General features: G+C 43.3%; 1 protein-coding gene across 2 annotated transcripts; it reads right to left on the reverse strand.

Annotated features, from left to right (window-relative positions):
* Nucleotides 1–46063: 46063 nt before the first annotated feature.
* On the reverse strand, nt 46064–216157 carry plod2 (procollagen-lysine, 2-oxoglutarate 5-dioxygenase 2). 2 transcript variants are annotated; one of them, XM_060834528.1, is made up of 20 exons: nt 216001–216157; nt 150368–150459; nt 144923–145059; nt 126405–126568; nt 121377–121489; nt 121154–121217; nt 116366–116463; nt 112993–113094; nt 94884–95009; nt 91936–92054; nt 89583–89687; nt 78315–78440; nt 74559–74700; nt 72744–72806; nt 67683–67796; nt 61579–61644; nt 59464–59568; nt 58798–58944; nt 56386–56511; nt 46064–47915 (listed from the first exon to the last, which is right to left on the reverse strand). In XM_060834528.1, the coding sequence occupies exons 1-20, from the start codon at nt 216107–216109 to the stop codon at nt 47760–47762; spliced, it is 2274 nt and encodes a 757-aa protein (XP_060690511.1). In that variant the 5' UTR covers nt 216110–216157; the 3' UTR covers nt 46064–47759. The 2 variants fall into 2 exon arrangements, with proteins under 2 accessions (XP_060690511.1, XP_060690512.1); XM_060834529.1 differs by lacking the exon at nt 72744–72806.
* Between the last annotated feature and the right edge of the window lie 72201 nt (nt 216158–288358).

The raw sequence follows: 288358 nt of genomic DNA on the forward strand, positions 1-288358 counted from the left end.
AGACCACGATCCAAAGGGTTCAATAGCGTTTTGAATTAAAATTTCCTAAAACAAAAGAATCTTCCATTTTAGTGAATCGTATGACCAGATCAGTTTGTTTCTAATGAGCTCATTCTTCTCCGAGAGTGATAGAGCTCTAACAGTACAGAAAGAGGCCCTTCAGCCCCTTGTGTTCATGCCAGGCACCGAGCACCTAGCTACACTAATCTCGTCGCCCAGCACTTGGCCCTTAGTCTAGTATGCTCTGATGTTTCAAGTGCTTATCCAAATATTATTAATGTTCTTGCCCATATCACCTTTTTAGATAGAGAGATTCTAACCCTAACCCTAACCCTATCACAGCTACACCCCTCCCCCCACTCTTTGGGTGAAACCTATCTTCTCCACAGTGAGGTGATGGGCTAATGGTATTATCCCTAGATTATTAATCCAGAGAAGAAAATGTGTTGCTGGTTAAAGCACAGCAGGTCAGGCAGCATTCAAGGAATAGGAAATTCGACATTTCGGGCATAAGCCCTTTATGCCCGAAACGTCGAATTTCCTATTCCTTGGATGCTGCCTGACCTGCTGTGCTTTAACCAGCAACACATTTTCAACTGTGATCTCCAGCATCTGCAGACCTCATTTTTTACCCTATTAATCCAGAGACCCAGGTAATGTTCTGGGAGCCAGACTCAAATCCCACCTTGGCAGATAGTGGAATGTGAATTCAATAATAATCTGATAGCATTGAATCCATTGTCAATTGTCAAGAAGAACTCATCTAGTTCACTAATGCCGTTCAGAGAAGGAAATCTGCCATCCTTACCTGGCCTGGCCTGCATGTGATTCCACGACTGAGTTACAGCAATGTGGTTGACACTTAACTACTACCTGGGCAATTAGGGATGGGCAAAGAATGCTGGCCCAGCCTGTGATGGTCACATCCTGAGAAGGAATAAAGAGATTTAGGGTGTAGGTTTGCTCGCTGAGCTGTAGGTTTGATATCCAGACGTTTCATTACCTGGCTAGGTAACATCATCAGTGGCGACCTCCAAGTGAAGCGAAGCTGTTGTCTCCTGTTTTCTATTTATATCTTTCTCCTGGATGGGGTTCCTGGGGTTTGTGGTGATGTCATTTCCTGTTCATTTTCTGAGGGGTTGATAGATGGTATCTAGATCTATGTGCTTGTTTATGGCGTTGTGGTTGGAGTGCCAGGCCTCTAGGAATTCTCTTCGGAAAACAGAGGAGATCCACCTTTACGACGCATTCAAGAAGAACGGCTACTCAAAAAACACAGTGCGCAGATTCCTCAAGAACAAACCACGACAAGCAGACAAAACACAACCAGAAACCCTAGCCACCTTACCATACATCAAAGAAGTTTCAGAAATGACAGCCAGACTAAGACCCCTCGGAATCCTATTAGCACACAAACCCACCAACACTCTCAAACAAAAACTAACAAACTTAAAAGACCCAGTACAACCCATGGACAAAACCAACATCATCTACAAAATTCCATGCAAGGACTGCCACAAACACTACGCAGGATAAACAGGAAGAAAGTTAGCCACCAGGATACATGAACACCAGCTAGCCACAAAAACCCTCTCTCCCTCATAGCCCTACACACGGATGAACGAAAAACACCATTTTGACTGGGACAACACATCTATCCTGGGACAGGCTAAGCAAAGACATGCCAGAGAATTCCTAGAGGCCTGGCACTCCAACCACAACGCCATAAACAAACACATAGATCTAGATACCATCTATCAACCCCTCAGAAAATGAACAGGAAATGACATCACCACAAACCCCAGGAACCCTATCCAGGAGAAAGATATAAATAGAAAGCAGGAGACAACAGCTTTGCTTCACTTGGAGGTCACCACTGATGATGTTACCTAGCCAGGTAATGAAACGTCTGGATATCAAACCTACAGCTCAGCGAGCAAACCTACACCCTAAACCTCAACCTGAGCTACAAACCTTCACAAACCTTGTGAGGAATAAAGAGAGTTCACAGAATTACAGAACAGTTACTGAACACAACAAGACCACTTAGCCCATCGCCTGTATTTAGCTGCCCAAAAGGCATTTCACCTCATGTCCCACTGTAGTCCTGCTCAGTGTTTTCTTTAATCGAGAAACAATCTAAACCCCTTTTGAATGCCTCAATTAAATCAACCAACACCTACAAGTCGTTCTGCTTTAACATACATTTAGTTAACCTGAATTCGCTGCAATGCGATTGATGTATTGGGAACACTGTTTCTAAAGTGCAAACTTTTAAAATATACATCGGCTGTAATATGATAACAACGCCAAGGTTTTAAGCATGGTTTCTAAAGTGTTCTATAATGTGGGGTTGCAATTGAGAGCAACTGTGGTGTTATAGAAAAACTACCTGTATTGTGCATCTCGTACCTTAACCACTGCTGTGTGAAAATGATTTTTTTTTTCAAACTACTCTTATGAATTGTTTTTCTCTATGGGCCTGCTTTCTCCTCTTCCAGCATTAGACTGCAGTTAGACACGGGAGTAATAAGGTTAAAAGAATGAAGGGCTTATGCCTGACACGTCGATTGTCCTGCCCCTCGGTTGCTGCCTGACCTGCTGTGCTTTTCCAGCACCACACTTTTGACTCTGATCTCCAGTATCTGCCGTCCTCACTTTCTCCGAGTAAGATTAACCAGGCTTTGTTTTCCACTGAACAAAATGAAAGATTTACTCTCCCTTCCAACTTTGCTGTACTGTGTCTGTTGCCTTGCCTAGACATACAAAACCGACTTCATGGGCTCGCCTGTGTCAATCATGTTACTATTATCAGCATGGCCTAGTGTGCCCTCTGTGCTGATTGTGCTCATTTTGGCATGTGTAATACTCTTGGCAACAGCAGCCCCTGAATTCCATCCAAACAGCTGTTGTGCCATCTGTGAAAGTACAGCTGTGCCCGGCTTTTAGTGATATCTCAGCCCCCTGCATCACCATTCACGCGCTGCAGCAGATGTGACAATTCTATGTTAGAAAATTGCTCCTTTTGAAGACAGCCTTAAGAAAAGAGGGCTTCAATTTAAGAATGATTGGAAATGGGATCATCTGCCCAATGTTGTGGAGAAAGTAATCAGTGAGTAAGGGGACTAGGAGCACAATAGACAGCAACTAAGCAAACTAAGCATAAAGGATAAAGAATAGTTGCTCACTGGTGGGAAATGGAATCCCAAAAGATCAGTGATCTGTCACTAATTGAGAAACAGAAGACTATAAATGTGGGACAATGCAAAATTGTTCATTTTGGGTAGGGAAAACAAAGTATTATTTAAATAGAGAAAAGCTGCAGAAATCTGAAAGACAAAGGATTTAGGGAATGTCTGCACAAACGCAGAAAGCTCGCACCCAGGTGCAGCAAGGAATCAGGCAGCTAATGGAATGTTGGTCCTTATTTCAAGAGGTTCGAGTGTAAGAAGAGGGAAGTCTTAGTGTAATTATACAAGGGGCTGGTGAGACCACATCTGGAGCAGTCATGATTTGGAGATGCCGGTGTTGGACTGGGGTGTGCAAAGTTAAAAATCACACAACACCAGGTTATAGTGCAACAGGTTTAATTGGAAGCACACTAGCTTTCGGAACGACGCTCCTTCATCAGGTGGTAGTGGGAGCGACATTCCGAAAACTAGTGTGATTCCAATTAAATCTATTGGTCTATAACCTGGTGTTGTGTGATTTTTAACTATGTATATCTGGAGTAGTTAGAGCAGTTTTGGTCCCTTTATTTAATGAAAGATATTATTTCATTGGAGGCAGTTCAAAGATGCACAAAGATGATCCTTGGTATGGAGGGGCTGTCCCATCAACAAAGGCTAAACATTTTGAGACTCTACTCACTGGAGTTTAGGAGAATGAGAGGTGATCTCATTGAAACATATCAGATTCTTAAGGGACTTGACAGGGTCAATGCTGAGAGGATGTTTCCCCTCATGGGAGGGTCTAGGATCAGAGGGTACAGTCTCAGAATAAATGGGCAACGGCTTAAGACTGAGATGAGGAGGAATTTCATCTCTCAGAGGGTTGAGAGTCTTGAGAACCCCTTGCCACAGAGTGCTGCGGGACCAGAGTCCTCGTGTATGTTTCAGGCTGAGGTAGATTCTTGAATAGTCAGGGAATCAGGAAAAGGTCAGGAAAGTGGAGGTGAGGAATGTCGGATCAGCCACGATCCTATGAATAGTGGAGCCAAGGTTTAGGGTGGCACCATGGCTCAGTGGTTAACACTGCTTCCTCATAGCACCAGGGACCCGAGTTCAATTCCCACCTCAGGCAGCTGCCTGCGTGGAGTTTGTATGTTCTCCCCGTGTCTGTGTGGATTTCCTCCCACAATCCAAAACGATGTGGTAGGTCAGGTGAATTGACCATGCTAAATTACCCATAGTATTCGGTACGTTTGTCAGGGGTAAACGTAGGGGAATGAGTCTGGGTGGGTTACTCCTTGGAGGGTCAGTGCTGACTTGTTGGGCTGAAGGGCCTGTTACCATACTGTGGGGAATGTAATGAAATGACCTACTCTTGTTCCTGTTTCTTATGGTCTTAAATATCACTGTTGTCTACAACTTCTATTAATGATTCAAACATTGGAATCAAATGCACAATTTTGAACGATGTGGATGATACCAACTGCGATACATACTGTAGGCTTGTATAATCGACAAATAATCGGTGACTGAATTTCAACAGAATCCAGTCAAACTATTATATTCTGATATTAAAAACAAAGAGGTCACAGTTACTTGGAAAATAAGAATCTAAATGGAAACAAAGGAACCTGGGAGCATAAATACACCAAAAACCAAAAATGTTAACATTGGTTCATTGTGGCAGTGGGGTAAAATTTAATTTGAAGATGGTAAACTAAACAAATAGGGAATTCAAAACAACCTTGTTACCATAGTCCCATACGACTGCTCTCTCATTAGAGAGACAGAGATGACTGGTGATGGTTTAACCTGAGGGGAAAGATTGAGGAGGAGAATCCTCCATGGTTACCTCAGCCAGTGCAGGAATGGAATCCACACTGTTGGTGTCACTCTGCATTGTCATAGAGTCATAGAAATATAGAGTCATAGAGTCATACAGCATGGAAACTGACCCTTCGGTCCAACCCGTCCATGCCGACCAGATATCCCAACCCAATCTAGTCCCACCTGCCAGCACCCAGCCCATATCCTTCCAAACCTTTCCTATTCATGTACCCATCCAAATGCCTCAATTGTACCTGCCTCCACCACTTCCTCTGGCAGCTCATTCCATACATGGACCACCCTCTTTGTGAAAACGTTGCCCCTTAGGTCTCTTTTATATCTTTCCCCTCTCACCCTCTAGTTCTGGACTCCTCGACCCTAGGGAAAAGACTTGACCTATTTACCCTATCCATGCCTCTCATAATTTTGTAAACCTCTATAAGGTCACCCCTCAGCCTCCGACGCTCCAGGGAAAATAGCTCCAGCCTGTTCAGTCTCTCCCTTTAGCTCAAATCCTCCAACCCTGGCAACATCCTTGCTGTCAAGCCAAATGAGCTGAGGTACCTTTCGCTACCATAGGCAGTACTCAAGATAAGTGCCAGAGGGGCATCGATGGGCAAGGCTATAAAAGGAGAAGGGAGGAGGGGATTGACGATGATGGTGACTAAAGACTGGAGAGAATAGAGTGGCGCATAAAGGACAGCACAGACTGATTGGGCTGAATGGCCTGATTCTGCACTGTCAATTCTAGGTAACACAGGACACAAATAAAATAGGAGAGTGATCCAATCCCATCATGTTCTCATTGGGAGAATTGGGTGAGAGTTACTCAAGAAGAAAATACAATGCAAGTCCAGAAACCATAAGATGTGAATGGAATGACACAGTTGGACAGGAACAACGTTAAGCTGAATTATAAAAAAGACAGGCTAACGGTGCGGGGATGGTTTGGGGGAAACAAGAGAGCTAACAAGTGATCTGGGACAGAAGGATTGTGATTGAATTAATTATTTCTCTTGCTGCAACAGCCAAGAGCAACATCAACATTGGCTAAGCTCCAGCAGATAAAATAAATGTCACTTTCCAGAGAAAAATGGGAAGGACAGTATTACACTCACAATAACGATTCATACGAGTTGAAAGGAAGTAGCAGTAAAAATGAACAAGAACCGCAAGATGATAAAACAATTTTCTTCTGCATATTTTGTGTAAAGATGTCAGTTTTATCTATAATGAAGGGGCAGAACTATAATGAAATGGAGAGTGAGAAAATGGGAAATATCTTCCTGAATGGTAGCTTTAACGATGGAAACAGATGTAAGGATGCACTTTATTTATCGAACATAGAACAATACAGCGCAGAACAGGCCCTTCGGACCTCGATGTTGCTGCCTTCATTTACCATTAGGCCAGCAGGCCATAAGGTATGGGAACAGAATCAGGCCATTTGGCCCATCAAGTCCATTCAATCATGGTTGATATGTTTTTCAGGCCCAGTCTCCTGCCTTCTCACCGTAACCTTTGATTGCCTTCTAATCAAGATCCTATCTATCTCTGTCTTAAATACACTCAATGGTTTAGCCTCCATAGCCCTCTCTGCGACAATGAATTCGATAGATTCACTACTCTCTAGCTGAAGAAATTCTAACTCCATTTTCCCTGTCCCACAATCATTACGTGACTTAATTGATCTGTCATAGTGCAGGAAAATCTAAGCCTTTTATTCCCTGGTTAACAAATGAAGACAATCAACTTTGCTGAGATTGTGGGAGAGAAGCAATGCTTTTGAATTTATCCCTGTAAGTGTAGGGATTGGATCAAGGTCAGCCAGGTGGACCTCATAGAATATAAGGAGAAAGTCAGGACTACAGATGCTGGAGATCAGGGTCAAAATGTGTGGTGCTGGAAAAGCACAGCCGGTCAGGCAGCATCCGAGGAGCAGGAGAATCAATGTTCGGGCATAAACCTTGTATCAATGGTGATGAATGTTTGATGATGATTGACTCTTCTGTTCCTCAGATGCTGCCTGACTGGCTGAGCTTTCCTAGCAACACATTTTTTGACTCATAGATTATGAGATCTCTGATTGGGGTTGATTATCTAGTCCAATCAGGGAGTCCTGGCTGACAGTATTAATAGAGTGCCAGAGGGCCTGCTTCACCCTGAGAGCTGGATCAGTGTCAAGGGCCTTTCACATGTAAATAAAGGGTGCCTTGGTGATGGGATACCAGACTCTGTGGAGTTATTTCAGTGGCGATGAGAGCAAAGAATGCTCCTGAAAAAATTAGCTTGCAACAGTTGTCTTTGATTTGAGGTAAACATTTCTGACATCATGGTGTTATTTACAAAGCTGGACTCATTTGATCCTGCCATCAAAGTCTGGGCTCAGTGTGTGGAAAGGATGTGTTTTCATTTCTTGGCAAATGATATTGGGACAGATGAAATGCAATGAGTAAATCTCCTAATAGCTTGTGGACCCATGGCTTTTTCAGTTATTAGGAGCATCACTTTTCCTGAGATACCAGATACTTAAACCTTTCAAGTGTTGATGGATTTAGTTAAGGAATATTATGACCCCAAGCCTCCTGTAATTCTGAGATGCTATTGATTTAACTTGAGAACCAGGGAAATCTGCATCAGAATTTTTGACGAGGTTCATTCGATTGGCAAAGGCATGTGACTTTAGTTTAATACTTAATGAGATGTTGAGAGACGGTGTGGTATGTGGGATTAATGATGTAACCATGCAAAAGTGCCTATAGCTGAAGTTCAAATGGACTTCAAACAGGCATGGCAACTGGCTTTTTCCTTGGAAAATGTGGCAAGTAGAACATATGGGTTACAGGGTATTCCGATAGAAATGGATACCTTTGCCAGTCCAACTGAGCTTAAGGAACACCTCTTGAGGGACTCTAGGCCCACCCACAGCAAAACCCCAAAAACAAAGCCAAACCTCGGCCAAACTGTTAAAACTTTCTTCAGTATCCAGGCTGGCAAACCATTGTAGTTGCTGCCAGTATGTGGATTCAAGACAGCAAAAGAGTCCCATTAGATCTCAATTGAGTAAGAGAAATCGGACAGAAATCTTCCTCTCATCCCCACCCCCCTCCTATTTATCGCTCAGCACACCATGCCCCTCCCCCCCCACTCCCCCAAACCCCCCCAACACTCCTGATAAAGGGCTTATGCGTGAAACATTGACTCTCCTACTCCTCGGATGCTGCCTGAGCTACTGAGCTTTTCCAGCGCCACTGAGAGAAATCATAGCGTGTATACCTTGGAAAATCTATGTACATCTGGTTTGGAACAGTTAAGTTACTTAGCAACACTCAAACCAGAACTAATCAAAATAAACATCTGGTCAAATGGTCACCTGGTTCTAATGGAGGTTTGTACTAGTGCGTCTGTTTCAATGATCACAGAACCAGTCTTTAATAAAATCCAACCCTGAAGTTTGTGCAAGACCTCGGCTGGACTGAGAATCTATACCGGGGCATCTTTACAGATTAAGGGGTCAACTTCGGTTCTGGACTCTTCTGAGAAGCAGCTGGTTCAGTTCCCACTGAGTGTAGTAAAAGGTTCAGGCCCAAGCCTGATGGGGAGAAATTGGTGAGAGAGATATTTCTTGATTGGCTCAAAATTTAGATAAAAGCTGCCTGAGTGAAGCCCTAATTAAATACCCGAAGTTTATCAGGGTGGACCAGAAAGTGGAGCTGAGGCAGAGATGAGATCAGCCAAGATCATATTAAATGGCAGTGCAGGCATGAGGGGCTGAATGGTCTTTGCTTGCTCCTAGTTCTTATGTTAGAGATCACAGATGTAGCAGAATGAAGCAAAGGGAGTGGTCATAGATGTAAGGATGGGAGCAACATCCAAAGGAGGCATTCATAGTGGAATGTAACTCAGTTCTGTTGAAAGCAAAACCCCTCAAGAAAATCCTCAAGTTGGAGGTTGGGGGCTCAAGGTGGACATTGGAGTTCATGGTCTGAACTTGTTCAATTCCACGTTGACTCCCAAAGGCTGAAACGCCTGACATGAGATGTCCTTCTTCCAACTCATTGCTGGAACACTGCTGCAGGGTTTGGACAGAAGTTGTGAGTTTGACAGCAAGGTGGTGCATTGAAATGGCAAGGCACTGGAAGGTCAGGGTCATGCAGACTGAGCAGAGGTGCAGCAGTTGTCCAGCCAGTATTCAGTCTCTCCTGTATAGAAGAGACTGCATTGTGACCAGAAAATACAGTAAACTAGATTGAGAGAGATATAAGTAAATGCCCACCATGGACCTCAGTCTCTTCTCTAAAACTATTACCACTTCCTTTGCTTTTTGTTTTGTGACACCAATAATCTCTAACTCTCTCATTTTCTAACTTTTCACTCAATTACAATATAAAACTCTTAAAACAAATCGGGGCAGAACTTATACAAATGGTATAGTCCTAGGGAGTGTTGCTGAACAAAGAGACCTTGCAGTGAAGGTTCATAGCTCCTTGAAAGTAGAGTTGCAGATAGAAAGGATGGTGAAGAAGGTGTTTGGTATGCTTTCTTTTATTGCCAAATCATTGAGGATAGGACTTGGGAGGTCATGTTGTGGCTATGCAGGACATTGGTTAGGCCACTTTTGGGATACGGCACTCAATTCTGTTCTTCCTGCTATAGGAAGGGTGTTGTTAAACTTAAAAGAGTGCAGAAATGAGAATGTTGCCAGGGTTGGAGGATCTGAGCTATATGGAGAGGCTGAATAGGCTGGGGTTATTTTCCCTGGAACGTCAGAGGCTGAGGGGCAATCCTCCTCACTGTCCACAGCTCCCCCAAACATTGTACCATATAAAAACTTACTAATCAGGCAACCTACATTCTCCTGCTAATCAGTTTGTTATGTTACAGACAGCACTGATCCCCATGGAACACCACTGACCTCAGATCTCCAGTCAGAAAAATACCCTTCCAGCGCTACTCTGCGTCTTTTATGACTCTATCCACTTTACCAGCTCAGTGTGGATCCCGTGTGACTACACCTTGTTGTAGGTAAAAATGACCAAGTATGAATTTAACAGTGATTCGGACACAGTTTATTGAGCGAAGGCTTTAGTCAGACCATGCAACCTCAACAGGGTCAAAACCAGCTCCTCCATAGTTACATGGTGCAGCATCCTTTTACACCCTTGTTTACATTTTCCTTGTCACATACGCACAGTTACACATTCCTATGAGCCAGGCAGGTGCTGTCATCTGATATTGTAACAACGGTTCAGAGTTCTGCGCATCTTGAGTTGGTAGTTTTCTTGGTAAAGGCCAAAAGCTTATCTTGCCTGCTCCTGCAAAGTCAGGCTGGTCAGCGCTTTTAGCAATCATTACTGAACTATCCCAGCATTCTTTATAAATTAAGTCAACAATCCCACCATGCTCTGCTTCAACCTTCTGTATCAGCCTGCCATGAGGGATCTTGTCAAAAGCCTTGCTAAAACCCACGTAGACAATATCTACCACCCTGCCCTCATCAATCATCTTTGTCAGTTCCTCATAAAACTCAATCAAGATTGTGAGACATGAACTGCCCTGCACAAAGCTATGCGACCTATTGCTAATAAATCCACATTTTTCTAGATGTGACTAAATCCTGTCTTTAAGGATCTTTTCCACTAATTTCCCTAGCATTGATGGAAGGTCAGATGGCAGCCACCAACAAGACTTTGTTTCTTGCTGAACTGTAGCTCTCCTTGAGAAGCTGATAGGAAGTCACCTTCAGTCTAACTGACTGCTGTTTGTTCGATAATGCTGAGAGATAAAGCATTCAATAATTTAATGCTGTAACAATGAAGGACAGTGAGTGATTTCTTTTCTGTTATAACAGTGTGAGATAATGGAGTGGAATTTGGAGGCGAATGATGTTCCAATGCCCTTCTCCTTTGAGCTGGAGGTTCTGTTGAACAAGTCAAAGTTGAGACATTGCAATGCATCGTCTAGATTGTGCACATTTTATACTGATGCAGAGGGAGTGGATACTCAATTGTTACTAAGAGTCATACTGTCATGGAGTTGAATATCACAGAAACAAACCCTTCGGTCCAACTTGTCCATGCCATCCCAAATAAACCTGGCCCCGTTTGTCAGCACTGCCCATTTCACTCTAAACCCTTCCTATTCATGTACCCATTGTGATGTCTTTTAAATGTTGCAATTGTACCAGCCTCCACCACTTTCTCTGGCAGTTCATTCCATACACGCTCCACCCTCTGTATGAAGAAGTTGCCCCTCAGGTTCCTTTTAAATCTTTCCCCTCTCACCCTAAACCTATGCCCTCTAGTTCTGGACACCCCCACTCCAGGGAAAAGACTTTGCCTTCCTACTCTATCCATGTCCCTCATAATTTTATAAACCTCTATAACGTCACCCCTCAGCCTCCGATGCTCCAGGGAAAACAGCCCCAGCCTATTCAGCCTCTCCATATAGTTCAAACTTCCAACCCTAGCAATATCCTTATAAATCTTTTCTGAACCCTTCCAAGTTTCATAACATCCTTCCTATATCAGGGAGATCAGAATTGAATGCAATATTCCAAAAGTTGCCTCACTAATGTCCTGCACAGCCACAACATGACCTCCCAACTCCTGTACTCAACACTCTGACTAATAAAGGAAAGCATAACAAAACGCTTTTTTCACTAACCTATCTCGGGTGATTTAGCATGTTTGGATCAGAGATTGGCTAGCTGAAAGAAGACAGAAAGTGGTGGTGGATGGGAAATGTTCATCCTGGAGCTCAGTTACCAGTGGAGTGCCACAAGGATCTGTTTTGGGGTCACTGCTATTTGTCCTCTTTATAAATGATTTGGAAGTGGGCTTAGAAGGATGGGTTAGTAAATTTGCAGAAGACGTTAAGGTAGGCAGAGTTGTGGACAGTGCTGAAGGATGTTGTGGGTTACAGAGGAAAATGAATAAGATGCAGAGTTGGGCTGAGAAGTGGGAAATGGAGTTTAATGCAGAAGAATGTGAGGTCATAAAGTCATAGAGATGTACAGCAAACAAACCCTTCGGTCCAACCCGTCCATGCGGACCAGATATCCCAACCCAATCTAGTCCCACCTACCAGCACCTGGCCCATATCCCTCCAAACCCTTCCTATTTATATACCCATCCAAATGTGTCTTAAATGTTGCAATTGTACCAACCTCCACCACTTCCTCTGGCAGCTCATTCCATACACATACCACCCTCTGTGTGAAAATGTTGCTCCTTAGGTCTCTTTTATATCTTTCCCCTCTCACCCTAAACCTATGCCCTCTAGTTCTGGACTCCCCGATCCCAGGGAAAAGACTTTGTCTATTTATCCTATCCATGTCCCTCATAATTTTGTAAACCTCTATAAGGTCACCCCTCAGCCTCTGACACTCCAGGGAAAACAGCCCCAGCCTGTTCAGCCTCTCCCTTTAGCTCAGATGTTCCAATACTGGCAACATCCTTGTAAATCTTTTCTGAACCCTTTCAAGTTTCACAATATCTTTCTGATAGGAAGGAGACCAGAATTGCACGCAATATTCCAACAGTGGCCTAACCAATGTCCTGTACATCCGCAACATGACCTCTCAACTCCTATACTCAATATTCTGTCCAATAAAGGAAAGCATACCAAACACCTTCATCACTATCCTATCTACCTGCGACTCCACTTTCAAGGAGCTATGAACCTGCACTCCAAGGTCTCTTTGTTCAGCAGCACTCCAGTATATACTGTGAAAAAGCATATGGAAGATATAGACTGTAGGGAAATAGATGGTGACATCTTGCAAAATGTCCAGATTACAGAGAAGGAAGTGCTGGATGCCTTGAAATGGGTAATGGTGGATAAATACCCAGGACCTGATCAGGTGTACCCTAGAGGACTGTGGGAAGCTAGAGAAGTCACAGGTGAGGTGCCGGAAGACTGGAGGTTGGCAAACGTGGTGCCACTGTTTAAGAAGGGTGGTAAGGCCAAGTCAGGGAACTATAGACCAGTGAGCCTGACATTGGTGGTGGGCAAGTTTTGGATGGAATCCTGAGGGACAGGATGTACATGTATTTGGAAACGCAAGGACTGATTCAGGATAGTCAACATGGCTTTGTGCGTGGGAAATCATGTCTCACAAACTTGATTGGTTTTTTGAAGAAGTAACAAAGAAGATTGATGAGGGCAGAGCAGTAGATGTGATCTATATCGACTTCAGTAAGGCGTTCGACAAGATTCCCCTTGGGAGACTGATTAGCAAGGTTAGATCTCATGGAATACAGGGAGAACTAGCCATTTGGATACAGAACTGGCTCAAAGGTAGAAGACAGAGGATAGTGGTGGAGGGTTGTTTTTCAGACTGGAGGCCTGTGACCAGTGGAGTGACACAAGGATCGGTGCTGGGTCCTCTGTGTTTTGTCATTTATATAAATGATTTGGATGCGAGCATAAGAGCTACAGCTAGTAAGTTTGCAGATGACACCAAACTTCGAGGTGTAGTGGACAGCGAAGAGAATTACCTCAGATTACAACAGGATCTTGACCAGATGGGCCAATGGGCTGAGAAGTGGCAAATGGAGTTTAATTCAGATAAATGCGAGGTGCTGCATTTTGGGAAAGCAAATCTTAGCAGGACTTATATAGTTAATGGTAAGGTCCGAGGGAGTGTTGCTGAACAAAGAGACCTTGGAGTGCAGGTTCATAGCTCCTTGAAAGTGGAGTTGCAGATAGATAGGATAGTGAAGAAGGCGTTTGGTATGTTTTCTTTAATGGGTCAGAGTATTGAGTACAGGAGTTGAGAGGTCATGTTACGGCTGTACAGGACATTGGTTAGGCCACTGTTGGAATATTGCATGCAATTCTGGTCTCCTTCCTATCAGAAAGATGTTGTAGTTCACTTCGGAAGAAATAACAGACATGCAGAGTGCTGGGCTTATGGTAAAATTCTTGGCAGTGTAGATGAACAGAGAGATCTCGGTGTCCTGGTGCGTAAATCTCTGGAAGTTGCCACCCAGATTGATAGGGGTGTTAAGATGGCACATAGTGTATTGACATTTATTAGGAGGGGGATTGAGTTTCAGAACCACAAGGTCATGCTTCCACTGTACAAGACACTGGTAAGGCCGCACCGGGAGCATTGCCTACAGTTCTGGTCACCACATTATAGGGAGGATGTGAAGCTTTGGAAAGGGTTCAGTGAAGATTTACGAGGATGTTGCCTGATATAGAGGGAAGGTCTTACGAGGAAAGGCTGAGGGAACTGAGGCTGTTTTTGTTGGAGAGAAGAAGGTTGAGAGATGACTTAATTGAGACTTATAAGATAATCAGAGGATTAGATAGGATGGACAGTGAGAGCCTTTTTCCTCAGATGGTGAAGGCTAACACGAGGGGACATAGCTTTAAATTGAGGGGTGATAGATTTAGGACAGATATGGGCAGCACGGTGGCACAGTGATTAGCACTGCTGCCTCACAGCCCCTGAGACCTGGGTTCAATTCCCGACTCAGGCAACTGTCTGTGTGGAGTTTGCACATTCTCCCCGTGTTTGTGTGGGTTTCCTCCGGGTGCTCCGGTTTCCTCCCACAGTCCAAAGATGTGCGGGTCAGGTGAATTGGCCATGCTAAATTGCCCGTAGTGTTAGGTAAGGGGTAAATGCAGGGGTATGGGTGGGTTGCGCTTCGGCGGGTCGGTGTGGACTTGTTGGGCCGAAGGGCCTGTTACCACACTGTAAGTAATCTAATCTAATCTAAATATCAGAGATAGTCTCTTCACTCAGAGAGTAGCAGAGGCAGGGAACGCACTGTCTGCAACAATAGTAGACTTGCCAACTTTAAGGCCATTTAAATGGGCACTGGACATACATTTGGATAATAATGTAACTGTGTAGGTTAGATGGGCATCAGATTAATTTCACAGGTTGGCACAACATCGAGGGCCGAAGGGTCTGTACTGTGCTGTAACATTCTATGTTCTATTGTCTACCTGAAACTCCACTTTGAAGAAAACTTTGAACATCTAACAGGATTAGACTGGATACATTGTAGGAAGGATGATACTGACAACTGGGGAGTTCAGATTCATGAGTCACAGTCTACGGATACAGGGTAGGTGCTGTAGGACTGAGATGAGGAGAAGTGTCTTCACCCAGAGAGTGAGGACCCTGGGGGACTCTCTGTCACAGAAAATGTCTGAGCACCATATATTGAATGTTTTTCAAGAAGAAGTTAACGACAGTTCTTAGGACGAGAAGGATTAAAGGGTATGGGGGATGACATGAGAACAGGGGATTGAGTTGGATAATCCTGAAGACGGGTTACACCCGAAACAGTGACTTCTCCACCTCCTGATGCTGCCTGGCTTGCTGTGTTCTTCCAGCCTCCTGTCTGTCTCCTTTAGATTCCAGTATCTGCAGTTTTAGTTTTGTCTCTAGCTGAGTTGGATGATCAGCCATGATCATATTGAATGGTGGAACATGCTCAAAGGGCCGAATGGCGCACGCCTGCTCCTATTTCTGTGTAAGCGTGAGATCCAGTTACTTATTCATCACAATTCGCATTAAATAAAAATGGACAATGTTGAAACACACAGCAGGTCTGGCTGCATTTGACAAGTATGAAGCAGAGTTAATGTGATTAAATGTCACAGAACTGAAAGAAGTGGGAAAGGTTAAGAATACAATACGTGGGAAGAGGAAGGAAAGGGCAGGTTGGTGATCAGGTGGAGGGGAAGGATAAATCACCCGACAAAACATTTTGTGTTGAAGGACCAAAATGGAGGAATGGTGGGACAATCTGCGGGTCTTGTGGTAAGAATGTTCCTACCTCTGCACTGGGAGGGCTGGCTTTAAATCCCACCATCTCAGAGTGTGTCATAACATCCCCAAACATTTTTATTAGGAAATAAAAGAAACAGAAGATATGTGTCGTTAAAGTGTGAAGGGCAGAATGCTGAATAGCTGGTGTTCAAAAGCAAAGGGAATGAGAGAGAAACAAGAGGGAATTGCAACATTGGAAGGGGGTGGGGGAAGGTGGCAGAGGCTAAATTGTTGAACATATTAGTCCAGGTGACTATAAAAATGTCCAGTTGAAAAATGAGGCCCTGTCCCTCACTCTGTTATACCCTGTCTGGCCACCTGATGGCAGCTCTGAAAGATTACTGTGATTAAAATTCAGGTTTCAATGAGCTGAAATTTACTATCAGAGAACAGAGTGCCTTTGCACATTGTAATACATTGCTAACTGGTCTGCTCATTTCTCAGTTCAGCCAGGTCTGCAGGAAAAACAGAAAACAATTACCTTTAAGCATGTGGAAGAAAAATTAAAGGTCTTTGCCCTGTTATCTTCCACCCAAGGACACTTATACCAAATAATCTGGTCCCCGAGACGGACTGACCTACTCAGAACGTGATCAGTTTGATGAGATCTGGTGTTGCACAGCTTTGCTGAAACAAATTCTCAGGTAATGGAGGGAATTGCTGTAGAAAAGGGAGCTGGCGATGATTGGCAGATCTGCTTTCCTTACTCTTTGACGTTACTGAAGGGTATTGCTGTCTTATGCTGTAAATTAAGATGTTGCATAACTAGATGGAGGTCTCTCATATTTAGTTCTGAAATCCTTGTTATCACAGTCATAATATTAAAATTCAATGAATTGAATGAGCAATGAAGGTAGAAGTTACAATTAAGCTTTACACAGGGTAACCATAGGTAGCAATGTAACCCCAGGAAACAATGTAACCACAGGTAACAATGTAACTGTGAATAATGTGACTATAAGTAACAATGTAACAACAGGAAACAATACAACTATAAGTAAAAATGTGACCATAGGTATCAATGTAACAATAGGTAACAATGAAACCATAGGAAACAATGTAACTATAGGAAACAATGTAACAGTAGGTAACAATGTAACTGTGAATAATGTGACTGTAAGTAACAATGTAACTGTAGGAAACAATGTAACTGCAGGTAACAAACTCTAGGTAACAATGTAATTATAAATAACTTGTAACCACAGGTACCAATGTAACCATAGGTAACAATGTGGGCGGCACGGTGGCACAGTGGTTAGCACTGCTGCCTCACAGCGCCTGTAGACCCGGGTTCAATTCCCGACTCAGGCGACTGACTGTGTGGAGTTTGCACGTTCTCCCCGTGTCTGTGTGGGTTTCCTCCGGGTGCTCCGGTTTCCTCCCACAGTCACAAAGATGTGCGGGTCAGGTGAATTGGCCATGCTAAATTGCCCATAGTGTTAGGTAAGGGGTAAATGTAGGGGTATGGGTGGGTTGCGCTTCGGCGGGTCGGTGTGGACTTGTTGGGCCGAAGGGCCTGTTTCCACACTGTAAGTCTAATCTAATCAATGTAACCACAGGTACCATTGTAACCATAGGTAACAATATAACCACAGAAACCAGTGTAACCGTGTATAATAATGTAACCACATGAATCAACATAATCATAGGTAACAATGTAGCCGTAGGTAACAGTGTAACGGTCAGAAAGACAAGATGTTAAATCGAAACCATCACAATCTCTCTCCAAGGGCTCTTCCTACAGACACTCCCCACCCACACCAGGACACTCCCCCCCACCCACACTAGGATATTTCCCCTTACCCCACACCGGGACACTCCACAATCCCCCACAGCTGGACACTCACCCTCACCGGAACACTCCCCCCTTTACCCACACCGGTGACTTCCCAATCTCCCACACCGGACACTCCCAATCCCCCATACCTGGACACTCCCCACTCCCCCACACCGGGACACTCCCCCTCCCCCCATACCAGGACACTCTCACCACTCCCCACACACGCCTCTGGACACTCCCCACTCTCCCACACTGGTCACTCCCCAATCCCCCACATCTGGACGCTCCCCCTTCCCCCACACTGGACACTCCCAATCCCCGACATCTGGACACTCCCACCTACCCCCATCCACACCAGGACACTCTCCCCCCCACACACACACTCCGGGACACTAATCCCCCCACACACACAAGGACATTCCCCCCACCCACACTGGGACACTCCCCACTCCCCACACCAGGACACTACCCTTCCCCCATATCTGGACACTCCTCACTCACCCACACTGAGACACTATACCACACCCATACCTGGACACACCCCCACCCACACACACCTGGACACTCCCCCTTCCCCCACACCAGGACACTCCCCCCCACACACACACACACCTGGACACTCCCCACTCCCCCATAACGGGACACTCCCCGCCCCACACACACACACACCTGGACACTCCCCACTCCCCATAACAGGACACTCCCCCCCCACATCTGGACACTCCCCACTCCCCACTTCCCACACCGGGACACTACCCTTCCCCCACATCTGGACACTCCTCACTCACCCACACTGAGACACTATACCACACCCATACCTGGACACACCCCCACCCACACACACCTGGACACTCCCCACTCCCCCACACACACACCTGAACACTCCCTCCCCCCCACACACACACCTGGACACTCCCCACTCCCTCCCACACCGGGGCATTCTCCCTTCCCCTACACCTGGACACTCCCCACCCCCCACACCAGGACACTACGCCCACACCTACACCAGGACACTCAGCCTCCCCACACACATTCCGGGACACTCTCCCCCTCCCACACCGGGGCACTCCCCCTTTCCCCACACCTGGATAGTCCCCACTCCCCCACACTGGGACACTCTGCCCCCACACACACACTGGGACACTCTCCCCCTCCCACACCGGGGCACTCCCCCTTCCCCCACACCTGGATAGTCCCCACTCCCCCACACCGGGACACTCTGCCCCCACACACTCACCAGGACACTGCCCCTTCCCCTACACCGGGACACTCCCCCACACCCACACCAGGACACTGCCCACACCCCCACACCGGGACACTCACACCCCCCACACACATCAGGACACTCCCCACTCCCCCACACTGGGATACTCCCCCTCCCCACACCGTGACGCACCCCCCACCCACAACAGAACACTCCCCCTTCCCCCACACCGGGATACTCCCTCCCCCTCCTCACACAGACACCTGGACACTCCCTACTCCCCCACACTGGGACATTCCCCACTCCCCCACACCTGGACACTCCCACCCCCACCACACACACCAGGACACTCATCCCTCTCCCACACCGGCATACTCCCCCTTCCCCCACACCAGGACACTCCCCTCCCTCCATACACATCGGGACACTCCCCCTTCCCCCACACCAGGTCACTCCCCCTTCCCCACACCATTACACTCTCCCCCTCAACACACACCTGGACACTCCCCCTTCCCCCACACCAGGATACTCCCCCCCTCTCCACACACACCAGGACATTGCTACCCTCCCTCTACACCGAGACACTCCCCCTTCTACACACACATAGGGACACTCCCATCTCTCCCCACACACACACTAGTACATTCCCCCCCCTCCCCACACACACACCGGGATGCTCCCCACTCCCCGACACCAGGACACTTGTCCCATCTCTCACACAGGCACACTCCCCCTTCCCCCACACCGGGACACTCCCCCCCTCCCATACGGGGACACTTGCCCCATCCTCCACACTGGCACACTCCCCCTTTCCCCACACACACCAGGACACTCGCCCCTTCCCCCCACACCGGGACACTTTCCCCCCTTCCTGGTTTATATATATATCAATGAGATGGCAAGTGACCAACAAAAAAATCTAGAGATATGACAGTGTCCCCAGTTTATGAAAGTCGGACTTAAACACTCACACACATGAACACAATCCCATGTTCGGGGATCAAATTTAAAGACACAACTTATGAACTGTACTGATTGTAATGAGGTCAGCCTGCTGTTCCCCATGGAATATGGGTTCCCTGATTGACACTGTTAGTCTGGTCCCATCAGGGAGCCCTGGCTGACAGATAAAAAGTGGATGTATCAGAGATACTGACTCCCTTGTACCTGACTCTGAATGAGGCAGTACATGGTGACTCAATGGTTAGCACTGCTGCCTCACAGCGCCAGGGATCCAGTGTCCACTCCCACCTCGAACAACTGTCTGCGTGGAGTTTGCACATTGTCCCTGTGTCTGTGCTGGTTTCCTCCGGATGCTCCGGTTTCCTCCCACAGTCCAAAGATGTGTAGGTTAGGTGAATTGGCCAGGCTAAATTATCACAGTGTTCAGGGATGTGCGGGTTAGGTGAATTGGCCACGCTAAATTATCCACAGTGTTCAGGGATGTGTGGGTTAGGTGAATTGGCCACGCTAAATTATCCACAGTGTTCAGGGATGTGTGGGTTAGGTGAATTGGCCAGACTAAATTGCTCATAATGTCTAAGGATGTGCAGGCTAGGTGGGTTAGCCATGGGAAATGCAGAGTTATGGGTATAAGGGTGGGTCTAGATGGGATGCTTTTCAGAGGTTCGGTGTGGACTGAATGGCCTGCTTCCACAGATTCTATAAAGTCAAGGACTTTTCATGATTAAATAAAGCATGACTTAGTGACAGGATACCAACCGCTGTGGAGTTCTTTCATGGACATTGCCTGTATTTATGAACAGCTGTTTTACATTGCCCTTCATTGTGTTGTGACCTGTGTACAAATTGGTTTGTGATCGGAGTGTGGAATGGAATGTGTTCATCCCCCAGAGACTGCCTGCACAGAAGAGTTAGTCCCCCAGGGTGATGCCACAGATCATAGACAATGGGGCGAACCAAAATGAATTTGATAACAGTTTCTTTAGCCCTCTCAAGCTCGAGGTGGTGAGGTACCAGCTGATTGAGTTCTGTCCCTCTTCATTCCCTTCCCTTCCCGAGGAAGGCCAAAGGGCGCTCCCTAAAATGAAAGCAACGAGCTGGAGGTCGGAAATAAAAACAGACACCGTTGGAGAATTTTTATTGTTCATTTTTAAAAGAGACAGAATTCAAATATGAAAACGTCAAAGAGAATACAATTCTTTGGCATCCTGCTTTCTGACCTCTGGCTAGAGTGCACACGATATGTTCAAGCCCACTTTGACAGAGGACAGCAGCATTGTTCAATGGTGGGACTGATTCATTCATGAGTTTAACACTGTTCCATTCTGAAGTCTGGACGAGGGTCCGGAGTTGTACTAAACTTTAGTGTCACTACAACGTACATACTACATTGTAGTGAGAGTTAAACACACTGGGAAAATACATAAAATGCTTTCAAGTGGTTGTAAAACTTGAATATTTTTCATATTGACATCATTACACAACAGTGGGATTGTTTTGTATGCACACATCATTATTCAGTAACTAAAAAATAAGATTTCTTGCTGTTTGAATGTTAATTACTGCTGCTTCAAATCACAATCTGTTGTCCGTCAGTGGAGCCACTGATAGAAAGTTATTTTTAATTATTAATTTGAACATTTTAACAGTCTAGGAGTAAGACTTCTGACTGTCCCTGAGCAATATCTCATTAAATGGAAACAACAACAAAATGTATACTTTGGTGGAATCATTTAAAAATTCCACAACAATAGACCTATAATTTTCACATTCCTCTGGGGGAGGTTTAGTGGCCAAGGCATTAATGCAACTCATTTATTCGAATATTGCTGAAAAAGATATCTTGTTGCAGCTTTATAGTTACCAGCCCTTGCACTGCAAAATGTGATGCGATTCCACAATTGGAAAACATTTGTTAAATAATTGTGAGCTTGCTAAGGATAATAGAATATCCTTTTTTATTGTCATGGGTATTCCATTGTAGGAGTACAGAGTAAAGCTTTCACAATGTCTGCCTCCTATGGCGCTATCTTATATACAAGTACCGAATACAATTCTTGGACACAAAAGAGGAATAAAAAGTAGTTGCATTACTTTACACGAGTTCAAAAATAAGTTTAAATTGAACACCATTAAAGGACTGGCACTATAGTAAGGTAGGAAATTTCAAATTAAACATTAAAGTGTAGCAGCTCAGCACGGGGTCTCTGCACATGGTCTGACAATCCCCCATCAGATCCCAGTCCAACAGTAGTCTCCGCTCCACTCCAAGCCCCAGACCGTTCTGTACCGGCACTCAGCTGCTCCAATCGCAGTGCCAGGATTGCCTCCCCCATGCACTGGTCTCTGTCTGGGACTCGCTGTGTGCACGATGCTCAGGGGCTGCTTTCCCACAGGCTGGTCCAGGGCTCACATACTTTATTTCTCATACAGTAAAAAGTAACATCACCACTGTCCCAGAGGACTGTAGGGCTGCTCTCGTTAGAAAGTGTAAAATATAAACTGAATAAAGTAACTGCATAACATCATTCCCTTAACATTGGTATTTGAGTCATCAATGTCTACAACACAGCAAAAAACCCCTCAACCTACCGAGTCTGTGCCAATCAAAAACAATCACTAAACAACTTGGGCCACAGCCTCGTTTGCAAATGTTCTGATGTTTTGACCAAATGCTTTTTTTTTCCAAATGGAGGGAGACAAATACTTTACTGCAGAGTGCTGTCGAGGTTGGGTTGTTAACTGGCTGGGAAGACCCGATGGGCTGAATGGCCTGCTTCTGTCCCTTTGTCGAATGGTCTGATTCGAGGGATTTTCATGTTCTTTCTCACAAGGGACATACAAACATATAACATACAACAGACATCATAAGAAATGACTGTGATTATTCATTAACAATGCTTTCTTTATCTTTTAATAGTCACAATAAAGTTTCTTTGAATTGACACAGATATATTTGAATCAAATTGATATTCAGTATTGTGATTTTAAATTACTTTCATTGTTATTTCCAAAGGGTTCACTTTTACAGCACAGCGATGGTAGGTTGTTGAGAGCAGCCTGTGAGTTCGGTTTTATTTATTTATTCATTTATTTCCACAAGTGAGGAAACTGCACTATATAAGTGAGTTATAGCCAAACTCAGGAGTGGAAATTAAATTGCTGTCACATAGCTCTATATAAGAAAAATTCTGGTGATATATTCCAGAGAATAATGGCTAGCTGGCAGTGTTTGTGGAGTGTAATTCAATCGAGCAGTCACTGTTCTGCTGTGGCAGCCTTTGTAGTTGTCAGAAGCTAGAGATTGTGTTACATACAAATCAGGTTGACACTTATTTTGTTAGCAGGCAGGCAGGAGGCTGGAAGAACACAGCAAGCCAGGCAGCATCAGGAGGTGTAACCCTGCTTCAGGACTGGAGGTGGGGGTAGAGGGAGTTGCAGATGAAGGAGGAGATAGAGGTGGGGGGAGGGTTTTGGTTGGGGAGGGGTGGAGTGGTGAGGTAGTGATAGGTGAATGGTGGGTATGTCCTGATTGGTCAATGGGAGGGTTGAATCCAGAAGGAAGGGTTGATAGATGGAATAGAAAGGAGGGGGAGAGGATGGAAATGGAGGTGGGGGATGGGTGGGAAGGTTATTTGAAATTTGAAAACTCAATGTTGAGTCCTCTGGGCTGTGTTCTTCCAGCCTCCTGCCTGTCTACTTGGAATTCCAGCATCTGCAGTTTTTTTGTCTCTAATTTATTTTGTTAAGCAGTTATCAACCTAGAGTTCCTACAAGACTGGGAGTAGAGTTCCCCATCTACAGATACTAAACTTTCTTCCAATGTTTTGAATGTAGTCAGGAAAGGATTGGGAATAATATCTTCTCCTTCTGGAAAAAAAAATGCTCGTGAATTGAGGCTTGTCACACCATTGACCATTGTAAAAAAAATCTAATTATGGCAGTAAATGTGCACAATCCCTTGAAATTGCACCAGTAATGGTGATTGTGAAGTATTTCACTGACTGTCCTTGCACTGGAGTCTCTCTGATCTCAGAGATGGCCAGGTTATTACAAAAATGCTGAAGGACAGAATATATAGACATTTAGAGAGATGGGGGATTAATCAAGAGACAGTCAGCATTTAATTGCTAATGTGTTTGACAAATTTATGAGGAACACAGTATAACAAGATGTAAGAAGAGAAGTAGGCCATTCAGCCCAACCAGTTTGATCCACTGTTCTTGAACCACCTGCCACTCAGTCCATCGCCACTGTACTGGCCCTCTTTCCTAATTTCCTTCCTTTTCTCCATCTCCCTTCACATCATTCCCATCCAAATAACTACCCATTTTCCTCTTGAGTGCCTCAACTGAAGCTGCCTCCACCACATTTGCAGGCAATGCATTTCAGACCCTAACCACTTGCTGTATACTAACTCTTCTGTGCAGGCAGTCTCTGGGGGATGAACACATTCCATTCCACACTCCGATCACAAACCGATTTACTTTATCTCACATCATCCTTTCTTCATTTGCTCGCATCACTTTAAGACAATGCCCTCTCATTCTTGTTTCTTTCATGAGCTGGAACAGTTTCTCTGTCTACTCTGTCCTGTACTCTCATGATTTAGAAAACTTGCTCAAATCTCCCTCTCATCTTTCTTCTCTTCAAAGAGAACCGTCCCAACTTCTTCAATCTATCATCATAACTGAAGTTACTCATCCCTGGAACTGTTCTCGTAAATCTCTTCTGCCCTCTCCAATATATTCACACCCTCCCTATGATGTGGCTCTCATAACTGCACACAATATTGCAGTTGAAGTCTAAACAGTGTCTTGCACGGGTTCAATACCACTTTCATGAGCAGGGGAGTTGAGCTTAAGAGCTGTGAGGTTATGCTGCAGCTCTAGAAAGTTTAGATCAGAGTGGTGCTGGAAAAGCACAACAGGTCAGGCAGAATCCGAGGAGCAGGAAAATTGACATTTTGGGCAAAAGCCCTTCATCAGGAATAGAGACAGGGAGTCTCCAGGGTGGAGAGATAAATGGGGGGAAGCTGGGGAGAAGGTCGCAAAGAATATAATAGGTGAATGGGGGTGGGGATGGAGGAGATAGGTCAGAGGGGAGGGTGGGGGGAGGTAGCAAAGAGTACAATAGGTGAATGGGGGTGGGGATGGAGGAGATAGGTCAGAGGGGAGGGTGGGTAGAAGGTAGCAAAGAGTACAATAGGTGAATGGGGGTGGGGATAGATGTGATAGGTCAGAGGGGAGGGTGGGAGAAGGTAGCAAAGAGTACAATGGGTGAATGGGGGTGGGGATGGAAGTGATAGGTCAGAGGGGAGGGTGGGTAGAAGGTAGCAAAGAGTACAATAGGTGAATGGGGGTGGGGATAGATGTGATAGGTCAGAGGGGAGGGTGGGAGAAGGTAGCAAAGAGTACAATAGGTGAATGGGGTGGGGATGGAGGTGATAGTTCAGAGGGGAGGGTGGGGGGAGGTAGCAAAGAGTACAGTAGGTGAATGGGGTTGGGGATGGAGGTGATAGGTCAGAGGGGAGGGTGGGAGAAGGTAGCAAAGAGTACAATAGGTGAATGGGGGTGGGGGTGGAGGCGATAGGTCAGAGGGGAGGGTGGGAGAAGGTAGCAAAGAGTACAATAGGTGAATGGGGTTGGGGGTGGAGGTGATAGGTCAGAGGGGAGGGTGGGGGAAGGTAGCAAAGAGTACAATAGGTGAATGGGGTTGGGGGTGGAGGTGATAGGTCAGAGGGGAGGGTGGGGGAAGGTAGCAAAGAGTACAATAGGTGAATGGGGGTGGGGTGGAGGTGATAGGTCAGAGGGGAGGGTGGGAGAAGGTAGCAAAGTGTACAATAGGTGAATGGGGGTGGGGTGGAGGTGATAGTTCAGAGGGGAGGGTGGGGAGAAGGTAGCAAAGAATACAATAGGTGAATGGGGGTGGGGATAGATGTGATAGGTCAGAGGGGAGGGTGGGAGAAGGTAGCAAAGAGTACAATAGGTGAATGGGGTGGGGGTGGAGGTGATAGCTCAGAGGGGAGGGTGGGGGGAGGTAGCAAAGAGTACAATAGGTGAATGGGGTTGGAGATGGAGGTGATAGGTCAGAGGGGAGGGTGGGAGAAGGTAGCAAAGAGTACAATAGGTGAATGGGGGTGGGGATAGAGGTGATAGGTCAGAGGGGAGGGTGGGGGAAGGTAGCAAAGTGTACAATAGGTGAATGGGGGTGGGGATGGAGGTGATAGTTCAGAGGGGAGGGTGGAGCGGATCGGTGGGAAGGGAGTTTGGCAGGTAGGAAAGGTCATGAGGACAGTGCTGAGCTGGAAGGTTGGAACTGGAGTAAGGTAGGGGGAGGGGAAATGAGGAAACTGGTGAAATCATTGACGCCCTGGGGTTGAAGTGTTCCGAGGTGGAAGATGAGGCGTTCTTCTTCCAGTAGCCGGGTGGTGAGGGAGCGGCGGTGGAGGAGGCCCAGGACCTCCATGTCCTCGGCAGAGTGGGAGGGGGAGTTGAAATGTTGGGCCATGGGGCGGTGGGGTTGATTGGTGCAGGTGTTAGACCACACTTGGAATATTGTATTCTGTTCTGGTCATCTTGTTATAGGAAGGATGTGGAAGCTATAGGGAGGGTGCAGAGGAGATTTACCAGGATGCTGCCTGGACTGGAGGGCATGTCTTATGAAGAAAGGTTGAGGGAGCTGGGGCTTTTCTCAATGGAGTGAAGAACAATGAGTGGTGACTTGACAGAGGTGTACAAGATGTTGAGAGGCATAGATAGAGTGGATAGCCAGAGACTTCCCAGGGTGGACATGATTTTAAGGTGATTGGAGGAAGGTTTAGGGGAGATGTCAGAGGTAGGTTCTTTACACAGAGAGTGGTGGGTGCGTGGAATGCACTGCCACATTGGTACTAGAGTCAGGTACATTAGGGACATTTAAACAACTCTTGGATAGGCACATGGATGATAGTAAAATGAAGGATATATAGGTTAGTTTGATCTTAGAGTAGGATAAAAGGCCAGCACAACATCGAGGGCCGAATGGCCTGCACTGTGCTGGACTGTTCTATGTATCGTCTTGAGCTTGTACTGTAATAATAAAGTCTCTCTGCTCCTGTTGCAGTCCCTTTAGATTATACCTTTATTTTATGTATTCTTCCCCTTGTTATTTTGTACCTTCCCCGCTAAGGATTTTACATTTCCTGATCCCAGGTCACTTCTTGTTATTCCTTCTCTTACTTACAAAACCACCCCACCACCCTTTCCTTCCATTTGAAAAGTCACTTAAATATTTTGTGCCCAGCTTTGATTTCCTTAGTGACCATGTTTCAGTAATGGCTAAAAGATCATATCCATTAACCTCTACTTGTACTGTTAATTCATTTATCTTGTTCTGAATACTATGTGCATTCAAGTGGAGCCATTAATTTTGCCAATTTTTCCACCTTTGACCTGACCTACTGCTGTTTTTCTTGTATACCCTGTTTCTTCCTTTCCACTCGGAGTACCACTATCCAGATAGCGGCCCAGTAATGTGACCATATTTCCTTTCTACATAAGCCCCGGTTTCCCCTCTTCCAAACCCTCTTCCCCATCTCTTCCCAATTAGTTTAAAGCATTCCTTACTATCCTGGTTAATCAATTCACCAGGATAGTGATCCTAGTACAGTTCAAGTGAAGCCCATTCCCAGTCCCTCCACCCCAATTTCAATGTCAGTGCCCCATAAACAGAAAGCTACACCAAGATTTTACCACATAATAAACATCTTAGCTTTATTTACCCTACGCTAGCTTGCTTGTGGTTTAGGAAACAAAAGATCATTACCTTGGAGCTTACATAGAACATAGAACATAGAAAAATACAGCGCAGTACAGGCCCTTCGGCCCTCGATGTTGTGCCGACCAAAGTCTACCTAACCTACACTAGCCCAATAACCTCCATATGCCTATCCAATGCCCGCTTAAATGACCATAAAGAGGGAGAGTTCACCACTGCTACTGGCAGGGCATTCCATGAACTCACAACCCACTGAGTAAAGAATCTACCCCTAACATCTGTCCTATACCTACCACCCCTTAATTTAAAGCTGTGTCCCCTAGTAACAGCTGACTCCATTAATAGAAAAAGGTTCTCAGTGTCTACCCTATCTAAACCCCTAATCATCTTGTACACCTCTATCAAATCTCCCCTAAACCTTCTTTTCTCCAATGGGAACAGCCCCAAGTGCCTCAGCCTTTCCTCATACAATCTTCCTACCATGCCAGGCAACATCCTGGTAAACCTCCTCTGCACTCGTTCCAATGCCTCCACATCCTTCCTATAGTATGGCGACCAAAACTGCACACAATACTCCAGATGAGGAGTAGCTTCTGCTAATTTAGCTCCTAACTGTTCAAAATATTTTGGCAGAACCTCCTTTCCTGTCCTACTAATATCATTACCACCAATGTGGATAACTATGGATCCCTTCCTCACTCTCCAAGTTCCTCTTGCCTACAACAAGATGCTTTAATCAATTGGTGTATTATCACTAAATCAATGTCACAAAAATGATGTAAAGTTTGGCAAATAGAAAGTTTCTCTCATACCAGTGAGAACTAGCTTTACTGCTAATCACCTCACAGTTGTTTTCCCTGGAGCGTCGGAGGCTGAAGGGTGACCTTATAGAGGTTTATAAAATCATGAGGGGGCATGGATAGGGTAAATAGGCAAGGTCTTTTCCCTGGGGTGGGGAAGTCCAGAACTAGAAGGCCTAGGTTTAGGGTGAGAGGGGAAAGATATAAAAGAGATTTGAGGGGCAACACTTTCATGCAGAGGGTGGTACATGCATGGAATGAGCTGCCAGAGGAAGTGGTGGAGGCTGGTACAATTGCAACCTTTAAGAGGCATCTGGATGGATATATGAATGGGAAGGGTTTGGAGGGATATGGGCCGGGTGCTGGGACTAGATTAGGTTAGGATATCTGGTCGGCATGGATGTGTTAGACCGAAGGGGCTGTTTCTGTGTTGTACATCTCTATGATCTAGCCTACACATCCCTGGAAACTATGGGGTAATTTAGCATGGCCTTTCCACCCTAACCTGCACACTTTTGGACTGCGAGAGGAAATCAATGCAAACACAAGGAGAATGTGCAAACTGCCTGAGGGTGGAATCGAACCCAGGTCCCTGGCATTGTGAGGCAGCTGTGCTAACCACTGAGCCCCCATGCCACCTCACATTCTGCTGTATGTCATGTAATGTCACTATCCTTCACCATTCTCACTCTACACAGATTGTGCAGGGTGGACATGCCTCTGCTTTTAATAAAACAAACGACAGATTGAGCCTACATAATGTTAACAAGGCACACACTGTTACTGGCTGACAAACCCTATGGTTTCAGAATCTGTTAGATGCAAATATAAATGAAGACAAATATCTGTCACAATTCTTGTTATATAGCTGCAGTCAGACCCTGCACTCGGCCAACGCTGTCTATCTCGTATGCTGCAGGCAAGGATGCCCTGAGGCATGGTACATTGGCAAGATCAAGCAGACGCTACGATAACGGATGAATGGACACCGCACAACAATCACCAGACAGGAGTGTTCCCTCCCAGTCAGGGAACACTTCAGCAGTCAGGCCTTGGATCTTCGGGTGACCATCCTCCAAGGTGGACTTTGGGACAGGCAACAACGCAGAGTGGCCGAGCAGAGGTTGATAACCAAGTTCGGTACCCATGAGGATGGTCTCAATCAGGTACAGGTGACCCCACTGCACTATACACTCTCTCTCATACACTCACTCTTGCACACACACATACACACACACACTCATTCTTACATACTTTCACACTCATACAGAGCCTCTGTCACACACATTCTCTCCCTCATACACTCACAAATACATCCTCCACATTCACACCCATGCACGTACCCATTCACAGGCTTATACCCCATCACACTCAGACACTTTACCAAGCTTATACGCAAACACACATTCACATGCACACAGAGTCTCTCTCTCTCTCTCTCTCTCCCCTGCATGCACATACATTTATAAGTCTGTGGAGTGAATTTGTATTTGCAGAATTATATTTGTAGATTCATTCTATTTTGCTCAAAAACTGAATAACCTGGAGACAGTCAATGAAGGCAATCAATCCATGTAATATTTTACAAATTCCACTTTGGAAATAGAACCAATCTAACTCAAGGTTGGGATACAGACAGACTCTAACCTCACACCTTTAATGCACTGTCTGAGCTGAGATGTCACCTTTTTTAAAAAAACCTTAAGTTATCTCAAGAAGGTGACTTAAAAAAGTTCTAGGATTTACATATTAATGAACCAAAACCTATAACCCATTCTAAAAGATGAAAGAGTAAAAAATGAGGTCTGCAGATGCTGGAGATCACAGCTGCAAATGTGTTGCTGGTCAAAGCACAGCAGGTTAGGCAGCATCTCAGGAATAGAGAATTCGACGTTTCGAGCATAAGCCCTTCATCCTCAAAAACAAGCTCTCTTGTTCCTGATGAAGGGCTTATGCTCGAAACGTCGAATTCTCTATTCCTGAGATGCTGCCTAACCTGCTGTGCTTTGACCAGCAACACATTTGCAGCTGTAAAAGATGAAAGACTTAACAATCTAGGTTTGCTAAGTATATTATTTTATCACTGTAGTCTTTTGCTATAAATTCTGTGTCTCATGATTCTGCCCCACTATTGACCCGATGAAGGAGCAGCACTCTGAATGCTAGTGCCCCCAAATAAACCTGTTGGACTATAACCTGGAGTTGTGTGCGTTTTAATCACCTTGTCAGGTTTTAACCCTGGATCACCATTCTCTTTCATCACTGTTGGTCTAAGTCCAAGCTTGTAAGGCAAGTCTCAGTCAATCAAAAAAGCTAAACTATCCTCCCTCACCCTGTTAAAAATCAGGATCATGGCTTTAAATATCTTGATAATTGATCATGTTCATAATCAATCAAAAGTTCCTCATACTCTTTCCTAATTAGTTCATGTTTTAAATCTAAAAGCCTTGCTTAATACCTTTCTCAGAAGAGCAAAGAGTTTATAAATTACAGAATCTGCATCCTTCCTTTCGTTTCCATAGTATTAGCGCATTAGCTACAGGCAAAACTATTTATTTTTGAGTTCTGTTTTCCCTCACTCCCCCACTGGCCTGAATAGAGCCTAGATTCTACTCTAACAATTACTGCTGAGGTACTGCTGGGCAAGATTAACCCAGACACTTTTCATCCTTTCCATCTGAATTTAACTCTTTGATGTCAGTTCTGAAGTTTCAATGTTCTCCTCACTTCTGCCATGTACCCTTCTGACTCATTGGACTCACTTCCTGAGCCAACGTATTATTTAATTATATTGGAGTCAATGACGGGCAGATGTTTTTCCATTGGGGCAAGGGCAACAGATACATAGAAACACCATCACCTGCAAATTCCACTCTCATGCTGTTCACCATCCTAAATTGGAAATATGCCAGTGTTTCTTCAGTCTTACTGGGTCAAAATCCTGGAACTCTCTCCCTAATGGCATTGTGGGCATATCCACATAAGATGGACAGCAGCAGTCCAAGGAAACAACCGTGTTTTAGGACAACTAGGGATGAGCAATAATCCTACATCTTGTCTCTACAGTCTGAAAGCAGGCCATCTGGCTCATTGAGTCCACACCGACTCTCTGAAGAATATCTCACCAGACCCACCTTAGTTCCCTATCCCTGCATTTCCCATGGCTAACCCAACAAGTCTGCACATTCCTGGATACTAGGGTTGGCAATTGAGCATGGCCAATCCAGCTAACCCGCACACCGTTGTCTGTCGACAAACACATTGACTTGGATCGCATTTACCACCCTCTGACAAATAGAAACAGGAAACAGCATCAACATCGGAAATGATGTCACCACAGGAAATGACATCACCAACTCAAGGAAACCCAAACAAATAAATAGAAACTGGAGCACCTAGAGGAAACACACACAGACATGGGGAGATCGTGCAAACTCCACACAGACAGTGGCCTGAGGCAGGAATTGAACCCAGGACTCTGGCGCTGTGTGATAACAGTGCTAACCATTGAGCCACTCTTGAGTGAATAAATAGAACATGCTTTCTGATACATGTTGAACTGTCAAAACCTCTGTTAATATTTCAGAAACATCTTAGACAGTACATCATCTCTGGAAACAAGCCAAACAGAGATAATGTCGACATCATAAACATGCTATTTTGGCATCACCCCACAATAATAAAATGACCAAATAAAATAATTTAAATTTAGATAGGTAAACTGACTTAGATGGAGAAATATAGGTGTGCATCCATAGAGTTATAGAAATATACAGCATGGAAACAGACTCTTCGGTGCAACTCGTCCATGCCAACCAAATAGCCTAAACTAATCTTGTCTCATTTGCCAGCATTTGGCCCATATCCCTCTAAACCCTTCAGTTCTCACTGCCTCCACCACTTTCTCTGCAGCTTATTCCGTACACGCACCACCCTGTGTTAGAAAATGGTGCCCCTTAGGTCTCTTTTAAATCTTCCATCCCGACCTGAAATTCACCTGGACTGTCTCAGACTCCTCCCTCCCCTTCCTAGACCTTTCCATTTCTATCTCGGGCGACCGACTCAACACAGACATCTATTATAAACCGACTGACTCCCACAGCTACCTGGACTACACCTCCTCCCACCCTGCCCCCTGTAAAAACGCCATCCCATATTCCCAATTCCTTCGTCTCCGCCGCATCTGCTCCCAGGAGGACCAGTTCCAACACCGCACAGCCCAGATGGCCTCCTTCTTCAAGGACCGCAGATTCCCCCCAGACGTGATCGACGATGCCCTCCACCGCATCTCCTCCACTTCCCGCTCCTCCGCCCTTGAACCCCGCTCCTCCAACCGCCACCAAGACAGAATCCCACTGGTTCTCACCTACCACCCCACCAACCTCCGCATACAACGTATCATCCGCCGCCATTTCCGCCACCTCCAAACGGACCCCACCACCAAGGATATATTTCCCTCCCCTCCCCTATCAGCGTTCCGCAAGGACCACTCCCTTCGTGACTCCCTCGTCAGATCCACACCCCCCACCAACCCAACCTCCACCCCCGGCACCTTCCCCTGCAACCGCAGGAAATGTAAAACTTGCGCCCACACCTCCACACTCACTTCCCTCCAAGGCCCCAAGGGATCCTTCCATATCCGCCACAAGTTCACCTGTACCTCCACACACATCATCTATTGCATCCGCTGCACCCGATGTGGCCTCCTCTATATTGGTGAGACAGGTCGCTTACTTGCGGAACGCTTCAGAGAACACCTCTGGGCCGCCCGAACCAACCAACCCAATCACCCCGTGGCTCAACACTTTAACTCTCCCTCCCACTCCACCGAGGACATGCAGGTCCTTGGACTCCTCCACCGGCAGAACACAACTACACGACGGCTGGAGGAGGAGCGCCTCATCTTCCGCCTGGGAACCCTCCAACCACAAGGTATGAATTCAGATTTCTCCAGTTTCCTCATTTCCCCTCCCCCCACCTTGTCTCAGTCGGTTCCCTCAACTCAGCACCGCCCACCTAACCTGCAATCCTCTTCCTGACCTCTCCGCCCCCACCCCACTCCGGCCTATCACCCTCACCTTGACCTCCTTCCACCTATCCCACCTCCATCGCCCCTCCCCCTAGTCCCACCTCCCTACCTTTTATCTTAGCCTGCTTGGCTCTCTCTCTTATTCCTGATGAAGGGCTTATGCTCGAAACGTCGAATTCTCTATTCCTGAGATGCTGCCTGGCCTGCTGTGCTTTGACCAGCAACACATTTGCAGCTCTTTTAAATCTTTCCCATTTCACCTTAAACCTGTGTCATCTAGTTTTGGAATCCGCTACCCTGGAGAAAAGTCTTTATCCATGCCCCTCATGATTTTATAAACCTCAATAGGGTCATCCCTCAGCCTCTGACGCTCCAGGGATAACAGCCCCAGCCTATTCAACCTCTCCCTATAGCTCAAACCCTCCAACCCTGGCAACATCCTTGTAAATCTTTTCTGAACCCTTTCAACCGTTTCAGGCAGCATCCGAGAAGCAGGAGAGGAGACGTTTTGGGCATAAGCCCTTCATCAAGAATCAGAATGCAGTTATACAGGGCCTTGGTGAGGTCACACCTTGATTATTGTGTGCAATTTTAGTCTGCTCGTCTGAGGAAGGACAGTCTTGCTATTGAGGGACTCCAGGGAAGGTTCACCAGACTAATTCCCAGGATGGCAGGACTGACATACGAGGAACAACTGGATCGATAGGGCTTGTACTCACCGGAACTTAGAAGAATGAGGATGGATCCCATGGAAACATATAAAATCCGGATGGGACTGGACAGGCTAGATGCGGGAAGAATGTTCCCAATGTTGGGGAAGTGTAGAACTAGAGGTCACAGTCTAACAATAAGGAGTAAGCCATTCAGAACTGAGATGAGGAAGAACTGAGATGAGGTGGCTCAGTAGTCAGCACTGCTGCCTCACAGCACCAGGAATCCCACGTTCAATTCCAGCCTTGGGTGACTGTCTGTGTGGAGTTTGCATATCCTCCCCACGTCTGCGTGGGTTTCCTCCTGGAGGTCCGGTTTCCTCCCACAGTCCAAAGATGCACAGGTCTGGTGAATTGGCCAGGCTTAATTGCCCATAGTGTTAGTGAGAGGGAAATGGGTATAGGTGGGTTACTCTTCGGAGGGTCAGTGTGGACTTGTTGGGCTGAAGGGCCTGTTTCCACACTGTAGGGAATCTAATTTTAAAAACTTCTTCACTCAGCGTTGTCAACATGTGGAATTCTCTCCCACAGGAAGTTGTTTGGGCCGGTTCCTTAGATACGTCCAAGAGGGAGCTTGACGTGGCCCTTGCAGCTGAAGGAATTGGGATGTTGGAGAGAAAATGGGAATGGGACACTGAGATTGCACAATCACATTGAATGGTGGGACAGGCTTGAAGGGCCGAATGGCCTACTCCTTCACCAAATTAGTACAAAGTTAAAAATCACACAACACCAGGTTATAGTCCAACTGGTTTAATTGGAAGCACACTAGCTTTCGGAGCAACGCTCCTTCAACAGGTGATTGTCCTCTGAAAGCTTCCAATTAAACCTGTTGTTGTGTGATTTTTAACTTTGTACACCCCAGTCCAACACCGGCATCTCCAAATCATGACCAAATTAGTATGTTTCTATGTTGCATAATTGGCAGCATAAAGGGTAAATAAGGGGGAAGTATGAGATATGAGAGAAAGACCAATCAGAATAATTTCTTAATGGTGAGAGACTAGGAGCTGTGGGGGAACTAAGGGATTCAGGCATCCACATGTACAGACCACTGAAAACTATTACATAGGTCCTAAAGATAATTGAATAACAAAACAGAATATTGGCTTTTATCTCTAGGGAATAATACTGGTGGTATGAACATATATAACCAAGTAATGTCCTGGGGACCCGTGTTCAAATCCCACCATTGTAGATGGAATTTGAATTCAATTTAAAAAAAACCTAGAATTAAGACTCGGTGGTGACCATGAAACCACTGTTGATAATCGGAGAAGTCCATCTGATTCACCAATGTCCTTTAGAAAAACTGCTGTCCTTACCTGGTCTGGTCTGGTCAACATGTGACTCCAAACCCACAGCAATGGGGTTGACTGTTAACCTGCCCTCTGGGGTAATTAGGAAGAGGCTATCAATGCTGGTCTAGAAAGTGGATGATTTTAAAAATTTGGAAAATGAAAATGAGGAAGCCATCTTGCAGTTTTACGGAATTTGAAGCACTAATTTTGCTTTTAGCACCAAAGTTAGCAACGGTACAGGCTACATGATACAATAAGCCTGAAGAATGGCGAGGGGGTCATGATGCTTGCTTTTGGTACATACAAGAAATGATTAGGCTGTGTGTCTAATTTGGGTGATGGAGCAAGTGCTTGAGTTTTCCTATGCTATATAAAGGCAGCCTTCACTCCCTGGAGGAGATATGTATTTTAATTAGATTTGACATTGGAAGTCATTCTAAAAGAGATTTTGATGTTGAAAAGACATAAGAATGGCACATTAAAGGAAAGAGCAGATTCCAAAATTTTCTAATGCTATGCTCAAGACCTTTAGATAGTTGGAGGGCAAAGAAATTGTCATCCATCCACAAGGGGTGCTTGGGCAGCCCTCTACACTAACTTTGCAATAGCTTTGGGTCCAGGTAACCAGGAAATTACTAGCAGGAGTTTAAATCAGAAGAGCCACAAAAAACCCAAAACATGATTTACAAGGATGTTGGCAGAGTTGGAGGATTTGAGCTATAGGGAGAGGCTGAACAGGCTGGGGCTGTTTTCCCTGGAACGTCGGAGGCTGAGGGGTGGTCTTATAGAGGTTTACAAAGTTATGAGGGGCATGGATAGGATAAATAGACAAAGTCTTTTCCCTGGGATCGGGGAGTCCAGAACTAGAGGGCATAGGTTTAGGGTGAGAGGGGAAAGATATAAAAGAGACCTAAGGGGCAACTTTTTCACACAGACGGTGGTACGGGTATGGAATGAGCTGCCAGAGGATGTGGTGGAAGTTGGTACAATTGCAACATTTAAGAGGCATTTGGATGGGTATATGAATAGGAAGGGTTTGGAGGGAATTTGAGCTCGGTGCTGGCAGGTGGGACTAGATTGGTTTGGGATATCTGTTCGGCATGGACAGGTTGGACTGAAGGGTCTGTTTCCATGCTGTACATCTCTATAACTCTATCTCACATAAAAGGCCAATGGTGAGTGAGTGCATCAAACATGTTGAGGAAGGATCACTGGACCCTCCCCTGAAGCGTTAACCCTGTTTTCTCTCCATAGATACCGCCAGACCTGCTGAACTTTTTCAGCAATTGCTGTTTTTGTACCAAATGCCAAACCTCACCAACTGCACCCCTCACCTCACAAGCTGTTGAAGGAATCTTCACTCACTGGTCTCAAAATGTCTACCAGTCATAAAACCTCTACCAAGCATCACACCAACAGCTCACCCTGACTGACCCTGCAATGCCAGAAGCTTCAGATCCATATTTAATTAAAACACATATCCCCTCGAAGGGGTGAAGGCCGGCTTTCACTGTAACAGTGGAGAAAGAAACAAGAGGAGAAAGTGAGGTCTGCAGACGCTGGAGATCAGAGCTGAAAATGTGTTGCTGGAAAAGCGCAGCAGGTCAGGCAGCCTGACCTGCCGCGCTTTTCCAGCAACACATTTTCAGAAAGAAACAAGAGTCAATGTTTCAGGTCAATGGTGTTCCACCAAGAAATAACTAAGCCATCCCTCCCCCTGCCTGGTCAGCAGAAGGTATTTTTAAAAAAAGGGTTGTCCCCAAAACATCAACTCTCATCACAAGTCTTCTCTGTGCTCCCAGATCATTGTGAATGCATTGCTTGAAATTCAGTCATTTCCAGCCTGCAGTCAAAATAACATCTCAGTGATAAGCTTGCAAGTGATGATAATGAAGAGGTGAACATTAATCTTTTACTCATTATCAGATGTGTCTTTCAATCGTTTTAAAAAAACTGAACATTTGGCTGAAGTTACATTGAAGATTAAACTGAAGTTATACTGCTACCAACCTAAATGTTTGTCTTAGTATTCAATGGACAAACGGCGCTTGTGGTGTTGCCAATCTGACTGAACACACAGACCGTCTATGAACAAAGATTCTTTCACTGCTCTGAATGTGTCTTTCAGAAATACCTGGACTGACACATGTAGACACGGTCAAGTCACATGGACTAACAGAACTTCTGTAAACTGGACAATGGCTTACATTTATACATGTGTTCCAGTTTGGATACAGTGCCATCAGTATAGCTTCGCAAAGTTTTATCCTCAAATGAAATCTATTTTTCAAACAGCACGATAAATACTGGCTTCAATGCACAACGTAATCCTGCGTATACTTGTCCTATACCAAGCAACAAAGTTTTTCAACTTCTAGTCTAAGATGGGTGATCTGTCAACATTTATTGTGCGGTTCTAAATACAATACTGATTGAAGGGGTAGTTCAGTACTCATCAACGGGTGGAACAGGCTCTCCCTGTGGAAAGGACAATGGGTGGAATTTCCACTGTCAGTAAAGACATAAAATGCATGGTATCAAACGGCCACACGTTTCCACACTCATCGACTGGGTTCAACGCCAACTGCTTTCAATATGCTCGTATACGACAAGTCAGGGATGCAAGTTCACCAATAGCCAATCTGCAAAGAGTACTTCCATTTTTTTGTTCAGGGCTCAGATAGCTGGTTTGAGATGCAGACGGATGCCAACAGCAGGAGTTCAAAACCCACATCAGCTGATGTTACCATGAAGGGGTCTCCTTCTCAACCTCTCCCCTCACCTAAGGCATGATGACCCTCAGTTTGAACCACCACAGTCATGTCTCTCCAATGGATAGGAATGCAGTGACTTTACCTTTTCATTCTATGCCACCCTTTTTAGCCCAGTTATCCATATGATGTAATGGTCATTAATTGCATCTCACTTAGGCGGCACAGTGGCTCAATGGTTAGCACTGCTGCCTCACAGCACAAGAGACCTGGGTTCGATTCCCATCTCGAGTAACTATCTGTGTGGACTTTGTACATTCTCCCTGTGGTTTCCTCCCACAGTCCAAAGATGTGCAGGTCAGGGTGGATTGGCTATGCTAAATGGCCGATAGTGTTAGGTGCATCAGTCAGGGGTAAATATAGAGCAGGAGAATGGATCTGGGTCTTCGGAGAGTCAGTGTGGACTTATCATAGAGATGTACAGCACAGAAACAGACCCTTCGGTTTAACCCGTCCATGCCGACCAGATATCCCAATCCAATCTAGTCCCACCTGCCAGCACCCGGCCCATATCCCTCCAAACGCTTCCCATTTATATACCCTTCCAAATGCCTCTTAAATGTTGCAATTGTACCAGGCTCCACCACTTCCTCTGGCAGCTCATTCCATACACGTACAACACTCTGTGTGAAAAAGTTGCCCCTTAGGTCTCTTTTATATCTTTCCCCTCTCACCCTAAACCTATGCCCTCTAGGTCTGGACTCCCCCAACCCAAGGAAGAGACTGTCTATTTACCCTATCCATGCCCCTCATAATTTTGTAAACCTCTATGAGGTCACCCCACAGCCTCCAACGCTCCAGGGAAAACAGCCCCAGCCTGTTCAGTCTCTCCCCATGGCTCAGATCCTCCAACCCTGCCAACATCCTTGTAAATATTTTCTGAACCCTTTCAAGTTTCATAACATCTTTCTGATAGGAAGGAGACCAGAATTGCACACAATATTCCAACAGCGGCCTAACCAATGTCCTGTACAGCCACAACATGACCTCCCAACTCCTGTACTCAATACTCTGACCAATAAATGAAAGCATACCAAACGCCTTCTTCACTATCCTATCTACCTGCGACTCCACTTTCAAGGAACTATGAACCTGCACTCCAAGGTCTCTTTGTTCAGCAACACTCCCTTGGACATTACCATTAAGTGTATAAGTCCTGCTAAGAAATGCTTTCCCAAAATGCAGCACCTTGCATTTATCTAAATTAAACTCCAAATTGGATAGAGCAGGGACAGGAATGGTTGTTGCAGGTTCCAGGATATAGATGTTTCAGTAAGAACAGAGAAGATGGTAAATTAGGGGTAGGTGTGGCATTGTTGGTCAAGGACAGTATTACAGTTGCAGAAAGGATGTTTGGGAACTCGTCAATTGAGGTAGTATGGGCTGAAGTTAGAAACAGGAAAGGAGAGGTCACCCTGTTGAAAGTTTTCTATGGGCCTCCGAATAGCTCCAGAGATGTAGGGGAAAGGATAGCAAAGATGATTCTCGATAGGAGTGAGAGAGACAGGGTAGTTGTCATGGGGGACTTCAACTTTCCAAATATTGACTGGGAACACTAAAGTACAAGTACTATAGATGGGTCAGTTTTTGTCCAGTGTGTGCAGGAGGGCTTCCTGACACAGTATGTAGACAGGCCAACAAGGGGCGAAGCCACATTAGATTTGGTACTGGGTAATGAGTCCGGCCAGGTGTTAGACTTGGAAGTAGGTGAAAACTTTGGTGATAGCGATCACAATTCTGTGGTGTTTACTTTAGTGATAAAAAGTGATAGGTGTATACCACAGGGCAAGAGTTACAGCTGGGGGAAAGGCAATTATGATGCGATTAGGCAAGATTTAGGAAGCATAGGATGGGGAAGGAAACTGCAGGGGATGGGCACATTAGAAATGTGGAACTTATTCAAGGAAAAGCTCCTGAGTGTCCTAGATAAGTATGTACCTGTCAGGCAGGGAGGAAGCTGTAGAGCGCAGGAGCCGTGGTTTACGAAGGAAGTGGAATCTCTAGTCAAGAGGAGGAAGGAGGCTTATGTTAGGATGAGATGTGAAGGCTCAGTTATGGCACTTGAGGGTTACAAAGTAGCCAGGACAGACCTAAAGACAGAGCTCAGAAGAGCCGGGAGGAGACATGAGAAGTTGTTGGCAGATAGGATCAGGGTAAACCCTAAGGCTTTCTATAGTTATTTAAGGAATAAAAGAATGACGAGAGTAAGATTAGGGCCAATCAAGGATCGTAGTGGGGCATTGCGTGTGGAGTCAGAGGAGATAGAGGCAAGCACTATATGAATATTTTCTGACAGTATTCACTCTAGAAAACGACAATGTTGTCGAGGAGAATACTGAGATACAGGCTACTAAACTAGGTGGGATTGATTAGAAATCTTGCAGAGAGTGAAAATAGAGAAGTCCCCTGGGCCGGATGGAACTTATCCTTGGATCCTCTGGAAAGCCAGGGAGGTGATTGCCGAGCCTTTGACATTGATCTTTAAATCGTCATTGTCCACAGGAATAGTGCCAGAAGACTGGAGGATAGCAAATGTGGTTCCCCTTGTTCAAGAAGGGGAGTAGAGACAATCCTGGTAATTATAGGCCAGTGAGCCTTACTTCAGTTGTTGGTAAAGTGTTGGAAAAGGTTATAAGAGATAGGGTTTATAATCATCTAGAAAAGAATAATTTGATTAGGGATAGTCAGCATGGTTTTGTGAAGGGTAGGTCGTGCCTCACAAACCTTATTGAGTTTTTTGAGAAGGTGACCAAACAGGTAGATGAGAGTAAGTCGGTTGATGTGGTGTATATGGATTTCAGCAAGGCGTTCGATAAGGTTCCCCACAGTAGGCTATTGTACAAAATGCGGAGGAATGGGATTGTGGGAGATATAGCAGTTTGGATCAGTAATTGGCTTGCCGAAAGAAGACAGAGGGTGGTGGTTGATGGGAAATGTTCATCCTGGAGTCCAGTTACTAGTAGTGTACCACAAGGGTCGGTGTTGGGTCCACTGCTGTTCATCATTTTTATAAACTGGATGAGGGCGGAGAAAGGTGGGTTAGTAAATTTGCAGATGACACTAAGGTCGGTGGAGTTGTGGATAGTGACAAAGGATGTTGTAGGTTACAGAGAGATATAGATAAGCTGCAGAGCTGGGCTGAGAGGTGGCAAATGGAGTTTAATGCGGACAAGTGTGAGGTGATTCGCTTTGGTCGGAGTAACCGGAATGCAAAGTACTGGGCTAATGGTAAGATTCTTGGTAGTGTAGATGAGCAGAGAGATCTCGGTGTCCAGGTACACAGATCCTTGAAAGTTGCCACCCAGATTGACAGGGTTGTTTAAAAGCATACAGTGTTTTAGCTTTGATTAATAGAGGGATCGAGTTCCGGAACCATGAGGTTATGCTACAGCTGTACAAAACTCTGGTACGGCCGCACTTGGAGTATTGTGTACAGTTCTGGTCACCACATTATAAGAAGGATGTGGAAGCTTTGGAAAGGGTGCAGAGGAGATTTACTAGGATGGTGCCTGGTATAGAAGGAATGTCTTTTGAGGAAAGGCTGAGGGACTTGAGGCTGTTCTCGTTGGAGAGAAGGTTGAGAGGTGACTTAATAGAGACATATAAGATAATCAGAGGGTTAGATAGGGTGGGCAGGGAGAGCCTTTTTCCAAGTATGGGAACAGCGAGCACGAGGAGGCATAGCTTTAAATTGAGGGGTGATAGATATAGGACAGATGTCAGAGGTAGTCTTTACTCAGAGTAGGAAGGGTATGGAATGCTTTGCCTGCAACGGTAGTAGATTTGCCAACTTTAAGTACATTTAAGTCGTCATTGGACAAGCATAAGGGCATACACGGAATAGTGTAGGTTAGATGGGCTTCAGATTGGAATGATAGGTCGGTGCAACATCGAAGGCCGAAGGGCCTGTACTGTGCTGTAAGGTTCTATGTTATACTGAATCTGCCACTTCTCAGCCCATTGGCCAATCAGATCAAGATCCCATTGTAATCTGAGGTAACCTTCTTCGTTGTCCACTACACCTCCAATTTTGGAGCCATCTGCACACTTGCTAACTATACCTCTTATGCTCACATCCAAATCACTAATATAAATGATGAAAAGTCCCATGTTCCTAACCATGCCCTGAGTTCATCTGCCTTCCCTGTTAGGATCCTTGCATTGAAATAAATGCAGTTTACATTATTAGTCCTACCTTGTCCTTGCCTGCCCTGTTTGACTCACTTCTGTTCTCAACTGTACCAGTCTCAGATTGATCTCTTTCCTCACTGTCTCCCTGCATCCCACCCTCCCACCTTACTAGTTTAAATCCTCCCGAGCAGCTCCAGCAAATCTCCTTGCCTGTATATTATTCCCCTTCCAATTTAGGTGCAATCAGTCCTTCTTGTACAGGTCACTTCCACCCCAACAAAGATTCCAATGATCCAAAAATGTGAATCATTCTCCCATACACCAGCTCCTCAGCCATGCATTCATCTGCTCTGTCCTCCTTTTCCTGCCTCCACTAGCTCGTAGCACCAGGAGTAATCCAGATATTACTACTCGAGGACCTCCTTTTTAAATTGCTGTCTAACACTCTATAATCTAGGGGTATGGGTGGGTTACGCTTCGGCGGGTCGGTGTGGACTTGTTGGGCCGAAGGGCCTGTTTCCACACTGTAAGTAATCTAATCTAATCTAATCTAATCTAATCTAATCTAATCTAATCTCCCTTCAGAATTTCAACCTTTTCCCTTCCTATGTCGTTGATTCCAATTTGGACAATGACCTCTTGCTGGTCCCTCTCTCCCATGAGAACATTCTGCACCCTCTCTGAGACTTCCTTGATCTTGGCATCAGAGAAGCAACACACCATTCTGATTTTTTTGCTACTGGCCACAGAAATGTCTGTACTTCAGACTAGAGAGTCCCCTAACACAATCAATCTCTTGGAACCCAACGTTCCCCTCATTGCATTACAGCCAGCCTCAATACCAGAAACTTGGCTGTTCCCCTGTGAATCAATGACCCCCTACATTTTCCAAAACAGCATTATTGTTTGAAATGGGGATAGCGGCAGAAGACTCCTGCACTAGCTGCCTACCTCTCTTACCCTTCCTGGAGTTAACCCATCTATGTGACTGTATCTGAGATTTTCCCCCTTCCTATAACCGCCATCCATCCCACACTGTTCCTGTTGCAAATTCCTCATTGCTTCTAACTGTCTCTCCAACCAATTCATTTGATCTGATAGGATTCACAACCAACAGCATTTATGGCAGATATAATCCACAGTCACCTGTAAACTCTCCTTAAACTCCCACATCTGACAAGAAGCACATATCACTCTACTAAAGGCCATTTTTGCTCCTTCACAATCTATAGACCCAGAAAATAACACTATTATTTCTCTACAAACACTGCTCCAGGTTAATTAATAGTTAAGGCTTATATTTTAATCGAGACATATCTCAAAAAATATATTATCAAGAAAGAACCCATTCTACTCACTACTGTAGACTTTCTGTCGGCCACACTTAAAACAACGATCAACTTATCTGTTTCTGTGCTGTGACTTCACCCAAACAGTTCCTCCAAGATCAGTTGTGAATTTCACTATTTGCAATTTTCCCAGACGCACTTCGATGTTCAGCGAATAATGAATTCAAACAGCAAAGGCAGTAACTGTACAGGATCACAGTGGTGTCAGTTTCGTTCTCTCTCTCTCTCCTGCATTGACCTCACCATGTGCTTCCTTTGTCTGTTCTTCTCCCTTTTAAAACTGCTGTTGTTTTGACATTTTTCTCTAAAGTTCCATAACAATGCCACAGCATATAAAACAGTAATTGCTGCTCTTGGAATTTGAGGAAATCACCCCCAGCACCTAAAATACCTCAAAAAAGGAGCAGCTGTTACAGCCAGAAACTTTTTCTGTCCTCCATCTTGGATTACCCAGAATCCCTTTGTTGTTGGGCTGAATGGCCTGTTTCCATACTGTAGGAAATCTAATCTTTTGCTTTAGACTCCTACTTGACACTTTTGGGTTTGGGTATCTTTTCGATGGAGGATGTACGGAAAGATCCCAACATGCTGTTGAAGCAGAACAGCAGAGTTGTCCCTCCAATTAACATCCCAAAAATGGTTCTGCACTTTGCTCGGAAGAATGAAGGCATAGACTATTTTCTAAATGGGGAAATGTTTATGAAATCTGAGTAAGAAAGTGTGTCCTAGTTCAGAATTCTCTTGAGGTTAACATGAGGTTCATATTAACATGATGATTGCAATGATATCATATATTTCAAGAGGGTTAGAATACAAGAACAGAGATGTAATGCAGAAGCAGTCTAAGGTTCTGATCAGACCACAATTGGAATATTGTGAGCAGTTTTGTTTTCCCTATTATTCAGTCATGGAATGAGGGTGTCGCTGGCTACACAGCGATTTATTGTCAATCCCTAATTGCCCAGGGGACAGTTAAGAGTCAACCACGTTACAATGGGTCTGGAGTCACACATAGGTCAGGCCAGGTAAAGATGGCAGTTTCCTTCCCTAAAGGACATTAGATTGGTTGTTACGGACAATGCATTAATGGTCATCATTAGATTCTTAATTCCAGACTTTTATTGAATTCAATTGCTATCTGCTGTGGTAGGATTTGAACCAAGGTCCTCATAATGGATCTCTGGATTAATATTCTAGTGATAATACCACTTGGCCATTTTACCCATACCTAAGGCAACTTTGGAGGGGATTCACTGAAGATTTACAAGAATGATGTCAGGCAATGAAGACTTGTCATATGAGGAGAGGCTGAGAACTCTTGGTCTGTACTCGATGGGGTTTAGAAGGATGAGGGGGGACTCTAATTGAAACTTATAGAATACTGAGAGGCCTGGATAGAGTGGGAGTGAAGAAGATGCTTCCACTAATAGGAGAGACTAGGACCCGAGGGCACAGCCTCAGAGTGAAGGCATGTCCTATAGAACAGAGATGAGGAGGAATTTCTTCAGCCGGGTTTGGTTGGGGAGGGGTGGGGTGAATCTGTGGAACTGGCTCCCACAGAGGGCTGTGGAGGCCAAGTCATTGAGTGTCTTTAAGACAGAGACAGTTAGGTTCTTGATTAGTAAAGGAATCAAAAGTTACGGGGAAAAGGCAAGAGAATGGGGTTGTGAGACATATCAACCATGATTGAATTATGGAACAGAATTGCAAGACCGAATGGCCTAATTTGGCTTCTATATCTAATGGCGTTAAGGATTACCTAGTTATTTTCACCTTGCTGCCTGTGGGAGTTGGCTGTGTGCAGATGGACTGTCAGGCTTCCTTAGTTGGCTGGACAGCTGGTTTGTGACGTAGAGTGATGTCATCAGCATGGGTTCAATTCCCGCACTGCCTGAGGTTGCCATGAAGGTCTCTCCTTCTCAACCTCTCCCCTCACGTGAGGTGGGTGACCCTTTGATTAAACCACCTCCAGTTTCTTGTTACTTTCTAATGAGACAGCTGCTCTATTGTCCTCTGGCACCATGGCAACTTTATCATTTATCACGTTGAATACATTCACAAAGTACCTAATTAGTTTGAAAGTGTTTTGGAAAGATCAGGTGTAATAGAGGTACGATAGAAATACACTGTGCAAGCTGACTGAGGGTTTTCTCAGCCTGCTCTGGAGAACCACAGACACTTCAATTAGGGTTAGACTGAAATTCCATCCCAGAAATTAAATAACACTTTGTAAATCCATCAAGTTTCTAATGCAACTTCTCCTTAACTAAATTAATCAAATTGTTAAGGCTTCAATTTTTAAAAAAATACTGTATTCCCATGAAATAAAAGCATGATACTGACAACATGCAAAATTTTCAATCTAATCACTCATTTTCTGTACCTTTAACAGCCTTCATTATATTTGGCAACAATAGGTGCACAAGCACTTTATGCTCAAATGGTTTCAATTCATCAACAAATAAACACCAAATATAATTTTCATCATATTATTTTTATTTAAATTTTAGAACACTTGGCAGAATAAGTTAACTTTGCCCTCCACAGGCAGGTTGTGCACAGTACACTGTACTGTGGCCACTGTTGTGTGTTTTTGTAGTTTCACTGAGGATACTTGGGCTGGTTAAGTATCACTGGTCTAACACTACAACAGAATATAAACTGCCCAGAGATTTAATTCTTCAAACAGCGACATTTGAGTTGTGTGCACAGTAAACAAGCAAGACCAAAGGAAATCCTTTGTACAATACATGGGGCACCGGACCATCTTTAACAAACAGCATTTCAGTTTGGTGACATTAAACCCGCTGTGCAAAGATTTTTTTGATTTCAAATAAAAAACAAAGTAGGTTTTGAGACGAAAAAGACAATTAAAGCAACTAAAATGAACTCAGTTCACTTTCAGGCATTCATCTCTTCTGAGAGCGCATAGTCATTGTGAGTAACTTGCTCTACATAAGAGCAATCCTATGCAGATTGATATTTGATTCAGGTCAATCTGCTTCTCTGATCATGGCACTAAGGGACTGACCTATTACTCCTGAATAGCACATAGTTTCTGCTTTATAAGTAAATACTGAAGGCTTCACTCACTTGTTGCATTTCTCATGTACAAGTGTAGTTGTTTTTAACAGACTATATAAACTAGGGTGTAAAAGACAGAAAACACTCCAATCTGGTCTGTAAGCAGACTAACTGTATGCCTATCAGGAGGATTGTCCCCTGTACTTGTATAACATGAGGTAATACCACTCAGTATCACTGGGCTTCAGAAGGACTGAAGTGGTAACTATTCAATAGCGAAAGACAGTATCTTAATTGTCATGGTGGAACATTTTTGCCTGCTATCCCTTCTCACTTCCTTTAAATCCAAAATACCTAGGCTAAACACGCTGGGGCTGTATTCCCTGGAGCATCAGAGGCTGAGGGGTGATCTTATAGAGGTTAACAAAATTATGAAGGGCATGGATACGGTAAATAAACAAAGTTTTTCCCTGGGGTTGGGGAGTCCAGAACTAGAGGGCATTGTTTAGGGTGAGAGGGGAAAGATATAAAACAGACCTAAGGGGCAATTTTTTCACGCAGAGGGTGGTACATGTATGGAATGAGCTGCCAGAGGAAGTGGTGAAGGCTGGTACAAATGCAACATTTAAGAGGCATTTGGATGGGTATATGACTAGGAAACGTTTAGAGGGATATGGGCCGGGTGCTGGCAGGTGGGACTAGATTAGGTTGGGATATCTGGTCAGCATGGATGGGTTGGATCGAAGGGTCTGTTTCCATGCTGTATGCCTCTAAGACTTATGACTCTATAAATCAATTAAGTTTAATAGAAATGTGATTTTTAAAAATGATATATTCTTCCATCACAAGGAAGGTTCAGCTTTTGTTTGTAATATTTTGGGGTAGAAATTCATCTCCAGTGAAAGAGCGAAAATGAGCAATATTGGATCAGCAGCCTGTATTACTCAGGACATGAGATACTTAGCTCAACAGAACTCAATATCAGGCCCTGCATAATGAGCAGCTAATCCAGTATCAGTCATTCTGCCTCACCGTCCGAGACAAATTTCTATCCCATTACATCATGGATTGAGGAATCGGGTGCTCAGGAAGTCAACCCTCTTAATCATATTTTGAGTGTTCACGCAAATGCAAGGTCATTAAAGGTCTATGGGTCAACAAAAGACACGGCAATGTATCGCGTTCCATTTGTAGTTGGAAGCCCTTCGTGAAGATGAGTTAGTCTTCCTGGATGCATAAAACTCCAGCCTTTCCTGGGGGACTCGACAGCACAGTTATATCGATGGAATTTGCAACCTCCACCCTGGAATGAGAAAACAATGTAAACTTTCTACATGTTTAAATACCTCAAATGTATTCCATCGCACAGTGCTGGTGACTGATTACCACCTGATCACGTGTTAAATGTCATATACAGACACTCTCTCAAAGGCAAAACATGACATTCTTCAGGATGTAGGATTGCTCACTGAGCTGGAAGGTTCATTTCCAGATGTATCATTCCAATTCAGCGAACAAATCTACATCCAGAACCTCAACCTGAGCTATAAATCTTCTCAAAACTTGCTATGACATTCTTCAACTTCTTTGATTGTTTTACATTGGCAGCAAAATGTGACAATTTCTGCAGTGGATATAGTACATGAAATCTATTTCGGGGTGGCATGGTGGCTCAGTGGTTAGCACTGCTGCCTCACTGCACCAGGGACCTGGTTCGATTCCAGCCTCAGGCGACTGTATGGAGTTTGCACGTTCTCCCGGTGTCTGTGTGGGTTTCCTCCGGGTGCTCTGGTTTCCTCCCACAGTCCCAAAGATATGCAGGTCAGGTGAATTTCCCATGGTAAACTGCTCATAGTATACAGGGATGTGGAGGGTAGGTGTAAAGGGGTAAATGTAGAGTAATAGAGTAGGGGAAGGGGTCTGAATGGATTACTCTTTGGAGGGTTGGTGTGGACTTGTGGGGCCGGTTTCCACACTGAAAGGTTCTACGATCTATTCATCACAAAAATAAATCCTTAATGGTGAAGAATAACTATGAAGATCAACTTTGATCCTATTGCAGTCAAAACTAAACCAGAAACAAAAACAGAAATTACTAGAAAAGCACAGCAGTTCTGGGGAATGGTCACTGCACCCGAAACATTAATCCTAATTTCTCTCCACAGTTGCTGCCAGACCTACTGAGCTCTTCCAGCAACTTCTGTTCTTGTTTCTGATTTACAGCAACCATAATTCTTTTGGTTTCCAAAACCAAACCAAGACGAAATGGGAATTAGAAGCTGGCCAATGATGGCTGATTGATTGATTTATTGTTGTCACGTACCAACATACAGTGAAAAAAGTGTGGTTTCACACACTCTACAGGCAGATTGTAACATACAAAGTGCTCCAGGGTGGCAGAACGGAGTGCAGAATGCACTATTACAGCCGGAGAGAGAGAGATAGAGAGAGAGAGAGAGAGAGATCAATTAACATTAACATTTAAGAGGTCTGCTCAAAACTCTGAGCTTTTTGTAGCAAGATATATAATTAAAACCTTGGGTTGTCTGGTGGCTCAGAGGTTAGCACTGCTACCTCACAGCTCTAGGGACCTGGGTTTGATTCCACCCTCAGACGACTGTCTGCGTGGCGTTTGCACATTCTCCCCGTGTCCGTGTGGTTTTCCTCCGGGTGCTCCGGCTTCCTCCCACAGTCCAAAGATGTGCAAGTTAGGTGGATTGGTCATTTTAAATTGCCTGTAGTGTTCAGGGATGTAACCATGGTGGGTTAGCCATGGGAAATGCAGCGTTACAGAGTCTGTGTGGGCTGCCCTTCGGTGTGTGAACTTGATGGCTTTTGATTCTAACACCTAAGTTATGATTGTTTTGGATCATTAGTGATGTTGGACAAGTGTTTATTGACCACTCTACTAATGGCAAAATAAAGTATCTTCCCATCCACCTTGTCTATGCCCCTCATAATAGGCACCACCTCGAGGAGGTACCTTTGCGATGTTTGGTGTTCTGAGGAAAACAATCCCAGCCTAACCTTCCCTTATAGCTCTCACTGTCATGCTCAGACACAGTCATGGTAAATCTCAGCTGTATCCTCTCCAACGTAACTGCATCCTTCCAGAACCTCGCTCAGTTCTCCATTGTGGCCTAACCAACGTTTTACACAGTTCCTGCATAATTTCCCTACTCGGACGTTCTGCACCTCAGCAAATAAAAGCAAGTATCCAGTAAGCCTCCTGAACCACCTTATCTATCTGCCCAGTTGCTTCAAGGGTCTCTACATAAGCAAAGCAAGATCCCTCTGATTTCTAGAACTTTCCAGGATCCGGTTGTTCATTAATCCTCCGACCTTGTTCACCTTCGATAAGTGCATTACCTCATACATTTCTGCGCTGAATAGCAATTGGCACTGATTTGCTCACTCACCCTGTCTGTTGATATCATAGAGTTTAGAGTCAGAGTTTCTAACAGCACAACAAGAGACTCTTTGGCCCATCATGTCTGTTTATCCTATCAATAACCTATCACAATCCCAGCTACCTTCCCTCCAGCTCCACTCCCTCCCATTTATCCCTCAGCCCCCTTGGGCCACCCCCCTCATTCCTGATGAAGAGTTTATGCTCGAAACGTTGACTCTCCTGCTCCTCGGATGCTGCCTGACCTGCTGTGTTTTTCCAGCACCACTCTGATCATCAACATCGATTTCGCCAATTTCCAAATCTCCCCTTCCCCCACCTCATCCCAGACCCAACCCTCCAACTCAGCAACACCCTCTTGAACTGTCCTACCTGTCTACCTTCCTTCCCACCTATCCACTCCACCCTCCCCCACCGACCTATCCCTTTCACCCCCACCAACTACCTTCTCCCCAAGGCCCACCCCCTATTCATCTCTGAGCCCCGTTACCCCTCCACATTCCTAATGAAGGGCCTATGCCTGAAACGTGAACTCTCCTGCGCCTCGGATCCTGCCTGACCTGCTGTGCTTTTCCAGCACCACACCTTTGACTGACTCGCCAGCATCTGCCGTCCTCACTTTGTCCTAGTCGCAGAATTACTCTAGTCCAGGCAGCATCACGGTGAATGTCTTATCATCATCTAGTGTAATCACATTCTTCCTATCATTTGGTGACTAGAACTGTATTACTTCATCAATATTCACAATTGCTACCTCAAAAATAAAACTGATTAAATTTATCAAACATAACCTTCCCTTCAAAAATAGAGTCATACAGAAGTACAGCATGGAACCAGACCCTTTGGTCATCCATGCCGACCAGATATCCTAACCTAACCTAGTCCCATTTGCCAGCACTTGGCCCATATCCATCTAAATCCATGTATCCATCCAGATGCCTATTAAGTGCTGTCATTGTACCAGCCTTCACCACATCCCCTGGCAGCTCATTCATTCCATTCACGTACCACCATCTGCATGAAAACGTTGCCCATTAGGTCCTTTTTATATCTTTCCCCTTCCACCCTAAACCTATGCCCTCCAGTTCTGGACTCCCCCACCCCAGGGAAAAGACTTTGTCTATTTACCCTATCCATAAGGTCACCTCTCAGCCTCCGACCATCCAGGGAAAACAGCCCCAGCCTGTTCAGCCTCTCCCTGTAGCTCAAATCCTCCAACCCTGGCAACATCCTTGCAAATCTTTTCTGAACCCTTTCAAGTTTCACAACCTCCTTCTGATGGAAAGGAGACCAGAATTGCATGTAATATTCCAAAAATACCTAGGAGAAAGTGAGGACTGCAGATGCTGGAGATCAGTTGAGTGTGAGATACTGAAAAGCACAGCAGGTCAGACAGAATCCGAGGAGCAGGAGAATTGACGTTTCAAGCATAAGCTCTTCAACAAGACATCAACTCTCCTGCTCCTCAGATGCTACCTGACCGGCTGTACTTTTCCAGCACCACACTCTCGACTCTAATCTCCATCATCTGCAATCCTCACCTTCACCTAGTAACTAATGGCACAAGCTTTGCATTATGAATTGGTTAGTAAGGAAAATACGCCCATAATAACTATGTCAGGTAATATGGTCTTGTTTCACGCTCCGTTTCTTTTGATTTGAGGAGAGAAAAAGACAGAAGATAATTGAAAGTTGCTTTGCTTGTTGCTTATAATTGTCAATTTCTCCCTGCAAAATAAAACAGCTTAAGAATTTTCATCTTGGTTTCTCTCAGCATATTAATCAGTCTGTCTTTTAGAAACATAGTGCACCATCAACAGCATTCTGTCTGGATGTATCACTACCTGGTACGGCAATTCTACTATTTAAGATTGGAGACGGTTACAGAGAGTGGTGAACTCTGCCCGGACAATAACAAAGGTCACCCTCCCATCTATAGAATCCATCTACCAGGCCCGCTATCAAGGAAAGGCCGCCAGCATTCTCAAAGATCCATCCCACCCTGGCAATGCTTTTCTACAACCCCTACCATCAGGGAGAAGGTACAGAAGTCTGAACACTCGCATCAGCCGGTTTCAAAACAGTTTCTACCCCACTGTTGTTTGAATACTGAATGGACTCTCAAATTCTTAACATTCACCTGTACCTGCGTTTTTGTTTTTACCGCTGTTTATCTATTATTTATTTATCAATGCTACTGAACTCTGTGATCTGCCTGTGTTGCTCGCTAGACAAAGCTTTTCACTGTGACTCGGTACACGTGACAATAAATTCAATTCAATTCAACATTAAAAATAGGATTGTCAAGCCATATGATGCTGTCAGACCATCTAACTCTGTCCCCTGTTCCTGCTTTCTGCCCATACCCTTTGATCCCTTTAGCCTGAAAAATTACGTCTAAATCCTTCTGGAAATCATTCAACGTTTTGGCCTCAATTGCTTTTTGTGGCAGAGAATTCCACAGGCTCCCCAATCCCTGGATGAAGACATTTCTCTTCAGCTCAGTTCAAAATGCCTTGTGTCATATTCTTAGAGGGTGACCCCTGGTTCTGGAAAAAACGATTTTGCAAAGACTGAAGAGAAACCAGGCCTTACAAACACAATGTCTAGTTCACATTACACAGTGAGGTGAGGTTGCTATTATTTCACCTTCTTGACTATGCTGCTGTAGAACTAAATGTTCGACACCAGGCTAGTACAGTCACATAGAATGTTCAGATGTCCTTCAGTCGTGACCACAATCACACCATCTGAAAGAATGTCTGAGGCAGATTTGAAACTTGTAATAATGTAAGTGATATCACTGAAAACAGGATTATAAATCAGATTGTGTCAGGTATCACCCCACGTGGTTGATCCTCTGTCGGAATGGAAACAGAGCTAAAATCTCTCTCAAATAGCAATGTGAAATGAGGCGAGTCTGATTGACTATAACCAGATTTTACAATAATGATGATGCATATCTCATTAAGGGGTTCAGCTCGGTTACTTTAATGTGAGCTGTCATCTGGGACCATGGACGGTGCAGGGAAAAATCAAATCAAAACAAAAGACAAGATGAAAAATCTTCCTAACCATGCAGTAACAAGTCTTATAATGAAATTTAATCGAGACATTTGGACCATGACTGGACTTGATAATGCATTGACACAATAAACCTGAATATGTTTTTCCTTAAAGTGAGGCCTTCGTTTTGACAACAGCAAAAGATTGTTGGGGATCGGAATTTGAAAAAAAAACACTGGAAAAATTCAGCTGGTGCAAGTTTTGACTTGATTTATTATTGTCAAATGTACCAAGGTACAGTGAAAAGTGCTGTCTTACATGCTTTACTTATTTATTAATTCATTTATTTATATTATTTCCCCTGCGGCATTTTGCAAACTCAACACTTGACAATGATCGAATGATCAGCTGTCATTGTTTTCCCCCTCGCTTCCCCCCTACCCCACCCCCATCTCTTCCCGCCTCCTCCCCCTTTCCAGACTGCGCCTTCTGGAGCCAGTAGACTGGAAAATCCACCCAAGTGGAGCACTAAGCACCCCTGCTCGATCCACCAGCACAACCCTAATATGGAAAAGACACCATTGTTTTAATCCAGTTTCTTCCTGCTTTCAAAATTCTCTCTTCAAGTTCACTGTCTGTGACATACACCTAGTGAAAGGCCTTAAAAGGTTAATGTCAGTATAATGTTGTCAAAATATAACATTTGCCTTCTCAGGAAATTTCGCTTTTTACTTAACCAGTGCGTTCTGAATTATCCTTTAGGCAGCCCCTCGATTGTGAGCACATTCTGTTCCGGAGCACGTTCTCAAGGTGATTTAGACATAAATTAGAACATAATGCAGGACAATGCAGCTGTTCCTAAGTCAACAAAACACTTGGATATTTCAGATCTAACAAACAGACATTCAACCAATACATACCGAACATAATCCCAAACTAAATTAATCTCACCTGCTTGCTCCTGGCCCATATCCCTCTAAATCTTTCCTATTCATGTGTCTATCAAAATGTCTTTTAAATACTGTAATTCTACCCAGTTCCACCACTTCCTCATGAAGTTCATTCCACACACAAACCACCCTCCGTGTAAAAACAAAATTCCTCTCAAGTCTTTTTAAAATCTCTCTCCTCAGACCTTAAAAACGTGCCCCCAGTCTTGAAATCCCCCATCCTAAGGGGGACGACAACTATAATGACTCTGTTCATACCTCTCATGATTTTATAAGGTCCGTAAGGTCATCTCTCAACCTCCTACGCTCCAGTGAAAACATCCCAGCCTTGCTTTATAACTCAAACCTTCCATACCTGGCAACATCCTGGTAAATGTCTTCTGAAGCCTCTCCACCTTAATAATATCCTTCCTTCATGTTATTATTTGGCCATCAGATTCCACACAAGGAACACAAAGGTAGGTGTTAGTGTTGCCTATGGTTGGAAGCAGCATAAAATAGCTGAAAATGGTTCACAGTTTGACATAAAATAGCTGGGGACCATTTTTAGCTGACAACAGCAGCTTCTATAGCCTAGTGCTTGATGGCAAACTATAAGCAAGAGCAATTCTAGCATTCCATAAAAGGAGTGTATGCAAGGTAAAAACATTAAGATAGCCCTCAAGGGTCTTGTGAATTACATTCAAAAGAATCCTGTTTAAATCATAAGTCAAAATGCAGCAGCTGCTTCTTTCCAGATAATTTTATGAGAAACAGCCTTGAGGAAAGCTGATGGAAGCCTCCATGCCAGGCTGGTTCAACCTCTGTTACTGAAAGGAAGGGTCTGACCCATCTCAATTCAGAGACTCAGGTAATCACAGCCACAGGTTATACATAAAAAATGCACCTTTAATAAACAGGCTTTCAGGGACTTGACTGCATTCCTATGGATGTTCAGTCTAAGACAAATAGTAGGAAACCCCCTTGCAATTAACAGGGGAGTATGGAATAACTGGGACAGGAATGTGGTTGACTAGGATGTATTGTGAAGGCACAGGGACAGGTGATAAAGGGGTCTGGTAAACATCTCAAGATCATGGGATGATCTGAGCTGTCCATGAACTGATCATGTAGTCACATGATTAATCTGATTAGATGTGCATGGAACCAATTAAGAATATGATTGGTTTGCAACAGCTAAGGTGGGTTGAAACCAACTGTATAAAATGGTGCACGTTTCCCTTTGTCCAGAGGCAAGTCCATGGACAGCCCAGAGGTGCTCTCTCTTTCCTAGTGTATAACAAGAAACTCTTTCATGCTGGAATTGGACCTGTGACTCATTTTGGCATTCTGCCCCACAATGGGCTAGTATCAGAATGAAAATGTGTTCTGAAGAAGAATAATTTTTCTACATACATAAGTCAATCATGAGATATGGGTTATCAGCATTTATTACCCATTCCCAATTGCCCAGAAAGCAGTTAAGAGTCAACCACATCGCTCTAGGTCATAAGTCACATGCAGGCTAGGCAAAGTAAGGACATTAATAAACCAGATAGGTTTTTCCCACAATTGGGAAACAGTTACGTGGTCATCAGTAGACACTTAAGTCTAATTTTTTTATTGAATTCAAATACTATCTGCCATAGTGGGATTCGAACCTGGATTAACAGTCCAAATAAAACTAGGCCAGCACCTCCTCAACAGGCACACACTGTCCTAAAGATTATGACTTCTGGAAATTAAGATGGTAGGGTGCTGGTGTATGTTAAGGAGGATGGGGGGGGGGGAAGGGGGGGCTAAGTGATGAGGAAGATGGTGGGCAATAACCGAGGTAGAGGAGACATGAATGAAAGAGGAAACCCAGGGCTGTTACAATTCACAGAGTTCCCAGATCTCTTTCACGGACAAACAGAATAATCAGTTAAAAACCTGAATGTACTTCCTCCTCCTCTGGCTATTTTCTTGCGAGTAAAAAGTAAAATCTTAAATGTATTTACAAGGAAGGACATAACTGAAAGTGAAATTGGGAAGACACTGACATTTATTCTTTATTCTGTAACAGGGCGAGGTCGTCACTGGCCGGGCCAGCATTTATTGCTCATTCCTAATTGCCCAGAGGACGGTTGAGAGTCAACCACATTGCTGAGGGTCTGGAGTCACATGTAGACCAGACCAGGTAAGGATGGCAGTTTCCTTCCCTAAAGTACATTAGTGAACCAGGTGGGTTTCACAGACAATTGGCAATGGATTCATTAGATTCTTAATTCCAGATATTAACTGAATTCAAATTCCACATTCTGCCATGGTGGGATTTGAACCCGGGTCTCTGGAACATTACCTATGGATTAACAGCCCTATGATAATATCACTAGGCCACTGCCTCCCCAAAACAGAACAAAGTAATACAAGGGACACGTACAACCCACCTGATAGTCTATTCCTTTATTATTTAAGGCGATGTTTATAGTGAACGTGGAGGAATCATGGTGAGGCCTTAGATAAGCCTGTCTCTCTGGTGTATACTTCACAACAAAGTTCAGCATAGCAAAGCCCTGCAACAAAAATAAACCAGCAATATTGAAATCATGTTTGGGATGCTGTGGTGATGTTGGTGTACTCATCGACTATACTTTAATAACCTTCATCTTGCTCATTAATATGAAAATACATTTGAAAAGGTTATCAAAACCAGACATTAATGCATTAAATATTAAGAACGCAGTCTAGATTGTCTGATGACCAAAACATTCAACATCACTTGTAATTTCAAAACGTTACTTCAGAAACAAACTAATATCAACTAAAATCTCAGAATTGATTTGAGGTGCGAGGCAGCCATTCAGCCCATTAGTGCCAGTACCAGCTTGTTAAATAAGCATCATTAACAGAGTGTCAATCTCAGGGTCATTATTGATCCAGTAACTGGAGCAGCTTAGCCAAGTTGTAAGAGAAGGAATAGTTTTTTGAGGAATGGGATCACCCAGTGTGATGATACTGTGGCTTGAAGAGCCTTGTGTTTTCTCCTGGATTCTTTTGACAGAGAGAGATTGGAGGAAAGGCAATGAGTAGTCTATGAGAAGATAAACAACTTGTAAAGCCTTGGAGATTTTAAAAAAAAATGTTAACAATAGAACCAGCCTGAGTGAGTGTGGTCAAGCTCTCACAGAGTGGGGTGGCATGGTGGCTCAGTGGTTAGCAATGCAGCCTCACAGCTCCAGGGACTCAGGTTGGATCCCTGCCACGGGCGATTGTCTGTGTGGAGTTTGCACATTCGCTCCATGTGTGTGTGGGTTTCCTCCGTGTGCTCCGGTTTCCTCCCGCAATCCAAAGATATGCAGGCCAGGTGAATTGACCATGCTAAATTGCCTATAATGTTAGGTGCTATAGGCAAGGGTAAATGTAGGGTACAGGAATGGGTCTGGGTGGGTTACTCTTCGGAGGAGAAAGTGAGGACTGCAGATGCTGGAGATCAGAGCTGAAACTGTGTTGCTGAAAAAGCGCAGCAGGTCAGGCAATGTTTCGGGCATGAGCCCTTCCTCTTCAGAGGGTCAGTGTGGACTTGTTGGGTCAAAAGGCCTGTTTCCATACTGTCGGGAATCTAATCTAATCATGGATTTTTGGTTAGCTTTCAGCAGTTACTGTTGGGGTCTTGAAGAAGTGGAAGATTTTTTTCCCTCCCGCTCTTGGTTATAGCCAAAAGCTGCGAGTTTTCTTCCCGGGCTGTTGGATTCAACATGAGACAAAATCTGTTTTCTGAATTTGCCTTTTGCCAAGGGGTTTGTTTATGAGATGTTACTATACTGAAACAATATAGTTATTAATTATTGTTATAATTAGCAATAGTTACTGTATCCATTATTCAGTTTAGTTTTCCAATAGAGTTAAATTATTCTAAGTTATTCTTTCTTTTGTGGTATTATACCTACAGTATTTAAATAAATTGACTGTTGCTTAACATCAAGGAGTTTGACCCATCACATTGCATCTAAGACACTTTACATTTACCTTTAATATAAAGATAAAGTTAGGATTGAGGCTACCTTCTGAAAATATTTTGAAGGGGTCTGGTGTGGTCCATAATACCAGGTATGATCAACACCTTTAAATACCACTGAACAAACAATGACATTTCTGTGATTTTTGGAAATCAAATTTGGATTGTGATCAGTTATTGCAGATTCTCCTGCCCCAGCATGTTGAGCTCTGATGGGATTTCTGAATGAGCATTAAAGCTGCCAGATTTGACTTATCATTTGGAATGACAAAACATCACCAGTCAAGAGTGACTCAAGTTATATATCATGTCAAACATGAATTAATACCTGACTAAATGGTAGGAAGTTGGTAAGAAATCACATTGAAGAACATGTACAAACCCAAGAGAACATTTTATTTCAATCACCTCAGCTCAGGAGTTCATTGCATGACAGGAAGGCTAAAGTGGCAAGATTTCCATTATGCTTAGTGCAACTGATGAGCAATTTAGGGCAGCATGGTGGCTCAGTGGTTAGCACTGCTGCCTCTCAGCATCAGGGTCCCAGGTTCGATTCCAGCCTCGGGCGACTGTCCTGTGAGGAGTTTGCACAGTGTCTGTGTGGCTTTCCTCCGGTTTCCTCCCACAACCCAATGATGTGCAGGTCAGGTGAATCGGCCATGCTAAATTGCCCACTAGCATTAGTGTTAGGAGGGAAATGGTTCTGGGTGGGTTACTCTTCAGAGGGTCAGTGTGGTTGGGCCGAAGGGCCAGTTTCCACACTGTAGGGAATCTAATCTAAAAGATGGGACATGGGATTTTTTTTATCTTTCAACATTAAAAACTATAACAAGGAGGGTCATACCTTGGTGTGATAACCAGAGAAAAGCTTGAGTGCCACTGGTGCAATATACTCCCGAATGAAGTGGAGCCACACCTGATCCAGTCCAACCTGGGTCATGTGAATGTCATCAGTAGGAACATTCTCATATCCACCAACAAGACGCTTATCCTAAGATAGAACAGATGGGTTACTGGGCTGGCATCTTCTAGATTCACACAAGCTAAAAGAGCAGTTGCTGAAGTTAACACACTACGGCCTAGCGTTCCTGACCAACTTTAGAGTTAAAAATTCTTGGTTTTTGTGACTGTATCAATCTGCACTTTACAGGAGTCTATACTCAAAACAAAATTTGGCCCCCAGCCAAATGACATGATATTGTGAACAAAAGCAAGAGCTAGGCTTCAAGATGGAGAGAGATGCAGAGTAACAAAAGAACTTTGAAGACGAAAACTCTATCCAGTGTTCAAGTGAATTAGTGACTGTACTGTAAAGTGAGCAAGATTCAAAGAGGTAGCAAATGAGGAAAAGATAAAACATTGAAAACATCTTTAAAATGCAGTTGTTAGAGACTAGAAGCAAAACTTGTCTACTCTGATACGAGGGTCATAAAACATGTAAACAAAGTAAGGCTGAGAGAGGAGAAAGTGTCGGACCACGGAACTAAGGCATAAAAATCCAAGATTTCACCTCGTTTTTCCCACCAGACCAAACGCCATAGTTTTCCACTTCCGCCACAAGCTCATCACACGTTGTCTCCGAAAATATCGGGAACCAGAAGACATCTGGGCATGGCTACCAGGCACAAAAGAAGAAACAAAGTCTGTGTTAAATCGCTGCAGTTGTATTCCTCACTGTATGGAGAAAGCTAAAAATTTTAAGGAACTGATCAAAATTACATGGGATTTGAAATCAAATACTTTATAAATCAGACTTTCAAGAGGAGATGGGGGTGGAACATGATTGAGATGTATACAATGATGAGGGGCTTGGGGTAAGGTAGACAGGAAGAAACATTGCCCCTTGGTGGAGGACCCTATAGTTCAAGGGTCATAGATTTAAGGTAAGGAGCAAGAAGTTTAGAGAAGATGTGAGAATAAACATTTTCATCCAGAGGGTGGTGGGAATCTAGAACTTGCTGCCTGTTAGGTTGGGAGAGGCAGAAATCCTCACCAAATTTAGAAAGTATTTAGATGTCCATTTGCGATGACAATGACATACAATGATGTGGAGGTGCCAGTGATGGACAAGGTCAGAAGTCACATGACACCAGGTTCTAACCCAATAGGTATATTTGAAATCACAAGCCTATGGAGCACTGCTCCGTCATCAGATGAAAGCTGAAAAAGGAGTAGCGCTCTGAAAGCTTGTGATTTCAAATAAACCGGTTGGACTATAACCTGGTGTCATGTGACTTCTGATAATGACATACAAGGTTAAGGGCCAAGTGCTGGAAAAAGGGGTTAGAACAGTTAGGTGTCTATTTTTGACTGACTCAATGGACCAAATGCTGTTGATTTTTGTGATTCTATGAGAATGAATTACTATCTAAACTTACTGTTGGCCTTGCTGTTTACACACTGCTGTAATATTTGGAGGTTATTCTAAAACAGTTTCAGTTTCCTTACTGAAATCCTGATGAGGTTGGAAGCATATGAGACAACTCGGACAATGGTAAGGTAATAGAAAGGACAGTGTTATGTCATTTTAAGATCTATGGCATTGTGGGGCAGACACAGAATTCACAAGTTCATCTGCCTAATAAATACAGACTTTACTCTTGCCTCTTCCCACGCCATCCAACACCACCCCCTAAATCATGCACATTTCCCTTTACTGAATATTTATCTGATACTGTAAATTAACACCAGCTATGCTACAGGGTTACAGTGAAAATCCATGGATTTGTGAGGAGGAATGTTTCATTTCGGTTGTCCTGCTACTTTTTGGAAACATGGAAACATGGAATATGAGACTGTGCATCCAAAATCTTTTGAATTACGCAGTGTACGGGATTTTAAACCACACAATCCAGCCATGCATCAGGAGCACTGTGGTGTTCAATCCTAGCCACAAGATTTTAATTGCAGCACAACATTTATCTTTTAGCTTTATTTCTTTATCTTCCTAACTTATACTATGAAGAATTATAATGTAGAACTTCTAGCTTTTCTCCTTATTTCTCTGTGTTTGTACCTAATCTATTTTAGTAAATAAGATTTGTACTTAGGTAGGTGGTATCATGTGTGATCACAATGTGCGTATTATACTGTATTCCTGTATTTTGTACTTGAGTATATGTGACAATAAAATCGAATTCTAACAATGGATATGAGACACTAAACCATGAGAAGTGATTCACAGGAATGTTTAGATTACAGAGTTATAATTTATGAGGAGTTGAGCATCATAATGAAAAACATTCATAAAGGTAAAGTCGCCACTGAACAGCAGGACTGCTCTCTCATAAGACAGAGATAGACAGATAACTGATGATGTTTTAACGTAAGGGTGACCCATCTCAGATAAGGAGAGGAGTTGAGAAGAGGGGGGGCTTCACAAACCAGCTGTCCAGCCTACTGAGCTGACTGACCCCCTTGGAAAATCTTTATAGTGTGCTCTGTAGATAAAAAAAGATGGGTTGTGCATGTGCCTGTAATATTTTGTATGCTGCTGAGAGGACCATGTGCTTCAGAGATAATTACAATAGCAGCTACTGAAACGGTTCTCAATGATTATCTGTAAGGACTAGCAAATAAATGAGTGGACAAGTGCTTTGATTACTCTCAGCAAACCACTACATACCTCTTCAACCACATTCCCCGAGAATATTTCTGTGTAGCTTGGATGAATGTATTTATCCCTCCAATCCTGCAAAACATAAAACTGTGATAGTCTGGAGGTTACAGTAAAAGATGGAGCCAGCCCATGGCTTTGAAGAGGCAGAGTTACACAGCAGACAAAATGAGTGTGCATCTGCAAAGTGGCGCCAATACACTTTCAGGTCAGTCAGATCTGCCATGCAACACCACAGTTTATTATACAGGCAGGTGATCTGGATCACAGTATTGGTACAGTGCAGAAGGCCATTCAGCCCATGGAGCCAGTGCTGGATCTGCCTTTCTCCCATATCCCTATACACCAAATAACCATCTAGTGCCTCTATTGAACCTGTCACCACACATTTCCAGGCATTAGAAATAATTACTCGCCGTGACAAGAAGAATTTTCTCACTTCATCCTTGCTTCATTTGCAATTAATTTAACTTTATACTCTCCTGTTCCTTATACAAGTGGGGACAATTTCTCCACATCTACTCTAACCAGCCCGCTCCTGACTCGAAAACCCAACCTGCTCGCAGCTTTGCCAGTCATGCCCAGGTATCAAGAATGAAGGAAACCATTTCTTGGGGTGGAGGGATTAATTTGGGACTTGGGTGGTACTAGTTTTCTTTGTGGGCATGAAGTATCTATGCTCTCCCTCTACACCATCACACCCTCCCAAAATAAGAATGAGAAACAGTTCTTTCTAACTTCTTTTGGACCTGACCCTGAAGCATCGGAAGCTGAAGGGTGACCTTACAGAGGTTTATAAAATCATAAGGGCATAGAAGTCCTTTCCCCAGGGTGGGGGAGTCCAAAACTAGAAGGCATAGGTTGAAAGTGAGAGGGGAGAGATTTAAAAGGGAACTAAGGGGCAACTGTTTCACGCAGAGGGTGGTATGTGTATGGAATGAGCTGCCAGAGGAAGTGGTACAATTATAGCATTTACAAGGTATTTGGGTGGGCATATGAATAGGAAGGGTTGAGAGAGATATGGGCCAAATGCTTGCAAATAAGACTAGATTGATTTTGGATATCTGGTTGTCATGAACACGTTGGAGTCCATGCTTCTGTTTGTGCTGTCCAGACTTCTGTGGAGTCCAAAGAGCCTGTTTCTGTGCTGTACATCTCGATGACTCATGTCTGCAGGGATCTCACAGCACCTTTCTTGCCCACATTTACAGTCTGAACTCAATTATAACATCTGGATTCCCCATGTGCATTACGAAACATTGTTTGGAAGCCTGTGGTTCCGTGGTAGAGCCACTACCTCTGGGCTGAAAGTTCCAAATCCCACCTATCACAGAGGTGTGTCTGACATGTCCAGCAGGTTGATTTTAAAAAAATGAGAGAACGTAGGATCCAGTCCCTGCTTAGGAAACACATCAGAAACCTCAAGAATAGGAGCAGGAATAGGCCATTCAGCCCTTCAAGCCTGCTTCACCATTCAATATGATCAGGTGGACTGTAGCAGTTCAAGAAGGCAAGCTCACCACCACCTTCTCAAGGGCAACTAGGGGTGCACAATAAATGACGCTCCAGCCAGCAACACCCATATTCCACAAAAGATTTTTTAAAAATGGTTGATCATTGAACTCCACCCCTCTTTCTGCTTCCCCATTCCCTTTAATTGCTTTAACTCCAAAAAGTATACCTAACTCTTTCCTGAAAGCAATTAATGCTTTGGCCTCAACAGCTTCCTATGGCAGAGAGTTCCACTGGCTCATCACTCTCTGGGTGAACATTATGTGGAGGAGCCGGTGTTGGACTGGGGTGGACAAAGTTAAAAATCACACAACACTAGGTTATAGCTCAACAGGTTTCATTGGAAGTACACTACTAGCTTTTGGAGCGACGCTCCTTCATCAGGTAAGTAGTGGGGCAGGATCATAAGACACAGAATTTATAGCAAAAGCAATCTAGGTTTGTTCAACATATCACTTTAATTGCACAACACTGTGATCTTTTGCTAAAAACTCTGCCTCCCTGATGAAGGAGCAGCGCTCTGAAAGCTAGTACGTCCAAATAAATCTATTGGACTATAACCTGGTGTTATGTGATTTTTATCTATGGGTGAAGACATTTCTCCCCATCTCAATCCTTAGAATTTGACCCCTGAATCTTGACACCCTGTTCATTGGGAATATCCTTCCTGGATTTACCTTGTCTCGTACTCTTAGAATTTGACAGATTTCCATGAGATCCCTCCTCATTCTTTGAAACTCACAGATGACTATTGGTGAGGAGAAAGTGTCATCTGGGTGTCTCCAGGACACAGACATTTGAATTATTCACATTCCACAATTCTCTATGTGAGGTGGATAAGGTACCCATAGCGTCAAAATGCATTTAATGTTTCCCTTTTGATATGCACAACACTTCCAGTTATATAAATGCAAGTCAGTGTTTTGCATTAGAAACATATTTCCCAAAGGATTTAATATTGGTCTCAAAACATGCATGGAAATAAAATATAATGTGTGGCATGAAACTAGAGTATTTTAAAATGAATTGCTTCTCACAATTTCACAATTTTTCTCTCCCAGCAAGACCCCATAGGGCAGCGAATTAATTGGTTGTGGATCCCACAAATTTTAACATTACAGCTTCTTATCGGGTCTTCCCATTCTCTCATTATTAAGACATCTTTCCTCTCTGTTCCTTACTCCCTCAAAGGCTGATTAAATGCAGTGCATCAAACCAAGACTGTTTCTATTAAAAAGTGATTACTGTAAATTACAACCGGTACCACAAAAAAAGAGAGAGAAGTAAAGAAATATTTTCCTAAAATGAAGGGCAAGTTCATGACATGGACAAGTTATAGTCGAAATAAACCACTTCACACATTTTTCTCACATTGCCTCTGCATGTTTTGCACATCACTTTAAATCTATTCCCTCTTGTTCTTTTTTAGCAGCAGGAACAGCTCCTTCCTATCTATTCTATCCAGCCCACTCATGATTTTGAAAGTCTCTATCAAATCTCCTCTCAGTCTCCTCTCTCCAAGGAGAACAATCCCAATTTATTCAATCTGCTTTCATCACTGAAGATTCTCATTCCCAAAACCATTCTTGCAAATTGATTCTGCACTCTCACCAATACAATCACATCTTTCCTACAATGCGGCACTCCTACAACTATACAGAATCCTCCGAGCTCCAAAACTCTCAAAAATGCCTTGTAGGAATTCAATATCACCGAACATGTTCTTATACTCTATTCCCCCATGAATAAAATTGACAACACTCTACACTTTATTAACTGGTCTCTCCACCTGTCTTGTTACCTTCGATGATCTGTGCACAGAGACATTCAGGTCCCTCTGCTCCTGCTCCCCCTTTAGAATTGCATCCCTTTTTAATTGTGTTTAAATGTTCTTCCGACCAAAGTGCATCACCTCACAGTTTAAGTCACACAGAGTCAGAGATGTACAGCACAGAAACAGACCCTTTGGTTCAACTTGTCCATGCTGACCAGATTCCTAAATTAATCAAGTTCCATTTGCCAGCATTTGGTCCATATCTTTTAAATTTCTTCGTATTCACGTACCCATCCAGGTGCCTTTTCAATGTTATAATAGTACCAACCACCAACACTTCCTCTAGCAGCTCATTCCATACACGCACCACCCTCTGCATGAGAAAAGTTGCTCCTCAAGTCCCCTGCAGCTCTTTTCCCTCTCATCTTCAATCCCTGCCCTCCAGTTTCGGACTCCCCTACCATGGGAAAAAGAACTTGTCTCTTCACCCTATCCATGCCCCTCATGATTTTATAAACCTCCATAAGTTCATCCCTCAGCCTCCGATGCTCCAGGGAATACAGCCCCAGCCTGTTCAGCCTCTTCCTCTAGCTCAAACCCTCCAATCCTGACAACATCCTTGTAAATCTTTTCTGAACCCTCCCAAGTTTCACAACATCATCCCTATGGCTCTCTGCAATGAACCTCATCTGCTACCCTTCTGTCCACTCCACCAACTTGTCGATGTCCTTGTGGAATTCTACACTGTCTGCTTCTCAGTTTTTAATTGTTTCACATTCAGTACCAACTGCAAACTTGGAAATTGTCCCATGCGCACAAAGATCCAGATCATTAACAAGAGGGATCTCCCTCGGGAACTCCACTGATGCCTCCCAGCAGCCCGGAAAATGTTGATTGACCATCACTCTCTTTCCTATCAGGGAGTCAATGTCTCCAGATAGCTACCATACTGTTGATACCATGACCTATATATATCCTTAGGATTCTGTTGTGTGACATTGCGTATGTGTTCTACGCCATATTTAAAATTGTAGACATCAGGCAAGGAGCCCAAGTTTCCAAAGTTCCCCTCAGAAATATCCTTTAATAGTTTGTCAGAAGCTCAGTGATCAAAAATCTTACAACACATTACAGCTGTGTCTACTTTCAAATGAGTCCTGCCCCTATGCCAACGTCTTGCAATTTTCTGCCCTTTACGTGTTTATTCAATTTTCTTTTGAAACCGTCTATTGAGTCTGCTTTCACTACACTTCCAAGCAGTACATTCTAGATGATAAGAATGTGCAACATAAAAGAAATCTTCCCTTGCTTATTTTGTCAATTGCCTTAAATCAGCTTCCCTTGTGTAATGCACATGTTAAAATTATTTTCTCTTTTCACAACGACAATTACCGGATTCTATTTCATTAAAAAATGTAACTACGGTCAGCACATTACCCATTGACTTTCATCTACTGGATGATGATCATTGCAGTGAATGTTTCTCTTGTTTGTTCTGAAAGCTTAGCTGTTAACATGATGCACGCTTCCCTTTCATTTTGTCACCACCTTATCCCTTTCATTCAGATTGCAGCATTTATTTAAGTATATAAAATTTACAATAGTCAACAAAAAACCCCACTGAACCATAAAACACGTCTCACACTGTACCATAAATATCATTAGATTACAGCAAAGCAAATGTCTTTTAGTCAGCTGATCAGAAAAACAGGAGCGAAAAGTATGTTGAGCAACGAGTAAAATACAGATTTTATTTGCATACTAAACCTTGATTCTTAAATGCTCCTATCCTATAGATACTGGCAATGAGCATGATTCTGCAATATGATATTTACGACTTTTCGTAATACAAGAGATGTGCATTCTAGATCTCAATGTGTCTGTATAGCAAAAGATAAAATAAATTCACCGAACTATTGCTTAGTCTGTCACACATAATACTGTGGATAAACAGCCTGGAGAATTATTGCGAATGACAAAACATCCATTATCATTGATCATTCCTACCTTAGGAAAGTATAAGGCACCAAAGGAATCTAATCTCATAGCAATCTCAATTTCTTCAGAAAACTGTCATTACACGATGCAGGAAGATTCCACAATTGCAACAAGATTTTTAAACAGTAAATAAGCAACTACCCAAGCCACGATTTAAGGTAAACAGTTGTGTTTTGGAACTTTGATCAAAAAGGACTACTGCAAGGCATTAATGTACCTTTCACTGTAAATTGTTCAGGCTCTGTTCCCAATGATTAATACAGAATGTATCAAGCTTACTTACTGTCTTATTACACATGATATAGGATATATAGAGGTAATGTTTGTAACACACAGATGTCATTTTGTAATTTTGACTGTAATATCATCTCACATTACTGAAAAAAATTACATCTTCACACTTATGGAAATTTTGACTTTGAAGTTTATTTTTCCACAGTTTTAGGATAGGAGGTAGCACATTTAAAACCAGAGATGAGGAGAAATCCATCCCTCAAAGGGCTGTAACTCTGTGCAATTCACTACCTTAGAGTGCAGTGGATCCAGGACATTAAGTAAATTTAAGACGAAAATGAACGTATTTTTAATTAGTAATGAGTTGGAGGGTTATGGAGAGCGTGCAGGAAAATGGAGTCGAGGCCGAGATAAGTTGAGGGGCTGAAGAGCCTACTCCTGCTCTGAGTTCTTATATATATTTACAGTAAAGCATAGTTGGTTAATGGAGGAAAAGTAAGCATGGATATTAACAAAGAGTTACATGAAAAACATCACTTAACAATGGGCTTAAATATGTGCATTTCAAACTGGTCAACAAATTGCTGATACTCACCAATGGGTTGGAAAATATTTCCCACAGATCGCCGTGCACATGTGAGGCATTGTAATTTTCAGTTGAAAGGAGCCGTCCAAATTCATGCAGATTAGTAACATACATGAAAATGCCCTGTATATTAAAATTATAAAAATTACTACTTGAAATTACTGTAAAGACAAACACATACATAAACAAGCCTTGGCGTGATTGCTTGAATCAATGTTTTCTAAATTATTCGTTTCTGGGCCATGGATGTCTCAGTATTTATTGCCCACTCCTAATTGCCCAGACATCTTTTGAGAGTTAACCACATTGATTGTGCGTCTGGAGTCACATGGAGGCCATATCGAGTAAGGTCAGATTTCTTCCTTAAAGGACATTAGTGAGCCAGATGGACAATGGCCATCTTTAGACTCTTTATTCTAGATTTTTACAGAATTCAAATTGCACAGTCTGTCATGGTGCGCCCATAGGACGTTACCTGGTTCTCATTCCTGCCCAAAACATCGATTCTCCTGTTCCTCGGATGCTGCCTGATCTGCTGTGTTTTTCCAGCACCACCCTCTCGACTCTCTGGGTTAATAGGCTCATGGTGACAATACTGTTCTGCCATTGTCACCTCATTTCACATAAATTTCTCCCAATTTATTAAGTTGGCGATCACCTTCTGTGCAAACAGATGCATCATATAGCTCTGTCTCAATGCGAGTGTCTCACGGGAAAGATTCCTTTTATTTTCTAATCATTTCCCAGACAACTTAACTTTTTGCAAGTTTGATCAACAGAATTCTGAGAAGAGACTGCAGTCACACTCTGACATGACCATCTGCCAAGGTTGCATTACAAGCCACTTCTCGGGCGGGGGGGGGGGCGGGAATGGGGGGGAATGATGTAGACCAGGTAAGACATTAAGATATTTGGTCTTTTATTAAGAACTCCATTACATCAAACCTCACAATCGATGGAGTAATGTTTAAGAAAAGGCTGGTGCTTGCTGAGAATGCCCAGCCAGTATTTCGCTCCAAATATTATTTAATGCATAGGAAATAATTATTTGTGCACTCGGTGTAATTTCATGTAAAACGAACTCTGAACATTTGAGGGAACTAGTTTCTGGGGTATTGCCTTTATACAGAAAACTCCTGTTCGAATACTTGGAAATAAACAACGTTACTTAACTTGTTTTAAAACAATTCTAAAAAGTAACAGTGGCACAATAATTAGACAAGGAAATAAAGCTCAGGTGTAATTCGTAATTCATTTTTAAAAGTGGCTACGTTATGAACTTTTGAATGGTCTTTTTGCCACAAAAAACAGAAGCCAAGTGTAAACTAAAACAACCATATTACAAACACCTTAAGAGCAACTTAAACCAGATAAATATTTTTTTAAAAATTGATATCTTTCTTAAAAGCAAGATGAAAATATTAAAATCTAAAAGCACAGAGAATCCAGAATATCCCATTACATTAAAAACTGTTATACATATCTTTTGTCTGCACATACATTCAATTTATTTCATCTGGATAACAAATTAATACAACTTTCACCCACCTGCACAGCAGGAGATTGCAGGGTTAAATTTCAGATGCGGTTTGTTTCGACCTGCCTGTTTCTGTTGGGTAAACTTCCCAGGGTAGACATCCCATAACTGACATAGTCGCACTTTCTATCCACGGACTGTACAACATTGTTGACAGTTGTTATTTTATTTCTCAGAGTCTTATTCCTCTGAGTAGAAGGGTACTGCAGATGACAAGACTCTGAAGTGGATGAAAATAAGCAGCTTCCATCCCACTGTCATTTTGGGAATGAAAGAATCGAGGGGGGTAATATTGACCTCAATTCCATAAAAGAAGATCAAAGTCACCTTTTCAGTAGTGGTCAGGCAACGTCTGACACATTTACAATGATTCAGTTGATGGCCATTAAATCCAGCACACCTCATTCTTACCTGCATGCTGTTGACTTTACGTCCATTCAATCAAACTCTGGGCAGAGTGGGGGAGCAGAAATCACAAATGAAATTGAAATGCAATATCTAATTACAAAGATGAGATCATTTCCAAAACCCAGGTGTTGCACATTTTTTTGGCATGATGCAAGGTTCCAGAGAACTCTTTGCATTCTTCATGAGAGAAAAATAATCAAAAGGAGAAGCATGTTAATACTACATGGTCAACAGTTCAATATCCTACCCACATAAAGCACAGTTTGCACTGATCTCAGCTGCAGATGATTGTATCAATTTGCTTTATATCCAAATGCAATATCTGTCACAGGAAGCACCAGAATATCAACAAATTGTAAACATAAAATAACATATTTCACCAATTCGCTGGTTTATTTTTTGCAACACTTCATTTGATAACAACAATAAATTTAATGAAACTGTGCACTAAATAGGTAGCATATAACCAAACCAGTTTTTGATTCAATGTTATGCTATGGAGATTCAACAATAATGATTAAAAAGGCATATAAACATTAGCAGCAGGGAACATGGGGGATGGGGGTATTTTTTGTTGAATCACTCATATTTGCAAATGTTTCTGAAAATAAATATCGTTTAGTGTATTGTTTGACACGACTGTGATGTAAAACCTTATTCACAACTGCATGCAGGACATAATAGTGAGGTTCCCTTTCAACAAATGATACCCTTCATTTTCTGGTTTTCAGTAAATCAATGTTTTTTTTCCTCCTGGAAACCTCCAATTAATTGGAAAAATAACAGCTATACAAGGCATTCTTATAATGAGACAGTAGTGTTGCTCTGCAACCTCACACTATAGAAAATCACACTATGGAAAACCGCCACAGAAAATTACGCTGTAGAGGATTGCTGTATCCGTTCACATTATCCAAACAGCATCCACAATTCGTCAATCACGTTACAGTCCATTCGCATTGACGAAAAGCATGTTACAGCAGAACAACCTGTATTAGAGTTCTGCGATGTGACTATCCCTGTTATTTAATGGGATTCCAGATTCGTAAACTTTAGAATTGGTAAATTTGAGACTTGAAACATTAGCTTGCTTTCTCGACATGGATTCTATCTGACATGCTCCAGCAATTTGTTTTCAGTACATGTTCCAGCATCTGCAGTAATTAGCTCCTAAATAATTTAGTATCTGTGATCCTAGTTTCCTCATTATATATCATTTACAATGGGAAGCAGCAATAAACAAATTTGACAAGACATCCCTGGTTAACCAGTATCTTCAGGACAAGTGTGAAACAATAAGTTTTTAAATTTGCCAAACTGTTTCTAATGTAGAGGTCAAATTTACACGCAAAAGGCAAATTTAAAATAGCTTATATTAAAATGTTGGTGCTCTTTATAATCAAAACTCTACTTCCAGATTCACGAGGCAATTGAGTTTGCACACACAGCTGTGATACAGCTGTATTATCATCCACATGCCAGACGATTACACATTTACAAAATAAATAAGGTAGCACAGCATTTCCTATTTCAAATCCAACACAGATTTAGAATGGTTTACTGTGGAAATGTGCTTTTCATGCCTGTGAGATAAACCCAAATATTTATCTAAAGCTTTCCTACTCATATGATTTTCAAAAAATAAGATAAGCAGTAATATTCTTACTGTTCTATATTCTGTAACCTCCAGGGAACCAGTTTTGAAGTATTCAGATTCTGTCTTGTTTATCGAATAAGAGACAATATCCAAGTGTTCTCCATAATCTTCATTATTCTCAATAATATGCATATTATCTCAGTTTGCTTCAGCCCTCTTTTACAATCTCCAATGAGAAAGCAGCATAGGACTCTGGAGTTCCTAAAATGCTTCAGAATCTTCCTTATCAGATTCACAGTATCAAAAAGGTCCGTCTGATGGAAATCAGTTCCAACATTCCAGAATATTCTTCCTTTCATCTTCACTGCAATAAAACTCGAGAAGCTTGACACCAGCCAGGACAAAGCAGCTCATCTGACACCTGAAAACGGCCAGGTTTTCCACCATGAATCTAATATGCATCATCTACAGCAGAAGCCCACCAAACCTTGCCACCTAAAAGGGAAGGACAGGAACCAGGTGGGAATACCAAAAAGGGTCACTGATCCTCCACCATTACATGGATTTAAGCCTTGTGTACCCCAGGTCTCCCAGGGAATTAAAAGATAAAGGCATCAAGAGGGAAAGGAAAGGTGAAACCAGTCTTGATTGGAGTGGACAGCAGAGTAGATGCCAAGGTACAATCGAGTTCTCCTTTTTTTTCCAATGTTTTTATGTAACCACAATCAAGTTTTCCCTGAAGCAGACATTCTCCTCAATTGATGTTTATCCTCATCCTTTCACTATGACTGGATCAAAATCCTTGAAGTCCGAGCCAGCAGAAGTATTTTTAGCACGTATATCACAATTGTTCAAGGAGATTGTTCTCTGACATCCTTTTCCAAAGCCACAATGGATGAGTAACAAACACCGGCTCGCCAACACCCATATTCCAAGAGTGAGGGTCTGAAGAAAGGTATTTCTCAAGGATAGACACTCTCTCAATAACACCAGTTATGCAATTTTTCATCATATAAAGAATTATTCCATAATGCTCCACTGTGCATCAAGGTCATTCCCTTAATGACTGACCAGATTTCAAGGCTCTTCAGTGTATATTCTACTTACTACACACACTCATACACACAAACAAATACACATGCGCACACAAACAAGACAACTTAGCTTCTCTGATTATTAAAACTTGACATAAAGGGATAAAAGCTTTCTAAAAAAGACATTTGATCTCTCACAAAAGAAGCCAACTCCTCCTAACTTGGATTTTTGCTCGAGTCAGTTTGGTAAAACAGTTATCCTATTGAAATGATATCCTTATCCTCTGAGCTCGTCAAACCAATTCTTCAAGCAATAAACGGAACGAATATTTCATGAGAAAAATTACGATAAGCAATGGACAACAGACAGGATATATATACACACACAAGTACAGAATTTAAACAAATGCTTAACACAACTAGAAAAATATCTAGTTGGAAAAATCAAAATTACGAAGCATTTTTAGAAAAAAAACGTAGAAACAAACATAAACCTTTGGGGGCTTGAACATATGGAAACTTTCCGGAGTAGGGGAGCGAGTTTTCTTTTCTATTTTCTAAAACAAAGGAGAAGCACTGGGTAAGATTCATCATCTTGTTTACACAAAACCAGGAACACGTCTGAGAAGGTAGACAAGAGCAGGCACCAGAGAGCCAGTAAAGAGCACGAGTCGCCAATAAAGCTGTGTCTGGCTCACATCCAACAGGCAATTGCATAACAAAGCTACAGAAAACAAGTGAAAGACAACAACCCGCTTATCCAACATTGACATGAGACAGAACCACAGCCCAGCCCCTTCGACTGATCATTACAATATTAACTCAGTTGGTTAGTGATGCAGGAGCATGGTTAATGGTGGTCAATTCAGGCAGAGAGGGGTTAATAAAAGGTAGTGCAGTGCAACACCAGCCACGTGATCCAATTGATTCAGGAACATGGTGCAAACGAACAATACAAAAAACAATCACTTCCAGTTGTGGGGTCAAAACCGAGAAGGCAAAAGATAAATTGGCAAACAGGTGACCAAAGAGATGACAAATATATCAAGTAGAGACAGGAACATCATGCCTCTTAAGGAACAGCATGTGCACATGGAGCCAGTGCCACGTCAAGGAGAGTACAATACTTGCCAACTCTCTGATTTGAGGTCAGTTGGTTTTTCGCCTACTTATTTGTTTATGAATAGAAATGGTGAAAACTGCATATTTTGGTTCTAATTTAAGCAATTATAAAACAGCTACAGTAAAAGTTAAAAAAAAACTGTCACAGTTATTGCCTACTTAGCCAGTAGAAAACATGGATTAAAAAAAAGAGAGAACTGTCCTTAAAGCAAAACTTTGATAACTTTCTTACAGAAAACTCAGGACTTTGAACACATTAGCTCCTTTGTAACACACAAAAACAGAAGTTGCTGGAGAGACTCAGCACGTCTGATAACGTCTGTAGAGAAAACAGAGTAAACATTTTGATTTCAGAAACCCTTCCTCAGAATCTGCTCAGTTTCTGCAGCACTTTCTGTTTCTGTGTGTTTTAGATATTGAGCATCTGCAATACCTTCTTTTATATTCACTGGCATTGAATATTACAATCAACCCCCTATTTCTGAATGAGGCAACTGCCTGAAATAATTAATTGGGATGCAAATGTAAACTCTCAGACCAATGAACTAAAAATAATCTTAAAGTTATTTTGTTTCCTTAAAGAAAATTTACTTGCATTTATTCACCATTCACAATGGTGTAGAGCCCCTAATTGACTGACTCAAATAGGAAAGTTGGCAAGTTTTACAAGAAAGAATGATTCTTTATCACTTTTAAAATGTAGAAACAATATAACAATAATAAGCAAATTACAACATTTAAAAATAAATTATTCAGCAGGCCTTTTTACAATACCACTTCATAATATTAAGAACAGTTTTGAAATTTTATTTTCATATGATAGTTAGGTAGGTCACATGCAATTTTGATACAAGTGATCCCCTCAGTGAAACATGCAGTATGAGGCTTATTCAAGAATAATTAAAGAGCCCATTTCACTGAGTGGTTATTTACCTTACTTACATTGCTGCAATTGACAATCAAAATTATTGTAGCAAATTATCAATAAGGTTAAATTACTAATTTAGTTAAGATATTTAAGCAGTGTGCTTTAGTTGATTTTATAAGGAGAGTTTCACTTATGAATCATTTATAATATTGTTATAATTGGATAAGTCTATTTGAGATAGAATCTCTGACAAAAGACTTACCAAGATGAATACTATAAAAAACATTCTTGCAAAAATAGAACACACCCAACCTCTTACCTGTTCCCTGATATTTCTGCAAAGTGACATATCAGAATCCATCATGTCCTGGTTAAAATAATTTTTCTCTTTTAAATCTGTTCTCAAGGCAGTTCCTTTGACAAGGTACACGTGTGCTATGTAGGGAACGTTCCAGATACCCCTACAAGGAACATCACAAGGAAATGCAAGTATGTTATTACCTTTTTAACGCAAATATCCTAAAGTCATACATACATACAGAAAAACAGTACAGGTCGTTCTGCTATAACGGTGTATCATTAATGCAAATTTGCTATCATATGATTGTCTAATTGGGGACACTGTTTCTAAATTGTGAACTTTTAAAATGTGTATTGGTTATAACATGATTCCGGCTCCACTAGTGCTGTTATTACATGATTTTCTTATAGCATGGGATTGCATGAACACAGAAGTACAGTGTTACAGTAGAACCAACTGTACGCTTAAATTTACAAATGGTCTTAAAACACAAAGCCATTTGACCAAAATGTTCCATTATAAGAATTGTACATATCCTAATTAAAAGGAAAATGTATACTGTAATGTATGTGTATGTCTGCAGTAGTTTATACATGCTTTTTTTTTCCTCATTCATTGGGAATGTGTGTCAGTGGTTGGGTCAGAATTTTTTGCCCATCCGTACAAAGCATACCCATGCTGTGAAGTGTGCTGCATTATGAATGGATACTCTGAGGATTGCTGGCACCAGAATAAACTTGTAACAATAGCACTACATGTCTGTTGCTTGGAAGCTCAGACGTATTTTCTATCTGTTTATGTGTCAACATTAAACCACACAACTTTTCTTTAAACACAGAAATAAAGTCAGTAATCAGTAGGTCAGGCAGTGTCTGTGGAGAGAGAAACACTGAGTTAACATTGCAGTTTGACTAAACAATTTGGTTTGACATGTATTAAGTGAATATAGAAGGAGCAGGGAGAGGGAGGTGGTGTGTGGGGTAGTGTGGAAAGTCAGATAGTTTAAATTATAAAAAGGGGTGGTAGAAAAAGACAAAGGAGATGATAATAGCAAAATAAAAAACCAAGCCATTTAAATAGAAAGACAAAATCACTGCAATAATTTCCTCCCCCACCTCCTCGTTTTAGCTACATTGACACCACAAGATACATGCAACTTGAAACATTTAAGATAATCAGAGGGTTAGATCGGGTGGACAATGAGAGCCTTTTTCCGAAGATGGTGTTGGATAGCACGAGGAGGCATAGGTTCAAATTGAGGGATGATAGATACAGGACAGATGTCAGAGGTAGTTTCTTTACTCAGAGAATGGTAGGGGTGTAGAATGCACTGCCTGCAACAGTAGTAGACTCACCAACTTTACAGGCATTTAAATGGTCACTGGATAAACATATGGATGAGAATGGAATAGTGTGGGTTAGATGGGCTTCAGATTGGTTTCACAAGGTGACACAACATTGTTCTATGTTCTGCCAACATTGATATAGCAACTAGCTAAATCAGGCTCAAACTCCTGACATGGTAGTCCTGATAATGCATCCAACTAAAAACATAAAACAAACACAAAAGCAGACAAAAAAAAAACAGAGACAGACCAGTTTATGATCAGAAATCATTGAACTTGCTGCTGCATCTGGAAGGCTATAAAATGCCCACTTGAAAGATGAGGTGAAGCTCAATGGGTCAATGAACTGCACCTCACCCACAATTAGGCACTTCACAAATTCTGCACTCAACACAGAGTTCAACAATCCCAGATGGTAATCTCTGCTGCTTTGTTCCTATGGTTTTTGGTTTCAGTGACAGTCGTTAGCATTGGTACTGTTTTTACCATTTATACCAGATGCTACATGACCTGCTGAGCATTTCCAGTATTTACTGCTTTGGCTCAGATTTCTAACATTTGCAATACCTTCCTTTTATGATAAAATCATTATCTTGTGCTACATGATGGCGACAAGAATATAGCATCATAAAAATTGAAAGAGTTTTGAAATTATTACTTTATTTGGGAGAAGCAACAAACGTTATCCTACATGTGTCTTTTGAATCGAGTATCAACACACACTGAGGATTCAGTTGCACAGACTCCTCGGCAGACTGCCTGTAGAGGGGAAGTGATGGCTTCGTGATACTATCACTAGATTTTTAATCCAGAGACTCAGGTAATGTTCTGGAGACCCAGGTTCTAATTTCTGCTCTGGCAGGATTTATGAAGATTGTGAAACCACCATCAGAAAAAAAAAAACACATCTGGCTCACACATGCCCTTTAGGGAAGGAAATTGCCACCCTTACCTAGACGGGACTCCACAGCAATGGGAGTGGCATGGTGGCTCGGTGGTTAGCACTGTTGCTTCACAACGACAGGGACCTGGGTTCGAATCTACCCTCGGGCGACTGTGTGGAGTTACCCCTTGTCTGCGTGGACCTCCCCTCTGCGGTCCGGTTTCCTCCCACAATCCAAAGATGTACAGGGAAGGTGGATTGGCTGGGGAAAATGTAGGGTTACAGAGATACTGTAGGGAATGGGTCGCTCTTTGGAGAGTTAGTGTGGACTCAATGGGCCGAATGGCCTGCTTGCACACTGTAGGGATTCTGTGGCAGACTCTTAACTGCCCTCTGGGAAATTAGGAATGGACTAAAAGTGCCAGCCTGGTCTGTCACACCCATATCCTTGAAGGAATATAAAACGTTCCAGATCTGACCATCACACCTTGTGTTATGAGACGTTAAGCTGCTGTGGCTATTATCTCTGTAAGGCAAGACCTACTGCTGAGACATCTAGAGAATTTCTCATCTCGAATCACTTGATGCAGTTCAAGTGTTGAAGTCTGACAAGGAAATCATCAGGATCAAGGTCGGATTCACCTCCCCCTGCTACAACTTCAGAGATATTCACTCTTACGCTTTCTTTATATTACTCCCACTCTCTATATCAACAGCTGATCATGATTAACACTACAGACAACTCTCAGGAAAGAGTAAGGACTGCAGACGCTGGAGAGTCAGAGTCAAAAAGAGTGGTGCTGGAAAAGCACAGCCGGCCAGGCAGCATCTGAGGAGCAGAGTCAACATTTTGGGCATAAGCCCTTCATCAGGAATGGGGTGTGGGGTGGGGTTGAGAGGCAAGGTAGCTGGGAAGGCGATAGGTGGATGAGAGTGGGGGGTAATTTTGATAGGTTGGTAGGGAGGATGGAGTAGATAGACGGGATGGAGGATGGACAAATAGGACAGTTCAACAAGGCAGTGCCAAGTTGGAGGGTTTGATCGGAGGGGGAAAATTTGGAAAGTAGTGAAGTCGGCATTGATGCCGTGTGGTTGAAAGGTCTCAAGGCAGAAGATGAGGAGTCCATCCTTCAGGCGTCTGGTGGCTAGGATTTGCTGGTGGAGGTGGCCCAGGACTTGCATGTCCTTGGGGTAGTGGGAAGGGGAGTTGAAGTTGTCAACCACAGGGTGATGGGGTTGTTTGGTGCGTGTGCCCTAGAGATGTTCCCTGAACAGCTCCGCGGGTTGGTATTTGGTCAGCTCAATTGGTTGGACAGCTGGTATGTGATGTAGAGCGACACTGACAGCATGGGTTCTGCTCCTGCACTAGTGGAGGTTATCATGAAGGAATCATCTTCTCAACCTCTCCCCACACCTGAGGTGTGGTAACCCTCAGGTCAAAACACCACCCATTGTTTCTCCCCAAGGAGAGAGGAGCCCTTGGGTTCTCCTGCAACTTTATCTTTAGACAATCCTTCGTACAGAATGACAGTGAATACAACTCACATTCTACTTCCTTCGACAATGTCAACATAATCCTCAGAGCGGGCATAGTAACCATCGGGACTCAGAGCACCCCAGAAGTTGGACCACAGTTTTTTATGCTGGGTGACCATTGGTGCGATTATCCTCCTGTTGGACAAGAGACAAGTTATGACTCAGCAAAAAAAAACTTTGCAATGAATTTAATGATAAATTTGACACATGCCAACATTTTAAGAAATTGATTTTTCTTTCTTGCAGAACTATTCATTCTCTTTGTGAATGGAAAAGCTTTAAGTGCTAGTTTAACTACCGTCCGTCAAAATAAATCCACAGAAATTCCCTTCAAATTAGTAGAGACACAATTGGCAGAAGGAGCAGCAAAACTGTAGGCTGAAGCTCAAGGTTAGCTGTGAGGTGAAGGCACGTATTCCTGACTGTGTCTCAAATGGAGTCTTCCCCAAGAGTGCAGAGGGAAGGTGTCCTTCTGACTACAGTGTGGCTCTGATGATGAGGTGAGTAGGAAAGGCAAGGACTATGTTACCGCTCTAGTGAACAAGTTACTTTCAGCTCGATGAAAAGTTAGTGTTTTCAATGGTTTTGTAACTTTGTTCCTTTGACAGGAAGTTGGTCTTCCGGTTTCACTTCAAGAGGGTTGCTGTAAACCTAGCACTGAGGTGTCTGCTGAGGAGAAAGTGAGCACTGCAGATGCTGGAGATCAGAGTCAAGAATGTGGTGCTGGAAAAGCACAGCAGGTCAGGCAGCATCCGAGAAGGAGAATCGACATTTCAGGCATATAGCCTTCAGTCCATCATTCCTGACGAAGGGCCTTTGCCTGAAATATCGATTCTCCTGCTCCTTGGATGCTGCCTGACTTGCTGTGCTTTTCTCGTACCACACACTCGACAGAGGTGTCTGTGCCATGGAAAACTGAGCAAACAGCTTTGGAATTTTTTTTTAAAAAAGTAGACAACTGAAGCATAAGTGGGTGGAGTCAGACTCACATAGACCCAGGGTTTAAAGTTATGCTTACAGTTGTTGAAGTTGGGGTTATGGATTTGAAGCTGCTAGATACAGCTCTCTCTCTCTCTCTCTCTCTGCTGCTGCAAATAACTTGAATTTTCTCATTGCTGCTAGATTCTGTGTGCCTTCTCCTGGACTGGATGATATAGCAAGTGAGAGATCTCTGTTTTGCTGAGTTTGCCTTTGCCTGTGTTTATCAATCAAATCATATCTTGAACACAGTACCTTACACTTTCCTTTGAACAAGACAAAAGTTTGGGTCTATGCTATCTCCATGATGTTTTGAGGAGATTGATCTGGTACATAACAATTTGAATTGCTATCTTTAATGGAAATCTAATTCTAATTTTAAATCCCAACACTACTGCATGATAACCTTCCACTCTGGTCTGTTTTAAACTTCAACCCTACACTCCTGGGCTCTGCTTGCCCCCTACACTGAGCTCCCTTTCCTCTTCTGAAATATCAGCAGCCATATCATCAAACCAAAAGATAAAGCAGCAGAATTAGGTCATTTGACCCATCAAGTCTGCTCTGCCATTTGATCATGGCTGATAGCATTACCTTCAATTCTGTCCTGGAAACAAATCATCGTTCCCTTGTTGTCGCTGAGTCTAATTCCTGGAACTCTAATCCTAACAGGACCATGGGGGGACCTTTTACCCCAAATGCTGCAATTGTTCAAGAAGTCAGCTCAGCACCACCTTCTCCAGGAAACTTAGGAATAGGCATGAGCCAGCAATGCTCACTTCCCATGAATGGATCGTTGAAATAGAATTCCTGCTATCTAATTGAAAACAACTCTCTAAGCCAGGGTACGTCCAAGAACTTTAGGCCAATCAATGGAATGGAGTAGCTGAGTGAGTGAAGGAAAGGGGAGAAGGAGCTGCAGCAATGCAAATGAAGAGAGATCTGAGCAGATTCTGGGAGCAGATTTCCAAAGGACATTTGCTAAAGTGCCACATCAAAAGTTAATTCTGAAAATACAAGCTTATGGTTTAGTGGATAACATTTCAACCTAGATGGAAGATTGGCTGATTGGCAGAAAACAGAGTGTACATAAATGGATCTTTATCCGAGTGGTAGGAATGTGATTAGTGGGATTCATAGACAACACGAAGATGTGTAGGAAAGCCTGTGGTGAAAAGGACATGAGGAGTTTGGAGATAGATATCTGCATGTGATAGGGCAAAAGATCTGGCAGATAGAGTACAACGTGAGAAAATTTGAAGTCGTCCATTTTGGCAGGAAGAATAAAAAAAGCAAAGCATTACTTGAATAATGAATAACCGTGGAATCTAGGTGTTTAATGTATGAGCCACAAGAGGTTAGTTTGTGGGTGCAGCAAGTAATGAGATGCTATTCTACGTTATTAGAGAAAATGAATGGAAAAGCAAAGATATTATGCTTTAGTTATACAGGGCATTAGTGAGACCACATCACAAACACTGTCTTCAGTTTTGGTTTCCTTATTTAAGGAAGCTTGCAAATAGATTGGAGGTGGCCTAAAGAAGATTTCCCAAGCTGACACTGGCAATGAATGGGCTGACTTATGAGGATAGAAAGCGTTGCCTCTGAAGATGGTGAAGGTGGGGGTCACTGAATATTTTAAACGTGAAATTAGATGGTAACTTGTTGGCAATATGGTCAAAGATTACTGGAGGGAGATGGGAATGTGAAGTTCAAACCACACACCGATCAGATGTGACCTTTTTGAAAGACAGAGCAAGCTCAAAAGGGCCGAATGGGCTACATCTGCTCCTGTGTTGTATGTATGGTGAGCAGTGTCAGGAGATTGAGGGAGAGCAACAGCAGTAGGTGTCTGAGACTGTTTGGACATGTATGCTGAGTCAATGGTAACATTTCCAATGGAGTTCAACGATCGTGGGTTCAAGTCCCACTCAAAATACTTGAGCACTTCAGATGCGGTAGCTCTTGGGTGCAGTTGTGAGGGTGTTTCCTCATGTTGAAGGACTGTCTTTTGAGTGAGATTCTAATCTGACATTCCATCTGCTGAGGGACTCTCAACAAATGTGCAAGATCCCATGGTCCTAGTTAAAAGCTTAACAAGGCAACTGCCCAACGTCCTTGCCCGGACTTAATCCATTAACTAAAAGCTACTAAAATAGTTTTCCCTGGTTATTTAGCTCTGCTGATTGTGGGTGCTTTCTCTGTACTAATTGCAACACCTGGAAACAAGAAAGGTGATAAATAGTTTGGGATTGGCATGCTTAAGGAACTCATTCACCTTCAAGCTGAAGGCCTTCCATATAATCCATGACTTGCACCAAGTTTTTGCCCCTGCCAATATTTCTTTGGCTCCTAATCCACTGCTTTCCTGTGTCTGTTGTGAAGTAACATGGGACATTTGTTGACATCAAAGGTGATATATAAATGTATCTCCTATTGGAACATTAACACATTGGTGAGCTTGCATGATCTCAATGGGCTGAATGGCTGTAAGTGACTTCTAAGACTTTTTATTTTCAACTTTGGTGTGATTTATGAAGGCAAAGAATTAATGAAATCTGCATTCATTTCTTATTTGGTTCCATAATATGACAGATACATGGATCAGATTACCACTCACTGACTTTGGTCAAATGACCATTTATACTTCACAGAAACCCTGATGATATTGACTTTGAGTGACTAATTCAAAACATCCCAGGTACAAGGCAATATAGTGCTCCCCATTCAAGATCCCAATATTCTGCTTGTAATTTTATGAGTGCTTTTAAATACAAGTTTATTGTACCTCAGGTGGTGCAAATTAAATCAATGCTTAAAATGCCAAGTTGATCTCCTAAAGCTTTTTTCAAATGTTCATTGCATTTTAGTGGAGTGATTAGTTTAATTAAAAGACACATCTCTTACCTTGCATGTACAACTGCAATTTAATGCATTCCCTATTCAATCTGCAATCACACCTATTGCTGTGCCCTGATTCTGATCTACTTAATTATCCAGAGGTTAGCACTTTAGACTGATGGAGCTGCACATTTGAATAAGTCGAGCCAAACTGGTAATAGCTTTCTGCAGTTCAGACATCTGGGGAACATCCACTGAAGCGCTGACGCTTAATTAATTCAACAAAGCTACAATAGCAGCAAGTGGAACCCAAAGTGCTTGGTCTCCACAGGGTGGAGCAGGAAGATGTGTTTTAAATGTTGAAGTAACATGGTTTTAGCTTAGATTACTTACAGTGTGGAAACAGGCCCTTCGGCCCAACAAGTCCACACCAACCCGCCGAAGCACAACCCACCCATACCCCTACATTTACCCCTTACCTAACACTACGGGCAATTTAGCATGGCCAATTCACCTGACCCGCACATCTTTGGACTGTGTGAGGAAACCGGAGCACCCGGAGGAAACCCACACAGACACGGGGAGAATGTGCAAACTCCACACAGTCAGTCACCTGAGTCGGGAAATGAACCCGGGTCACAGGCGCTGTGAGACAGCAGTGCTAACCACTGTGCCACCATGCCGCCCATAGAAGATTTCTGCAGATGGAGAATGCATTTCACTGAAAATAGTTCCTTAGATTTTCTTCCTGCTTCTTTGATCAGGGATGAAAACAAAAATGTTTACACTAGTTAAATTGGGTCGAAGTTAAGCTAGAGTTATTTTCTGCCAAAATAGTTGGAAAAAGTAAATAGCTACAGGTTACACAAACATGTATAAATAGTCTGGAAAGTGAGCCATCAGAAAGGGGAATTAACAAAACAAAACGGAAGTTTGTTTCAACAGGGCTTTCGGGAATAGAACCCAGGAAGAACATAGCGACAAGAATTCAGTCCCACAAATCTGTTCTGCTGCTCTATGTACCCCAATCATCTGTGTGCATATTAATTTCCTATTCTTTGAGGTGGTGGTGATGGCCTAGTGGTATTGTCACTAGACTGGTAATCTAAAGATCCAGGTAATGTTCTGGGGACCCATGGTTCGAATCCCACCATGGCAGATGCTGGAACTTTATTTCAATGTAAATCTGGAATTAATGATAACCATGAATTGATTGTTATAAAAACCCAACTGGTTCACTATTGTCCTTTAGGGGACATGTGACTCCAAACCCAATGTGGTTGACTTTTAACTGCCCTCTCGACAGATTAAGGATTGGCGATAAATGCTGGCCTAGCCAGTGATGCTTTCATCATGATACGGAATAATTTTTTTTAAAAAAACCCCTCTTTTGCAAAAATCCATTGACTTCCACCTGGATCTGCCACTCCCCATTCTTTGAAAAAAGTGCTTTCTGACTCTCTTCCCGTCCGAGGTTATGCACTGCCTCACTCTAGATTCCTCAATGAGAGAAAATAGTTTATTTTCATCATAATTGCTGAAACCTACAAATTTTAAACAGCGCTGTTAGGTCGTCCAGCAACAATGTCAATCCAAATCCCTTTGTTCTTTCACTGCTGCTTGTCTCTTACCTATTCTGAGGTGTCTTTCCAACGCTAACCCGAATGATCTCCCACTTCCCCACGACAGGAACATCGCCTCCTATTGTTTCTCCCCCACCCCAATTTAGTTTGTGAATATCATTTTGCATCTTGCTGCTGCCTCCTGATTTTATGTAACGTGTAAACTCAGTGTAAAGAACGTATTCGCTATACAAAGCAAAATGCCGGAGAACAGCAACGCCTTGACGGAGTGAGAGAACAGCTCACAATGAATACTGGATCTCTGCGTTTTAATAACAGAAGTATGGAGCAAAATAGAAGGGAAGTTATGGTAAACCTGTGTAAAACACTGTCAGAACTTTAAGCCATGGGATGGGGGACTTGGCTCACTCCATTGATGGAGGGGGTGGGGGCAGGGTCAATGGCCAACCGGAAGATTCAGAATAAGGTCAATCTGGTGGTGAATCAGAATCTGGGAAGTAGATCCCTGGAATTCTGGTGGAGGAAGACACAACTGAGACCGAAGAAAATTACATCAACTTAAACAGTTGCAAGGCTGTGAGGCATGAGTCACAGAGATGGACAACACAGAAACAGACCCTTCAGTCCAATACATCCATGCTGACCAGACAGCCTAAATAAATCTGGTCACATTTGTCCCACTTCCCTCTAAACCCTACCTATTCATATATCCATTTAGATGCCTTTTAAATGTTGTGATTGTACCAGCCTCCACCATTTCCTCATGTATGGTTCATCCTATACATGCACCACCCTCTGCGTGAAAAAGTTGCCCCTTAGGTCCCTTTTAAATCTTTTGACATGATTTCTGGAGTAAAACACTACTGTTAGTATGATATAGTCTGGGTATTCCTTATATGGTGGCTCTTGTATCACATACCACAAAGACTTGGTTCTTGTTGAGGCAGGTCTCTTGAAGTTCATTAACACTATAGATAATGCTGTTAAGATCTCAGATTTACATAATGTCTGGGTATTGTACTTATTGTTGCAACAATGATTACTGTTTCAACAACATTAGCAACAAAGACCACCTATGGTGAGGAGCATACTCTTATTCTAGAATATTCCATTGCAATATCATCTAACTGTCTTAATGGTACTGTGGCTGTCTGGTCTGGAATCTACACAATAATTGCTAATGCTCTTCGGGATGATTTAAACTAATTCGGCAGGGGGGTGGTAACCTAAATTGTAGGTCCGGTGTCCCGGAGGTTGTGAGAGAGAGATCAGAAATATGGTTTCAAAGTCTCAAGAGTGCACTGGCAAGCAGGAAGGTGGTCTGAAGTGTGTCTCCTTGAATGCCAGGAGCATCTGGAACACAGTGGGTGAACTTGCAGCATGGGTTTGTACCTGGGTCTTCCATGTTGCAGCCACTTCGGAGATATGGATAGAGCAGGTTCCGGATTTAGATGTTTCAGTAAGAACAGAGAAGATGGTAAAAGAGGGGGAGGTGTGGCATTGTTAGTCGAGGACAGTATTATGGTGACAGAAAGGACGTTTGAAAACTCGTCTACTGAGGTAGTACGGGCTGAGGTTAGAAACAGGAAAGGAGTGGTCACCCTGTTGGAAGTTTTCTATAGGCCTCCAAATAGTTCCAGGGATGTAGAGGAAAGGACAGCAAAGATAATTCTGGATAGGAATGACAGTAACACAGTAACTGTTATGGGGAGTATAACTTTCCAAATATTGACTGGAAATACTATAGTTTGAGTACTTGTCCAATGTGTGCAGGAGGGTTTTCTGACACAGTATGTTGACAGGCCAAAACGGGGCGAGACCACATTGGATTTGGTACTGGGTAATGAACCTGGCCCCATGTTAGATCTGGAGGTAGGTGAGCACTTTGGTGATAACGACCACAATTTGGTTGTGTTCACTTTAACAATGGAAAGGGATAGGTATGTACCACAGGGCACGAGTAAATGGGGGAAAGGAATTATGATCCAATCAGGCAAGATTTAGGATGCATAGGATGGGGAAGGAGACTGCAGGGGATGGTAATAATTGCTTTGTGGAGCTTATTCACTGCATGTCCCTGATACGTATGTACCTGTCGGGCAGGGAGGAAGTGGTCTAGTGAGAGAGCTGTGGTTTACTAAAGAAGTTGAATCTCTTGTCAAGAGGACGAAGGAGGCTTATGTTAGGATGAGACATGAGGGTTCACTTAGGGCACTTGAGAATTATAAGGTAGCCAGGAAAGACCTAAAGAGAGAGCTAAGAAGAGCCAGGAGGGGAAATGATAAGTTGATGGCAGATAGGAACAAGGGAAACCCTAAAGCTTTCTATAGGTATATCATGGATAAAAGAATGACAAGATAGATTAGGGCCAATCAAGGACAGTAGTGGGAAGTTGTGCATGGAGTCCGATGACATAGGACAAGCATTAAATAAATTTTTTTGTCACATTGGAAAAAGACAAATTGTCAAAGAGAGTACTGAGATACAGGCTACTAGACTCAATGCGATTGAGGTTCACATGGAAGAGGCGTTAGCAATTCTGGGAAGTGTGAAAATAGGTAAGTCACCTGGGCCAGATTGGATTTATCCTAGGATTCTCCGGGAAGCCAGGGAGGAGATTGCAGAGCCTTTGGCTTTGATCTTTATATCGTCATTGTCTACAGGAATAGTGCCAGAAGACTGAAGGATAGCAAATGTTGTCCCCTTGCTCAAGGGGAGTAGAGACAACCCTGGTAATTATAGACCAGTGAGCCTTAACTCAGGTTGCAGGTAAAGTGTTGGAAAAGGTTATAAGAGATAGGATTTATAATTACCTAGAAAGGAATACGTTGATTAGGGATAGTCGGCACGGTTTTGTGAAGGGTAGGTAATACTTGCAATCCATATTGAGTTCTTTGAGAAGGTGACCAAACAGGTGGATGATGGTAAAGGGGTTTGATGTGGTGTATATGGATTTCAGTAAGGCATTCGATAAGGTTTCCCATGGTAGGCTATTGTACAAATATGAAGGCTTGGGATTGAGGGTGATTTAGTGGTTTGGATCAGAAATTGGCTAGCTGAAAGAAGACAGAGGGTGGTGGCTGATGGCAAATGTTCATCCTGGAGTTCAGTTACTAGTAGTGTACCGCAAGGGTTGGTGTTGGGGCCATAGCTGTTTGTCATTTTTACAAATGACCTGGATGAGGGCATAGAAGGATGGGTTAGATGATGTTCAGATGACACTGAAGTCGGCGGAGTTGTGGATAGTGCCAAAGGAATTTGTAGGTTGCAGAGGGACATAGATAAGCTGCCGAGCTGGACTGAGAGGTGGCAAATGGAGTTTAATGCTGTGTGAGGAAATTCACCTTGAAAGGAGCAACAGGAATGTAGAGTACTAGGCTAATGGTAAGATTCTTGGTAGTGTGGATGAGCAAAGAGATCTCAGTGTCCATTTACATAGATCCCTGAAAGTTGCCACCCAGGTTGATAGGGTTGTTAAGAAGGCATACGGTGTGTTAGCTTTTTATTGGTAAAGGGATTGAGTTTCGGAGTGATGAGGTCATGCTGTAGCTGCACAAAACTCTGGCACGGCCGCACTCGGAGCATTGTTTGCAGTTCTGGTCACCGCATTATAGGAAGGATGAGGAAGCTTTGAAAAGCGTTCAGAGGAGATTTACTAGGATATTGCCTGGTATAGAGGGAAGGTCTTATGAGGAAAGTTTGAGGGACTTGAGGCTGTTTTTGTAACAGAGAAGGTTGAGAGGTGACTTAATTGAGACATATAAGATAATGAGGGGGTTAGATAATGTGGACAGTGAGAACCTTTTTCCTCAGATGGTGGTGGCTAGTATGAAGGGGTAGTTTCTTTACTCAGAGTAGCAGGGGCATGGATTGCCCTGCCTGCAACAGTAGTAGATTCACCAACTCTAAGAGCATTTAAATGGCCATTGAATAAACATATGGATGAAAATGGAATAGTGCAGGATAGATAGAGTTCAGTTTGGTTCCACAGGTTGGCGCAACATGGAGGGCCAAAGTTCCTATATTGTGCTGTAATGTTCTATGTTCTAAAACAATGACAGGGAAACGGGGAATTGGCAAATTGTTCTTGCTTAGAGCCGTTATGGGTACATTAGGCCAACTGATCTCTTTCTGGTTTGCAGATTTGACTTCTTGTCCACAATTTCTCTCATGACAAATTCAATCCTGTACTACTGCTCCCATGTGTAGGCCTTCAACTAAAATTGGAAAATCTGGACTTAGATTAGATTACTTACAGTGTGAACTCAGGCCCTTCGGCCCAACAAGTCCACACCGACCCGCCGAAGTGCGACCTACCCAGACTAGCTCCCCTACATTTAGCTCCTTCACCTAACACTAGGTGCAATTTTAGCATGGCCAACCCTGCACATTTTTGGACACGGGGAGAATGTGCAAACTCCACACAGACAGTTGCCTGAGGCGGGAATTGAACCCTGGTCTTTGGTGCTGTGAGACAGCAGTGCTAACCCACTGTGCCACTGCGGACGTGGTGTGCTCAGAGCCGGATCTTCATATCTAAACAGGATGATGAATGTTGCTCAAATATTAGAACATGGATACAATTTCCTTAGCCTCAGGAGACTAAAGAAATGTCCATAAAGATGCAGATAAATACTTGGAGACGCACCATAGAAAGCAGCCTATCTGGATGCATCACAGCATGGTATGGGAATTGGTCTTCCCATGGCTGAAAGAAACTACAGAGAGTGGTGTGCACAGCCCAGTCCATCACACAAACCAGCCTCCCATCTATTGAATTCATCATTCCTGCTACACCGGGAAAGCAGCTAATATAACTAAATACCCTTCCCATCCCATCTCTTGTGTTAGGCAGAAGATAGACAAGTTTGCATACATGTACAAACAGATTCAAGAACAGCTTCATCCCTGCTGTTATCAGACTTTTGAACGGACCTCTTTAATGTTAATGTTGATCTCTCTCTCTGCATCTTCTCAGCTGTTGTCACATTGTACCATGCATTCTGTTCTGTTACCCTGCGGTATAGTACGATCTTCCTGTAAAGCTTGGAAGACAACATTCTTCACTATAACTTGGCTCATGTGACAGTAATAAATCAAATCAATATCAGATCAATATCAGAGCACTGATTTCAGTGAGGCAGCCTTCACTAACATCCTGCCGGGAACTGCGGTAGGCTGCAAAGATCGGGCAAATTAAAATCAGCTTCTCCATGTTTGATCAAACTGCACTAATTACCACCAACGCATTTTCTGTAATTAGGGATTTATCACTGTATGCTAAACCACGGAGATCTTCGGATCATTTTTGACTCAACCATTCCAGGTTTAGAATCATTATTTTATGGAATTGGCTACAAGTAAAGGCTTTTTGAAGTTAGAATGATGAGCGTATTGTCCTGTTTTTATTCAGACTTAAGAACACATGAAACATATACAGGGAAAAGTGAGGACTGCAGATGCTGGAAATCAGAGTCTCAATCAGAGTGGTGCTGGAAAAGCACAGCAGGTCGGTCAGCATCCGAGGAGCAGGAAAATCAACATTTCGGGCAAAAACCCTTCATCAGGAATGGTTTTTGCCAAAACGTCGATTTTCCTGCTCCTCGGATGCTGCCTGACTTGCTGTGCTTTTCCAGCGCCACTCTAATCTAGACCATGAAACATATACAGTTGATGCACTGAATGATAGAGTCATATAGCACAGAGAGGCCCTTCAACCCATCGAGTCCATGCTAACCTATCTGCATTAATCTCACTGTCCATCACTTGGCCCAAAGCCGAGAGTGTCATGATATTTGAAGTGTTCATCCACATTATTTTTAAAAGGTTGCAAAATCCACTTCAATCAGCACCAAGTTGTGCATTAATTTCTTACCTATTTTGCTCAATTAATATTTTCAGCGTATCTGGGTTTGTCAAGACAACATCGGAATCAAGATTGAAGTAATAATCACATTCTGGATCCTGGCGACAGTAATCCCTATATTGAGAAAAGGAAGAGGGTGGTAATCAATGGCTAATTAAACTTCCCTCAAACCCACAGTGCTGACCAATTCAAAATCACTGTCTTTAGTAATGGAAGTAATCACAAAGTACCCTTTTGCCGTTGAGGATTTGCTGAAGACATTATGGTTATGTTGGCAGATTTAAAAATAGAAAAAAAATTATAAACTTCCAACAAAAACTTTTAAAGGAAATTTGTTCTTTTGATACCTTTGTGATTTGTTTTTTATAACTGGTCAGTCGGTCAGCTTTCAATCACACCAGCTGCCTGATGCAAAACCAGGTGAAAATATTTAAAGGCCGTGTCGGTAAATTTGACAATCTCTATGCTTCCAATCTATCGGAGTTACTCAGCTATTGAAGGCAGTCCTGCTTCACAATACCAAGGCCAAAGTTTAGTATCGATTTTGTACCATTTCAATGTGCTGCCTCTCCACTGCTGTGGAGAATGCCAAACAACTCATGAGAATCTTGCACGATCTTAAATCATAGGAATGTAAAAACTAAGAGGAAGAGGCCATTCAAGCCCTTCGAGCCTGCTCCGCCATTTAATATAATCATGGCCAATCTCATCCTGGCCTCAACTCCACTTTCCTGCACACTCTCCATATGACTAAGTAAACCATGACTAATTATAAATCTCTCTTCCTTTGGTTAAGTCAGTATCCTAGCACTCTGGGGCAGTGAATTCCATGAATTTACAATGTTTTGAGAGAAGTAATTCCTCCTCGTTTGTGTTTTAAATTTGTTACTTATCCTCAAGCTACAACCTACAATCCTATCCCTTCAGAACTCCGGAGACTTCCAAAGGTGTGATTCACATTAGCAAAAACAAAAAAAAAACAGATCTGCATCATCATCTCACTATCGACATCCTGCAGATTGCCATTGACCAGAACCTGAACTGGAGGTGCCATATAAATACTGTCAAAACCTGTGGCACTGGAAAAGCACAGGAGGTCAGGCAGCATTCGAAGAGCAGGAGAGTCGACATTTCAGACATTAGCCCTTCATCAGGAATTCCTGATGCCCGAAACATCAACTCTTCTAACCCTCTGATGCTGCCTGACCGGTTATGCTTTTCCAGCACCACATCTTTCAACTCTGATCTCCAGCATCTGCAGTCCTCAGTTTCTCCTAGTCATATAAATACTGTAGCTACAAGAGAAGGTCAGAAGCTAGGAATACTGCAGCGCCTAACTTACCTCCTGACTTCCCAAAGCCTGTCTACCATCTCCAAGGCACAGGTCAGGACTGTAATGGAATACTCCCTGCTTGCCTGAATGAGTGCAGCTCCAACAATACTCAAGTAGCCTGCCACCACCCGGGACAAGGAGAAAGTACGGACTGCAGATGCTGGAGATCAGATTCGAGAGCACGGTGCTGGAAAACCACAGCAGGTCAGGCAGCATCGACATTTCGGGCAAGAACCCTTCATTCTGATGAAGGGCTCTTGCCTGAAATGTCGATTCTCTTGCATCTGGGATGCTGCCTGACTTGTTGTGCTTTTCCAGCAACACACTCTCAACCACCCAAGACAAAGCAGCCCACTTCATTGGCATCACATCCACAAACATCCACTCCTTCCACCACTGACGCTCAGTTGCAGTACTGTATACTATCTTATAGGGTGCACTGCAGAAATTAACACAGCTTTTTAGACAGCACCTTCTAAACCACAATCACTTCTATCTAGAAGCTCAAGGGCAGCAAATACATAGAAACAATACCCCCTGCAAGTTCCCCTCCAAACCACTCATCATTCTGACTTGGAAATATATCATCATTCCTTCCGTGTCCCTGGCTCAAATGCCTGGAATTTCCTCTCTGATGGCACTGTGGGTCTATATACAACAGGGGGACTACAGCAGTTCAAGAAGGCAGCTCACCACCACCTTCTCAAGAGGCAGCCACAGATGGGTAATAAACATTGGTCCAACCAGTGACACCATATCTCAGGAGTGAATTAAAAATAAATTCCCTTCTAGGCAGTAGCAACTAATCTAATGGTGTCATAGGAATATAGGAAATCGGTCATACAGCACGGAAAAGTGACCCTTTGGCCCAACTTGTCTGTGCTGACCTTGTCACCTGGTCCAGCTCCTGGGTATTTCAACATGAGCCTATCAGTTGTACTGAATGATCGCAGAAGCCAAATAAATGACCCTAACTTATCACTCAGCTCATTTCAGCCACAGTTACAGCATTGGAAAGCAGAAACTCACATTCCCATATTCCTGGCATCTCCTTCACTCAGGATCTCCTCAGGACCCACAAATTTCACGTCAAGTTCACCTTTGTGTTTCTCCCAGAACTTGTGTATGTGTCTCTCATGGTAAACCTCCTAGAACAGAGTTTGAGAAACAGAATTAATGGCCTGCATTTACCAGTCCATGATGAACAAATGGCATTTTTAACATTCCAGACTGCACTCAGACATCAAATGAGCTTCTGTTCAAAAATTAAAGCTCATTAGAAAGTTACTCCTGTACGATGCCCTCTGTAGGGGTACCAGAGAGGCACCTGGGTGAACATGACAGAATGAGGAATCGCATTGTCCAAGGAACTTTACCAGGTCTATGGAGGTGAGTCTAGAGATGGTGTGAAGGAACATTTTGAACAGGGCATCGAACCAGAATGATTTGGAAATGCTGGCGTTGGACTGGGATGTACAAAGTTAAAAATCACACAACACCAGGTTATAGTCCAACAGGTTTAATTGGAAGAACTGGCTTTTGGAGTGCTGTTCCTTTGTCGGGGGTTGTAGAGTATAAGATTGTAAGACACAGAATTTATAGCAAAAGTTTACAATGTGATTTAACTGAAATTATATATTGAAAAAAAACCTGGATTTCTTTTATATATAAATTTTAATTTTTTTTTTCAAAGCTGATTTTTTAAACTTCAAACAGGAATGTTAGCATGTTCCATCCCCACTCCTTTTTTGTGAGTGGTTTCTGAGCTCTGATATTATTACAGCTGGGAAAAGCCATTTGAGGTCGTTGATTTAATTCAGAATTAAAAGTCTAATGACATCAATAGAGATCAACGGTGGAGATGGTCAGGAAAACCTGGTGGAGATTGTCCAGTTCATTAGTGTCTATTAGGGAAAGAAACTGTCATCCTTACCTGGTCTGGCCTACATGTAACTCCAGTCCCATAGGGATATGGTTGACATTGAAGTGTTCCCTGGGCAATTTGGGATGGGTAATAAATGCTAGTCTAGCCAGTGATTTTCAAATCCTTTGTTTGATTTTTTTCATTCATTCAATGAGCAGGAATTTTGTGTGCAATGGAATTTCACCAGCGGAGCTTGGGATCCATTCCTCCCCAGTGTCTGTAATTTAATCAACTCATAGGGAAGAAAGTGCACAATGGAAGGTTTCAGGAGCAACACGCAATCTGCAGCTTAAAGGCACGTGGTGGGTTAGCCTGAGAACATCCACAATCGTACGAATTATTTCCCACAGACGATGTCACTAGTGGTCAGGAAGGTGTTGACATTTCCTTCAATCTGTCCAGTGCTTCCATTCTGACCCTCCCTCTCTGTCCCATTTATTTCAGCCACACTCTCACTGATGACACAATAAAGACTGCCCATGTAATCCACACTCAGAATCCACTCGCCTCCCGTACTGCATCGCCTCAACCCTCAGGGCGGCACGGTGCCTCACAGCGCCAGGGACCCGGGTTCAATCCCAGCCTTGGGTGACCGTCTGTGTGGAGTTTGCACATTCTCCCCGTGTCTGCGTGGGTTTCCTCCGGGTGCTCCAGTTTCCTCCCACAATCCAAAGATGTGCAGGTTAGGTGGATTGGTCATGCTAAATTGTCCCACAGTGTTAGGTACATTAGTCAGGGGTAAACATAGGGTAAGGGAATGGGTCTGGGTGGATTACTCTTCGGAGGGTCAGTGTGGACTTGTTGGGCCAAATAGCCTGTATCCATATTCTAGGGAATCTATTCTAATACCCACCCATCACCCTAAACTCTGTGATCATACAGTCGCACCGGTTATTGGGAAGCTCCCAGAAGATGCATTGTAGCAACTGTCCTCCTACTGTGGTAATTGGGTTAGTAAACGCAAAACAGGTTTCTATCCAGATACTGTAACAAAGACGGGAAGATTCAGTCTAAGGAGTGTAAGCATGGAAGTGCCAATTAGAATGTTCAATTCATTGTAAAATCATGTACAGGGTATCCTGCATTTACAAACATTCGCACCTATAAATGTAATCCCATACAGGGGTGCAATTTTAAATATTTGATGTATAAAAATTTCCTGTATTTACAAACAGCTGGTTTATATTGCCCTGACTGGTGTACAAACTGACTGTGAACAGACTCCAGAATGGAACTTTGTCACATCCCAGGGGCTGATGGAACAGATAGCTCCTCCCACCGTCATGTACCTTAATGTCCATTCACCGAGTGAGGTGTAGGTAAAGCAAAGCTCATGGACAAACAGAACAAATAATAGACAATGACTTCATGGTTTCTCTGTTTTATTATGCATTTGTGGATTTTGGAATTGTTACCGATTTACTCCATAAAGATGGCAGGTAATAGAACATAGAAAGTACAGCACAGAGCAGGCCCTTTGGCCCACGATGTTGTGTCAAGGTTTAAGCCTAATGTAAAATATAGTAACTTAACCTACGCACCCTTCAACTCACTGCTGTCCATGTGCATGTCCAGCAGTCACTTAAATGTCCTCAGTGACTTCGCTTCCACCACCTCAACTGGCAACGCATTCCATGCATTCACAACCCTCTGCGTAAAGAACCTACCTCTGACATCTCCTTTATACCTTCCTCCTAATATCTTCAAACTATGACTTCGCGTACCAGTCAATCCTGCCCTGGGACTGTCTCTGGCTATTGACTATCTATGCCACTCATTATTTTGTGCACCTCGATCAGGTCTCCTCTCCAGAGAGAAAAGTGCCCCTCCATGATAGTCTCCATGTCATTTTTACCTCAAAATCTGACCAATATCAGAACTAGAACTGTGCATCAAACACAGGCAAAAAATACTACTGAGGGTAGAAAGTCAACTTTCACATCTTTACCTTGATTATGTTTTACCGAATATTGAACTACGAGGTGTTTACAATTGTAATTCCCACTCAGTTAACAGTATCAGAGAATTGCACGTCCATTAATGGAACACTCACTTTATTGTGGATGAAGAATTTAAGCTTCTCCCTTGGATAATTGATGGTCAGAAGTCTTTCTAAAAACTCCGGAAGAAAGGGTGATGGCTGTTCAATGAATATGCCAACAGTCACGCTGGGGTATTCCTAAATAACACAAACATTAAATCTGATTAATTATTGTCACATTACTGTTACCAATTGTAAATTAAACTCAAGGTACTCAAACAGGTACTAATCAGATTACATTCAATGACAATGTCACAGAGGAATTTTTAACCTTGCTGAATGTTTAATCAGACAGATATTATTCAGTTTTGTATACCGTGAAATGGAGTGAATTGATTAAAAGGTATTGAAAGTTGCTACTCATATTTATGGGAAATGTTGATGAAATTAACACTGTTTTTCCTTGCTTGCTACAACTGTCCACTGAATACTAGAATCTCAAGTTTACAAAGAATGGTTCCAGTTATGAGGAACTAATCATGAGAATTGATTAAGGTTGGGATCGTTTTTCTTGGAAAGAAGATGACTGATAGGATTTTGAACACCACTATCAAATCTCATGTGTGGGCTGGACACAGTAAATAGGGAGAAGCTGTTCCTCCAAATAAAAGAGAAATGAACAAGAGAGCATAGATTTAAAATGATGTGCAAATGAAACAAGGATGATGAGAGTACAAAAGTGTTTCCACACAGTGCACAGTTAGGGGATGGAACGTACTGCCTGTTACTATGATGGAGGCAGGTTCAACAGAGGCATTCACTGGATGACTATTTGTATAGAAGTAGTGTTCAAAGAAAAGGTAAGAGATTGACACTGGAGGATAGAACCAGGGCAGACATGATGTGCCAAATGGCCTCCTCCTGCCCTGTAATAGTTCTGTGATCTCAAAATAATTACAATGGGTAATGAATTGCAGTGATGACGCTGGACAGGAGCAAACGATGTACAGGTAGGTCTTGTATGGCTGTGTTCTTGTGCAAGCCCTCATGATAGAAAAATTGTGCTTTCAAAACAGCACTTAAGAGTGTTGGCGATGTAATTGCATTACAGCCAACACATGGTTTCAAAAGTTTGCACTTTAGAAACAGTGTCCTCAATTTGTGAACTACGCTAGAGTGAATTTGCGTTGATGAAAGGCACATTAAAGCAGGAAGGCCAAATCTGCTTTTGCATCGATTAAGGGCACCTGTTCACTAGACATTAAATCCAGCCACTGAAGGGATTTGAGATGGGAGTTCATAAAAGGTGGAGCAGACTTACAAAGTTACAATTGTTCATTAACCAGTCTGCTCCACAATCACACCTGGATCAAATGTTTTGCACATGTTTATAATCTCATAAAAACCACTAATACAAGTAAAATATGGATTAAAAACCACAGACATGTAAAATCATGACTTGGACTGATAAGACAAAATCTGATTGAAGATTTGTAGCTCCGGTATCCGTTGTTGTGGTTCTGCTCGCCGAGCTGGAAGTTTTTGCTGCAAACGTTTCGTTCCCTGGCTAGGGAACATCATCAGTGCTGTTGGAGCCTCGTGTGAAGCGCTGCTTTGATGTTTCTTCCGGTATTTATATTGGTTTGATCTTGCCGCTTCCGGGTGTCAGTTTCAGCTGCAGTGATTTGTATGTGGGGTCCAGGTCGATGTGTGTGTTGATGGATGTTCTTGCCGTTTCCGGGTGTCAGTTTCAGCTGTAGTGGTTTGTATATGGTGTCCAGGTCAATGTGTCTGTTGATGGAGTTTGGGGATGAATGCCATGCTTCTAGGAATTCTCTGGCTGTTCTCTGTCTGGCTTGTCCTATGATAGTGGTGTTTTCCCAGTCAAATTCATGTTGCTGGTTGTCTGAGTGTATGGCTACTAGAGATAGCTGGTCGTGTCGTTTTGTGGCTAGCTGATGTTCATGGATGCGGATTGTTAGCTGTCTTCCTGTTTGTCCTATATAGTGTTTTGTGCAGTCCTTGCATGGTATTTTGTAAACTACGTTAGTTTGGCTCATGCTGGGTATTGGGTCCTTTGTTCTAGTGAGTTGTTGTCTGAGCGTGGATGTTGGCTTGTGTGCTGTTATGAGTCCTAAGGGTCGCAGTAGTCTGGCTGTCAGTTCTGAGACGCTCCTGACGTATGGTAGGATATGACCATACGTCAGGAGCGTCTCAGAACTGACAGCCAGACTACTGCGACCCTTAGGACTCATAACAGCACACAAGCCAACATCCACGCTCAGACAACAACTCACTAGAACAAAGGACCCAATACCCAGCATGAGCCAAACTAACGTAGTTTACAAAATACCATGCAAGGACTGCACAAAACACTATATAGGACAAACAGGAAGACAGCTAACAATCCGCATCCATGAACATCAGCTAGCCACAAAACGACACGACCAGCTATCTCTAGTAGCCATACACTCAGCCAACCAGCAACATGAATTTGACTGGGAAAACACCACTATCATAGGACAAGCCAGACAGAGAACAGCCAGAGAATTCCTAGAAGCATGGCATTCATCCCCAAACTCCATCAACACACACATCGACCTGGACCCCACATACAAATCACTGCAGCTGAAACTGACACCCGGAAGCGGCAAGAACAAACCAATATAAATACCGGAAGAAACATCAAAGCAGCGCTTCACACGAGGCTCCAACAGCACTGATGATGTTCCCTAGCCAGGGAACGAAATGTTTGCAGCAAAAACTTCCAGCTCGGCGAGCAGAACCACAACAACTGATAAGACACCCTCACTTTTTCAGGTCATCAACTAAGGATTGACAATAAATGTAGCCTTGCCACTCATCACAAAAACAAAAACTGGATAAATCCCAGCACCTGATCAGGTGTACTCGAGAACTCAGAGAGGCTAGGGAAGTGATTGCTGGGCCTCTTGCTGAGATATTTGTATCATCGATAGTCACAGGTGAGGTGCCAGAAGACTGCAGGTTGGCTAACATGGTGCCACTGTTTAAGAAGGGTAGTAAGGACAAGCCAGGGAACTATAGACCGGTGAGCCTGACCTCAGTAGTGGGCAAGTTGTTGGAGGGAATCCTGAGGGACAGGATGTACATGTATTTGGAAAGGCAAGGACTGATTTGGGATAGTCAACATGGCTTTGTGGGTAGGAAATCATATCTCAAAAACTTGACTGAGTTTTTGGAAGAAGTAATAAAGAGGATTGATGAGGGCAGAGTGGTAGATGTGACCGATATGGACTTCAGTAAGGCGTTTGACAAGGTTCCCAATAGGAGTCTGATTAGCAAGGTTAGATCACATGGAATACAGGGAGAACTAGCCATTTGGATACAGAACTGGCTCAAAGGTAGAAGGCAGAGGGTGGTGGTGGAGGGTTATTTTTCATATTAGAGGTCTGTGACCCATGGGGTGCCACAAGGATCGGTACTGAGTTCTCTACTTTTTGTCATTTACATAAATTGTTTGGATGCGAGTAAAAGAGGTACAGTTAGTAAGTTAGTACAGTTAGTTAGACACCAAAATTGGAGGTGTAGTGGACAGTGAAGAAGGTTACCTCAGATTACAACAGGATCTTGATCAGATGGGCCAATGGACAGATGGAGTTTAATTCAGATACATGTGACTCCAGCCTTAGGCGACTGTATGGAGTTTACATTCTCCCTGTGTCTGCGTGGGTTTCCTCTAGGTGCTCCGGTTTCCTCCCACAGTCCAAGGGTGTGCAGGTCAGGTGAGTTGGCCATGCTAAATTGCCCATGGTATTCAGGGATGTGTAAGCTAGGTGCATTAGTCATGGGTAAATATAAGGTAGGGGAATGGGTCTGGGTGGGTTACTCTTTGGAGGATTGGTGTGGACATGTAGGGCTGAAGGGCCTGTTTCCACACTGTAGGGATTCTAAAAAAAATTATTTCCTAGTCAGGATGTGAGTGGCTTGGAGGGGAACTTGCAAGTGGTGGTGTTCCCATGTATCTGCTGTCCTTGTCCTTCCAGATGGAAATGGTCACGGGTGCTGCTCTCTCTCCACTATGAGTAAACTTCTTTGCGTGGATTTTCTGTGGGACTTTTGAAATCACCTAAAACTTAGATCTATTTGAGTAACAGAAAAAACCCTGGAAGCAATTCTGATAACTACTTTACACTCCTTTTTGAGGGGGACTTTGAAGTCTTAAAGGGTTATTTAGGTTGAACTCCTAATTGCTTGGTGTATTGTTTTTATCCTTTTATGTGAAGTTGGTATCATTGATAAGGCCAGCATTTGTTACCCATCCTTAATTGCCCCTTGAGTGGGGTGGCTTATTCAGGCCATTTCAAAAGGCTGTTGAGAGTCTACCACGTTGCGGTGGATCTGAACTTGCATAGGCCAGACCTCCGGCAACTTTCTTTCTGAAAGGACTGAGGAGTTTTTAAATCACAAGTGTTCAGAACACCAACAGATATGTCACGATCTTACTGAATCGTGGAGAAGGCTTGAAGCCTCGAACAGCCTAGTTTCTGTCCCTCATTTTGTCAGCTCACATGATTTTGTGGGCACCATCACTAAGAATAGCTCTCGATTCCAGATTTAGTCATTAAACTTAAATTCTCAGCGGTGGTGGGAATTGAACCAGAATTCTCACAGCATTAGACTGGGCTTCCAGGTTAATACACCAGTGACATTACCTCTAATGCCACCAGCTCTTCCACGTGCAACGTTATCTTGCTGAAGAAATAACTTCAGCCTTCCACTCCACATTAGGGTAACATGCAATGGTGTGAGGTCCCTCATCATATTTGCCTAAATTCATCATGGTAGAAAAACTAACCATACTAGTTTCAATAACTTTATATCAATGCTTTTGTTTAGGATAAGGTGGTGTTCTTATATCCAAACACTTTTCAGGAAGGACCAAAGCTGAATGACAGATATGGGAGATAGCAGGTCACAGTGTAAGGATACAGGGTAGGTCATTTAGGACAGAGATGAGGAGAAATGTCATCACTCAGAGAGTGGGGAGATCGTGGAATTCTCTGCCACAGCAAATGGCTGAGAACAAAAGATTGAATCTTTTGAAGTTGGAGTTAGATGTAGCTCTCAGGGCTGAAGGGATTAAAAGGCAGGGGAGAAAATGGGAACAGGAAACTGGGTTGGATGTCCAGCCATGGTCATATTGAATGGTGGGAACAGACTCAAAGGGCTGAATAGTGTTTCAATATCCCTGACCAAGAGGCCTCCAGAAAAAGACAACGACAGTCAGGTTCTGTGGATCAGTGAAGACACTGACGTATAGACTGATGATGTGCAGATGTTCACACTGGTCTGAGCTTCATCTTCCTCCCTGTGCCTGATGCCAATAAGTCATTTCCTGGCCAGCTTCTGTTTTAGTTTAGTACAAATATTTCACTATGATTAGTGTGAACATAAAATCCTCAAGCAAAAATGTTTAGAAATTAACACAGGATGAACCTTGGCTTCCATTAGCTCCATCTTTATACAGTTCCATGATTTACAAGGTTGAGTTCAGCTGTAGCGTGTCAAAGTAATGACTGCAATCAAACAAATTTAACAATAGCCCTTAATGTTTTCCATCTGGATGGACATTTTACATTACCATCCTCATAGGGTTAAATCTGACAGCTTCCCTGATGCCATTATAATGTTTGCCACATAAGAAAAGTCAATGCACATTCTACATGGGTCAAACAGCTGTTTGTTTTACACTCTGTCATTGCAGTGAGATCTGCCAAGCTCAGTGTGTAAGGTCTCCAACAAACAAAAGACGAACACTCACAGGCATCCCATTTGGCTTTTCCAAGAAGTGAGCTTCTCTCCCCAGTGAAAACAGTTCAAAGTATGCACAGATTTCCAGATAATATTCCTGATGCATTTGAAATCTTTTTTTCGTTGATTAAAAGCTAATGCGAAGCATTGCGCTGCAAGGGGTCACTTCACAAATCAGCTTTAAGGAGCGAGAATTTCCTACGCCCCATGCATGAAAAGGAGGCGTGTTTTTCAAAACTTGCATCAACTGGTCAAGAATGACAGACATCCCAGTGTTTCAGCTGCATTTCTTCTGGTTGCTTCACGGCACTGTACACAATCTACTCCAACGTTCAGTTCCCTGCACATTTTGGCCAGTGTTTTAATCCCAGCAGAAATATTAACATCTTAACAACAATCACACCACTTTTTTTTAAGCAAGCCTTGAGTGAGCTCATATGAAGCAACGCTGTTGACACTTACATCCTGGTTCAGGCATTCTGATATTGTTCACCTAGTTACATGACCAAGGGGAGGAGTTCATGACCTGGATACCTGCTTTGCACTTGCATGAAACAAGTATGGATAACAATGTTGAAAATGTGTTGCTGGTTAAAGCACAGCAGGTCATGCAGCATCCAAGGAATAGGAGATTCGACGTTTCGGGCATAAGCCCTAATTTTATGGATAACAATGACCCACCTCCTCCAGCCTGCTACCCCACTGAAAACTGCTCAAATTACATGAAAGCTGCAAACTCCGAGTCTGGATTTAGCTTCATGCTTCCCAAGTGGAGAGTGAATGGAATATACTTCCAAACATAGAACAGCTGTAACTTCAATTAGAAAGAACAAAGCAGAGGACTGCAGATGCTGGAAAATCTGAAATAAAAACAAGAATAGCCAGAGAAACTCAGCACTTCCAGACAGAAAGAAAGCATAAAGGATTACTGGATGGAAGACATTAACTCTGCTTTCTCTCCACAGCTTCTACCGGAGTTTCTCCAGCAATTTCGGTTTTCGTTTTAATTGATCAGAAAGTGGCAGCAGCAAGGCACAGTTATGTGGGCAGCACAAATTTTCATGGACAGGATAAAGAGTCAGCAACTGATTGGTGAGTGGTGAAGAACCCAAAACCGCATTTGGCACAAAGAGTCACATTCCAAGGCCACTCTGTCTAAAGCAGAGCAGGGGAGCACGCTTCATTGTGGCTGGAACCAAAACTGTGCTCACCATTCGTAGGCCCTAGAAACAGATCAAGAAATAAAAACTACAACACATCCACCCTTCACATCAGGGTGTGCCACGTCCTTCATAATATAATTATCGAGATAAGCAGTACCATCACCATGGTGATATTGGCTAATCTGGACTTTGATTATGCTAGAATCTTTCTACAAATCAATGACACCAGACCTCAAAAGATCACTAACAAGGAGGTCTGACAGTAGAATGGATTTGCATGCCAGGTACAAAATCAAAATCTGCAATACATTCATTGTTAAATCTTGCCAAGGCATTGGATAATGCTTGTTGCTTGAGCCTTGATAACCACACACACTTAACTCTCGCACACTCAAAGCGAGGTTTCCAAGTGAGATCTTTGGTGTACTAACACTTTAAATAAATCAGTTACTTGTGTCATGGCTAACTATGGCTTAGTTAGGAATCTTGACTTTAAGGTAGCTCATAAGAACTAGGAACAGGAGCAGGGAGGAGGCGATCTGACCCCGAGAGTCTGCTCCACTATTCAATAAGATCATGATTGACCTTTTCGTAACCTCAGCTCCACTTACCCACCCGCTCACCATAACCCTTAATCCCTTCATTGTTCAAAAAATTATCTTAGCTTTAAAAACATTCAATGAGGAAGCCTCAACTACTTCACTGGGCAGAGAATTCCATAGGTTCACAACCCTCTGGGTGAAGAAGTCAATTCTCAATTCACTCCTAAATCTGCTCCCCCTAACATTGAGACTGTGCCCTCTTGTAAAAAATGAGGTCTGCAGATGCTAGAGATCACAGTTGAAAATGCGTTGCTGGTTAAAGCACAGCAGGTCAGGCAGCATCCAAGGAATAGGAAATTCGACGTTTCGGGCATAAGCCCGATTCCTGATGAAGGGCTCTGGCCCGAAACGTCGAATTTCCTATTCCTTGGATGCTGCCTGACCTGCTGTGCTTTAACCAGCAACGCATTTTCAACTGTGCCCTCTTGTCCTAGTTTCACCCACCAGTGGAAACATCCTCCCTACTTCTATCTTATCAATTCCCTTCATAATTGTATATGTTTCCATAACATTTCCCTTCTCTTCCCCCCTCCCCCTGCAACCATTCTTCTGAATTCCAATGAATACAATCCCAGTCTACTCAGTCTCTCCTCATTAGCCAAACCCCTCAACTCCATAGTCAACCTACTGAACCTCCTCTGTAACCCCTCCAGTGCCAATACACCCTTTCTCAAGTAAGGAGATTAAAACTGCATACGGTACTCCAGGTGTGGCCTCAACAGCATCCTATAAAGCAGCTACATAACCTCTCTGCTTTTAAACTCAAACCTTTAGCAATGAAGGACAAAATTCCATTTGCCTTCCTAATTATCTGTTGTAACTACAGACCAACCTTCTGTGATTCATGTGCAAGGACACCCAGGTCCCTCTGCACAGCAGCATGTTCCTTAGCCATCAAGTTAAAAAGGTCACATGCTTAAACATAAATCTGAAAAACACAATGTTGGTTGACATGCCAGGGAGTGCTGCACTGCCACAGGTGCCCTGTTTCAGTCATGACATTAAGCCAATATGCTGTCTACCTCCCTCCTCAGATCAATGTAAAATACCATATAGCATAATTTGATGACGACCAGGGAGTATACTCAAGACCTTTTTGATACTTATCCTCTCACCCAATAGTGTTACAACAGAGCGCTTCATTATTTATCTCATGATCTGATTTCTCACTGCATGCAACGAGTTTCCTCAACTTCCTACATTATGACAATGACTATATTTACTTAGTTGTGAAACACAATGAGATGTCCAGAGGGGTTGAAAGATGCTACACTAAGGTAACTTTATGGAAAGGTAATGGGGCAGTTGTGTGATGACAAGACTAATAATCCAGAAACCCAGCTCATGTTCCAGGGAACTCAAGTTCGAATCCTGGGCAGTAGAATTATTTTATTCATTAAAATACATCTGAATTTAAGAGCTTAATATTAATTGTTGTAAAAGCCCATCTGGTTCACTAATATCATTGAGGGAAGGAAACTGCCATCCTTACCCGGTCTGGATTAAACATGACTGCAGACCCACAGTAAGGCGGTTGATGCTTAACTGCCTTTGATATGGCACCTGGGCCTCCAGGAGGGGAATAAAATAACCTTATTACTTTTTGATATATCGGGCATACAGAAATTCTTTATCATTTATTTTTCTTCATTCTTTCATGGCAAGTAGGTGTCACTGGCTGGACCAGCATGTATTGGACATCCCTAATTGCCCAGAGGACAATTAAGGTCAACAGTTTTCTACCTGAAAGACTCTTTATTCCAGATCTTTTTTAAACTGAATACAAATTTTACCATTTGCCACAGTGGCATTTAAGATTGAGTCCTCAGAACATTATCTGGGTCTCCGGAATAATCGTCTCACAATAATGCCACGAAACCATCTCCTCCCATGTGCGATAAATTCTTTGTTTTATGTATCTTTGAATCTCAGTGGCAAGATCCAATGTCTACAATTCTCTGGCTGAACAAATATAAGGAACAGACCGAAGCAAAATGGAGCCAAGAATTCACTCATTCTTGGCTCCTGTGAAAATCTTTGTTTCTGTGAACATGAAGGAAGCAGAGGAATCTGAAGTTTGAGGTGATGAAGGCTACCATCAAATTCCATTTTTCCCTTTCCCTTACATGCACATACATGGCCACACAAACTGCATATGCAGCAATGTACAATTTTAACTTGTACTTTGAATTCCAAGACAGGCAGGGCAGAAAGCTTGCTTTATGTCTGAAATTAAATGTAGTCTAAAACTAGAACAAAGCCACAAAGCTCTGACCCTCTCCTAGCTGGCGGGACCCAAGTGCACACTTCAGGGTCCACTGGTCAAGGATTCCAAAATCCCACTTCAGCAAAGGCAGCTGGTGATATGAATCCTAGTCAGCTCCATATAAATCTACATGCACAGCCTGGAGTGAATCCAGCCCACCCCTGTGGAAGTGGGAAATGCCGTGTTTGGAAGTGAGATTTACACAGAGGGTGGTTTGCACGTGGAATGAACTTCCTGAGGAAGTGGTGAGTGCTGGTATAATTACAGTGTTTAAAAGACATTTGGATGGATACATCAATAGGAAAGGTTTGGAGGGATGTGGGCCAGGAGCAGGCAGGTGGGACTAGTTTAGTTTGGGATTATGTTCAGCATGGACTGGTTGGACCAAAGGTTCTGTTTCTGTGCTGTGTGACTCTATGACTATTAGTCAAACATTTGGGTCCAGGAAGCTGTTACCCAGACAAATGCTATCAATTACCACTCCATTTAACACAGTTGCATTGGGTAGTCTTGTTTCGTAGATATTTCGCTGGAGTTTAAAACAATCAATTGTTGAATCTGCCCCATTTTTATGGTCTGTGTAGACATTGTATTGACTTTTGCAATGTCTGAAGGCCTACTCTTTGACCAGGTTTTGGATCATCTGTCCTAACAGCTCATATAGTATGGTGTTAACCTTTGTCCAATAACATTCCTGTGAAGTGCCTATTGATGCTTTACTAAACTGAAGGTGTTAGATAAATGGAAGTTGTTACTAACCCAAATCTACCTTGATAGACAAGTGGGGGTGGGGGGGGCTGGGTCAGGACCTTTGCTCCCACTGACAGTCCAGGTTCAACAGAGACCTCCTCATTGTTGGAAGTGTTGACAGAGAATGTAGTAAAGAAGGTCTGAGACAGCAGGGGAAAACACATCGTTAAGTTTGTAGCTGTTCTTCTACAGTATGATCCTTGCACACGGTGTGATTTTGGAAAAGCAGGAAAAGGCTTGATGTGATCCAGTCAAATGCGGTGACTGATGGTGAATCTATTACATCTGGAGTAGCTCATTGGACGTCAGGGAAAAAGCAAAGACTTTGCTGGGGAAATGGGTCACAAAGATGGACACGAGGATGTGGTAAACAACTCATCAGCTGCAATGAAATGGTGGTGACTGGAGGGTAAGCTACACTATTGAGATTAGAAAGTACAGCTTGTGGATGCTCCAGGAAACTACAACTGCATCCAAAGAGTCAAGTACCCCACAGCAGGAGTGAAAGTAGTGGTGTAGGTGCTCTTATTTCTCCACTTCTCACAAGAAATGTAGATAACAATTTATCCAAATGCATTTACTTACTTTCTACTCCAGATGTGTCTCTGCCTTCCCAAAGCACTAACAATTAATAATGTTAGCGTGTGGCAATGTTGCTCCTTGAACAAGGTTATGTTGTCCTTGGCTTTTTTTTTCCAGGTGGTCAGAAAAGACACAGACTCTGAAAAGTCTGGGGTTGAAGGGTTTTGGGGCCAGTCTGATTATAGCTAACAGATGCTGCCACAGACAAAAGGTTTTCAAGTTTTAAAAGTTTGGTACAATGAGAGGGGAGTGGCCAGTTCTCCCAGCTCAGCTTTTATCTGGTTTGGTTTGGTTTGGTTTTAGCACAGTGTGAAGAAAGCTGCTGCACCCAAAGAAGCACGTCCAGGTGTAAGACCCTGTGTTTGATTTTACATTTTGTGCCAAGGGGTGTTTAGAAGGATTTTTGCAGGTATTGGGAAGAGCACCAGTACGTTGGGATAATCTATTGGGTTTTCGAATAGGTTGAGTTATTCAGTATTCTGTTCTCTTTTTTTTGCGTTTCATTGGGTATTCATGTAAATAAATTCTGGTTTGCCTAAAACTAAGTGGTTTGACCAGCTGATTCTCTCCTGGAATATCCACTTTACACCTGCTTAAAACAACAAGCAAAGTTAGAGTCAAATGTTTTTAGGGGTCTGACCTGGTCCATCACAACATGATCAAATTCCTCCTCTTAAGGGGAAACTTCCTCAAAAGCCCAGTTGTTGATCACAAGTTATATCTTAAAATCCAAAATATAATGTAGACCTCAAATGAACACACTATTCCCACATTCATTCACTGTCTAGCACCAAATCAACGGAATTTAAAATAGAATATTTTAAATATTTAAATTCTAGAATATCAATACTCACTTTATAAAAGCCAGCAAGGGTCTAGTTTGCACTTGAGATGAGGTTTACCCATTTCAAGTTATTATGTCTACTTTCTCTCTAATCCCACTCCATGGGTCACAAGATACCTCATCTGTGTTGGATCTCAATCAACTAGATCCATCAACCAGGTTTCCTAATAAATGCAATTATGAGTTTCATGTCAAAACAAAACATATTCAATTGAAACAAACTGATTGTTAATGACTGTATGTTGACCAGAGAATTGTAATTCTAATCACCACACACGCGCACACAGCCTTGTCAAAAATAGAGATCTAAAATGACCAGTTTTTAAAATTTTAAAACAAAATCCAATGGGTTACTTGTCATGAGAAAGGAAGCAACATAGGATGCTCTGGACACTGTTGCCCTGATGTTCTGGCATGTGTGGTCAAGTCACTAATCATACAGCGCTGCCTCGGATTTCTTATAGTCACGACACGGTGGCTCAGTGGTTAGTACTGCTGCCTCACAGCGTCTGGGACCCAGGTTCGATTCCAGCCTTGGGCAACTGACTGTGTGGAGTTTGCACATTTGTCCCCGTGTCTGCGTGGGTTTCCTCCGGGTGCTCCGGTTTCCTCCCACAGTCCAAAAATGTGCAGGTCAGGTGAATTGGCCATGCTAAATTGCCCGTAGTGTTTGGTGAAGGGGTAAATGTAGGGGAATAGGTCTGGATGGGTTGCGCTTCGGCGGGTCGGTGTGGACTTGTTGGGCTGAAAGGCCTGTTTCCACACTGTAAGTAATCTAATCTAAAAAATGAACAAAAGGTTCCATGCTGAACTGATGCTGAGAATTATGTAGAGAGTATTTTTTTTAGAAATGAGAAGATCAGCTAAGCAGTTTGCTCTTAGCAGGCTTTTCTCCAACTCAGTTAGATAAAAAAAAACCTCTCCAGGTCAGTCATTGGTCAAAGTAGCCGAGTATATGGGAATAGAATCGTAGAATCCCTACAGTGTGGAAATAGGCTATTTGACCCAATAGGGTCAGCATAGTGAAGGCGGCATTTGGTATGCTTTCCTTTATTGGTCAGAGTATTGAGTATAGAAGTTGGGAGGTCATGTTGCGGCTGTACACGATATTGGTTAGGCCACTGTTGGAATATTGCATGCAGTTCTGGTCTCCTTCCTATCGGAGAGATATTGTAAAACTTGAAAGGGTTCAGAAAAGATTCACCACAGTTAGAGGGTTTGAGCTATAGGGAAAGGCTGAATAGGCTGGGGCTGTTTTCCCTGGAGTCTGAGGCTGAGGGATGACCACACAGAAGTTTATAAGATCACGAGAGGCATGAATATGATAAACAGAGAAAGTCTTTTCCCGGGGATAGGGGCGGGGGTCCAGAACTAGAGGGCATAGATTTAGGGTGAAAGGGGAAACGATATAAAAGGGACCTAAGGGGCAACTTTTTCATACAGAGGGTGGTATGTGTATGGAATGAGCTGCCAGAGGAAGTGGTGGAGGCTGGTACAATTGCAACATTTACAAGGCAGCTGGATGGGTACATGAACAGGAAGGGTTTGGAGAGATATGGGCCAGGTGCTGGCAAAAGGGACTAGATTAAATTAGGACAACTAGTCAACATGGATGAATTGAACAGGAAAGGTTGATTTCCATGCTGTACATCTCTCTCTGACTACAGGTCCACACCACCTTCCAAAGAGTAACCCATCCAGATCTATTCCCCCACCCTATTACTTCACATTTACCCCTGACTAATGCACCTAATCTACACAGCCCTGAACACCAAGGCCAATTCACCTAGCCTGCATGTCTTTGGATTGTGGGAGGAAACCTATGCAGACATGGGGAGAACGTCGTCTAAGGCTGGAATCGAACCCAGGCCCCTGGCACTGTAAGGCAGCAGTGCTAACCACTCAGCTACCATGCCGCCCATACAGTTATTACCAGCCTTGTGACATCTAGAAGGTGCACTAAAAGAAACAATATCCATGGTGAACTTTCAATGAACATTTTTAAAGAAACCAATCCAGCTATGTCCACGAAACTTTAATAAATCCCTTTTCCACAACTTTCAAGTCTGAAGTCCTCCAACCAACATCAAACATAAATTGAGTGCGCGTAAGACAAAATTATATTTTTTGAGCAGATGTATAATCAAACAAAGGCACCCTCAATATAACACACTTCATACACAAAGCATTCATTGCAAACCAAAAATGTAACATTGGGACAACATCTAACATATGGAGCTGTTCAGATTTACATTCCTCTGCTGAATAGCCAACATGATCCATGTTTTTAGATCAATGGTTTATAAATAGCAAAATCTATATTACACACTCAACAACTGTTTTTCTAATTCCTGCATCTTTACTAGCTACTAATTCATATTTACACCAGTCCCTCAGGATCAACTGACTGCAAATTTTTCAGCAGATAGATTTGGTAGAATACCCAAACTACAGATTTAAAAGCAATTACCTTCAGTTTTCGAATGATATATGCATCATAAGCGGCATTCATTTCCAAACAACAGTCTACCTTATATGAAAGGTTGCCCTGATTCCCCTCTTTCACAGGCACATTTATAGACTGCTGTTTATAAGCTAGTATAGTAATTGTACACAGCAATTGCAGCTGTTATTTTTGACTGGTTAGCCATTGAGAGAGTGTGTGGAAGGAGGGGGTGGAGAAACCGGGAGAGCGGGAAGTTTGGGAGAGCGAAGGGCTCGCTAGAGGGGCTCTGTTCCACTGATGTCCTGCTCTGCCCGTTCTACCCCTTCAATTCCGTTGCCCCTCTCCCTCCTTGTCCACCACTGGACCCCACTTCAATGCACATATGCAGCTCGGTACACCTATGACAGTCCTTGCCTGTGATGATTTCTACGTGATGACATAGTGGCTGGAACTGTGCACTTTTCTGAAATAGCGCACATACATAAGTTGGCTGTAGTTACAGTAACCGTTCCCCAAATTATCAGGTAATTCTGGAGGAGGTAGTGAGAACGTACGGAACTTATAGCCAGTGCTGCATCGGGACCCCATTGAACCTCCAGTCTATGTACTCAAGAGGAGACAGCAGAGCAGGAGGACTGAGGGTCATATGGCTCTCCTGCAGTGACCACCTCTTAAGAATAAAACTGACAGTTCTCATGACATCTGCAGAATACAGATCACGGAACTGTAACAGCACAGGAGGCCGTTCAGCCCATTCACACCTGCTCTGATTTTCCTGCTCCTTGGATGCTGCTGTGCTCTTCCAGCACCGCTAATCCAGAAACGTTGCTTATTGGATGCTGCCTGAACTGCTGTGCTCTTCCAGCATCACTGATCCAGAATCTGGTTTCCAGCATCTGCAGTCATTGTTTTTACCTCATCCAGAATGCTGCCTGACTTGCTGTGCTTTTCCAGCAACACACTCTCTGCTCTGGTTTATCCCCTAGTGCCAACCTCCTGCTTTTTCTCTCCAAATCCCTGCCCACTATTTCTATCTGAATAACCAACCAATGGCCTTAGAACATAGACCAGTACAGCACAGAACAGGCCCTTTGGCCCACGATGTTGTGCCGAGATTTAATCCTAATGTAAAAGGCCTTCTTGAATACTTCATTTGAAGTTGCCTCCATTACAATTCCAGGTGGTGCATTCCATACCCCAACGGCTCGCTGGGTGAAAAAGTTTTTTTTATTACATCACCCTTGCTTTTTTTGCACGTCACCTTAAATCTACGGCCTCTTGCTTTTTTTCCTTTTAAGAGCAGGAACAGCTTCTCTATCCAGCTCCACTCATGGACTTGAAATCCTGCATCAACTCTCCTCTCAGCTGCCTCCTCTCAAAGAAAAACAGCCCCAAAGTCAATTTTTAAAAATATGGAGGTGATAGCAGAGTAATATTTTCACGAGACTTTTAATCCAGAATCTCAGCTCATGTTCTGGGACACGGGTTTGATTCCTGCCATAGCAAATTCAATTAAAACGTCTAGAATTAAGAACCTACTGATGACCACAAAACTATTGTCGATTGTCAGAAAAACCCATCTGGTTCACTCATGTCCTTTAGAGAAAGAAATCTGCCATCCTCACCTGGCCCGGCCTAAATGTGACTCCAGAGCCAAGGCAACGGGGTTGAGTCTCAACTGCCCTCTGGAATGGACGAGCAAGCCACTTTGTTGAGATGTTATAGTGTTTGACACAAGAAAGCACTGAAGTCAGAGAATCACCTGCAGTGATCTACGCACTGGAAAAGACAATGGCAGAAACAGCCTTGCTGATCCTGCAAGGTCCTCCTTACTAACCTCTGGGGGCTAGTGTCAACACTGGGAGAGCTGTCTCACAGACTAGTCAAACAACAGTCTGATGCAGTCATACTGGTGGATTCACACCTCTCAGACAACGTCACAGACACCACCATTCCATTGGCACGGCAGACCCTGCAGAGGTGGAGACACAGTGGTATACAGTTGAGAGGAAGTTGCTCTGGTAGGCCTCATCATTGGCTGCAGACCCCATGAAATCTCATGGCTCAGGCAAGGAAACCTCCTGCTGATTACCACGTACCATCCTGCCTCGGCTGATGAATCAGTACTCCTCCATATTGAACAACACCAAGAGGAAGCACTGAGGATGGCAAGGGCATAAAATATACTCTGGGTGGGGGGATTTCAATGTCCATCACCAGGAGTGACTCGGGAGCAGTAGTACTGATTGAGTGGGTCAGGTCCTAAAGACTGGATCTGCTGCACATAGTGAGGGAACCAACAAGAGGGAAAAACATACTTGACACATCCTTACTAATCTGCCAGCAGCAGATGCATCTGTCCGTGTCAGTATTGGTAAGAGTGACCATCACACAGTCCTTATGGAGACAAAGTCTCAGCTTCACATTGAGAATAACCTCCATCACATTGTATGGCACTATCACCATGCTAAATGGGACAGACTTCAAATAGATCTAGCAACTCAAGACTGAGCGTCCATGAGGTGCTGTGGGCACCTTCTGCATCGGTGATATTTTGCTTATGTATCACCTTCATGAAGTTGCTTATTGTACGCCAGCACAATCTTCAACCTCATCTCCCTTTGCCATTGCTTAATCATTACCACCAAGCCAGGGGCTCAACCCTGGCTCAATGGAGAGTGCAGAGGACATGCCAGGAGCAGCACCAGGAATACCTGAAAATGATCGCCAGCATCTGTGGAGAGAAAGCAGAGTTAATGTTTCAAGTCTACTGACTTCTTCAGAACTGGCACTAGGACACTGGACTCAATGTCGACTCTGCTCTCTCTCCACAGACTCTCCCAGACATACTGAGTTTGTCCAGAAATTTCTGTTTTAGTTTCAGATTTCCAGCATCTGCATTTCCTGGTTTTATCTCAGTGGTTAGGGAACGAAGTTGGGTTAGTAGACTTGACCAGTCATTGATCTAAGCGACTAGTGTCAAGTGGGTGAATGGTTCCTTCCTGGCCTGAACTTTTTTGACACCCAGTTTTTAATGGCTCAGTGCACAAATAATCCTATCTTTCTTGTCCAATTCCCTCATGCATAATCCCTTTGGAAATTATGGATAAAATTGCACCTTTCCAAGATTTTTTTGCTGGTGGATTTAAAATAATCTTGTGAAATAATTCCACAAAGGGACATGACAGCACCCTGTGCTTATTCTTGTTGTTGAAGAAAATCTCGGAGCACTCAAAAAATATTTTCACTTGTGCTGCTTAACAGCTGAGAATTGTTTTGCCATAAAATAAACATTATTTTTTTCCCTGAAGACAAATATGAACTCAAAACGTTGGCTGTTTTTCTCTCTACAGAGAGACTTGCAGAGTTTCTCCACGGCATTGTTTTTATTTCAGATCTTCTGCATCTGTGCTATTTTGCTTATGTATAACCTTCATGAAGTTGTTTATTTCTCAACTTTAACACTGCATGTTTCTGTACAGGTCACTCTGCTGTAAAGCCACAGCTGTACTCCTCTGCAATCTCAAGTTATATAAAAATCACGCTGCAGAAGATCGTGCTAAGAAGAACCCAGTAGACCCGTTCAGCAGTAAGTTTACATTAAACAAACAACGTCCATAATTCATCAATCCCGTTCTGGCCGATTCCCGCTGATGAAATGTTCATTATAACAGAACGACTTGTACTTTGGTTCCCGACGCATCAAACTAAACACAAAAACAAACAAAAACTCACATCCAACGTAGATAGGTCCAACAAATCTTCATTACAAACTGTGCAGCCTAAATCTGAGGTCCAAGCATCAGGGACATAGTTACCAAGATAGTTCAGCAGGTGCTAAGCAAGTGGCACAAAGAAACAGAAATACAAGAATTCAGAACATTAGAACATATCTTTAAAAAAATCTACAACAGAAAGAAACAGTAAATAATCCACTATTGTAAAATTAAATTTCTATCTATTTGAGCATCAGAGTGAGGATATCTTGCTGCAGTTATGTAGGGCTGTGTTGAGGGTCGCACCTTGAGTACTGAGAGCAGTTTTGGTCTCCTAGTCTGAGGAAGGACATTCTCACTATTGAGGGAGACTAGTGACAGTTCACCAGACTGATTCCCCCGGGATGGCAGGTCTAACATATGAGGAACAACTAGATCAACTGGGCTTGTTTTGGTTGGTATAATGAAGGGGGATCTCATTGAAACATATAAAATCCTGATGGGACTGGAAAGGTTGGATGCAAAAGAATGTTCCTGATGTTGGGGAAGTCTAGAATAAGGAGTAAACCACTTAGGGCTGAGATGAGGAAGATTTCCTTCTCTCCCACTGGAAGCTGTTGGGGCCAGTTCATTAGATATATTCAAGAGGGAGCTGGACGTGACCCTTACGGCCAAAGGGATCAAGGGGTATGGGGAGAAAGTGGGAGTGGGAGACTGAGATCGCATGATCAGTCATGACCAGATTGAGTAGTGGTGCAGGATCATCGGGCCGAATGGCCTAATCCTGCTCTGATGTTCTGTTTGTACTGATTGAGAAATTAACAAATGAAATTAAGGGATATGGGAAGCAGACAGGAAGGCTGAATTTAAGCCTATGATTATACTGAACATGACTGGTCAGCAAGTATACTCTTAGTCCTACTATTTGCATTTTTGAAACCACTTGATTCTATGGTATTCTGGTGCATTGTATACACAAACACTGGCTGTTAATTTAGCATTTATATCCAAGCCAAACCTATTTGGATGGTTTAGTTGGCCCCTAGGAGAAAAACAAACTCTGTACATGTGTCAGCACTTATTTCCCTTACTGACGGCACTACTGTATTGGCATCATACCTAAACTCTCCAGGAGAGAAGGAATCTGCTGCAGACTTTAGGTGCTAACCACTGCCCAACCACTCCTGCCCTTTTTCTGTGGATGCCAACGAGAAGGAGGTTCAGCTTAGCAGCTCTGATAGTCCCTCTTCTTCACCGTTATAACATTTATTATGTGCACTAATGCTCAAAGATTTGGCACTGTTGGGAGGCTAAAACTGGCCTTCACCACTTGACGAACTAAAACTTAGCATGTTGTCAACACAAAATGGGAAAACTTTCTGAAAAAAAAATCTAATTCACTTTCCTGAATATTGACATTATGTGTAAGTATCAGTAATATACTCCGAGAAGGACATTAGGATGCATTTAATCAATCCATTGTTTGAAATTTCTAAAGTTGAGGGATGGGGGCATGCAAATAAAATTCAGGTTCTAATCAGAACATCCACAGAAACAGGATTATTACCAAAAACAAAAGAGGGCAATTACCTTGATTGAGGCTCTCAAGAGAGCCACTGGATGATCATTTGAATAAAAGTAATGTAAATGAGTTTGAGAAGAACTAGGAGATTGGCACTAGGTAACAATGCTCATTTACTGAGCCAGTGTAGGCACAATGAGCTAAATGAGCTCCCTTCTGTGATTCAAGTCCTATTGAGTTAAAACAGGAAACTGGGAGAACACTATACACTACAATAAAAATTATGGATGTAAGTTTGCTCACTGAGCTGGAAGGCTTGCTTTCAGATGTTTTGTCACCGTACTGGATAACATCATTAGTGAGCCTCCAGTGAATCACTGGTGTTATGACCCATTTTCTATTTGTGTGTTTAGGTTTCCTCTGGTTGGTGATGCCATTTCCTGTGGTGATGTCACTTCTGACAGTGATGTCCTTTCCTGTTCTTTTTCTCAGAGGGTGGTAAATGGGGTCCATGTCAATGTGTTTGCTGATAGAGTTCTGGTTAGAATGCCATGCTTCTAGGAATCATCATGTGTGTCTGTTTGGCTTGTCCTAGGATGGATGTATTGTCCAAGTTGAAATGGTGTCCTTCCTCATCTGTATGTAAGGATACTAGTGATAGTGGGTCTTCCATTTTGTGGCTCGTTTTCTGCCTGTTTGTCACATTTCTTGCAAGATATTTTGTAAATGACATTTGTTCTGCTTGTTGTCTGTATAAGGTCTTTCAAGTTCATTAGCTGCTGTTTTAGTGTGTTGGTGGGTTTGTGGGCTACCATGATACCAAGAGGTCTGAGTAGTCTGGCAGTCATTTCTGAGATGTCTTTGATGTAGGGGAGAGTGGCTAGGTTTTTTGGATGTGCTTTGTCTGCTTGTTTGGGTTTGTTGCTGAGAAATCGGTGGACTGTGTTCATTGGGTAACCATTCTTTTTGAATACAGGGTATAGGTCATTTTCTGCAAATGTGTTGCTGGTCAAAGCACAGCAGGTTAGGCAGCATCTCAGGAATAGAGAATTCGACGTTTCGAGCATAAGCCCTTCATCAGACCCTCTGCTCTGTGTAATTCCTCTGTCCTGCAGTGTGTGGTGGCTCATTGAAATAATGTTCTGATGCAGCTTCGTTTGTGGGTGTTGGGATTATTGTTTCTGCAATTCAGTATTTGGTTGTGTGTTGTTTTCCTGTAGACACTGGTTTCTAAACACTGAACTACAGAAGTAATGTAGGTAACCTATACACAAAGAGAAAGCTGGTCATAACACCAGTGCTTCACCGAAGGCTCGCCGATGTATAGTATGGTGACGAAACATCTGAAAATGAACCTTCCAGCTCAGCGAGCAAACCTACATCCAGAACCTCAACCCAAGCTACAAATCTTCTCAAAACTTGCTAACTATAAATTACACTACACTATACCAAACATTACACTATACAATGGGACACTAAATTACACTACATTATAAATTATAGCTGGCATGTTGGTTCAGTGGTTAGCACTGCTGCTTCACAGAGCCAGGGTCTTATTTGTGTGGAGTTTGCATGTTTTCTCCACATCTGTGCATGTTCCTTTGGGTGTTCCGGTTTCCTCCCTGACCAAACATGCATAGGTTAAGTGGATTGGTCATGCTATATTGCCCATAGATTTCAGGGGTGTGTAGGGTAGGTTCATTAGTCAGGGTAAATATAGGATTTTAGGGTAGGGAATGGGTCTGGATGGGTTACTCTTTGGAGGGTTGGTGTTGACTTGATGGGCTAAATGGCCTGTTTCCACACTGTAGGGATTCTATGATATAGGTCACATGCTTCAATGTGAATACTTAAAGTGCAACTCCCGTACTTTAGTCTGTCTGTTGCCATGGATGAGGACGGGTATTGTGTCGAATATTATATTCCTGGCTCTGACCCTTGTTGGCTCGAACTGCAATTCTATTTCATCTGGAAATAAAAAAAAAATTTCTTTTAAAAACCACTGTAGCAGGCTTGTTTTATTGCAACCCACAAACATTTTCAATACATGATCAGAAAGGTTATGATATTACAGTAACCATGAAACCTTCTGAAATGGAGACAGACTTGGTCATTTAGGTCCTTAATCCAGCCTTCCCTGGGTACAATCATGCACATTGTGGACAACAACGTGGGTTCAATTCCTGTAATTGACGCCAATAACTTCCGCATGGCTGAGGCTATCATGAAGGACTCTCCTTCTTGACCTCTCCCCTTGCCTGAGGCACAGTGACCCTCAGGTTCAGCTCCCCCCTGTCCTCCCTCTCTCTCTCTTTCTCTAATGAAAGGGCTGTGCTCTTGTCTACTTGGACTATGGCAATTTTACCTTCTCCCACAGTCCAAAGATGTGCAGGTCAGGTGAATTGGCCATGCTAAATTGCCCGTAGTGTTAGGTACATTAGTTAGGGGGAATGGGTCTGGGTGGGTTACTCTTCGGAGGGTCGGTGTGGACTAGTTGGGCTGAAGGGCCTGTTTTACTGTGTGGAATCTAATCTAATCTATATGCAAAGGCCATTTGGCCCATTCAGCCAGTTCCTGCTCCCTAATATCAATTAGTCTCACCCTTTAATTCTTCTCTCCACAGCTTCCCAATGTGCCCATTTAGTGCACAGATCCAATTCCCTGTTGATACCTGCTATTCAACTTCCAGAAATGCATTCCAGATCATCCCTCAGGCTTCTGATTTAACACAAAACAACTCCACACTATTGACATATTTTTACAAATTCCCACCTTGCTTACTGATGAAATTCAAGTGCCAGACAATACTAGCAGTTTAAAAAACCTGGTGATAATCCACTTGCAGAATTTGCGATGAGTCAAGCATTATATCAGATTTATCATCCAGAAAATCATGACTTTTTAAGAATCCCCTGGAGACTTGTGGAAATAATTTTATTCCATTAACTTTTCACAAGTCAGTGAGAATGGTTTAGATCTTAGATCTTACAAACCAACCCTTCCTCTAATATGACATTACACCATATGTAACAGGAAATACTGCATAAAATCAAACCAGGCAAGATGAACAAAACTCAAGGATTCAGGGAACCATATGGATTGGCAAAATGTGCTTTTTTTCAATTAAATGTTGTCAAAGTAAAAGCTAAACTGAAGAACTCTGAAAATCATGTTTGTAGTTTAGCACGCCAAACAAGACATCTCACAGGGGTTTCATCGCTCAGTTAGAGAGACATGCCTTGGAAATGAATAACTAGTAATTGGGAACATACTGTCCTAACAGTATAGTGCATAACAACCTGGTATGGCAACTGATCTACTCAAGATGATAAGAAACTACTGAAGGTGGTGTGCACAGCCCAGACCATCACAGAAGCCAGCCTCCCATCCATGGATTATATTTACATGCCTTGCTGCTGCAGAAAGGCAGCCAACATCAAAGGTCCATCCCGCATCAATACCCATCTCACACAACCTCTTCCATCAGGCAGAAGGTACAGAAGCCTGAACAAACACCCCAGGAGGTTCAGGAACAGCTTCTTCCTGGCTGTTATTAGACTGCTGAATGGACTCTAGCCTCAAATAATGCGGATCTCGCTAACATTGACCTCTATTGTACATCCTGTGCAATGTTAGCTGTGCGCCTCCGTCTAAATCTTTTGTTCTGTACATCTTTGCTCACTATAATCTGCCTGTACTGCTTGTGAACTTCAATATAAGTGACAAGTAAATCAAACCAAATCAAATCAACTTACCAGAAACAGATCTAGTGTTTCTATGGAATAACCTTTGACATATAGTTTTCACATTTTGAGGGACGCAAGGATTCCTAGTGAGGCTAACAACATCGGTGTCCTGTATTAAAATCCATTTGAGAAGATAGCAAAGAGGAATCTCTTTGAACTGACGGGTTCATATGGAGTAGGGACAAAAAAGTCTCTTAGAAAAGGGGTTTGAGGATTTTGAATGCTCTGTGACTTTAGGAGGAACTGGCAGATGGTAGCATCCCAATGCATCTGCTTCCCTTGTCCTTTTAAATGATACTAAGTTCTGGGGTGTGGAAGATGCCAGCAAAGGAGATTTGTTACAATGCATCTTACAGCTGGCACACATTAGTGCCACTGTGGTGGTGGTAATGATTGTCACTTGACCATTTAGACAATCAGTTGGCCTTTCCAGGACGGAAGGTGAAAGTGAGTTCTGCAGATGCTGGAGATCAGAATCAAGATTAGAATGGTGCTGGAAAAGCACAGCAGGTCAGGCAGCATCCGAGGAGCAGGGAAATCGATGTTTTGGGAAAAGCCCTTCATCAGGCCTCTTTCCAATATGGTACCAATCTTCCTGAGTATAGGAGCTGTATTCATCTCGACAAATTTGGGATATCCCATCAGACTCCTGACTTGTGATTTGTGGTTGGTGAACAAGGATTGGAGAGTTGGGAGGCTGACCAATAGTCACAGTATTTAAGCGGCCGCTGCAGTTACATTCCTGATCAATAGCAACCATTAGCATGTTGATGGTAGGGACTCAATGATGGAAATGGCTTTGAATGATGGCCAAATTCTGTTGTTGGGCAACGGCCGTTGGTGTGTGAATGTCAATTGCTACTTATCAGGACTAATCCAAAGTTCTCCCAGGTTTTGCTGCATGTAGGCGCAGACCACTACACTATCGGAGTTGTCCCGAACGGAACCGAACATTGTATAATCATTAGCAAACACTTCTGACTGACTGGGAAGAAAGTCCCTCCTGAAACATGTACGGAGGACACTGCCCTGAGGATTGTTTGCTGCAGTCTCATACAGCTTCTGAATGCCACCACCATCTTGCATTGTGCTAGGTAACTCCAGACAAGGAGAAAGTGAGGTCTGAAGATGCTGGAGATCAGAGTCAAGATTAGAGTGGTGCTGGAAAAGCACAGCAGCAGGTCAGGCAGCATCCAAGGAACAGGAGATTCGACGTTTCAGGCATAAGCCCTTCTTCAGGAACTCCAGACAAGGCAGAGTCCTCCCTCATCTGAGTTTGAGGAGGGCCCAAGATGATATGATCGAGTCAAATAGTGTCCAGGGCATCAAGCTCAACTTGAACTCTATTCTTTTGAACCTGGGCTGAATTTTAGGAGAGAGGGTGGACCTGCCTGTTGGCTGTCAAGTTGGGAGCATACCTGACTGGGAAATGCAGAGTGAATTTATGACCATCAGGCAATGGGGAAGCCCAAGGGCATGTGGGAGGATAGGCCTTTTACCAGCAACCAACCAGACATCTGGGAGCCATCCAATCCCAGCAGCACTACTAGGATGGCTGAGAGTCACCAACAAGGAGCCATGGAGCAGGTGATGTTGGAAGTTAGATAAGGCCACATCATGGGGGCCAGTCAGGTTGGCTGGAGTGGGCCTCTGCCAGGTACAGGAGGACACCCTTGCTCTTCGGCCTGTAGCTGATCCACCAATTGCTCATATTGCCATACAGTATGGGAATCTTGGGTGGTCGCAGTGACTGGGGTTGGGTTTGGCCAAGCCCTATAGTATGGGAAAAAGTGAGGACTGCAGATCAGAGTCAAAAAGTGTGGTGCTGGAAAAGCACAGCCGGTCAGGCAGCATCCACTGACGACAAGAGTCGAAGTTTCAAGTATAAGCTCTTCATCAGGAATGTGTCATAGTAGGGGAATCCTACCGGGTGGGGAGTGGAATAGGCAGTGCGATCCAGACACTGCTTTTACCCCCCACCGCCTTGTCCCAGCTTGTCAGCGGCTACCGGAGATGGCATTGGAAGGGTGGGGGTGAATGAAAAACCAGCCGATGTTTTGACCAATGCTGGGCGGATACGAGACTGGGTGGCTCTGGCATGACCCAAATTGAGTCATTGGTCTGCAGATTATTGCTGAGTGCCTCTGGACCGCACTGCTAACAACATCGTTCATCACTTTGCTCAGACTGGCTATGCCCTGCTTTTTGTCACCAGTACAGATCTGACTAGCTTGTAAAACATGCACAGTGCAAAATGTTGATGTCTAAATTTTTAGTTCGCAGAAACAGTTTCACAACGTGATTGGATTTTTTGATTTTTAAAGTGATGCTGCTTTTCTGTTCCAACCCTATCCCTCCCTCAAATGCTAAACCTCACTGAGTGATCAGAGCAAAAACCCATTAATAGGTTCTCTCAATTTCACACTCAACTTCACTAAGTGACAATACAAACGCTAAAACCATTAAATGTTGAAGGTGATGTAGCCTGGCTTTCTATCTCAGTTTATAGCCTCAATTGATAGCAGAACAATGGTGTTATATCTCTTTTAGCATTAAATGTAATCAAAGTTAGCTCCTTTTTAAATAGAAATTGAGCCCATCTGTGTCAAAATTTGCTCAAAACATCAAGTTAAAAAGATCCAAATAAAAACATCATCCACAATTTAAGAATGTTAGAGTGACACTTGAAAAGGAATTGTGCGCATAGCATTATCAATTCTGAAGTAAAATACAATTTACAAACACAAGCTCTGCATCACTTCAGTCACTTCTCTTGATGATTGAGATTGGAAAATAATAGTTATGTCATAAAAAGTAAATTGGGGAAAGTTAATGGAGATTTACCAGCTGCCTGATACTTGCATCTTATTATCATGTCACACTGATACTGTAAGCAGAGGTTCAGAACTTACCTACAGCTCCATTCAAGTTTTGGAAAATTTTGCTTTTGTGATCCAAAGTTATGTTGAGAGAAAGCTAGAAGAGGAGTGAGACAGAAATTAATCCTCCAAAAGAATCACGCACCATTACAGTTCTGAGAAGTTATTGCAAATGCTATTCTGTGAACCAGCCATTACAGACTATAATTAATACTAAATAACAATAGTTATTATCTTCTTTCCATAATTTACTTACTCGCTTTAAAGCATCCACGTAAACTTTGGTATAGAACAGCTGATCATCATCATTATCTTGAAGTTGCCATTTCTCTACAATGCGATTTATAGAAGAAGCATATCCAATGATTCCTGAAAGAAGAGACAAGGATTGCAGAACAAAATTATCTGCCAAACTGCGTCAGTTGCAAAATCAAAAGACATCAAAGGGAGCCTGTAGTTTTAATCTAAAAGCTGAGAGTTTACACGGTGCAAAGTGAAAGAACATCACTGTTAAAACTGTCCACTCAGAGCTGAACATAGAATGACACAGTACAGAAGAGACCACTCAAGCCATCAAATCTGTCCTGTCAAAAATATACTACAGCAAACTTTGTTTTAATCAGCACCTTATGAACTAGCAGTTGTATAAGACTCTGGTGCGGCCTCATCTGGAGTATTGTGTGCAGTTTTGGTCGCCATACTATAGGAAGGACGTGGAGGCATTGGAACGAGTGCAGAGGAGGTTTACCAGGATGTTGCCTGGCATGGTAGGAAGATCGTATGAGGAAAGGCTGAGGCACTTGGGGCTGTTCTCATTGGAGAAAAGAAGGTTTAGGGGAGATTTGATAGAAGTGTATAAGATGATTAGGGGTTTAGATAGGGTTGACAGTGAGAACCTTTTTCCGCTAATGGAGTCAGCTGTTACTAGGGGACACAGCTTTAAATTAAGGGGTGGTAGGTATAGGACAGATGTTAGCAGTACATTCTTTACTCAGTGGGTTGAGAGTTCATGGAATGCCCTGCCAGTAGCAGTGGTGGACTCTCCCTCTTTATGGTCATTTAAATGGGCATTGGATAAGCATATGGAGGTTATTGGGCTAGTGTAGGTTAGGTAGGCTTCGATCAGTGCAACATCGAGGGCCAAAAGGCCTGTACTGCGCTGTATTTTTCTATGTTCTATGTTCACTCTTAATAAACCAGCAAAAATGATAGACCTCAAATATCACAACATTTACTGCATTATTCTGTCTAATTATTCTACTTTTTAATTTATTAAAGTGAATACAAATATACTTGTTACTCAAACAGCCACCTGAAATATCTACAATTGATTCAATTTCAAGTCAAATTCTCAAGTGCCATGATATGCGAGTAGTCAGTTGTGGGTGTAATTGAGAAGGCTCTCTAATGGTAAGTTTTACATAAGGAGAAGTTGTATTATTATTTAAGTGATTTATGCTGAAAATAAAGTATAACAATGATGTGTTCACCCCCTGCAGTCCATATTTATTACTTAGTGAGCGCTTTTACATTGATTATGTGGTATTCTTAATTATCTGGAATATTTGATGAACTGGTGCACTCCTGGCCCGGTTTACTGTACTGTCTTGTATCTTCAAAAACTAAACGTACCCTCAATTTTGTGGCTTTATATGCACTTTTCATTATTCCTATCCAGAGTACAAATGACTGGGTGATCACAACTACTACAAACGAACATGGATATCAGCTTTTTTGAAGACTTGCTTCATTCACTCATGGGATGTGGGTGTCCCTGGATGGGGCCGACATTTATTCCCCATCCCTAGTTGCCCTTCAGATGGTGGTGGTGAGCTGCTTTCTTGAACTACTGCAGTCCATGTACTGTAGGTGAAGCCAAAATGCTATAAGGGAGGGTATTCTAGGGTTTTGACCCAGCAACAGTGAAAGATTTCCAAGTCAGGATGGTGGAGACTTGGAGGGGAACTTGCAGGTAGTGGTGGTGGTGTTTCAATGTATTTGCTGCCCTTGTCCTTCAAGACTGTATAGCCAGTTCTGCTATAACATGGAAGTTCCGTTCTCATACAATCCCGTGTTATGAGAAAATAGAGTCACAGCAGCACCATATAACGGGGTCAGAATGGCATCATAACCAATACACGCTTTAAAAGTTTATGCTATAGAAACAGTGTCCCCAATTTGTCAATCACGTTACAGAGAATTTGCATTAACAAAACATGTGTTATAGCAGAATGACCTATGTGGTCTTAGTTTGGAAAGTGCTATTGAGGGAAGATAACTAGCACTTTTGCCTTTGTACTAGAAAGCTATTGATTCAAATGTTACTCCAGGAGCCCCACATATTAACTATACACAAGCTGTGAACATAATCAATCAGACTGACAGGAGGAGTGTATCAGACAACTTATTGCTGGCATGATATATTACATTGTACTGATCAAAAACCTACCCAATGGCTGCTAAATTCTGTTGTGGAATATTGACATCTTATCCTGAAGGCTATAACAATTAGTTTTATTGCAGCAGACAGAGCATGTCTGCCACATTTACAGAGCCAAATTGTACATTTTCTTGTCTCAGTCAGAAATTGAGGCTACTGACTTGCAACTTTTCAAAATGCCTAGTCATTCAGTTAGGAAGGGGAAATACTGAGGGGTCAAAGATGTTAGATTAATAAATGCAAGCATTTCATTTCCTTGTATAACTGATATTAAAGCACTAGCAATCAAAATAATCTGACACGCTATCTCTGAAATATAATGAGTTTGTTTTACACTGTGATGAGTTGCCTTGGGCCAAAGGATTTAAACAGTTGCTTATGTAAATTGCTGACATCATCAGGAATGTCTGCAATCCCTTCACTCTGAGTGTTTACTTTTTGAGAAACAGGGTGGAGACTTGAAGCTCAGGCTCAAGACAAACCTCTTGGGAACTTTGTCAAAGTTGTGAGATACAGTACAGATTAGCGGTTGGAAAAGAAATCATTCTGAAGGATCATGAAAGATACACAGCACCCTATTTGGGAAATAGTGAATGCAGCAAGTGCTGCTTATTATCTCCTAGATTTTCCGTGGCTTTACTTAAAATGAGAACACCATTGCTCAGGTCTGAATCCTCAATTCTTGGACAGTCTGAGGCCAAATCCAAGCCCTCTGCTTTCTGCTATGGAATGTGATCTTCCTGATACCTCAAAGTGCTCAGTTCTAGTGTGGAATGCTGTAGCGTACGTGATGCAGTACATGTGTGCTGTAATTTCTAACAATAGCTCGGAACAAAGACACATCTATCATATAATATGGTACCAACCACTGGTGGCTTGAGATTAGTTCACCCCACCACTAATTTTACTTGATAATCTTTTTAAATGAACCATAGTAGTTAATAGTCAGTGGGGCACTGTACCCCCCAAAAAAATCAGTGGAAACTTACAAAGCAGAACCTTTCAAAATATTGTTACCAGTCATGATGTTATACCAAAATCCTCCTAATATTTTAATCAAAGTATTTAGATACATTATGACACAGATCTGGAGGTGGGGGGAGTGGAAAATGGGCCTCCTGTCTTAGAGATAGGGACATTACCACCACACCACAAGCACCCTCAATCCTCTTTCCTATCTGAAGGCTTCTCCAACTAGCAGTGATACCATAGAGTCTGAACAAGCAGCACTTGTCTTAATGCCAATATGTAGTTTATTACAAATATAAATTACATTGGCTAACTATGTATCATTACAAAGGCTATCAGGACCCAGAGATGATGCACCAGTCTGGGAACTTTCCTGTTAGACAGCTTTCTCTCTTCCCAGAGCCTGTGACACCAGCAGATTGTTTGGAGTTTAATTCAGCTTCAACATCAGTTCTTTCACAGCCATTATCCTACTCAACAGCAAACATTTACTTTCAAAACTGGAGAAGAGTAGAAGTTATCAAATGGATCCTGTATTCCTTTTGGTTAATTGAGTTAAATCAAAGAATCATAGGATCCCTATTGTGTGGAAGTAGGCCATTGGACCTACCAATGAGCATCCCACAGACGTTCCCCTCCAACCACCCCCTTACCCCCCCCCCCCCCCCCAACCAATCCTGAAACTCTGCCTTTCCTATGATTAACCCACTTAGCCTGCATGTCCCTGGACAGCACAGGGCAATTTAGCATGGCCAATCCACCTGGCCTGCACATCTGTGAACTGTGGGAGGAAACCGGAGCATTCGGAGGAAACCCACGTGGATATAGCAAACTCCACTCAGACAGTTGCCCGAGGCTGCAATATAACCCATGACACAGAGATTTGTACCAATGAGAGCAAAGAATTATACCAATGATGGTCCCTCAGATGTGTGCCATAGAGCGCGAGGGCAGAAAGGAGGAGATAGAAAAAAGGAAGGAAAGAAAGTGAGACAGGCTTTATCAGTGAAGTCATTGCAAGGCAAGAGGAGGAAAAGGATACAGGAGCAACAGAATGAAGGAGGGGGAAATGAATCCAAACCCTGCATTGGCAGTCAGTTAACAGTGAGGAGAAAGTGAGATCTTCAGATGCTGGAGATCAGAGCTGAAAATGTGTTGCTGGGAAAGCGCAGCAGGTCAGGCAGTATCCAAGGAACAGGAGATTCGACGTTTCGGGCATAAGCCCTTCTTCAGGATTCCTGAAGAAGGGCTTATGCCCGAAACGTCGAATCTCCTGTTCCTTGGATGCTGCCTGACCTGCTGCGCTTTTCCAGCAACACATTTTCAGTCACTTAACAGTGACCTGGTCAGTCCATGGTTGGTGAAGGGGCTACTTGCCTTCCTGAGTTTTTATTTTGCTGTTCCATTCTCAGCCATCATCATCTGTCCAGTTAACTGCTGTTGTGTCATAGAGTTATCCAGCACGGAAACAGACCCTTTGGTACAACTCGTCCACACAGAGCAGATATCCTAAAACAATCTAGTCTAATTTACCAGCAACTGGCCCACATCCCTCCAAACGCTTCCTATTGATATACCCATCCAGATGACTTTTAAATGCTGTAATTGTACCAGCCTCCACCACTTCCTCTGGCAGCTCACTCCAAGCATGCACAGCCCTCTGTGTGAAAAAGTTGCCCCTTAGGTCTCTTTTAAATCTTTCTCCTCTCACTTTAAACCTGTGGCCTCTAGTTTTGGACTCCCCTACCCTGGGAAAAGACCTTAGCTATTCACCCTGTCCACAATAGTGTTTAAGTTTCATCTCAGATAAACTGGTTCTGTCTTTACAAAATCGGAAATGGAATAACAATGCACTCACATTCGAGCAACTCTTACCTCCTGAATTAAGAAATCTCTTTCCACTGCGAACCTTGGGATATTTGTCTGCAAGCCTGTTATCTGGCCAGATCAGCCCTTCAGCAGCAAATACCACCTTGTGATTGAACTGCTGGAACTTGTTCAGTAGCTCCTCAGGTCCACCCGCAAAGAGAACATCATAACTGCAAACAAAAGTAAACCAAATTCTTTTGAACATAATATATTCCCAGATAATCACATCTTAACAAGAGCCACTCAACTCCATGCAGAATCTTATTCTCAAATTATAAACAAAGATGGAAAATCTCAAATGTTCCTCTGCATATTTGTTTAATTTGCAAAGAAGAAAATTAACTTCCAAGTACAGATACATGAAATAGGAGCAAAAATAATTTTCAGCACATCCGGGGTATCTAACTCTCACTTATTCAGGAAGTAGAATTCTGTGATGTTCAAATCTTCTATGAACTGCCAAAGTAAAGGTCACTTTAACAGGTTTAATGTAAAAAGGAAACTTTGAGCACTAAAATAAAACTCCAGATCAATGAACATACTCTGCCGAAACAGGGTAGAAAACTGTGTTGCTGGAAAAGCACAGCTGGTCAGGCAACAGCCAAGGAGCAGGAGAGTCAACGTTTCGAGCATAAACCCTTGCCTAAACAGGGTATGCAGCATCATGTGTGTCATTTGCAGATCCATTCTTGAATGTTCCCTCACCGACTACTACCACACCGTTATCTTTACAGTTCATATTTCTCTGACAATGCTTTAGCCTTCGCTGAAGTGGTCTAGCTCATTCTCACCAACACACACCCATTAAAGACACAGAGAAAAGGAGATGTGCTCTGAGCATCAGGAGTTATCCAGTTAGATCTGTAGTCTAGTCATAAAAGGGCAATGTTTCATTTATTGAGGAAAGAGGAAAAGGAATGGAAGATGAAGACCTGATGTAGAGATGGATAGTACACAGGCCTACTGGGGTGACAACGAGTCAACGACTCCCAAGATCTGGTGACAACAGTTTTGATTATCCCCCAGTTTGTTGCTGAAAAGAGATTTGTTTTGAAGCCTTTTGCCCATCAGGATTGATGCAAGAATCCAAAATTTCTAAGAGAACAATAACTTATCTGACAAGCAAAGCTAATATGTATTACCGATCATTTTTAAGGAGGGGGTGGTGGTGGGCACATTCTTGCCAATCTAATAGTTTGCTTGGCCATTTCATCGAAAAGTTAAAAGGAGCAGCTCTTACAGCCACGTTTTTCTGTCCTCCATTTTGGATTACCCAGAATCCCTCGGGGTTTTGGGTTGATTAGATTAGATTAGTAATCTAAACGCTGGAAATACGAACTGTTAATGAAATGTAGCCGATATGTATTTTTAGCGTTTTCCATTTAAAAGAAACGTATACGTGAGGAACTGTGTAGTAGTCAATGAAGAATTATTTTTACTGAATAGCATCAGAGACTGGTGTCCATTTCCTTCTCACCTCAGAGTGAATAAGCAGAGCACCACCATCCTCTCAAGGACAATAAGTACTGTCATTACCACTGAAATCGTATCGTGGGTAGGCAGGAATGAGATCACTGAAGTTACAAACAGTTCAATATGATCTGACTGAGCAGGCTCGAGGGGCTGAATGGCCTCCTCCTGCTCTCCATGTCTGCATATATGAAGGAGGAAGGTTCAAAGGGAGAATAATTAGATACTTCCCACATCGAGTTCTGAGGAAGAGTCACTCAACCCCGAAACGTTAACTTTGATTTCTCTCCACAGATGCTGCCTGACCTGCTAAGCTTTTCCAGCAACTTCTGTTTTTACTTTCCACATGGGATCTTTGCTACTTTTTGAAAATGACAACTGAAGGGATGTTTGAAATACTGCAGTTTTACAGGCCCTCATAATCCAGATGTTCATACAACTGGAACATCTGTTAAACATCAGATAAGATTAACATGTAACTCCATTTACTGTTTTTACCACAAACCAAAAGGATTATGTTGTTTGTTTAAAAATACAATCAGTTCTCAGGAGCAGTCTTAAACAGTCAAACAGTACAATATCTGTATTTCTTATTAACTTGACACCAGCAGCAGACTTGGATAAAATCTGGTTACAGATAACGAATCATCTTGATCATTCCTTAATTATTTACTGTAAATCAGTAAATACACTGCAGTCCTGCAGCACTTAATAAAATGGCAGATTATATGATAGAAACACATTCCTTAAAATCCTTCTCACAAACTCCAAAACCCACAGGATTCTTGTGCGATTCATCTTCGAATAATTGTAGACGGCTGACGTCAGTAGATTAGATTCCCTACAGTGTGGAAACAGGCCTTTCGGCCCAACCAGTCCACACCGACCCTCCGAAGAGTAAACCACTCAGACCCATTCCCCTACCCAATATTTACCCCTGACTACTGCACTTATCCTACACATCCCTGAACACTACGGGCAATTTAGCATGGCCAATTCACCCTAAAACGCACATCCGGGAGGAAACTGGAGCACCCGGAGGAAACCCACGCAGACACTGGGAAAATGTGCAAACTCCACACAGACAGTTGCCTGAGGCTGGAATTGAACCCGGGTCCCCTGGTGCTGTGAGGCAACAGAGCTAACCACTGAGCCACCATGCTGCTCTGGTTTCATTATTTAAATTAGTTTGTTTCTGCATTACAAACACCCTGCAAGTTTACAAGTCGCACTACCGAAACAGATTAAAGAACTATTTTGCAATTCTACTGCAGGATATAAAAAAGCCATTTAAGTCAGACTGTGCAGATATTTATTGCTTACTTGCAACTTCAGTATGCACAAGTGGGATGTTTTTATATTAGTAAAATCGATATTAATTGGTCTTCCCTAATTGGGAATGAGGCGATTGCAGTGTTTTGAAAGACCTGTATATTTTGTTGTCTCTGCTGCCTCTCTGTTGGGGAAGTGTAAGTCAAGGTACAATAACAGAAATTTCTCCAAAAGCTCAGCAGGTCTGGCAGCAGAAGACTGGAGAGAAATCAGAATTAATATTTCGGGTCAAGTGATACTGCCTCAGAAGTGTTTTGGGTTTGTCAGTTACGAGGAAGGGTCAATCAACCTGAAATGCTAACACTGATTTCTCTCCACAGTTGCTGCCAGATCTGCAGATTTTTGCAGCAATTTCTGTTTTTGTTTCTGATTTACAGCATCCGTGGTTCATTCAGTTTTATTTTGTAAATAAATTTATTTTAATAGGACCTCATCCTCACTTTGTCATTCCTATTTAATTGTCCACTGATGTTCAGTCACAGCAGAGTATACCATCTACAAAATGCACTGAAGAAATTCACTAAGGATCCTGCAACAGCACCTTCCAAATCCACATCCTGTAGAGAGACAAGGGTAGCTGACAGATGGGAACACTGCTAGCCGAAACTTCCCCTCCAGCCACTCTTAATCCTGCCTTGGAAATATAAGGCTAAATTAATTATCTATAGATATCACACAAAAGTTGTGACAAAGAAGGTCATTTGATCAATTATTAGCTATCCCAAAAGATTCACGCAAAGATCCCTAATATAACATCAAATTATATCTTGAGTAAGTCCCGGGTTTCCCTTTCATCTGAAATATATTTTGTGTACTGTCCACCTGTACAAAGAAACATCTCTTCTTTATCTTTCACTCTCTCAAGCCTATCTTTCTTTGTGCTCTTTAATGAAACATAATGTGATTTAATATAATGTTCCAGTATTTTTCTCCCAGTGGCTGATCTTATTTACCTCCAGAAAAGCACTTCATTGATGGCCTCCTTCCACGATTAAGAACAAAAACATCCAAACTGCTTTTGAAATAACTCTACAGAGGCCAGCATCCCATCACCAGGTCACCTTTATATACACATGAACAGTCCTTCTGAGAAAGTGCTGAAGATCAGAGCTGAAAAGTGTGCCACTGGAAAAGCACAGCAGGTCAGGCAACAGTCCTTAAATTGAATATTGCCTCTTCAGAGTCAGCTCTCAGAATCAGTATTTCTGACACTATCCTTTTTTTATTTTATTAAACAATATAGTTTACAAAACAGTTAACATTAACAGCTGTATACAATGGCGAGACCAGACCCCAAACCCTACCGGCCAACCAGTTTTCAGGGAAATGAAGACAAACCTCAAATCCCATTTTCAACCTTCACAAAACCGTAACAATGACAAGTACATATAAGACAGTCCAATTACATAAAAAAGTGTATAATATACAGACTCACAGCAAGCCCCTCCCCCATCCCTCCAGACACTCCCCTTTTTATCTGTCAGCCAGGACTCCCTGATTGGACCAGGTTAACAGCCCCAGTCAGGGAACTCATATTCTGTGAGGTCCATCTGGCTGACCTCGTGACAGCTATTGTGTTTCCTTGGAACCCAGCCTTTGACACAAGGCATGATCCTTATCATTGTTCTCTTCACTGGCTCCAATAATCAAATATCATCCTTTATTTTTTGGACACTGCATTCAAGATGGATTATGACCAGAGTACCATTCAGTTTGATCACCATCTTGACTGATGTGGGTCATACGGTTTCACCTGTGCAGTACAACATTTCAGTGGCCGTGTATCTTGGTTCTTCATGAAGGTAAACTTCTTCTAGACATACAATTCCTATTAGTTTGGTAACATTTTACAAACTTGACCGTGTGGCACTGAAATTTTGGATCCCTTCTCTATGGAGGCACCATGTTCGGCACTTCACTCAGTAGTGGATTGAAAAGGTGGTGTGGAGCTGTGTGAATTAAGATTTTGATGAGTACAATGCAGAGAGAAGACCTTAGCTCATAGAAACCAGATGGTGAATCAATTTGGGAGAAACAAGGAGGAGAAGAACTAAGAGGTCACTTGTGGGAGTTGTTCATATGCCCCTTAATAACAGCAACACTGAAGGATATGGGATTCAGGGCATTAACAAAACATAAAAGGTGAGCTCAGGTGACTTGAATATACATGTAATTCTGTAAAAGGTTTATCCAAGAGAATGACAGAGTCTCATTGAGGAATACGAATCATTAGTGGCTGAATTAAAAACTTAAAGATTTAAAAAAGAATGAAGGCAAAACAAGAATACCATAAAAGTTAACGATATGTCAAAAGGTTTCTCCTATCAACCTACCAGGTTGTACCTATCAGCTGTACTCACCTGTCCCCACCTCGCCACTCCACTACTCTCCCCACCCATAACCCTTCCCCACCCCCCCACTCCCCCTTATCTGCAAATCCCCCTACCCCTACCCCCACTCCCACCTCCAGTCCTGAAGCAGGGTTATACCTGAATCATTGACTTCTCCACCTTCTGATGCTGCCTGGCTTGCTGTGTTCTTCCAGCCTCCTACCTGTCTACCTTGGATTCCAACATCTGCAGTTTTTTGTCTCTAACTAAGATATGAAGAACCGGCAAAGAATAGCTTAAAAAATGACAGTTTGAGTAAAGCTAACCAGTTGTGTACAAACAGATAGTATCAGTTTATGCAAATGTTTAAAAATCACAAGAGTAACTAAAGTGAGTTCCAGTCCTCAACAGAGTGGGCAGGGAGAATTGATCATGGAAAATAAGGCTACCTGATGAAGGAGCTGAAAATGTGTTGCTGGTCAAAGCACAGGTCAGGCAGCATCCAAGGAACAGGAAATTCGACGTTTTGGGCCAGAGCCCTTCATCAGGGCTCTGGCCTGAAACGTCGAATTTCCTGTTCCTTGGATGCTGCCTGACCTGCTGTGCTTTGACCAGCAACACATTTTCAGCTCTGATCTCCAGCATCTGCAGACTTCACTTTTTATTACCTGATGAAGGAGCAGCGCTCCGAAAGCTAGTGCTTCCAAATAAACCAGTTGGACTATAACCTGATGTTGTGTGATTTTTAACTATGGAAATCAAGGAGATAGCAGAGGCATTTAATAGTTATTTTGTGGCTGTCTTCACAAACCATTTTGAGAACATTTCAAAGATAGTGAAAAATCAACAGGCGAACAGAAGTGAGGAGCTAAAACAATCAATTATAAATCAACAGAAAACTATTCAACCTGAAGGCTAACAAATCACCAGGATATGGTAGCCTGCATTTTAGGTTCTCAACAGAAGTGTGTACAGAGATAGGAGATGTGGGTGAACGTGAGGGCTACAGATGCTGAAGATCAGAGTCAAAGAGTGTGGCGCTGGAAAAGCACAGCCGGTCAGGCAGCATCCAAGGAGCAGGAGAGTCGATGTTTTGAACGTAAGCTGTTCACCAGGGCACTGCAGATGAGGGGCTTATGCCCGAAACATTGACTCTCCTGCTCCTCAGATGCTGCCTGACTGGCTGCGCTTTTCCAGCACCACACTCTTTGGCAGAGATAGATGATGCGTTGATTATAATTTTCAACAATCGACTACATTCTCAAAAGGAGGCCAATAGACTTGAAAATTGCTAATGTTCAGCATTTACACAAGGAAGAAACAAATAGAAAACAGGAACCTATAGGCCAGTTATAGGTTCAATACCTGTCGGGGGAAATTGCTAAAATCCATTATTAAGAAGCTTAGAGTACAACACTATGATCAGGCAGAGTCAACATGACTTTATGAAAGGGAAATTATTGTTAACTAATTAATTCATGTTTGAGATAAAGGGATGGGTTGTACTTGGATTTCCAATAGGCATCTGATAAGATGCTGCAAAGTTATTACAGAAGATAAGAGCACATGGTCTGGAGACAACATATCAGCATGGATAAAGGATTTGTTAATTAACAGGAACCTGGGGCAGAATGGTGACTCAGTGGTTAGCACTACTGCCTCACAGCACTAGGGACCCGGGTTCAATTCAATCTTCGGGTGACTGGCTGTGTGGAGTTTGCACATTCTCACTATGTCTGCGTGGGTTTCCTCCCACAGTCCAAAGGTGTGCGGGGATAGGCTGGATTGGCCATGCTAAATTGCCCATAGTGTGCAGGGTAGTTGGATTAGACATAGGAAATGCAGGGTTACAGGAATATGGTAGGAAGAGTGGATCAGGATGGCATGCTATTCAGAGGGTCGATATGGACTTGGTGATGCAGAAATTCTATGATTCTAGGAAGCAAAAAGTAGGGATAATGAGTCTTTTACAGTTGGTGGTTTTAACTAGTAGAGTGCCCTAGGGATCTACACTAGAGTCTCAACTCCTTAACAATCTATATGAATGAGTTGGACAAAGGGAACGTGTGTATGCCAGCTCCATTTGCTGATGACGGTGAAGAGGTTGAGATAGAAAGAGAGGGAAAGAAATGCTGCTTAGCTGTGATGACTGGCTGTCTGGAGTCTGCCTGTTTTTCCGGTATCTGTGTGGGTTTCCTCCCACAATCCAAAGGTGGGTGGGATTAGGCTGTTTACCTGGCACACAGTCCTGTGTTATACCTTCATCAGATTGGCAGCTCTTCTTAAATTCTACTTGGTACTGCAGATGGCACCTTCCATACACCTCCCTGAATGAAGATTGATCTCTCTCCACCCCCTGCCATTTGATGGTAACGGTGGAATGAGGGATGTGCCAAATCCATAAACGTACGGATTGTGGTGGAAACATTTCTGTTGCTTACACTTCACTGTGGCTGCTGAGCTTTAAGATGCAACAAGGAAAGTGGAGTTGAGTCTATAACCAGAGTTGCCTTGTTCTGACTAAATGGTGGAGCAAGCCAAACAATGTCCTCTGGGTCCTATGTCTCCATTCTCTTTTGGTACAAATTTGAAAATAGTTCCACTGAATGATAGCTCTCTGCTTCTATCCCTTCAGCTAAGATGGTAGGAAAGTAAGTTGTCAGGAGGAGGCAGCAGAGAGATATTGACAGGTAGAACGTAGAACATAGAACATAGAACAATACAGCACAGAACAGGCCCTTCGGCCCACGATGTTGTGCCGAACATCTATCCTAGCTTAAGCACCTATCCATGTACCTATCCAATTACCGCTTAAAGGTCACCAATGATTCTGACTCTGCCACTCCTACAGGCAGCGCATTCCATGCCCCCACCACTCTCTGGGTAAAGAACCTACCCCTGACATCCCCCCTATACCTTCCACCCTTCACCTTAAATTTATGTCCCCTTGTAACACTTTGTTGTACCCGGGGAAAAAGTCTCTGACTGTCCACTCTATCTATTCCCATGATCATCTTATAAACCTCTATCAAATCACCCCTCATCCTTCGCCGTTCCAATGAGAAAAGGCCTAGCACTCTCAACCTATCCTCGTACGACCTATTCTCCATTCCAGGCAACATCCTGGTAAATCTCCTCTGCACCCTCTCCAAAGCTTCCACATCTTTCCTAAAGTGATGTGACCAGGCCTGCACACAGTACTCCAAATGTGGCCTTACCAAGGTCCTGTACAGCTGCAACATCACCTCACGACTCTTGAATTCAATCCCTCTGCTGGTAAAGTGAATAGCTAAATATTTATCAAATATAACATGGAAACTAAGTAAGTATCTACTTTGGGAGGAAGAACAGAAAAGCAGTAAAGTCTTTAAATGGAGAGGGACTATTGTTGTTGTGTTGCCATAGTCTTACCAGACCATAGGAGATGCTCTCATTAGAGAGAGAGAAGCAACTGGGGGTGATTTAACCCAAGGACCACCAGATCTCAAGCGAGGCAAGAGGTTGAGAGAGTTCTTCATGGTAACTTCAAGCCGGTGATGGGTATTGAACCCTGCTGTTGGCATCGCACTGCTCTATAAACCAATGATCCAGCCAACTGAGCTAAACCAATTCCTGGAGAGTGATTACAAAGCAAAGGGCATATACATCACAAATTGTTGCAATCCCACAGTAAATGGAATGTTGGTATTGTATGAGAGGGGAATGAATACATGAAAATAGGCAGGTTTTACTGTCAGCATACAAAGCCAGTGAGATCACGTCTGGCGTATGGAGTACAGTTGTGGACTCCCTCTTTGAAAATGGATGTAATTGCATTAGAAACAGATTAGAGAAAGGCAACTGGGCTCATTCCTGGAGTGAAGAGTTAATGTTTTGAAAAACTGCAGCTTAGAAGAATGTTTAGATGAACCTTATTGAAATGCATAAGATCTGAAGGACACAGGAAGATGTTTCCTCTTGTGTGGGAGACTTGAGCAAGGGGACACAATTTAAAAATCGGAAGTCTCCCTTTTAGACACAGAGAGGGAGAAATGTTTTCTCTCAGAAGATCACTAGCCGGTGGACCGATCTCCCCAGGAAGCAGTGGATGCAGGATTATTCAAGGCAAAGTTAGCTAGAGCTTTGATAGATGTGAAAATCAAAGATGATGGCGGGCAGACAGGAAAGTATGTCCATAACAGAGTCACTATGTTCTTACTAAATGGTGGAGAAGGCCAAACGGTGTTCTCTAGCTCCTTGCTCTCTTGGCATAAATTTGCAACTAATTCCACTGAATGATAGCGCTCTGCTTCCCTCCCTTCAGCTATCTGTTAAAAATTTTGTGCATGATGTTAAAAAAAGACAGCGTGAATGGAATACCGGGTATTTTCTTTACTTTTTTTTGAGAACCTGACCCCAGTTTTTCTACAGAGTTAATGTTTTCAAATAAGAGGCACCAAGAAGCTCATTGCAAGGGCTGTAGGAATGTGATGGAAGATAACACCAGCCTGAGCTGACAAAGATTAGTTCCAAGATGGTGGCACAAGCATGATAGGCACGTTCGGGCTCCTAAGCCTGTCTGCTCCAGACCAGCTTCTTCCTCCTCTCTTTTTTATTCTTTCCATCTTCCTTCTTTCCTGTCTTCTTCCTTTTTTCATCTTCTCCCTGTCAGAGAAGACAGCAACTCTGAGAAGGGTAAGTGGATGGGGCTGAAAACGTGTTGCTGGAAAAGCACAGCAGGTCAGGCAGCATCCAAACAGCAGAAGAATCGACGTTTCGGGCATGAGCCCTTCTTCAGGAATGGGGGATCCGGAGGGAGGTCTGTTGCTGGAGGCTTCGGATTTGTTGTAGGTACTGGTTGTCCTGGTTGGGTCCAAATTTTGTTGGTCTGAACGTAGTCCGGAGTCCATGCGGGGTCAATCGGTTCTGTAGGCAGGTGCTGAGGAAGGAGATGTGACTGTGGTAGCGAGTCTGTTTGAGAATGTTGCTGAAGAGCTTCTGGGCTGAGGAGATGACCTGGGGTGTGCAGTGAGAGAGGGGAAATCCTTGCAGAGAGGGGAAGAGAGCTTCTTCAAGGAAGGGAACCTTGCAAGAGGATTCGCAGTAGGTTAAAATCTTCTAGGAGAAAGTGAGGACTGCAGATGCTGGAGATCAGAGCTGAAAATGTGTTGCTGGAAAAGCGCGGCAGGTCAGGCAGCATCCAAGGAGCAGGAGAATCGACGTTTCGGGCATGAGCCCTTCTTTAGGAATCAAGTGGATGGGGCTCCCGGATGCTGCAGGCTGGAGCAGGGGACTCCAGAGTTGGCAAGATGGCAGCTGTAATGGCGGCAGTGTGGTATGCCCACAGGGGTCTCCTGGTGTCATCAAGGCAGCCTTGGAGCTAGAGACTCCTGGTTGCGGGACGAGTGTGGTTCAGCATGGGGCACCGCATGCAGAGGTTTTGCAGAGGTTTAACTAGCCACCAACAGTTAGTGCCTGAAGAGTGGTGGGCATGGACTCAGCGAGGAAGGACTGTAACTACAGTACTTTAAAGATAATTAAAAAAGTATCATTCTGGATTACTTAAACTCCGTATTCCCATATTAGTCTTTTTTTCACTATTTCAATTCTGTAACAACACAAAGCATCTGTACCTATGATAGCGCTGAGAGGTGAAATTACAAACATTTCACTGGATTCATTCATGTGCACGTTACAATTCTGTTTTATTCCAAGTTGCACATTGTCCTGACTTGCAACTATGTCACTGTTCCTTCACTGTCAATGGGTCAAAATCCTGGAACATCCTGTGGGTATCTACACATCCCCAGAGACTTCAGCTGTTCAAGGCTATGACTCACCTGCACCTTTGCAAGGGCAATTTGGAATAGGTAACCGAATGCTAAACAGCAATGCTATACTATGCAAAATTACTTTTCATTCACAGGACAAAGGTGTCACTGGCTGTGTCAGCATTTATTGCCCAACCCTAATTGCCCAGAGGGCAGTTAAAAGTCAACCACATTGCTATGGGTCTGGAGTCCCATGTCATCCAGACCAGGTAAGGATGGCAGCTTCCTTCCCCAAAAGGACATTAGTGAAAACATTTGGGTTTTTCCCCTGACAGTCAGCAATGGTTTAATTATCATCATTAGACCTCTAACCCCAGATTTGTTTAAAATTTGAATTAAAATCCAACAGTCTGCTGTGGCAGGCTTCGAACCTCAGTCACCAGAACACCACCCAGGTGTCTGGATTAACGGTCCAGTGATATTACCACTAGGCCATCGCCTCCCCCAAGTGAATAAAAAGAATTCTACGTCAACCATTAGTCTACCTCTCCGCTCCTCCAACCAAACTATGCAGCCTGCTGGGACTTATCAGGTGAAAAGGTCACGAGAAGCAGCTGACGTACAAGTCATCGGGCAGTAGATAAACTCTCTTCTGGCATACATCAAGCCTTCAATGGAAAGAACTGCAAAACTGAAATGAAACAGCTGTTGACATAGGGCGGAGGGCAATTTCTTACAACTGGTTAGCAAGACATTTAACTTTCTCGGTCCTCAGAAATCAGACTGATTTTGCATACGCAGAGGTCGCACAAAGGAGTCAAAATTATTCCAAGTTCCATTTACAAAATGCAAACTTTCCAGGGTTCTGCTGCATCAACAAACTTCCAAAACAACCAGAGATTCTTCACCATGTAGCAAAAGCATTTTCTTTGGCAATCTCAGCAGATATTTCTTCAGTGATGTTGACACTGGTTGCTCATTTTCTCCTGTCTGAGCAACTCGCTTCAGAAAAAGCGACAGGAAGTGTGCAGTAATAAAATATTGAAATGCAACAGCGTAGCAGAGCAACCCAACTTTTGCTGGCATTTTGTGTTTTTGTTCTCATCTACAGCGTTTGGATTACGTTGCTTCTGTTTAATAGTGTACTTGGCCAGTTCCCAACAACATACTGCAGTTCATGTAGCAATCTTGATAATGGTTTGCAAGGAAACATCAGTAGACAGTTAATCAACCACATTGAACAAAAAACAAAAGAACTGTGGATGCTGGAAATCGGAAACAAAAACAGAAATTGCTGGAGAAACTCAGGTCTGGCAGCATCTACAGAAATAAATCAGCACTAACATTTTGGGCCAGAGATTGTGCATCATACTGACATTGGACCAATGATATATACAAACTGGATTAGCCATAGGCAACTAACTACCTTTTTTAAAAGTGGATACTTGGGGGTAGGTGCAGGGACAGGATGAAAGGTTGATGGAACAAAGAAGAATCAAATTTGAGCCACGTCCACTCAAGTTAACACAGCCAAATGTCATATGCTCAATCCTTCTGGTAACCAAGGGAACTAGGGCCAGGTAATCTTGGAAAACTCAATAAGGATTTGTCTTTGGGTATGTATTCATGGGAAATGGGCATCATTGGGTAGGCCAACTTTGACTTATCATCCCTAATTACTCTGAGAGTAGTTGAGAATCAACCATAATGCTGCACACAATATGTACACCAGGCAAGGATGGCAGATTTCCTTCCCTAAAGGACATTATGAACCTGGTGGATTTTTATGACAATCAGACAGTGGCTTCATAGTCATCATCAGACTCTTAATTTCAGATCTTTACTGAATTCTAATTCCATTTTTTTTAAAAATTGAATTCAAATTCCACCATCTGCCATGGATCTCCAGGACAGTTCTGAAGAGTGGTTACTGGACCAGAAATGTTAACTCTGCTTTCTCTCTCTCCACAGAAGCTGTCAGACCTGCTGAGTTTCTCCAGCAATTTCTGTTTTTGCTTTCCAGAACATTACCGAGGTGTCTTGATTAATTGTCAAGTGATAATACCACTAGGGCCATTCAGCAGCACAGTGCCAAATGCATCTTAGCTTCAATTGTTTCCCTGGTAAATTTGATGAAAGTTCTCTCTGGCGTGCATCAGATCCAGATCCCAGTCTTCGCTGATCTCAGAAGGACAGATTTCACAAATTATTCACCAAACTATTCAGCTGGACAGTGCAGTAGTGGGACAGTGCAGTGGTGGGACAGAGCAGCAGCCAAAGTGTCAGACTGACTCTTCCAGGAGCTACGTGCGTACGCAGTTGGATTCAGCCATGAATATTCGTCCTCGTTTAAAAACAACAAACTCTGAACTAGAGACCGGAGCCCTGCACCACTTTTTAAAACCATTGCCACCACAAATGAAGCACAACCACGTCAGTTGCAGCAGGATAAAAGCAAAATAAAGCTCGAACTGTCCTGACGCATTATGCTCCAAACATCACAGCAGAATAACGTTTTACATTTCCCAAAGTCATTGTTACGGCCCGCCCTGCACTGTCGAGTGAATGTGCCAAATTACAGCTCATATCCTGCTGTGGACCCAGTGATTTACATACTCTGGCATGTTATAATTAAGACAAATTTGGAATACTACACTGACACGTAAGAAGAGAGAAAGTTGATCATTCTGAAGTAAAGACAAGAATTGGAGATTACTGCCAGTGTAGCCAAACTTGCATTTAATGGAACCATTACCAAGAGCATTCTGTACATCTGGAGCTATTTTGTGTACACTCAGTTTACAGTCCATTGTAGCTGTCAAATTTCTTCAGAATTGGAAAAGCATATTTGAAGTGAAAGCAGCACTTTGAACATTCTTAGTTAAGCCAATTAATTTTTCGTGGTGAAGAGATCTGTCAGACCTTTATTGTATGGCTTTCAGCTCAAAATGCACAGAGCAGAATGAATCGATTAAGGGTAAAGTTAACAGGGCAAAATTCCTGCAGAGATTTCTTGATCTCCTGCTGTACCTCTGGCAAAGATGAGTGGAAAAATAACGGAGGGAAATAGGGCCAACTCCTGTGAAAATTACTGGAAAACATTTTTTACATTACAGACAGTTTTTAAAAATTAGTTTAATGCAAAGTGTTAAAATTACATTTTCTCCATTATATTCTTTCACTTTGCAAGTACAGTGGACAGCAACTTAAAGCTCATCTCAGGGATCAGAGGGAACAGAGATGAGGAATGATCAGATAAGAGGATCTTGTTGAGGCAAGAAAGATTCCTAAAGGAAACTTGAAACAATATTTTAGCCCTGCTGAAAATGTCAAGACAGAACAGGTACATGTTCAGGGTAAAGTGTGAATTTAGATTGAATGAAGTACCTCCTTGCAGAGAAGGTGGTCACCAACTTAATAAGTTAGTGGGAAGTCCACCTCAAGACGATGGCCTAGTGGTATTATCACTAGGCAACTGATGTAGAGACCCGAGGTAATGTTCTGGGGGACAAGCCCCACCCCGACAGATTCATTTCAATTCATTACAAAATAATCCGGAATTAACAATCTCATGTTGACCATAAATGACTATCAAGATAAATCCATCTAGTTCAATCACATCCTTTAGGGAAGGAAGGGTCTTTACCTGATCTGGTCTACAGTGACTCCTTCCCATAATAACATGGTTGACTCTAAACTATCTCCTAGGGGCTGGTCAATAAATGCTAGCCTACACCACATCCTGTGAATTAATTTTTTAAAAAATGATAAGCTCGTTAAAGAGCAGGCCCTTTTTATTGGCAGTGTTGTGTTTAATGCTCCTTCAGTCTGGGGTTAATTGAAAGGTGATTTGCTTCCAGCTCCTGACCCCAGGAAGGTCTCTCAAAGACCAGGGAGCTTTCCCCATCTCCTCTTTCCCTGCTGAAACACCACTTAACTGGTCTCAGTCAAGATTAGAAAACTGGAAAACTGAACCAAAGAGGTGCTCTTTTCAACTGAATTAAGTTTATTGTCATATGTACTCACAGGAGTACAGTGAGAAGTTTGCAAATCACAACTTATGGCACCATGTTAGGTACCAAGGTACCTAGGTGCAGAATCTTAGAGTCACAGAGATGTACAGCACAGAAACAGACCCTTCGGTCCAACTCGTTTATGCCGACCAGATACCCCAACCTAATCTACTCCCATTTGCCAGCACTTGGCCCATATCCCTCTAAATCAAAGGTGTGGTGCTGGAAAAGTTCAGCAGGTCAGGCAGCATCTGAGGAGTGGGAGAATCGATGTTTGGGATTAAGCCCATTCCTGATAAAGAGCTTATGCCTGAAATGTTGACTCTCCTGTTCCCCGGATGCTGCCTGACCTGCTGTGCTTTTCCAGCGCCACACTTTTCAACTTTGACTCTCCAGCATCTGCAGTCCTCATTTCTCCCATGTTTCTCTAAACCTTCCTATTCATATACCCATCCAAGTGCGTCTTAAATGTTGTAATTGTACCAGCCTCCGCCACTTCATTCCTCACATGCACCACCCTTTACTTGAAAACGTTGCCCCATATGTTCCTTTTAAATCTTTCCCTTCTCACCCTAAATTTCTAAGTATAGTACCTATCCTATTGGTATAAACATGCATTTTCAGTAGAAAAGATTTACAGAGTGCCACCAACCCTCTGCTGCTTCATTCAAACAGCTATCATCGTGGACTGATCAGGAGCTAGAGGGAGATATCAGAATGGAATGCAATGCAGCCAGACCTGAACACTTTCTGACCAGATGCGAGCAACGGAGTGAGAGGTGGGGGCAGAGGAACCAGCGACTAGCTCCAGAACTGCAACCTTGTCTGATTTTCTTTCTTCTTTGCACAAACCACTGTGGTCACTCATAACGCTCTTAATTCTACCTGACTGTGATCAAATAAATGTAATTATTCTGATGAAGAATCACTGGACTCAAAACGTTAACTCTGCTTTCTTCCCACAGATGCTGCCAGACCTGCTGTTTTCCAGCAATTTCTGCTTTTGTTCCAGATATGTAGCGTCTGCAGTTCTTCATTTTATTTTATAAATAAACCTAAGTGATGGATAAAAAGCCTACAACTTTCTGATTTCTGTGGTGTACTGTACCACACAACATTTTTTTTTGAGTACAAATCCTCTGAAGGATTTACACTGTAGATTATGTCAAAACCTGAAAGCAGCAAACCCCTTTAAACTGCAAAAATATCTCTTGGCTTAACAATTTTTACTTTCTTGAGACAGCTTTTCTCTGTCATTGTGCTAACAGCAGGGATTAGCCCCAGATATTAACTGCTTGAGTTTGCATTGTGGATATGCCAACATCCAGGCACTTTCAGTTCTGATATTAATTCCTGTGATAAACTCGTAGAATTTCTACAGTGAGTACATGAGCCATTCAGCCCATCGAGACTGCGTTGATTCTCTATAGAGAATCCCACCCAGAGCTATCCCCTCTCCATCTTATCTTCATGATCCTACATTTAGATGGGTTGGCCATACTCACCAGGCTAAAAATCACACAACACCAGGTTATAGTCCAACAGGTTTAGTTGGAAGCACTAGCTTTCGGAGCGCCGCTCCTTCATCAGGTGGTTGTGGAGAATAAGATTGTAAGACACAGAATTTATAGCAGAAGTTTACAGTGTGATGTAACTGAAATTGTACATTGAAAAGTACCTTGATTGTTTGTTAAGTCTCTCATCTGTTAGAATGACCGTGATCATTTCACTTCTTTCATATGTAAATTGCAAAACCTTTTTAAAAAGTTACATTCTTAAGTGAACTTTAACAATTGGTGTCAGCCCAGACAAGGTATTGGGTATTAGCACCGCTCTGTGCTGCTGTCTGTGCCATGATGTTTAGACTGATTCTAATCTAAAAAATGAATTAACAGAATCTTACATGGATTCATACTGTTTATGAGCAAAGTACAATGTAACTGTGCAAGTACAAATTAACCCCAGAAACTTGTATTGTGTGTGTGCGTGCGTGTGCGAGTGCGAGTGTGTGTGTGTGTGATACACACACACTCTCTCAGACACAACCCCACGCACTTCCCCCACTCACATGTGTTTTGGGGTTAATTTGTACTTGCACAGTTACATTGTACTTTGCTCATAAACAGTATGAATCCATGTAAGATTCTGTTAATTCATTTTTTAGATTAGAATCAGTCTAAACATCATGGCACAGACAGCAGCACAGAGCGGTGCTAATACCCAATACCTTGTCTGGGCTGACACCAATTGTTAAAGTTCACTTAAGAATGTAACTTTTTAAAAAGGTTTTGCAATTTACATGTAAAAGAAGTGAAACGATCATGGTCATTCTAACAGACGAGAGACTTAACAAACCATCAAGGTATTTTTCAATGTATAATTTCAGTTACATCACACTAAGCTTTTGCTTAAATTCTGTGTCTAACAATCTTATTCTCCACAACCACCTGATGAAGGAGTGGCGCTCCGAAAGCTAGTGCTTCCAATTAAATCTGTTGGACTATAACCTCGGTGTTGTGTGATTTTTTTAACTTTGTATACCCCAATCCAACTCCGACATCTCCATATCATGACTACCATCTAACCTGGGGTAAAAAATGAGGTCTGCAGATGCTGGAGATCACAGCTGAAAATGTGTTGCTGGTTAAAGCACAGCAGGTTAGGCAGCATCCAAGGAACAGGAAATTCGACGTTTCGGGCATAAGCCCTTCATCAGGAACCTGCACATCTTTGGTCTGTGGGAGGAAACTCACACAGACACGGGGAGAATGTGCAAACTCCGCAGAGTCACCTGAGGTTGGAATCGAACCCAGGTCCCTGGTGCAGTGAGGCAGCAGTGCTAACCACTGAGCCACCATGCCATCATTAATGTCTTACTCTCATTCACTAAAGCAGTAGAAGTCAAAGCAAATGACACTCATCAGCTGCTGTACCCAAAAGTTGCATATTGATTTAAAAAAAAATAATGTTCAGGACAAAATCCACGATAAGGTTGATTTAGAAGGTTAAACCTATGACACAAGTATGAGTAGGGATCTCCTGGTCCAGATGTATGGACACTACCAGTGTGCTACAAAAGCCCTGTGCTAAATGAGAAAATTGGATGAGGAAATAGTACCCAGCGAATAAATAATCAACATCTGGAAGTTGATGTTCATGTCTATGGAAATAGAATGTTATAAAAATAGTACTGAGAAAGAGGCACAAAGATGTTAATTAAAGCTGAAAGAGGCTGGCAAGAATTTAGACCGTTCACTGTGTTGTTCAATGATCATCAAAGCCACAGAAAGTTATTTCTAAACTTAAGAATTGGTTTAAAGAGTATTTAAAAAGTGTTGAAAGCAGTCAACCACAGACAGAATGAAAATTTCCTTCCTCTATTGGTCAGATGATGCTCAAATAGAGCGCACCCTTCAGGCTCTGTCACCTCAAACACAGCAGTTCAGGTATGTTTCCTTCAGTCAGACATGGTATTAAAAAGGTGTTATTAATTCCATGCACCAAAACACAGCAAATGTTTGGATTCAATAGTTCAAGGTTCCACAAAATTGTCCACCCAAATGCCACTGAGCACTGCAGTTTTCCAGAAAACTGAAACATTAGATAACCGTTTCGAGCAGACACTGTACCTGTCAGTGAACAGCACCACAAGATCATCGCGGTCAGCGTGATTTTGCATCTCTTCCTTCAACAGTCGCACTTTCTGTCCTCCACCAATTGTGTGAGGTATGTTTCCCCCACGCCAGTCCTCCTCTGCACCAAGTACCTGCACAGAGGAACAAAGCATTCACACGAGGAAGCCAAAACTGCAGCACTCCTTCCAACGAAGGGTCACACAGAGTCGAAACGTTAACTCGGTTTCTTTCTCTATATACACTGCCAGACCTGCTGAATTTCTCTAGCATCCCTGCTTCTTGTTGTAACACATTTTTTAAATTCAAAAATATACTTTAAAAATATCTTAATATACACAGTCTGTTCCGTAGAGTAGCATTTAAAGGGACAAACAAACATTGGAGTTTGACTCCATCCAACAAACAACCCTAGAAATTTCTTACTTGTGCAGAATTATATTTACATACATCTGAGGCACCGGGAGGGTCCAGAAACTGAACAGACCTCCATTTAACGTTGACAGAAAGACCTCACAGTGGTCTTTTCACATTGTGCCTGGATAGCAGCTGCTCCAAGCTTTAGTGTGAACATTCCTGATGGCCTGGAAAGGTCAGAGGTGAAGGCTAAGAGTGTCTATGGGTAGAGGTCAGAGGTGAGGGATAAGAGCGACTGTGGTTAGAGGATGGAGGCGAGGGGAAAGTGCGACTATGGGTAGGGGTCGGAGGTGAGAGGAAAGAGTAACTGCTGGGTAGGGGTTGGTGGTGGTGGTGGGGGGGAGGAGCGACTATGAATAGGGGTCAGAGGTGGGAGTAACTATGGGTGGGGGGGGTGGGAAAGAGTGACTATAGGTAGGTGTCGGAGGTGGTGAAGGAAAGAGTGGCTTTGGGCAGGTGAAGGGAGTGTTTCATGATTAAGGAAACCCATCTCTGTTTCCAGTCATCCTTTTAAATCACAAGCCATAAGGGTCCTTCTGCTATGTTTCCAATCTCACCTGTCAGACAAGCAATCAGTCTGGCCAGTTGGCATGAGTCTGAAATGCATTAAACCCATCCCCACACTAATTGGTCCAGTTCTGTACGAATTACAACTGTCTCATTTTCGACTATTTACACTTCCTGTTAGCACCCGTTCAGCATTTGCCACCCTCCAGGCTTATCATCAGCTCCCTACCTTTTATCTTAGCTTGGCACACTCTCCTCATTCCTGAAGAAGGGCTTATGCCCGAATCGTCGAATCTCCTGTTCCTTGGATGCTGCGTGACCTGCTGCGCTTTTCCAGCAACACATTTTTAGCAGTTATCATCAGCTACCCTTTTGTTTGCCTCAGTAAGGAGACTATCACTGCACTATAACAACCTTGCTCATATGTCAAAAGGTGGGATTCAAACCCACATCTCCAGAACGTTACCCAGCATTCTGAGATTAACTATGTTACTGGTATGAACCAGGCCAGATCCCCTCAAGATATTTCAAGACCCTAACCCTAACTCAAGGCCTAGACCCTAACTTTTTCTTAAACACAGATGTGAAGTGGATATTCCAAATGCGATGCAGCTGATCAAACCACTCTTTGAGAAAAACAGAATTTATTTAAACAATATAATTGAAACATGAATAAAAGCAAGCAGAATTTAGAATCTTAGCTACAGAGGAACCTCGATTATCCAAATATCAATTCCAAATTTCAGATTATCCAAAGATTTCAAAGTCCCACAAAAATGTTACATCAAAGAGGTAAGTATGTTAGATTTACCTGTACTGAAGAACATATGAAAACTCTGGCAAAATCAAAGAAACACAAGCAACTTAAGCATGAGCGACTGGATTGTTTTTAGGCATGGGTTGTTACACAGCCCTTTACAAAAATAAGTGTTTTAGAGTATTCCCATCACTTCATTGGGCCGTACATTAAAAAAAATGGCTGAGAATGTAAAAGCATGTGTGGGGTAGTGCTTCTGTCTTACTATTGCGAGACTGAGTTCCCAGAAACTAACAAATGCTCTTGCGATCGTAGAAGCTGTTCAGGACCTTGTTTAATGCTGGGATTTCATATACAGTATTTGTGTGATGGTGTCCTTTTCATTTTAACCTGTGATTTGCAGACTGTAAGGATTAGTTTGTTTAAATGACAGACTCAGTAAAGTTATAGAATTTAAACAAATTCTCCAGTAGGACAGCGTTAGATCAGTGTGTCTTTCCTCATTTAAGGTAAAATCAATTATCTGAACGAAATAGTGCCCGCCAATCACATTTGGATAATCAAAGTTCCTGTGTATTGGAAAACTTAACCAACTCGATACAGCAACTTAACTAATTAACTGTTCCAGCCCAGTAACATCCCATAAACACACCCCTTTGCAAAAAAGTAAATTCAAATACAGATTCTTGCAGGGCAGAGGGAACAACTTGCAGAGAGAGATTTCGGAGAAATTGAAAGGCTTTCTTTACTGAAGCTTACAACTCCCCTGGACTCTCACATCTTGTGACTGCAACAGCTAAAACATACTAGAAAGAAAATCTGAACTGACAGAACTGGCCAATTGCCTTCCATTGTTAAACCTTTTGAAACCCTAGACACCTCGGCATCTCTGCTTTTCCAACCTCTCTTTAAAAAAAAGGATAAAATAACCCTTTTGAAGAGGCAGCATCGTCACAATTACTACCATGCCATCAGGTCCACTAAAACTTCCTTCCCTGACCAGGAATCTTACCTTGGTCAGAGAGGTGAAAGCATGAAATTTTAACCACAGGAACATAACAGAAGCTTCAGGAACAGAGGTGCATCAGTGAGCGGTTTATCACTCATCAATTGTTACTTCCTCATTCATCTGTCCAGAGATGTTACGATGTGCCTGTGGACAGGTGAATCTTGAACGCAGGCCTCCTGGCTCAGAAATAGGGACACTAGCACTATACCACAAGAGTTCTAATTGCCTTTTTTATTACTTTGGGCTGTCTGGAGTAGGAGTAATGTGAAGAAATCAAATCAGCTGTGATCTTACTTAAACAAAGCATGCTTAAAGAAGTGATTGGATCAAACCTGCTCCCAGCCCTTACATTTGTAGATGTTTTTAATCATTCTGTTTTGATTTGTTATGAGACATCTCCAGCCATTCTGTGGAAGTGTAGGCACTCTAGATCATGGTCTGGCCATGTCTTTTTTAAACAGCAAGAGAAATGTCCCTCTTTCTCTCCTACTAGCTCTCCAACACCAGGAGTCCAATTACAGTTATTACAGTCACAGAGTTGTACACCACAGCAACACCACCCTGAGATTTTGGAGAAGACTTGGAACTCAGATTGTGGACCAGTTTGCACGTTGGGCCAGTGTGTTTGCTTTCAGACATTTCATCACCATACTAGGTAACATCATCAGTGAGCCTCTGGTGAAGCGCTGGGGTTCTGTCTTGCTTATTATTTCCCTGTCTGGGTTGGTTTTGCCTGATGGTTTCATTTCTGGTTCTGTTTCTGAGTGGTTGGTAAATGGGGTCCAAATCGATATGTTTGTAAATGGAGTTCCGGTCTGAATGCCTGGCCGCCGGGAATTCCCACACATGTCTCCGTTTGGCCTGTCCCAGGATGGATGCATTGTCCCAATCGAACTGACTTTCTGATTGGACAACGAATCCACTCCCTGCTCTTTATTTAGCTACAGCTCTGAAAGCTTCAGGTGGGTGTGCCTACAGCATTCTGGGGAGGTTTGGATCCCAGAACTACTGAGGCATATTCAGTTCTGAAAATTAATACTGAAAATCTGTCCCAAACTGTCAAGAAAATAAGCCCAACGGAATTGCCATTTAAAAGACTGGCGCACTATGAGATTCAGATAAAGGAATTTGGCTTAAAGAAGTTATTCCTGTTTAACCTCCTTTCACTTCAGATCCACTAACTATCTTTAGCCAAATGGTCAAAGACAAAACTAAACATAGAGTTGAAATGCTGTTTTCTCTCCCTTCCTCCCCAAACGTAACCCCTCAATTTTCAAATAATAATTCTGAAGAAAGTCCAATTAAAAGTATGAAGACAGAGAGAACATGACACGCGCACCATGCACGATCTATGATCTCTCATTCTTATTGTTAGAGGTTAAAGTGGAAGGTGACAGGTAAACAGGTTTAAGGAGGCAACTTAGTGAAGAGAAATGTTGCTGGACTCTATCTTTGCACTCTGGGATAATCCTGAAACACCGAGCAGATTTAGAAGAAAAATCATGATGGGTATAGATAGGTTTAACAGGTATATTTTCACTAGGATGGGGAAGTTAAAAACTAGGTGGCATTTTTTAAAGGTGAGATGAGACAGATTTAAAAATGAGGGGCAAATCTTTTACATAAGGAGTGGGTCATGCATGGAATTAACTATCAGAGGAAGTGGAGAATGGGGCATGATTCCAACATTTAAAAGATACCTTGGTAAGTACATGAGTAGGAAAGGTTTAGAGGGACATGGGCCAAATGTAGTCCGGTAGAACTATGATTTGGAGATGGCAGTATGGAACTGGGGTGTACAAAGTTAAAAATCTCGCACCACCAGGTTATAGTCCAACAGGTTTAATTGGAAGCACACTAGCTTTCGGAGCGACACTCCTTCATCAGGTGGTAGTGGAGGGATCAATCCAACACACAGAATTTATAGCAAAAATTTACAGTGTGATGTAACTGAAATTATACATTTAAATATTGATTGTCTGTTAAGCCTTTCATCTGTTAGAATATCATGATAGTTTCACTTCTTTCATGTGTAAATCATAAAACCTTTTTTTTAAAAAGTTGCACCTTTTAAAAGGTGGAACTAGTTTAGTTTGGGATTATGTTCGACATGGATTGATTGGACCAAAGGGTCTGCTTTTGTGCTGTATGACTATCGCTGAATGACTGTATGAGAGCAGGACTTGTTACAGCTTTATGAACAGGGTACTGAGTTGGATGGTCAGCCATGTTTAAATTTAATGGGAGAGCAGGTTTGAAGAACCAAATAGCCTACTCTCCTCTCTATATATCTGTGGTGCAACCCATTCTGATAATGAGCAGCTCTGTGCCATATTTTTAAAGTTTGCATCCCTTACAATTAAGGAAGGGAAGATTAGTGCTGTGCCACAGTGAGAGAGAATATTGGTTTCCCTAGGAACTAAGGCAGATGAAAAGTAGTGGTTCAACAAATCAACAACTGCAGAAATATTGTAATATATGGAGGTTCAAGGGCGACTTTTGGGAATACAGAATTTGTAGTAAGTGAATTGGAAATATTTCATTTATACAGGCTGATAATGAAGATGGTAGTCTGGGGAGTGAGTTCTTCAAGAAGGTAATCAGTGATGTCTTTATCCATGATGGTTACAATGAGAGCAAAAATACTATGTGAGGAAGTAAGATAAATGAAGGCGCTATGAATACAAGCCAACAAATTACTTTGGACCTTTAGATCTTGAAACATTCTTTGAGCTATATTGAAAGTGCCTACCTTGACTGTATAGTTGAGATGTTGAGCTGTCTGCATGAAACGTTTGAAGCCATCTGTTTCTTTGGTCGCTACCGTAAGCACCAACAGATTTTCTGAAATGAAGATATTTAAAAGATGAGAAAATTGCTACAAGGGGCAGCATCCGCAATGTGTTCACACAAACAAAACAATACGTCCAGTCAACGAACATCGATCCAGTCACTAAAATAAAATGAAGAATAAAGAAAATTTACAGCCCAGGAACAGGCCCTTCGGCCCTCCAAGCCTGAACTGATCCAAATCTACTGTCTAAACCTGTTGGTCAATTCCTAATCATTTGTATCCCTCTGCTCCCCATCTACTCATGCATCTGTTCAGACACATCTTAAATGAATCTACCGTGCCTGCCTCTACCACCTCTGCTGGCAACGCGTTCCAGGCGCCTACCACCCTCTGTGTGAAGTACTGGCCACGTATATTCCCCTTAAACTTTTCACCTCTCACCTTGAAAGTGTGACCCCTCATTATTGAATCCCTCACCCTGGGAAAAAGCTGGTCTTTATTCACCCTGTCTATACCTTCATGATTTTGTAAACCTCAGTCAGGTTCCCCCCTCAATCTCCTTTTTTCTCATGAAAACAATCCTAACCTACTCAACCACTCTTCATAGCTAGCACCTTCCATACCAGGCAACATCCTCATAAACCTTCTCTGCACCCTCTCCAAAACATCCACATCCTTTTGGTAATGTGGCGACCAGAACAGTACACAATATTCTAAATGCGGCCAAACCAATGTCTTGTATAATTTCAACATGACCTGCCAGTCTTATACTCAGTACCCCGCCCGATGAAAGCAAGCATATGCCTTCTTGACCACTCTATCCACTTGTGCAGCAACCTTCAGGGTACAATGGACCTGCACTCCCAGAGCTCTCTGCCCATCAACTTTTCCCAAGGCTCTTCCGTTTACTGTATAATTTGTTCGAGAATTAGATTTCCCAAAATGCATCTAAACAAAGACGCTGAACATTTGAAACAAAAACAGAAACAGCTGAAGAAACCTCACAGGTCAGGTAGCATCTGTGGAGAGAAAGCAGAATTAGCATCGAGTCCAGTGAGTGATATGAAGCAAGGTTATTGAACTCAAACTTGGAGTTGGAGGAGGTAGGGGAGGTCCTTGATGAATACTTTGCCTCAGTATTCACAGTGAGAGAGACCTTGTCCTATATGAGGACACAGTAAAACAGGCTGATGTGCTCAAACAGGTTGAAGTTAAGGAGGGGCATGTGCAGGAAAGTTTGAAACACATGCAATAGATAAATCACCTGGGTCATACGGGATACACCCAAAGTTTCTACAGGAAATGAGGGAAGAGATTGCTGCACCTTTGGCAATGATCTTTGCAACCTCATTGTCCACTGGAGTACCACCAGATGATTGTAGGGCGGCAAATGTTATTCCTTTGTTCAAGAAAGGGAATTACAACCAGTCGGTCTTGTGTTTGTGGAGGGCAAGTTATTGGAGAGGATTCTGAGAGACAGGATTTATGATTATTTTGGAAAAGCATACCTTGTTTAGAGATAGTCAGCATGGCTTTGTGAGGGTCAGGTCATGCCTCACAAACCTTATTGAATTCTTTGAGTATGTAACAAAACACATTGATGAAGGTAAAAAGCAGTGCGTGTGGTGTACATAGATTGCAGCAAGGCCATTTTAGGCTCATTCAGAAAGTAAGGGATATGGGATACTGGGAAATCTGGCTGTCTGGATACAGAATTGACTGGCCCATAGAATACAGACGGTGGTAGTTGAGGAAAAGTATTCAGCCTGGAGCTCGGTGACCAGTGGTGTTTGCAGGGATCTGTTGAGACCTCTGTTCTTTGAGATTTTTATAAATAACTTGGATGAGAAAATGGATGGGTGGGTTAGCAAGATTGCTGATGACACGATGGTCAGTGGAGTTGTGGATAGTATGTGGGCTGTTGTAGGTTGCAATGGGATGTTGACAGGATACGGAGCTGGACTGAGAAGTGGCAGATGGAGTTGGACCTGGAAAAGTGTGAAGTGATTCATTTTTGAAGACTGAATTTGAATGCAGAATACAGGATTAAGGGCAGGATTCTTGGCAGTGTGGGGGAACAGAGGGATCTTGGAGTCCACATCCATAAATCCCTCAAAGTTGTAACCTAAGTTGATCAGGTTGTTAGGAAGACATATGGTATGTTGGCTTTCATTAGCAGGGAGAAAGTGAGGACTGCAGATGCTGGAGATCAGAGCTGAAAATGTGTTGCTGGGAATGCACAGCAGGTCAGGCAGCAAACAAGGAGCAGGAGAATCGACATTTCGGGCATGAAGAAGGGCTCATGCCCGAAACGTCGATTCTCCTGCTCCCTAGGTGCTGCCTGACCTGCTGTGCTTTTCCAGCAACACATTTTCAGCTTCCATTAGCAGGGGAATTGAGTCTAAGAACTACAAGGTTATGCTGCAGCTCTATAAAGCGCTGGTTAGACCACACTTTGAATATTGTGTTCAGTTCTGGTCACCTAATTACAGGAAAGATGTGGAAGCTTTAGAGAGGATGCAGAGGAGATTTACCAGGAAGTTGCCTGGACTGAAGGACATGTCTTATGAAGAAAGATTGTGGGAGCTCAGGCTTTCCTCATTGGAGTGAAGAAGGATGAGAGGTGACTTGATAGAGGTGAACAAGATGAGAGGCATAGATACAGTGGATAGCCAGAGACTTTTTCCCAGGGTGGAAATCGCGATCATGAGGGGCCATGATTTTAAGGTGATTGGAGGATTGTTTAGTGGAGCTATCAGAGGTAGGTTCTTTATAGAGTGGAGGGTCATGCAATGCGGTGGCAGCAGTGATAGTAGATCAGATATATTAGGGACATCTAAGGTGATTCTTGGATAGGCATATGGAAGATAGTAAAATTAAAGGTATGTAGATTAGTTTGATCTGAGAGTAGAATTGGAGGTTGACACAATACTGAGGGCCAAATGGCTTGTACTGTGTTGTACTGTTCTTTGTTCAAAATATTAACTCTGTTTCTCTTTTTACTGGTCCTGCCAGGCTCACTGAGTTTCTCCAGAAATTTCTGTATTTCATCAAGTCAGCATCAATAAGAGAGAGATTAGACTGTTTTCATTTGATACTCTCCATGAGAATTACGATCAGCACCAGAAGATTGTTAAAGATGTAGTATTTCATGCAAGAAGAAAGGAGGACGGCAGATGCTGGAGAATTAGAGTCAAAAAGTGTGCGCTGATAGAGCACAGCAGGTCAGGCAGCATCTGAGGAGCAGAGAAGTCAACGTTTCGGACATAATCCCTTCATAGGAAGGTCTCTTGTGTTGACCCAACAGTACCATTCCACTAACACATTCAGTCCCTTGGCGGAACTGGTCCTCAAATCCTCCCACTTCCTTCAGACCAAAGGGGTAGCCACGGGCACCCGCATGGGCCCCAGCTATACCTGCCTCTTCATCGGGTATGTAGAACAGCCCATCTTCGGCTGCGCCACCAGCACCATCCCCCACCTTTTCCTCTGCTCCGCTGAGGACTGCAATGGCACGAGGTTGAACAATTCACCAACTTTACAAACACTTTCCACCCTAACCTTAAATTCACACAGACCACCTCTGACACTTCCCTCCCCTTCCTGGACCTCTCTGTCTCTACCTCCAGTGGCCGACTCAACATCAACATCTATTTCAAACCCACCGACTTCCAAAACTACCTGGACTACACCCTCTCCCACCCTGCCTCCTGTAAAAACACTATCCCTTATTCCCAATTCCTCTGCCTCAGTCATATCTGCTCCCAGGAGGAGCAATTCCACTCCAGGACATCCTAGATGGCCTCTTAGTTCAAGGACCACAATTTTCCCTCCCACATGACCAACAATGCCCTGCAGTGCATCTTCTCCAATTCCTGCACCTCCACCCTTGAACCCTACAACTACAACAAGGATAGAATCCCCCTAGTCCTCACCTTCCATCACATTCATCACGAAAGATGCATTTCCTTCTCCACCCCTATCAGCATTCCACAGAGACCACTTCCTTTGTGACTTCCTTGTTAAGTCCATGCCCCCCCCACACCCGGCAGCTTCCCTTGCCATAGCATGAGGTGTAAAACCTGTGCCCACGCCTCCTTCAAGGCTCCAAAGGATCCTTCCACAACTGGTAGAGATTGTCCAGCACACTCACCCACTTCATCTACTGTGTCCGTTGCTCTTGGTATGGTTTCCTCTACATCAGGGAGACAGGATGCCAACTTGCGGAGTGTTTCAGGGAACATGTCTGGGACATAAGCATCAAACAATCCCACTGTCTCATGGCCGACCACCTCAACTCCCCCTCCCACTCCCCCAATGACATGCAAGTTCTAGGCCTTCTTCACTGTCAAATCAAAACCAACTAGAGAAAGAATGCCTCATCTTCCACCTCGGGACTCTTCAACCACACGGCATCAATATCGACTCCATCAGTTTTTAAATCCCCCCTCCCTCCACCTCATCCCAGATCCAACCCTCTTCATCTGTCCTACCTGTTCATTATCCTTCCCACCTCTCCGCTCTACCCCTCCCCACTGACCTATGTCACAATTACCCTCCACCTGCATCCACCATGAGAGGCATAGATAGAGTGGATAGCCAGAGACATTCTCCCAGGATGGAAATCGCTTTCACGAGGAGACACAATTTTAAGGTGATTGGAGGAAGGTTTAGGGGAGATGTCAGAGGTAGGTTCTTTACACAGAGTGGTGGGTGCAGTGGTAGTAGAATCAGATACATTAGGGACACCTACCTTCCCGCCAGTCCCAGCCCACCTGCTATTTATCTCTCAGACCTCTCCACATTCCTGATGAAGGGCTTATGCCCAAAATGTCAACTCTCCTGCTCCTCAGATACCTGCTGTGCTTTTCCAGCTCCACACTTTGACTCATACACGAAGGAAGTCAATAATTGTTCAGTTGGGAAACAGAGATTCCTCAAAGATTCCTCATGATCAGGTTTCATGTCTGGAACTCCTGGGACAAAATTTCCCATGAGAAAACAGTTTGTCTTTTTATCACATTTTCACACTTGTCTTTTCTCTATTCACTAATGGGACAAGGGCATCTTTGACAGGGTCAACAGGTATTGCCCGTCTTCAGTTGCCCTTGAGAAGGTGATGACCTGCCTTCTTGAACCGTTGCAGTCCATGTGCTGTCAGTACATCCACAGTGTTATCTTTCTTTTTATTGAGTCACAGGATGTCACTGGCAAGATCAGCATTTATTGCCCATCCCTCTTACCCAGAGGCAGTTGGAAGTCAACCACATTGCTCTAAGTCTGAAATCATAAAGGCCTGACCAGGTTGGGGGGGGCAATTTCCTTCCGTAAAGGACATTAGTCAGTCAGTTGAGTTTTTCCAGCAGCTGACAGTAGTTTCATGGTCATCAATAGACTTGATTCCAGATTTTTCACTGGATTCAGATTCAATTCACCACCTGCCATGGAATGATTCAAACTCTAGCCCCTAAAACATTAATGGGGCTCTGGATTACCACGCTCATGATAGTAACACGATCAAAAAGTGTGGTGCTGGAAAAGCACAGCTGGTCAGGCAGCATCCGAGGAGCAGGAGAATCAATGTTTCAGGCATAAGCCCTTCACCAGGAACGTTATGCCCGAAACGTTGACTCTCCTGCTCCTCAGATGCTGCCTGACTGGCTTCACTTTTCCAGTGCCACACCTTTAGACTCTGATCTCCAGCATCTGTAGTACTCACTCGCCTGATAGTAACACTGGGCCATCTTGCGATGCTATTCATCACAATTTGCAATATTTATAGTCGTATTTCCCTTTCCTCATTATGCTTTCAACACTTTTTCTTTCCTATTTCTCAGCACAAGTATTTTTCCCAACGTGGGGGAGTCCAAAACTAGAGGGCATAGGTTTAAGGTGAGAGGGGGAAGATTCAAAAGGGACCTAAGTGGCAACTTTTTCACATAGAGGGTGGTGTATCTGTGGGGAATGGGCTGCGAGGGGAAGCGGTAGAGGCTGGTACCATTACAGATTTAAAAGGCATTTGGATGGGTATATGAATAGGATGGATTTGGAGGGATATGTGCCAAATGCTGGCAAATGGGACTAGATTAGACTGAAGGTTTGTCTCCATGCTGAATGTCTCTATGACAAGTCATAGTAAAGCTGTTTTTACAGGTTTGTCAGAGAGCTTTTCCCATTACTACCAAAAGGCAGACCTTTTGGAAACAGGGCCCAGATTTTAATATCTAGACCTCATGCGCTATTTTTAAGGAAAACTCTATGAAAATTTACTGCATTATCACCGATTATAATGTTGCAGGAGAAACATTCTGCAGGGATCACTGTGCATCGTGTGGTCTGAAAAGCCAGTATCTTTCAGAAATACTTAAATCAGATACTTACATAATGTAATGATTGAAGACAATGTTAAAATATCATATGTGAGAAACTGAAAGGTTTTGCGAAAGTCTTTTAAAGCCATGAGTTATAAAACAGAAAATAAGGAAATATTCAGTGAATCAGGCAGTACCTGTGCAGAGAGAGGACACTGTCTGGTAAGGACCTTTCATCAGAACTGAGAGAAATCAAATGTAGCACATTTCAAGTGCATCTTGTATTTATTTTTCCCTGCCCCATCACTACTTCAGTTGACCGTCAGACTAAAAAATGAGGTCTGCAGATGCTGGAGATCACAGCTGCAAATGTGTTGCTGGTCAAAGCACAGCAGGCCAGGCAGCATCTCAGGAATAGAGAATTCGACGTTTCGAGCATTAGCCCTTCATCCTGATGAAGGGCTTATGCTCAAAACGTCGAATTCTCTATTCCTGAGATGCTGCCTGGCCTGCTGTGCTTTGACCAGCAACACATTTGCAGCTGACCGTCAGACTAAATCTATTTTGATTAATCTTTCTGCACTTCCATCCTATCACAGACATTCGAGTTTACGGTGTCCCATCCACAACAAATAAATCTGTAAATCTTTCCAACCTTGTTGAAAGGTCCTTGACTTGAAAAATGAACTTTGCTTTCCCTCTGTCCTTTCCCTCCATAAGTTCTGCTTGATCTGCTGAGTATTTCCATACTTTTTTGTTTTCATTTCAGATTTCCAAAGTCCATAGCATTCTGCTTTTCATATATTCAACGATCATGACTGAACCAGTGGTTCAAAGCTGCCTGATGGCACAGACAGAATCAGTCTCATGAAATCCAATTTGACCCAATTTTTGTTTTATTCATCCACCAGATGTCAGCATCCCTGGCTAGGCTAGCATTTATTACCCAGAGGGCAGTTTCTTTGACAATGACAACAATCCTTTGACCTTGCTCCTGAGATATGAAAGTACACATCTCAAATATGGTTTTACATAAATGGAGCAAACTTCTTAGATTAGAATTAGATTATAATCCCTACAGTGTCCTTATGCCCAACAGGTCCACACCGACCCTCTGAATAGCAACCCACCCAGACCCATTTTCCTCTGACTAATGCACCTAACACTCTGGGCAATTTAGCACGGCCAATTCGCCACACATCTTTAAACTGTGTGAGGAAATCGGAGCACCTGGAGGAGACCCACACAAACACGGGGAGAATGTGCAAACTCCACACAGACAGTCTGCCAGAGGCTGGAATCAAACCTGGCTCCCTGACACTGTGAAGCAACAGTGCTAACCACTGAGCCACTGTGCCATCCCAAACTGATAGCGATCACGTACTGAAGCATGGAATCATGCATCGAAACACATGAATGACTGGATTTATATTGCACATTCCAGTATATATGAAGCATTGTTAAGTTTCTTTGACAATCTCCATCAAAATGAGTCAACAAAAATGCTGAACTACACACCCAATGAGTTAAAACAAAAGACCAAAGCAACTATGGTCGGAGGGTACCTTCAACATGGGGTTTGATCTGAACAAACTGCTGTTAAAATCCTGCTCAAGAGGAGGATTTTCTGACACAGAATGCTTTTGAAGACTAAACAAATAGACTTTGCAATGTACACCTCCGGACTGCAGATTTTATAAACACGGTCTCATAAAAGACAGTTAGTTAGTAGGCCCGTTACAGAGTTTTTCATTGCATTTGAAAGCCAGGTTGTAGTTTTTAAATATGCTCCTTTTTGTGCTTCTTAGAATTCAACTGCAAATGAGTATATTGTTTTCTTTGGGTCATGTGGTGACATCTGCTATTTGAAGATAAGTTCAGAAAATTATTGAGGTGATGTTTAATTTAGCGTTCAGCTCAACTGAGTACAGCCTGACAAAGGAATGGAAGGAGGCAGATGTGGATCTCACTTCCCAACAGGAGCTACAGACAGATTATTCCATTTACAAAATACTCATTCAGCTGTTACAGAACACAACTGATAAATAACTGAAAACTTTAAAATTATCAAGGGTGTCGATGCCATCGTTACAACTTTTTCTCTGATGAGGAATACAGAACAAGAGAGCATAATATTAATGAGAACTAGGAGTGAAATCTTTCACACCAAGTGTAGTGGTAATAACAGGTAAATGGATTTGAGGTGCGAATCAGCCATGATCTAATCAAAACGCAAAAAAGTTTTGTGGGGCTGCATGTTTTCCTCTGAAACCCCAAACTGCAGAGGAATAAATCTACAGAATTAATGAAAAAAAAGAGGCATATGATCTTTTATTAAAACTGAAAGATTAATGCATAATTAATTTCCACCTTCCCGAGTTTCTCAGTGCTTAGTGGTTATACAACAAATACAGCATAGGAACAGATCATTTGACCCACCCATCCTGCTCCGATTTCTGTTCCTTATTTAGACATGCTACCTATTGACCATGTGCAGATCTATCTCTTGTTCACCTCATGTTCATGCATCTATCAAGATATGCCTTAAATGTTGCTAATGTACCTGCTTCCATCACCTCCACTGGCAGTATGTTCCAGGCACCCATCACCCTCTGTAGGGGGAAGCTTTCACCTTCTCACCCTGAACCAGTGCTCTCTTGTAATTGACCTTTCCACCCTGGGAAAAAGCCTCTGACTATCCACTTTATTTATCCCTCTCAACATCTTCGAAATCTCTATCAGGTCACTCCTCAGCCTCCACATTTACAGTGAAAATGATCCAAGTTTACCCAATCTCTTGTCATAACTGAAACCCCCAGAACAGGCAAAATTCTTCTCTGCACCCTCTCCAACGTGTCTACGGCCTTCTAGTAATGTGGCGGCCAGAACTGCACACAACATTCCATAATGTGACCTAATTAAAGTTTTATGCAGCTGTAACATAATACTCTAACATTTATCTTCAATGACCCAGCCAATGAAGGCGAGTGTGCGGTCTGCCTCCTTGATCACTTTATTCACTTGTGGTGCCACTTTCAGGGATCTGTAGACTTGTGTGCCCATTCCCCTCTGTATGCCAATGCTCCTCAAGGTTCTGCCATTTATTATTTAATCCATATCTGACTTTGATCTTCCAAAATGCATCATCTTGCATTTGTCTGGATTAAACTCCATCTGCTATTCTCCACCCAAATCTGCAATCTATTTATATCCTGCTTATCCTTTGACAATCTTCCTCACTATCTGCAACTCTGCCAACTTATTAAACAGTCGAATTCTCTATTCCTGAGATGCTGCCTGGCCTGCTGTGCTTTGACCAGCAACACATTTGCAGCTGTGATCTCCAGCATCTGCAGACCTCATTTTTTACTCGAAGATTTTAACCTACTGCGAATCCTCTTGCAAGGATGCCTTCCTTGAAGAAGCTCTCTTCCTCCCTCTACAAGGATTTCAGTGAGTCCCTCTCTCACTGCACCCCCCAGGTCATCTCCTCTGCACAGAAACTCTTCCTCTCCGCCCCCACCCCACTCCGGCCTATCACCCTCACCTTGACCTCCTTCCACCTATCCCACCTCCATCGCCCCTCCCCCTAGTCCCTCCTCCCTACCCTTTATCTTAGCCTGCTTGGCTCTCTCTCTCTCTTATTCCTGATGAAGGGCTTATGCTCGAAACGTCGAATTCTCTATTCCTGAGATGCTGCCTGGCCTGCTGTGCTTTGACCAGCAACACATTTGCAGCTGTGATCTCCAGCATCTGCAGACCTCATTTTTTACTCAACTTATTAAACAGACCTAGTACATTTTCCTCCAGATCTTTCATATATATATTACAAAAAACCAAAAGATCCCAGCTCTGATCTCTGAAAGCACCACTAGTTACTGATCTCCATTCTGAAAAACAACCTTCTCTGTCTTCATTGACCAAGCCAGTTTTGTATCCAAGTAGACAACTCACCCTGATTCTGAGACTCTCTCTCATGTATCTTGTGCTGAAAAATGTGTTGCTGGAAAAGCGCAGCAGGTCAAGCAGCATCCAAGGAGCAGGAGAGTCAACGTTTCGGGCATAAGCCCTTGTTCAGGAAATTCCTGAAGGCGGGATTATGCCCGAAATGTCGACTCTCCTGCTCCTTGGATGCTGCCTGACCTGCTGCGCTTTTCCAGCAACACATTTTTCAGCTCTGATCTCCAGCATCTGCAGACCTCACTTTCTTCTCATGTATCCTGTGCCAGAATAAAAAAAACTTCCAAATCAAAAAAGAATTGTAAACCACAACCTCAGCTTCAGTATTGTTTGCACTTCTTCACTTCCGATCCTTGACTTATTCAAGTACAACTCTAAAAAGAAAAAAAACCTCCTTGGTTTTATTCTGAAGAGTTGTAGATTTTAGGCCCCCAAGTGCACTGTAACAGTTCAAACAATCAACACATCATCGATTCAAAACGCATGGTCCTAGAAATTCAGGAGATTTCTTTCAGCGGAGAATGTAATTTTACCAAGGTTAAAGGTCAAAAGTCTTGGTATACTTCCCAGCTACCATTGTGGGAACTAAGAAAATTGCAAAAAGCCTAGGAAACAGGGAAAATGTGGCCCTATTTCCTGGTTCTCAAGGTCGATAACACTCATCTTTTCTGCTTCAGCCTAGAAAGGTGCACTCAGTGAACTGGCTAGCATTGAAACCTACAGCTATAACGTGTTCCAATCCAGACAAGACCAAAGCATGTCTCTGCTGTATTACAGTGTCGGGTAAACAGGACTAAATTTCCAGTAACTGAGCAATAATGCCTCACATTTATGGAAACCATATAGATGCCTGATTTCAACCTCAGAAACAGTCTACAGAGAGTATTTGGAGTATTGTTTGCAGGTTTGGGCCCCATATCTCAGGAAGGATGTCCTGGCTCTGCAATATATTCAGAGGAGGTTCACGAGTATGGTCCCAGGAATGAAAAGCTTAATGTTTGAGGAACATTTTAGGACTCTGGGTTTATACTCCTTGGAGTTTAGAAGGAGGGGGGATCTAATTGAGACATACAGAATTCTGAATAGCCTGGAAAAAGTGGATGCTGGGAGGATGTATCCATTGGTAGAAGAGGCTCAGATCAGAGGGCAATATAGATAAATGCAAGTTGTTGCATTTTGGAAAGGTAAATCAAGGCAAGACTTGTACACTTAATGGTAAGGTCTTGGGGAGTGTTGCCAAACAAAGAGACCCAAGGTTCATAGCTCCTTGAAAGTGGAGTCACAGGCAGATAGGATAGTGAAGACGGCATTTGATACGCGTGCTTTTATTGGTCAGTGCGTTGAGTACAGGAGTTGGGAGGTCACATTGTGGCTGTACAGGACGTTGGTAAGGCCACGTTTCAAATATTGCATGCAATTCTGGCCACCTTCCCATCAGAAGGATGTTGTGATATTTGGAAGGGTTCAGAAAAGATTTCCAAGGATGTTGCCAGGGTTGGAGGATTTGAGCTACCGGGAGAGGCTGAACAGGCTGGGGCTGTTTTCCCTGGAGGGTCGGAGGATGAGGGGTGACCTTATAGAGGTTTATAAAATTATGAGGGGCATAGATAGAGTAAATAGACAAAGTCTTTTCCCTGGGGTGAGAGCATAGGTTTAGGGAGAGAGGGAAGAAAATTAAGAGAGATCTAAGTCACAATCGTTTTACACAGTGGGTGGTATGTGTATAGAATAAGCCACAAGAGGAAGTAGTGGAGGCTGGTACAATTGCAACATTTAAAAGGCACCTGGATGGGTATATGAATAAGGAGGGTTTGGAGGCCAGCCACAAAAAGACTTGACCCACTCTCATTAGTATATTTACATACAGATGAGGAAGGACACCACTTTTACCGGGACAACACATCCATCCTAGGACAAGCCAAACAGAGACATGCTTGAGAATTCCTAGAAGCATAGACTTCCGATTAGAATGCCATCAAACACATTGAGTTGGATCCCATTTATCACACCCTGAGAAAAAGGACAGGAAATGATATCGCTAACACAAAACCTAAACACAAATAAAAAGGGGGCTATACCACCAGTGCTTCATCCAGAGGCTCATTGATGATGTTACCTAGTGTGGTGACGAAATGTCTGAAACCAAACCTTCCAGCTCAGCGAGCAAACCTACGTCCAGAAGGTTTAAAGGGATATGGGTCAACGCAGGTAAATGGGACTAGATTAGTTTAGGATATCTGGTTGGCATGGATGAGTTGGATGAAAGGGTCTATACAACTCTAATTACTTTAGATTGATGTACTGGTTACTGACACCCTTAAAGAAATAGTACTGGCCTATTCACTACTCAAAAACATTTCATAGTTTTAAAAAACATTGGTGTAATACTCTCTGAACTTTTACTGGTCCGATAGTCCAAAATCTCAAACCTCTCATCACAATTACAAGTTTTCACCTTTCAACCGCATGAATCTGTTCTATATTTGCTAAGGTTTAAATAATTTGCCTGTTGTAGAATGCCTAGAAACGCGCACAGAGTGTTTTCACATTGTAGGCTAAGGAATGCTTACTTTTTAAACAAATATATCATTCTTCTCTTTACTGTTGTACACGTTGCATGTCTTAAGAAAAAAACTACTGGTCTATTTAAGGCTTGATCCACCTACACTTAACCTTTCAAGAAGTGTGTGCTTGAAGGCATGCACTGTTTAGCCAGAATCATAAAACATCGCAATGATACAAGATGCCATTCCCAAACACTGATATCACTTATTTGGCAAAGTACTGAACCTTTTGTCAGAAAACAAAAGCGGGGGTGGGAGTGGAAAGAGAGGGAGGGAATTTTGCAAGTTTCTTCTGCATGCCAATAAATGAAACAGGAAGGAACAGCAAAAAAAACTTTCTTCATTGCACTGAGACAGTGCTTCCCAAACTTTGTCCCTCTGCAACTGTGTTTTAAGGCTTGAAGATTGAGATAGCCCTTCAGTGAGAAACAGTAAGAGTTGGAACACAGTAGGACAATGGTTAGAACTTCTTCAGAACTGCACATTGAACATTGCTTCCTCAGAGCTCATGACCCCAAAATTTCAACATGTGACTCCTTTTGGAACCCCAATATCCACTTTGACAAGCCCAGCTCTAAGGGTTATAATTTTTAAAAATTCATTTCCAGGTTGAGGGCATGTCTGGCCAACCCAGTAATTGTTGCCCATTCCTAATTGCCCAGAGGGCAGTTAAAAGTCAACCACATTACTGTGTGTCTGGAGTCATGTGTAGGCCGAAACTAGGTAAGGATGGCAGTTTCCTTCCCTAAACGACATTAGTGAACCCGATGGGTTTTTCTGTCAATGGATTCATGGTCACCATTCGACCCTTACTTCCAGATATGACCGAGTTCAAATGACACCATCTGCCTTGGTGGGATTCAAACCCGGGTCTCCAGAAAATTACCTGGGTCTCGGGATTAAGAGTACTGTGATAACATCACTTGGCCATTGCTTCCCATTAAACACCCATATATTGGTTTGCTTAAAAACAAAAGGGGTGAATACATGTTGTGGATGAGCAGAGGGATCTTGGTGTCCATGTACACAGATCTCTGAAAGTTGCCACCCAGGTAAATAGTGCTGTGAGGAAGGCATATGGTGTACTGGGCTTTATTGGCAGAGGAATTGAGTTCCGGTGTCCTGAGGTCATGTTGCAGTTGTATAAGACTCTGGTGCGGCCTCATCTGGAGTATTGTGTGCAGTTTTGGTCGCCATACTATAGGAAGGATGTGGAAGCTTTAGAACGAGTGCAGAGGAGGTTTACCAGGATGTTGCCTGGAATGGTAGGAAAATCTTATGAGGAAAGGCTGAGGCACTTGGGGCTGTTCTCATTGGAGAAGAGAAGGTTTAGGGGAGATCTGATAGAAGTGTATAAGATGATTAGGGGTTTAGATAGGGTAGATACTAAGAACCTTTTACCGCTAATGGAGTCAGGTGTTACTAGGGGACATAGCTTTAAATTAAGGGGAGGTAGGTATAGGACAGATGTTAGGGGTAGATTCTTCACACAGCGGGTTGTGAGTTCATGGAATGCCCTGCCCGTATCAGTGGTGAACTCTCCTTCTTTATGGTCATTTAAGCGGGCATTGGATAGGCATTTGGAAGTTATTGGGCTAGTATAGGTTAGGTAGGATTCGGTCGGCGCAACATCGAGGGCCGAAGGGCCTGTACTGCGCTGTATCCTTCTATGTTCTATGTTCTATGTTAATATTATGCAGTCAGTCCAAATTTAAAACAGCAGTTTAAAATCATCCTGATTCCAAAATTTTTCAAAAGGCGGTCCGAAGAGTTAATCTATATAAAAACCAAAAGAACTGCAGATGCTGGAAATCAGAAACAAAACCAGAAATTGCTGGAAAAGTTCACCATCTGTGAAAAGAACTCAAAGTTAACAATTCTGTTCCAGTGACCCTTCTCCTATGTATTGTTTTTCTTTTCTACACTATACATTTTCCATTCTATTTTAATAGGTGCTTTTATATTGTCTGCAATCAAAGTCAAACTGCATCCTTCGAAAATAATTTGCTGCAAGAAATCAAGCATGTTCCAGCCAATCCTGTTATCTTAACTAGTATTTTCAAGAAATTCACTTACTTAGCAACTACAAGCTAAAATACAAAAAGTTTTCCAGAAGAATTTTGCAAGCTTTTAGGTAAGATTTATTACAACCCAGATTCAATTCACTGAAAATCCTTTTGGCTCAAAGGTTGCAAATAGGAAGGCCTAAACTATTTTCAAATCGGTCACTGCGTTGGTGGTCTGCAGCATTTTTGGTGATACTATAGTAACGCATAACAGTCCTCCTTCCCCAGTAAACAACAGTCAAAAGATCCATATGTTGAATTTGACACGGAGGTGAAACATCTTAGCCTGAGTAATGGCTTTCATTCCTATACACACCATTAACTTTTCCTCAATTGATGAAAATTCCAGCAGTGTACACTAGACCATACAACCTCCAAAATTCCTCAGGGAAGAAAGAGATTTGCCTCCCATTCTGGAATGCTACCACAATATAACATACATCAGGCATATCACAGCTGAGTCCATTAACAGAGTACACAAGTCCACATGCCTCAGCTTTTAAAAGAAATGTATAACTTTCAAGACCTAAATGTTTTCATTATGTTCTGACATACAAACATAACTGTGCAGCAGCCCGGCAGCATCTCGCTGCCTCTGAACTGGTTACAGATGGCCTATTGAGAAAAGCTTCAATTCCAGACAGCAGTGAATTCTCTTTCCCCCGCCCAGTAAATAAAATGTACGTTTTAGACAGACCACAGTCCCCAGCATCCAGTATTCTGCCAAGATGAAGCCGACCAAACTGCGTTCAGCACAAGCTCGCAGCCAGCACAGCCCACCTCCCTGGCGCGCCCTTGCTTCTGTCACAAGGCAGCCCAGATTTCCAACAGGACAGACAACCTCTCCAATGTGGTGAAAACAGCACGAGCAATCAGAAACCCCAACTCCTGGAAGTGGCATTTCTTATCTTCGAACGGAGTTGGCAAGGTTTTGCAGGTACACTTCATTGATCTCCAGCTGTAGAATCCCAACAGTGCAGATAGAGGCCATGTGGCCCATAGAGTCTGCACGCCCCACTGAACAGCATCCCATCCTATCCCCAGAACTCCACATTACCACCTAGCCTGCACATCCCTGAACACTAAAATGGGACAATTTCGCATGGTTAATCCACCTAACCTGCACACCTATGGCTGGGAAAACCAACAGCAGCCTCCTCACATCTGCTCTTGGCACCCATTTAGTGTGAAAACCAAACTGTGTACATTAGACCTGCTCACAGCAGAATGGAATCTCATTTGGATAACCAGGCATTATCTTTGGAACGGCATGGCACCTCTTTGAACCTTGTCACAGAGTCAAGAGACCTATAGCATGGCATAAAGTTAATCTTACTGATGCAGACCCCATGCAATATGACCTACACACATCTGTCTCAGTCCTTTTGATCTGTACATCCTTGCTTATTATGATCTGCTTGTCCTGCTCGTTAACAAAGCTTTTCACTGTATTTCAGTACACGTGACAATGATTAAAATCAAATCAGAGACCCTTCAGACAAACGTGCCCATTCCAACCAGATATCCTAAATTAATCTAGTCCCATTTGCCAGCACTTGGCCCATCTCTCTCTAAACCCTTCCTACCCATCCAGATGCCTTTTAAGTGCTGCAATTGCACCACAGAGTCATAGAGATATACAGCACAGAAACAGATCCTTCAGTCTAACTTGTCCATGTCGACCAGATATCCCAACGTAATTAGTTCCACCTGCTGGCATTTGGCTCATATCCTTCTAAACCCTTCCTATTCATATACCCATCCAGATGCGTTTTAAATGTTGCAATTGTACCAGCCTCCACCAGTTCCTTTGGCAGCTCATTCCATACACGTACCACCCTCTGCAAGAAAATGTTACCCCTTATGCCTCTTTTATATTTTTCCCCTCTCACCCTAAACCTATGCCCGCTAGTTCTGGACTCCCCCACTCCAAGGAAAAGACTTTGTCTGTTTATCCCCTACCATGCCCCTCATGATTTTATCAACCTCCATAAGGTCACCCCTCAGCCTCTGGTGCTCCAGGGAGAACAGCCCCAGCCTATTCAACTTCTTCCAATAGCTCAATCCTGGCAACATCCTTGTAAATCTTTTCTGAACCCTTTCACATTTCACAACATCTTTCTTATAGCAGGGAGACTGAAACTGTACACTGTATGTCAATAGTAGCCTAACCAATGTCCTGTACAGCCACAACATGACCTCCCAACTCCTGTACTCAATGCACTGACCAAAGAAAAGCATACCAAACGCCTTCTTCACTATCCTGTCTACCTGTGACTCCACTTTCAAGGTGCTATGAACCTGCACTCCAAGGTCTCTGTTCAACAATGCTCCCCAGGACCTTACCATTAAGTATACAAGTCCTGTCATGATTTGCTTTCTCAAAATGCAGCACCTCATGTATCTAAAATAAACTCCATCTGCCACTTCTCAGCCCATTGGCCCATCTGCTCAAGATCCCATTGTAACCTGAGGTAACCTTCTTCATTGTCTACTATACATCCAATTTTGGTGTCATTGGCAAACTTACTAACTATATCTCTTATGCTCCCATTCAAATCATTTATACAAATGACGAGCAGCACTCCAGCGTTCCACTCCACAGGCCTCCAGTCTGAAAAGCAACGCTCCATTACCATCTTCTGTCTTCTACCTTTGAGCCTTTTCTGTATCCAAATGGCTAGTTCTCCCTGTATTCAATGAGATCCAACCTTGCTGACCAGTCTCCCATGGGCAACCTTGTTGAATGCCTTACTGAAGTCCATTTAGATCGTGTCCACTGTTCTGCCCTAGTTAACTCTGTTTCTCTCTTCACAGATGTTGCAAGACCTGCTGAGGTTCTCCAGCTATAGAATCCCAACAGTGCAGATAAAGGCCATTTGGCCCATAGAGTCTGCATGCACCCTCTGAACAGCATCCTATCCTACCCCCAGAATTCCACATTACCACCCAGCCTGCACACTAAAACAGGGCAACGTTGCATGGCCAATCCACCTAACCTGCACACCTACGTCTGTCTTTGTTTCAGACTTCCAGCGTACGCAGTTCTTTGTAAAAGGAAAGTGGTGACTGTGTGGTTGTTATCTTAAAAAAAGGTGGGTTCTTTTCCCAAACTGAAAGGTGATGCGTGTTGCTAAACCTCTTCCCCACATTGATGAAACAATGGCATTTTGACACAAACAGCGGTGTAGATGCGACACAGTTCTGCTCACTCCTTTGGCCCCATTAAAGTATCAACAACAAGCATTCCCAACAATAAAAAAATCCCATCCCCACTCCCTACACTATGCTGGCCTACCAGGAGAATTGAAGGAAGATACGCAGTCCAAAACAAATTCACACAAGTATAAACTTTTGAGCTGTGCACAGATGAAGCAGAACGCAGCAACTATGATCAAAGCCGTTGGCTGGTCAAACCCTCCATCAGTTAATTCTTTCCAAAAACCACAAGTTTTCGGGGCTCTCATACTTGCCACGTCTTCAAGAAGAAAGCTGAAATCTAAATTTGAAATCACATAAACGCTGGGTTTGTTTAAACTCAGGAAGTCACTTGTGCTAAAATGCTCCTGGTTTATTTTGTTACATGGTGTATGTGAACACTAAGATAAACAAGATCTTCAGCAGTCAATAAAAACACACCTCCACCAACAAACGTGTTAAGCCAAGTGAGTACTGAATACTAATAAACTATGATTTCATGAAATTATGAAGACTGTTTCATGGAGAACAGAACTAAACAGTCACACCAGACTCAAAACATTAATTCAGTCTCTCTCTCTCTCTCTCTCTCCCCATGGTTGCTGACAGACCTGCTGAGTATCTCCACCTTGTTTCAGATCTCCATTATCTGCAGCATTGTGCCTTTGAGACATGGCAATAATGGCCATTGGAGGAGGACATGGTGGAAGGTACAAATTGAACTTTTGACAATGAGGATGAAAAGGAATCAGTACCTGAGTGACATTTCAATCAGATCCAGGCTATTAATAGTTATCTCTCGGAGTTTATCATTTTGAAAGGGAAGAAGAATTTCAAAACACATTATCAACATAATTTAATGTCTTTTCATCCCCTGAGAACCTGTAAGAACAAAGAAACATAGAAAATAGGTGCCTGAGTAGGCTATTCGGCCCTTTGAGCATGCACCACCACTCAATATGACCATGTAATCTCAGTATCCCATTCCCGCTTTCTCCCCATATTCCTTGATCCCTTTAGCTGTAGGGATCACGTCCAATGCCCTCTTGAATGCATCTAATGAAGGTATATTCAAGAAGGTATAAATAAGACCCAAACAGCTTTCTGTGGGAGAGAATTTCACAGGCTCACAACTATGAGTGAAGAAATTCTTCCTTATTCTTAGACTGAGACCCCCAGTTAACAATGGTCTCTCTGCTCACCTGTAATACTGAATTTGATTCTATTTGGGGTACACTGACTGTCTTTTAAAAATAAATCATCACTTCCTCATTGTTAGACTCAGTAGCAATGATATATCACATGGAATACAGGGTGAACTAAACAGTTGAATTCAGAACTGCCTCGAAGGTAGAAGACGCAGGGTGGTGGTGGGAGGGTTGCTTATCAGATTGGAGGCCTGTGACCGGTAGTGTGCCACAAGGATCGGTGCTGGGTCCACTGCTTTTCATCACGCATATAAATGATTTGGATGTGAACACAGGAGGTATAGTTAGTAAGTTGACAGATGACACCGAAATTGGAGGTATGGTGGACAACGAAGAAGGTTACCGCAGACTATAATGGAATCCTGATCAGATGGGCCAATGGGCCGAAAAGTGGCAGATGGTGTCTAACTTCGATAAATGTGAGGTTGCATTTTGAAAAGGCAAATCATGGCAGGACTTATACACATTTAATAGTAAGGTCTTGGAGAGTGTTGCTGAACAAAGGGATCTTGGAGTGCAGGTTCATAGCTTCTTGAAAGTGGAGTCACAGGTAGATAGGATAGTGAAAGCAGCGTTTGGTATACTTTCCTTTATTGGTCAGAGCATTGAGTACAGGAGTTGAGAGGTCAACTTGCGGATATGCAGGATGTTGGTGAGACCACTTTTGGAATATTGCTTGCAATGTCGGTCTCCTTGCTCCAGAAATGATGTTGTGAAACATGAAATGGTTCAGAAAAGATTTACAAGGATGTTGCCAGTGTTGGAGGGCTTGAGCTACAGGGAGAGGCTGAATAGACTGGGGCTGATTTCCCTGGAGCGTTGGAGGCTGAGGGGTGACTTATAGAGATTTACAAAATCATGAGGGGCATAGATAGGATAAACAGACAAAGTCTTTTGCCTGGTTTGGGGGAGTCCAGAACTAGAGGGCAGAAGAGTCCTAAGGGGCAACTTTTTGATGCAGAGGGTGGTACGTGTATGGAATGAGCTGCCAGGGGAAGTGGTGGAGGCAGATAAAATTACAGCATTTAAAAGGCATCAGGATGGGTATATGAATAGGAAGGGTTCGGAAGGAAGGGAGCCAAGTGCTAGCAAATGAGACTAGGTTAATTTAGGGTATCTGGTTGGCATGGACGAGTTGGGCCAAAGCGTCTGTTTCTGTGCTTTACATCTTTATAACTCTTTAAAAATAGCAATATGGAATTCCATTTGGCATCTTTTAGCACGTTTTACCAACATATCAATATTTATTTGCAATTCTGGATGTAGGTTTCCTTGCTGAGCTGGAAGGTCGTTTTCAGACTTTTCGTCACCATACTAGGTAACATTTTCAGTGAGCCTCCAAATGAAGCATTGGTGGTGTAGCCCACTTTCTATTTATATGTTTGCGTTTCCTAGGATTAGTGATACATTTCCTGTGGTGAGGTCATTTCCTGTTCTTTTTCTCAGGGGGTGGTAAATGGGGTCCAAGACAATATGTTTGTTGATAGAGTTCCGATTGAAATACCATGCTTCTAGGAATTCTCATGTATGTCTCTGTTTGGCTTGTCCTAGGATGGATGTGTTGTCCCAGTCAAAGTAGTGTCCTTCCTCATCTGTATGTAAGGATACAAGTGGGTCATGTCTTTGTGGCTAGTTGATGTTCATGTATCCTGGTAGCTAGTTTTCTGCCTGAGTGTCCAATGTAGTGTTTGCTGCAGTGCTTTTTTGCAGTGTTCTTCACTCTTCTGTAGAAATAGCTGTTTTGTTGTCATCTCTAAAGTTCAATACCCATATCCAATCAGTGATATTAGCAAAACAACAAAAGGTGGCTCCAGAACTGAACATGGTGTGACACGATCATCCATTTCCAACCACTTGGGTGAAAAAAAACTCCTACTTTCTGTTCTTTCCTTTTTAACCATGTTTTAAAACCCAGATCATTACCACTACTAATTCCATTCCTCTACTCCAACAATCGCTTTTCTGCTGAGTGCTTAATCCAGGTTTAGATTCTGTGTCCGATCATGACATTCACCGTGTAATTTGTCAAAGTTCAAAATCATTTTTGCCTTCTCTCACAGCTATTTCTTTCTTCAAATTCACACGAGATCAGCCAAGCAGAACTGGTACTTTTGAAATCGATGTTTGCTACTTCGAATGATTTTCTTTTCATCTAGTTACGTGGCAAGTTCAGATCTAATTAGACTTCAAGACGTTTCCTATTGCAGATGTTAAGTTTACTGGTCTGTAATTACCAGATTAGTTTTGTCTCCTTTTTCAAAAATAGCTACTATATTGGCCACGCTCCAGTATTCAGGTACACGCCCACACTATATTGAAACCATAAGTATAACCTTTGGTGCCTCTGCAATTTCCTCTTCGAAGTCCTTCAAGATGCAAAATTGTAGTTCATCAGACTCTGACTCCATGTCTTTCCTAAGCTTAGTTTATCTACAGTTCTTTTAACAATCACAATATCTCTCATGTTACTCAAAGTCACTTCTGGATTAATCTTTTTTATACCAACTGTAGTCAAGTCAATTTTTTTCATTTAGCTGAAGAAAGATTAATGTCAAAGAGGTTGGCGCAGACTTGATGGGCGTAAGAGCCTCTTGTATGACTCTGTGACCCTATCTGCTAACAGAAGTTTGCCAAGATAACACATTAAAATGGAAGCAAAAATAAAGGCAGATGACATTAAGGTTATATGGGCACAGGAGAACAAACAAGCAAACCTGATAAATGATAGCAGGATGTGTGTTGGGGCTGCATTAACTTATGTTAAAAATCCCACAACCTCAGATTGTAATCCAACAGATTTACGTGGAAGCACTACTCTGATGAAGGAGCAGCGCTCCGAAAGCTACGGCTTCCACTTAAACCTGCTGGATTATAACCTGGTGTTGTGCGATTTTTAACTTTGTCCACCCCAGTCCAACACCGACTCTTCCACATGTTAATTTATTATGCTATAGTATCTCTCTCTCTCAAACACACCTTCCCTGTCCACTCCCCCACCACCTCACCAGGGAGGCACAGTGACTCAATGATTAGCACTGCTACCTCACCATGCCAGGGATCCGGGTTCGACCCCAGCCTCAGGCGACTGTGTGGGTGGAGTTTGCACATTCTCCCCGTATCTGCACGGGTTTCCTCCGGGTGCTCCAGTTCCCTCCCACAATCCAAATATGTGCAGGTCAGGGTGGATTGGCCATGCTAAACTGCCCACAGTGTTCAGGAATGTGTTAGCTAGGGGTAAATATAGGGGAATACTCTTCGGAGGATCAGTGTGGACTTGGGCTGAAGGGCCTGTTTTCACACTGTAGGGATTCTATGACAAAAAAGGAAAAAGGCTAATGTTCCAATTACAAGTCAGGGTACTTTGGCACATAGTCTATGTCATCACGATTGCACAGTACAGAGAAAGTGTTGCCAGAAGGTGAATTTTCTCAAATCAGGATATTAAACAGAGAAAATTCGAAACAATTGCAGATGCCATTTATCAGAAACAAAACAAGAAGTAGCTGTAAAAGCTCAGCAGGTCTGGCAGCATCTATGGAGAGAAATCAGAGTTAACGTTTTGGGTCAAGTGAGACCACAAGGCCATAAGATATAGGAGCAGAAATCAGGCCATTCAGCACATCGAGTCTGCTCCACCATGGCTAATCAATTTCTCAACCCTATTCTCCCACTTTCTTCCCTTAACCCTTAATTCCTTTGATACTCAAGGACCTATCTCAGTCTTAAATATACTCAATGATCTGCCCTCCACTGCCTTCTGTGACAATGAACTCTATAGATTCACCACTCTCTGGCTGAAGAAGTTTCTCATTATCTCCATTCTAAACAGTCTTCCCTTTACTGTAAGGCTGTGCCCTAAGGACCTAGTCTCTCCTACCAATGGAAACACCTTCCTAACATCCACTCTGACCAGGCCACTGCATGTTTCAATTAGATCCCCCCCATATCATTCTGAACTCCACCAAGTATAATCCCAGAGTCCTCAAACACTCCTCATATGCTAGTGATCTTTCCTCAGAATCCAGATCCCAATTAACATTTCAGGTGAATGTAAAAGATCCTACAGAACTACTTGAAGAAGAAGTGAGATTTCTTCAGTATCCAGACCAAGAACTATCCTTTGAACACCACAAAACAGGTTATTATCTGGTTACTCGTTTCGTTGTGTCAGCTTGCTCTACACATAATGGCCATCACATGTCCCATGTTATCACAGTGACCACACTTGAAAAGTACTTTCATGACTTAAATTCAAAGCTCACAAAAGATCCAATATAAGCTTAGAACATTCTTTACAAAAACAAAGCTTAAGAGTTGATGGAAGATCAAAATTGAGCAGATATTACTAAGGGGGATGTTAAACTTCAGAAACTGTAAGGAGCACATGGGCTAATAAAGTAGTTCAATACTAAGGTGACATTTTGAAGTAAGAGGGAAAGAATTGTACTTTAGATGGTGTGGAAGAAGGAGGTGCTGAAAATAGAATGTAGGGAACATAATGTTATGGACTAGGCCAGACCACTCAAGCAGGTAGCCCAGACTGACTTTGCAATTTGTTTTGGTAAGTGTAGAGTGAAAATTACTCCAAGTTAGCTAGGTTTAAAAACAGCCAAGAACTTATTCACAAAATTACACAATGAAACATAAAGAACATAATAAAGAACCCCTACAGAACTCAAGTCTATCCAAACTAGACTTAATTATGCTGTTCCAAATATACACAACAGTCCCAATAAGAAAACTCCCTTTAAAAACCAGTAGAAATGAAACACATGCTGACAGGCTGAAGTTGAAAGGCAGAAAGAGAGAGAGAGTGTGTTTCCATACAGCTCCCTGTTGAACTTCTCACCAGTTCTGGACTGAACTAGGGCAGAACGGTGGCTCAGTGGTGAGCACTGCTGCCTCACATCACCAGGGTCCCAGGTTCGATTCCAGCCTCGGGCAACTATCTGTGTGGAGTTTGCACATTCTCTCAGTGTCTGTGTGGGTTTCCTCCCACAGTCCAAAGATGTACAGGTCAGCTGAATTGGCCATGCTAGATTGCCCATAGTGTTAGGTGCATTAGTCAGAGGGAAATGGGACTGGGTGGGTTACTCTTCGGAGGGTCAGTGTAGACTTGTTGGACCGAAGGACCTGTTTCCATGCTGTAGGGAATCTAATCTATTCTTAACTGCTCAGCTAGAGAGCTGACCACTCCCCTTTCTTTATACAGGTCACTTCTAAAACATGATCACTTTGGCCTGAAGTCTCACCTGTTTACATATAAACAAAAGGCCTCTGAAAATCCTTTTCATCTCTGGACCAAACCAGACAGATCGGAGCCCGGCCGGGTTTATTACCCCTCTGAAAAAAGTCAAGGACAGAGTATCCTTGACCCAAGGAACAGCTTTTAGACAAAAAGGGACCAGCTTTGTGACAATAACAGTAAATAAAAATCACTGGTCAATATAAAGAGAGACAGAATACAAGGAGATATTTTTTGGGTTTGTACTAGATTATATCACAGTTAGAAATTTTTGAACTTTCTCTCCTCTCATCATAAGAATTGTTTACCTGATTCTAAACAGGTCAGTTCCCAGATTCAGATCGAGTTTGATAGATCATATTCTGTTTTATTTTTATTTAAAGTGATGGTCTTTCACTAAAACATGTGCTCTCAATGCTGGAGTGTCATTTTAACAATAAAACAGGTAATTATTACACAAAACAAAACAAATTAAAATAAAATAGAATGAACTGAACTATTTACATAAAAACATAAATTTTAAAAATTTCAAAACACAGAACAAAATTCAATCCCATCTCACCCAATATCATCACATTACAATGTTCAAACACCACAGATAATTCTCTATATCCTCTCTCTACAAGTTGAATTTCATGGTTTCTTTTGATTCCTGGTCTTAAGAGTTTGCTAACCTCTTCCTCGATTAGTCACACAACTGAGCTTTGACTTTCTAAGCTTCAAATAAATCTGAGTTCTAATCAAACACTTCTGGTCCAGAACATTCACATTAAAACCCTTATACCTAGATAGCCTATTTCATAACAGTTCAAAACTGTCACCATTCTTCAGGAGAAACTGTTCTATACATCAAATTTCAACCAGGCCCTCTATTAAATGGAAAAAAAACTGTCCAAGAGATGGGTTTCCCCTCAGCAAGAGAAAAATTGATTCTTTTAACTCAAAACAAGTTAAGCTTTTCAGTTTTTACTTGGTCGGCTCTTAACACACTCCCAAAGCAAACAAATTCCCATCATCACCCAGAAATCCATTCTCGTACTGATTTTTAAAAAATGGATATAGAAACACTGACAAGTTAATCACTAACTCTTTCGTATAAACCCCTAGGAACCAAAACCCCCTCGCTATGCCTTCAATGTCTAAACTCTAAACTAAAGTAATATATTGATATATCTCACACCTTCTATCTCAAATCACAATTCATTAGGTTATCAGATATGAGAAGTTATGAGTTTGAAGATAAATTTGATAAGTAACAGTGTTTCTTTATTACAGCTAAGAAATTCACGATTGACCAAATAAAAGTTCTCAAGATTATGAAAGGCGATGATAAAATTAATAGACAGACTGTTTTTGTGCAGTGTGACAACAGGCAGCAACAACTTTAAAACAAAAACAATAAATACTTATTTCATAAGGTCTTCTGGCACTTTATTAGGATTCTCTGCTATCAAGCTACTGTCCAAAGTTGGTTGGTTCCACCTGAATGTGAATGACATTGTTGATTGACGAGGAGGAAGGCGAAGCACGTGCAGGGAAAGCACATTGCACAGCTCATGTGGAGGAAATAATCAGTACAGATCTGACTGGTTTGGCTGGCTGCATTATATCATAATCCAGTGATTCACAAACCTGGTCCTAATGTGACTGCATTTCAATACCTCAGACTCTATCAGACTCCAGAGAAGAAAACTACTGGAGAGGATTTTTCTTTAAAAATGGAGGTGGGTGGGTTGGAGGGGCTGGGGAGAATGTGTGCTGGGGCCATGGGTCAGAGGGAAGTTCAAGCTACTGGATTGATGGGCGGGGTGGCACAGTGGCTCAGTGGTTAGCACCCCCACCTCACAGTACCAGGAACCGGGGTTCGATTCCACTCTTGAGCTACTGTGTTTGGAATTTACACAGTCACCCTGCATCTGTGTGGGTTTCTTTTGGGTTGTCTGGTTTCCTCCCACAGGCCAAAGGTGTGGTTAGGTGGATTGGCCATGCCAAATTGCCCAGAATGTTCAGAGACGTGCAGGTCGGGTGGATTAGCGATGGGAAATGCAGGGTTACAGGGGTAGAGGGTTGTGGGTCCGGTCTGTGTATTCTTCAGAGGCTCAGTGTGGACTTAGAATCAGAGAGATGTGCAGCACGGAAACAGACCCTTCGGTCCAACTCGTCCATGCCGACCAGATATCCCAACCCAATCTAGTTCCATTTGCCAACAATTGACCCATATCCCTCCAAACCCTTCCTATTCATATACCCATCCAGATGCCATGTAAGTGTTGTATTTGTACCAGCCTCCACCAAGTGCTCTGGCAGTTCGTTCCATTCATGTATCACCCTCTGTGTGAAAACGTTGCCCTTTAGGCCCCTTTTAAATTTTTCCCCTCTCACCCTAAACCTATGCTTTTTAGTTCTGGACTCCTCCCCCACCCCCTACCCCAGGGAAAAGACCTTGTCTATTCATCCTATCCACACCCCTCATGATTTTATAAACATCCATAAGGTCACCCCTCAGCCTCCGATGCTGCAGGGAAAACAGCCTCAGTCCATTCAGCCTCTCCCTATAGCTCAAACCCGCCAACCCTGGCAACATCCTTGCTGATTGTTTGGATTTAGGGAAAATATAAACCAGTCTATGGGTCTTGCATCCCCTCACTGAGGGGCCTGGGCTCCAAGGCTCTTGCAGACACAAACTGCCCATTACCTCCAGGGAAGGACTTTCCTCTTTATGACATCCTTTGAGGAGGGTATCCATGCCCATTTTGTTCGGATCATGGCAAATGACTATAGTATGTAATTCATTAATATCTATCTCGGATTGAATGGTAGATCTGAGGAAGCTGTCAATAATAGTTCTGAGTTCTGACAGGGTCCAGGGTCAGTGAACTAACACAGGTTATCTTCTGAGGATGAGGGAAATATCTATAGGGCACATACTGGGGCAGGGTCAGTAAGTGTCATGGCTGTCACTGCACTGGGTTCACCTTTTGTCTGGCCCAGAGATTGTGCTGGTTTTCTATGACTATGTATTTCAGCTTGTTTCTATATATCTTCCTGTTGATGTTTAAGGTCTGTCTTTAACCTAATATGTCATCAGGGGGCTAGTGGAGGCATCTGAGTCATGATTTAACATCGCCGTATAATAATAATTGTCTAATTCTTGGTTTAGAGTGTCCTCATCCAGCTATGGGAGGGAAAGGGCACCTGGCGTACAGGCTGTTTAATTATCATTTGTTTGTGGGTTTTCACTTGTTGCTTCCCATCTACCAACTTGCTGTGGCATTTCTCCCCTTGTCCCTTCCCTACATAACTTGCTTCGATTCTTTTCTCTCCTCTCCTCTTGGCTTCCCTTTTCCAATCTCCAAAAGCTGCCCAGTTTACCTTTCTCTTACCTCTAAATGGTCTCTATCTAATAGGCCCTCTTCTTACAGAATATTCTTCACAGGTTAAAGGAGCATCAAGTGGAAAGGGCTGGCAGCTATCTTCAGCCCACTTTACCCAATTTTTTAAAATGATCAATTAATGTCTGGCTGCAGTTTTGTCACATGAAATAAGCTGGGGTACCTTGAGGTGATTAGATTCCCTACTATGTGGAAACAGGCCCTTTGGCCCAACAAGTCCACACCGACCCTCCGAAGAATAACCCACCAAGGCCCATTTCCCTCTGACTAATGCACTTAACGCTACAGGCAATTTAGCATGGCCGATTCACAGGACATTCACATCTTTGGACTGTGGGAGGAAATTGGAGCACCTGGAGGGACCCCACACAGACACTGGGCGAATGTGCAAACTCCACATGGAGGCTGGAATCGAACCTGGGACCCTGGTGCTGTGTGGGATCAGTGCTAACCAGTGAGCCACCGTGCCGCCAATAGGTGGGATTTTGCTAGCTCTGGAACCCATCCAATTTTTGTCCTATACATCCTTATCTTGGCTGAGTAGTTTTAACATTTTCTCAGTCACTCAATTCCTTTCTTTTCGTCTCTGTGTCCACATTTCCTGGCTGTCACCTGATCTATCAGGACTCTTCACTCAGGCTCAGTCTGGGTGTTTGACAACTGTATTGGACAGGGCCAGCTCATTTTGACTGACTGGGTTTTTAAGGTTTTAACCAGGAGAAAGTGAGGACTGTAGATGCTGGAGATCAGAGTCGAGAGTGTGGTGCTGGAAAAGTGCAGCAGATGTAAAAACACACTATTCCTGATGAACCCTGAAACATTGATTCTCCTGCTCCTCGAATGCTGCCTGACCGGCTGTGCTTTTTCAGCACCATACGCTCAACTTTTAAGGTTTTAACTGATCCATTTTAAGTGGCCCAACTCCCTCTGTTGTTTTTTTTAAAAAAGTTATTTTCCTAAATGTCACAAAAAAAGCACACATACACTTTAATAACATGAAGACAAATTCTTTAGTCTAATAAATCCAATCATTCTCAGACTGCGTTCTTTCCTCCCCACCCCAGCAACAGTCTGAGTTCCCCAATGTCGCTTAACTAACAGACAATAAATAAATCAGACAAATAGCAGTCTCAGAAAATAATGACTCTTTTGTTGCTGGCTGGGTTCATTGAGTACTCAATGTGATCTAGTATTTGAAATTCCTGACGTAACACACTTTAAAACAAAAACTGACAATTATAATACAGACACTTAATAGCAATGGTACATATTTGACAGCCATTGATTTGGCTCACAAATTCACATTGTTAAACAATTAATAATGGTCGGTATATGTTCGACAGCTGCCTATCTGACTCAAATATATGTATAAGGAAAAATATCTGTCAGTAACTCTTCATAGCTGTCCCTCCACTAACTCAGTTAATAGTTTATGCCTCTCTCCACCAATGCTCAGTAATTCTTTACATATTTTTCAAAAACCTCAGTTAATCGCTCTTGCTGACTCTTCCAGTGTGCACCGTTGCCATTATCAATTCTTCAAAACTTAACTCATTCTTTATCAATGCCAACTGTACCTGGTTTGTTTTGGGATCAAAATCTCACCAGACCGGGTCCGTGGGACCAGTTGGTGTGGGGGAGGGGGGGGGGGGGGGGGGGGGGGGGGGGGAAGAGACAGTAAATGAGGCACGGCATGAGCCTCGTTTCTGGCTGTACCTTTGCAGAGGCAGACAGACAGCTATGCTACGGTAGCTAAGGATGGAACCCACTTGGTGATCAAGGGTTGCTGCTTGCCAGCTCCTCCATGTTGGAAGATGATAGCACTCCCCACTGTTGTTCCTCGCAAGTGATCTCGGTGGAACCTCCAAAATATTTGTCAAGGTTTTTACTGACCCAAAAGAAGTCTCAGACAAATATTTGAATTGTCCAAAACCAATCTTTTATGTTACCTGTATACAAGGGGAGAAATTAATTGCTCTAGGTAATAACCACAAAAACAGATTCAAAATGCAAATAGATTCATCGAGTCAGAGATGTACAGCACGGAAACAGACCCTTCGGTCCAACCCCTCCATGCCGACCAGATATCCCAACCCAATCTAGTCAGCACCAGGCCCATTTCCCTCCAAACCCTTCCTACTCATATACCCATCCAAATGCCTCTTAAATGTTGCAATTGTACCAGCCTTCACCACATCCTCTGGCAGCTCATTCCATACATGTACCAACCTCTGCATGAAAATGTTGCCCCTTAGCTCTCTTATTTCTTTCTCCTCTCTCCTTAATCCTATGTCCTCTCATTCTGGACTTGCTTATCCCAGGGAATATACTTTGTCTATTTATCCTATCCATGCCCCTCATAATTTTACAAACCTTTATAAGGTCATCCCTCAGCCTCCGACATTCCAGAGAGAACAGCCCCAGCCTGTTCAGCCTCTCCCTGTAGCTCAAATCCTCCAATCCTGGCAACATCCTTGTAAATCTTTTCTGAACCCTTTCAAGTTTCACAACATCTTTCCGATAGGAAGGAGACCAGAATTACGTGCAATATTCCAGGAATAGCCTAACTAATGTCTTGTACAGCTGCAACATGACCTCCCAACTCCTGTACTCAATACTGACCAATAAAGGAAAGCATACCAAATGCCTTCTTCATTATCCTATCTACCTTCGACTCCACTTTCAAGGAGTTATGAACCTGCACTCCAAGGTCTCTTTGTGCAACAACACACCCAAGGACTTTGCCATTAAATGTATAAGTCCTGCTAAGATTTGCTTTCCCAAAATGCAGCACCTCACATTTATCTAAATTAAACTCCATCTGCCATTTCTCAGCCCATTGGCCCATCTGATCAAGAGCCATATCACCAAAACATGGGTAAGTCTATCCATGACTTATTTATTTTAGTAACAAGCACAGTTATGATGAAATGCCATACTGATAAGGAATGAGTGGAGCTACAGTTATACAGATACACAGTTAGTATAGTAAGGTTACAGCTTGTTCAGGTCATAGAAACTGTGTGGACCTTATCAGGGATTCTAGCCAGAAAGACCTATTCTTGCTAAGGGTCTTACATTATGACCACAAAATATCTGCTTGACCAACAAGTTGTCTGCTTTAAAATGGTTATTGCTTTATGTTTTAGAACATTGGCCCTTGATGTTGTCCCAGCCTTTTATCCGACTCTAAGATCACACTAATTTTACCTGTCCCTCACAAAACCTCAGACTATCTCTAATCAAACTATGGTTTTCCAAGTAATCATAAATCCTATCTCGCAGAGTCCTCTCCAATTTTAGTTAAATACACTTATTGTTAATAATAATACGTTTTAATCCTTAAACTGCTTTGTCCTTATGTAATCATTAAACTATTCCATCTTTCATTGCTAGCCAGTTAGTTTTATTCTTGCTATGGACGAGACAGGAATAGGGAACTCTACTGAGTCAGGAACTTCTGGAGTGGTGCCTGTAGATTTGATGGCCTGAATGGATTGCTTCCATGCTGTAAGGATTCTATGTGTTGTACACACAGCCACAAATGCAGCCCCAGGGAATAGACAGTTAATCCATTCCCAACAACTAAAAAAAAGGGGGGCCTTATAGCTGTCAAAATTCAGAACAAACTCCATTGCTGGCCATACTGCCTCAGAGCTCGTGACCTGAAAGTGTCACCTGGGATCCACAGTTCTGGATCCCCAACACTAACGTTTATAATTCTTTGCAAAGAGAACACAACCTGTAGTGGAATCAGTGATGCATTACTGTCAACATGGACTGGCTCAAAGGTCCCAGGATAGGGACTGATGTTCTTTCATAGGCAGAGAATAGATGTTGGTGTTACTTTTCTCCTTCATCATGTTTTGCAATCTTAATTATATCAAAAAATGTGTTGGCCCATGGTTTTAACCTTGCCTCATGTTCAGCTCCCTTTCTGATGTCTTCTTCCATTTATCTAACATTCACATTCCCTGATGCAGTGGAACAAAGACAACCATTTTAATAAAATTCTTTCCTGTGTCTCGCAACCAACCGTGTTGAGGGGAAAACAAGATTTGTGTTACATTCTCCTTCTACTGAAGAGCGGAAATGCAGAGATACTGCCTGTGAACTGAACTCAATTTAACTACAATGCCGAGTTGAAAATGTGTTGCTGGTTAAAGCACAGCAGGTTAGGCAGCATCCAAGGAATAGGAAATTCGACGTTTTGGGCATAAGCCCTTCATCAGGAATGAGTGAGAACGTGGCTGAAGAGTTTCTGTGCAGAGGAGAGGGACTCACTGAAATCCTTGTAGAGGTAGGAAGAGAGCTTCTTCAAGGAAGGCATCCTTGCAAGAGGATTCGCAGTAGGTTACCCTTAACTACAATGCCCTCCACCATTTCGTGCCTTTCTGCCTCTTGTGCTGAGCCCATAATTGAAGACTTGCCATTTTGACAATTTACTGAAGTGACCAGACTACTGCTTCTGATCCTCTCAGTTCCTTTGTCTGCTTCTTCTTTCCCGTACATACCATCTCTACTCACCTCTCTCCATTGTATGGGCTGTGGATTAGTTGGGAGCATCTGAGTTACATGTTTCAGGTTCAAGTGTGAGCTCCATGTATGAAAATCAGGACTGACAGCCAGCCCTGCATCAATGGAGTATTGCACGGTTCACTGGTTTTTAACTTATTCTTTCATGGGATGTTGAACATTGCTGACAAGGCCAGAAAATGTTCATCTCTAACTGCTCTGGAACTGGGTGGATTCGCAATACCTTTTCAGAAGGCAGTTATGAATGGACTGCATCGCTGTGGAGTCACAGTCTAAGTATGGATAGCAGCGTTCTGAAGAGAGTCAAACAGAACTCTGTGGCTCTCCACACAGGTGTCACCAGACCTGTTGAATTTCTCCAGCATTCTCGGTCCTCATTAAGGATGGCAGATTCCCTTCTCTAAACGGCAACGGGAGTTCTTATTACTTTCGATGGTAATTTTGTGATTACCATCATGGACACCAGATTTATTAATAGAATTTAACTTCCACCAACTCGTATCGTGGGACTTCAAAGAGAATACCCAGAGTATTAGCATTGTTAATTTGGTGATATTACCAGTAAGTCACGGTTTCCCCATGGCTTAAAGTCTCACTAAGAGACAGCAGCTAAAGTCCCTTTCAGCCTGCAAGTGGACACAAACAACCCCAAAGCACAATTCGAAAGAAGCACCTGAGAGTTTACCCTGGATTCACGCTCAAGAATTAATCAACGTGACAAAAAGAGATTATCTGGTCTTGACTGCACTGTTTACCAAAACTGACCACTGCAATTTCTCCATAACCACACTTCAAAATCATTTTGTTGGCTATTTCAGACATGTGACAACCAGGGAAAGTGCTCTATATATACAATCTTGTTTTACAATCTGCACCATCTCCATGAAGGAAATATATCCATCATGACTTTCAGAAGCGTTCAAGCATGAAATACAGAGGGGTGAATCCTAGCCCAAATGCAGAGTAGTCAGTGTGTGTCCAACTTATGGACTTGGACAATGGGTACAAGGTCTGTCACATCTCGGAAGATGCAACTCAGAGCCACTCCTTTGCCTTCTCCCATAGATTATTTGAAACAGTAATAGAAAGGATTGATTAAAGTAATACAGAACGTATGTTGTACATGGACTTCCAAAGCAATACCTGATGCAGTGTCATAAACCAGACTTAGAGAAAAGTTACAGGTTATGGAGTAAATGGGACAGTAGCAATATGAATATCACATTGTCTTGACCATAGAACATTACAGAGCAGTACAGGCCCTTTGGCCCTTGATGTTGCGCTGACCTGTGAAACCAATCTAAAGCCCACCTAACGTACACTATTCCAACATCATCCATATCTTTATCCAATGACCATTTAAATGCCCTTAATGATGGCGAGTCTACTACTGCTGCAGGTAGGGCATTCCATGCCCCTACTACTCTGAGTAAAGAAAGTACCTCTGACATCTGTCCTATATCTATCACCCATCAATTTAAAGCTATGCCCCCTCATGGTATCTATCACCATCCGAAGAAAAAGGCTCTCACTATACACCCTATCTAACCCTCTGATCAACTTGTATGTCTCTAGTAACAAAAACAGCCTCAAGTCCCTCAGCCTTTCCTCATTAGACTTTCACTCCATACCAGGCAACATCCTAGTAATCTCTTCTGCACCCTTTCCAAAGCTTCCACATCCTTCCTATAATGCGGTGACCAGAACTGTACGCAATACTCCAGGTGCAGCTGCATCAGAGTTTTATACAGCTGCAACATGACCTCATGGCTCCGAAAATCAAACACTATACTAATAAAAGCTAATACACTCTACGCCTTCTTAACAGCCCTATCAAACTGGGTAGCAACTTTCAGGGACATGGACACAGATGTCTCTGCTCATCCATACTACAGAGAATCTTACCATTAGCCCAGTACTCTGTATTCCTGTTACTCCTTCCAAAGTGAATCACCTCACACTTTTGCACATTAAACTCCATTTGCCAATTCTCAGCCCAGCTCTGCAGTTTGTCTATGTCCCTCCGAAACCTGCAATGTCTTTCTGCACTGTCCACAACTCTGACTTTAGTGTCATTCGCAAATTTACTAACCCATCCTTCTATGCCCGCATCCAGGTCATTTATAAAAATGAGAAACAGCAGTGGCCCCAAAACAGATCCTTGCGGTACACCACTAGTAACTGAACTCCAGGATGAACATTTCCCATCAACCACCACTCTGTCTTCTTACAGCTAGCCAATTTCTGATCCAAACATCTAAATCACCCTCAGTCCCATGCCTCTGTATTTTCTACAATAGACTACTGCAGGAAATCTTATCAAATGCCTTACTGAAATCCATAAACACCACACCCACTGCTTTATCCACATCCATCTGTTTGATCACCTTCTCAAAGAACTCAATAAGGTTAGTGAGGCATGACCTACCCTTGACAAAACTGTGCTGACTATCACTAATCAAATCCTTTCATATTTATAAATTCTCTCTCTTATAATCCTTTCAAAATCTTTGCCCACAAGCAAAGTAAGGATCACTGATCCATAATTACCAGGATTGTCTCTACTCCCTTTCTTGAACAAGGGGACAACATTTGCTATCCTCCAGTCTTCTGGCATTATTCCTGTACACAATGATGACATAAAGATCAAAGCCAAAGGCTCAACAATCTCCTCTCCAGCTTCCCAGAGAACCCTAGGATAAATCCCATCTGGCCCAGGGGACTTACCTATTTTCACATTTTCCAGAATTGCTAACACTTCCTTACAGAGTCATAGAGTCATAGAGATGTACAGATTGGAAACAGACCCTTCAGTCCAACCCGTCCATGCCGACCAGATATCCCAACCAAATCTAGTCCCACCTGCCAGCACCTGGCCCATATCCCTCCAAACCCTTCCTATTCATATACCCATCCAAATGCCTCTTAAATGTTGCAATTGTACCAGCCTCCACCACTTCCTGTGGCAGCTCATTCCATACACATATCACCCTCTGCGTGAAAAAAGTTGACCCTTAGGTCTCTTTTATATCTTTCCCCTCTCACCCTAAACCTATGCCCTCTAGTTCTGGACTCCCCGACCCCAGGGAAAACACTTTGCCTATTTATCCTATCCATGCCCCTCATAATTTTGTAAACCTCTATAAGATCACCCCTCAGCCTCCAACGTTCCAGGGAAAACAGCCCCAGCCTGTTCAGCCTCTCCCTGTAACTCAGATCCTCCAACCGTGGCAACATCCTTGTAAATCTTTTCTGAACCCTTTTAAGTTTCACAACATCTTTCCGATAGGAAGGAGACCAGAATTGCACGCAATATTCCAACAGTGGCCTAACCAATGTCCTGTACAGCTGCAACATGACCTCTCAAATCCTGTACTCAATACTCTGGCCAATAAAGGAATGCATACCAAACACCATAAGACCATAAGACATAGGAGTGGAAGTAAGGCCATTCGGCCCATGGAGTCCACTCCGCCGTTCAATTATGTCTGATGGGTACCCTCCACTTACCCGCATTCTCCCCGTGAACGCCTTCTTCACTATCCTATCTATCTGCGACTCCACTTTCAAGGAGCTATGAGCCTGCACTCTAAGATCCCTTTGCTCAGCAACACTCCCTAGGACCTTGCCATTAAGTGTATAAGTCCTGCTAAGATTTGCTTTCCCAAAATGCAGCACCTCGCATTTATTTGAATTAAACTCCATCTGCCACCTCTCAGCCCATTGGCCCATCTGGTCAAGATCCTGTTGTAATCTGAGGTAACCCTCTTCGCTGTCCACTACACCTCCAATTTTGGTGTCATCTGCAAACTTACTAGCTGTAGCTCTTATGCTCGCATCCAAATCATTTATATAAATGACAAAAAGTAGAGGGCCCAGCATTGATCCTTGTGGCACTCCACTGGTCACAGGCCTCCAGTCTGAAAAACGACACTCCACCACCACCCTCTGTCTTCTACGTTTGAGCCAGTTCTATATCCATATGGCTAGTTCTCCCTGTATTCCATGAGATCTAACCTTGCTAATCAGTCTCCTTTTGGGAACCTTGTCGAACGCCTTACTGAAGTCCATATAGATCACATCTACTGCTCTGCCCTCATCAATCCTCTTTATTACTTCTTCAAAAAACTCAATCAAGTCTGAGAGACATGATTTCCCACGCACAAAGCCATGTTGACTATCCTGAATCAGTCCTTGCCTTTCCAAATACATGTGCATCCTGTCCCTCAGGATTCCCTCCAACAACTTGCCCACCATCGACTTCAGGCTCACTGGCCTATAGTTCCCAGGCTTGTCCTTACCACCCTTCTTAAACAGTGGCACCACGTTTGCCAACCTCCAGTCTTCCGGCACCTCACCTGTGACTATAGGTGATACAAATATCTCAGCAAGAGATCCAGCAATCACTTCCCTAGCTTCCCACAGAGTTCTCGGATACATCTGATCAGGCCCTGGGGATTTATCCACTTTTAACTGTTTCAAGACATTTAGCATTTCCTTCTCTGTAATCTGTACATTTTGCAAGATGTCACCATCTATTTCCCTACAGTCTATATCTTCCATATCCTTTTCCACAGTAAATACTAATGCAAAACATTCATTTAGTATCTCCCCATTTTCTGTGGCTCCACACAAAGCCTACCTTGCTGATCTTTGAGGGGCCCTATTCGCTCCCTAGTTACCCTTTTGTCCTTAATATATTTGTAAAAACCCTGGGATTCTCCTTAATTCTATTTGCCAAAGCTATCTCATGTCCCCGTTTTGCCCTCCTGAATTTCCTCTTAAGTATACTCCTACTTTCTTTATACTCTTCTAAAGATTCACTCGATCTATCCTGTCTATACCTGACATATGCTTCCTTCTTTTTCTTAACCAAACCCTCAATTTCTTTAGTCATCCAGCATTCCCTATACCTACCAGCCTTCCCTTTCACCCTGACAGGGATATACTTTCTCTGGATCCTTGTTATCTCATTTCTGAAGGCTTCCCATTTTCTAGCCGTCCCTTTACCTGTGAACATCTGCCCCCAATCAGCTTTCAACAGTTCTTGCCTAATACCGTCAAAATTGGCCGTTCTCCAATTTAGAACTTCAACTTTTAGATCTGGTCTATCCTTTTCCATCGCTATTTTAAAACAAATTGAATTATGGTCCCAAAATGCTCCCCACTGACACCTCAGTCACCTGCCCTCCCTTATTTCCCAAGAGTAGGTCAAGTTTTGCACCTTCTCTAGGAGGTACATCCACATACTGAATCAGAACCTCAATCCCTTCTAGTCTAATAGCCTGTATCTCTGTATTCTCCTTGACAACATTGTCTTTTTCCTGTGTAAATACTGATGAAAAATATTCATTTAGTGCCTCTCCTATCTCTTTGGACTCCACGCACAACTTCCCACTACTGTCCTTGACTGGTCCTAATCTTACCCTAGTTCTTCTTTTATTCCGAACATATCTATAGAAAGCTTTCAGGATTTCCTTGTTCCTACCTGCCAAAGACTTCTCACTTCCCCTCTTGGTTCTTCTTAGTTCTCTCTTTAGGTCTTTCCTGGCTAACTTGTAACTCTCAAGTGCCCTAACTGGCCTTCCTGTCTCAGCTTTATATAAGCCTCCTTCTTCCTCTTGTCAAGAGATTCAACTTTTTTAGTAAACCACAGTGCTCTCACTCAACCACTTCTTCCCTCCCTGGCGGGTACATACTTATCAGGGACACACAGTAGCTGTTCCTTGAACAAGCTCCACATTTCAATGGCACCCATCCCCTGCAGTTTCCTTCTTCATCCTGTGGATCCTAAATCTTATCTAATCGTATCATAATTGCCTTTCCCCCAGCTGTAACTCTTCCCCTGCTGCACATACCGACCCCTTGCCATCATTAAAGTAAATGTAACCAAACTGTGGTCATTATCACCAAAATGCTCACCTACCTCAAAATCTAACAGTTTCATTATCCATAAGTCATACGAAACAGGGACTAATGGCTAATAGATTTCATCTGAGCTGGAGTAGTGAAGTTCTCTTGGGGTCAATATTGGAACCTTTGCTTTCCCTGATTTATATTAATTATCTAAATCTTGGAATGCAAGGGACTACTTCAATGTTGACAAATAACACAATACCTAGAAGCAGGGCAGTATAAAACTTTAAAAGTACATTGATAGATGATGGCAATGAGCATACAGGTGCAGTTAACGTTGAACGTGGAGAAGTGTGAGGTGATACATTTGACCATGCGGAGGCAGCGTAAATTAGAGGACACTGATATGCAGAAACAGAATGACCTGAGTGCATGTGTGTTTAAGTAATTGAAAGGTACCAGAATAGGTGGAAAATGCAGTTAATAAAGCATATAGTATCCTCGGCTTTATTAATGATGGGGGCATATTGAACCTAGCTGAAAATGTGTTGCTGGAAAAGCGCAGCAGGTCAGGCAGCATCCAAAGAGCAGGAGAATCGACGTTTCGGGCATGAGGCCTTCTTCAGGATTCCCGAAGGGCTCATGCCCGAAACGTCGATTCTCCTGCTCTTTGGATGCTGCCTGACCTGCTGTGCTTTTCCAGCAACACATTTTCAGCTCTGATCTCCAGCATCTGCAGTCCTCACTTTCTCCTCGCATACTGAACCTATACAACATACTAGTTAGATACATCTCAGCTGGAGTACTGCGTGTAGTTCTGGGCTTAATACTTTAGGAAGAATGTGAACACATTGGAGAGAACATAGGGTGGTTTTTGAGAATGATTCCAGACATGAGTCATTAAGTTAGGAGGAAAGATTTGAGAAGTTGGGATGTTTTTCTTGGAGAGAAGGGTAGGAACAGATTTACTTGAAGATTTCAAAATCCTGAGGGTTCCAGACAGAGTAGACTGGGAGAAGGTGTTCCTTCTCATGAAAGGATCAAGAATTAGAGGGCAAAGATTTTAAATAATTTGCTAAAGGAGCAAATGTAGCATGAGAAAAAGCTTTATGTTATTTAAATTGAAATAATGTGCAGACTCACAGGGAAAGGCCAAGACAATGGTATCAAGTCATAGTGTTCATTCAGAGAGCTGGTGCAGACAACATGGATTGAAATGGTCTCCACCTGCACTTTTAATGCTTCTTTGCGAATGTTCTTGCTTATCCTGCCCATTATCTAAAACCTTGTGGCCCCCTCATTCTCAATCCTCAGACCTGAGAAACAGCTTTCCAACTGCTTTACTCTATCCACACCCCACATGAGTTACGTTTTGGGTTGAGTAACCCTTCCTCAGAACAGGGAGAAAGAGGGCTGCAGATGCTGGAGATCAGCATCGAGTGTGTGTGGCTGGAAAAGCACAGCATGTTAAGCAGCATCCGAGGAGCAGGAGAATCGATGTATCCAGCATAAGCTCTTCATCAGAACCTCTTCATCCTCCTGATGAAGGGCTTATGCTTGAAATGTCGACTCTCCTGCTCCTCGGATGCTGCCTGACCTGCTGTGGTTTTCCAGCATCTCACACACTATTTCCTCAGAACATTTTCACTAATTTCCTATCACTCAGCTAATCTCTTATTCACACTGCAACAGTCCCTTTTACTGCATGAACTCAAACCTTTCGCACAGGACTGTCCATGTTACCTCACAAAACTGAAACAAATTACTTAACCTGCATTTGCCAAGCAACTATTAATTTTGTCAAGAATTATAACTTCTCAAAAGGATTCCCACCACTGACAGCTGCGTGTTTGCTGAGCTGACCTTCAATAAAATTGTCTCACCAGATCATGGCGCTGCTCTCGATTTACAGAGAAGGCGAGTGAGCACAAGAGAGCGAGAGAAGGGGGATGAGGTTGAGAAGAGGTGCTTAATGGTAACCTCAGCTGGTGGAGGAATTGAACCCACACCGTTAGTGTCATTCTGCATCATAAACCAGACTTCCAGCCAACTGAGCTAACTGATCTCCAAGGGCTGATGTTTACACTTTTCAAAAAAAAGATGCAACATTTGCAATTCTTTAAGTCCTCAGACACAACAGTCAAACATTTGGATTTTATGGAGAAACCAAAGTGACAAATTAAAGTGTATTAAAGGTTGACTTGACCACAAAAGGTGCTAACGTGTGAAAACATGCAGCATCGCCTTTCCAGAATTGATGGTCTCTCTCAAAACAAACCATTCCTTCATCATCACAAAGGATCTCCCATCACCCTGGAAGGTAATGAACAGAGGGGTGTGACATTGCTGGAACTGTCTGGTCAAACGTTCCACGTGGAAGGGCAGGCAAGATGTTAGGTTATTACAAACTCTGCCAAACCACAATTTGATGGAGAACAAGGAGTTCACGCGGTGTCCAGACTAACATCCTGCCTCAACTGGTAAAATCTAATTAACTGGTCTATTTGCTGCTCACACATAATGTACAAATTAGTTACATTGCTTCCTTCTCTTACAACATTTCAAAAGGTAAAATAGAATTCTAGTGCTGACTTTCACACATCATCATGTTACCTAATCGAAACCACATCATACAATCAATAACTTTTACAATGCAATGATTTATTTCAACAAACGTGGCAGGCACTTTACAACAATAATGCTTAGTCAGCAAAATTTCACAAGTAAATCCTCACACAGCCCACCAAATATGCACACTGTTGAGTTCGTTTTGCTGAAAAGAAAAATTGCTGGAGCTCACAGCAGGTCAGGCAGTATCCGTGGAGAGAGAGCAAGCTAACATTTTGAGTCTAGATTAGTTTTCAGCAGAGCTTGAAACATTAGCTTGCTTTCTCTGCATGGAGGATATTGCTTGACCCATTGTAATTTCCAGCAGTCTTTGTTTTTAGTAGAGATTCCAGCGTCCACAGTCAGTTGCTCTTACATCGTTTTTAATTTTCCAACCCCCCCCCCCACCCCCGAATTCAGATTCAGTCAGATTGGAAGATAGGAAATATAACCCCTTTATTCAAAAAGGGAGAGACAGAAAACAGGAAACAACAGGCCAGTTAGGTTAATACCTGTCACAGGGAAAATTTTGAAAGTAATTATGAAAGAAATTGTAACAGGGCACTTGGATAAGTTCAAAGTAATTAGGTAGAGTGTCAATATGATTCAAGAGTCATAGAAACATACAGTACAGAAACAGACCCTTCGGTCCAACTCGCCCAGGCCAGCCAGATGTCCCAACCCAATCTAGTCCCACCTGCCAGCACCCGGTCCATATCCTTCCAAACCCTTCCTATTCATATATCCATCCAAATGCCTGAACACGTTGGTTCAGTGGTTAGCACTGCTGCCTCACAACACCAGGGTCCCAGGTTCGATTCCAGCCTTGGACAACTGTGTGTGTGGAGTTTGCACATTCTCCCCGTGTCTGTGTGGGTTTCCTCCCACAGTCCAAAAATGTGCAGGTTAGGTGAATTGGCCATGCTAAAATTGCCCATAGCGATAGGTGCATTAGCCAGTGGGTCTGGGTGGGGGTTACTCTTCGGAGAGTCGGTGTGGACTGGTTAGGCCGAAGGGCTTGTTTCCAAACTGTAGGGAATCTAACCTAAAATATTGCAATTGTACCAGCCTCCGCCACTTCCTCTGGCAGCCCATTCCATACAGGTACCACCCTGAGTGAAAAGGTTGCCCCTTAGGTCTCTTTTATATCTTGCTCCTCCCACCCTAAACTTATGCCCTCTAGTTCTGGACTCCCCCACCCTATGGGAATAAAAAACTTTGTCTACTTATCCTATCCATGCCACCCGAGTACAGAACTGAACCCAGGTCCCTGGCGCTGTGAAGCAGTCGTGCGATCCACTGAGTCACTGTGCTGCCCTAAGAGATGTATGGGTTTGTGGAAAGGAATTGAGAAACGTGGTGCTGGAAAAACACAGTAGGCCAGGCAGCATCCGAGGAGCAGGAGAATCGACGTTTCGGGCATGAGCCCTTCTTCAGGGCGAGTTGGATCGAAGGGTCTGTTTCTGTACTGTACATTTCTATGACTCTTAAACCATATTGACTCTCTGCCTAATTACTTTGAACTTATCCTGAAGAAGGGCTTATGCCCGAAACGTCGATTCTCCTGCTCCTCGGATGCTGCCTGGCCTGCTGTGTTTTTGAACTCTGGTCTCCAGCATCTGCAGTCCTCACTTTCTCCTTTGTGGAAAGGAAGTCATATTTAAACAATCTATTAAGTTCTTTAATCAAATAGCATGTGCTGTGGATAAAGGGAAACCAGAATCAATAGATGTGAAGCTGGAAAAGCACAGCAGGTCAGACAGCATCCAAGGAGTGGGAAAGTGAGGGGAACCAGTGGATGTACTGTACTGAGAGTTCCAGAAGGCATTTGAGAAGGTGGCTCAAAAGGGTATTGCAAATATAAAAGCTCATGGTACTGGGTATAGCACATTGGCATGGATAGATGACAATTAGCTGGCACACAGGAGGTCAGTGGAAATGTGTCTACTTCAGGTTGGGAGGATGTAATGAGTGGTGTGCTACAGGGACCAGTGTTGGGAACCACTATCGTTTGCAACCTACAAAAATGACTTAGATGAAGGAACAGAAGGAATCGCTGCAAAATATGCTGACAAGATGATAGGCAGGAAAGTAGGTTATGAAGAGGATATAGACAGGTTAAAAAAATATATCAATAGGTTAAACTGCAGGCAAAACAGAATATAGTTGGGAAAACATGGATCTGCCCATTTTCATACGAGAATAATTAACAATCATATTATCTGAATGCTGACAGATTTCAGTGATCTGAGATACAGATGGATCTGGGTTTCCAAGTACATGAATTGTGAAATGTTAGCATGTAGACACAAAGTAATTAGGAATGCTCCTATAATGTTATCTTTCATCACAAGAGGAACGGAATACAAATGTAGGGAGATTATGCTCAGTTATACTGGACACTGGTTGAGCCACTTCTGGAGTACTATGCAGCATTGGTCACCTTAAAGGTGTAAATGAGGCAATGGCCTAATGGAATTATCACTGGACTGTGAATCCAGAGACCCAGGTAATGCTCTGGGGACCTGGGTTCGAATCCCACTGTGGCAGATGGTGGAATTTGAATTCAATAAATATCTAGTTTTAAGAGTCTGATTATAACCATGAATCGATTGTTGGAAATACCATCAATAACGCCCTTTAGGGACAGAAACTGCCATCCTTACCTGGTCTGGCCTACGTGACTCCAGACTCTCTTAAGCCCCCACTCTGGCTGATTAGATCAGAATGGTGCTGGAAAAGCACAACAGGTCAGGCAGCATCTGAGGAGCAGGAAAATAGACGTTTCTGGCAAAAGCCCTTCATCAGGAATGAATTCATTCTTCATCAGTAAGGGCTTTTGCCAGAAATGTTGATTTTCTTGTTCCTCAGATGCTACCTGAACTGCTGTGCTTTTCTAGCACCACTCTAATCTAGACTCTGATCTCCAGCATCTGTAGTCCTCACTTTTGCCCAATTAGATTAGATTCCCTACAGTGTGGAAACAGTGCCTTTGGCCCAACACGTTCAAACCAACCTGCAGAAGAGTAACCCACCCCTGTCCATTCCCCTACCCTACATTTACCCCTGACTAATGCACTTAACACTATGGGCAATTTAGCAGGGCCAATTCACCTAACCTGCACACCTCTGGATTGTGGGAGGAAACCAGAGCACCCAGAGCAGACCGGGGGAGAATGTGCAAACTCCACACACAGATGGGCAATAAATTCTGGCCAGTGACACCATCATCCTGTGAATGAATGAAAAAACAAGTTCAGAGAAAGTTTACCAGAACTGAGTGGGTTACTCCATGCTGAAAGAGTTGGACAGGTCAGGCTTGTGTTCATTAAAGCTTACAGGAGTAAGATAAACTTGACTGAAACACAAAACCTTGACAGGGACCTGAGGAGAAAGTGAAATCCTTGCTTTCTAAGTGCATGAGTCTTTGGAACAGTCTTTCTGAAAAGACGGTCAATGTAGAATCTTTGAACATTCTACAGGCAGACTCTTTTTAAGCTTGGGGAGTGAATATCGATTTGAGGTTATGATCAGATCAGCCATGATCTCATTGAATGTTGGAACAGGCTTGAGGAGCAGCTGACCAACTGCTGCTCTAGAGTATATGTTGATATATTATTTTTCATGATGAAATATTGACAGGGATATTTTGGATTTGAAACCTTTTTCAAGTAAAAGTATCACATTGATTAAAATTTGCTTTTCAAATGGCACTGTTTGAAGCTATCAGTAAAAATATTTTAAAAGGACTCAGATATGCAAACTTCACCGTCAAATTAGTTTCACATTCTAGTCAATAATCTGCAGCATTCCTCAGTTCAAGTTGACGGATGCACTGTTTAGGGCAAAGAGAAAGTTACACCAAATTCCAATCATCACAGTAACATCTTTGTGTAATCAGGCCATTTCCTTCAGAGCCACGCCATTTCAAGAAAAAAAACCCACACGACTAAAATTTGGAAATCCTTTATAACTTCCACAAAGTTTAATCGCTTTTCCCTCTGACTGAACACTAACTGCATTCTGTCATCATGCACCAAGATTCTTCCAGCTGAATAAAATGAGTTACTGTTTGGTAATTATATTATCAGGGCAGCATTTAGATTGTGCAAAGTCCTGCTAGCGGCCCTCACTGTAGACATGTGGGTTTGACGAAGCTATTTTCAACCCATTAATAAACTTGCTGACATTTGTTCAGGCTGGAAGCCAGGGAAAATCTGGTTAAAAACAAGACCTCCAACTTTGGATATTCCAATACCCAAAAACCAGCCTTACTCAATGCCTCCTGGGTTTGTCTTTAAGTCACATTGAAATAACTCTTTTGGAAGAGCAACTATTACTGTTACATGGATGGACATGAAATAGTGACCCCATAGAATCCCTAGAGTGCAGAAAGAGGCCATTCAAATCTCTACCAATCAAGCTGATGATCGAAACATCGACTCTCCTGCTCCTTGGATGCTGCCTGTCTGGCTGTGCTTTTCCAGCACCACACCTTTTGACTCCAAAGACCATCCTATCCAGACTCAATCCCCTACCCTATTCCCGTAACCCCGCACTTACCATAGCTAATCGACCTAGCCTGCTCACGTACCTAGTCATCATGACAAATTAGTTCAGTCAATCCACCAGATCCTGCACTGCTTCAGGCAATGTGTGCCCAAGGCGCGGTATGGTGGCTCAGTGGTTAGCACTGCTGCCTCACAGCACCAGGGTCCCAGGTTCGATTCCAGCCTCAGGCGACTGTGTGGAGTTTGCACATTCTCCCAGTGTCTGCGTGGGTTTCCTCCAAGTGCTCCGGTCTCCGCCCACGGTCCAAAGATGTGCAGGTCAGGTGAATTGGCCATGTTAAATTGACCATAGCATTCGGTGCATTAATCAGAGGGAAATGGGTCTGAGTGGATTGCTCTTTGGAGGATCAGTGCAGACTGGTTCGGCCGAAGGGCCCATTTCCACACTGTAGGGAACCTAAACTAATCTAATAACAAAAAGATTACATGAGTTTTCAAATGGGGCTGTGTTAGGGATAAATGTTGTTTAGGAGACAAAGTTCACATATCTCCGAACTGGTGTACATGACCTTTTACGAAATGTTCAAAACTGGAGTCTGACACTTGGCAATGGAAACGATAATAGATACACCAGTATCCCAGTTGTGGGTTATGAATACCACAGGCAAGAGTTAAATTGTTGCTGGTTTTGCTTTGGTAGCGCAGCACTCCAAAAGTACTGCATCACTGTGTTAATGTACTAACATCAACAACCGCACCTCTGGTGAACAGATACCATTTCGTTTGGGCTCCGAAGGTAAATATATGTTTAAAAGAAGAATAAGCAATTCCATTTTAAATTGAACATTACAGATTTCCACCTCATTAGGTTGTGCATGGACTGGAGAGAGCTACTCTCTATGAAAAGCCAAAGAATAATTCGGTTCAGGCTTATTAAGCAAGTCAAGTTTGAATTGCAAATATTCCAGCCTTCACTATTTGAACAATGAACAACCCAAAATTATTGTGCACACATTATGCCTTCTGAGTTTCTGCCAGCCCTCTAGGATCCAAATTAAAACAGATCCCAGGACCAGAATGGAACTAATTATTGTCTCAAATCTCACAGTCACTTAACCTGTTGCTAAAAGGAGAATAACACTTTACAGCTGTAACCTTTCCAAGCTTTGCTAACAAGGGCAATAAGGTACAACACCCCAAACAATCATATGGACAATGGAAAGGGCACTTGACTGAGCAGTGCAGCCAAACAATTAGTCCTTTTTCTCCATTAGAGCATCAGGATAAAGGTAAGGTTGCCACAGTTTCAGCAGATTACAGGCTGCACAATGCCTCAGGCGAAGGGAGAGGGTGAGAATGAGGGTCCTTCAGGTTTCACCTTAGCCAGGGCAGAAACTGAACCCACACTGCTGTCATCACTCTGCATCTCAAACCAGCTGTCCAGTTAACTGAGCTAACCAATCCCCATAATAGCAGTTACAACACAGCCAAAGTGGAAAAAGAACTTAGAGGATATTACCCCTGGAATGCACTACATAATTTGTGCTCCTCTAATGAATTTCCATTCACACTCTGCATCTCCTTGGTCTGGGATAGTGTATGGATTGGGAGATTGAGAGAAAATTTTGCGAAAATAAATGGATTCCTTTGACTTAGTTTCTAACAGACTGAAATCGAAAGCATTGCACTTAAAGATATGTATCTTTCAACTATTGTTATCAAAATGACACTACAGGAGAGGAAATACTCCGGTCCACCAAGGTGAAGGCTTTGAAACAAAACAATTCTGGAGTAGAGTGGTGCTGGAAAAGCACAGCAGTTCAGGCAGCAGTAAAATCGACGTTTCGGGCAAAAGCCCTTCATCAGGAATACAGGCAGAGTACCTGAAAGGTGGAAAGATAAATGAGAGGAGGGTGGGGGTGGGGAGAAAGTAGCATAGAGTCGAGTCTGTTTCAGGACATGGTTGAAGAGCTTCAGGGCAGAGGAGATGACCTGGGAGTTGCAGTGGGAGAGAGACTCCCTGAGATTCTTGTAGAGAGAGGAGGAAAACTTCTTCAAGGCAGGCATCCTTGCAAGAGGATTCACAGTAGGGTTAAAATCAACTAGGTAAAAACAATGACTGCAGATGCTGGAAACCAGGATAACCAAACTGCAACTGATGGAGATCTGAAACTAAAACTGAAATTGCTGGAGAAGCTCATCAGGTCTGGAGGAAGTAACTAGAGTTAATGTTTTGAGTCCAGTGACTCTTCATCAGACTCTGTTCTGATCAGTTTGATGAAGTCACCAGACTTGAAATGTTGACTCTGATTCCTTTCCACAGACATGGAGTCAGAGTCACACCGCATGAAAACTGACCCTTCAATCCATGCTGAACATAATCCCAACCAAACTAGTCCCACCTGCCTGCATTTGGCCCATATCACTCCAAATCTTTCTTATTCATGAACTTATCCAAATATCTTGTAAATATTTAACTGTACCTGCATCCACCACTGGCAGTTCATTCCACACATGAACCACACTCTGTATAAAGAAGATGTCCCTCGGATCCTTTTCAAATGTTCTTCCTCCCACCTTAAAAATATACCCTATAGTTTTGAACTTTGAGCTAAAACTTTTGCAATTTAGCATATCCATGCCCCTTATGATTCTAAAATCTCAATAAGGTCACCCCTCAGCCTCCTCTGTTCCACTGGAAGATGTCCCAGCCCTTCCAGCCTATTTTTATATCTTAAACCCTCCATGCCTGGTAAGTCATTTCTGAACCCTCTCCAGTTTAATATCTTTCCTTCAGTACTCCAAAAGAGGCCTCGCCAATGTCCTGTATAACCTCAGCATGATGTCCCAACTTCTATACACAAAAAGTCTGAGCAATGAAGGCAATCACCTTCTTTAACATCCTGTCTACACGGGAACACAAATTTCAAAGAATTATGGACCAGGAGTATTAAGGTAGATATGTCCCCGGATCCTGTTGGGATCTATCCCAGAATATTGAGGGAGGCAAGAGAAAAAAATTGCTTGAGCATTGACAGACATCTTTGTATCCTCTTTGGCCACAGGTGAGGTCCCAGAGGACTGGAGAATGGCCAATGTTATCCTATTGTTTAAGAAAGATAGCAGGAATCATCCTGGAAATTACAGCCCTCAGTGTTTCATGTCAGTGGTATGGATATTATCGGAAAAGATTCTCAGGGAAGAGATCTATACACATTTAGAAGCAAATGGACTTATTCACGATACATAGCATGGTTTTGTGCCTCACTAACTTGATAGTTTCATGCAGAGGGTGGTATGTGTATGGAATGAACTGCCAATTGCAAAATTTAAGAGGCATTTGGATGGGTATATGAATAGGAAGGGCTTGGAGGGATATGTGCTGGCAGGTGGGACTGGATTGGGTTGGGATATCTGGTCGACATGCACGGGTTGGACCGAAGGGTCTGTTTCTGTGCCGTACATCTCTATGATTCTATGAGGTGACGAAGATGAGTGATGAGGGAAAAGCGGGTGATGTTTAGATTAGATTACTTACAGTGTGGAAACAGGTCCTTTGGCCCAACAAGTCCACACCGACCCGCCGAAGTGCAACCCACCCAGACCCCTTTATCGAACACTATGGGCAATTTAGCGTGGCCAATTCACCCACGCAGACACTGGGAGAATGTGCAAACTCCACACAGTCAGTCGCCTGAGTCGGGAATTGAACCCGGGTCTCTGGTGCTGTGAGGCAGCAGTGCTAACCACTGTGCCACCGTGCCACCCATGTTCTCAACATGGACTTCAGTAAAGCCCTTGACAAGATCCCTCATGGCAGACTGGTACAAGAGGTGAAGTCACATGGTATCAGGAGTGAGCTGGCAAGATGGATACAGGACAGGCTTAGTCATAAAAGACAGAGGGTAGAGGTGGAAGGATGCCTTTCAGAATGGAGGGCTGTGACTAGTGGTGTTCTTCAGGGATCAGTGCTGGGACCTCCGCTGTTTGTGATCTTCGTAAATGATTTGGAGGAAAATGTGGCCAGTCTAATTAATAAGTTCGCAGGATTGTTGGCATTGTAGATAGTGAGGAGGATTGTCAGAGTTTACAGCAAAATATAGATCAGTTGGAGGCGTGGGCAGAAAAATGGCAGATGGAGTTTAACCTGGACAATTGGAGGTGATGCATTTTGGAAGGTCAACTACAGGTGGAAATTATACAGTGAATGGCAAAACCCGGAGTATTGATATGCAGAGGGATCTGGGTGTGCAGTTCCACAGATCACTGAAGGTGGCAGCACAGGTAGATAAGGTTGCACCATCATTGGAAGGGGCATTGAGTATGAGGATAGATAAATTGTGCTGCAGCTTTATAGTGCTTTAGTTAGGCCACAATTGGAATACTGCAGAGGGTTCTGGTCCCCATACTACCAGAAGGATGTAGATGCATTGGAGAGGGTACAGAAAAGGTTTACCAGGATGTTGCCTGTTATGGAGGATTTAAGCTATGAAGAAAGGCTGGATAGACTGGACTTGTTTTCACTGGAACGCAGGAGGTTGACGGGTGACCTGATAGAAGTTCGTAAGATTGCGAATGGCATGGATTGAGTGAAAAGAACGATGCTTTCTCCCAAGGTGGAGGGGTCATTTACAAGGTTCACAAGTTCAAAGTGCAGGGGTGATGGTAAGTTTAAAAGAGATGTGCAAGGCAGGTTTTTCACACAAAGGGTGGTGAGTGCCTGGAATGTGCTGCCAATGGAGGTGGTGGAAGCAGACACAATAGCAGCATTCACCTGGATGAATACATGAATAGGAAGGGAATAGAGGGATATGGATCCTATAAGTGAAGACAGTTTTAGTATGGAAGGGCAAAATTTGGCAGCGCAGACTTGGAGGGCCGAAGAGGCTGTTCCTGTGCTGGATTGTTCTTTGAACCCTTGGGTCTCCCCATTGTACAACATTATCCAGGACCCTACCGTTAATTGTATGAGGACTGCCCTTGTTTGTTTTACCACAATGCAATACCTCCTATTTATCCAAATTTATCTCCATCTGTCAATCCTGGGATCACTGACCCAATTGATTAAGATCTCTTTGTAATCTTGGATGACTTTCTTCACCATCAATTTTAGTGCCATCTGCAAACTTACTAACAATATCTCAGATCTGCGGAGTTCACTCAGTTTCTGTTTTGTTAAAGGTTTTGAAAACATTGACTATTTTCTGAAACTCAGAGCAATTTGACAAATCAACTCAAGGATCAACACAACAGAAAGCTCTGTTTAAACACTCGTGAATACCAAGTATTCAGCAATTGTATCAGCTGTTTAAACAACAAATGTTTTACTTGTAATATAAATACACAAACCCGGTGTAAAGATTGGTCAGCCATAGAAGGATCATGGCAAATGAGCCAAGCAAATATCTTTTATTGTGGCTGGGTGGGGGGGGGGGGGGGGGGGGGGGGGGGGGGGGGGGGGAGTGGAAAGAGAGAAAAAATACCTGGGAATACTGTGACCTCAGTTCCTTAGCATTGCGCACAGCATTTTCTATAATCACCAAGAATGCGAGTCAGGAGTTGGAGGTTTACAGCACATAATGTATAGAAGAGCCTTGTTCTAGGGACACATACACTTTCACTTCACTCCTTTCACTGCTGAGGAACATACTGTCAATTTGTGCAAGAAGTGAAAATGGTATAAAGGATTTCATGAGCTGCTGTCAGAGTCTATAGTATTTCCAAATCTGAGAAGAGGATTAATTAGACACCAGTTGAATATTCTACCATACTGACATTTAAGTCAAGATATTTTTGATCATTAAACATTCCTATGTTCAGGGTGCTCTTGACCATGCTAAAAATACATCCATTACAGGGTCAGTTTTTCAAAACGACACTGGAATTCAAATTGTCAAAGTCATAGAGTTCCTAAAGTGCAGATAGAGGTCATTCACCTCATCAAGTTTGCATCGACCCTCTGAACAGCATCATTCCCTGCTCCCATCCCCTATAACTAATTCACTTCCCCTCTATATTCCTGGCAATTTAGCATGGCTAATACACCTTAACCTGCAAATCCTCGGGCTGTGGGAGGAAACCCACGCAGACTTGGGGAGAACGTGCAAACTCCACACACAGTCACCCGAGGCTGGAATTGAACCCAACTCCCTGTCACTGTGAGACAGCGGTGCTAACCACTGAACCACCATGCTGCCTTCAGTTGCCAGAACAAATTCAGTCTTTTGTTTTAACAGCATCACCAAGCATGCTAGGAGTTCAAGTTCCATGCCAGACCATTGATATTTACAGCATTAAAGGCCACCAGCTGTTTGCTATAGCAACCTAAAATTAAGCTCATGGAGACGTAACTGTAGATAAACTTTAGCAGAGAAGATAATTTTATTCCCAAAACATTCTATCAGCAGCATTCTGGACTTTCAAAACAATTAAGTCTCTTCCTAATCTTCTCTACGGTAGTGAAAGTTGTCCCATGATTTCAACACATTTCTGACATTATTCTAACAAATCCAATCTATAGTAGTAAAACAAAAACAGAAATTGCTGAAGAAGCTCAGCAAGTCTGGCAGCATCTGTGGAGAGAGAAAGTAGAGTTAATTTTTCAGGGCCAGCAACTCTCTTCCACCATTTCCTGTGTTTTTTTTCCCCTGATTTTCATCATCCAATCTTTTCTTTTTCTATAACGTGAAAACTTGTTTTTAGGATTAGGTCTCTAAATTTTCAATCTGCACCATAATTAGTCCTAAAAACAGCTTCCATTTACAATGCACCAACTGATGCTTCACAGGACTGTTATCAAACAACCTTAATCCAAGAGCCATGTAAAAGATGCCCACAGGCTTGGTCAAAGAGAAACATTTTTAAAAAGCCTGTGTCTAGCCCTGTGCCACAAGGATCAGTGCTGGGTCCACAAATTTTCGTTATTTATATAAATTATTTGGATGCATATACTGGAGACGCTATAATGGTAAGGTCCTGCCAAACAAAGAAGCCTTAGAGTGCAGGTTCATAGCTCCTTGAAAGTGGAATCGCAGGTAGACAGGATGGTGAGGAAGGTGTTTGACATGCTTGCTTTCACTGGTCAGAACAATGTTTATAGGAGTTGGGATGGCATGTTGAGATGTACAGGACATTAGTGAGGCCACTTTTAAGATACTTTAAGAACCTGGTCACCCTTCTAACGGAAAGAGGTTGTTAAACTTTAGAATGCGCAGAAAAAAATTACAAGCATGTTGCCAGGACTTCAGGTTTGAGTTTTAGAGAGAGGCTGAGTAGGTTGGTTTTTTTCCCCCTAGAGTGTCAGAGGCTGAGGGGTGACCTTATAGAGGTTTATAAGGAGAAGCATGGTTAGGGTGAATAGCCAAAGTCTTTTACCCAGGGTAGGGGACTCCAAAACTAGAGGACACAGGGTTAAGGTGAGAGGGGAAAAATTTAAAAGGGACCTAAGGGTAATCTTTTCACGCAGATGGTGGTGTGTGCATGCCAGAAGTAGTGGTTCAGGTGGGTTCAATTACAACATTTGAAAGACATCTGGATGGGTACATGAATAGGAAGAGTTTAGAGGGATATGGGCCAAGTGCTGACAAATGGGACTAGATTGTCTGGTCGGTGTCTAAGAGTCAGACCGAAGGGTCTGTTTCCGTGGTGTGACTCCATGATTCTACAACTCTATATGTGTTGTAGGTGCAAAGAGAAATACAATGCTGGAGAGATTTAGGGAGGGAACTCCAATGCATGAAGTTTGGACAACTAACAGGACATCAACGATGGGGTAAAGGAAATCCAAAATGCTCAAGTGGTCATAAAGGTAGGGGGAGATGAAAGTTCACGAATATCTTAGGGAGAGTCCACAGATAGGGAAAGGAAAGGTTTGGAGATTAATGTTTAGCATATTATCCAAGTTAATTTGTGGACATAGATGCTGCCTGACCTGCTGCGCTTTTCCAGCACCACTCTAATCTTGACTCTGAGCTCCAGCACCTGCAGTCCTCACTTTTGCATAAAATATTCCAGGCACAATCAGAAGAATGGACAGTTTCCCGATATCCTGGCTGACATTTTTCTGTCAAAATCACTGAGAAAACTCCCACAGTTTCAAGTTAAAAGTCACACAACACCAGGTTATAGTCCAACAGGTTTATTTGGGAGCACTAGCTTTCAGAGCACTGCTCCTTCATACTTTGTACACCCCAGTCCAACACCAGCACCTCCAAATCATAGTAACAAGGGTGTCATTCAATTAATGTTCACCAGCCCTTGCTGTGAACAAGTTGCCTAAAGTTAAAAATCTCACAACACCAGGTTATAGTACAACAAGTTTACTTGGAAATACAAGCTTTCAGAGTGACGCTCCTTCATCAGGTAGCTAGCTCCGAAAGCTAGTGCTTCCAAATAAACCTGTTGGACTATAACCTGGTGTTGTGTGATTTTTAAATTTGTCCATCCCAGTCCAACACCATCACCTCCACAACAAGCTGGCTGTCAGTTGTTACACGATGCATCAAAAGCAATCTACTGGTTGTAAGACTCTGGATTCCCCCACCAGGACATGCTGAGGTCCTGTACAAACACAGATGTGTAAGAATTCCCCAAGGCAATGCAAGAAGAAAATAAAGTCAGCCAACATCTTTTATCAGTCACACAGACACAGACACAGACACTTCAAACATGTGGAATTCAGTGGTACAGTGACAAGCAGGATATGGCACGTGAATGACATAGCCAGTCTTTGACAGAGAATGCTTTCAACTTAAAAAGGAGCAATCTTTAAAATTTAAACAATGGAATTGGAGAAATAAAAAGACATTTGCAGTGGACAACCGTCAGAATGTGACAAAAATTAGCCTTTTGCCTTTGGGACTGGATTTCTAAAGTTTTTGAAAAATAAATCAAGTGACACAATGAAGCAACTTTAAAAAGACACCTTGTCAAGAGAAGGCCAAAGATAATCATGATTTGGAGATGCTGGTGTTGGACTGGAGTGTACAAAGTTAAAAATCACACAACACCAGGTTATAGCCCAACAGGTTTATTTGGAAGCACTAGCTTTCGGAGCGCTGCTCCTTCATCAGGTGGTTGTGGAGTCTAAGAAGGAGCAGCTAGTGCTTCCAAATAAACCTGCTGAAGGATAATCAGGCTATTCAATGGGCATGCATCTGTCTGGTTAAATGATTTGTCTCACCCATTGAGCTCCTCGGATCAAAGCGTAGAGTTCAAGTCTCACTTGCTCCAGAGGTGTGTAGTGTGTTGGACTATAACCTGGTGTTGTGTCATCCATTACTGAGCAAGCTGCAAATTGTGGATAACTGCAAAAGGGAAAAACCCAAACCAATGGCTCCAGAGCTACAGCATGAAACTACATTTTTCTTCCTATCTGACTTCGGGAACACGGCCCCAGCCTGTTCAGCCTCTCCCTATAGGTCAAATCATCCAACTCCGGCACCATCCTTGTAAATCTTTTCTGAACCTTTTCAAGTTTCACATACTATGAGAACATAAACAGCTTGTAAGGCCTTGGGGTCTTTTTAAAAGTTGGCACAATAGAAGCAGCCTGAGTGGGTGTAATTAAGATTTCACAGATCAGTATTTTTAGTTAGCTTTCAACTGTTGTTGCTGGGGTCTTAGCAGGGTTAGAAGGCAGTGAATCTCTCCCAGCTGCTACAATCACTCTGCTTTCTCTCAGAATAGTCTTATGATGTTCTTCCCTCCTGGACTGGAGGACTGCATGTGAGACAATCTGTTTTCTGAATTTGCCTTTGCCAAGGTTGCATTTATGAAATGTTTCTATATTGGAATAGTTACTGTTTAGACAGTAAAATAGCCTGTCACTCTGTTAAGTTTTCCAATCGGGTAAAGTTATTCCAAATTCCTTTTTCTTTTATTGAAATTTAACAATTTAACAATAGTATTTGAATAAATTGCTTTGCTTAACATTGAGTAGTTTGACCAATTAAATTGCATATGGAACACAGCACCTGACATTTACCTTTAAAATAAGAAAAGGTTAGGGTCTAGGCTACCTTCTTGATATATTTGGAGGGGATCTAGTCTGGTCCATCACATATTCCATTGATAACAATCTTAGGGGAAGTGTGGAGCTGTTTGGGGTGCCTCAGCAAGACATCCCCGAAGAACTGCAACTCCTGGAATTCCATGTAAACTTTTGTGTCCGTATACTGTTTAAAAAAACAATTGTCCATTTCATTGGAGTAATGATGGCTAGCACTGATATAATTACCATCGCAACTGTCACTGTACTCGCTGTAAACAAAAACCATTGAATACTGGTACTTGTTCAAATCTGAAAATGTGTTGCTGGTTAAAGCACAGCAGGTCAGGCAGCATCTCAGGAATAGGGAATTCGACGTTTCGAGCATAAGCCCTTCATCAGAAATCTCGAAACGTCGAATTGCCTATTCCTGAGATGCTGCCTGACCTGCTGTGCTTTAACCAGGAACACATTTTCAGCTGTGATCTCTCGCATCTGCAGACCTCATTTTTACTTGTTCAAATCTCACCTACTAAGCTGAAGTCCCCTTGGTACACCAAGTGTCCATGGCTACCAGCTCCACATAGAGTCATAGAGATGTACAGCACGGAAACAGACCCGTTAGTCCAACTTGCTCATGCTGACCAGATATCCACAATTAATTTAGTCCCATTTGCCATCATTTGGCCATATTACCTTGATTTTCAACTTGGGCAAAATACCCACCTTGAAAATTGTTACAGCCTTTGGAAAAATGTGGTGACAAATTCTAACAATGGACAGAGCACATCAAAGTGTGGAAACAAAATCAAGGTAAATGGTTTATCACTCAGTTGACCTAACGTCTCCAAAATTTCTTTCTGAATAGGATTTGATTGAGGTTTATGGTTTATCAAAGTGATAAAGATACACTGTGGTTGGTTTCTATTGGATGAGTGAGGACGAACAGACCTGCTGTCATGCTCACAAACTGGTTAGGCCACTTTTGAAATATTGCATGCAATTCTGGTCCCTGCTATAGGAAGGATGGTGTGAAACTTGAAAGGGTTCAGAAAAGATTTACAAGGATGTTGCCAGGGTTGGAGGATTTGCACAATAGAGAGGGGCTGAACAGGCTGGGGCTGTTTTCCCAGGAGCGTCGAGGCTGAGGGGTGACCATCTAGAGGTTGATTAAATCATATGGGGCATAGATTGGGTAATTAGACAAGGTCTTCTTCCCCAGAGTATGGGAGTCCGAGACTAGAGGGTTTAGGTTTTAGGTAAGAGAGGAAAGATTTAAAAGCGAGCTGAGGGGCAACTTTTTCACACAGAGGATGCTGCGTGTTCAGAATGAACTGCCAGAGGAAGTGGTGGAGGCTGGTACAATTACAACATTTAAAAGGCATCTGGATGGGTGTAAAAATAGGAACGGTTTAGAGGAATATGGGCCAAATGCTGGCAAATGGGACTAAATTAATTTAGGATATCTGGTCAGCATCGATGAGCTGGACCGAAGGGTCTGTTTCTGTGCTGTACATCTCTATAGCTCTATGTTACACTCGGGTAGAACTAGTATGGGTGCGAGGTGGGATTTTTTTGTTTTAAATCCCCAAAGAATACTGGATTGAGTGAACGGTTTTCAGACTCACATGGTGAAAGGTGACTGGCAGTTTGTTGACAGCTGGATCAGTTTATGGATGAGCCAGAGATAATCTTACACCAGGAGCTGAACTCTCTCATACAAAAATCAACTTCAGCGTAGTTAGTCTTTAGAGCTAATTCCAATCATCCAAGTGTCTGGGAAAGGAAATGATCAGATTGTTTTCCCAAATTGGGCTGGCATTTGGTATGATGTCACCTTGGTCAGCAAATTATCTGACTTTGGGCATCCTGGACATGAGCAAGATTACACTGCACTAAAACGCAGGAACCTTCTCTCTCTTTTATTCAATATAATGGGCAATGGAGCCAAGCAACTCTAAAAGACAGTTTTCCTGGTCTTTATATCGAAGTCTACCAATTTGGAAACCGGCAATCATATACGAGTACTGTTGGGTAATCATGGGTTTGAGACTCCAGGGAAATGAACATTGGCTTCGGTTCTTCAGATAGTGAATCATTCATTACTGCTTTGAAAACTACAATTCCAGTAAAATTCCTTCAGGTACCTCACAAAAGATTGCTGCAATTAGACACTTCCCACAGCCAGAAATGGGGGATTTCAAGCACTCAGCAAAGATACCAAAGGCTACATTTAAGTAAAAATATTGAGCTACTCCACACAGTGCCACTCAGTCATACCCAAGTTATCACCTTCACCTGTAAATATCATCCTTATTCTTTTCTCTGCTGTCGGTAATCAAAGATAATGGCTCACTCACAAGAGGTGTATCTAAAGTCACAAAGGACATTTAACATTTAAATCTTGAATTATCACAAAAAAAATTATAGTACTCAAAATTATTTACGACACCTATTCTTGCTTACTTTCAACAGATTGAAACATACAAGATCCTGAAGTCTTCATTGGCACAGTGGTCGTCTTCTTACCTCTGAGGCATGAGGCCTGGGTTCAAGTCCCATCACCTCCAGAGGTCACAGAGTCATAGAGATGTACAGCATGTAACAGACCCTTCGGTCCATGCCAACCAGATATCCCAACCCAATCTAGTCCCACGTGCCCATATTCCTCCAAACCCTTCCTATTCATATACCCATCCAAATGCCTTTTAAATGTTATTGTACCAGCCTCCACCACTTCCTCTGGCAGATCATTCCATACACGCACCACATGAAAAAGTTGCCTTGTGTAATAATTTCCCTGAACTGGCTGATTAGAAGATTTCTGTAAAAGGACCTGATGCATCCTAACAAGGTAGGCATGGAGAGATGTTCCCTAATAAGGCAGAATCTAGAACTAGGAGTCACTGTTTAAAAATAAGGGATCACCCATTCGAAGCAGAGATGAGGTAAAGTTTGTTTTACAGAGGGTCATGAGTTTTCCTGTAAAAGGCGGTCTGAGCAGAGTCTTTGAATATTTTTGAGGCAGATCTGGAGAGATCATTGGTAAGCAAAGAGGGAAAGATGATCAGGGATTGGCATGAATGTGGATTTAAGGTTCATATCAGATCAGCCAAAAACTTAATAAATGGCCCTTGCGGATGAATGGCCTGTGTTTGTTCATGGTTTGGATGTCCATCCTTCCTAATTATTGCTATGACTGTTGTTTGAAATTAGTTTGTGGGTTTAAAAAAAATATCGATATTCATAGAATCCTGACAATACAGAAGCAGGCCATTCAGTCCATCGAGTCCATACCACCCCCTCCAAACAGCATCCCATCCAGTCGCTTCCCCTACCCTACTGATCTGCACATCTTTGGACTGAGAGGAAACCAGTGCACCTGGGGAAAATCCACGCAGACACAGAAAGAACATGCAAACGCCACACAGACAATTGCCTGAAAGTAGTATCAAGCCCAGGTCCCTGGTCCTGAAAAGCAGCAGTGCTAACCACTGAGCCACCATGCTGTTAACTTTGTGCACTGATCTCACTTCAGGTTTATAGTTTGCTGAATAAATGAAGATTTACTTTTCAAAATGCAATAGTGAAGCAGTTATACATCGTAAGGTTTGTAGCTCAGGTTGAGGTTTCATTACCTGGCTAGGTAACATCATCAGTAGCGACCTCCAAGTGAAGCGAAGCTGTTGTCTCCTGCTTTCTATTTATATGTTTATCCTGGATGGGGTTCCTGGGGTTTGTGGTGATGTCATTTCCTGTTCATTTTCTGAGGGGTTGATAGATGGTATCTAGATCTATGTGTTTGTTTATGGCGTTGTGGTTGGAGTGCCAGGCCTCTAGGAATTCTCTGGCATGTCTTTGCTTAGCCTGTCCCAGGATAGATGTGTTGCCCCAGTCGAAATGGTGTTTTTTTTTCTAGCCACAAAAAGACACGACCTCCTCTCCCTCATAGCCCTACACACAGATGAAAAAAACCACCATTTCGACTGGGACAGCACATCTATCCTGGGACAGGCTAAGCAAAGACATGTCAGAGAATTCCTAGAGGCCTAGCACTCCAGCCACAACGCCATAAACAAGCACATAGATCTAGATGCCATCTATCAACCCCTCAGAAAACGAACAGGAAATGACATCACCACAAACCCCAGGAACCCCATCCAGGAGAAAGATATAAATAGAAAGCAGGAGACAACAGCTTCGCTTCACTTGGAGGTCACCACTGATGATGTTACCTAGCCAGGTAATGAAACGTCTGGATATCAAACCTACAGCTCAGCGAGCAAACCTACACCCTAAACAGTAATACATGTCAAATTTAAGTTTCCCCGAATGGCATACCATCCAAAGTAACGTGGCTAAACCACACAAATGCTCCTTCTAAGAGTACCATGTAAATCTAGTGATAATAGAGGTACTGTTTCTGGAAGGTTTTTTGCAATGACAAAGGAATAACACATCTACCTAATGTAAAACTGTAATGTAACCACAATCACTGCTTCAACTTGTTACCCACTTGTCTGCCACAAGATTTTGTTTCCTGTCTTCATGCTTCTACAGTGATGTCATCTGACTCACCTCACACCCCCATCTATATTTTAGCGCAGACACATCTGGTAGACTTCACATCTGAATCCCATAAATCGGTAAAACACAAGAGCTGTGACCTCATTTGTCCTGACTGCATTACATGAAACAAATGAGTGGGCTTTCCCCACTTTCTATTCACTGCACAGCGACGCATGTTGTATTGGACTATGTTATGTTTTGTTTAGCTCTGTTAACTGCAAGAGAGAGAGTCTGGAATATAACTCTGCTTCTTTTATGACCTAATTTCCATTAACAGCTCCGTCAATGTTAAATGTGGATTGTGGATTAAATTACACATCAGCTGCACTCTTGTGAACAACCATCCTAGACTTGTTACTGTTTTGCTTCAGTAGGAACGAGGTTGAACTGAGGAACTGAATTACAGATAATAAACAAACCAGCAACTGACAGTGCATTACTGACTGGCACACAAGATGGAAAGTGTTGTCTACTGGTCATCATTACTCCCGTCTTCCTTCTCTCTCTGCCAAAACCCCAGACTGCACTCCTCCTTGAATAAAGCAAACACGTATCCTTTGGGCTTCTGCTGACATTCTCTGAAGTATCTGCCAAAATCCCACTCATCTTGTTTACAATCTAAATTGTCTCCCAATTCCACAACTCAAATTTAAAATCCTGATGTTTAATTCCAGTCATGGGTCATCTCCCTCCAGTCTGACAAAGTTCCCAAAACTCTCCACTCTAACTCCTGCTTCACTTGGAAGAGAACGCACCATTAGCAGCTATGATATCAGCTATTGGAAATGCAGCTTGTGGAGTTCTCTTTCTACACCTCTCAGGCCACAGGAAATAGGAACAGGAGTAGACCACTTGCCTCCTGGAGTCTGCTCTGCCATTCAACAGAAGCATCGCTGATCCAACATTCTTCACATTCACTTTCCTGCCCTTTCCCTGAAACCCTCGATTCCCCGATTGATCAAGACTCAACGCCTACTCATTCTCTCCTCCTTACACAAATCTTCACAGTATCCCTACAGTGTGGAAACAGAATTAAAAATCACACAATATGAAGCTATAGACCAACAGGTTTATTTGGAAGCACTAGCGTTTGGAGCGCTGCTCCTTCATCAGGACAACCTCCTGACTACCAATGTGGAAACACGCCATTAGGCCCAACAAGTCCACACCAACCCTCCGAAGAGTAACCCACCCAGACCCATTCCCTTACCCTAGTACTCTACAGTTCACCTGACTAAAGCACCTAACCTACACACCTATGAACACTATGGGCAATTTAGGCATTGCCAATTCACCTAATTCCCACGTCTTTGGACAAGCCTTTGATAAGCTTTATATCACCCTGAATTATTTACCCCATTTACCCCACTTGAATGCAGTTGCCACTACCCTCCAGGCTATGGGCCCAGGGAAATTTTTTTTTAAATCCGCTTGTGGGATGAGGGCATCACTGGCCAGTCCAGCATTAATCACTTATCTCTAGCTGCCCTCAAGAATGTGGTGGTGAGTTGCTTTCTTGAACTGCTATAGTGTACATCCTATATTAGATCCACAATGTTGTTAGGGAGTGAGTGCCAGGATTTTAGCTCAGTGGTAGTAAGGGAGTAATGGTTTATTTCTAAATCAGGAAGCGGGTGACTTGGAGGGGAACATGTAGGTGTGGTATTCCCATGTACCTGTTGCTGTCTCTGTTTTTCACTGTATCAGTTGTATTTGGTAGAAATGACAAATAATAGTTTCTCTCTCTCTCTCTCTTTTCCTTCTCTGTGGTGGAGGTTGAAGATGTGGAAGATGCTGCTAGAGGTCCCTTTGTAAACTACTGATGTAGATAGTACACACTGTTGCCTTTCTGCATTGATAATGAAGAGAGTGAATACTGCAAGTGGTTAATTAGGCGCCGATCAAGTAAGCAGTTTTGTGCAGAATGGTGTTGAGCGTCTTCAGTGTTGGTGGAGTTGCACTCATCCAAACAAGTTGTAGGGTCTTCCATCATACTCCTGATTTGTGTCTAAAAGGTGGCGAACAGGTACTAAAGACAGGAGGTGAGTTAATAGCTACAGAAGTGCTCACATCTTGTAGCCATAGTATTTAAATGGCTGGTCAATTTCAGTTTCTGATCAATGGTAATCCCCAGGATGTTGATAGCAATGCTAATGGGAGGTGGCAGGATTCCTTCTTATTGGAGATGGTCATTTCCTAACACTTGTGTCAGACAAATGTTGCTTGCAGCTCATCAATCCAGGCCTGGATGCTATACCAGGTATGGTTGCACGTGGACAGGGACTGCTTCAGTATCTGAGGAATTACAAATAGTGCAGAACATGGTGATCTGTGGTTGTTTACACAATTTCGGATCTTAAGGTGAAAGGAATGTCATTGATGGAGCATCTGGAGATTTTAGGAATCAGACATACCCTGATGTACTGATTGTGGTTAGAACTTGGTTTAATAATGCCAAGGTCATTAGTTCAATCCCCACATGGTCAATCCTATTGGCTTCCAACCAAGCCTTCAATACCACCCCAATGAACTGAGGCTCATGTGGTTCAGTGGTATCATCCTTACTTCTGAACCAGGGACTAGATGGCTCAAGATAGAGGACAAGGATTCTGATATAGAACTTTAAACATTAAATCTGTTTCTCTCTCCACAGATGAGTCCTGACCTGTGGAGTATCGCCAGCCCCCTCAGTTCTTAATACGCGAAAGATACTGACGTTGGGTTGTAAGCATAAACATAAATATATCCATCCTGTTATCCTGGACTAAATATAAAATCATAACAATGTTCAAACTCTCAGCTATTTATACAGCTTGCCTGAATAGCAAATTACTGCTTTGAAGCAGAACAAAAACAAAACACTGCACTCTTTAGTGTCCATCCTGAACAGTGGAACATTATGGCGAAAGTGAGGACTGCAGATGCTGGAGATCAGAGTCTAGATTAGAATGGTGCTGGAAAAGCACAGCAGGTCAGGCAGCATCTGAGGAGCAGGAAAATCAACATTTCAGGCAAAAGCCCTTCATCAGGAATGGTGAATTCCTGATGAAGGGCTTTTGCCCGAAACGTCGATTTTCCTGCTCCTCGGATGCTGCCTGATCTGCTGTGCTTTTTCAGCACCACTCTGATCTAGTGGGAACATTGTGGACAACTCAACCAGACCAAAAACAAGACTTGAACTTAAGAAGACATGAAGAAAGCTCTGAAGACAAGAGCAGGATTTATTAGATCCTGAGTACAAGAGAAAAATAGGACACTTGCCTTCCGGTTCCACACCACTTGTTCTTCAGCTGCTGATGGTAACCTTTTCCTCATCAATCCTTCTAATGGATATCTGCTCAAAACCCCTTCATCAGCATCCTTATCCCTGTCTCTTCACCCCTTCCTTTAGCTTTCAGGTACTCATTATATTCCAATTCACAGACAACCACCAAACAAAATTTCAAAAATTCTACTTGTATGCCCTTGCTTTTTATTTGTTCATAGGATCGCCAATCTGCCCCTGAACTGAGTGGCTTGCTTCACCATTTCAGAGGGCTGGTAAGAGTCAATCACATTACTGTGGGTCTGAGTTGACGTGTGGGTCAAACCAGGTCAAGGGGGCAGATTTCCTTCCCGGAATAACTGCACAGAGGCTCACCAACTCACCCTTCATTTACATCCGCACAGTATGTGGACCCTGACCAGCCAGCTCAGAACCCAGCCCTACAGTTAGGATAACTTCTGACACTCCTGTTTATACCTGTCAACCAGAGCTCCCTGGCTGGCCCAAGTTAGCAGTCCCAGATAAGGATCTCAGTGAATGTGACCCACCCTGCCCTTGTTCCAATCATACACTTCCCTTAAGGGACATTAATGAATCAGATGGGTTTTTATAGCAATCTACAAGTGGTTACCTCAGCACAACCAAATTAGCTTTAATTCCATATTTTTGTGGAATTCAGTGGGATTCAAATCAATGTCCCCAGAACATTAGTGTTGGGTGTTGGATTAATAGTCTGGTGACATTACACCACCAACTCCCTATTGTGCTGTCCACAAATCACTTATCATATTTGTCTTAATTAAAACTAACTACAGTTTCAAATAAACCATTAGTCACAATGAAATTCTACTACATGTACTGAGGGAGACTTAAGCTCTTGCTAAAAGAGCAGAAAGCATTGTTTTATTGGCACAATTAAAGATAGCAAGAGGTTTTCAAAATAGATTTTAAATAAATATTTGACAATTAAGAATGTAATTGTATGCTGCTTTGCTGGGTGACTGCTCAAACAGCTGAATGGAGGATATAAAAGACCCATATAAAAGTTTTATTTATTCATATCAATAAAAGCAAATTATGCTTGAAATTACTTACAACAATGACATATTGTGGATAGATGGTCAATAGCAACCACTAAATCTGTGACTGTAATGCATTTTCACAGCGTAAAAAGAAACATCAGGATAACTACAAAAGCAACAGGAGAGTGCACTTTTGTTCATCATCTATCCCAAGGCAATGGGTCAAATATATGCAAGAAATGGTGGACATAAATCCACCTCCTATTATACATCAAATAAATACATCACTTTGAATAAGGAAGGTAACACATCCATTTCGGTTTCGGGGTGCTGGATGATGTACTAAAAGTCATGGTGGTGAAAGCAATTGAAAAGACTAGGTTATAAGTAACAGTTCAGGCAATGTTCTAAAATATACACACAATGTAAACATAACGACGACATTTTTACCCAAGCAGAACGGCTGTAAAGGACATTCTTGGGAGGTTTGAGATTGCCAGTCGAAGGATTACAGTTAAGTCAACACGTTGGCTGGATACATTTTTTCACAAAAAACAGGAAACTTGCTCAACTGATATTGCAGTAAATAAACTACTAGCATAGTTTGTATAGATATACAAACTAAAATTTGGAAAATTTACAGAATCCCTTAAAATCATTTACGTGGATGAACTACATGCTGGTCTGCACGCAGACAGCGTTAGTGATCATGAGTAAGCCACGACAGTTCTTTGGCTCTAAACAAAACGAACACTCCTGATGAGGATTAATGATCAGTGCAGATTTTGTCACTGCCCACAAGAAACATTTGTTTCAGGTATGTCAGAGGGACTTCCAGTACAGCGTTACTTGACCCCCAGCAGTGAGAAAGCAGAGTCTTTAAATTAACAATTTTATTTTCTGATTTTCAACAGATGGACAGTAACTAAAGTTAGTAAAGAACAGAAGGGAGTGGAACCCCTTCAACGAATCAAAATAAAACTTTGGCAATAACAGCTACATTTAAACTTCGTACTGACAAGGGAAGCTAATAAATAACACTAATCAAAACTTTTAAAACTCAAATCAATTTTGGCAATTAAAACTTCAGAAAATTAGAATTAATGCCAAGGCTTAAGAAAATTAATAATTTATTGTGAAACTTTACTGATATAAAGAAAAATCCTTGCATAGAGAAATTAAGAAGTAACTCCAATACACAGGAACATTTCAACTTTAGAGAGGAGGGCGGAAGAAACAAAAAGGAGAAAGTTTTTAGTCTTGCCTTTGACCGAGCAAGAGGCTGTAGCTCACCGTTAGGAATGGGCTGCTGCTCTGAGGCTGAGGAGATGAGGAGAGTCAGGCTGGCCAGGAGCAGCAGCAGCACAGTGGGCAAGGGAACAGTAAAGCGCCACACTGCCATCTCCACCAGCTCCAGCGACTGAGTGACCGCCTGAGGGCGAGACCCGCGACTCAGCCCGAGCGGCGCGCGCTCTCGCGAGAGGCTACGGGCACGCGCGCCCATCCCCTCCCCGACAGAGAGAGCGAAAAGGAGAGAAGAAAGTTTCCCGGGAAGCGAGAAGTGACAAGTTTGTGTAACTGTCAGTGTCGAAGCTCCAGGGTCTTCCCAGGACCATGATGGGTGGGGACAGTGAGGGGACAGTCCACCTCCTCAACTGGCCACACAGCCCTCCCCCCCGCCCCACCACACACACACACACACACACACACTCTCAATCCCTCTCTCACAGACATACACACACAGACACACTCAGTCTCTCCCACTCAGACATACACACACACTCAATCTCTCTCTCTCACAGACGCACATACATACACCCAGACACACTCAATCGCTTTCTTACACAGACGTACACATAAACACACTCAATCTCTCTCACATAGACTTACATACACACACTCAATCCTTCTCTCACAGACATACACAGAGACACACTCAGTCTCTCCCATCCAGACATACACACAGACACACTCAATCCCTCTCTCACAGACACACACATAAACACACTCAATCTCTCTCTCACACCGATATACACACAGACACACTCAATCTTACTCTCACACAGACATACACATAGACATACTCAATCTCTTTCATACAAACATACATACAGACACACTCAATCCCTGTCTCATAGACATACACACACAGACACTCAATCCATCTCTCACACAAACATAGACATAGACACAATCAATCTCTCTCTCACACTGACATACACTCAGACACACTCAATCCCACTCTCATAGACATACACACAGACACACTCAATCTCTCTCCCAGAAACAGACACATTCAATCCCTGTCTCACAATGACTGCAGATGCTGGAAACCAGATTCTGGATCAGTGGTGCTGGAAGAGCACAGCAGTTCAGGCAGCATCCAATGAGCAGCAAAATCGACCGTTCGGGCAAAAGCCCTTCATCAGGAATAAAGGCAGAGAGCCTGAAGCGTGGAGAGATAAGCTAGGGGAGGGTGGGGAGAGAGTAGCATAGAGTACAATGGGTGAGTGGGGGAGGGGATGAAGGTGATAGGTCAGGGAGGAGAGGGTGGAGTGGATAGGTGGAAAAGGAGCTGGGCAGGTCGGACAAGTCATGGGGACAAGTGCTGAGCTGGAAGTTTGAAACTAGGATGAGGTGGGGGAAGGGGAAATGAGGAAGCTGTTGAAGTCCACATTGATGCCCTGGGGTTGAAGTGTTCCGAGGCAGAAGATGAGGCGTTCTTCCTCCAGGCGTCTGGTGGTGAGGGAGCGGTGGTGAAGGAGGCCCAGGACCTCCACGTCCTCAGCAGAGTGGGAGGGGGAGTTGAAATGTTGGGCCACGGGGCGGTGTGGTTGATTGGTGCAGGTATCTCAGAGATGTTCCCTAAAGCGCTCTGCTAGGAGGCGCCCAGTCTCCCCAATGTAGAGGAGACCGCATCGGGAGCAACGGATACAATAAATGATATTAGTGGATGTGCAGGTAAAACTTTGATGGATGTGGAAGGCTCCTTTAGGGCCTTGGATGGAGGTGAGGGAGGAGGTGTGGGTGCAGGTTTTGCAGTTCCTGCGGTGGCAGGGGAAGATGCCAGGACGGGAGGGTGGGTTGTAGGGGGGCATGGACCTGACCAGGTAGTCACGGAGGGAATGGTCTTTGTGGAAGGCGGAAAGGGGTGGGGAGGGAAATATATCCCTGGTGGTGGGGTCTTTTTGGACGTGGTGGAAATGTCGGCGGATGATTTGGTTTATGCGAAGGTTTGTAGGGTGGAAGGTGAGCACCAGGGGCGTTCTGTTCTTGTTACGGTTGGAGGGGTGGGGTCTGAGGGCGGAGGTGCGGGATGTGGACGAGATGCATTGGATGGCATTTTTAACCACGTGGGAAGGGGAATTGCGGTCTCTAAAAAAGGAGGCCATCTGGTGTGTTCTGTGGTGGAACTGGGCCTCCTGGGAGCAGATACGGCAGAGGCGGAGGTATTGGGAATACGGGATGGCATTTTTGCAAGAGGTAGGATGGGAAGAGGTGTAATCCAGGAAGCTCTGGGAGTCGGGTTTGTAAAAAATGTCAGTGTCAAGTCGGTCGTCATTAATGAAGATGGAGAGGTCAAGGAAGGGGAGGGAGGTATCAGAGATGGTCCAGGTAAATTTAAGGTCAGGGTGGAATGTGTTGGTGAAGTTGATGAATTGCTCAACCTCCTCATGGGAGCACGAGGTGGCGCCAATGCAGTCATCAATGTAGCGGAGGAAGAGGTGGGGAGTGGTGCCGGTGTAATTATGGAAGATCGACTGTTCTATGTAGCCAACAAAGAGACAGGCATAGCTGGGGCCCATACGTGTGCCCATGGCTACCCCTTTGGTCTGGAGGAAGTGGGAGGATTCAAAGGAGAAATTGTTAAGGGTGAGGACCAGTTCGGCCAAACAAATGAGAGTGTTGGTGGAAGGATACTGTTGGGGACGTCGGGAGAGGAAAAAACGGAGGGCTTGGAGGCTCTCTCACTCAGACATACACATCGACACACTCAGTCCCTCTCTCACACAAACATAGACACAGACACATTCAGTCCCTCTCTCTCACAAACATAGACACAGACACACTCAGTCCCTCTCTCTCACAGACATAGACATAGATACAATCAATCCGTCTCTCACACAGACATACATGGACACTTTCAATCTCTCTCTCAGAAACAGACACACTCAGTCCCTCTCTCTCACAGACACACACACAGACACACTCAATCACTCTCTCACAGACATACACACACACTCAATCCCTCTCTCTCACAGACATACACACAGACACAATCAATCCCTCTCTCACAGATATACACACAGACACACTCAATCCCTCTCTCACACAGACATACGCATAGACACACTCCATCCCTCTCTCTCAGGCATACACACAGACACACTCAATCTCTCTCTCACACACAGACACACTCAATCCCTCTCTCACACAGACATACACATAGACACACTCAACCTCTCTCTCACAGACACACACACAGACACACTCAACCCCTCTCTCACAGAAATACACACAGACACACTCAATCCCTCTCTCACACAGACATACACATAGACACACCCAATCTCTCTCCCAGAGACAGACACATTCAATCCCTCTCTCACACAGACATACACACAGACACACTCAATCTCTCTCTCACAAACACAATCAATCTCTCTCTCACAGACCTACACACAGACACACTCAATCCCTCTGTTACACACACACACAAACACACTCAATCTCTCTCCCACACAGACTTACACACAGACACACTGAATCCTTCTCTCACACATACACATAGACATACTCAATCTCTCTCTCACAGACAGACACACTCAATCCCTCTCTCACACAGACATTCACATAGATACACTTAATCTCTCTCTCACAGACACATAGACACACTCAATTCCTCTCCCACGCAGACTTACACACAGACACACTCAATCCCTCTCTCACACAGACATACATCTAGACACACTCAATCTCTCTTACACAAACACACTCAAACCCTCTCACACACAGACATACACACAGACACACTCAATCCCTCTCTCGCAGACAGACACACTCAATCCCTCTCTCACAGACTGACACACAGATACACTCAATCCCTCTGTTACACAGACATATGCATAGACACACTCAATCTCCCTCTCAGAGACATACACATAGACACGCTCAATCTCTCGCTCACAGACACATTCAATCCCTCTCTCACAGACCTACACACAGTCACACTCAATCCCTCTGTTACACACACACACACAAACATACTCAATCTCTCTCCTACACAGACACACTGAATCCTTCTCGCACACAGACGTACACATAGACACACTCAATCCCTCTCTCACACAGACATACACATAGACACAATCAATCTCTCTCTCACAGACACACACAGACACACTCAAACATGCACACAGACACACTCAATCCCACTCTCACACAGACATACACACAGACACACTCAACCCCTCTTTCACACAGACATACACACACACACACTCAATCACACTCTCACGGACATACATAAAGACACACTCAATCTCTCTCTCACAGACATAAACACAGCTACACTCAATCCCTCTCTCACACAGGCAAACACACAGACACACTTAATCTCTCTCTCACACAGACATACACATAGACACACTCAATCTCTCTCAGTGTCAGACACACTCAATCCCTCTCTCACGCAGACATAGACACAGACACTCTCAATCTCTCTCTCACACAGACATACACATAGACAAACTCAATCTCTCTCTCTCACACAAAGACATACACATAGACACACTCAAACTCTCCCGCACAGACACGCACACAGACACACTCAATCTCTTTCTCTCTCACACAGAGACATACACACAGACACACTCAATCTCTCTCACACAGACATACACAGACACACTCAATCGCTCTCACACTCACTCAATTTCTCTCTCACAGACATATACACATACACGCTCAATCTCTTACAGACATACAGACACACTCTGTCTCTCATAAACATACACACGGATACACCCAATCTCTCTCTCTTTCACAGATAAAATCTCTCTCACACACACACCCTCTCACACTCACTGTCTGTCTGTCTCTCTCACACACTCACTGTCTCTATCTCTCTCTCGCACACACACAGGCACTCTCTCTCTCACTCTTACTGTCTCTCTGTCTCTCTCTCACACACACTGTCTCTCTCTCTCACACACACACACAGGCACTCTCTCTCACACTCTCACTGTCTGACTGTCTGTCTCTTACACACACACACAGGCTCTCTCTCTCACACACACACACACGGCACTCTCTCTCACACTCTCACTGTCTGTCTGTCTCTCTCTCACACACACACCCACACAGGCACTCTCTCTCAAACACTCACTGTCTCTCTCTCACACACACACACACACATACAGACACACTCACTGTCTGTCTGTCTCTCTCTCTCTCTCTCACACACACACACACACACACATGCACAGGCACTCTCTCTCACACACTCACTGTCCGTCTGTCTCTCTCTCTCACACAGGCACTCTCTCACACACACTCTCTCTTCCTCTATCACAAAGACACTCTGTATCTCACAGATACTCTCTATCTCACACAGGCACACTCTCTCTCACTCATGGACACCCACTCTCTCTCAGACACTCTCTCACGTGTATACTCTCTCATAGACTCTCTCACACGCACTCACGCTCTCTCTCTCACACACTTTCTCACACATACTCTCACTCTCTCATGCATGCACAGAAATAGTCTTTCTGTCTCCTCACTGAGGAAAGACAGCGCCTGCTTTTTGTTTTATAATGACAGTGCATGTAGGAGCTGGGGCAGAGAGCTTCTAAATGCTGGAACTCTGGTTTATTTGTATAGCCGCCTACTGCATTAAATCACACTTTCTCATCATCAATCTGCTGGAGCCCTTTTAGATTTAGTTTTTCTGCTTATCTTGTAGATGTGCCTTTATCCTATGAATTGCTTTTATGAATAAAGGCATACATTCAAGATAAACACAAATATAAAAAACAAAGACTTTTGAGTAAAGTAGACAAACCTTTAGCCTTGAGGCAATAGATGAACCCCTACAGTGTGGAAACAGGCCACTCAGCCTAACAAACCCAGCCTGACTCTTCGAAGAGCCAACCACATCCCTGCAACCCTGCATTTCCCCTGGCTGGCACACCCAGCCTGCATACCCCTGAATAGATAGTGGATAGATTAATAATAATAATAGATTATGGATAGTGTGGCAAGGCCTATTCACCTGACCTGCACATCTTTGAACTGTGTGAGGAAAACCGGAGCACCCGGAGGAAGCCCACGCAAACACGGGGAGAACGTGCAAGCTCCACACAGACAGTCGCCCGAGGCTGGAATATGAGCCCGCTCTCTAGCACTGTGAGGCAGCTGTGTTAAGCACTGAACCATTGTGCTGCAATAGGTCATTTTCCATGAAGTGAGCATTAGCATTTGGTAACATTGTATAAACGAAAGCGAAGTGGTACTAATACCAGACTAGGCTGCATCCAAGGAGCAGGGGAATAAACGTTTCGGGCATGAGCCCTTCTTCAGGAATGCCTTCTCCCTGAAGAAAGGCTTATGCCCAAATCGTTGATTCTCTGGTTCCTTGGATGCTGCCTGACCTGCTGCGCTTTTCCAGCAACACATTTTCAGCTCTGATCTCCAGCATCTGCAGTCCTCACTTTCTCCTAATACCACACTAGCAATCCAAAAACCCAGATATTGCTTTGGGGTGAAATCCCACTACGGTAAACAGTAATATTTGAATTCAATAGTAATCTAGAGTGAACAGTGAACAAGGAGTCTAATAATAAGCATGAAACTCACGATTGGTAATTGAGAGTCTAATACTGACCATGAAGTCACTATTAATTATTGTTCAAAAAAAGGATTAATGACCTCTAGGGAAGGTAACTATAATAAAAACAGAAAGAACTGCAGATACTGTCTATCAGAAACAAAGATGGAGATTACTGAAAAAAGTTCAGCAAGTCTGACAGCATTGTGGAGGAAAATCGAAGTTAATGTTTCGGGTTCAGTGACTCTTCCTCAGAATTGAGGCTAGCTGGGAAAATGCCGGTTTATAAGGTAACTATTATTCTGGACTATATGTAACTTCAAACCCACAGCAATATGGTTAACTCTTAACTGTTCTCTGGGTCATTACGATTGAGCAATAATTATGGTCAAACCAGTGATGACACTGTCCTGTGAATCAATTAAAAAAAAATGTATTTGTCTGTTGTGGTTCTGTTCGCCGAGCTGGAAGTTTTTGCTGCAAACGTTTCGTTCCCTGGCTAGGGAACATCATCAGTGCTATTGGAGCCTCCTGTGAAGCGCTGCTTTGATGTTTCTTCCAGTATTTATAGTGGTTTGTTCTTGCCGCTTCCGGGTGTCAGTTTCAGCTGTAGTAGTTTGTATGTGGGGTCCAGGTCGATGTGTCTGTTGATGGATGTTCTTGCCGCTTCCGGGTGTCAGTTTCAGCTGTAGTGGTTTGTATATGGGGTCCAGGTCCATGTGTCTGTTAATGGAGTTAATGGACAGACACACGGACCTGGACCCCATATACAAACCACTACAGCTGAAACTGACACCCGGAAGCGGCAAGAACAAACCACTATAAATACCGGAAGAAACATCAAAGCAGCGCTTCACACGAGGCTCCAATAGCACTGATGATGTTCCCTAGCCAGGGAACGAAACGTTTGCAGCAAAAACTTCCAGCTCGGCGAACAGAACCACAACAACGGACACCGGAGCTACAAATCTTCAACCATGTATTTGTCTGATATGTTTGCAGTAAACTATGGAAAAAGTGAGGACTACAGATGCTGGCGATCAGAGCTGAAAATGTGCTGCTGGAAAAGCGCAGCAGGTCAGGCAGCATCCAAGGAACAAGAGAATCGACTTTTCGGGCATCATTCCTGAAGAAGGGCTCATGCCCAAAAGATCGACTCTCCTGCTCCTTGGATGCTGCCTGACCTGCTGCGCTTTTCCAGCAATAAACTATGGAAGGCAAGAGACCTTTTGACCAAAGATATAAGTTTAGGTGGATTGGCTACGCTAAACTGCCATAGTGCCCAGGGATATACACACCATGGTAAATGCAAGGTTACAAGGATTGGCTACGGGTGTGAGCCTGGGTGGGATGCTCTTCAGAAGGTTGGTAAGGACACAATGGGCTGAATGGCCTGCTTCCAAACACTAGGGAATCTATGATTCCTACTTATACCAGCCCCAGCCCCCCCCCCACACTCCTCATCCATAATAATAATCATTTACCACCAAAACAAAACTAAGCCTGAAGCTATCTTTTCCTTTTGTTTTCAAATTATCAGCACTTGTGTTATTTTTATGGGGCAATTCTGGCATCAATACAGCATCCTCTTGCTCAGTGGCCCAGTGTTAAGCATATTTAATACAGAAATGAGCAAATGCACTGTGTGAACTGAGCTTGCCTGAGTGGCAATGATGCACTGTGTCATCGGACATTAAGTCAAAAATAAAGCCGATTTCATTGCGATTCATATATTGTTATCATTTTGCCTGCAGTTTGGTCAATGAATATTGCCTGTAGAGTCAGCGACTAGTAATCAGCATTCTGCATTTACATTTGAGTGCACATTACTAAAACAGCACAAATATATGCATGCTTGTTTATTAGGATAATAGAGTTCATTTTTGCACTTTTTGCTGCAGATCCTCTCTTGCAGTTGGTGCGTTTCTTGATGCCTATTTGCTTTGTTTTGGAATGCAAAATAGAGTGGGAACAGGATGAAATTTGAGACAGAATTAAGCATTGCTTGCCAACAGAACACAAATCAGCCCAACCCTTTTAGGGAGTTGGCAGTGAACAAGATAAAGATTACCCGTCTCTAACAATCTGAATTCAGAGGCTCTATATGCCACTGATTTCTTTGTTTTATGCCCATCTTTTTCTGTCCCCAGCCGTTACATTTCACTTTCCGTTGTCCTTTCATGGGATGTGATGTCATTGCCTTTATCCAGTGAACTCAGATGAACTCAGATTTCTCCAGTTTCCTCATTTCCCCTCCCCCCACCTTGTCTCAGTCGATTCCCTCGAACTCAGCACCGCCCTCCTAACCTGCAATCTTCTTCCTGACCTCTCCGCCCCCACCCCACTCCGGCCTATCACCCTCACCTTGACCTCCTTCCACCTATCACATCTCCATCGCCCCTCCCCCAAGTCCCTCCTCCCTACCTTTTATCTTAGCCTGAAAATGTGTTGCTGGTTAAAGCACAGCAGGTTAGGCAGCATCCAAGGAACAGGAAATTCGACGTTTCGGGCCAGAGCCCTTCATCAGGAATGAGGAGAGGGTGCCAGGCAGGCTCAGATAAAAGATAAGGGGGAGGGACTTGGGGGAGGGGAGGAGATGACTTGGGGGGTGCAGTGAGAGAGGGACTCACTGAAATCCTTATAGAGGGAGGAAGAGAGCTTCTTCAAGGAAGGCATCCTTGTAAGAGGATTCGCAGTAGGTTAAAATCTTCGAGTAAAAAGTGAGGTCTGCAGATGCTGGAGATCAGAGCTGAAAATGTGTTGCTGGTTAAAGCACAGCAGCTCTGATCTCCAGCATCTGCTGCTGCCTGACCTGCTGTGCTTTAACCAGCAACACATTTTCAGCTCTGATCTCCAGCATCTGCAGACCTCACTTTTTACTCGAAGATTTTATCTTAGCCTGCCTGGCACCCTCTCCTCATTCCTGATGAAGGGCTCTGGCCCGAAACGTCGAATTTCCTGTTCCTTGGATGCTGCCTGACCTGCTGTGCTTTAACCAGCAACACATTTTCAGCTCTGATCTCCAGCATCTGCAGACCTCACCTTTTACCCCTTTATTCTCCATCCCAGACCCGCCCACAAGTAGGTGGTGAGTGCTGTTTTAAACCACTGCAGTCCTTATGGTGAAGCGGTGTTGGGAAGGGTGTTCCAGGACTTTAACCCAGTACCATTGACGGAACAGTGATCCAGTCCCAAACCAGGATGGAGTATGGCTTGGAAGGGAACTTGCATTGGTGATGGTGTTCACCTGTGTCTTCTGCCCTTACCCTCCTGGGTGGTAGACGTGTCAGGTTTGAAAGATGCTGTCAAAGGAATCTTAATGGGTTGCTGTAATGAATCTTGCAGATGGTACGCACTACTGCCATTGTGCGTCAGTACCAAAGGGAGTGAATGGGGTACAAGTTAAGTAGGCAGCCTTGACTTCATGGTTTCCATCTTCTTGAGTCATGGCTTATTTCAGTTTCATGATTTGAGATGCCGGTGTTGGACTGGGGTGTACAAAATTAAAAATCACACAACCACCTGCTAAAGGAGAAGTGCTCTGAAAGCTAGTGCTTCCAAGTAAACCTGTTGGACCATAACCTGGTGTTGTGTGATTTTTAACTATTTCATTTTCATTTACAAATTATTCTTACCCTCTTAAGCCCCAATCCAAATTATAACTAAGCAATCAAGTGCAGAAATATACAGTATAATATCTAAGTGAGAAATAATCATGCACGCTCTAATTATATTGACATGCATTGGACTAAACACCCTCTCTTGCTATTTTAACAGAGTCACCAATCTACTTGTTACAAACTTTGCAGGACAGATTGCAAGATTATTGGCCATTTTGGAATTTTTCCAGCCATTATCCAGAATCTCTACAGAACAACAGTTTTTAGATCCAAAGATGTAGTCAATGGATTGTTTGTCAATCCAAATTAAGATGGCTACCACAGATTTACAGAAGTCACTCTTGAGTTTCACAGCCTTCACTATGTATCAACTTCCTCAATGACTTTGCTCATACAGCTGAATTACAGTCAGTATTGGAAAAGCACAGTCAGTCAGGCGGCATCCTAGGAGCAGGAGAATCAACATTTCGGGCATAATCCTTTCATCAGGGCTTATGCCCGAAAAGTCGATTCTCCTGCTCCTCGGTTGCTCCTTGACTGACTGTGCTTTTCCAGCACCGCACTCTCGACTCTGATCTCCAGCATCTGCCGTCCCCGGTTTCTTCGAATTACTGTCTGTAGCCTTCGGTGTTCTGCCCTCCCTGTTGCTGCTTTCCCCACCCAACCTTTTCTTGCTATGATCAATTTCTTGTCATTACTTGCATTTCCAATAAATGTTGCACCAAGTGTCTCATGCCTCTTCTGTATTGATGCTCACAATTCCATTCTTCATTTCCTGGGTGAGTGCAGATTCAACAACACGCAGGAAGCTGGACACCATCTAGAACAAGGCACACCATTGAACATCACCTTCCTCATCATCCTGAAGATTCACTCCCTGTACCATAGGTGCAACATGGCTGCTGATGTACTTCAGAGATTCACATAACAGCTTGACCAGCTCAGTCCAAACCTGTGACAACCATCACCTAGAGAAACAAAGGCAGTAGATGCAAGAGATCCCACACCTTCAGGTTACGCACCATCTTCATTCAGAAATACACTGTCCTCCGGGCAATTACAGATGAGTAATAAATGCTTGCCACCCAATGACATCCATATCCTGTGAATGGCTATTTAAAAAAAATTCGAAGGATGGCACGGTGGCTCAGCAGTTAGCACTGTTGCCTCACAGCGCCAAGGACCAAGTTCAACTTTCGCTTTGGGGACTGTCTGTGTGTTTGCACATTCTCCCAGTGTCTGCGTGGGTTTCCTCTGGGTGCTCCGGTTTCCTCCCACAGTCCAAACATGTGTAGGTTAGGTGAATTGGAGGTGCTAAATTGCCATTTATGTTCAGGGATGTGTAAGTTAGGTGCATTAGTCTGGGGAATATGTAGAGTAATAGGGTAGGGGAATGGGTCTGGGTGGGTTACTATTCAGAGGGCCGGTGTGAACTTGTTGGGCCGAAGGGCCTGACTCTACACTGTAAGGATTCTATGATACTAAAGGGAACAGCTAGCTCAGTTCACTTTGCAACACAGAGTGAGGCCAACAGTGTGGATTCAATTCCCACGCTAGCCGAGGTTACCATGAAGGATTCTCTTTCTCAACATCTCTCCTTATCTGAGGCATAGTGACATTCAAATTAAACCACCCTCAGACATCATTCTCTAATAAAAGAGCAACCCTATGGTCTGCCAAGTCCAGGGCAGCTTTGCCTTTAGGATTTTAACATCGTGGGGGGGGGGGGGGGGTTGGCAAACCCACAATTCAACTTGCTTCCTTTTTTTAGGGGAGATAATGACATAGTGATAATGTCACTGGGCAAATAATCCACCAACCTTATGAGGTGGGCTCAAATGGCACCATGGCAGATGGTGATGTTTGAATTCAATTCACGGTGTTGGTAAACATGAGGTCAACCATTTTAGTAGGAATAACAGCAAAATGGACTATTATTAAAATGGTGAAAAATTGCAAAATGCTGCTGTGCAGAGGGGCCTGGGTATCCTTGTGAATGAATCATAAGATGTTGGTTTGCAGAATATGGCAGGTAATTAAGAAAGCAAATAGAATGTTGTCATTAATTGCTAGAGAGGTGGGGTTTAAAAATAGGGATGCTATGCTGTAGCTGCATAGGGCGCTGGTGAGGCCACACCTGGAGTGCTGTGTACAGGTTTGGTCTCCTTACTTGAGAAAGGATGTACTGACAATGGAGGGGGGTGCAGAGAAGGTTCGTTAGGTTGATTCCGGAATTGACAGCATTGACTTATGAGGAGAGATAGAATAGACTAGGATTATACTCACTGGAATTTAGAAGAATTGGGGGGGGCGGAGGGGGGAGATCTTCCAGAAATATAACATTATGAAGGGAATGGAAAAGATAGGAGTAGAGAAGATGTTTTCACTGGCGGGTGAAACTAGGACAAGAGGGCATAGCCTCAAAATAGGGGAGAATAGATTTAGGACTGAGTTGAAGAAGAATTTTGTCACCCAGAGGACTGTAAATCTGTGGAATCCCTTGTCCAGTGAAGCAGTTGAAGCTACCTCGTTGAATATTTTTAGGGCAAAAATAGATGAGTTTTGAACAGTAAAGGAATTAAGGATTATGGTGAGTGGAGCTGAGATCACGAAAAGATCAGCCATGATCTTATTGAGTGGTGGAGCAGGCTCGAAGGGCCGGACGGCCTACTTCTGCTCCTAGCCCTTAGGTTCTTATACATCACCATTCTTATTTCACTGTTAGTTCGCAATCTTGGAATTCCCTTCCTAAGAGCGTTGAATGTGTACATACACCTCATGGACTGCAGCAGTTTAAGAAGGCAGTCCACACACTTTGGGATATTATGAAATTTGAGATAGAACTGGGCTTCTTCTTTGTTGCCATATTATCTTTATAGATGGCAGAATTGACAGGAATACAGCATGTACGATGAGTTGGTAACCTTGACACCACTTGCTGACTTGCTCAGACAAGAGGAGCTGTCATCTCTCCATCTGACAGCCTCCATCTCTCAGGTTAAACTCATTTCCAGTCACCTGTCTCTAATGAGAGAGCACTGAGGTTCTCTGGGACTAGGGCAACATATTTAACTTTATGATTCTAGGCACCAGTATGATTTTGTCATCAGTGGAGAGAAAATGGTGAGGAGAAAAGAGTTTGGATTTTTTGACTAAAACTTATCTCTTTACCTGAGACTAACTATTACACTTTGGGGGGATGTGATTACAGTGTTTTCAAGGTTGTTGGTCTCCGACCAGTGCCTGCGTAGTCACCTTTGTGATCGTTTGTCCACATTTTATCAATTACTAGGTAAGGTCAAACCTCCTCGTGGTTCCCCCTGGTAACGGCCTGGAAGAGGAAGCTTTAAACGGAGAGGCAATTTTAAGTCATTAGGAGGTTGTATTAGTTTGGTTTTATCATTGGTTTTACCATCGATTTTATCTTTGGTTTTATCTTGGTTTTGACCGGTGCTGTGCACCATTGGCAATTTTATTGTTCTCATCCGTTGTTTGAGCAGCACTCAGACCAGGCCGGCGAATATGACCTCAGAAAAGATACGAGACGGCTGGTGACCATTCGGTCAAAAGTTGAAACCAAATTTGGCAGTGGCGATTATGGCCAATTCCAAAATTTCCGGTTGGGTGGAAGACCAGGAAAATAACTGCCCCGCACGGCTGTTATTGGCGGCACCGTGCGGTAAATGTATGAGCCAAAAACGGACTGGACAATCCGTCTCAACACAGACGGATGAGAGCTTAAGGATTACTCCAGCAATGCTGTCCTCTGGCAGGCATGAGGAAGTCGTTAATATTGTCCAGAGTAATCAGGACATAATTCGAATAGAAAGACTAGCAGAGAAGGCCCCTCTACAGTCGGGTTCATTTAACAGATGGACAATTTTTAATTCGAATTTTAATGGGCCTTTTGATTTTAGTCAATATGGAGAATCAGAGAACAACGAGGAGAGGCAAAAAGGTAGGATTATTCCCCCGGCAATTAGGGAAACAGATAAATTAGAGATAATAGTAAAATACCCGATAGAAAATTTTAAATGTAATTATTGTAATAATATTTACAACACTACGGGGATGCTTAGGAAGCATTTAAAAGTATGCAAGGGGATTAAATCAGTGAGAATTGGATGTAGTAACTGTGAATGGAAAGGGAATTATCATGCAGTAGCGTGCCACTGTCCTAAGTGCACTAAAAATGGTAAAATTAATAATAATAGTGAAGAAGGGGAGGTTGAAAAATCATACCAGTATGAAATATGCCCATTAAAATTTATGACAGCCAGAAGATTGGGACAACATGGGAGGCATGCACATCCCAATTTAAGGAATGAGAAGAGGAAAAGAGGGAAAATAGAGAGTAGGGATAAGCTGGAAAGTAGGGAAAGAAATAAGAGAGGAATATGGTCTAGTGATGAAATTGAAAAGTTGCAACAATTAGAATTAGAATTTAGTGGCTGTAAAAATATTAGTAAAGTCATTGTGGAGAAAATAGGAACTAAACCAGCTAAACAAATCTCTGATAAAAGGAGGTTACTAAACAAAAAGAGTAAAAATTGCGATAATGACAAGGGTATAGATTATATATTAAGAAGTGGTCCTTAATATTAGTGATAACAATGAAATGGAGAATAGTGACCAGGAGGTAGATATTGTAGTAGAGGAAAGAGGAACAGATGAGAAGAGTCATCAGGATAATAATAATAATAGTACAGAAAAGTTAGGTTATAATGGTAGGTCACTAACAGAATTAATTAAAATAACAGAAGATGACATGGGGAGGAATAAAGGTACAATTAAGGACTACGACAATATCATGGGTATGATAATGGATAAATTAAAAAAGGATAGTGAAGATGATAAGTCTAAGAAAGTGAAATATGTTAAACGAATAGGTTTTAAGCAAAAGGATTGTGGACAAAGAAGAAATATGAAGGAAAATAAAACTAAAAGAAGACATGGTAGAAAGAAGGGCAAATTTAAATAAATACAGGTTTTATACAAAACTAAGAGGCAATAGCTAGCGAGAACCCTAATGGGGGCCCCAGCCAAGTGCGAATGCCCCCTTAGTAAGGAAGAGTTAGAGGATTATTACAAAGAGAGATTATCGAACCCTAATGATAAAAATAACTTGAGAGGTTTTGCTAAGTATAAAAGTCAAGGTGAGGGATCAGTAGGTGGAATTCTGACTGGTCCTGTAACGGTGGAGGAGGTGAATCAAGCCGTAAAGGTGATGGATGTAAAAACCGCTGCCAGACCAGATAGGATAACGCTGAAAGAGATAATTAAGATATTCAATAAAGATAATACCTTATTTCCTAGATTACATATTATTTGGATAAAAACAGGCAAAATCCCAGATCAAATGAAGATAAGTAGGATGGTATTGATTCCTAAAGTGAGTGAGGAAGAAGGATTAAGAGACATTAATAATTGGAGCCAATTACAATAGGCCCAATTATGTTTAGGTTATTCACAAAAATTATAGCGAATAGATTAAGTGATAAATTTAAACAAAAGACAGAAAGGTTTTATGGCTGGTGTAGCAGGATGTGAGGAAAACATTAAAATCCTGGAAAAAATAATTAATGGGGCTAAAAAGAATAAAAGAGATTTAGTGGTGGTTTTTGTGGATTTAGCAAAAGCCTTCGATACAGTAGGCCATAAACTAATTATAACTGCCCTTAAAAAACTCCAGCTCCCCTTAATATTTATTAAATTGATTACAAACTTATATGATAATAATTTTACTCAAGTAGAAGGTTTTAATTGTAAAACTGGAAAAATTAGAATTTAAAGAGGTGTCAAGCGAGGTGATGCACTGTCACCAAGTCTTTTTAATATAATAATGGACCCCTTGATAAGTACCATCGAAGAGAGGAAGAAAGGAATATTTTTAGGATTAGCTAGGGATAGATGTCACTGCGCAACATTAGCGTTCGCAGATGATATAGCTCTAATTAGCCAATTGTATGATGGTATGGTTTATAATCTAAAACTTGTGGAAAAATTTTGTAACAGTACGGGAATGGAGGTTAATATAAATAAAACAAAAGGATTCTACTTTACTTATAAGAATAAGACATTCATATATAACGATAAAACAAATTGGAAGCTAAATGAATATACAGTTTATAGACCCGGGAAACATGGATAAATACCTAGGAGCTAAGATAGACCCATAGATTGGCGTAAGCCAATCAGACTGGGAAAGCCAATTAGACATATGGATAGGAAATTTAAAAAGATCCCCGTTAAAACCTGTGCAAAAATTAGAACTTCTAAACACGTACTTTATTCCTAGGCTGTATTATTATCTAATTTTATCAGAAGTTTCAATTAATTATCTTAATAAACTAGACAACATAATTAAAACCGCAGTTAAAGAAGTTTTACACCTCCCACAATCCATCCCGGATGGAGTGTTTCTCACTAAGTCCCGTGATGGTGGCCTTGCATTAAACAGATTGTCAACCTTCATCCCAATTTCAATTTTGATGAAGTATGGAACGCTACATAAATCCGAGGATGAAATTTTGTATGCCTCATTACGGTTCAAGGGCGATAGTGTGGCTGTGAAAATGTATAAATTTAGTAAATTAAAAGTGCTGGAAAAGATCTGGAACCCGAATATAAATCGGCAATTGGGTGAAGACGGTATTATCATGGAAGATAGTGAGGATGAGATGGAAGAATTTAGCAGTACAAACTATGCAAATTGGAGATCCATTGAATTACAGGGGTGGATGGCCCTCCCCTGTCAAGGGGCCGGTGTCCATTATTATAAAAACGATAATATATTTAACAATTGGTTGATGAAATTGCAATTTATGAAGACGTCCAAAGTTATTAATTCGATTTTGTTAAGAACAAATTTGTTTCCAACACGGGCGTTGTTGTCGTATGGAAGGCTGTTCAATATCAAGAATTGCAGGAGGTGTAATGATACCTCAGAGACGTTTGCGCATATTTCTGGATGGTGCCCATACGTCAAAAACATGAGAATTAAAAGACATAATAGGATAGTAGAGGAATTAGTCAAGTTTGTTAGGAAGAATGGGTGGATAATATATATAGAACCGCGAATCAAAGATGATACCGGAAAACTTTGGATACCGGATTTAAATTTTAAGAAAGAACATCAGATTGTCGTGGTGGACGTTACCATTAGGACGGACCTACAGATTAACTTGCTTGAGTCGGCTTGGGAAGAAAAGAAAAGCAAATATAAACATCTAGAAAAAGAGATAATGGATCTCACTGGAGGAGGAAATATATCTTTTTACGGTTTTGTGATAGGATCCCGAGGAAAGTGGCTCGAAAAGAACACTGAATTAATGAAAGACCTCAGTATCACGAAATTTTAATCTTTCACTCAGACTATCACAAACCTTGTTTTATCTTTGACTCTCGAGTTGCTACAGATCTTTACGGAACTCTTAATATTCTCTATTGACAAAATTTAATAACTTTTTAGCATTAAATTTTAAATATTTTAGCAATTTTAATTAGTAATTTTAAATAGGTTTGATTTTAACTAGTACTTTAAATTTTATATACTTTAATAATAAAATTGTAGTATTTTAAGTCACACAGTAATGGTGATGGGTAATAGTGGTGATAAATAATTAAAGTACACGCTACACACAACAGGTGATGAGCGGTAACATGGTCTAATGGTTGAAAAACCCAGTACATCCCTCACTTCGCTGAAATTCTGATTCACGTTGTTTTATACTGTCCCCATAAGATCATCTGGCTGTGGTTTTGCTAGACAGGGGTATTCATTCGTCGACGAGCGACATTAAAATCTCGAAAAGGACATGATCCATTGCATATGGTGAGTACACAAAATTGTCACATATGTGCAGATATTTCCATTGGTTACAGACAAGCAGTAATGGTGAAGACTGTTTTGTTGTCATTTGCAATTGCTAAATCCTGGCTTTAATGGTTTTATATAATTGACAACGAAGTCAGATTTATTGTCATCTAGCTCATGAACTGATGTATTTTCTTTCATTGTTGCATGATTTGACAGAAAGTAGTTGGGTAATGTACAATTTCTCTGTACAAAACACTTTGCAAGAAGTCAAGTTCTGTGAAGGAATTCTTCTGATTGTAATTGTCCCTGAAGAACGAGAATAGTTTCTTTATGTCTCAGGTTTCTGGTAGTTACAAATTGTAGGTTTCACTCTTATAATAGTTGGATGTCTCCGAATTTAAATACTGTAATTTGGAGACAAAATAAAGCCTCCCAAAAGAAAATTAACTTTAATTATTGTGATAGTGATTTGAAGCTTTTAAACTTTATTTATCTTCAAATATATCATATAAGTATGTGAGTGTGACTGGGTTGATAGTGTCCAGACTGACATAACATCCTCAGGTAAAAAATGAGGTCTGCAGATGCTGGAGATCACAGCTGCAAATGTGTTGCTGGTCAAAGCACAGCAGGTTAGGCAGCATCTCAGGAATAGAGAATTCGACGTTTCGAGCATAAGCCCTTCATCAGGAATAAGAGAGAGAGAGCCAAGCCGGCTGAGATAAAAGGTAGGGAGGAGGGACTAGGGGGAGGGGCGATGGAGGTGGGATAGGTGGAAGGAGGTCAAGGTGAGGGTGATAGGCCGGAGTGGGGTGGGGGCGGAGAGGTCAGGAAGAGGATTGCAGGTTAGGAGGGCGGTGCTGAGTTGAGGGAACCGACTGAGACAAGGTGGGGGGAGGGGAAATGAGGAAGCTGGAGAAATCTGAATTCATACCTTGTGGTTGGAGGGTTCCCAGGCGGAAGATGAGGCGCTCCTCCTCCAGCCGTCGTGTAGTTGTGTTCTGCCGGTGGAGGAGTCCAAGGACCTGCATGTCCTCGGTGGAGTGGGAGGGGGAGTTAAAGTGTTGAGCCACGGGGTGATTGGGTTGGTTGGTTCGGGCGGCCCAGAGGTGTTCTCTGAAGCGTTCCGCAAGTAAGCGGCCTGTCTCACCAATATAGAGGAGGCCACATCGGGTGCAGCGGATGCAATAGATGATGTGTGTGGAGGTACAGGTGAACTTGTGGCGGATATGGAAGGATTGTGGAGGTACATATCCGCCACAAGTTCACCTGTACCTCCACACACATCATCTATTGCATCCGCTGCACCCGATGTGGCCTCCTCTATATTGGTGAGACAGGCCGCTTACTTGCGGAACGCTTCAGAGAACACCTCTGGGCCGCCCGAACCAACCAACCCAATCACCCCGTGGCTCAACACTTTAACTCCCCCTCCCACTCCACCGAGGACATGCAGGTCCTTGGACTCCTCCACCGGCAGAACACAACTACACGACGGCTGGAGGAGGAGCGCCTCATCTTCCGCCTGGGAACCCTCCAACCACAAGGTATGAATTCAGATTTCTCCAGCTTCCTCATTTCCCCTCCCCCCACCTTGTCTCAGTCGGTTCCCTCAACTCAGCACCGCCCTCCTAACCTGCAATCCTCTTCCTGACCTCTCCGCCCCCACCCCACTCCGGCCTATCACCCTCACCTTGACCTCCTTCCACCTATCCCACCTCCATCGCCCCTCCCCCTAGTCCCTCCTCCCTACCTTTTATCTCAGCCGGCTTGGCTCTCTCTCTCTTATTCCTGATGAAGGGCTTATGCTCGAAACGTCGAATTCTCTATTCCTGAGATGCTGCCTAACCTGCTGTGCTTTGACCAGCAACACATTTGCAGATAACATCCTCAGGTCTAACATTTTTATGAACACTGATAAATCTAATCTGATAAACGGGAATTTTTGTTTTCTCTAATAGGTTCCTGACCTTGCATTTTGACTCTGAAATGTGACTTTGGTTATCAGTCCTGTTACGTAATAATGTCGAGAAAATTAACTTCTTTATTTATTTGAATGTGAGCCAACTAATTTTGGCTTGAACAGCATTTTAATTTCCTTACGTAGTATAATTTGAAATTGGCAATGTCTTTATATCCATCCTGTGCCTCTTGAACAAAGGTTTATCACACATAATTGCACTGCACCTCGGTAATCCTATAAATTAATGTCTATTTTGTAATATTCTTCCATGGGGTGTGAGCCTGGTTAGTAACCAACAAGGCCAGCATTTGTTGGCATTCCATGATTGACACAATGGGTAGCACACTAGAATATTTCAGAGGATAGTTAAGAGCAGCACATTATCATGGGCTTGGAATTATGTTCAGGTTAGATCAGGTAAGGATGAAAGAGTACCTTCACTGAAGGACATTAGTGAGCCAGATGGATTTTTAAAAGCACTCAGTGTTAGTTTCATAATCATCAGTACTGAGACTAGCTTTCAATCCCAGATTTATTCATTAAACACTTTGCAGTACAAAACCTGAATATTTCTGAAAACAGGGATATCAACAAATTTTGCGTCTCGCATTCACCAGGATTAATGCATGAATGCCAAATTTCAAATGTTCACAAAATTTATCCTGCAGCAGCAAAGGGTGCTGATTACTTGGTAAACCGATATTGATTGGCTGAGCCATGCCATGGAGATAGAAATAGGAAGCCATAAGTTTCCAAGCTCCCATCTAATTCATAACGGATGCAAGGTTTGAATGTTTAGGGTGAATATGTATATATAAACACATATGACACTTCCAACAAGTGTAAATGATCATGCTTCACCATCACAGAGCCCTTTATAGTGAATTTGACAGTTTTAAAACACATTGATTTCCTTCAATATATATTAATTCATTCTTTAAAATGTGTCACATTGACCAGTATTTCTTTTCCGCGTTTCAAAATGGCAACCACCCACACCCACACCACACCAGCCGCTGACATTTTCTGCTCAACATGTAATTTGAATCCCATGTCTGGGAAGCCTCTGAAGTCGATTTGCAGCAGAGTTTTGTTTCCTCTGTAAAAGTCTAAAGAAAGGGAAAATAGTTGGAAGCAGACAGCAAGAATTTCAGAAGTAACAGTCATTGATCGCCAGGTTTCATGGAGAACTTTGAGGCAACAGCTTTCATGGAGCTAAAGGCAGTTTCTGAAATAACTGCAAAAGGAATGGTATCGCACACTGACCAGCTGGATTATTGGATTACTGAGAGTGGGTTTTATATTCAAAGATAATATCAACAGAGGAGAAATAGTTCTTCTTTTGAAAAACAAAGCATGTTTCGCAGATCTCAAAATATTCAGGATATGTGTTAAAAGTATAAGATGAAATTCAATGCCTGTAAGTGTCCAGCAATATTGTTATCAGGGTGGTTATAGTGTGAAATGAATGTAGTGCAGTGGTAATGTCCCTACCTCTGAGCTAAGAAGCCCAGGTTCAAGTCTCACCTTCTACAGAAGTATGCCAAAAACATCTTTGAGCAGGTTGGTTAAACATATCTACTCCACTACCAAAAAGTATATTTGGTATTGTAGGAGAGGGTATGCATTGTATATCTTTTGGAGAGTCACTATTGAACCTACTGCCCAACCCTTCAGGCATTCTAGAGTTTCCCAACACACACAAAAATCCTTGACCTTCAAATCTCTTCCTGGTTCTTTTGTCACAATTTCAGGTAATGTATACCAGGACATTTTTTAAGTTAAATGCAACTTCAAAATATTAGTTCTGCAATTTGCGGCATCTGGGACTGGGGATTAGCGTTAGAAAGCATATCCCCTCAACTCTAGTGCAAGTGTTTTGTCTTTATTTATTCTATCACAGAAACCTCATAATTCTGGACACTGCCATCAAATCTCATTTCTTTGCTCCATGGAGAACAATCCCAGTTTCTCAGCTTGGGTTGCACTTTCAAAGATGGATCAGAACACAGTGTGTTGGCTCCTTACCAAAACTCAGGCAACCTGGTCTGAGGCAATTACTACAGGCAGAGCTCAGCCAACTCATAATTTAATTTGGAGATCAAATAACACATCTGTAGACCTTCCTGCCTGCTACACACTTGCAAGTGAGAGTCTTGGCTGACCTCTCCCCACAGAAAGCAGTACTGCACAGTTTGTTAAAATTGTCAACTGAGTCCAGTGGATGTAACCCTTAGCTTAATGATCAGGTCTCAGCTTCAGAACCTACTGAGGTATGTAACTAATACTGATACGTGAGAGGAAATCGATTGTCATTGTTGATGTGAAAGGAGAGGCAGTGGTCTCGTGGTATTATCACTAGACTTTTAATCCAGAGACCCAGTAATATTCTGGGGACTTGGGTTTAAATCCAACCACAGCTGATGGTGGAATTTGAATTCAGTGAAGATCTGGAATTAAGAGTCTAATGGCTGACCATGAATCAATTGTTGTTTGTTGAGGAAGTATCTGGCTCACTAATGTACTTTAGGGAAGAAAACTGCCATCCTTACCAGGAGTGGCCTATATGTGACTCCAGACCCACAGCAATGTGATTGATCCTTAACTGCCTTTTGGGCAATAAATGTTGGTCCTAGCCAGTAATGCCCTCAACCTGTGAGTTAATAAAATGCTGTACGAAGACTTCATCTGCCTCTCCTGAAGTTGTAGATAAACGCTAAATATCCCATGGTGCTATCCAATACAGTTGGCACTGTGGGTCAGTGGTTAGCACTGCTGCCTCACTGTCCCAGGTTTGATTCCAACCTTGGGCGACTGTCTGTGTGGAGTTTGCATGTTCTCCCTGTGTCTACGTGGGTTTCCTCTGGGTGCTCCGGTTTCCTCCCACACTCTAAAGATGCACAGGTTAGGTGAATTGGCCAAACTAAACTATCTATAGTGTTCAGAGGGGTGTGTAGGTTGGGTGCATTAGTCATGGGTTAAATGTAGGCAAATGGGTCTGGGTGGGTTACTCTTCGGAGGGTCAGTGTGGACTTGTTGGGTCAAAGGGCTTGTTTTCATACTCTAGGGATTCTATGACAAGCACCTTCCCCAATACACTGGGCAGTATTTCTTTTCCAGTAAAAAATGAGGTCTGCAGATGCTGGAGTTCACAGCTGAAAATGTGTTGCTGGTAAAGTATTTCTTTTCCAATCAACATCACAAAAGGGCAGCTTACAAGTCCTGTTGCTGTTTGTGAGATCTTACTGTGCATAGAATTCTTGCCAAGGTTTGATTCACAGCAAGTGACTGTGTACAAAATATGCAAATGTTGCTTTCAGCCATGTTCCAAGTGGTGTATGTTTCCAATGGCTCCCACAGACAGTGCACAAAGGTACTTAAAACAGAGATGGAAGACACATTACTAGGGTGAGGCACAAAGGGCAATTGCACTTCTGCGAACATGCCTTGTTGTATTACAAAACAATTGCACGCACTTATCATTTGTAGTTACAAGTTACGCAAGTTACCCAATATACAAAGAGAGCTCCTATTTATTGACAGAACAGCGCATTCGTTCTCAGTATGTCTGACCTGTCATGATACAAGCACCCAGCGGCCCTTCCCACCAAAGTTCCAGGGCAATGGACTCCACTGCAGGGCAGGCTCTCTCCACCCCAGCTGTAGAACCAGTGAGCACACTAAAGCTTCCTGAGAAGGAGAGAAGATAAGACCGGTGCTGATGAAGAGCTTTGTCCGAAATGTTGACTCTCTTGCTTTTCAGACGCTGCCTGACCTGCTGTGCTTTTCCACACTTTATCAACTCTGACTGTCTAGCATCTGCAGTCCTCACTTTCTCTGAGAAGCCAAGGAAGGCAGTGAGGGGGCAATTTGTGGTGGCGCAGGTGAAAAAAGACTTTAAGTTTCTGCATAAATGGTCCTGATGTTAACTTTCACGTGATTGATTTTGAGCCTCTCTGTGCGGACACTAACCACATCTTCACACTGTCCAGCAGCAAGTCATGTCATGATCAAGACTCTGTATTGAGAAGCTACAGTACCATCTGGAAGCAGTGGGCACCATGAGTACACAAGACATTGGGTCCTAGTGAACCTCTGTCCCTCGTCTTTGAATGTTTGATTTGCTCTGCATGCAGAGGTGTAGTTGTCACAAGGTTGTCCAGTTGTGGCTGTGTCAGGGACGTTCAACATAATCAAAGGATCAATACGGTGGATTCACCAACAGGAAGCAGCCTGTGAGCCTGTGTCCTCCTTTAAAAACCCTCTGAACAATGTCTGCATGTGTGTGTGTGCGAGTTTGTGTGTGTGCTTGTGTGTGTGTATGAGTATGAGTATTTGTGTATGAGTATGTGTGTGTCTGTGTGTGAAAGTATGTGCGTGTGTGTGTGAGTGTATGGTTGTGAGAGTGTGTGTCTGTGAGTGTGTGTGTGTAAGAGTGTGTATGAGATTGTGTGTGTGTGTGAGAGAGAGTGTGTGTATGTAAGAGTGTGTGAGACAGTGTGTGTAGGAGTGTGTGTGTGTGTGTGTATGTGTGTGTGAGGGTGCGTGGGGGTATTGTGGGAGGGGCTTCATTCCCTGCTGCAGCTCTCTCCCTCAGGCCCAGTCAGTTACCCTGCCCACTCTGCGAGGACATGCCATTTCTCCTCCCCATTGTCATGCTCTCCATTTGCGTTACGATGAAAGCTAACAATGAGTGCTCCTCTGCTATCTCAATGGAAGTCATTGACATCAGCTGATCTAACTCCCAGTTGTTGGAATAATGGTCAGCGGTGACATGATAATTGATTCTCGGTAGGAGTGAAGAGGTTTACTCCAAAGCTTCATCCAACAGAGGCTGTTGAGGTTTCTTCACTTGATGTCTGTTACAAGCACTGCACTGGCCTGCTGTGGTCATTCATCTCATTGCTCATGCTCGGTCAGTACAACACTTCTCTTGTTTTGCTCAGTCTCAATTCAATTACTTAACGGTTTGCAAGGATATTCTTCAGATTGTCCGACCAGAGGGGAGGCCATATTGGATTTGGTACTTGGTAACGAACCCGGACAAGTTTTGGGCTTGTTAATGGGTGAGCATTTTGGTGATGGTGACCACAATTCTGTGACTTTCACCTTGGTTATGGAGAGAGATAGGTGCGTGCAACAGGGTAGATTTACAATTGGGGGAAGGGTAAATACGAGGGGCTGCAAGACAGGATCTGAGGAGCATAAGTTGGGAGCATAGGCTGACAGGGAAGGATGTTGTTGAAATGTGGAACTTTTTCAAGGAAGAGATACGTTGTGTCTTGATATGTATGTACCTGTCAGGCAGGAAAGAGATGGTCGTGTGAGGGAACCTTGGTTGACGAGGGAGGTTGAATGTCTAGTAAAGAGGAAGTAGGAGGCTTACATCAGGTTGAGGAAACAAGGTTCAGACAGAGCAGTGGAGGGATACAGGATAGCCAGGAGGCAGCTGAAGAAAGGGATTAGGAGAGCTAAGAGAGGACATGAAAAATCTTTGGCGGGTAGGATCAAGGATAACCCCAAGGCATTTTATGCGTATGTGAGAAACATGAGAATGACGAGAACGAGGGTAGGTCCGCTCAAGGACAGTAGTGGGAGACTGTGAATTGAGTCGGAAGAGATAGGAGAGGTCTTGAATGAGTACTTTTCTTCAGTATTTGCAAATGAGAGGGAACATATTGTTGAAGAGGAGAGTATGAAACAGGCTGGTAAGCTAGAGGAGATACTTGTTAGGAAGGAAGATGTGTTGGGCAGTTTTAAAAACTTGAGGATAGACAAATCCCCCGGGCCTGACGGGATATATCCTAGGATTATATGGGAAGCAAGAGAGGAAATTGCAGAACCATTGGCAATGATCTTTTCATCTTCACTGTCAACGGGGGTGGTACCAGGGGACTGGAGAGTGGCGAATGTTGTGCCCCTATTCAAAAAAGGGAATAGGGATAACCCCGGGAATTACAGGCCAGTTAGTGGTAGGCAAAGTAATGGAAAGGGTACTGAGGGATAGGATTTATGAGTATCTGGAAAGACACTGCTTGATTAAGGACAGCCAGCATGGATTTGTGAGGGGTAGGTCTTGCCTTACAAGTCTTATTGAATTCTTTGAGGAGGTGACCAATCATGTGGATGAGGGTAGAGCAGTGGATGTAGTGTACATGGATTTTAGTAAGGCATTTGGTAAGGTTCCCCATGGTAGGCTTATGCAGAAAGTCAGGAGGCATGGGATAGAGGGAAGTTTGGCCAGTTGGATAGAGAACTGGCTAACCAGTTGAAGTCAGAGAGTGGTGGTAGACAGTAAGTAGTTGAAAATGTGTTGCTGATTAAAGCACAGCAGGTCAGGCAGCATCCAAGGAATAGGAATTTCGGGCATAGCCCTGTTACAAGTAAAGTTCCGCAGGGATCAGTTCTGGGTCCTCTGCTGTTTGTAATTTTTATTAATGACTTGGAAGAGGGAGTCGAAGGGTGCATCAGTAAATTTGCAGACGATACGAAGATTGGTGGAGTTGTGGATAGTGAGGAGGGCTGTTGTTGGCTGCAAAGGGACTTAGATATGATGCAGAGCTGGGCTGAGGGATGGCAGATGGAATGCAATCCTGTCAAGTGTGAGGTTGTCCATTTTGGAAGGACAAATAAGAATGCAGAATACAGGGTTAACGGTAGGGTTCTTAGTAAGGTGGAGGAGCAGAGGGATCTTGGCGTCTATGTTCATAGCTCTTTGAAAGTTGCCACTCAGGTGGATAGAGCTTGTAAGAAGGCCAATGGTGTATTAGCGTTCATTAGCAGAAGGATTGAATTCAAGAGTCGTGAGGTGATGTTGCAGCTGTACAGGACCTTGGTAAGGCCACATTTGGAGTACTGTGTGCAGTTCTGGTCGCCTCACTTTAGGAAAGGTGTGGAAGCTTTGGAGAGGGTGCAGAGGAGATTTACCAGGATGTTGCCTGGACTGGAGAATAGGTCGTACGAGGATAGGTTGAGAGTGCTAGGCCTTTTCTCATTGGAACAGCGAAGGATGAGGGGTGACTTGAGAGAGCTTTATAAGATGATCAGGGGAATAGATAGAGTAGACAGTCAGAGACTTTTTCCCCAGGTACAACAGAGTGTTTCAAGTGGACATAAATTTAAGGTGAAGGGTGGATGGTATGGGGGGATGTCAGGGGTAGGTTCTTTACCCAAAGAGTGGTGGGGGCATGGAATGCGCTGCCTGTGGGAGCGGCAGAGTCAGAATCATTGGTGACCTTTAAGCGGCAATTGGATAGGTACATGGATAGGTGCTTAAGCTAGGACAAATGTTCGGCACAACATCGTGGGCTGAAGGGCCTGTTCTGTGCTGGATTGTTCTATGTTCTATGTTCGATCTCTTCTCCTTTGTGTGTGATTAGGCTGCTCCTTTAACAAGGTTATGGTGTCCTTGGTCTTTTTCAGAGAGGTCGCAAAAGACACAGACTTTGAAAAGTCTAAGCTGAAGGGTTTCAGGGCCAGTTTGATTATAGCTAACAGATACTCCTTCAAGCAAGGGGCTTTGAAGTTTTTGTAAAACAGCACTTGTACAATGTAAGGGGAGTGGCCAGTTCTCCCAGCTCAGCTGTGTTCTGGTTTGGTTTTTAGGAATAGTGTTGTAAAAGCTGCTAGACCAAAAAAGTAAGTCCATACTGACCCTGCCTCTCTCTGACATCTCTCCTGTAAGACACTGTGTTTGATTTTACCTTTTGTGCCAAGGAGTGATTATGGGGATTGTTGCATATATTTGGGAACAGCATCAGAAGTTGGGATAATCTGTTATGCTTTCGGATAGGTTGTTACTCAGTATTCTGTTCTTTTTTGTTTGCATTTTATTTGGTAATCTTGGAAATAAATACTGTTTTGTTTAAAACTAAGTGGTTCGACCCCAGCAGCATTTCTCCTGGAGTATCCACTTTACACCTGCTTTAAACATCTAGCAAAGTTAGGGTCTGGGCTAACTTAGGGTAAAAATGAGGTCTGCAGATGCTGGAGATCACAGTTGAAAATGTGTTGCTGGTTAAAGCACAGCAGGTTAGGCAGCATCCAAGGAATAGGAAATTCGACGTTTCGGGCATAAACCTGCTGTGCTTTAACCAGCAACACATTTTCAACTCTGGGCTAACTTAGTCATAGAGTCATAGAGATGTACAGCACAGAAACAGACCCTTCAATCCAACCCGTCTATGCTGACCAGATATCCCAACCCAATCTAGTCCCACCTGCCAGCACCCGGCCCATATCCCTCCAAACCCTTCCTATTCATATACCCATTCAAATGCCTCTTAAATGTTGCAATTGTACCAGCCTCCATCACTTCCTCTGGCAGCTCATTTCACACACATACCACCCTCTGCATGAAATGTTTTGAGGGGGTCTGACCTGATCCATAATAAGCAATAATGACTCGATCTCCTCTGTACAAAGAGCTATCTCTTCAGCTCTATATACCCGACAAGCTCTGATCATAACAAGTTCAGGTGAGGGTTAGGGTTAATGCTTTCAGTCCAACCTTTCATTATCATTGCCTTCAGCACTTCCCCTTTGTTGTTTAGTTTGCTCAATCTGAGCAAAATGCTTGCCTTTCGAATGAATGAATGGATGGATGAATGAATGAATGGATGAATGAATGGATGAATGGATGAATGAATTAGCTAAAGAATTAACATTATTGTCACAAGTACTGAAATGAGTACAGTGAAAAGTTAAAAAGTCGCCACTTTCAGCACCATCAAAGGTACAAAGGTGCCTTGGTACAGCTCCTTCAGTTACAAGATTTTAGAAAATGGAGAAATAAAAGGTTCAGCATTTTACAAATAAAAGTTTAGAATAATGGTCTTCTAACCCAGACCCACGATGTCACCTAGCCTCCAGTCCACACTGGGCCTTAGTTCTAGACAATGCTGGGTTTCACCTCTAGGTTCATGAGGCTGGGAGATCCCTCTGGAATCGCCTTGAGACTGGGAGTACACGCTGAGGCTATGTCAAGCCGAGAGATTGTCCACGTGTCGCTGGAATACCGCTACACCGGGCTGACAAGCTGCCACCATCGAGAGGCTACCACTGAGGGTCGCTACACTTGGCCGAAAGGACCCTTGTCGTCTCTGAGCTGAGGCCGGGGGTCGGAGGGCGAGTGGCTGGAGGCCAGGGGTGGGAGTTGTCAGAGGGCAGGAGTTGGAGGGCGGAGGTCGGAGGGTGGAAATCGGAGGCTGAGTCATCAGAGGCTGGGAATCGGAGGGCGGGATTTGGAGGATGGGAGTTGGAGCCCGGGAATGGGAGGATGGGAGTCAGAGGCTGGGAATTGGAAGGTGGGAATCGGAGCCAGGAATTGGAAGACAGGAGTTGGAGGACAGGAATTGGAGGGCAGGAGAGAGGAAGCAAAAAAGAACACACAGAGAAAAAAAAGAAATGAAAAGAAATGGACGGATTGGATGAGCTTGTGCTGAAGTGTCCTACTCTGTCGCCATCTTGAACCAGGATTTAATATCGCTGCTGGGTTGATGACCTCCAGAATATGTCAGAGTATTGTTTCTCATTGAATCTGAAAGATTTCACATTCTATCTGCTTCAGAGGGATTGCTGCTGTTAACAGCTTGTCAGTAATGTGCAGCTGCTGGCCTTGCTTGTACATCACATCCAGATATCTCCGCAAACAAGGTGACATTGGAGGCATACACTTTGGAGCAGATGGCAGCGTTTGGAGCAAGCTCAGACTCCACTGTCACTTGTCTCTCCCAAACAAGAGTTGATTAAAGGTACAAGCAAAGACATTAACAAGAGCACTGTGTCTCAGTATAACGCTGTTTAGATTGCATTAACACCTGAATATGGATGCAATGGTTGTCCTTCCTGCCAGAGGTCTGCTCCAAACTAGTCTCCTGACATCGTATTGCAAGGTGGCTTAATTACTGATGTCCTAGTACCTCAGCTCTGGCATTGTTATTGCTAATTATTTACTTCGAGTGATACCTGCAACTTATTGTTTTTTTTCCCAAACAACTGCACATCCTTAATACTGAGGACCATATTTTGATGGTGGATTAAGCAAGAATTTTGCTAAATAAATCAATGGTTTGCTTTGACACCTGTCCGTTGCTGCATTGTTGCCAAAGCTGTCACCTTGTCAGGGTCCACGTGCGTCTCATTGTCTGCTGTCGGTAACTGACCTAAGTATTTGTCTTCAGGCGTTTTCAATTCACCCTTTCCTCAGGAAACGTCAGGGTCATCTGGTGAGCCTGCATCTTCCAGTCGCACCCTGATGCTGATACTGATGTTTTCCATTGTGTGTCCACATCCAGAGGTGAGTAGATCATCCTCAACAGCTTTCCACACCTAGAAGGTTAAAAATCAACAACACCAAGTTGTAGTCCAACAGGTTTATTTGGAAGCATTAGCTTCTGGAACACTGCCCCTTCATCAGGTGATTGTGGAGTATAAGATTGTAAGACACAGAATTTGTAGCAAATGTTTACAATGTGATGTAACTGACATTATATATTGAAAAACACCTGGATTGTTTGTTAAGTCTCTCATCTTTTAGAATGACCATGTTCTTACAATCTTATTCTCCACAACTACCTGATGAAGGAGCAGCGCTCTGAAGGGTAATGCTTCCAAATAAACCTGTTGGACTATAACTTTGTCCACCCCCAGTCCAACACCGGCACCACCTAGAAGACTATTGGTTATATTGAGCTGGACGTGTTAACCTGCCCACAGCAAATGAAATATCAAACAGTTGTATCTCTGGAATGGCTTCCAGAATATAGGTGGAAAATTGTTGTTTTTAATCCCCCTTTACTTTTCTGTATCCACACTTCTGGCACATTTAGGGCCACTAGTTCAATGTTCAGGATTGCTTCAACTAAGAAGACCTGGGGGTGGGGGTGGGGTGGGGGTGGGGAGCTGCTGGCTCAATGGTCAGCATTACTGCCTCACAATGCCTGGGCCCTGCGTTTGACTCCACCCTCAGGCGACTGTCTGTGTGGAGTTTGTACATTCTCAGCGTGTCTGTGTAGGCTTGCTCATATCCTCCCATCTGAGCAGGTTAGGTGGATCATCCATGGGAAATGCAGGGTTACAGGGACGGGGGTGGGTCTGGGTGGGATGCTCTTCGGAGGGTTGGTGTGGATTTGATGGGCTGAAAGGCCTGCTTCCCCATTGTAAGGATTCTATGAAGAGGACTAAATCTTGCTTAGCATCTACGATCTGGATCTCCAGATCTTCAGTCCGCCCAGCTTCATTTGTCCTTATGACATGAACACTTTTCCATCATATAGCCTCAGTCTCACCCTCAAGGTTTTCATTTTCGAGTCACCATTGTAATGGATCCTGAATCTTTCCTCCTTGCAAATAATCCTGGGAACCTGAAATTCCAATGACAGAATGCACATGACAATAAGGTTTGGTTTAACCTGAGATGGGTTACTTTATTAAATTCACAAAAGCACAGTCCCTGGTCAGATTGCACTGAAATTTACAGTCATTCCCCATGCAGCTGGTCATTCTGTTGCCAGGTCACTGGATCCTCTGCTATTTCACACCCTGTCTCCTTTGGCCTTTTCAGTCTGCTGGACCATGTGAGATCACAGGGGTATACAATAAACTATTGCTCTGCAGTTTTTTTACAAGAATAGATCCTTTACTTGGTTCAAAGTCACCAATGTGCAGTGGGTTGGGCCTTCAGTAGGGTATTCCATCTCATGAGTCAATATTTACGTGAGTTCCTTTAACGTAAGGACTAAGCATGGGTACCAAAAGCTTCGACATAACACAACTTCTGTTTACGCATTTATTATGGTTGCTCGCACTTCATTGATTAGATTAGACTTACAGTGTGGAAACAGGCCCTTCGGCCCAACAAGTCCACACCGACCCTCCGAAGCGCAACCCACCCATACCCCTACATTTACCCCTACCTAACACTACGGGCAATTTAGCATGGCTAATTCATCTGACCCGCACATCTTTGGACTGTGGGAGGAAACCGGAGCACCCGGAGGAAACCCACGCAGACACGGGGAGAACGTGCAAACTCCACACAGTCAGTCGCCTGAGTCGGGAATTGAACCCGGGTCTCAGGCACTGTGAGGCAGCAGTGCTAATCACTGTGCCACCGTGCCGCCCACCTAATATGAAATTCTTTGATTACAAAGAATAACAGGACTTCCATGAGCATCTCACTTCAACTGATCCCAGTTGTACTGGAGTTTGAAACCCTTATGCCCTCAGCTCACATACTCTGCTACAGTGAGGTATACTGCATACTATCCGCTACACTTAACACAACAGTGTAAATGCACCATTCATCCTGGCTGGAAATGGTTTGAGTTTGATTTACAGACTGGGAGGTTGGCCAATTGGTCCATGCCCTTTCTTCAACATCAGACATCTACCACAAGGTCTGCCCAGTTGAGGACCTTCTCTCTCCTCTTCCCCTGTCCTCTCATCCAACACTCCCACCTCGCCAGGGCTCACCTATCCCTCGAAACAGAGCTCTACTGGCTGGTCCTTAGTAACTCAGACCCTGAGGAGTTCTCCACACTGCAGCTTCTCCCATAGTCCCCCCTCTCAGATTGGGACTCCCTCCCAAATGAGAGCAGAAGTCTCAACAAATGGTGTTCCCCATGGCCGCACAAGTCTCACCATCCAACTAATCTTCTTGGAGGGAGAGAAAATGGATTGAAAGAAAATTCTGGGTCAATTAAAGGAGAGGAGGCCATCGTGGGAGAAGACTTCTCTGACCCCTGATGGTATAGTGAAGGGCATCATCCACTTTTCTAGCTGCTTTGTACTGAATAATCAACACTCAGCCAGGAGCACGGCTAACTCCTTCAGCCTGAACATTGGCAGCAAATGTGCAACAAAATGTGAGAACCTTCAGTGATGAGGAATCCTCCCTGAACCTAACCTTCTTCTTCATTGCTGGAGACCCCCAAGGATGCGTTCTCAGCCCCCTACTGTACTCCCTGTACACCCATGACCGTGGTGCCAAATTCTGTTCAAACACCATCTCCAAGTTCACTGATGACACCACCATGGTAGGACAGATATCAATCAACGAGTCAGAATACAGAAAGGAGATAGAGGGCTTAGTGTCATGGTGCAATGATAACATCCTCTCTCTCAATGTCAGCAAGGGTAAAGAACTGATCATTGACTTCAGAAAGAAAGGAGGAGACCATGCCCCATCTGCATTAATGGAGCTGAGGTGGAGAGAGTGGAGAGCGCCAAGTTCCGCAAAGTGATGATAATCAACAACCTGTCCTGGTTTTCCCATGTAGATGCAATGGTCAAGAGAACACAACAACATCTCTTCCTCAGGCGGATCAGAAAATTCTGCATGTCCGTTAAGATCCTTACCAATTTCTACACATGCACCACTGAGAGCAAACTGTTCAGGTGCATAACAGCCTAGATTTTAGATTATTTACAGTGTGGAAACAGGCCCTTCGGCCCAACAAGTCCACACCGACCCGCCGAAGCGCAACCCACCCATACCCCTACATATACCCCTTACCTAACACTACGGACAATTTAGCATGGCCAATTCACCTGACCCGCACATCTTTGGACTGTGGGAGGAAACCGGAGCACCCGGAGGAAACCCACACAGACACGGGGAGAACGTGCAAACTCCACACAGTCAGTCGCCTGAGGCGGGAATTGAACCCAGGTCCCTGGCGCTGTGAGGCAGCAGTGCTAACCACTGTGCCACCGTGCCGCCCATAGCCTAGTACAGCACCTACTCTGCCCCGGACCATAAAAAACTACAGAAGGTTGTGTGCATAGCCCAGACCATCACAAAAGCCACACTTCCATCAATGAACTCCATTTATGTGGCTCACTGCAGTGGAAAGGCAGCCAACATCATCAAAGACCCAGCGCACTCTGGCAATGCTCCCCTACGACCTCTTCCATCAGGCAGAAGGTGCAGAAGCTTGATCACATGCACCAGCAGGTTCAGAAGCAGCCTCTTCCCCGCTTTGATTAGACTGATGAGTGGACTCTCTAACTTCTAATAAAGCTGATCTTGTTAATGCTGATTTTGCCTAGTGCACATTCTGTGTGGTGTAACTTGTATACCTTATTCTGTCAAAGTTTTTTTTCACTCTATGATCAGTATGTCCTGGCTTAATAAATCAGCTTGTACTGCTCGCAAACAAAGCTTTTCACTGTACTTAGGTACACATGCCAATAAATCAAATCAATACTCATGTAACCAAAAGAGAAAATGCTGGAAAATCTCAGCAGGTCTGGTAGCATCTGTAAAGAGACAAAAGAGCTGACGTTTCGGGTCTAACTGACGTTTCGGGTCTTTTCTCTCCTTACAGATGCTGCCAGACCTGCTGAGATTTTCCAGTATTTTCTCTTTTGGTTTCAGATTCCAGCATCCGCAGTAATTTGCTTTCAATACTCACTTAACTTGTATGTATGTCTGTCTCTCAAGTTTGCTGAACCTATCCATCTCAAATATATCTGGAAACCAAATCTCATTTGAACTAAAAAAAGTTTCCAGCTGTTTTGGATATTTCATATCTTTCAAGGTAGGATGGTGGCACAGTGGTTAGCACTGCTGCCTCATAGTGCCAGGGACCCTGATCTGATTCCAGCCCTGGGCAACTGTCCACATGGAGTTTGCATGTTCTCCCCATGTGGGGACTCTGGATACTCTGGTTTCTTCCCACAGTCCAAGGATAGGTAAGATGGATTGGCAATGTTAACATTGCCCTGTAGTGTCCATGGATGTTCAAGCTGGGTGGATTAACCACGGGAAATGCAGGAATAGGATGCATGGGAATGTCAGGTCGAGTGTCTCCAAAGTGTACCCTTGTCTGTACTGAGCACTTGGGTTCAGGTAAATGGTGTGAGCCATGTTCCCACCAAGTGCAGGGTGGGACACTCTTTGGAGGGTCTGTGTAGACTTGATGGGCCAAATGGCCACTTTCTGTACCATGGGGATTCCATGTTTCTTTTTAGGCGCAATTGTACCAGACAATTTTGCGTATAATTGGCCAATCTTTGGAAATAGCATCAACCATTAATTTGAAATTTTAGATCCCAATTGCTTAATTTAGCAAAGGTTTTGATTGGTGTGATTATAAGGCTGTAATTTGAATAGAAGTTTCTGAATAAAAATGTGAGAGCAAAGCAGTAACACATTATAATCAACAAGTGAACACTCAGGTTAGATTACAGGTTTGAGAGCACTGCCAATGTTATGGCTGGTTTGTTTTGATCTGTGTATAAATGTACAACACACACAGAATGTACTCTCTGTAGCATCGCTCCCAGTGATTTACAGGATAGACTTTTTACTGTTGGAGTTTCATAAATTGGTGGGGATTATCTCTTCCCCCAGAAGCCAACTTGATGACTTTGCCAGGAACACAACTGATGCATCACAATTGTGAGGCCGACAGGAAAACAGAGTTTGGTTAAACACAATTTCAGATCATGAGAAGTCTGTGTAAAGGTCTGTTTGAACCACACAGACATCAGAGTTTACCAGTGATTTGCTTAACTTGCTCTGCCAGGGAAGGTCAGGTGGAGGGTACCCTCGGCTGTGCTGAGCACTCAGATTCAGGTCGATGGTGTGAGTCATGTGTACACCAAGTGCAGGTTTACACCAGCTAGGGAGAGCCTTACCACAGATCCCACCCAGAGGCCTGCCAGGAACAGGAGCAATACCCACACCCTGAAGGACCCCAGTTATTAAAGCATAGAAGATAGGAGCAGGAGGAGGCCATTCAGCCCTGCTCCTCCATTCATCACGATGATGGCTGATCATCCAACTCAATAGCCTAGTCCTGCTTTCTTCCATAACCCTTTGATCCCATTCACCCCAAATTCTGTACCTAGCCACCTCTTGAATACATTATATGGAAGCAGGCCATCCAGCCCATCAAGCCCCCACTGAAGAATATCCCATCCAGACACAGCCCCTTCTCCTTTCTCTGTAACCCTGCATCTACCATGGCCAATCCACCTAACCTGCACATCCCTAGACTGCGGTGTCATTTAGCATGGCCCATCCACCTGACCTGTGGGAGGAGACTGACCCAGACAGTGGGAGAAAATGCAAACTCCACACTGGCAATCGCCTGAGATGGTATTGAACCTGGGTCCCTGGTGCTGTGAGGCAGCAGTGCTAACCACTGAGCCACTGTGTTGCCCTTGGGCCTACCCTGAGGTCTGAGGAACGGTAATCATTTGTGGCATTGTGGCATCCATGAACTTGCTGTCAACCTCTCTCAGCTCTTTCTTACATAATGCGATTAGGTATCGGGCCTAATGCCCACTGCATTTATTTGCTTATTCATGTCTCCCAGGCAATAAGGATGGTGGTGTTCTTCCCTCATCCCTGCATTGTTTACACATGACCCCTCCTGCTCCCCTGTTCAAAGTGGATGACAGTCAGCCATTATAACAGCTTCCGTGATGAAGCTTTAAGCCTGTGTGAAGCACATTGGAGCTGCAATTTCATGATTTACTTTGTTGAATGTTGCAGTGCCAACCCAGAGTCTGAACTGGACTAGTCATATGAATACAGTGGCTCCAAAAGCAGGTCAGAGCTGGAATGCTGCAGTGAGTAACTCACTCCTGACTCCCTAAAGCCTGTCCATCATCTACAATGTGAAGGTGCAGGTGTTGGACTGGGGTGGACAAGGTCAAAAGTCCACCAGGTTATAGTCCAACAGGTTTATTAGAAATCTCAAGCCTTCTAAGTGTTTAGAGAGGTGAAAGGGCAAAGCTCCGAAAGCTTGTGATTTCAAATAAACCTGTTGGACTATAGAGTGGTGTTGTCTGACTTCTGACTTCATTATCTACAAGGCACAAGTCAGGAGTGTGATGGAATACTCCCTACTTACTTGAGTACAGTTCCAGCAACACTCGAAAAGCTCATAATGGGACTCTTGTTCACTTACTCATGGCACTTTGTGTGATTGATAATGTAGGGGTATGGGTGGGTTGTGCTTCGGTGGGTCAGTGTGGACTTGTTGGGCCGAAGGGCCTGTTTCCACACTGTAGGTAATCTAATCTAATCTACCAGAGCACTTTATTATATATTATTCTGGGTATCAAGCACCAGTGGTTAGAGGTTAGGGTAATGTCCTGTCTCCTCTTTCAAAATAAACCTATTAATGAGTTAAAGAGTTACTGGTATTTATTTCCCATGTCTAACTGCCCTTGAAGTGAATGACTTGACAGGTTATTTTCAGTTAAGAGTTAGTCACATTGCTGTGGGTCTGCAATCACATGTAGGCCAGACCAGGAAAGGAAGCCAGATTTCTTCCCTAAAGACATCGGTGAACCACACGGGTTTTTATAACAATCAGCGATGGTTTCATGGTCACCATTACTGAAGCGACCTTACAAGTTCAGATTTTTGAAACTAATTTTTAATTCTATCATCTTCCGTGAATGAGATTTGAACCAATAACCACAGAGAATTTGCCTGGGTTTCAAGAGTAACAGCCCAGTGTCATACCCAGTGACCACCACCTCCCTACTCAGCTACGACTCTTCTGGAGCCATTAGCTTACCCCAGTGCTGCAGTGGGTCAACTCCATGAAGCCCAGGTTCAAGTGCTACACTGCTTCAGAGAGGTACTGTAAAACATCTGAACAAGTTGAATCAAAACATCTATACAACATAACCGAGAGCATGTTTTAATAGCACCAGACAATGCCATGTCCCCAAGAACCAACCTGACTGCTAAAAGATTGGAGAAATGTACATTTGAGACAACAAATCTCCCAGCTTGAAGTGGGAGCAGCCTTGCCCTTACTCACTGAGCTCGGCTCCTGATTTGGGCAGTGTGTGAATTTGAAAGTTCCTCACCTTGTCATCAAGTCTCTCCATGCAAGCTGGATGATTCCTCTACAAGAATCAAAGCTAAAGCGCTTTTTACTTTTGCAATATCCCTGGGCAAAAAATTCCACAAATTACAATAAAATGGAATCACAGGTAGACTGTCAGAGCCCAGTTCTCTGTGGGAACTTTCTCTCTGAATGCTGCAGTTCAGTGAATCCCCAACAGTGAAACCCATCACGGTGCCTGCAGCAGGCAGTGATGCTGTCATAACTAACTCCATATGGGAGCAATCCTAATGAGTGAACTTCCCATATGAACACATAATGTGCATGTTTTGTGCATGTATTAATTTTGTAATAGGAAATTGTTCATAACTTTATTGTTTCTTTGTCTTACTTCTTTTCACCCTTCCTTGCCGTACACCCGTCAAGATAAGACCATAAAACATAGGAGTAAGGCCATTCGGCCCATCGAGTCCACTCCGCCATTCAATCATGGCTGATGGGCATTTCAACACCACTTAACCGCACTCTCCCCATAGACCTTAATTCTTTGCGAGATGAAGAATTTATCAATCTCTGCCTTGAAGACATTTAACATCCCGGCCTCCACTGCGTTTTGCGGCAATGAATTTCACAGGCCCACCACTCTCTGGCTGAAGAAATGTCTCTTCATTTCTGTTCTAAATTGACCCCCTCTAATTCTAAGGCTGTGTCCACGGGTCCTAGTCTCCCTGCCTGATGGAAACAACTTCCTAGCATCCACCCTTTCTAAGCCATGCATTATCTTGTAACTTTCTATTAGATCTCCCCTCAACCTTCTAAACTCTAATGAATACAATCCCAGGATCCTCAGCCGTTCATCGTATGTTAGACCTACCATTCCAGGGATCATTCGTGTGAATCTCCGCTGGACACATTCCAGTGCCAGTATTTCCTTCCTGAGGTGTGGGGCCCAAAACTGGACACAGTATTCTAAATGGGGCCTAACCAGAGCTTTATAAAGTCTCAAGATTCAGCACATCCTCTGATAATGTGAACATCAACATCTGTTAGGCTGTTTGTGCTTGCCATTGATTAAAATAATAGGATTTTTGTGTAAGTCTAAAATGTCCCTGTTGGATAGCTGAAGTCAATTTACTGTTGTGTCAATTATAACAAACAAACAATTTATATTGCAGTAAAGGTATAGTACTCTCCAACTTCCTTGAAAGTAAATTGATTCATTACTGCAGATTTCTGGCCACTACAAATCCAAACATATCAAATATCCTTAAATGTCTTCCTATTGACCACGATGGAAGCTATTAAGGTCTGGCTCAGCACCCTGCCTAGCAAATGGGAATGATAACTGGAAGTGTCATTCAGCTTATCTCATTCAGCAGCTTTTTGTTGGAAACCATTTGGCCTAACGTACCTGGTCTGTCTTCAGCTGATGTGCGCTGTAAGCAGATATTGTCTATAAATTCTGCATATCCCCAGAATCCGCATTGTACAGGGTGAGCTGAATATTAGTTGAAAATGTGTTGCTGGTTAAAGCACAGCAGGTTAGGCAGCATCCAAGGAATAGGAAATTCGACGTTTCGGGCATAAGCCCTTCATCCTGATGAAGGGCTTATGCCCGAAACGTCGAATTTCCTATTCCTTGGATGCTGTCTAACCTGCTGTGCTTTAACCAGCAACACATTTTCAACTGTGATCTCCAGCATCTGCAGACCTCATTTTTTACCCTGAGCTGAATATTACTCAATAAAGGATATTCTATTACTTGAAATTTTAGCAAAAGAAGCAATGGGCACAAGGAGCTTTAGTTTCCCTTTTACACAACATGTTGCCAAGATCAAAAACAGTCTGAAATGATGGGAGAAACAAAAACTGACACAGTAACTTTCAGCAGGAAATTTGAAGCTGTATGGAAATAGGCCATCCAAACTGACCCACCAAAGAACATCCCATTGAGATTCACTGTACACCTGCATTTCTCATGGTTAATCCACCTGGTTTACACATTCCTGGATCCTATAGGCAATTTAGAACAAAGTACAAAGAAAATTACAGCTTGGCCCTCCTAGCCTGTGCCGAACCAGATCCTCTATCTAAACCTGTCACCTATTTTCCAAGGATCTGTATCCCTCTGTTCCCTGCCCATTCATGTATCTGTCTAGATACATCTTAAATGACACTATCATGCCTACCCCCACCACCTCCATTGGCAACACGTTCCAGGCCCCACATCCCTCTATAGAAATAGAACATGGAATGTTACAGTGCAGTACAGGCCCTTCAGCCCTCGATGTTGCACCCACCTGTGAAATTAATCTGATGCCCAAATAACCTACACCATTCCATTATTATCCAAATGTATGTCCAATACCCATTTAAATGCCCTTAATGTTGGTGAGTCAAGTACTGTTGGAGGCAGGCCGTTTCACACCCCTACTACTCTGAGTGAAGAAACTACCCTAATATCTGTCTAAAATGTATCACCTCTCAATTTAAAGCTATGTCCCCTCATGTTAGCTTTCACCATCCGAGGCAAAAAGGCTCTCACTGTCCACCCTATCTTATCCTCGGATTATCTTATAAGTCTCGATTAAGCCACCTCTCAACCTTCTTCTCTCCAACAAAAACAGCCTCAGTTTCCTCAGCCTTTCCTCATAGGACCTTCCTTCCATACCAGGCACCATCCTAGTAAATCTCCTCTGAACTCTTTCCAAAGCTTCCACATCCTCCCTATAATGCAGTGACCAGAACTGCACGTAATTCTCCAGGTGCGGCCTGACCAATGTCTTGTACAGCTGAAACATGACCTCGTGGCTCCGAAACTCAATCCCCTATCATAAACATCAACATGCCGTATGCTTTCTTAACAACTCTATCAACTTGGGTGGCAACGTCGAGAGATTTATGCACCAGGACACAGAGATCTCTCTGTTCATCTATATTACCAAGAATTTTACCATTAGTCCAGTACCTTGCATTCCTGTTACTCCTTCCGAAGTGAACTACCTCACACTTTTCTGCATTAAACTCCATTTGCCACTTCTCAGCCCAGCTCTGAATCTTATCTATGTCCCTCTGTAACCCACAGCATCCTTTAGCGCTATCTACAACTCTGCCTACCTTAGTGTCATCGGCAAATTTACTAACCCATCCTCCTACGCCCACGTTCAGATTATTTATAAAAATGACAAACAGCAGTGGCCCCAAAGCACATCACTGGTAACGGAGCTCTAGGATGAACATTTCCCATCAACCAACACCCTCTGTCTTCTTTCAGCTAGCCAATTTCAGATCCAAACCATTAAATCTCCCTCAATCCCGAAACTCCTTATTTTGTGCAATAGTCGACCATGGGGGACCTTATCAAACGCCTTACTGAAGTCCCTATACACTACATCAACCACTTTACTTTCATTTTTTGTATCCTTCTCGAAGAACTCAATAAAGTTAGTGAGGCACAACCTACCCTTCATAAACCGTGTTGATTATCCCTAATCAAATTATTTATTTCCAAATAATTATAAATCCTATCTCTTACAACCTTTTTCAGCAGCTTACCCACTACTGAAGTAAGGCTCACTGGCCTATAATTACCAGAATTGTCTCAACTCCCCTTCTTAAACAAAGGAACAACATTTGCTACCCTCCAGTCTTCTGCCACTCCTCCTGTCGATGATGATGACATAAAGATCAAAGCCAAAGGCTCGGCAATCTCCTCCCTGGTTTCCCAGAGAATCCAAGGATAAATCCCATCTGACCCAGGGGCCTTATCTATTTTCAGATCTTCCAAAATTGCTAAAACCTCCTCTTTGTCAAGCTCAATCCCATCTAACCTTGTAGCCTGTATCCCTGTGTTTTCACTAATATTGCCTTTTTCCAATGTGAATACTGACAAAAAGTATTCGTTAAGTGCTTCCCCATGTCCTCAGATTCCACACATTACTTTCCACTCCTATCTTTGATTAGCTCTAACCTTACTCTAGACATTTTTTTATTCCTATAGAAGGTATTGATCCTATCCGCCAACAACTTCTGATGTTCCCTCCTGGTTCTTCTTCACCCTGTCTTTAGATCTTTTCTGGCCAACGTAACTCTCAAGCCAACTATCTGATCCTTCATGCCTCATCTTCACATAAGCCTCCTTCTTCCTCTTGACAAGAGTTTCAACTTCTTTAGTAAACCATGGCTCCCTCTCTCGACAACTACCTCCCTGCCTGATAGGTATATACTCATCAAGGACCCGCAGTACCTGTTCCTTGAATGAGCTCCACATTTCAACTATGTCCATCCCCTGCAGATTCCTTCTCCATCCTTTGCATCCTAAATCTTGCCTAATCACATTGTAATTGCCTTTCCCCCAGTTATACCTCTTTCCCTGTGGTATAAACCTATCTCTGCCCATTGCTATTGTAAATATAACCAAATTATGGTCACAATCGCCAAAGTGCTCACACACCTCCAAATCTAACACCAGGCCAGATTCATTCCCCAGTACCAAATTCAACATGGCATAGCCCATTGTTGGCGTGTCTACATACTGTGTCAGGAAACCTTCCTGCACACATTGAAAAAAAACTGACCCATCTAAACTACTTGAACTGTAGTATTCCCAGTCAATATTGAGGAAGTTAAAGTCTCCCATAACAACTACCCTGTTACTCTCGCTTCTGTCCAGAATCATCTTTGCTATCCTTTCCTCTACATCCCTGGAACAATTCAGAGGCCTATAGAAAACTCCCAACAGGGTAACCTTTCATTTCCTGTTTCTAACCTCAGCCCAAACTACCTCAGTGGATGAGTCCTCAAACGTGAACTCACCTGCTGTGATACTACCCTTGATTAACAATGCCACCACGCACACCCTCCCTCTGTCATCTTTTACCATTTTCTCTAAATCCTGGAATCCGCAACAACCATTTCTGTCCCTTGAACTCCCAGGTACCAACCCATGCTGCATGTTTACCCACCTTATTCCAGATGCTCCTGACATTGAAGTACACACATTTCAAACCAATACCCTGATTGCCGGTGCTCTCTCGCAATCTTGTAAACCTATCCCTGACCTCACTACCCTCAACCTCCTGTACACTGGAACTACAATTCAGGTTCCCATTCCCCTGCTGCATTAGTTTAAACCTTTTCTGAAGAACATTACTAAATATTCCCCCCCCCCCCCCCCACCCACCAGATATTGGTACCCCTCTGGTAGACCATCCTGTTTATAGAGGTTCCACTTTCCCCAGAAAGAGCTCCAATTATCCAAGAATCCCTGTAGCCACATGCTCAGCTCCACTCTCTCCCAGTTCCTCGCTTCACTAGCACGTGGCATGAGCAACAAACCAGAGATAACAATTCCATTTGTTCGAGCTCTAAGCTTCCTCCCTAGCTCCCTGAATTTCTGCCTTAGATCCCCACCTTTCTTCCTATCTATGTCATTGGTGCCGATGTGAACCACAACTTGGGGCTGCTCTCCCTCCCCCCGAAAACACGATCAGAGACGTCATGAACCCTGGCACCTGGGAGGCAACAAACCAATCATGAGACTCTCTCATTCCCACAAAACCACCTATCTGTCCCCCTAACGATGGAGTCCCCAGTGACTAAAGTTCTGCTCCTTTTCTCCCTTCCCTTCTGAGCAGCAGACTCTGCGGCAGAGACCTGTGCCCTGTGGCTTATCCCTGGTAAGTCGTCCCCCTGAACAGTATCCAAAATGGTATACCCGTTGTTGAGGGGAACCATCACAGGAGATCCCTGTACTGCCTACCGGTTCCCTTTCCTACCCCTGACAGTAACTCATCTTCACGTGGCAATGGAGGAACTACCTCCCTGTAACTCCTCCAATAACTTTCCACGCATTATCCCCTCTCACCTTGAACTCGTGACCCCTAGTAATTAAGTCCCCCATTCTAGGAAAAAGCTTCTTGCTACCACCCTGTCTATACCTCGCATGATTTTGTAGAGCTCAGTCAGGTCCTCCCCCTCAACCTCCATCTTTCTAATGAAAATAATCCTACTCTACACAATCCATCTCCATAGCTAGTACTCTCCATACCAGGCAACATCCTGGTGAACCTCTCCAAAGCATGGCTAATTCACCCAATTGGCAGATCCTTGGACTATGGGAGGAAATCAGAGTATGCAGAGGAAGCCCACGCAGACACGGGGAGAATGTGTAAACTCCACACAGACAGTCACCTGAGGCTGGAACTGAACCTGGGTCCCTGGCTCCATGAGCCACTGTGCCACCCTTTATATTTGCAAATGAAATAAATAACAGATTAATAGAGAAAAAGAAGGTGCCTCTATTTGGATAACGCTTTAAAAGTGCATGGTGATAGAATAAGCTTCTTCTGAACGGCATGAATCTATGATTTGAGTGAGGTCCAATAGTCAAACTACTAAAATGTAGCTTATACAACTTTCCAAAACTTTGGCAGATAGAATTTGGCAGCTCATAGATAGCCAGAGGGTATTAGAATAATGTGGACCACTGCAATAATTATCTCTTCAAAATCCATGGAACATTACCCCAGTGGTTTTCTGATAGGCACCGCCTGCAGTCAATGGCTGTGAGCTTTATATATTTTGCCAATAGTGTGATTATGATGACTCAACATCTGAGACGATGTCCAGGATCTTAACAAAGATGACTTACAATTATAACATATCTGTCCTGGCCACAAATAGGTGAAATTGAAAATCAGCATTACTGATCCCAACATAGAGCTCAATAACATTCATTATTCATATTTATTACTCCCACTGTAATGCTTTAAGGCCTAACTCAGCTCAGATAACGTTGTCAGAGACATGTTCTGGGTGCTCCGGTTTCCAATGACAACCCAAAGATGTGCAGGTTGGGTGGACTGGGCCATGGGAAATTGCCCAGGGTGTCCAGAGACGTTCAAAGAGCAGTAGGATTGCTGTTCAGCTGCTGATGAGACTTGGCTGAGCAGAAATTGACAGGATTTCCCCTAAATAGATGCACTTCGAAAGAATTTAATTCACTGTAAAGTACTGAGACATTCTGCAGATATGGACATTGATATGGAAATTCCAAGTATTTCTTTTATGTTTCCATGTGTCCTGGATGCTTTTGGAGTAGGGAAAGGCAGTGTTAGACACACAACAATTCAACACAGTTTTCAGCTTTAAGTGATTTATCCTGTGTGGCATCAGTCTGGCTTTTGTCTTACTCCTAATTGGTCTCATTGTTAAGTGAAAGTAATTTGCCACTCAGCAACGTTTTACAGCGTGGGCTTCAGGCTGGTGCTGAAACAGCATTGAAGGATGGCAATATTGTGACCAAAAACTCTCCAGTGTGATTGCTCCCAAGCGGCTGATATCAGTGCAATAAAAAAAATGCGAACACATCTTCAAGATTATTATACCTCAATACCAGTCAGTGCCAGATATCTGCTGATGTGTGACCTTTAAATAGAACATAGTTCTGTTGTCATCACTGGCATTTCGAATTGCACTTTGTGTAAAGATGCTTTCTTCAGTGGAATTGCTTTGTCCCAAGACCCAGCAGGAGCCTGTGACAAGAATAATGTGGTCATGATGTGTACAAATAGCACTCATAAATCATGTCTCGCCAGCAAATCAGGCAACCCCCACCACCCTCAACAACAGTGATTTTTGCAGTGTTGTTCATGCTTCAAATACACTCAAGGCATTGTGCAAAGACAGACAGAAGAATAGTTTGAATTGCCACGTTTTTGTGGGAGATTCAGTCTGCTGTAATCACACAGTCACCTCCCTGATGCACGTATCGTGTTTTGTGAAGTGTGAACTGATTATCCAGAAATTGAAAACACGTTCAGCTATGGCCATGCTTTCAATCACCTGTTCTCTCATCTCCGAGGGCTTGAGTGTCGATTTTCACCTGATTACACTCCTGTGAATCTCCTTGTTGTGACTCTCTTCCAACATTAAAGGTGTTATGTAATTGCAAGTTGTTGTTATAAATACTATCCCCTTCATGCCAGGTTAATACTGCAAGCACCATGTCAACATCAGGTCCTGCCCTCAAGTGACCTTCTTAGAGCAGTGCGGTGGGACTGAGAGCTGGAGAGGAGCAGGGCCGGAGACCTGGAGCAGAACAGGGCCGGAGACCTGGAGCGGAGCAGGCCGGAGACCTGGAGCAGAACAGGGCCGGAGACCTGGAGCAGAGCAGGGCCGGAGACCTGGAGCGGAGCAGGGCCGGAGACCTGGAGCGGAGCAGGCCGGAGACCTGAAGCGGAGCAGGGCCGGAGACCTGGAGCGGAGCAGGGCCGGAGACCTGGAGCGGAGCAGGCCAGAAACCTGGAGCGGAGCAGGCCGGAGACCTGGAGCGGAGCAGGGCTGGAGACCTGGAGCGAAGCAGGGTTGGAGACCTGGAGTGGAGCAGGCCGGAGACCTGGAGTGGAGCAGGGCTGGAGACCTGGAGTGGAGCAGGCCGGAGACCTGGAGCGGAGCAAGGCTGGAGACCTGGAGCGAAGCAGGGTTGGAGACCTGGAGAGGAGCAGGCCGGAGACCTGGAGTGGAGCAGGGCTGGAGACCTGGAGTGGAGCAGGCCGGAGACCTGGAGTGGAGCAGGCCGGAGACCTGGAGTGGAGCAGGGTTGGAGACCTGGAGTGGAGCAGGCCGGAGACCTGAAGCGGAGCAGGGCCAGAGACCTGGAGCGGAGCAGGGCTGGAGACCTGGAGTGGAGCAGGGCCGGAGACCTGGAGTGGAGCAGGCCGGAGACCTGGAGCGGAGCAGGGCCAGAGACCTGGAGTGGAGCAGGGGGGGAGACCTGGAGCGGAGCAGGCCGGAGACCTGGAGTGGAGCAGGGGTGGAGACCTGGAGCGGAGCAGGGCTGGAGACCTGGAGTGGAGCAGGGCCGGAGACCTGGAGCGGAGCAGGCCAGAAACCTGGAGTGGAGCAGGGCCGGAGACCTGGAGCGGAGCAGGCCAGAAACCTGGAGTGGAGCAGGGCCGGAGACTTGGAGCGGAGTGGGAACTGTTGTTGGACTGGAGTCTGGCGTTGGTGGTCAGCGGCTTGTGAGGCTGGTCAGACCATATGTGAAAGCCCCTGCACTGAGCTACTGCAACGTAATGTTTATTTATCATTTGTTAATCTGACTGTAATGTTTATCCTTTTAACCATGTCTTATTTCTAACTTACACTATGAATCATTGTAAGCTAATGCATCTTTTCGTCATTCCTACTTTTGTACGTAAGAGTTGTATTGAGATACTTGTACCAAAGATGGCGGCATGAGAGGTGACATTGTAAACTTTTCACTGTACTCCTGTACCTCCGTACTTGAGTACACATGACAATAAAGGATAAAAATCAAAAGAAGTGTGGATGCTATAGATCAGAAACAAAAAAATCCAGAAATGTGTTCTGAGGAAGGGTCACTGGATCTGAAATGTTAATTTTGATTTCTCTTCACAGATGCTGCCAGACCTGCTGAGCTTTTTCAGCAACTTCTGATTTTGTTTCTGACAATAAAGGATATTCTATTCTGTTCTATTCTATTCTCGTTACTTTCAATTCAATTTAATTGGACATTTAAGCATATGTTCAGTTCTCAGTTAACTGGTATCTAAAAACCAGTTAATGATAATGATTTCCCAACAAGACAGCTTTTTTTTATCAGTAAAAAGGATACAAAGGTTGTACTTCAGTCGTGAATGTGAATAGATCACAGGACAAATTTGGGCAAAATCTTCAAACGCCCTGAATAGCACTGCCCATGCGAGAAATTTGGGAAAATTAAGTTAGACATTGAATAAGGAGCTTTTTGACATTGGAACCAAGAAGCTATGTTTTCCCATAGATTTGTAGACATCAAGTTGAGGTTTTCACTGGGGAATGGCAAGAGACTTGTAAACAGGGTTTATTGCTCGTTAAAAGGAAAAGTTGTCATCGTCTATAGGGCTCTTCTCTCATAGAGAGCGATAGCTGGTGGTGAATTGAACCTGAGGCTCCCCATGCTCAGGTAAGATTGAGAAGGTTGGGCGTTCATGGTAACCTCAGTTGGTGTGAGAACTGAACCCATACGACTGGCATCAGAAACCAAGTGCTGAGCCAACTGAGTAAACCAACAATTGCCTATCATTATTCTTATTACTACCTCATTGTACCCAGTAATGTACAGGTTGCTTTTCTATCATACAGATTTGGTTGTTTTTATGCTGGTTATAGATTTGTAACCAAAACACAACTTACCAGTAATGTATAGTGCAGATCCAATGATGAGTAGGATGTATTTAAGGCACGTTGAACCTACAGTTGCAAATGACCTCAGCAGGAAGTGTGTCTCAGGTTCCTGACTCACAATCTCAGTTTGGAGAAAGTGAGGGCTGCAGATGCTGGAGATCAGAGTTGAGAGTGTGGTGCTGGAAAAGCACAGCAGGTTAGGCAGCATCCGAGGAGCAGGAGAGTCAATGTTTCAAGCATAAGCCCTTCATCAGGAATGAGACTTGTGGCCCAAAGAGTCTGAGAGATAAATGGGAGGGGGGCGGGGGGTGCGGAATGGGGTGGATGGAGGGGGGAAGGTGGCTTGGAATGTGATAGGTAGATGAAGGTTGGAGAGAAGGTGATAGGCCAGAGAGGACGGTGGAGTGGATAGATGGGAAGGACGATGGACAGGTAGGACATTTCAAGAGGGCAGTGCCAAGTTGGAAGATTGGGTCTGGGATAAGATGGGCGGAGAGGAGATGAGGAAAATGGTGAAATCCATATTGGTCCCAAGGTGGAAGATGAGGCGTTCTTCCTCCAGGCGTTGTGTAGTTAGGATTTGGCGGTGGAGGAGGCCCAGGACTTACATGTCCTTGGTGGAGTGGGGGCGGGGGGGGGGGGGGTGGGTATGGTGGGGAGGGGGTGCTGAGTTAAAGTGTTCAGCCACTGGGCGGTGGGATTATTTAGTGTGATGTCCCAGAGATGTTCTCTGAAACGTTCTGCAAGTTGGTGTCCTGCCTCCCCAGTGTAGAGGAAGCCACATCAGGACCAACGGACATAGTAGATGGCATATGTGGAAGTACAGGTAAATCTCTGGCAAATGTGGAAGGATCCTTTGGAATCTTGGACGGATATGAGGGGGGAGGTGTGGGCGCAGGTTTTGCAATTCTTGCGGGGACAAGGGAAGGTGCTGGGAATATCCTTCCAGATCCACCAGAGATTTACTTGTACTGGATGTAGGTTTGCTCGCTGAGCTAGAAGGTTCGTTTTCAGATGTTTCATCACCATACTAGGTAACAACTTCAGTGAGCCTCCAGATAAACCATTGCCAGTGATTCTTTCTATTTATATGTTTGGGTTACTTTAGGTTGGCGATGTCATTTCCTGTGGTGATGTCATTTCCCTATGGTGATGTCATTTCCTGTTCTTTTTCTCAGGATGTAAGAATACTAGCGAGAGAGGATCATGTCGTTTTGTTGATAGTTGATGTTCATGTATCCTGGTGGCTAGTTTTCTGCTTGTTTGTCCAATGTAATGTTTGTTACAGTCCTTGCATAGTATTCTGTAAATGACATCAGTTGTAAATGACATTAGAACTACACAGAGCAGAGGAAAATCACCTATACAGTGTATTCAAAAAGAGCGGGTACCCAATGAACACAGTCCACAGATTTCTCAGCAACAGATTTGGTTCTATTTCCAAACAAGCAGACAACACACGTCCAGAAACCACTCTCCCCTACATCAAAGACATCTCGGAAATGACTGCCAGACTACTCAGACCCTTTGGCATCATGGTAGCCCACAAACCCACCAACACACTAAAACAGCAGCTAGTGAACTTGTAAGACCCTATGTAGACAACAAACAAAACTAATGTAAATTTGTTTGTTAACTGTAATATCCTGAATTTTAGAGTCAGTCCCAAGTAAGAGCCAAGGTGACTTGAGAGTCCCATGACCAGATAATTATTAAAATCTCTGTAAATTGGTCAGTCTCAAAATCAGCTTCAGGAATCCTTTGAGGAAGAGACACAAACTGATGAAAATAAAGCAACACTATTGATAAGACAGCTGACGTACAATGCAGGAATTTTGCAAAGAAAAAACAGAAAAGTTTTGCCGCCATTACTAACAACTGTTGCGTTAAATTTGTTCTGCAGTTTGAAACAAATATGCAACTATTACCGAACTCTACCAACTTGGTAAATGTTTGCATATTTCTGTCCGCCACTGGAGAGTTTAGTTTTTTTAACATGTTGATGGTCCTTTCTCATGAATTTCTGATGTTCAGATTGTACCTCATAGAACAGACGGTCCCTGATTGGGCTGTTAATCTGGTGCAATCAGGGAGCCCTGGCTGACAGATAGAAAGCACTAAAACTGATGTGATGTGAAGGAGTGGGTGTCGGACTGGGGTGGACAAAGTTAAAAATCACACAACGCCAGGTTACAGTCCCAACAGGTTTATTTGGAAGCACTAGCTTTCAGAGCGCTGTTCCTTCATCAGGCAGCTCCCTGTGATGTGGAAGTATTGGATTGGAGTGAGCAAGTTTAGAAGTCACCAACACCAGGTTATAGTCTAACAGGTTTATTTGGAAGCACTAGCTTTCGGAGCGCTGCTCCTTCATCAGGTAATTATGGAGCAGAATCATAAGAGACAGAATTTTTAGCAAAAGATCACAGTGTCATGCATGAAACTGATATGATGTATTGAACAAACCTAGATTGCTGTTAAATCTTTCATCTTTTAGAATGTGTTGCAGGTTTCAGTTCATCAATATGTAAATCCCAGAACTTCTTTGAAATCACATTCTGGAGATAACTAAAAAAAAGTGACATCTCAGTTCAGACAATGCATTAAAAGTGTGAGGTTAGAGTCTGTCTGTATCCCACTCTTGAGTCAGCCTGTTTCTATTTCCAAAGTAGGAGTTTATAAAATGTTACATGGATTGGCTGCCTGCAGATTGTGTGCTTTTTGAAAAAAATTGAATGTATCAGGCTGGAATTTGAGGATGCTGATATCTTTGGACAGGGCAGTGACAATCTCAGTATTTGTAGACAGCTAAAATAGCAATTACCTTTTAGCCCTCCCCAGGCAGATAGTCAGTGGCTCCTGTCTGTCCATCTGCAATATCCGAACAAGTGCAAGAGGCTGGATTTTCTGAGGAGTGGCAATTCCAAAAGGAGGAAGCTCCACATTTCTGAGACAAGGTTCTGATCCGAGCTCCATCAGCAATGCGGAATCATATTCCCATTCTGACAATGATCGCGTGGTGCAGAGTAATTAGGGGAAGGCAAACAGCAGCCCTTTCTCCCAGCAAACAGTCTCCGCGTTCTGGAATTTCTACATCCAGAATCACAGTGGCTGAAAAAAAGAGTAAGTGTGTGAGGTAGGGTGTGAGGCGAGGGTGCCAGGAGGGGGTAGGGAGGGGTTAACCAGCCATGGAAATGTGCACTAGTTGCGTGGGTGTAGGGATATCAGATAAATCGGCCGGAGTGCCAGGGAAGTAGTGTGCCAACTGAGTAAGGTGCGGGTAGACAAAATAGGCTGCCAGAAGGATAGGGAGCCAGTTACATGGGGTTTCACCTGGAGAGGGTGCCATGTAGCTAAGGTGCTAGCCAAGTAGAATGCCAGGTTTGTAAGTTGCTGGATGGATAAGGTGCTAATTTGAAAGGGTGACAGGCACATGGGGTACTAGCTGGATAGAGTGCTAGATATGCAGGGTGCTCGCTGGATTGGGTGCAAGCTGGAGACAATGTTGGCTAGATAGGGTGCTATTAAGTAGGGTGCTTGCTGGGTAGGGTGCTGGCTGGGTAGGCTGCTTTCTGGGTAGGGTGCTAACTGAGAAGGGTGCTAACTGGGTAGAATGCTGGCTGGGTAGGCTGCTAACTGGGTAGGATGCTCGCTGGGTAGGGTCCTCATTGGGTAAGGTGATTGCAGTGTAGGATACTAACTGGGTAGGGTGTTCGCAGGGTAGGCTGCTAACTGGGTAGAATGCTCGCCGGGTAGGGTGCTAACTGGGTAGGGTGCTGGCTGGCAAGGGTGTTCATTGAGTAGGGTGCTCGCTGGGTAAGGTGCTCACTAGGTAGGGTGTTAACTGGGTAGGGTGCTAAGTGGTTAGGGTGCTGGCTGGGTAGAGTGCCAACCGGGTAGGGTGCCAACTGAGTAGGGTGCTCGCTGTGTTGGGTGATAACTGGGTAGGTTGCTTGCTGGGTAGGGTGCTAACTGGGTAGGATGCTCACTGGGTTGGGTGCTAACTGGGTAGGGTGCTCGCTGGGTAGGTTGCTAACTGGGTCAGGTGCTAACTGGGTTGGTTGCTTGCTGGGCAGGGTGCTAACTGGGTAGGGTGCTCACTGGGTAGGTTGCTTGCTGGGCAGGGTGCTAACTGGGTAGGGTGCTGCTGGCAAGGGTGTTCATTGGGTAGGGTGCTAACTGGGTAGAATGCTTGCTGTCAAGGGTGCTAACTGGATGTGGTGCAAGCTGTGTAGGGTGCTAACTGGGTAGGGTGCTAACTGGGTGTGGTGCTAGCTGCGTAGGGTGCTAACTGGGTAGGGTGCTAACTGGGTAGGGTGCTAACTGGGTGTGGTGCTAACTGAGTAGGGTGCTAACTGGGTAAGGTGCTAACTGTGTAGGGTGCTAACTGTGTAGGGTGCTGAGTGTGGTGCTAGCTGTATTGGGTGCTAACTGATTAGGGTGAGAACTGGGTGTGGTGCTAGTTGTGTAGGGTGCTAACTGACATTGGTGACACCTGCATGGGTGCCTTCAGGATCGGCCTAAGGACCAGCCTTATGATCCTCTGGGAGTTTGGTGAGTTTACCTATTGGTGGAGAATACACATGGGGCTGATGATGCTCCAAAATGTACCACATCCAGAAAGAATGATTGGTTTCACTGATATTGCATGTTGTTTTTGTTCATTCACGAGATGAGAGTGTTGTCGGCTAGACCAACATTTATTGCTCATTTCTAAATGTCTAGAGGGTAGTTAAGAGTCAGTCCCATTGCTGTGGGTCTGGAGTGAGATGTAGGGCCAGACCAGGTAAGGATGACAGTTTCCTTCCCTGAAGGACATTATTAACCTCGATGGGTTTTTTGACAATTGACAATGGATACAGTGTCGTCATTAGATTCTTAATTCCAGAAGTATGTGGGTTTAATGTTAACTACGACGCAAGAGAAATTTCCTGTCTTCTTCAAATTTGCACCTTGACATGTTTTCTGACCACCTGAAAATACAGATCCTGGTGATGTTTCATCCACAGCATAACCCTTCCAACAACCCAGAACTTCTCAGGAAAGGCTGCCAAGATATCAATGGCATTGGATTGGCAGAAGTCAGTAGACGTGATCTTGCACTAAAATATCCAGGTTCCTGACCCAATCCCCTTGTGTAATATTCTAGAACTGGATTACAACAGAATTGAATAATCTACAAAACAACGACTGCAACGACATGATGGCTTCAAATACTGTGACCCTGCATTAACAGCTCCATGCTGAACCAGTGATGTGAGACTTCAAAATGTGACAGAAGAGATCAGTCTTGACAGAAATGATGCCACATGGAAGTTCGTTTTTCCTCCAGCCGCTTCAAGAAAGTGGTTTCCATTGGTTCGGAATGCCAGCTATGTCTACATGGTAACTCCTCATAGAATATCAACATCAGGACAGCAGCAGAGTGCACAGCATGCTCCAAAACTCTGCACAGCCTGCTTTCAGTTTTCCGTTCTGAATGGTGAGTTTTGCCAGGGCTGACTGCCACTCTCCTGCTGGTTAACCAGGTGGTGCCTTTACTCCAACTGACAGGCAAATACATATCTTTCAAAAAAAAAATGTTAAAGGGAGCTGTGGAAACACACAGTAGGTTGTGAACTGTTTACATTAGTGATGTTGTTTAATGAATAAATCCCCTTGTACATTTTAGATGAATTTTGACATTGATAGCTTGTCATTGAGTTTTATTCTGCTCCTCACTATTTGATTTCTGTTAGCATTTTTACTGAGGTAAATATACTAATGTTTTTAAGCCATTTAATAGCTAAACTTATTCAAAGTTTTGTCTGAAAGAACTCCTCGTTCTCTCCTAGTCATGGAGTCACGGACTCAGAGCAGAACAGCATGGAAACAGACCCTTCGGTCCAACTCATCGACCAGATATCCTAATTTAATCTAGACCCGTTTGCCAGCACTTGGCCTGTCTCCCTCTAAACCCTTCATATCCATATACTCATCCAGATGATTCTTAAATCTTGTGCCCCTCTCTACCACTTCCTCTGGCAACTCATTCCATACACACATCACCCTTTGCATGAAAACGTTGCCCCCTTAAGTCCCTTTTAAATTTTATCCCTCTCATATTAAACCTATGCCCTTTAGGTTTGAACTCCCTCATCCTCGGGAAATGACCTTGTCTCTTCACCCTATCCACGCCCCTCATGATCTTATAAACCTCTATAAGATCACCCCTCAGCCTCCAACGCACCGGGAAAACAGCCCCAGCCTGTTCAGCCTCTCCCTACAGCTCAAACCCTCCAACCCTGGCAACATCTTTGCAATATTTCTGGTCAGGGAACCTAAATTCAGAATGATAGACTAAAGTAGGAGGTATGGTTAGTAATAATTTGCAGGTGACAGCAAAGTTGGAGACGTGGTTCCGAGCAAGGGTCACCAGACCTGAAATACTAACTTTGATTTTTTTTTCACAGACGCTGCCAGACATACAGAGATTTTCCGACAACGTTTGCTTTTGTAACCTTCTTCGCTGTCCAATACACCTCCAAGTTTGGTGTCTTCTGTAAACTTTCTAACCATACCTCCGATGTTCACACCCAAACCATTTCTATAAAGGCGAAAAGCAGTGGGCCCAGCAGCGATTCCTGTGGTACGCAGTCTTGAATACAGCTTAACGGGGATAAGGAATTTCAGAAATTCACATCACTTTGAGTAAAACCAATTCTCCATATCAGAGTTTGAAGCCTAATCTGAGCCTGTGACTCTGGGTTTAAGTTCTCTGACTAGGTGAAACAGTTTTTCAGTGTGGAGAGTGTGTTGCTGGAAAAGCACAGCAGGTCAGGCAGCACCTGGGAGCAGGAGAATCAACGTTTTGGGTAAGAGCCCTTCATCAGGAATGAAACAGTTTTTCAGTGTCTCTGCTGGAATGGACTGCTTCAGTTTGACTCTTGTTTCTCTACTTCTCCAGGGACAACATAATTACAATAACCTGCCTGGTAAACTGTGGCTGTCCTTGTGGTAGGGGGTTGGTTAGTTCAGTTAATCAGTTTGTAATGCAGAGTGACACCAGCAGGGTGGGTTCAATTCTTATTAATGACTGAGGTTACCACAGAGGACTCTCCTTCTCAATTTCTCCCCTCACCAGAGGTCTGGCAACCTTCAGGTTAAACCCAGCACCACCAACTCTTCCTCTCTAAAGACAGAGCAACCTTATGGTCTGATAAAACTGTGACCACTTTGCCTTTACTAGTTGCACAAGGTGATAATTCTGTAAATGTTAATGTTGGAGACACTAAGCTTCACCCCATCTGATGATGTAATACAGTATTTGGTGGGGATAAAGAGGTGACAATCTCACAAGGATGCATGGTGTCATTGTTGTTACCTGATAGTCTTTAGTTATGATGTCAAACTAGCTGATGTAACTTAGAATCGTAGAATGCCTACAGTATGTAAACAAGCCATTTGGCCCGTTGAGTCCACACTAACCCTCTGAACAGCGTTCCACCCAATCCCTGTAACCCTGCATCTCCCATAGCTAATCCACCTAGCCTTCACATCCCTGGACACTGCAGGGCAATTTAGCATGGTCAATCTACCTAACGTGGACATCTTTGAATGGCAGGAGGGCACCCAGAGGAAACCCACACAGACATAGGAAGAACATGCAAACTCCACACAGTCACCCAAGGGTGGAATGAAACTTAGGTCCCTGGCGTTGAGAGGCAGCAGTGCTAACCACTGATACACTATGCTGCCCCAACAACATGTAACTTGTACCCATTACTATCAGGGTCCAAAGTCCAGCTTGTTAAACCTCACTCATACTTTACCCTCTACCAGTGTTAACTGAATAAACTTTCAGTCCCTTTATCAAGAGGAGAATAATTGGTAGCATTCTAACTCAAAACATTGCCTGGTAGTAAACACAACAAATAACTGTAGGTGCTGGAAATCTGAAACAAACACAAACATTTCTGAATAAATTCACCAGATCTGGCAGCATCTCGAGAGAGAGTTAATGTTTTGGGAGCAGTGACCCTTCTTTTCAACTGAAGTATTCCGTACATTATCTGGTAGTGGTTGATTCCAAGCACGTAAACCATGGTGAACATTAGAACATAGAACAGCACAGCACAGTACAGGCCATTCGGTCCTCGATGTTGTGCTGACCTGTTATCCTATTCTAATTTGGTTAGCATTGCTGCTGAGAAACCACAAGGATTAAAAAGGTAGGAAAAAGTCATTGGACCTGGGAAAATGAAATTGCAGAAGACAAGTGAATTTGTCACTAAGTATTTTACTGCTTTAAGAATACTCAAATAATTGGTCAGCCATAATACTGGATTGATCAAACAATTATTTAGAAGTCCCATGAGTAAATATAAAAATCTCCGCTGGACAAAGGGGCAGGGACAGCACATTAAATTAATGGTACACAAGATCAGGCTGGGATAGGTTGTAGTTAAAGAAGGGGTCCTTACTCGTCAGAATAAGCACCACCATCAAAGTGAACATTCAGCATGAGACACATCCACAATAACAAACTCAAGAGCTACGGATGGAATCTACTCTGAGGATAAAGCTTTGGTTAGGCTGCAGGGAAAACAGCCCCAACAGTTTTGGACCCCACACCCTCAGGAAGGACATACTGGCACTGGAACGTGTCCAACGGAGATTCACACAGATGATCCCTGGAATGGTATGCCTAATATACAATGAACAGCTGAGGATCCTGGGGTTGTATTCATTAGAGTTCAGCAGATTGAGGGGAGATCTAATAGAAATTTACAAGATAATGCATGGCTTAGAAAGGGTGGAGATCAGAGTGGTGCTGGAAAAGCACAGCAGGTCAGGCAGCATCTGAGGAGCAGGAAAATCAACATTTTGGGCAAAAGCCCTTCATCAGGAATAGAGGCAGGGAGCCTCCAGGGTGGAGATATAATTGGGGGGAGCAGGGGGAGACATTGGGGAGGAGGTAGCAAAGAGTACAATAGGTGAATGGGGGTGGGGATGGAGGTGATAGGTCAGAGGGGAGGGTGGGGGAAGGTAGCAAAGAATACAATAGGTGAATGAGGGTGGGAATGGAGGAAATAGGTCAGAGAGGAGGGTGGAGCGGATTGGTGGGAAGGGAGATTGGCAGGTAGGATAGGTCATGAGGACAGTGCTGAGCTGGAAGGTTGGAACTGGGGTAAGGTGGGGGGAAGGGAATTGAGGAAACTGGTGAAGTCCACATTGATGCCCTGGGGTTGAATTGTTCTGAGGTGGAAGATGAGGTATTCTTCCTCCAGGCATCAGATGGTGAGGGAGTGGTGGTGGAGAAAGCCGAGGACCTGCATGTCCTCGGAGAGTGGGAGGGGGAGTTGAAATGTTGGGCCACGGGGCAGTGGAGTTGATTGGTGCGGGTGTCCTGAAGATGTTCCCTAAAGCGCTCTGTGAGGAGGAAAGGGTGGATGCTGGGAATTTGTTTCCATCAGGCGGGTATACTAGGACCTGTGGGCACAGCCTTAGAATTAGAGGGGGTCAATTTAAAATGGAAATGAGGAGACGTTTCTTCAGCCAGAGAGTGGTGGGCCCGTGGAAGTCATTGGCATGGAACTCAGTGGAGGACGGGACATTAACTGTCTTCAAGACAGATCTTGATAAACTCTTGACCTCACAAGAATTAAGGGATACAGGGAGAGTGTGAGTAAGTGGCGTTGAAATGCCCATCAGCCATAATTAAATGGCAGAGTGGATTCGATAGGCCGAATGGCCTTGCTTCCACCCCTATGTCTTATGGTCTTATGGATACTGCATCAAAGACATTGTGGATCAGATTTAATAGGACAACTTAACAGATAAAAGATGCACAACCTAACTGAAGAAGTTAGTTAAAAGACTTTTAAAACTCTAGCAAGAATGGAAGTAAACACTTTAAACTCTTGGTGAAGAGTCACTTCGACTCGAAACATTGTCGTGTTCCCCCTCCACTGACCCGCTGTGATTGCCAGCATTTGTTGTCTCCAATACAGATTCCAGCGTCTGCAGTAATTTTAAACAGTGATGTATTCATACCGCAAGCCATAAAGCTTTATCAGAAAATTCAAATTTTGTGAGAAGATTTGTAGCTCGGGTGCTCGTTGTTGTGGTTCTGTTCGCCGAGCTGGGAGTTTGTGTTGCAAACGTTTCGTCCCCTGTCTCGGTGACACCCTCAGTGCTTGGGAGCCTCCTGTGAAGCGCATCCACTCATCCACAGATTCAATCAATAAGCACATCGACCTGGACCCAATATACCGGCCACTGCAGCGGACAGCTGGAACTGACAACCGGAAGCGGCAGAGACAAACCACTATAAATGCCGGAGGAAAGATCACAGAAGCGCTTCACAGGAGGCTCCCAAGCACTGAGGATGTCACCTAGACAGGGGACGAAACGTCTGCAACACAAACTCCCAGCTTGGCGAACAGAACCACAACATCAAAAAATAATAAAAGGAGATGTACATTATGTATGAATTCTTGAAAGGCAGAAAAATGTCAATTATGCCCATGAAAAGGCGAGGAGGTGCAGGAGGTAGCACAACCTCTATTTTATGCACAGAAGGTGAAAACCCATCAAGAAGAATCTGAAGGAGGGTCATACCAGACTTGAACCATTAACTCTTTGCTCTTTCCACAGGTGCTGAGACCTGCTGAGTCTTTCCAACATTCTCTGCATTTGATTCTGAATGCCAGCATCTGCAGCATTTTGCTTTTATCAATGCAAAAAGCCACCATTTTGATCACAAGTAAGACCCCAGTGGGCAGTAAGACCATAAGGATAGGAGCCAAATTAGGCCATTCAGCCCATCGAGTCTGCTCCACCATTCAATCATGGCTGATTTTTTTCAACCCCATTCTCCAGCCTTCTCCCCTCTGGTCCCCTTACTAATCAACAACATATATGTCTCTGTCTTAAGTGCACTCAATAACTTGGCCTCAATAGGCTTCTTCAGAAAAACATTCCATGGATTCACCACCCTCTGGTTGAAGAAATTCCTCCTCATCTCAGTTCTCAAGGGCCATCCCTTCACTTTGAGACTGTGCCCTCAGGACCTTAGATTAGATTAGGCCCAACAAGTCCACACCGACTCTCCGAAGAGTAACCCACCCAGACCCATTTCCCTCTGACTAATGCACCTAACACTGTGGGCAATTTAGCATGGCCAATTCACCTAACCTGCACATCTTTGGACTGTGGGAGGAAACTGGAGCACCCGGAGGAAACCCACGCAGACACGGGGAGAATGTGCAAACTCCACACAGACAGTTGCCCGAGGCCGGAATCGAACCTGGGTCCCTGGTGCTGTGAGGCAGCAGTGCTAACCACTGAGCCACCATGCCACCCAATCACCTAATCTCTCTTCCTCGTGGAAACATCTTCTCCACATCTGGTCTATCCAGCCTTTACTGTATTCATTAAGGTGCAATTAGATTCCCCCCTTGACCTTCTAAATTCTACCAAGTACATTCCCAGAATCTTCAACTTCTCCTCGTATGAAAAATTCTTCATCTCCAGCATCATTCTTGTGAACCTCCTTTGGACCCACACCAATATGAACACATCATTCCTTAGTTACGTGCTCCATCGCTGCTCACAATATTCCAAATGCAGTCTGACCAGACCCTTACACAGTCTCAGCAGTAAATCCCTGCTTTTGTATCCTAGCCCTCTGGAAATGAAAGCTAACATTGCATTTGCCTTCCTAATTGCGAACTGAACCTGTATATTAACCTTCAGAGAATCCTGGATGAGAAAAAGTCCCTTTGTGCTTCAAATTTCCAAAACCTTTTCCTGTTTAGAAAATAATCTGTGCCTCTATCCTTCCTACCGAAGTGCATAACCTCACAGCTTGTCACATTGTATTCTATCTGCCACTTCTTTGCCCACTCTTCTAGCCTGTCCATAACCCATTCTGCAAGACATTGATAGATGTTTCTTAACAGAATTTAATTCTTTACGAGAAAATAAAATCAATCTTGCCGTCTGACATGGCATAAAGCATTAAAATGAAGAAAAATTTGAAAAAAAGGTTTGCTTTTTCCAAATTGATTCACCACAGGATTAAACATTTTAAAGCAGAAATACCTGATGAAAGGCTTGTGCCCGAAACGTCGATTCTCCTGTTCCTTGGATGCTGCCTGACCTGCTGCACTTTAACCAGCAACACATTTTCAGCTCTGATCTCCAGCATCTGCAGACCTCACTTTTTACTCATAGCAGAAATACAGCCAAATTGCATAAATATTGATAATGTGGAATTAGCATAACTTAAAAAGAAGCAGAATGAATAGTCACATTAAGAGGGTGAAGCAGGAGAAATAATACTGCCACAAAAAATGAATTTCAGAGATGGTCCAAATGAAACAAATGATTAGACACCTTGAAGAAAACAGTTCTTGAGATGTCAAATTGCTTTAAAAGATAAACGCTAAATCTTAAGTTGGATAACTAATTATGTTATTTTATTCAACTGGACTAACAACTAATGTTTTAAATCACTAAAAGATAAAAGAAGGCACACATAGTTTTGAAGAAATTCTTCAATATTTTGATAATTGATCATTTCAATCTAAAGAAGACTTGACTTTTGACAGACAAATCCAGAGAGGGAAAAAAAAAGTTAGTCACAGGATAGTCACAAGTGTCTGTTCATTTTCTAAGGAATGAACACTCTAAGAACACATGTGACAAAAACAACACAAATTGTAGGCCAAACAGGGTATGCTAAGAGACAGTGTCAGTGCCAGGAACAAAAATGCCTCATAGGCATAAGTAACATCCATCAACCAAAAAAAAGAGTATTGCTTCTGTAAAACGGTCACCCTACAAATGATGCATAGAAGTAGAACATGGTTTAAGATCAGGAGAAAAGCTTACTCATCCAAAAATATAAATGCGATTGGAACATCATAATCGCAAAAGCTGCCCAAGGTATTCCTCATGAAAACTGATGATTCAGCCAAGCAGTTGGGTATGTTTTGCTCTTAACTTTATTCAAAAGATTGAAGGAGTTGAACAACACAGGAGGAAAAATACCTTTGAGAGGGGCTGCCCAAAATTGTTCACAGGATCAGGGAAAGTCAACACCAAATATGGCATTGCATTGAGGAAGGATGCTAAAGTCTTGTGTTTCTCTGCATCCAGGAAGATTTTGCGTACCTTAGAATTCAGACTTTCCTTCTTAAGAAGAGTCAGATTGCACTCGAACTGCTCACTCTGTGTTTCTCTCTACAGATGTCACCAGACCTGCTGAATTTCATTGGCTGATTCTGGTGTTAGCTTAGTCCACAAGAAGTACTTACATCTAATCCAACTGGTGCAAGTGAGAGGATAAAACATGTGAAAATGCTGACTTCTCAAGAAATCATTACATCCTGATCCTCAGGTCTAGATTGCTGACATCTAATGTGGTGGTCATTAGCTGACAATAACCACTCCATATTTGTCTGCTGGATTTCCGAGTGACCTGAGAAAAGAAATTCCCTCTTCCTGTCCACATCCTGCTTATAGACTTCCTTCAGAACATCCAAGAGCCGTCCAATGCCATTTCCATTGCATACCATTGGCAATCCACTTGTAGTGACTGTAATAAGCTCAGCCAGGAGGACCATCTTAAAAGATGAGTTCCCTGATTGGGGCTGTTAACCTGGTCCAATCAGGGAGCCCTGGCTGACAGATATGAACAGGAGTGTCAGAGGTTCTGTTCACTCTGAGAGCTGGCTCTGAGGGAGCTGGATCAGTGTCAACAGCTCTCCGTTTGGAAATAAAGGGTGACTTAGCGATAGGATGCCAGCTTCTGGCAGTTTCAGCTCCTGCCACAGCCAGAGTACATGTCCATTGTAAGAAGTACATCCTGGCTTTGAGAAGGGTAGCTTCAAGAGATGCTGAACTTGCACAACGTTAGTTTTACTATCAAGATTGAGGAGTGCAACATTGCTCTAACCCTCCTTTTCCATGGATCACTACATAGAGCCAACCTATTTTACCCAAGTCTTGATATCATATGCTTTCAAAACTTCATATTGCAAAGATTCTTCAATCGAAGAAACACAAATTTATTGAGTTATTGTCAAACAAAACTGATGCAATGAAGATGCAGAATTGGTAAACGTATGTGCAGTTTGTAATTTAAAATACAGAAACTTCCTCTGACTAAACCAAAATGTACACAAATACACCTGCACACATTTCAGGTAAAGGGAGAGAAAACAGATTTTTGTCCTTGCTGCAGGAACTCAAAACATATTGGGCAATGGTGCTGATTCTTAAAGGCAAGAAAGGATAAGGCATAGAATGTTCTGAAGTCTATCAACCTGATGTTGCCAAAATACTAATTATGCACGTTTGTCTCTGGTAGACACGGTTTGCTCAGGGAATATATATTGAGAAGTCCATTCAGTTAGTCTTCTGGAAGAACAATTTGGTTTTATCCTGGTATCACAGCAAATGTGTTTTCGAAACAGAAAATACAAGCTGAGCAGCTTTTTCTGTAGTCAGCTTATGTCAACAGAAAGTCATAGAAAAGATTCTGAGCCTGTGAACACTGTTCAGCCAGAACAGCCATAAAACCCAGTCATAAATGAACGAAGAACGAGGAACAGTTCAGCAGAGGATCAGGCCCTTTGGCTCTCAAAGACGGTGCCAACACATGATGCCCTTCTAATTAAAAAAACCTTTTGCCTCTATGCAGTCCATGTCCCTCTATTCCCTACCTATTCTTGTATTTGTCAAGATGATTCTTAAATGTCGCTATTGTATCTGCCTCCACCAGGAACTCTGGCAATGCATTCCAGACACTTGCCACTCACTGTGGAAAATATCCTTACCTCACCCATCCCCTTTAAACTTGTCCCTTTGACCTTAAACCCATACAATTGACATTTTGATCCTGGGAAAAAGACACCAAATATCCATTCTATGTAGGCCTCTGATAATTTTGTCAGCTTCTATCAGCAGTTATGGACCTGACCAAGCCCCTGCAAACTATTCAGAAGATAGTTAAATCCCTAAACTTCTCTTAATTTGAAAGGTAAATGTAAGATGTTGCATCCCAGATGCAATTTGATTGGTCAGACCACAGAATTTAAATCAAAACACACTTATTTCATCCACTATAGTTAAAATACAACAAAAGGATGAAGGAATTGGAATAATATAACTCTAGTGGAGATTTTAACAGAACAATAGATACAGTAACTATTACTCATTAACTGTTCCGATTTAGCAACATTCCATTGACACACCCTTGGCAAAAGGCAAATTCAGAAAACAGATTGTCTCAGATACAGTTCTCCAAAACAGGAGGAAAGAACATCAAAAAAATTGTTCTGAGAGAGAGAGAGAGAGAAAACACCAGCTTCCAGTTGTAGCAAAGAGAGATGTTGTAGCTTTTCCACAACCCCAAAGCTTCTGCTGAAAGCTAAACCAAAGATCCTGGTTCTGTAGGAGTTTGACCTTCAGGCTACTTCTATTTTTCCAACTTTAAACAAAAACTCAAGGCCTCACCAGCTGTTTTCTCTAGAGATTCTAGTGGACTGCTTGTTACCTCTGTTTTAAAACCTCCCTTCAGAAAAAGGACAAATAACCTCTTAATGCCACAGCATCGTCACACAGGTCACCCCTCATTTTTGACATTGAAGTGAAGCAGTCAGGTCTTTTCCCTGAATTGAGCTCAAACAACAAAGACCAGCAATTATCGCAGACTGTGTAGTTTCCAAGAAATACTTTGCTAGCAGCAAATGGCAATGTGTTTTTTCATTGATCTCCAAAAGATAGTCCAGGCTTCTCCACAATGCTGGCTGATGTAGCCCGGAGAGGGACACTCTCTCTGGGGGATGGTGTGGGCTGGAGTAGCCCGAAGTAGGACACTCTCTCTGGGGCATGGTGTGGGCTGGTGTAGCCCAGAGCGGGACACTCTCTCTGGGACATGGTGTGGGCTGGTGTAGCCCAGAGCAGGACACTCTCTCTGGGGCATGGTGTGGGCTGGTGTAGCCTGGAATGGGACACTCTCTCTGGGGGATGGTGTGGGCTGGTGTAGCCCAGAGCGGGACACTCTCTCTGGGGGATGGTGTGGGCTGGTGTAGCCCGGAGTGAGACACTCTCTCTGGGACATGGAGTGGGCTGGTGTAGCCCGGAGTGGGACACTCTCTCTCTGGGGATGGTGTGGGCTGGTGTAGCCTGGAGTGGGACACTCTCTCTCTGGGGATGGAGTGGGCTGGTGTAGCCCGGAGTGGGACACTCTCTCTCTGGGGGATGGTGTGGGCTGGTGTAGCCCGGAGTGGGACACTCTCTCTCTGGGGATGGAGTGGGCTGGTGTAGCCTGGAGTGGGACACTCTCTCTGGGGATGGTGTGGGCTGGTGTAGCCCGGAGTGGGACACTCTCTCTGGGGATGGTGTGGGCTGGTGTAGCCCGGAGTGGGACACTCTCTCTCTGGGGGATGGTGTGGGCTGGTGTAGCCCGGAGTGGGACACTCTCTCTGGGGATGGTGTGGGCTGGTGTAGCCCGGAGTGGGACACTCTCTCTCTGGGGGATGGTGTGGGCTGGTGTAGCCTGGAGTAGGACACTCTCTCTCTGGGGGATGGTGTGGGCTGGTGTAGCCCGGAGTGGGACACTCTCTCTCTGGGGGATGGTGTGGGCTGGTGTAGCCTGGAGTAGGACACTCTCTCTCTGGGGGATGGTGTGGGCTGGTGTAGCCCAGAGGGAGACTCTGCTGGTGGTATGTTGTAGCAGTGGAGAGGGCGAAGTTAGGCTCTCTTGCAGTTACCTTTCACATTTATTCTGTGAATGGCACTTATGTAGGAGCGACTGTTCACACTTTTCATTGTACTTTATATTGAATGCACATGACAATAGAAGGATATTCATGTTCAAGCTTTAAACTCTATTCTACAAAAATGATTGAATATTGAAGCTTCTTTAAAACATGGGGACTTCTATTGTGGCAGACTGTCAGTTAATAACATTTTCAGTGCGTGGTTGTACTCTATAAAATCAATATAATTTTCAGGCAGTGCAAAGTCTAAATGCTTCTAAATTATTTTTAGCAAACAAAGTATTCCACATCACAGTCTTAGGGGCTATCCAAATTAGTCACCTATCTCTCTAACCCAAATTTCCTACACCTTTAATCATGCCCTGACCCCTAAGCAAAGATTTGTCCTCTCTGTAAACATCACACCGGGTTCAACAGCGACTGCTTTTCAGTGCAGTCCATTCCACCTTTACATAACATCTCACCCTGGGGGAAGTTGATTTCTCTGCTCCTAATTGGATTAATCCCAATTAGTGAGGTTTGGTTCCCTGGCGCTGGTTTCCTTGCTAGAGTCACAAAGAGTTACCTGGAGGTAACAGCACAAAAAACACACCATTCAGCCCATCCAGTCTAGCCCATTACAACCCTCACAAGTCTCCTCCCACACCTTCTTCTAACCCGATCAACATTTTCTTCTGAAAATAAAACAATAAACAATGCATCCATGGAGAGAGAGCAAGCTAATGTTTCGAGTCTAGATGACTCTTTGTCAGAGCTGCCCGCTCAGAACACCAGCTTGGTCTTTCTCCACAGATGCTGCCTGACCCATTGTGATCGCCAGCATTGCTTTGTTTTCTTCACAACATATTCTTCTGCTCCTATCTCTCTTAAGTGTTGACCTAGCATCCTGTTAAATGCATCTGTACGGTTTTCCAGAAGACTATAAGATCTAAGAGCAAGAGTCGGCCATTCAGCCCATTGAAACTGCTCCACCATTCAGTGAGATCATGGCAAAACTGATCGTCTTCTAATCCACTTTCTAGCAGAAGTGATTTTGAGATTTTAACCACTCGTTGTTTCAAGAACCTTCTCCTGAATTATCCAAGGTTATTTTGGTGGCTGTCTTATGCCTTATTCGTCTCAACTAGAGTGCATAATCATTTTTATGAAACTTGTTGCTTCCCTTCATTATTTTAAGCAAGCCAGTCACCTTACACCAACACCTTCCATCTGTACGGCATGGAACTAATTTCACCCAAACTGGGGTCAGAATGGTGGTTAGCGCTGTTGCCTCACACTGCCAGGGTCCCAGGTTTAATTCCAGCCTCAGGTAACTGTCTGTGTGGAGTTTGCACATTCTCCCCTCAGTGTCTGTGTGGGTTTCCTCTGGGTGCTCTGGTTTCCTCCCACAATCCTAAAGTGTGCAAATTTAGCCAAGCTAAATTGCCCCATAGTGTTCAGGAATGTTAGATGCATTAGTTAGGGGTAAATGTAGAGTAATAAGATATGGGAATTGGTCTGGGTGGGTTACTGTTTGGGGGTGTCAGTGTAAACTTGTTGGGGCCAAATGACCTGCTTCCACACTGTGGGCATTCTAAGAACTAAATTCTTCCATTCCATTTATCGTTAGAGTGAACCACTGGTTGATTTTCTCCAAGCTCAATCCACCCTTCCTGAGATGGAGTGTGTGAAACTGTACACAACAGTCCAAATGCAGACTCAGTAGCGTTCTGTGTAACTGCAGAATGACTTCCTTTCATTTATATTCTCTACCCTATGTGATGAAATCCAAATTCTATTAATTTTTTTTGCTCATGGTTTACTTCCATGAGTGACTATTAATGATTTATGTATATAGACTTTGAAATCCCTCTGTTCACTTTCAACCAGTGCTATTTTTTTTGATTAGATTCCATTTCAATCTAAAGCCCAAAATCTATTACCTTATTTAATCTTGTAAGGTTAAACTGAGTCCTCCATTATTTTATCTAGTCCCTCAATCCAGCAATATCCCTTTTTCAATTTCTCATTCCCTTCGCAAATTAAAATACTTAGTGACTTAATATCAGCTACAAACATGATCCTCTCCCTTTTCCAGTTCAGTTAGTTATTTATAAAAGGAATCAATTGAGTGCCAGAATTGCTGCTGAGGAATCTTATCTACCGAGCGAGCCAATTCCAGCAACCATCGAAATGTAATTTGAGGAACATTTCCTCTTTCTATTACCCCTAAGTACAATAGAGAGAGTTTTCTAATTCTCTGTATCCACCCATCCCCATATATGCTGATAAATAATGCCTTCTCTGAACAATAGACATTTTCCTGGTTTGCAGCAACTCACAGGTAGCAGTTGGTCACTGCATCTTTTTCGGTTCATCTGCTTCCAGCTCACGTTTTCTTTTCTCAATACGTTCTGTGAAATTATCCTCCTAATTGAAGTAATGGCAAAAAAAAAGAATTAAGCCTATCGAGAGACATGGGATGAATAGATACCAATTCTGCCCCAAGCAGCAGTTATAATCTTCCGGGAGGCATTCTGCTAGAGGAATTGAGAAATGTTTTGACTCCAAATGCATTCTTTTAATTAACATTTTGTTAATGTGGGATTAAATATTTGTTAATTGTGTAAGTGTGAGGTGGGATTAAGAAGAAAGCTGTTCTGACTGTAATTGTTGTTCGAGAATAGTAACTGAACTGTTCTCCCTTTATCAACCCACAATTCTCCACCACAGAAGCCAGGGGATAGTTGATAGAAAACACATAAGCCTGATAGGCAAGATTAATAAAATAAATGCCTTATATCTATGTAGCATCTCATCTCAGAATGTCTAAAAGCATTTCCCAACCAGTGACACTGTGATTCGTTGTGGTTCTGCTCGCCGAGCTGGAAGTTTTTGCTGCAAACGTTTCGTTCCCTGGCTAGGGAACATCATCAGTGCTGTTGGAGCCTCGTGTGAAGCGCTGCACACGAGGCTCCAACAGCACTGATGATATTCCCTAGCCAGGGAATGAAACGTTTGCAGCAAAAACTTCCAGCTCGGCGAGCAGAACCACAACAACGGATACCCGAGCTACAAATCTTCAATCAGATTTTAAACACTGTGATTCATTTGCATCCAAAGTGGTTCCTCTAAAGAGATCACATAATTAAATGTTTAAAACTGCTCAATTTATGTGGGAGAAAGGATTCTACTGGTGAAGATCAAAGTTTGAATCATGAGACGTAACTGACGAAGTAACTGATGAAGGTTAGGTCTGTTCCATGGGATTGTGTCAATTGTTGATTTTTTAAATTTATTTATTCATTTTGTAGAGAATGGGTATTGCTGGATGGCCAACATTCATTGCACATCCCTGGAAGGTGGGGGTGAGCTGCCTTCTTGAACCGTTGCAGTCCACCTGCTGTGGGATGACCCACAATGCCGTTCCCAAGGGAATTCCAGGATTTTGACACAGCGACAGTGAAGGAACAGCGATATATTTCCAAGTGAGGATGCAGAGTGGCTTGGGGGGGAGCTTGAATGTGGTGGTGTTCCCATATATATATATACTGCTCTTGTCCTTCTGAACAGAAACAGTTGTGGGTTTGGAAGGTACTGTCTAAGATTCTTTGGTGAATTTCTGCAATGTATCTTGTAGGTAGTTCACACTGCTGCTCCTGAATGCGGGTAGTGGAGGGAGTGCATGTTTGTGGATGTCGTGCCAATCAAGTGGTTGCTGCTTTGTCCTGGATGGTGTCAAGCCTTTTGAGTGTTGATGGAGCTGCACCCATTCCAGCTACATGGGGAGTATTCCATTACATTCCTGACTTGTGCCTTGTAGATGGTGGACATGCTTTGGGGAGTCAGGAGGTGAGTTACTCACCACAGTATTCCTAGCCTCTGACCTGCTCTTGTCATTACTGCACTTACGTGGTGAGTCCAGTTGAGTTTCTGATTAATGATAACTCCCAGGATGTTGATAGTGGGGGATTCACTGATGGCAACACCTTTGAATGTCAAAGGGCGATGGTTAGATTGTCTCTTATGCTGATAATCATAGCCTGGTATTTAGTAATGATGAAAACAGGTATCGTGATACTGAGGAAAACAGGGCTGGTAGATCCATGGTGTGACAATCCATGACCGTCCGAAGAGTAACCCACCCAGACCCATTCCCCTACCTGATATTTACGCCTGACTAATGCACCTAGCCTACACATCCCTGAACACGATGGGCAATTTAGCATGGCTAATTTACCTTACTTGCACAGGTGCTGGAAATCTGAAACAAACATGGAGAATCAGTTTGGAATGTGCTATCATAGAATCCCTACAGTGTGAAAACAAGCTCAATTCAACACCGACCCTCCAAAGAGTAACCCACCCAGACTCACTCCCCACATCTATTACTCTTCATCCACCCTTAACTAATGCACTTTAACCTACACATCCCTGAACACTATGGGCAATTTAGCATGACCAAGTCACCCTAACCTGCACATCTTTGGACTGTGGGATGAAGCTGGAGCACGTGGAGGAACCCCACGCAGACACTGGGAGAAACTGCAAACTCCACACAGACAATCACCCGATGTTGGAATCGAACCTGGGTCCCTGGCGCAGGGAGGAGGCAGTACTGACCACTCAACCACGGTGAACACTTAGTGAATTTCTGCAGTATATCTTGGGAATGGTGTTGGTAGTGGAGGGAATGAACATTTGTGAATATAGTGCCAATCACCATCACTGTTTGACCTGGATAGGGAGGTTCATTGATGAAGCAGCTGAAGATGGTTGAGTCCAGGACACTGCCATGAAGATTACCTGCAGTGTTGCCCAGTCTGAGATGACTGACTTTCTACAACCTTTGTGTTAAGCATAACTCCAGAACAGTTTTCTTCCAGATCCTGATAAGTTGATAATAGACTTCCCCGCAGTGATAATGTTGTCCACTGTGGTTCCAGGGTGGGCTTTGCTATTACTGGTGAGAATGCCACGTTTCTCCAGTTTTTTGTTCTTGACGCGCATGTACGTGGTGTAGGTTTGTCGCCTTGTCTGTTTGGCAATGTCGCGTAATTGTACTGATGTATCCTGAGTGCAGGCTGTGAGTGTGGACTCCATCCGAATTTCAAGGTTCTGGCGCCTGCTGTAGAGTTGGTGCGTGAGATGATTGAGAAGGTTACGAGAGGTGGCAAAGTCTCTCTGTGTAGTCTGTGTTGTAGGTCGACCTAAGTGGGCGGCACAGTGGCACAGTGGTTAGCACTGCTGCCTCACAGCGCCAGAGACCCAGGTTCATTTCCCGCCTCAGGCGACTGACTGTGTGGAGTTTGCACGTTCTCCCCGTGTCTGCATGGGTTTCCTCCGGGTGCTCCGGTTTCCTCCTACAGTCCAAAGATGTGCAGGTCAGGTGAATTGGCCATGCTAAATTGCCCGTAGTGTTAGGTAAGGGGTAAATGTAGGGGTATGGGTGGCTTGCGCTTCGGCAGGTCGGTATGGATTTGTTGGGCCAAAGGGCCTGTTTCCACACAGTAAGTAATCTAATCTCATCTAATTGGGGTTGTGATCCGTAATCCTTTCAGGATCTTTCCTGCTTGCCTGCATTCCTGTAGAAACTTGATGTCTGTGTCGATAAGTGCAATCTTCTTGGAGATCCTCTCCACTTTAAGCCGGCGATTAGTGGTGTCGATAGTCGTCATGATTTGGAGATGCAGGTGTTGGACTGGGATGTACAAAGTTAAAAATCACACAACAAATTTCATCCCACCATCAAACTCACCATGGACTACTCTCTGCTATCTGTCTCTTTCTTGGACACATGCGTCTCCATCAAGGATGGGCACCTCAGCACCACGCCCCACCTCAAACCCACAGACTCACAATGCTACACTTCTCCAGCTTCCACCCAAAACAGATTAAAACAGCCATTCCCTATGGACAAGCCCTACACGTACACCGGATCTGCTCAGATGAAGAGGAATGTGACAGACACCTGGAAGTACTCAGGAATGCCCTCACAAGAATGGGGTACGATGCTTAACTCATCGACCGCCAGTTCCGACGTGCCACAGCAAGGAACCATAATGACCTCCTCAGGAGACAAACACGTGCTGCAACCGACAGGGTACCCTTCGTTTTCAGTATTTCCCAGGAGCTGAAAAACTACACCATGTTCTTTGTGACCTGCAACACATTATCAATGAGCACCTCACCAAGACCTTCCCCATACCTCTACTACTTGCCTTTAATTAACCGTCAAACCTCAAACAGATCGTTGTTCGTAGCAAGCTGCCCGGCTCTCAGGACAACTCCATACAACCCTGTCACAGTAGGCGCTGCAAGACGTGTCAGAGTGTGGACATAGATACCACTATTACGAGTGGGAACACCTCCCACCTTGTACATGGCAGGTACTCATTTGGCTTAGCCAACGTTGTCTATCTTATACGTTGCAGGCAAGGATGCCCGGAGGCATGGTACATTGGGGAAACCGAGCAAAGGCTACGACAATGGAAAAATGGACACTGCACAACAATCAACAGACAGGAGGGTTCCCTCCCAGTTGGGGAACACTTCAGTGATCCAGGACATTCGACCTCGGACCTTTGGGTGACCATCCTCTAACGTGGACTTTGGGACAGGCAGCAGAGGAAAGTGGCCGAGCAGAGGCTGATAGCTAAGCTCGGTACCCATAGGGAGGGCCTCAACCGGAACCTTGGGTTCATGTCACATTACAGGTGACCACCATTGCACTATACATACACACACACACACACTCACACACACACACACACACACTCGCACCTACACACACATACACACAGACACACATATACACAGATGCGCACACAAACACCCGCGCACACCTGTACAGACACACACATCCCCACACTCACACATGCACCCCCTCACAGACTTAAGACACTCTGCACTCACTACACACACACGTACACTTTCTCACACCCACAACCCCTAACCCAGACAGACACACACACACACAGACAAAGACCCACGTGCACACATGTATTTTGTGGGGTGAATTTGTACTTGCAGAGTTACATTGTACTTTGCTCAAAAACTGCATGAATCACATAAAACTCAGTTATCTCACTTTTTAGATTAGAATCAATCTAACCATCATGGCATAGACAGAGAACACAGGGGGCCAACACCTTCAACATATTATCGAGCTAACACCCATTGTTACAGCTAAGCTGAGAATGCAACTTTTTAAAAAACGGTTTTGTGATTTACACATGAAAGAAGAGATATTATCATGGTATTCTAACAGATGAAAGGCTTAACAGACAATCAATTTTTCAATGTATAATTTCAGTTACATCACACTGTAAATTTTTGCTATAAATTCTGTGTGTTAAGATTGAGCCCTCCACTATCACCCGATGAAGAAGCAATGCTCCGAAAGCTAGTGTGCTTCCAATTAAACCTGTTGGACTATAACCTGGTGTTGTGTGATTTTTAACCATCAACTCTAGTTTTTCTTGAGCCCCTTGATGCCGCACTCAATCAAATGCAGCCTTGAACTCAAGGGAAGTCACTCTCACCTCATCATTGATGTTCAACTCTTTTGTCTGTACTTGAATCAAAGCTGTAATAAGGTCATATAATCATAGAGTCATGGAGGTCTACGGCACAGAAGGAGACCCTTCAGCCCAACGAG

This window comes from Hemiscyllium ocellatum, chromosome 13 (assembly GCF_020745735.1).
Source record: "Hemiscyllium ocellatum isolate sHemOce1 chromosome 13, sHemOce1.pat.X.cur, whole genome shotgun sequence".
In the NCBI taxonomy this organism is placed as follows: domain Eukaryota; kingdom Metazoa; phylum Chordata; class Chondrichthyes; order Orectolobiformes; family Hemiscylliidae; genus Hemiscyllium; species Hemiscyllium ocellatum.

Excerpts from the sequence above, each read along its gene's own strand:
- plod2 (XM_060834528.1), bottom strand. The coding sequence starts at position 216,109 with ATGGCAGTGTGGCGCTTTACTGTTCCCTTGCCCACTGTGCTGCTGCTG. Across the intron at positions 145,060-150,367 it reads ATCTCAACTATACAGTCAAG|GTACTTGGTGCAGAGGAGGA; the intron begins GTAGGCACTTTC and ends TCCTCTGTGCAG. Across the intron at positions 56,512-58,797 it reads TCTCTGGTTATCACACCAAG|GGCTTTGCTATGCTGAACTT; the intron begins GTATGACCCTCC and ends TTTTTGTTGCAG.